The sequence below is a fragment of the Pan paniscus genome, chromosome 11 (genome assembly GCF_029289425.2).
Source record: "Pan paniscus chromosome 11, NHGRI_mPanPan1-v2.0_pri, whole genome shotgun sequence".
Classification (NCBI taxonomy): domain Eukaryota; kingdom Metazoa; phylum Chordata; class Mammalia; order Primates; family Hominidae; genus Pan; species Pan paniscus.
The window spans coordinates 78,660,866-78,949,223 of record NC_073260.2 but is presented as its reverse complement, the minus strand read 5'-3'; the positions used below and the strand labels follow the sequence as shown (position 1 = coordinate 78,949,223).

At 39.6% G+C, this 288,358-nt stretch overlaps 1 protein-coding gene across 15 annotated transcripts; it reads right to left on the bottom strand.

The window, feature by feature from the left end:
* Positions 1-52,637: 52,637 nt before the first annotated feature.
* Positions 52,638-208,278, bottom strand: LOC100995596 (transducin-like enhancer protein 4). 15 transcript variants are annotated; one of them, XM_034967534.3, is made up of 21 exons: positions 205,849-208,278; positions 204,896-204,993; positions 203,750-203,813; positions 202,513-202,557; positions 165,999-166,061; positions 151,661-151,735; positions 126,374-126,575; positions 125,093-125,109; positions 74,416-74,535; positions 73,378-73,431; positions 72,426-72,578; positions 72,107-72,202; positions 71,090-71,222; positions 70,554-70,747; positions 69,641-69,717; positions 60,369-60,618; positions 59,047-59,294; positions 57,463-57,610; positions 56,751-56,901; positions 56,318-56,394; positions 52,638-54,339 (listed from the first exon to the last, which is right to left on the bottom strand). In XM_034967534.3, exons 1-21 carry the CDS (start codon positions 205,891-205,893, stop codon positions 54,232-54,234), a joined length of 2,418 nt encoding a protein of 805 aa, XP_034823425.1. In that variant the 5' UTR covers positions 205,894-208,278; the 3' UTR covers positions 52,638-54,231. The 15 variants fall into 15 exon arrangements, with proteins under 15 accessions (XP_034823425.1, XP_034823411.1, XP_034823412.1 ...); XM_034967520.3 differs by lacking the exon at positions 72,107-72,202 and having other exon boundaries at positions 126,374-126,578; XM_034967521.3 differs by lacking the exon at positions 72,107-72,202.
* Positions 208,279-288,358: the final 80,080 nt, after the last annotated feature.

The following is a 288,358-nucleotide window of genomic DNA, read 5'->3' as shown; positions in this document are numbered from 1 at the left end:
GTAGCATGGGAGCCTTTAGAAATGAAGACCCAGGCTGGGCGCAGTGGCTCACACCTGTAATCCCAGCACTTTGGGAGACCGAGGCGGGTGGATCACCTGAGGTCAGGAGTTTAAGACCAGCCTGGCCAACATGGTGAAACCCTGTCTCTACTAAAAATACAAAAATTAGCCGGGTGTGGTGGTGGGCGCCTGTAATCGCAGCTACTGGAGAGGCTGAGGCAGGAGAATTGCTTGAACCCGGGAGGCGGAGGTTGCAGTGAGCTGAGATTGCTCCAGCGTAGGTGACAGAGTGAGACTTGGTCTCAAAAAAAAAAAAAAAGAAAGAAAGAAATGAAGACCCAAAGATCAAAGGAGGTTGATGGGGGGGCAGGTGGGGTGCAGAATCTATCTGTTTTTAAGCTTAGATTCGAAGACGAATGAACAGCATGTAGAAATGTGATTGAACAGAGGGTATAATCTAATGAAAATAGACTGAGGAAGGAAGTCTGGCCAGGCCTGTCTGTTCAGATTCTTCTTGGCCTCTCTGTGTAGCATTCTTTCCCCTAGGTATGGGCAGGTCCCCTCTGGAATAAGAGTCTTCAAGGGAGAAGAGAGAGAGTGACCTTTCTAGGTTTTATGGCTTGCTTTGTGAGAGAGAGGTTCTATCTTCTGTGACCTCCTTGGGGAAGAGGAATTTTGGTTTCCATGTCTTGTTTTGGGGGAGAAAGACAGCGAAAGACAGGAAAGCAAGAGAAGGTTCAAGAGAACTTTTCTTCTCAGGCTGCTTCTCAGGCCCTCCAATCTGCTTTCAAAGTACTCAGGATGCCAAAGCACCATACTTTGGGGTATTTTTTCCTGAGCCCTAACATTAGTAAACTGGAAACAAGTTAAGCTTTTAGATTTGAATTTGGGATCAAATCCTGGCTCTGCCATTTCATATCTTTGAACTTTAGTTTTCTCATCTGTGAGTTAGGGATAATAATAACGTCTTAGTTTTGTTGTGAGATATAAATGAGAAAAATTAGGAAAATCTTACCAAAGAGACTGTTACATGGTAGGTGTTTGTTTGTTTGTTTGTTTGTTTGTTGAGATAGGGTCTTATTTTGACACACAGGCTAGAGTGCAGTGGTGCGATCACAGCTCACTGCAGCCTCAACCTCCCTGGACTGAGGTGATCCTCCAACCTCAGCCTCCAAAGTAGCTGGGACTACAGGTGCATACCACCATGCCTGGTCAATTTTTGTATTTCTTGTAGAGACAGGGTTTTACCATGTTGCCTAAGCTGGTCTCAAGCTCCCAAGCTCAAGCGATCTACCTGCCTTGGCCTCCCAAAGAGCATGGTAGGTATTTCTGTAAGAGTTTTTTCCTTCTCTCTCTTGCTACTCTGCTATACTCAGAAGTTATTATGCCTCAGAGAAATTTTATAAGTTTGCATATTGCCATCACCCAAAGATGCACTCCACTACATTATTAATTTCTCCTATTTTCTATCCCATTCCTATCACAGATGCATCTGTATTTCTCCTCAGGTTAGCTGGCAACTTCTTGACCAAGGAAAACAAAAGGAAACTCAAAGTAATTGCCCATAACAAAACCCATCACCAGGGTTGGGTCTGATTGAGAAATTTTTCTGTAGGTTTTAATACCAAAGGGCCCTCAAGAGAGTGACACAGTTGAAGACAATTAGTAACGACTGGCATTTGAGAACAGTGCAGAACATGGATGTAAGAAGAGGAGGCTGAGCTTTGCAAAGTTAATGGCTCTTTGTGTGTGCAACAGACCACCAGCTGCTTTCATGGAGGGTAGTTTCAGAACAAGGTCCTTGGGTGTCTTCAATTCAAAAGGAAAAAGAGTCCTAAACAGCATGATAACAAAACATATCAAATATGCAGAAAGTCTAGAAGCAAACAGTCTATGAAAAGATGTTGACTGTTTATTTTGGTTTAGATGGACTTTTCCAAATGGAAAAGTCACATAGTCGAAATAATAAATACATAGCACTGATGGGGTACAGCTTTATGTTGATTTTTCAGTTCTTCAGTGGATTGGAAATAAAAGCTACATAACAATTTAAAATGTGATTTTCTGTATTTTTCCAAGACAAATAATTTTACAAATTACACTAGGGTTAGAATTTGCTGGAGGCCAAGAATGTCCTCGTACATAACCCAAAATAAGGAATAGTATATACTCAATATAAATAACACCAAAGATGTCTGCTTTCAAGTGTACGAATGGCTTCATGGTATTTTTTCTAGTTATTCCTCTCGAAAGTCTCTATCAATATTACCAAACAACTCCAGACCAAGAAAAAAGTCTATCAAAATTAATCTAAAGTCCAGGAGCCTGGCTCACAGTGGTCCGGTTTAACCAGCAATGCAGGTATGACAGCCAAGCAGACCAAACAAAGTAAGGTGATACTTCCTGGTTATTTTCTCTTGGCATCTGCTTCAAGCAGATTTTCTGCCATTAATAGCTGTCATCATAGAGGACTTCCCAATTGCATCCTACTCAGTGCAATATGTGTCAAAAGGGAAAATTATTTTCTCATCAATCATGCTACCTTAATTCCAAGAACAAAGAGCTACTCTCTCCAAGTCAAGAGACGTGGGAAATGTCTGTGGCTCAAGCTGCTAATAGTTACTCATTCTTTCCTAAACACTCATCTTCAGAACACATACTTTATGTTAATATAAATATATACAACGATACTTGAATTTCTCTGGTGATAACTGCCAGTTGAAAATAAATTTCACAAGCATAAAACCACTAAATAATTTAAGCTATAACTGTATCCCTAGCTCTTAGAAGAATGCCTGGCACACAGAAGGCGTTCAATAAAAGTTTGCAGTGTTAATGGATGCTGGCAATAAATAGTAATTAAGCCAAAGGAGGGGATAAGCTCACCCTTGGAGAGTGTAGGGAAAGAGAAAGGAAGGGAAATATGGGAATAAAAAGGAAGACAAAGGAAGGAAAACAGGGCCTTCAAAGTAACCATGGAAACCATCAAAAAGTAAGTTAGAGCAAAAAGAGACTACCAAAAAAAAACTGAGTAAGGGAAGCCTAAGAGATGGAGAAAACCCCCAAAATACAAGACGTTGTGGAAGAGTAACATTAGACTCTTTTAGGGTGGTGTACAATATTTCCTCCCTTTTAACTAGCCTTTTCCTTTCTCTATTGTCTTCTAAATAAACAAATACAACCATTTTCAACTTCAACTTTTATTCTGATCCTTTGTAATAAAAAATTTTACGTATCTATAATTTTACTGACAGTAAAATAAAAAATAGTAAAATAGAATGAATTGTGATAGAAACACTTTTCTCTCACATTGAGAAAGAGAGAGAATAGATAGATGAATATGTAAACCAAATTAAAATTCCAAGACCCCCCCAGCCAACTGAACGGACCTCCCTCTCAGCCAAACGAGATTCTAAAGAAACCTGAAAAACTAGCTCAGGCCATGGCAGGAAGGACGGGTCAGACATGCCTCATTATACCCTCTCCCTTCTGGATTTCAGACACAACCAACCAATATTAACATTAAAATAGAGACTCTAAGACTAACAGAACAGACTCTTTGTAGCAATAAGACCACCAACTCCAACCTGATGCTGGTATAACATCACATGACAGATAATAGGTCCTAAAGGAAATCAAAGTATTTTACCCCTAAAATCTATTTTTTGACATCTTTTGAAACGGCCCTGCAAAGCTATCTCTTGTCAGGGACATCTACATTGTGTAGAGAATTCCCTTCACTTTCCCAGTCTTTTCCTGAGTCAGGAGAGAATTAACTAAGAGTCTGACACCTTTTCAAGTCCAATAAGAGACATTCACCATCTATCTATTCTGTCTGAAGCCTGCTATCTGGAGGCTTTATCTACATGACAAGAACCTTGGTTTCCATAACCAATTCCACCCCTTACCTTAACTCAAGCTGACTTCAACTCTTCAGGCCGGGCTTAACTTTTTCAACCAATTGCCAATTAGGAAATCTTTGAGTCCACTTATGACCTGAAAGTCCCCATTTCAAGATGTCCCACCTTTCTAGGCTTAACCAATGTATACCTTACATGTATTGATGTATGTCTTTGCCTGTAACGTCTGTCTCCCTAAAATGTATAAAATCAAGATGTAACCCAACCACCTTGGGCACATGTTCTCTGGATCTCCTGAGGCTGTGTCACAGGCCATTGTTGTTAACCTTGGCAAAATAAATCTCTAAATTGAGACTTGTCTTGGGTACTTTTTGGTAAATAGATAGGCACATAGATACTAGATAGATTATATAGATAGATGTGATATATAAATGGTTTAGCTCCTCCTTGATGGTACCAGTTTAATTTTCATAGAAAGTACCCTGAATAAAACAAGAGTGTTCTAACAACAATGCAGAAGCTGCCTCACCTTTTATGACCAGCCTTGGAAACCACACAGCATCCCTTCTGCATACTCCATTGGTTAAAGCTGCTACAAGTCCACCCAGATTCAAGAGGAGGAGAATCAGACTCAACCTCTTGATAGGAGAGGAGAAGTTCACATTGCAGAAAAGCATGAGAGACAAAAGAGATTGTAGTAGCTGTCTTTGGAAAATGCCATCTGCCACAATGGCATTCTGAAATTCCAGGTAGGGTCAAAGTTCGGGGTCCATCTTTTACTACAGGACTTAACCCTGCTGCCTTCTCTGGGAATGCCCATTACTCTCAGACTAAGAATTCTTTAATTGCCACAGACTTTCTTGCTCAGCTGGAATTGTATTCAAAACCATCAACTTAATTCCTCAATCACTCAGTCTCCTGACCACAGAAAGAAGAATTACTCTTTTATATGCAGAGCTTGTGAAATATTGCCATGGACCAAAACTCCTTCTCCTAAAGACAACAGCCTGAACTCCCTTCACCCCCATCCTAATAGAAGTAGGCCCTCCTTCCCTTATGCCTCATTCTGTAGCTCTTAAGATTGTTCTTATCAAATTGTATTGCAAAGGTGCTGGCTTTCCTGTCTCCTAGATGAACCCCCAAACAGCCCTTGAAAACAGGGAAGATGTCTCATTTATATTTTATATTGGTATATAATAATTGTACATAATTATGGGGTACATTTGATAAATTTGATACATGCATACAATGTGTAATGATCAAATAAGGATATTTATTAATAGAATATCCATCACCATAACTATTTATCATTTCTTTGTGTTGGGAGCATTTCAAATCTTCTCTTCTAGCTATTTTGAAATATACAACAAATTATTATTAACTATAGCCATTCTACATAGCTATTGGACACTAGAATTTATTATTTATTATTAACCAACCTTGATTTCATGGAGGTAGAGAATAGAATAACATCTCATTTGTCTTTGTATCTCCAGGGCTAGCCCTAACTATTCATTTCTATCTTGAAAATCATAATGCTGTAACACAGAAGTCAGGACTCAGCTAGAGAACATCTGGGTTCCTAAACTAGTTATTCAGTATACCAGCAAGATGATGCTGGAAAATTCACTGAACCTCTCTGAGCCTCAATTTTCTCATTACTAACATGGGGATATAAGAACTTGACCTGCCTGTATCACACAAGGTTATTCTGAGAATCAACTGAGCGTCAATTTTCTCATTACTAACATGGGGATATAAGAACTTGACCTGCCTGTATCACACAAGGTTATTCTGAGAATCAACTGAGATGATAAACTTTGAAATTACAAAGCATTGTTTTCTAACATTAGTTTCTAAATGAATATAGGTCTTTACCCTTTATTGCCAAAGCTTGTAAAATTTCAGTACTTTGCACTACATATTTTCTCTGCCCCATCAACCATACCAGACTTCATACACTGTTGACTTTAAGTGTTTAGGGTCATAAATCTAAGCTGCACAGACTATAACTCTTAAATATGCATTTTAATTAACTAAATAAAGGTTTAAAACAGATACAGAGAGTAATTTATTCGTGGAGTATTTCATTTCAAAGCAGAAAAAAATTCTAAGTATATAAAGAAAGGATTCCTAAGAAGCACAGAGGAAATGGAAGGGGTATAGTACATGGCTAGGAAAGTACTAAAGCAATATGGAGATTGCTCTTCTAGGGATTTTGCTTGGCATTTTGCATTTAGAAATAGTCTTCTTGAAAGTACTTGCCCCAAAAAATACATCATCATCATCCCTCACTCATTGTAAACTATAATTTTTAGAGAAATAAAACAATTCACCTTCAAGTCAATGAATACGTCTTACTTCAAAAGCAATAAAAATTAAGTCATGCTAATAGCTGCCCTCTCTTCTTCCAACTCCCAAACCTTATTTTCATAAAACAAATACTTATAGATCATAAAACTTTTAAGGTTGCTGCATTTAACAAAAGGGGGAACCAAATTCTGAATGTCCATGGTAATAAGGAATTGGCTTGATTTATCTCTGGGGGGATTTGCAACTCAAAAATGTAAGAGAATATATGATGAATCAAATACAATGTTTTTACTCATTTTCTCTAATGTCAAGAAATGTTGATTATAAAATTAAAATGCAATTGAGAAAAACAGAGATTAAATAATATTTATGTGCAATTAGTTCTCACACAGGAAAGTTTTCCAACCAATTTTCAATCTACCAAGGGGAGCTATCCCACTCACACTAACATGTATCTAACCTGTAAGAAACCCAGCTGAGGAACTGGATTGCTGTCTCTATAGCTGATATGAACCAAAAGTTTCCCAATCCTCACCGGGAACTAAGGAACTTACAATGTCACCAGGTGACAATCATACAGCCTTGGAAACCATGGCTTGAGCTACATTCCATTTCCAACCTCCTTCCTGCCATTTCTTCTGTCCATCTTCCCAACTCTCTAACACCCATTTAGCAACCTGCCTTGTTCTTCCAGCTCACCTTGTCACTCTCTCTTTCTCTCATATGTGATTTAGGTACCATAACACGCTGATATTCTCAGAGTTAACATTTACAGTTTTGACTCTTCGGAACCATGGAGTGCCAGCCAAAAGGCAAAGAAATTTGTCATGTTGCCAAAGCAGGAATTTGAATCCTATGTATTGCAAAGCCACTGTGAGGACAGAAGTCAGTTTAACAGGGGACTGTGTTCACTTAGCATCTCTGCATGGCTCTCAACACATCCTGTAGGCAATAACTCTGGTCCTCAAAAAAAAATCCAAAGATTACTGCCAGTAACACAGTGAAAAGAACATGAGGAAGATTCTTATGTATTGTGTAGGTCCTTAGCCAGAAAACAGAAGCTCACCAAACATCCATGTAGTAGATTGGCCACATTACTATGTCTCTAGATCTTCACCCTTTGCCATGTAGCTTTGCATGGCTTCTGATGGTGAACAAGGTGATCTCCCTCAACCCTTCACTCTGAGCTCAGCCATGTGACTTGTTTCAACCAGTAAAATGAAGTGTAGAGTTGCCAGATTTAGCAAATAAAAAATACAGGACATCCAGGTAGAAATGAGGTGTGTGTGTTCCAAGCCTAAACCTCAAGAGTCCTTGCATATTTTATATGAGGTTGGGCACTATGGCTCAAGCCTGTCATCCCAGCACTTTGGGAGGCTGAGGTGGGCGAATCAATTGAGACCGGGAATTCAAAACCAGCCTGGCCAACACAGTGAAACCCCATCTCTACTAAAAACACAAAAATTAACCAGGCATGATGGTGCATGCCCATAATCCCAGCTACTTGGGAGGCTGAGGCAGGAGAATCACTTGAAGCCAGATAGCAAAGGTTTGCAGCAAGCCAAGATGGCACCACTGCACTCCAGCCTGGGCAAGATGGTGAGACTCTGTCTCAAAAAATAATAATAATAATAAATAAACAAATAAAATATATCTATGGAACAGAGCGAAATCTCCACTGTCGCTACAGCTAAGGTCAGCCTCAATCACCTGTCTAATCTTTATTCAAGTGAGTGAGCCCAGCCAGATCAGCAGAACCATCTACTTGACCCCCAATCGACCCCCTGAATCATGAGCAATACATATTGCCTGTTATGTGCCACCAAGCCTGTGGTCATTTGTATTGTAGCATTATTATATTAAAAGATAGCCAAATAGCCCATAAGGGATTTATGTGATAGTGGAACTTGTGAACTTACTGATTAGAGAAGGAATCTAGTGATTTCCCCCTAAATACAATGAATATGCTCGTCTCCCTTCCTACCACACCCCGTACATTGAAACACTAGGGAGAAAACATCCTCAAGTTTTCTGTCTCTCCCCTCACAACAATGAGCTAAAACCCTTCCTAAGCACTTATTACCCTCCCCACCTCTACCTCCAAGATTTGGGTAGAAATGCCAGCATTGCCTCGTGTTTTTTGTTTTTCTTTTTCTTTTTTTTTTTTTTTGAGATGGAGTCTCGCTCTGTCACCTAGGCTGGAGTGCAATGGCACTATCTTGGCTCACTGCAACCTCTGCCTCTCAGGTTCAAGCGATTCTCCTGTCTCAGCCTCCTGAGTAGCTGGGATTACAGGCGCTGTCACTACACCCGGCTAATTTTTTTTGGTATTTTTAGTGGAGATGGGGTTTGGCCAGGCTGGTATCAAACTCCTGACCTCAGGTGATTCACCTGCCTCTGCCTCCCAAAGTGCTGAGATTACAGGCTTGAGCCACCATGCCCAGCCACCTTTTGCTCTTAATAAAAACGACTGGTCACCATAGGTCTATTCTTCTGTGGCTTCTGAAGTTGGCAGACCCAAATGGCTTGCCCAATATTGCTGGGCAAGTCAGAGTTAAAGGCCCATCACTTTCTAGTCAGAGCTACTTTGGGTAACATGTGCAGCCATATGTGAGAACTGAATCCTTCTAGCCTCAGCTTTGACTGGGATAAAACAACAGATATTGCATATCAAAGTGAATAAAACAAGACCTTCACCTCCATATACAAATGGGAAAAGAATATGGCCTCAAAACCTTGTCCCATGAATCTTGAACCTTCTAGCCAGATCAAAATGATAAAAGGACATCAGAGAAGGTACAAGAAGAAAACTGGCAAGGGCTTTTTTGTTTGTTTGCTAGAGGTGTTGCTGTACTGTGAACCCCCATTCTCCCTTTCTTGGGAAATTATGAGGGGAAAAAGGTATAGGATGACAGGCTGGTGAAGGAGATGTCTAAAACCCCACAGTACATTTTGAAATATGTTCTCTGCAGTTGGTAGAGGACCGGTTCCTGACTCATGACTGAGAAAGCCAAAGTGAAGCACTGTCTAAGACCTGCCCTCCAGTGGGGAGCAAGGCACTGTGCTGGGAGCAAGGAACTGTCTCACTCTTTCATGACAAAGCCAGGAGAGTGCTCCACATGGGGTCAGCCTGCACGCCCAGGACTTGTTGGGTAAAAGATCCTGGGGACTGGGGTGAGCCATGCCCCTGGAGAGAGATCAAGCTCATCTTGTCTTGGGTCCTGCCCAAGAGGGTAACACAGAAGGGTGGGAAGACCTCAGCAGGAGTTCAAAGGGTACGGCCGGATCCTACAGGCTGATAGGGAAGTTGCAAGTGGCCACCTGAGAGAGAGAAATCCACACAGGCAAAGGAAGCCACAGGAGAAGGAGCTCAGCAGGGTACATCAAAGAGGCCAAAAAAGCATCCATGGAGAAAGGGTCTGTTTTAATCATCTTCTTATCCACAACCTACCTCAAGACAGCAGCCTTAGGCCCAAAGATAACAGAGCTACCCAGCCTTGTAAAAACCACAATGCGCCCTTATCTCTCCTTCTCCCACTTTTGACCCTGGCAAGGAACCAGAAGGAAGAAAAAATGTATGGGAAGAAGAGGTGAGCAGGGAGAGGCAGTTGAGAAAGAGTCAACCAGAGGATGGAGCCCGATGCAGGTCAGCACTGAAGAAATGGAAATGATTCAATGCTATCACGTTCAAAGTTTTGATGAGCATCTTTACTATGACATTCTAATTACTGAATTGAGAGTGTGTTTGCAACCTACAGTGACCTTGGAGTACCTTCTGTATAAGAATGGAGGCAAAAGCAGTAAGATCCACAGAGCTGACATCCCAAGCCAGGGGAAAATTAATCCCACTTAATTGAGCTTCAAGATATGCTGAATGAAAGACTATAATGCTGTGTTTTGCTTATAACCCAATTGATGCTTGTAAAACCCACTGGTTACATATGCGTGAAGCTGTATTTTCTACTCTTGATTTATGCTTACTGTTTTCTGATGTCTTGCCAGCACTTAGGGACAGGTGAAATTCTTGTGCTTTCAGTTACTGAATGCTGGTTGTGATCAGAAAGAGACTAGAGATGATGAAAATTCTTAAAGACCAAAGACCACTGGGGCCTGAAATATCCAAGATGGATTGGAAGGACTAGGGGACATTTCATGTCTCCTTTATTGCCCCTGTGGCCTGATTGAGATGTGTTGGATCATTCCATTCATCTGCTTCCAAATGCCTCTCTTCTCCTGCGTCTTTCATAGCCCAGACAGCCCAGCTGAGTCACCAGGAGCTGAGGAGAAACTCCTTCCCCAAGCCCTCAGACTTCCCTCTCTCTCTCTCTCTCTCTCTCTCTCTCTGTTTCCCTCTCTCCCTCTCTCCCCCTTCCCCAAATCCAGGCTCGTAGAGATGGGAATTATTGTCAAGAAAGAAATTGTCTAATATTTCAGTTAGGGGGCCACTGCAGATATAGAACATCCCCTGTTTTAAAACAAATGGCCCAAAACAAAATGAAAACATTAGGGTAGGAAGAGAAGAATTTCTGTATCAGCTTTTCATTTGTGAACTGTTGCGCCCAGTCCTTAAGATATACAAAAGCAAGCATAGATTATTATTTTAAACAGCAAAGGCAAGCTTTGCCTTGGGGCTGGTGAGGCTAATCCCCAACCAGCTGGTATGAAAGGAAACTTGTTGCTTACATTGTCTTATCTTCTCCTGGCGCCAAACAAGTCCAAGCCTGGTGGCCAGATGAGATTCTCCCTCACAGGGAAAGGAGGTCAGTGCTGCACTCCAGACTAAGAGAGAGGAGAGGGAGGAGAGCAGCCCTGCAGGAGCCCAGAGAGCCCCTCCCCTCCACTGACAAAAGAAGCTCTGCTATAACCCAAAGAGAATGCCAGAAAAACGAATGCTCTTCAGTTAATCTCTGAAAAAGCAAGAAGAACAAACAGACCATATAGAAGAAAACAATGAAAATGATAGATTGCTTAGGGAGGAAACAGATCTACAGGGGCTTGGTGTAGAAATCAAACTTGCAAATGTGTCTCCTCCCTGGGGCCTCATCTATTTCTGCCTCAATCCACCACCCAAATCTACACATTTTCAAAAATATTTGATGTTTTCACTTCAACCTGGACTATGGCAGATTTTTAATCTGCTTCAATTCAACAAGAAGTCATTGGGCATTCACTTTGTATAAGGCACTATGAAGAGTGATATGGAGGCAGCAATGATGAGGAAAATATGAATCCTACCATCAGGGAGCTTTCAGTCAAGGTAAGATGTGAACACAAATAATGAAGATAAATACAAGATAGTCTTTGGTGTATGCTATAATACAGGAAGCACGAAGGAGAGAAAGACTAAATCCAGCTCCAGAGAGGAGGAAACACTATTGGAGAAGCCTTGTAGACTAGTAGCCTCTGACATGCACCTTGAAGGGTGTAAAGTATTTCAAGAGGTGGGAGAGGGAAAAGGAGGATGGAAGAGGCTGTTTGACTGCCTGAGAATAGGTGAATTCCCAATATTGCCAACCTGCATTGGACTAACCCATGCTAAGGGGCCAAATGGATGGAATTCCTAAAGGTCATGGCATTGGGGGAAAATTGGAAACACACAATGTGTTGTCACTAGACTCATGGGGTAAGAACAGAGCAGAGAATCAGACCCTGCTCCTTTTCCATCCTTAAAAAACACCTGTTGTCACAGATAACTCAGCATTCTTTGGCTCATATGTGAGCAATTCCAGTGCTGTCTAGCCTGGCTCCCAGGTGGCACTTCACCTATGCCAGCTACTATAAAAAACAGCATGGTGACCACACTTGCTTAGGGTTTGAATCACTTGCCTTCATCAATTTTACCTGCCTTGCACATTCTTTCTTACTCACTTTACTCCAATTTTTCAATATTGTCTGCCAGCATCCTGACAAGAATCCCAGTTTACCATTCTACTACAGCAGATCACCTGCTTTGATCATCCCATCTCATTTCAACCAGACCCCAGCTGTAGGCATCCTACCCTGGTCATGTTGTCAATCAAATTTGAATCAGGTTCTTCTGGGTTCAAAGAGCAGGAGTGGAGCCCAAATGCAGTGCACAGGCTGTTACCATGCTGCCCAAATTATTCCTAATTGTCTAAGGAGTAACTGGATGTTTAATTCCACTTTTTAAAATCTTCCTTTATTTTACAGTAATGATGTGTCTTAGTCCATTTGGTGTTACAATAAAAGAATACCTGAGACTGAGTAATTTATAAAGAAAAGATGTTTATTTAGCTCACCGTTCTGTAGGCTGTGAAAGAAGCATGGCTCCTACATCTGCTTGGCTTCTGGTGAGGTCTTCTGTGATAAGTCAAAACATGTCGGAGAAGGTCAAAGGAGAAGCAAGTATGTGCGAAGAAGGGACAAACCTGGGGACACCAAGCCATTCATTAGCGATCCATTCTCATGATCCAAACACACCCCACCAGGCTATATATCTAATATTGCCACACCAGGGATCAAATTTCAGCATAAGATTTGGTGGGGACCAATAAACCATATCCAAACCAAGCACCATTCCAGAAGATGTAATATGCAATTTTGGAATTTGCTTCACAAATGTATTCAAACTGGATAGACTATCAAGAGTGCTTTCAAAATCATTTGAGAAGAAATGCACATTGGTGCCTTTGCTTTGGAAGGAAATGTGAGATGTTTTACAGAACCACAGGCATGAGGTCAGAGACTGAGAAAATATCTTAAAATTACAGGTGTACTCTATAAACACGACCGTCCAGGCCATCTGCTCTATGACATACAGGATCTAGTATCAGCGATGCCTCCCGGTGGTACTCTCCCCTACTGTCCAGATTGTCTGTCATTGTGTGAAACAAACATACTAATTGCTTAGTGAGCAAATGGTGCGGGCTAGATCATTTAGGAAAAATTCATTGGAAACTGAGACCTTCAAGTCAATAGCCGTACAACATAAAGGATCCCTAGCAATAGAAGGGTGTTAAGAAAGCTTTGCCTCTCTCTGCCTCTGTTTCTTCCTTTGTGCATTGGGGATAAAAATGCTGCCCACTTCATGGAGATGCTGTGAGGAATAAATGAGCTAAGACCTGCAGGACACTTGAAAAACAAAATGTGTCACGTAAGTACTCAGTAAACATGCACACAGGGCAAAAGAATAAAAGGCCGGCCATCAATCTTTCCAAGGAAGCCGTACTATCGGAATTAATACCAAAGGCATTAATTTCAATAGTAAGAGTGCCCCATCTGAGTGACATGGGAGTGATGAAAGCTGAACAGAATTTGATTCCCACCTCTTTTCTGCCCCCAAACCACACATGAAGAGAGATGAGAAGCCTTTCTAAAGAAAGAATTCCTCTATGGTAATAGCCTCAGCTCTCCCCTTCACATCCAAACCCACCCCCTGCACTGTGACTGCCTTATCCACAAGTATGGTTTTTTAAATGACCACATACCCCAGGAATCCCTTCCTTGGCTGGTCAGGTACCTCAGGCAAGCTCGGACTCTGCCACCTCCGATCACAATCAATAAGGAGACTGGGAAGTTAGAGAAGCCTCACCTCGAGGCACTTAACAAACCTTCAGCGATCACTCCTGAACAGAATCAGATAAGTGCTATTTAGCTTTACATTCTGCTTTAAGAGAACACACACCAACAAGCTCGCTCTGTAAGAGAAAACCTAACAATACCGAATGTCTTGCAATGAGGATTTAATACTTTTCACCTCCTCTTCCTTGATTTCCTAGGGATTTCTGCCTGGAATCTAGACTGAAAGCATATCCATCAGGTGCTGCAGGGGACTGCTGTAAAGGCAAAGAGTGCTAATCCCGCTGAATCTCCACTATATATCAGACTCTGCTGAGCTTTTTTCTATCAATTAGTAGTCTCTAGATTTCGATATTGGCTTCCATTTGAACTTTCTCAAGTGAGTCTGGCTTTTGGCTATTAAACAGAACACGTGTAGTAAATCCTTAATCATATGGAGATTAAGTCTGAGGGCCTGAGGAAGGGGTTTCTGTTAGCTCCTGCTGACTCAGCAGGGGCTTTCATGTATCCATTTTACTGGTGAAGAAACTGAGTCTCAATTAGGTTAAACAATATCTGAAGGTTACACCAATGCTAAGTTCACAAGCCAGGAGGATCAAAACTGCTGTCTGCCGGCTTCAAGTTCAGCACTGTCTTCCCTCCACTCAGCCGAGCAACTGTGGTTCACACAGGAACAAAACAAAAGGCAGAACAGAAAGTCGCCACCAGAGTTCGTCTGCAGGGGTCTGTCATGGAGAAGAATTCAAGCTGGAAGCACCTGACCTATGGTTAGGTGGAGTTCTGCTGATCATTTTTGATGCAGAGAGAGACTTTTTTTTAAATGTCTCTGGTGTCTGCTTGGTCCAGCATAGAGACAGATGGAGGTAGATGATAGGCCAGCAACAGTGGCAAGAAGACAAAGTGAGTCACTGCTTTAGGAATGAACCCCCGAGGGTTCTCTCTGCTTTCTTTCTCCAAGTGGAGTGACTATAGTTCAACAACCAACGTGGGGAACCTAGAAATAAGAAAAGCAAAACTCCTAATGAGCACGCTCCATTGGAATCTTGGAGACGTACCAGGGGACTCCAGCCAGATCAGAGCTCACTGCCTTGGTCACAGGGGGAACCCCTAGACAAGGCAGGCTTGGATGAGGAGCCCTGGAAAGGGAGCATCCTGCTTTCCACAGGCAGAGAATAAGGATGGACTGTAGAGTGGATATTCTGGGTGGAAGCCAGATGTTTGTACAATAATGACAATCATGTATGGTCTGTATCTGTGCGTGCCTTTCCCTCTGCTAACTGAATTTTGTTCCATAAACTTGTACTTAGAATGCTGGTAAAAGATTTGCCAATCTCTGCCTATCTGGAGCAGGCATTCCCGGGGAATGGAAGAGGAGATAATAAACCTAATCCAGGGCTCTGACGGCGGTTCACAATGGCACACTTGTGGCGGCATAATCCTGTAGAGATGGTACTCAACACTTCCCAAACTTTGGTTTTGTAGCCTGGTGTGTGGACTTGGATGCCTGCCAGCACCTCTCCTCCTCATGAAGTGGCAGTGTGAGCTGCAAATGGAACTGGGGCCGTAGAGCTGATGAGTGATTTAATTGACTGCTCATGAAAAGTGGACTTCTCCATAGATTCATGGGTAAAGAAAGATGTTACATTTAAACCCAGAAAATTTTCTACCTGCTAAGAAAAGCAACAGAATAGATAATCAAAGTAGTCCTTTGTAAGAACTCAGAAGGAAAAGACAGCCCAGATGAAAGGCTGGCTTCTCATCCTAGGCTCTTTTTCTATCCCTCTGTGTTATTAGAGGTTAAAGCTGTTAGGCATGAAGTCTGGCCCACTTCAAAAGCTGGAGGTCTTGCCTTAAGGAGTCATGTTACTTTAGTTCCAACCTTCTGTAGTATCAGCCACGGCTTAAGAAGTGAAAATGCCTAGAGTTGAGGCTTTTTTTTTTAATGACATTAAAAACATACAAGGTATAAAACTGTAAAGTACACAAGGCATGAACTCTAAAATGTGAAAAAAAAGGTGTGTCAGAACTATGATAAAATGTAATGGAGAAGAAACGTAGAAAGCTTGATCTTGTGTGAACACCGGAACACCACTTTACTTTAATTCCCTTACTATTTCTTTAGAATATATTTATTTACTATTCCTTCAGGTTACTCATACTGCCTACTTAATGTCAAAGCAGCAACACTGAAAAAAAAAGTTACATTGATAAAATTCCATCTATTTTATCCAGACCCAGGATGGGTGTTTGAGCTGGTCTATCTTTGTGTAACAGATGCAGTAAGAGAACATTTTAAGTGAGCAAAATTTGGGCACAGTACCGTAAATTTGTAAGGAAATGCTCCTATTTACGTATATTTAGGTCTTTAGCAAACTATTAGGTTTTCAGTAATTATTTTGTAATGGGATCCGTCTTTTTGTAGAGGCATTATCATTCTACATATATAAATTTTCACATGCTGAGAGTTCTTACAGTGAGGTAGGGCTGAGTTTTATCATCTTATTACTTCTGATTGGCTTGATTTTTGTAAGAGTCTTGTACAATTTGTACTGCTAGTATAAAACATAACTATACGGGGCCTGACCCCATAAGTGAGAAGAGAATAAATTGAAGGCCACTGGGGTACAATTCTGTATATTAACTCACCCCTGATTTAAATTCCAGCCTAATGGAATGAAGCCATAGCTGGGTGGAGAGAAGAACGGTTTCCTGCCAGTCCATGGGGCTGCCCAGGCAGGACGAAAAGTGAGAGGACCGGAGCATCCTGGGCAATGGCTGAGGCTGAGCATGCGCGGAAGAGTTAAAGCGCTCCATGCTCACCTAGAGCCACACAGGCGCGCATGTGCACCAGCTGGATTGTAGTGCTTAGCGTAGAAATTTAGCCGTGGGCAACAAAGATCCAAAACGAATCAGAGTTTTCAGAAAGAAATTTATTTCTCACACATAAACGGGCAATTCAAGATTGTCGGGTGGCTCCTCCTTTATCTGGGACTCAGGGTGCTTCTGTCCTTTCTCTCCTCCGTCACTGGGACATGATTACCATCCTCATGGTCCAGGATGTGATACCAGCAATCATTCCACTTTCGAAGCAGTATTACAGAAGAAAGTCTATGGGAGGAACTTTAGACTGTTTTATCTGTTCTCCTTTCCCAAGCTAATGGAAGCTGCGTGGCCACCTGAACTAAAAATCACATTCCCGGTGCTGCAACTAGAACTTCTGGCTAAGGGGACATGAGGGAGTTTCCTGGCTGTTTCATTAAAGGCAGTGTCTGCGGGCAGCTTCTTCCCGCCTTTACTCCATCTTGGACGATGAGGTCAAAGGCCCCTGGGACCTCCACTGGAGCCAGGACACCAGCCCTGCTCTGCCTATAGTAAGGCTTTTGCATGTGCATGAAATGAACTTCTATCTTTTTAGCCACTGTCCTTGAGTCTCTGTTGAATGCTGTGGAATTAAATCTTATCTAATACACCCATCTTAAGGGAAATTTCATGAGAGGAGGAAAATCAGTATTTTAATTTACTAGAGTCCAGTTAGCCCCATAATCTGACCACTGGCCCTTTTCATTTGTGCATTTAATAAACATTTATCTAGTATCTGCAATGTGCCAGGCCCTTAAGGTGATGCAAAATGAGCGTGCCCTGATCCCTTCCCTCAAGGAACTTCATATCAAATGGAAGACAGAAAGAAGGGATTAATGGATTGAATGCTAGTGATATGCCAGGTACTGCTGTCACGGTTTTCACATGGTTGTTTTTGTTGTTGTTGTTGTTGTTGTTGTTGTTGTTTTGCATTTGTATCTCATAAAATGTCTGTGTGATCCTCATCTGATAGGAGTGGACATTAAAGCTCCAAGGGGTTATAGAATGTGCCTAGGGTTACACCTAGAATAAGGTATGGAGTCAAAATTTAAGTTTAGATTTCTGACCCATGAGTCAACGATTGCACCAGCCTGCCTCATGGACATGGACATGAAAAACAAGAATACATGGCTCTATGTGACAAGTGCCCAACCCATCTAATGCCTTAGCTGATGTGTAACTAACTCCTCTGAGAGGCCACTCAGATATTATAGTTTTTCCAATGTCACTATGTATCTTACATCAAACAAGTACAGTCTTATTCCTACCTACTCTGTAGAGAAGAATAAACTCATGTAGGATCACCATGCCTACATCATGGGCACTAAAGTGTCACCTTACAGGTTCCATTACTGTGACTACAATCTGCAATTTTATATATATTTTTAATGTCTGCCAAACAAAATCACTAGAAAACTCCCCTTCTGACCATCATTTTTGCCTGCTCATTCACTTTGGTTTCTAGCCTTTTTCCCTTGGCTCATTTTTCTCCCCACATTCCGCATACATAAAATAGTATTTGTGGCCTGTATTTCCCCTCATCCAGTGGGTTTATTATGTGTAATCTACCCTGAAGCATAAAAAGTAGCCTGTCCAGACTTTTGCAGAATTATTATGCCATCTCCTAAATCATATCACACCTTCTGCTAAAAATACCCAGCAATTATTTTACCATTTGCAAAGGTAAACCCGTGTTCAAAATTCCAGACACCCAAAAAACTCTAAATGGGATCCACTGTTTTAATCAATCAAAGCATTTTTGTTTGCCAAATTATAATACCAATTCTGAATGATCACTCAACACATGGGCAGAGCCTGGCTTGCCTAGCCACTTTAAAGGTAGTGAGAAAAGATGACAAGCCTCTTTTTTATACCAATGAGAAAGATTTGTCCTAGAGCATTATCTGAATTCAACCCAGCACAGTTCCTTGTCAGAAGTATCTTTGAAGAAAGGAACTATGATCTTTTATATTTTTTGATAGTTACTAACACTAGCTCATGAAACTAACAACCTCCAAATCTCACTGACTTCATAAAATAAAGGCTTACGTCTTGCTCACATCATCATCCAATTGGGTTTTCAGTGGCCAGCCTTCAATGTGGTGATTTGGGAACACAGGCTCCTAACATCTGGTGGCTTCTCAGAGTGGTTCCTCTGCATTTGGCTAAAAGAAAGAGACATAAGAAAGTATGAAATATTAGGCTGCTGTTCCATCATCAGGCTTGGACATCACATCCCATGTAACATGTTCCATTATCCAGAACTTAGACCCCGTAGCCCTAACCTAAGTAGCCTTGCAGTGTGCACTGGACAAGGAAATGGGGCTGGAAAGCCAAGAGCCAGTTTCTGCCCCACCTTTGGGGACAACACTGTAGAGGTTGGCTTCACCACCCAGGTCAGATGATTGGCATGTGTTTTCTCACTCCCTCAATTGCCTGGATGCAGGTGTGTCCAACAAAAATGATTGGCCATCATTCTCTGTGAAACACAAAGAGAAGGGGAGGTCCTGGGCATAAATCTGCAACCCCCAGTGGCCATGTTTTCCAGTAAGCTTGGATTTCTGTTGATATCCCTGCCCGCCATCCCCTACCCATCTTAAGTGCCACCCCAACATGACTTTCTACAATTCTGGGAAGTAGAACAGTGAGCCTTTCACCCCTGCAGATAACAGACAAAATCCATGAACTTTTATCCAGATAAGAGGCTTTTACTCCATGAGGATGACTTTTGTTTGGACTAAGAGTATCCTATCTTCAGAAGGAACTCTCTCCTAAGACTATCAAGATCATCAAGAAAGAAACCTTTTTAAGTCAGCACTTTGTATCTTTATTAGAGTTGTAATGGAAAATAAGCACAAATGTGTGTTCTTCTAGAGCTTGGCATAGAAGCAGCAGCAATGAACTCAAAATTTGGCTGTGGTTATACGGTAGTCATTATGGCCTTTAAGTCTGTCCACAAATATTCAGGTTCTCTTTCTACAGACACAGTGAGATTGTACTTTTCTGACATCTTTGAAGTTAGCAGGGCCTTAGGGCTTGACTTGGCCAATGCAATGTGAGTGGAAGTGACATGTCATTTCCAGATAGAAACCTGAAGAGCCAGTGCTTGACTCATCATGTTCCTGTCCTCCTTCCCTGCCCCAACCCTGTCATGATCTGGTGATAACTTTACCCACAGGCAGTAATCACAGAATTTCTTTTCCCTATAAACTCTTGAGTCTGGGTCCCTGAGTTACCACAAAAATCAGAGGCCCCTGATGACTCTCATTGGACATGTAGCATGAAAGAAAAAAAATTTTTACTTCATTAAGTCACTGAGAATTTGGAGAATAAACTAATGAGACATACAGGTCCCATGTGATTTATTTTTAGTCATACTCTTCTTTTCCATGTACTCATATTTTGTTATAAAAATTTCACACTTGCAAATTATATATAACATACCTGCCTAATTTTTAAAATGCACACATGAACCTACCACCCACTTTTAGAAATAGAACATGATCAGTTCCTTCAAGCTCCACTGGTGACTAACCTCCATTGATTGCCCCCTCCCAAAAGATGACCCAACTCACCTCCATTGATTGCTTCCTCCCAAAAGATGACCACTATTTCACTTTGTGTTAATAATTCACTTGCATTTCTTAATCATTTTATCTCACATATAGAATCTTTTTGTTTTATACATTGTTTAACTTTATGCAAATGGAATCTTCCTGTATGTATTCTTCTCAAACTTGCTTTTCAATCTAATATTAAGATTCATCCATGCTGATGCATGTAGCAGAATACTATATTGTATGAGCATAACAAAATGAATTTACTTTTTCTCTTATTAGATGGTCATTTGGATTTACTGTTTGGGATTTTTGCTATTAAAAGCTACACTACTAAGAATATTCTTGCATATATTCTAGTGCATATATGCAATAATCTCCTTAGGGTGTACACCCAGGAGGGGAAATGCTGAATTGTGTAGTATTCAGATGCTCTACTTTATGAGATAAGATAAAATTGTTTTCCAAAGTGGCTGTGCCAATTCACACTTCCACCAGCTTGTATAAGTGTCTTTGCAACACGTCCTCACCAACACTTGGTATTGTTGGCCTTTTTCTCTTTTTGCCTCTGTGGTGGCTGCAAAATGGTATCTCACTGTGGTTTTAGTTTGTATTTTCTTTAAGGCATAATTTCATCATATGTGAATTCAAGAAACCAAAATGAGAAACATTTTGCCACCTGTATCCTTAAAAACCAGAAAAACTTCACAAATTAGGCCCCTTCTTAAAGGAGAGGTTGAATAATTGGAAAAAGCACAATTTTTCATTTTCTGGACATTAGAAAATACCAAAGGGCTTATGCTACTGTTTGTGTTGTAGGTTAAACAGCTGTTTCTTAAATGGCTCCTCCTAGGGGGTATTATCAAAAGCAGTGAGAAAAGCAAATACATTTCAGGGAAATCATAAACATTCCTTTTATCTTACCAGATAAAGAGATTTAGTATAAATCCTAATGCACCCACTTGGCTGTAGACAATTTATAGCAGAGGAAGAGTTTGAAACACTTTCATGTAAACAATCCTAGATTTTTTTTCCCTGAAGGTTGCTAAAAGGCTGTTTGACACTCTTTGTAAGTGCGGAACATCTCAGAGTAAGAACCAGTTCTGGTTAATATCAGAACTCATTTCCCACTAGCAAAGCAGCTCCATTAAGCACTGTTTTCGTCTCTGCAGTCTTTACTTTTATGTAATGTTTACATCATTGACACCTTCTCTTAGTGAATCCCTAATATAAACAAGGGGTATATTTTAACAAGATTTAAATACATTAAGCCCTAATGTATTTTAACAAGATTTAAAAGGATGTGGCCTTGGGATGAGAATAGCCAAATGGAGTACAGACTAAAGCAAAAGTTGTATAATACTTCCATCTCTTATGACAAAGACAGCTCCATAATTTAAGTCTGGGAAAAAAATAGTACCCTGTGTTTATTCGTCAATTATAACTTGATGGCCTCCAAATGTCATCTGACCAGCCAAATTTCGCAACACAACCTTTTAGCAGAAAATTATAAACTCAGCTCTATTTGGAAGAGATACATGAAAATAAATTTGCTTTGCTCCGTAATATCTACATACTCATGGCAACTGTGAGTTTCATGAACCACAGCAGTAATACACGAAGAGCAAATCTTTGTAATTCATCATCCTAATGCAATGAGAGACAAACCATCCACCTGATCTATTTAAGCTGAAAAGGGTCATTTGAAAGTGTGTTTAGTAACTGTCTGACCAATCTAGATAGAAGAAGTGGCTTCTGATTAACTTGCATGTCCATGTCTTTATTCTCTATAAGGCTCGTGGTTTTTCCCTGGCAAAGATCTGTAAGTTCTAGGCAGCAGCAGTGGCTATTCTGGATCTGAAAGGCCAGTGAGCTGGAGAGGTGTGGTCTGGATGAATGCTACTCAAATGTGGTCCATGGACTGGTACCAGCCCAGGGACTCTTGTTACCAGTGTCCAGTAAGAAAGGTACACAAGTTAGAGTAAGTTTTTTTTAAAAAATGTTGTAGCAATTGGACATTCCTTCAGCAGGCCAGTGAGTGATCACTGGATTTGTCTTGCTGAATGAGAAGTTTTCTAAAATAATGGGTCAGTAACAAACTTAAAACAAAAACAAGAAATTTAGCTCCTTCTCCACAGATAGTTTAGAAAGCACTGGTCTGACTCATCTAGGGATCTTGTCAAAATGCAGACTCTTTATTTGACAAATAATAATTGTAGATATTTATGGGGTTTTATGGAGTACAATGTGATGTTTTGATAAATATTTACATTGTGGAATGATTAAATCAAGCTAATTAGCATATCTATCACTACACATACTTATTTTTTGTGATTAGAACTTTTAAAATCTACTCTTCTAGCAATTTTGAAATATGCATTATTATAACTAAAATCATCATGCCGTGATGATTCTGAAATCATGAATCTAAGTTTAGATCTCTAAAACTTACTCCTCCTGTCTAACTGAATCACTTCTTTCCCTCCCTACCACTCCCTCCCTAGCCCACAAGTTCTGCTAACTATCATTCTACTGTCTACTTCTACCAGCTCGACTTTTTTCAGATGCTACATATAAGTAAGATCATGCAGTATTTGTCTGTCTGTGCCAGGCTCATTTCACTTAACGTAATGTCCTCTAGGCTAATCTGTGTTGTTGCAAATGACAAAGAAGAATTTCTTTCTTTTTTAGAGCTTAATAGAATTCCACTGTGTATATAAACCATATACACTTTTCTTTACCCATTTATCTGTGGATGCACACTTAGCTTGATTTTATATCTTGGCTATTGTGAAAAATGCTGCAATGAACATAAGAACTCATATATCTCTTCAAAAAGCAGATTTTTTTTTTCAAATCACCAATCCCAATAATTCTGATTCACTAGATTTGGAGGGAAGCTTGTGAATTTGAATTTCTTTTTTTGTTTGTTTGTTCAAGACACAGTTTCACTCTTGTTTCCAGGCTATAGCGCAATGGCGCAATCTTGGCTCACTGCAACCTCTGCCTCCTGGGTTCAAGCAAGTCTCTTGCCTCAGCCTCCCAAGTAGCTGGGATTACAGGCGTGCGACACCATGCCTGGCTAATTTTGTATTTTTAGTAGAGACGGGGTTTCACCATGTTGGTCAGGCTGGTCTTGAACTCCTGACCTCAGATGATCCACCCGCCTTGGCCTCCCAAAGTGCTGGGATTACAGGCGTGAGCCACTGCACCCGGTTGTGAATTTGCATTTCTAACAGGGTCCCAGGTGATGCTTCTGGTGGGGACCACGCTCTGAGCAGCACTGGTCTAGAGTAAACAAAATGCAAGGTGCTCCACACCATTTGTCACTGATGATTAACAAACCTGGATATTTTAATTTTGTGGTTTCAGAACATAACACCTTTTAGGTATTTATATTTGCCACCTTCTGTGCTTTTAGGAGAATGCAGGAATTAACATTTGTTATCCTCAGAGTGTTCTGCTCTTCAAGATTTTTCCATGTTACCACCTTCTACCCTCAGAGAATTGACGCTATGGTGGCATATTTCCTGAATTTACAAAGCTCCCTGTTTTATTTTTATTATTTGAAAGATTTGCCAATGTGTTAGCAGCATAGAGCATGCTGGGTCTAATGACCATAGCAGGCATTGCCTTCATGCAATAGACATAGATTATAACTGGTGTCAGCACTGACCTGAACTTTTAAGACATACTCATAAAAGAAGGGTAGGGGTTGATCTCTCACACACAGAAAACCAGTCGTGCCTGCCTATCCAAAATGCTCCAGTAACTTAAGACGTCTTCTCTGAGTTTCTTTCCTATGGTTTCTAGAACACTGGCCAATCGAGGTTCCCTTCAAAATGAACAAAGCTTAGCACTTAGAAAATTAACTGCCTCGGCCGGGCGCGGTGACCCACGCCTGTAATCCCAGCACTTCGGGAGACCAAGGTGGGCAAATCATGAGGTCAAGAAATAGAGACCATCCTGGCCAACATGGTGAAACCCTGCCTCTACTAAAAATACAAAAATTAGCTGGGCGTGGTGGCACATCTGTAGTCCCAGCTACTCAGGAGGCTGAGGCAGGAGAATCACTTGAACCCAGGAGGTGGAGGTTGTGGTGAGCCAAGATCACACCACTGGACTCCAGCCTGGCGACAGAGCAAGTCTCCATCTCAAAAAAAAAAAAAAAAAAAATTAAATAAACTCCCTCGGCTGGGCGAGGTGGCTCACGCCTGTAATCCCAGCATTTTGAGAGGTCGAGGTGGGTAGATCACCTGAGGTCGGGAGTTCGAGACCAGCCTGACCAACATGGAGAAACCCTATCTCTACTAAAACTACAAAATTAGCTGGGCATGGTGGTGCATGCCTGTAATCTCAGCTACCCGGGAGGCTGAGTCAGGAGAATCGCTTGAACTTGGCAGGCGGAGGTTGCAGGTGAGTCGAGATCGCACCATTGCACCCCACCCTGGGCAACAAAAGCGAAACTCCATCTCAGAAAAAAAAAAGAAAAGAAAATTAACTGCCTTAGGATGGTCACCTTCTCTCCTATGTGAACAGACATCTAGGAAGTGCAACCCAGCTCTTCCCCAGACTTCAAGTCTTCCATCAGTATCTCTGGCATAGAAAAGCAGGAGCTTTCTTCGAGAGCAATTCCTTTGCTAAGTCAATTACCACAGGGTGTGGCAGGCTTTTAAAAGAGATTAAACTACCCTTTCTACTGAAAGAAAATGGTGAATTCTCAAATGGGACCCCTCTAATAATCCATTTGCTCAGATACAATGTACTCCTCTTGGCCAACTATCTAGTTTCATCTACATTGTTTGAATAAACGCCTTAGAATTCTGGGAAGGGATGTACAATTCAGAAAGCAGCTTGCATACAAAAACGAGGCCAGTGTCCTAAGAGGATGAAAACATTCTCAGAAGTCCAAATAATTGAAACCAAATCTCTAAATCAAAGCCATTTGAAGAAAGTTCTGAAAGACTAAGTTTTAAATTCTGTGTATATCCCAATTGCAGTTGTTCCTTTAATTTGATTTAGCGGCTACTAAATATGTGTACATGCCTCTATGCCTCAGTTCTCTCATCTGTAAAATGCAGATAATTGTATCTACTTTATAGGATTGTGGTAAGGTTAGATAAAATAATAAATGTCAAGTCTTGAAAAACATTCCTGGTACATAATAAGCATGATACAAAATTTCTGAGGCACTAAGTTACGAAGAGTTTTATGACTTAGTGCACCCCGACCTCACCCCATACCCATACCTGGTAATTGGCATGCCTAGCCTGTGTATGAACACAATCCATGCTGAGTACAGTGGAAAGAGTGTAGATCAGCTCTGTCAAATTATAGAAATACAGTGTGAGTCATCGATATGTTTTGGCTCTGTTCCCACCCAAATCTCACCTTGAATTGTAATAATCCCCATGTGTTGAGGGCAGGGGCAGGTGGAGTGGTTTTCCCAATACTGTTCTCATGGTAGTGATTAAGTCTCATGAGATCTGATGGTTTTATAAATGGGAGTTCCCCTGAACACAGTCTCTTGCCTGCTGCCATGTAAGACACAACTTTGCTCCTCATTCACCTTCTGCCATGATTGTGAGGCCTCCCCATCCATGTGGAATTGAGTCAATTAAACATCTTTACTTTATAAATTACCCAATCTCAGGTATGTCTTTATTAGCAATGTTAGAACAGACTAATACAGTAAATTGGTACCAGCAATGGGGTGTTGCTGTAAAGATACCTGAAAATGTGAAAGCAAATTTGGAACCAGGTAACACGCAGAGGTTAGAACAGTTTGGAGGGCTCAGAAGAAGACAGAAAAATGTGAGAAAGTTTGGAACTTCCTAGAGACTTGTTGAAAGGCTTTGACCAAAATGCTAATAGTGATATGGACAATAAGGTCCAGGCTGATGTGGTCTCAGGTAAAGATGAGGAACTTGTTGGAAACTGGAATAAAAGTCACTCTTGCTATACGAAGACACTGGTGCGTTTTTGCTCTGCCCTAGAGATCTGTGGAACTTTGAACTTGAGAGAGATGATTTAGGGTATCTGGCAGAAGAAATTTATTTATTTATTTATTTTGAGACAAAGTTTCTCTCTGTCACCCAGGCTGGAGTGCAGTGCTACAATCTCGGCTCACTGCAACCTCCTCCTCCCTGGCGCAAGTGATTCTCATGCCTCAGCTTCCCCAGTAGCTGGGATTACAAGCACGTACCCCCGTGCCCAGCTAATTTTTGTATTTTTAGTAGAGATGGGGTTTCACTACGTTGGACAGGCTGTTCTTGAACTCCTGACCTCAAGCAATCCTCCCGCCTCAGCCTCCCAAAGTACTGGGATTACAGGTGAGAGCCACCACATGCAGCCTTTTTTTTAAACCAAGACTGAGTCTCACTCTGTTGCCCAGGCTGGAGTGCAGTAACATTATCTCAGCTCATGCAACCTCTGCCTCCCAGGTTCAAACAATTCTCCTGCCTCAGCCTCCTGAGTAGCTGGGACTATAGGCACGTGCCACCATGCCTGGCTAATTTTCGTACCTTTTGGTTGAGGTGGGGTTTTGCCATGTTGGTCAGGCTGGTCTTGAACTCCTGATTTCAAGAGATTGGCAGAAGAAATTTCAAAGTGGCAAAAACCTTCAAGAGGAAGCAGGGCAAAAAAGTTTATAAAATTTGCAGCCTGACAATATGATAGAAAAGAAAAACTCATTTTCTGGGGAGAAATTCAAGCCAGCTGCAGAAATTTGCATAAGTAATGGGGAACCAAATGTTAATCACCAAGACAAGAGCAAATATGTCTCCAGGGCATGACAGAGACCTTTGCAGCAGCCCCTATCATCACAGGCCTGGAGGCCTAGGAGGGAACAATGGTTTCATGGGCCAGGCCCAGGGCCCCCCTGCTCTATACAGCATTGGAACATGGTGCCCTGTGTCCCAGCTGCTTCAGCTGCAGCTGTAGCTAAAAGGGGCCAACATACAGCTCAGGCCATTGCTTCAAAGGGTGCAAGCCCCAAGCCTTGGTGGCTTACATGTAGTGTTGAGCCTATGAGTGCACAGAAGTGAAGAATTGAGGTTTGGGAACTTCTGCCTAGATTTCAGAGGATGTATAAAAATGCCTGGATGTCCAGGCAGAAGTTTGCTTCAGGAGTAGGCCCCTCATGAAGAACTTCTACAAAGGCAGTGTAGAAGGGAAATGTGGGGTTGGCGCCCCCATACAGAGTCTCTACTGAGGTACTGCCTAGTGGAGCTGTGAGAAGAGGGCCACTGTCCTCCAGACCCTAGAATGGTAGATCCACTGACAGTCTGCACCATGCACCTGGAAAAGCTGCAGACACTCAATGCCAGCCCATGAAAGAAGGCAGGAGAAAGCCATAGGGGCAGAGCTGCACAAGGCCATGGGAGCCCACATCTTGCATCAATGCACCCTGGATGTGAGAATGGAGTCAAAAAAGATTATTTTGGAGCTTTAAGGTTTCACGACTGCCCTATTGGATTTCAGACTTGCATGGGGCCTGTAGCCCCTTTGTTTGGGACAATTTCTTCTGTTTGGAGCAGGCATATTTACCCAATTCCTGTACCCCCATTGTATCTGGGAAGTAACTAACTTGAACTTGCTTTTGATTTTACAGGCTCCTAGACAGAAGGGACTTGTCTTATCTCAGACAAGACTTTGGACTGTAGCCTTCTGAATTAATGCTAAAATGAGTTAAGACTTTGGGGGACTGTTGGGAAGGCATGATTGTTTTGAAATGTGAGGACATGAGATTTGGGAGGGGCCAGGAGTGAATGATATGGTTTGGTTCTGTCACCACCCAAATCTCACCTTGAATTGTAATAATCCCCATGTGTCAAGGGTGGGGCCAGGTGGAGATAATTGAATCATGGGGATGGTTTTCCCAATACTGTTCTCATGGTAGCAAATAAGTCTCATGAGATCAGATGGTTTTATAAATGGAAGTTCCCTTGAACACACTCTCTTGCCTGACACCATGTAAGACATGACTTTGCTCCTCATTCACCTTCCACCATGATTGTGAGGCATCCCCAACCATGTGGAACTGTGAATCAATTAAACCTGTTTCCTTTATAAATTACCCAGCCTCGGGTATGTTTTTTATTAGCACTGTGAGAACAGACTAATTCAGTCACATATATAATGTTAATTTTTTTAAAGTAAAAAGAGGTGAAACTAATTTCAATATTTTAAATTTTAACCCAATATATCCAAAATATATCATTTCAACATATCATCAATGTAAACATTATTAGTGATATATTTTACATTCTTTTTTTCACAATAAGTCTCAAAATGTGTTTATTTTACATGTAAGACACATTATGGTTTAGATGCTAAGTTTTCATTAGAAATACTTGATGAGAGGCTGGATGCAGTGGACTCATGCCTGAACTCAGCATTTTGGCCAAGGTAGGAGGATCCCTTGAACTCAGGAATTCAAGACCATCTTGGGCAATGTAGTGAGACCTTGTCTCTATTTTTTAAAAAATTACCTGGGTGTGGTGTCATGTACCTGGAGTCCCAGCTACTTGGGAGGCTGAGGCAGGAGAATTGCTTGAGCCTGGGAGGTCAAGGCTGCAGTGAGCTATGATCACACCTCTGCACTCCAGTTTGTGCAACAAAGTGAGACCCTGTGTCAATATATTTTTTTAAGAAATACTTGATGAGGCTAGGTGCAGTGGTTCACACCTGTAATCCCAGCACTTTGGGAGGCCGAGGATAGAGGATACTTTGAGCCCAGGAGTTTGAGACCAGCCTGGGCAACAAAGTGAGAACTTGTCTTACAAAAAATTTTTTTTAAATTAGCCAGGCTTGGTGGCATACTCCTGTGGTCCCAGCTACACAGAAGGCTGAGGCAGGAGAATTGCTTGAACCCAAGAGGTTGAGGCTACAGTGAGCCAAGATCATGCCATTGCAATCCAGACTGGGCAACAGAGCAAGGCCCTGTATCAAAAAAATATATTTAATGAGTACTTAGGTTTCATAAAATTTACCATTGAAAATGTAGATTCACTTATCCAAGTTGTTGCAAACATACTTGAAATTTTTCAGTAACTAAATTGAGTTTTCCAATAACTGAATTGAACATTGTTTTTCTTATTTAAATTAAATTAAATTATAAATTCAGTTATTCAGTCAAACGAGCCACATTTAAGTGCTCAAAAGCAACATGTGGCTGTGGGTACCATATTAGATAGCACAGATGCAAACTTTGCAAACAGATAGGATTGCCATTGAATCATATGGTCTTAGACATGTTAGTTGAATTGTCTTAGTCCCAATTTGCTAATTTACAATTTACAAATTTACTAATCCACAAAAAATATATATCCGCCATGAATTATTCTCTTCAGTAGGTGAGGTAATGTATCAACCCTGCATAGCACAATAACTAACAAATTTTAGTAAGTCCTCAATAAATAGTGACTACTTTTTACTTAATATTTTAAGAACAAAACTGAAACACCACTAAAGCTAAAGAATTATACAATGAATGCCCATACACTAATTTTCTGGCTTCTATAATTGTTAATGTTTGGTTATATTTGCCTTATTATTTATGTATCTAAATATCCATTCATCAGTTCATCTTTCTTTTTCATGTATTTCAGAGTAAACTGCAGACATCAGTACACTTCACCTCTAAAACTCCAGCATGTATGTCATTAACTAAAGTTTAATATTTGGTTTTGGTTCTTTCTCTTCCCTTCTTCTTTCCTTCCTTCCTTTTGCTTATCCTTTCTTTTCTTTTCTTTTCTTTTCTTTTTTTCTTCCTTGTTTTCTTCTCCCCCTTTGCTTCCTTCCTTCCTTCCCTCCTCCATGTTTTCCTTATTTACTTTTAGATCAAATGTGTGTCTAGTGAAATGCAAATATATTAAATGAACCACTGGCTAAGTACTGCCAATGTGCATATCTGTGTGAGCCAAATCTCTATCAAGGTATAGAACATGCCCATTATCTAGAAAGTTCCCTCACACACCTTCCTTGTTAATTCCAGCCCCACTGCACTGCCCCTCGCCCCCCGGCAATGATTGTCCCAGTTATCCTCCATAGATTAATTAAGCCTAATGTAGAGTTTCAAGTAAATGGAATCATACAATATGTAGCCTTTTGTGTAAGGCATCTTTCACTCAGCATTATGTTTTTGAGACTCATTCATGTTGTATATTTACATCTTTTTACTGCTGAGCAGTAATTGTGTCTATTTTTAATCAAGGGATCTGATGACCTGACCCCCACCGAACAGCTCATTCCATTCTTTCACAACAAAAAAAGTTCTTCATCCAGTCAACCCAACATAGATCTCCCTAAAACTTGCAGGTTTTGATGCTGGCTCAACTCCTTAGTATTAATGAAATAAAAGTACTTTTTTCAGGTGACATCCTCTATAATTTACATAGAGGTAAGAACTTCTTCTGAGCCTTCTATGAAAAAGACAACTATCTTCCTAATTCCTTTAGTTTTTCTGTACACAATTGTGTTTTAGGTTCTTTCAGTTTCCTTATTCTCTCTGTTCGCTCTCTTAGCACAATTTGTAATTTATATTAATTGTTTTCTTGTTTATTGGATATCTTCCCCACTAGACTGTAAGTTCCAAAGGAAAACACTGTGTCTATTTTATGCACCACTGTACACCCAGCACCTAGTACAGTGCTTGGCACTCAACAAATATTTGTTGAATGAATAAGTGAATATATGAAGGAAGGAAGAAACTCACCTGTGAGCATGTTTAATTTTTGTCAATATGTTAAGTGTGTCTGGAGCAGCAAGCAGATCTTCCAGGGGCCAGAGGCTGGAATTTGTAGGAAACACTAATTCCCAAGAGATACACCTTAGGGAATACACCAACCAAATGCACTGACTTCATTCTTGACCAGAAGAAGAACCTTGAGTTGCTATCTCCATTGGTTTTTTACTGAGCTGAATGAATAGCCTGAACCAAAACCTGAAATTTCACTTAAAATCTAAAATCAATCATAATTATCTGGGCCCTTACTTTTATGTTCCAACCCCCTCAGATCTCCAGAATTAAGCAGACACTGTTCAAGTGGGTTTCGCCCACATGCCCAAAGTCCAAATGTATGAGATAATTTTCTAAACCATCGATTTATTTTGCCCTTCTCGTATTTTTCCTTCCCCTCTTCCAAGAACATAGCCAGACCTTTGTGTTCACTTTCTTGTTTGTGATCCATAAAAGCAGAAATTGTGTTTAGATAATTTGACTCTGGCTTGTTTTTCCAGAATGACAGGACTCCTGAAGGAATTATCCTAGGGATGGGGAGGAAGGAGGGATTTCAAGGTAGTAATGGAAGTAGAGATATTGCCCCCAGACTGGGAAGGGGTTGGGGTTGTCAGATTCCTCAAACAGTGTGACCCACACTCACCTCCCCCCTGCACCATAGAGGGTGGCAGGACCTCTGGAGGCTATGGATGTGGGGTCTGGGAGAATCTGGACTCCCACCACCGGGTTCTCAATGACAGACAGAGTCCTAGCTTCACAAAAAAGCTGGAGAACTGCCCACCTTCAGTGAGTTACCTAGCTTGGGACCCAGGATTTCAGTGTTCAGTCTGATGTCCTGAGTGAAAGAGCCTTCTCCTGATTTCAGTGTAAGCTTTCGGATTTCTTATATGGCCCTAGAGAAAGAGAAAGAGGAAGAGAATCCCATTCTTATGCCCTCCTCCATAATGACTGAAATGGGCATATTTTTGCCATTTGAGAGAGATAGAGACTCCGAGATTAATTTAATTTGATTTTTAAAAATAAAAAACTAATTAAGCACTTGAGATTGTGGAGTAAAATTTACAAGGACAAAGAGGAGAGAAGAGATGAATACAAGGGAGAAATAGAGCCACATCTGAGGGAAGAGAAAAGAAAAGAAGGGAAAATGAGGGAAGAAAGATGGTGAAATGTGGCAAGGGTATGAATGGATGCTGCGTACCACAGAGCTAAATAATTAGGAGCTAACAAGCTGCCACATAATGGCTATTCTATCCTTTTCTTGGACAAACACATATTCATAATGATAAAATGAAAAAAAATTTTAAAGCTATGGTTTTTGCATGACTGAAAGTTAACAAACTCTCAAATATGACTGGGTTTAATTACATTGTGTGTCTAGGTGTTTTCTTGATAGTCCAGTAGTGTTTGATAAGTAATAAAATAGGTGTCATTAATTCACAAATACAGTTCACAAAGTTGGTTTTTCTTGCCATTGTTTCAACAGAACACTAATTATGTTGTAATCAACACTTTCACTTATTTTGTATTCTATTGACAGTAATGCCAAAATAGATGCTTTTCTTAAAATTCTATTGTCCTAAGGTAGTTTTTTATTACTAATTTCTATTTGGAGAACATTTACTCTGCTAACACAGGAGCAACTGGAGTTGTCAATAAAATTCCTTTATATATCATGTTCAAACATTGTATTTGGATTGTCCATCATAGATTATTTTTACCACAGACAATATTACCAAATATTTTCATTTTAATATATAGTCATATGACAATTTTCACCATCTCTTAAAGCAACATCTAGAGCCATATACGAAAAATGACTACTTCTCACAAAATGTCTAGATGTGCAGCTATAAAGATGTAGGAGTAATTTGGACGATTTCATTTCAGAATATGCTCCTCAAACTCCATATGCTAGTGTTCTGAATGCTGCTCTAATTTGCAAATACCTGTGGAACCACAAAGAGAAGTAAGAAAGTAGATGCTCAGCACAACTGGGAAATGATACTCAATCACACGAGGCTCTATTGCATTCATGCTATCAGAGAAAAATGATTTGACAAGTTAATTAATTTGTCTTTTCTCTTACCTAAGCGCTTCTGCCACTCAAAATCTTTTCACAGACTCTAAAGTAGTGTTCATCTCTTACGTGAGTAGCAGCAGGACAGCCCATACGTCTTTAAGGCATTTGGATAGAGGACAAGGATAGAGAAGTATTTGCCTAGGGCCTGAATGGTGTTAGTCATGAGGGTGGGTATTTAGAGTCACACTGTTTCAGCACTGAACACTGGATCCCAAGTGACAGAGGTGCCCACATATTCTTTAATTAATCTGTGTCTCTATGTGATGTGTAGGGCTCTCTAAACTATGGGGCAAGGGCTGGGCCACTCTTGCCTGGCCTAGCTGAGTACTCAGAAGGAGAAGTGAGAATGAAAGAGGGAAAGAGGAGAGAGAAAAAAAGGAAAGTGGATGAGAAAGAACCTGAAGTTACCTCCCACACCTCCAAGAAATTAAAACCTCTAACCTTAATGATCTCATTTAAAAAAAAAAAAACCTTCAGCACTGGTGCACCCATGAAAGAGATTCAGCTCACCTGCATTCAAAGAGTGTCTACAAATATACTTAAATATGTAAATATGAAATATATATTTACTGAAATTCTTTAATAAAATATATTGGTTAAATGTATCTATGTCCCCTTCTGTTTTTTCTATGGCAAATTAGATCATTTTCTTCTTTCCAATTCCTTTTGCTTTACTCTTCTTAGACTATCTCCACGGATGAGTTTGGGGGGTGTAGCTGTAGGATGGTAGGGACAATAAACATATTTCACATTACGGGTTGCCACATTTAGAATTTCAGGGAACAGTGGACATTTTTTGATAATCTTGGGTATCCATGTGGAATTGACCATTTGCAGAAGGGAGAAGGTAAAATAGGTCATGGAAAACAAACATCAACCATCTGAAATCTCCATCAATTCTTGAAAAAGACATTTCTAATGCACATACAGACAATCATGAAAATATATACTTAGACTAAAGACTATTTGAATGGGTAGTTTTTTTTAAAGAAAACTTACTTATTACACTTACTATTCATTTCTTTGTCTGTTCATGCATTTGTTGCCACAATCTGTTGAAAGTTTTATGAAAAACATGACCTTGTCTTTGGTTTATCTTTTGGGATCTGGTGCCTAGGTGTGTTCACCCAAGCAGAACCAATGAAGCTCTTACAAGTTCTCCACTGAATGACATGGCAAGAGTTTTGATACTGCAGAACACATTGTGCGTGTGTGTGTCTGTGTGTGTGTGTGGGTGAGCAGTTGGTGAGGACTTTGTTTCCAAAATTGATAGAAGTCTAGCAATGATTGAATATCACTCATTGCATTGACTTTAAAACATCCCTAAGATAGTGGCCCCGCACACATCAAGCCATCAAGATATTTTTTGTTTATTTAGGCATTAAGCATAAGAAAAACAGTAGTATATACCTCTAAATTGAACCAGAGTCTAGAAAAGAAGAGACGGAGAAACATAGACGTCACTGTGAGAAATATGGCCAGATGAATGGCACAAACTCTTGCACTCTAAATGCCCAAATGACAGCTGGATGACAACAATCCTCGGAGGAATGAATAAGGACTTTTTCCTTGCCCGGAAAATTGAAGGGCTTACAGGGCGCTGACAAATGGCTGATAATCCCCGCTGTAAAGCAGGCCTGGTGCTGAACTATCACATGTAGTCTCTCAACAGAACTGCCCGAGAGTGGCTGGCCACTGCTGCTCACTCCCCTCCTCAGTAGAAGTTCAAGGACATAAGTGACACCCAGGCCACAGGACAAGGACTCATTTTTCCTCTTGGATAATCAGGCTTTTGGTGCAATTCACAGGTGGGCTTTTCCTCATAGGAGGAAAAGGTGGAGCGGCTGATGATGGGCGATGAAGGTCCAGTTGAGTAAACTGATCACACCACTTACTAGTTATGAACTCTGGGCCCATCACTTTGCTTCCCGGAGCCTCGATTTCCATGCATTTAAGCAGGGCTAGCACCACCTACATAATTGTGTTACTGTGGGCCTTTGATAAAATGTTGTAAATGCATAACCTACTCAGCAGATAGTTATCACTTTTCTTTCTTTCTTTTCTTAACATTTATTTTTCAAATTGACAAAAATTTTATCATTTATAGTGTACATGTATTGTAGAATGACTAAATTGAGCTCATAATATACATATTGCCTCACACACTTATCTTTTTTTGTGGTGAGAACACTTAAAATCTGTTCTCTTAGCAATTTTCAAGTGTACAATATTGTTATTAACTATAGTCAGAACGTTGCATAATAGATCTCTTGAACTTCTCCTTTCTAATTGAAATTTTGTACCCTTTGGCCAACATCTCTCGATCCCAGTATCACCCCCAGGGCCTGGTAACCATCATTCCACTCTCTGCTTCTATGAGTTCAACTGTTTTATATTCCCTATAAGTGAGATCATGCAGTATTTGCCTTTCTGTGCCTGGATTATTTCATTTAAGCATAATGTCCTCCAAGTTCATCCATGTTGTTGCAAATGACAAGATTTCCTTCTTTTTAGAGCTGAATAATACTTTTTAGAGCTGAATAGCTGAATAGTATTATATAATATATAATAGATAATAGATTATATATATTTAATATATAATCGATTATATATTTAATATATAATCTATTATATATAAAATATATATTATATATTATATATAATATATATTATATATTATATATTATATATAATATATAATATATATTATATATAATATATATATTATATATAATATATATATAATATTTATAATATATAATATATATTATATATAATATATATATTATATATAATATATATATAATATTTATATATAAATATATAAAATATTAATATATATAAAATATATATATTATATATATATAAAATATATATAATAGATTATATATAATATATAAGATATATAATCTATATATATGATATATTATATTATATATAATCTATTTATATATGCCACATTTTCTTTATTCATTCATTATTCATGGGCACATAGATTGGTACCATTTCCTAATGATCGTGAATTACGTTGCAATGAATACAGGAGTGCCAATATGTCTTTGACATACTGATTTCATTTCCTTTGGATATATACCCAGCAGTAGGATTCCTGAATCCTATGGTAGTTCTATTTTTATTTTTTTTAAGGATTTTTTTTTTTTTAGAGACAAGATTTGGCTATGTTGTCCAGGCTGGTCTTGAACTTCCTAGGCTCAAGTGATCCCGCCATCTCAGCCTCCTAAGCAGCTCAGACTAGATGCACACACTACCACGTGTTATTTTAAAAATTTTAAGGAAACTTTATACTGTTTTTCATAGCAGTTGTACTGTTATCTCTTTTCAAATATTATTTTCCTGTCTGAATATGAATATCCCATGAGCCTTTCAAATTTTCCATAGGCCTATCATCTTACAAAATGACTACCGCCATCAAAAAGGGAGGAAGAGGAAGAGAATGCTTGTCACTGGGGAGGATGCATCATCGCGGAATAGCTATGGGCGTTACAGAACTCCCTAGGCCTTCCTGATAGAACCCTGAGCCACTTGCCAGCCCTCAAGTCCTGACCCAGGCATGAGGATTCCTGCTACAGGAACTATCCCAACTCCTCAAGGAGCACATTCAGAGAATGGCTATTTGCTGGGCCCTCTTCTTCTGTCACTACTTGCTGGCTCATGAGAGCTGAGCCGTCCTGTCAAATACACACTAGCTTCCTTCACACACATGCAAAAACTCCAATGGAAGCTTCCCCTCTATGGTATGAACCAGATTCCTTCTATTTATAAGCAGCAGCCCAACAGGCAGGCTTCGTTCTGTAACTTGCAGTTCTCAGCAAGCTGCACCAGAATAGAGATGTGTTCATACTTTCCAGTCACCCAGATTGCCACTTCAAAAAGAGAGTGATAGACAAATACGCTGCAACCCGTTTATAACATTTTCCCATGTTTAACTTCCAAATTGGAGAGTCTTAAGCACAGTTGCCAAAAGCAATTTTTTTTTGAAATGCAATACTCTTTTTTTTTTCTTGGTCTCTTAGTAAATGGTAACTGAATTTTCCCCCCTACTGTTTCTTTTCAGAGGCCAAGAGTTTTTCACTCTCGGTCTGCAATACCCTGCCTGGGCTATCACCCAAATGGCTTTCACACTTAAAGTGAGAAAGAATTAAGTGCTTCTGCAATTGAAAAATGGTTCTGTCTGCCTTGGAGCCACAAAGCTCTCTTTACTGAACTATTGCTTTTAAGATTCCAAAGCTCAGTGTACCAATGAGCCTATGACGGTGCCAAGAAAGAAACTAGAGAATGAAGAAAATCCCATCAGTTCTCTGTCTGGAGCACATCTGGGTATATTCACCTAGTTTTTACTCCCAGATGTTTTGGAGGAGGATATTTCACAGCTGTTCTCTGGTTTTCATACAGTGAGCCTAGTACAACCTCAAAGGTTGTCGTCTTGACATAATTTCCACACAATAACAGTCTAAATTGGTTGCGGACTACATTTTCAAATTCAGTTGGTTAGAAGGAGATTTTTCACCTATGCTTCCAGTACAATACAATATTGAACTTACTCGAATGGCAGGAAAAAGCAAGTAAGCTATCTCCAACGATGATTATCCTCTTCAGAGGACTAAAGAAATCTCTTTACATCTCAAAAGTATATATTATCCTGTAATCTGTATATGTCTTTTACAAAGCAGGCTTGCCAAGGGGAAGACATATTTGAATCAATTTGCTTTAAACACCTTTAAGCATTTCACTAAACATTTACTTATTGTTATGCCCCTAAACAGAATGGCAATCTTCCACCTTCTAGCTAGCATTTAAGGCCAGCCTTAGCTCTGTGAACAGTGGCCTAGCAAATCCTCTGGGAGTTTGCCAGTTTGTAAGAAGCTCTGTATTACAATGCTTATTATCATGTTTTCTTTTCTAAAATGGACTGTAGATGTTCAAGTCATCGTTTCCTTTAAGTGTTTTCTCTTACCGAACTTTGAAGCAAGGCTAACAGTGTTTTTCAAAAGCAATTTAAAAAATTCGACAGGGATCAGCAAGGACACTAAAAACCAATAAAAAGTAGAGAGATCTATATTTGAAAAAGAGAAAGGGACAGCCCTGAAAATCATAGAGCAGTCAGTTTCGTTTTCATACTTGGAAAATACTAGAACAAATCATCAAAAAATCAATTTGCAAACACCCATAAGATCACAGAATACTAGGTAATAATCAACATTGCTTTGTGAAGAACAGTCTTGTCAGAACCATCTAATTTCCTTCTAAAACAGAGTGACAGGCCTAGTAGATCAGAGGGATTAAATAAATGTAACAGAGCTTGAGTTTTACAAAGCTCTTGATTCTCTCTTCCATGATATGCTCATCAACAGATGACTTCAGACCAGAAGAAATTTGCTGTAAAGGTTTACTAAAAAGCAGAGCTCTCAGTGTTTCGGCATTAAATTGGCAGGTGGGGATTTGGACAGGAGGATATTTGGTGTGATACTACTTGGCACAGGAATAAGTGGCTCCTGGACACTTTAACATGCCCATCAGCCCCAAATATAGTCTTAGCACATGCTATGTCCTCAATCAACACTCGTTCAATGAAATAATGATTGATCAGATAGCAGCTCCTTGCTGAACTATCATGACTCTAAAATGAATGGATAGGCCTGGTGCGGTGGCTCACGCCTGTAATCCCACCACTTTGCGAGGCCAAGGCAGGTGGATCATCCAAGATCAGGAGTTTGAGACCACCCTGGCCAGCATAGTGAAACCCTGTCTCTACTAAAAATACAAAAATTAGCCAGGCATGGTGGCAGACGCCTATAATTCCAGCTACTCAGGAGGCTGAGGCAGGAGAATCACTTGAATCTCGGAGGTGGAGGTAGCAATGAGCCAAGATTGCACCACTGCATTCCAGCCTGGGCAACAGAGGGAGGCTCTGTCTCCAAAAAACAAACAAACAAACAAATAAATAAATAAATAAATAAAAATAATAAAATAAAATAAAATGAATGGATAGATCAGCATTTTGTGGAGGAGTATTTGTCTTTCCTCTATGAAGAGCCAGCTCACTACAGGCACTGGAGACTCTATTGAGTAAGGGATTTACATTGTTTGGGATAGGTTTAGTTACAGATTACTTTGACAGGTTTTACAAATATGCAGAAATGATGTGAAGTTCATATTGGAGAAAATCAAACGACATAAACTCAAACTTTATAAAATGCAAAATGAATGGTATATGAAATGCTGGTTAAGTGAAAGGTATGCCATATCTTGAAGACATCTTGGAGTGAAAATTTTGAAAAAGGTCAGGGGATACAAGGAGCCAGCACATCAAACGCAGAATCTCAAAGGCTTGGCCACTTACCAGTTGTGTGACTTTGGAAAAGTTATTTAACTTTTCTCAGGCTTCTGTGTCCTTGTATGTACAATGGGCCTCCAAAGTCTTGTAGACTTGAAGGCAGAAATATATGAAATATATATATTTAGGTAACTAGTTAGATAGGTACCTCCCTCAGAGTCAGACATACCGGAGACATGTAATAAATATCAGATTCTTCACTTCCATTCACACCCACATGTGAATTGGGTGATGATATTTATTACCTGCCTCCAGTATGCCAACTGAATTTAGCTAAATCTTCCTCAAGAAAGTGACCTATCAGTAGATTCACTGACGCAGCTACCAAGTTCCTATCTTCTGCCATCATTCTGAAGTCACGGATGGCTCTCTGCTGTTCACCATGTTTCTCATCCCCCATCCCAGTTTCCATAATTTAAACACCATACCGCATCTAGCGTATGGCTTATCATGTGAAAAAGCAAACTTTTCCTGTGGGTATCTAGGGGGTTGCCTGCCCAACTGGTAGACCCTTCCCCTCCTCCCAGATGCATGGCTATGCATTTTCTGGTATCGTCAACATCTGGGCCACAGTCAAGTCATCTGCAGAGGGCACCTGAGACAATCTAGGCCAATCATCAGCATCACAATTGACTGTTCCATGGGTGGCCATCTGATCCTCCAGACTCGGCCTTCAGAATCTCTTCATAGAATTGTTTTTGAACTAGAACTCAGAGAATTTAAGAGGAGTCAGCCTTTCCTTTGTTGATACAGTCCATTGGACCAATGGTGATGTTTCCTACCATGAGAAAAAGGCAGTCTGTAGTAAATATAAAAGACTGCTCAAAGAGCAGCAGATGACCGTGAAGGGTATGGCCTGGAAGCCTTGGAACCCCAATTCCAATAGTTCCTGAGGCCCAGCTGCATTCCAGCTCTTCTGTAGCTCAGTTCTTCAAACCTTTCAATTCCCCTAGCCAATTAACTCTTTGTTTTTGTTTAAGACTTTTCACGTTGGGTTTCTGTTATTTGTAATTATATTAAAAAAAAAAAGAATTCAATTAAAATCCCTTTTTTAAAAAAAGTCTTTGAACATACCCTGAAATATTTAGAGTAAAATGATAGAAACTGCATTGAGTCAAAGCTTATGTGCATTAAGATGATTGAAACACGTTTCCAAAAAGTCTTTCAGGCCAGGCACAGTGGCTCTTGTCTGTAATCCCAGCACTTTAGGAGGCTGAGGCAGGTGGATCACTTGAGGCTGGGAGTTAGAGACCAGCCTGGCCAACATGGCAAAAGCCCATCTCCACTGGAAAAAAAAAAATACAAAAATTAGTCAGGTGTGGTGGTGCACACCTGCAACCCTAGCTACTGGGGAGGCTCAGGCACACACAAGAATTGCTTGAACCCAGGAGGCAGAGGTTGCAGATCGCACCACTGCACTCCAGCCTGGGCAATAAAGTGTGATTCTGTTTAAAAAAAAAAAGCTTTCAGGATAGTTTTATCAATTTCAACTTTCATTTACAATATATGAGAATTGAGAATGTCTGTTATCCACTCTTTCCTAACACTGGAATAAAAATAATTGTTGTGGCTAGTTTGATAGGTGAAAAATGCTATCTTGAATTTGTACTCATTCAGTTATAAATTCTAATAACATTTTTCATCTTTGTTGAACAGTCCAGTTGTGTCATTTGGTACACTTTACTATTAGTTTGTAAAAGGCACTTACACATAAAAATATTAAAACTTCGCTTGTTATATGTGCTGCAAATATTTCATGCAGTTTTGTTATCTGCATGGTTGCTGTGCTTTTCTACATAACAGTCAGTTGAAGGTCAAATAAAGAACTATAATTCCCATACCTTTTTCCAGAAATATTACTACAGTTGCTTTTTTAGTGAATTCTCCAAACCAATAATACCCACTGATTCTTAAGTATCATTGAATTATTTGAATATAATCAGAACATAATCAACACTTTAAAGTTTTCTTAACTATTCGAAACCTTAGATTTTATTTCATTTTCCACCCTTCCAGGGAAAAATGTTGCAGTTGTCCTTAAAGAGTTGACCATTTTTCAAGGAGGAAAAGCTCAAGTACTATTAGCAGCTCTGCTCAATCTTGACATCTTGACATCTCTCCATCTTGTCAACTTTTGTTCCTTCTTTCTGGCAGGTCAATTTCCCTGGTCCTTTCTTTTCTCCACTATAACTTAAGAAAGTCTTCTTCATATAGTTTACTCCTTAGATGTTAAAAAATCTGGCTGGGCACAGTGGCTCACATCTGTATTCCCAGCACATTGGAAGGCCAAAGCAGGTGGATCAATTGAGCCCAAGAGTTCAAGACCAGTCTGGGGAAAATGGCAAAATCCCGTCTCTACAAAAAATACAAAAATTAGCTGGGTGTAGTGGTGCACACCTGTAGTCCTAACTGCTTGGGAGGCTGAGGTGACAGGCTTGATTGAGCCCAGGAAATCAAGGCTGCAGTGAGCTGAGATTGCACCAGTGCACTCCAACTTTGATGACAGAGCGAGACCCAGTCTCAAAAAACCCAAAAAACAAAAAACGATTTAATCAATCCCAAGAAGTTACAGTTACAAGACTACTAAAGTAACAGAAAAAAAAATCTAAAATTTCTGCATATGGCTAGAAATGATTTTAAGTGACCCTGAAAGTCATTGTCGGTTTAATAAGAACTTGGAGGGAGATCAGAACCAGACATGTGACGAAAAGAGCTCTGGATGATGGATTTCTCTTTCAGTGTTGGGGAAAAAATGTCAACTAGACCTGAATTACGGGTAACCTGTGTATTAGTTATCTATTGCTGTAAAACAAATTACCTCAACACTTAGTGGTTTAAAACAGCAAAAATTATCTCAGAATGTGAGTCAGAAATCCAGGAGCAGTTTAGCCAGGTGGTTGTGTTTCAGGGTTTCCAATGAACGTGCAGTGTGTGAGGTGGGTCTGGAGGCACCACTTCCAAGCTCGCTCACAGGGCAGTTGGCCAAGCCCAAGATCCTCATCACAGGAGACTCTCCTCAGGATGCTCACCACATGGCAGGTGGCTTCCCTAGAGTGAGTGACGGGAGGGGTAAGAGACAGCAAAGCCGAAACTGCAGTCTTTTATAATCTGGTATAACCTAATATACCATCACTTTTGCCACATCCCGCTGGTGACACAATTCAATCCTGGTACAATGGAGGAGGGCTGCACACAGAGGTGAGTCTTTGGCAGCCAAGGCGGGGTCTTTGGCAGCCATCTTCTTTTTTTTTTTTTTTTTTTGAGACTGAGTTTCGCTCTTGTCGCCCAGGCTAGAGTGCAGTAGCCTGATGGCGGCTCACTGCAACCTCCGCCTCCTGGGTTCAAGTGATTCTGCTGCCTCAGCCTCCCAAGTAGCTGGGATTATAGGCGCTCGCCACCACGCCCAGCTAATTTTTGTATTTTTAGTAGAGGTGGGTTTTCGCCATGTTGGCCAGGCTGGCCTCAAACTCCTGCCCTCAGGTGATTCAGCCGCCTCGGCCTCCCAAAAAGTGCTAGGATTACACCGCACCCGGCCTAGCAGCCATCTTATAGGCTGGTGACTACAGCCCGTGGCCCACTTATTTTAGCTCTGTTTTCTCTTCTCTTAGATCTGCCTATCTTAATTCTCGGGATTCTGTCCAAGCCTTTCCTCCCCTCACTACATACTGTGAGGCCATCTCCTTCATCCCCACGGCAGTATTTCTATGGAGATACTGACAACTATCACCTCTGCCTAGACGTTCTTCTCATGGCTCCAGACTTAATTTTCACTTTCCTCCAAGACCTTTCATGTATATGTCTCATGGTAAATGCCATTCCCCACACCTCACTTATCTCAGAGTATGACACTGCCAGCCATTCAGCTGCCCAAGTCAGACACCTGGACCTAATGCTTGACTTTAATACGGGTGGCCGTACACATCTGATGGTTTGTGTATTTACCTAGACATTAAAATATGGTCTTTCTTAGAAAGCATTACAGTAAAACAGAATTTGCCTTTTAAAAAACTTTATCTGCCCCCAATCTGCGTTGTAAAAAGTTGTGCAACTTTTCTAACCAATCTGTTTGATCGTTATCACATTTTATATGACAACTTTTATACATATTAGTCAAGTAATGGTTCCAAGAACAAATATTCACTAAGAATTCAGTCTTAGCTTAAGAGGAATGAATCGAGGGAAGACCTCATGTTTATTACTGCCTCTGTGCCCGCCACTGGCATTGCATGCTATTGTTATGTCCAAAGCAAGGATGGAAGGAGCAAGGGATCAACTTTCCATTCTTACATCAATCATACCTCCCTGGACAGTGGAGGTTTCAGGAAAGATTTCTCAGGAACTACAGATGAATAGGATTATAGTTTTGCAACGTCCCGAAAAGATGATCTCACTTAAAACACTCATAGCTGCCCAATTCTCCTCTAGGGAGCCAATTATGCACTCATCTAAATAGCTATGAATCCTGCAGTGGCTCTGGCAGCCCTTGTTTTTCACAGGAAAGCAATTCAGACAGTAACTTAACTGGTCCAAGTTCTGTGATGAGATCTTAATTAAAACTCTACAGTCATCTCTCTGAATTCCCTAAGTTCTTGGCAATGGGGAGAGAGTCAGCCTTCTTTAATACATGTATGTGACAGTGAGCCCTCAGGCCACATAATCAGACTGCCCTCAGACTTGAGCAACAGATTAAAATGGCTTTGTGCACCCAGAATTGTGGCAATCAAGATTTCAAGCAACCTGTGTCCTTTGCCTTAAAGCCCATCAATCTATCCTGTGAACAGGGCCTCCTGTTATCTTAGTGTAATTTTAACATGACTGTAAACAATTGTTTAACCACCATGGTTGGGCCTTTATGGGGTCACGAATCAAAACACACAAAAGTAATCAAGGAAAAGCTTCCCTTGTGGCCCATCTATCATACAAGAATGTACATGTTACAAAGTACTTGTTTTTAAGAAGAAAAAAAAAAAAGAAAGAAAAGGAAAGGAAAGAAACCAGGCCAGAACAAAAAGTACCATGTTTCTAAAAAAAAAAAAAAAAAAAAAAAAAAAAAAAATTATCACAAAATTGTGTATGTTTTAAAAAGCTAACCACATTTTATTGAGGATTTTCACATCGATGTTCATCAGGGATATTGGCCTCAAATTTTCTTTTTTTTTGTTGTTGTGTCTCTGCCAGGTTTTGGTATCAGGATGATGCTGGCCTCATAAAATGAGTTAGGGAGGAGTCCCTCTTTTTCTATTGTTTGGAATAGTTTCAGAAGGAATAGTACCAGCTCCTCTTTGTATCTCTGGTAGGATTCAGCTGTGAATCCATCTTGTCCTGGCCTCAATTTCAGAACTTGTTATTGGTCTATTCAGGGATTCAACTTCTTCCTGGTTTGTCTTGGGAGGGTGTATGTGTCCAGGAGTTTATCCATTTCTTCTAGATTTTCTAGTTTATTTGCATAGAGGTGTTTATAGTATTCTCTGATGGTAGTTTGTATTTCTGTGGGATCAGTGGTGACATCCCCTTTATCATTTTTTATTGTGTCTATTTGATTCTTCTCTCTTTTCTTCTTTATTAGTCTGGCTAGCGGTCTATCTATTTTGTTGATCTTTTCAAGAAACCAGCTCCTGGATTCATTGCTTTTTTGAAGGGTTTTTTGTGTTTCTATCTCCTTCAGTTCTGCTCTGATCTTAGTTATTTCTTGTCTTCTGCTAGCTTTTGAATTTATTTGCTCTTGCTTCTCTAGTTCTTTTAAGTGTGATGTTACGGTATCGATTTTAGATCTTTGCTGCTTTCTCCTGTGGGCATTTAGTGCTATAAATTTCCCTTCAAACACTGCTTTAGCTGTGTCCCCAAGATTCTGGTATGTTGTCTTTGTTCTCATTGGTTTTGAAGAACTTATTTATTTCTGCCTTAATTTCATTATTTACCCAGTAGTCATTCAGGAGCAGGTTGTTCAGTTTCCATGTAGTTGTGTGCTTTTGAGTGAGTTTCTTAATCCTGAGTTCTAATTTGATTGCACTGTGGTCTGAGAAACTGTTTACGATTTCTGTTCTTTTGCATTTGCCGAGGAGTGTTTTACTTCCAATTATGTGGTCAATTTTAGAATAAGTGTGATGTGGTGCTGAGAAGAACGTATATTCTGTTGATTTGGGGTGGAGAGTTCTGTAGATGTCTATTAGGTCTGCTTGGTCCAGAGCTGAGTTCAAGTCCTAAATATCATTGTTAATTTTCTGTCTCATTGATCTAAGTTTGGAGGAGAAAAAAAATAAAACATGGATTGAGACGTCTCCAATCAGAAAATTTTAAAGATATTTTTGATGCTGCATGTTTTTTGTTGATGTTTTCATTACCATTGAAATATACAGTTGCTGGGTGCAGTGGCTCATGCCTGTAATCCCAGCACTTTGGGAGGCCGAGGCAGGCATATCACCTGAGGTCAGGAGTTCGAGACCAGTCTGGCCAATGTGGCAAAACCTCGTCTCTACTAATAGTACAAAAATTAGCTGGGCGTGGTAGTGCCTGTCTGTAGTCCCAGCTACTTGGGAGGCTGAGGCAGGAGAGTCGGTTGAACCCAAGAGTTGGAGGTTGCAGTGAGCTGAGATGGCACCACTGTACTCCAGCAGGGGCAAGAGAGAGAGACTGCATCTCAAAAAGCAAAAAAAAAAAAAAAAAAAAAAAAAATATATATATATATATATATATATATATATACACACACACACACACACACACACACACACACACACAGCTTTTTTTTTTTTTGAGACAGAGTCTTGCTCTTGTTGCCCAGGCTGGAGTGCAATGGCGCAATCTTGGCTCACTGCAACCTCCATCTCCTGGGTTCAAGTGATTCTCCTGCCTCAGCATCCCAAGTAGCTGGGATTACAGACGCCTGCCACCATGCCTGGCTAATTTTTTGTATTTTTAGTAGAGACTGGGTTTCACCATGTTGGCCAGGCTGGTCTTGAACTCTTGACCTCAGGTGATCCACCCACCTTGGCCTCCCAAAGTGATGGGATTACAGGCGTGAGCCACCGTGCCCAGTCAGCTTTTAACAATGCCTCTCATCTAAAGATTAGATGAGTCACATATAGCATCAAATTAAAAACCAAGTTTCGCAGGGCCAAGGACACACGGTCTGTAACAAAGCCCATGCCTTACTTTTTTTTTTTTTTTTAAAGAAGTATGGATTTTTTATTGGGCATAGTGAAAAAGTAATTTTAAATGACTGATTAGAAAAGATGCAGAGAACATATGGAAGTAGTATGTGGGAGACAATACAAAACAGGGAACCAAAAGAACATTCTAGATAGTGTTGTCATCCCAGTCCCTGAGGATGACAGCACATACTGACAGTGGACAGATGCTGAGACACCAGCTCTGGCATCAGAGCAAGCTTCTGTCATTGTCCCTTGATCAAGTCACTTAACCTCTGTGAATCTGATTCCTCATCTTCAAAATGAGAACAAAAACATAGATCCACAAACTCCTTTTCAATTCCAAAATAAAAAATTCAGAGGAAGCTAGAATTTCTTCATGATGCGTTTGGGGACAAAATCAACCTAAACGGAGTTGTATATGTTTATAGTCATTACCTACTCCACTGAACACGAACATTCAGACGCTTTGCCCCGGAAAGATGAATGTGCTTCATTATGGGGTGCTACTAAATGGGACATAATGTTTGGTGCACACACAATCTGCATTACTTGGCCGGGCGCGGTGGCTCAGGCCTGTAATCCCAGCACTTTGGGAGGCCAAGGTGGGCGGAACAGTTGAGGCCAGGAGTTCAAGACCAGTCTGGCCAACACAGTGAGACCCTGTCTCTACTAAAAATGGAAAAAATTAGCTGGGTGTGGTGGCAGGCGCCTGTAATCTCAGCTATTTGGGATTAAAGGTAGAAGAGAGTTCAATACATATGAACATTTTTCAATCAAAAAGCTTGTTTCAGTTTTTCAAGGAGTAAATATCAGTTTTCTAAAAAGTTAACATGCAATTTTTCACTTCCTGAAAATGTTGGATGACAGAGGTAAATTATGATGTGACAATTGTCACCATGAAAATAAGAAAATTTTTTAACAATTTAAACAGATGAAACTTTGTAAGCTTGGACAACACCACATTGCCTTATCTTATTCTCTCCTGCAGGTCTGAGGTCAGATTATAAATTTAATGAGTTCTAGAAACCTAGTGGTATGAAATATGAAAAAGACACCATAACGCTGTACTCTGTAATTTGTGCATGAGCAAATCTTTGGCAAGAAAAGTGCACACACACACGCACACACACACACACACACACACACTGCAAATGCTGTGTGCTGAAGTTGGAAGAGCTGAGCTGGAAGTCTGGTTGCTAAGTCTCCTGCTCGAAGTCTATGCTGCATACAAAGCAGGATGTCTGCAAAGCACAAGCCAACCACCTCACGCAGAGCCTCTCAAGGTAAATGCAAAGGTGACTCAAAAATGTGTAAGTCTACCCCTCAGGGATTGCAGTTAAATCCTTTCACTTTTTGTCAGCTTGAGTCACCACTAACCTTCTTATTAGGGGCACTTTATGCTTTGTTTTTAAGACCATCACTCAGGAACAAGTGTCTGCAAATCAAGGCCTTTGTTCTCAAAGTAACCTTTACAACCTTCTTGTGCCCAGGAGGCTGTTCTTGCCCATACTAAAACCTGGATTCCTACAGCTGCACAGGTGGTGGTGGGATAACCATCAGCGTGGAAACCATAACTTTGAATTTCCTGACTCAGCCATAAAACCTGAAATCACATTTCATTAACACTGATTGCCTACTCAGAGGAAACATGAAAGGGGCTATGAATCTCTGACGGAGATTTAAGAACAAGGTTTAACAGTTGATTTCTTCAATTACTCCAGAAACAAAGTCTTGTTTTCACGTATCTGGGAAGGACCAGCTGACTTCTGAGAGGGATGCTTTATTCTCGGCAGTAACAGGCTTCTCTGCATTTTGGTACATTATCCAAAGTTGACCCCTAACAGGTGTTTAATAGGTATTTGTTTAAACTCAACTCTTCTAGGGCAAAGAGGCGTCCAACTGAAGTTCTTCAAGAAATGGGAAGTCATCTTAAGGAACAGTGCTTGCAGCACAGTGGTCCTGGAGTCTCACTCCTGCCCTTGTGGTGCATCCTGCTAGTATCTCTCCCAGTCCCTGTGCTGCTGGGACGAGGAGGAAGGACACAAGCTTGGTCTGACAGTCTTCCTTCATGGAGCCCTCATGGTCACAATGCCTGCATTTCACCCTTGACTCAGTTCCCACCACTCATTCATTCTCCTGCAACTTCCCAGCCTCCTGAGAATAAAAAGTTCCCTAGCTCATCTCATACTTTCTGTCACATAAGATACAGCCAGGGTACCAAGTATGGTAGTTCCTCTTGGAAGAGGCAGGGGGGGTGTCTAGTGGAGACTGAGTAATGGCCAACTGCTCCTTAAGTCTAGGGAGAAATGCAGGGCCATCCAGAAACACTAGGGCATGAGTTTCGTTAGATCCTACCTAAACAGGGTCCCAAAATTCTGCTGCCTAAATTTTCAAAAACTTAACTACTTCACAAGTACCTTCGTGTGTGTATTTTGCTAGACCCAAGTCAAATATGACATTTATGTGAGTTTAAATCTTCTTCCAAAATAACCTTCCCAATGTTCTCATCACCCCGCAGGGTGAAGTTAATGGGCTCCCTGCAGCAGATGCCAAGGGTCGCGCATACAGGGGACATCTACTCACACGCGAGTGGGTATATGCATTGTACGTACCACATTCAGTCCACAGTGGGAACACACAGCACAGGAACAAAGAAGACAATTTGTGATTGATTTCAAGAGTTGTCAAAAGGTTCTGTGATGCTGAAACCAGAAGCCAGTTAATTTGTGTGAAACTGAGAGACAAAGAGCAATGAAGTGTCTTGAATCCTTCGTGTTCCAACCTGCCATGCTGGACAGACAGTACAGAATTCTGGACCACAAGTCAGGAGCCTTGAGCTTGAACCCCCGGGAGATAACGGATTTGGGTAAACACCTTTCTCCTCCGATCCTTGGTGCTCTTGTGTGTAAATTCAGGATTCTAGCGTCCACCCTGGCTAGGCCTGCAGTGAGATCAAATGGGACAACTTTCATGAAAACACTTGTGCTCATCATTTTCCTCTGGACTAAAGGCAACCCTGTGGGAACTCTCTGCAAGCCAAATATCTGAAGTCTTAGCTGAGAATTTTCTTTCCCTGAGGACAGGTAAACTAGAGTCTCCTGTGAATTCCTTTCTGGGACCCACAAGATTCTATCACAGGCTGCCAAAAATGCAAACTAAACTGCTTGCAAGGTAAGAGTTCTATCTTGATAGCATTACTCTTAAAATGTTCTAATACATGAGAGGTTTTCTAATATGCTCAGGTCATCAAAAATAAGCCATTTTCATTGTTAGTTCTGAATTTAAATTTCAACCAAAAGGCAGATAAATGCAATTAGCTCAAAAGAACAGGGGTGGTTATGAGCTGCTGCCACAGTGAGAAACTGTTGGGCGCAGGACCTTGGAGCTTGTTGAATGCCTCTTTGCAAGTTGCAGCAGCTGGTGGTTTTGGATATGAGCATCCAAGAATATCAAATAAATAATTTTTTTGGCACTGACATCTTCATAATTTTGTAATTGCTTACTCAACACTGGACACGGAATCTCAGAACAAATTTCCATAAAACTGTCAATAATATCAATCAACAAATACCTTAAGTTGGACACTTTGCTTCTAGGACAGCACAACTGTAAAACTGTCCAGATTGAGGCATGTCTAGAAGTAGATGAGGTGACAGTTGAGGATATTCATAAGGCTAGCAAGCGCACAGCACCTCTATCCAGAATACTACTTCTGGCTGAAGAACATCAATTTCCCCTGCTTTTGGCTGCAGGAACCCAGAATTACATGGCTGTATGTGATGGTTTGAAACCAAGTTTTTGGATATCCCAAGGCTAATTTCCAACGACTTGCAGGTATTCTGAGGCTGCAGCTAAGGTTCCAACATACACTGTTTTAGGACAAGGCTGGATCTCTTGCACCTCAGACTATGAAGCCATATTGCTAAAGAGTGGCCCAAAGCGAGGTGTGTATCCATAAATACTCTAAGGACTTAGGTTCTGTCACTCTCCATTTGACCCGCCAATCTTAGGAAGGTCATGATGCTTTCTTTACTCTGGGTTTCCTTGTAGTGTCCTGAGAGTTCTGCTGTCTTCTCTCATTGAAACTAAGCTTTCCCTGGTTCAGGGAGATTCCCATCTTTGTTCTTCTTCAGACTCTGCAAGACTACATTTGAAGCAAAAACTATGGTAACCTAAAAACCAAGTTTAAGCAATTACTTTTAACATTATAATTACAACATCAAGAACATCAAGACTGTGCACATCAAGCCAGGGCTGAGCTTTATATATAGACCTAAAAATTTAATTTGGTAATACATTAGCAGTGAAAGGAAATAGATGCCCACTTGTCCAAAAAAGTTAAATCTATGCATTCATCTCAGTTTTTTATTCCATTCAACAGCCAATGTTTTGGATTTCTCTAAAGATAACTAAAGGCATCACAGACTTCACCCATCAGATACCCAAAAGGAATTCCAACCCCTTGAGACAGGCACGTTCCACCTTCTAGAGGTGCACTGTGCATGTGTCATACTTTTGTGCCAAAGCTATTTTACTCCAAAGCTCTCTCATCTTTTAAACATTTTTAATAAGGTTACACAAGAATTAATGGAGGAATACTTTAAAAGTGGGAAGAACTTACATTTCTATGCTCACTACCCTCCTAATCTGCCCAATTCAGCAAAGATTACTACTATATATATATGCTACTACTATATATAGCTGGGCACTAGAGGAGAAAGTTCACACAATCCCTGCTGTCGGGAAGGGGATGCAGTGTCTCATGTGGGGAGGGGAATCCAAGCTCTCGGAGGCCAGGTGATGCTGCCGTCCAGACCCTGGGATTGCCACTCTATGAGGGATCACCAGCTTTTCCTCTCCAAAGCCACCCAGAGCTCAGATGTTATTAGGACAATGTGTGGTCCACTGTGTCGGTCCACATGGACAACTCTGCTCTGTGCCTTACCTAGATAATCACCTCCCTCTTACTCCAGACGCCCCCAGTCTTCCAGTGTGTACAGATATACTCGATGCATTAGTACCTTCCTCAGACTTGCTTTTCCCTTAGGGTTTCCAAATCTTTGGACCATATAGGTACACAAGCTGTGAAAAACCTGAGATAATGGGTAGGTGGCTAATATTGTATGTATATATTATATATACATTATACATATATATATAAAATTTGTAATATAAGCCAGTACAGTGCTCTGTACATAGCAGATATTGAAGATTATTCCTTCCCAGTCCAACATAAACTCCATCATCCTGTCTAGGGACACATCTTTGAAGATGATCACTTACCCCCATGTTTTTTATGGTTTTTAATTTTTCAGCCAGCCTTCAATGACTTGTGTGTCATCATTTGATGTAACAACGCACATGGTATCACAATGGAAGTGCGGCTTCCAGTCCAATTGATGAATACTGTACTTAACTCAGCAACCAAAGTATCTCTTATAGATGATCCCTCCAGACTACTGTGGGGCTTCCAATCCTCCTACTTAGTAGAACCTTAAAATGTCGGATTTTTGAGTCCCAGCACTTTAGAATTCTTAATTTAAACTCCTCTTTATACTGAATCTTCATACACCCAACCAGTAGCAGCCCAAGAAGCCTGGTGTAAAGACCTCAGTGTGTTATGCTAGAAATGCTTCCCAAATCCAAATGGCTGGCAATGGTTTACATTGGCTAACTTAAAGCCCGTGTTGATGTGTCTAGTCCAATACGGTAGCCATTAGCCACATGTGGCTACTTGACACTTGAAATGTAGTTTGTGTGACTGGTAAATTAGATTTCTAGTTTTATTTAACTTTAATAAATTTAAAGAGCCACAAATGCCTAGGGTAACCATATTGAACAGCATAGCTCTAAAGCATCAAGGGTTTGAGGGACATGATAACCTTTTGGTAAGCAGTATTTTTATAAATCAAAGAGGTACTCAATAAATATTTAGCACCAACTGGTCACTGTTAACTTCTATCACCTACCTTTTCTAGCTCCTCTCAAGTAAAGACAAAACCAAAACAAAAACAGCAACAGTGAAAAAAACCCACATTACTTTAACAACAAAAAAAACCACTTTACTTTAACAACAATCTCCCTTGAAAAAACTAGGCATTTTTAATATATAGGAGTGGCACAGCCAAAGATAAAAAATAAACTAATGTCATCAAGACAAAGAATTAGAAAAATAAGCATACTAGAAGTTATTTATGTTTAATGCTTAAAAGTCTGAATTCACAAACAATCTACCATTATAGAAGTACTGGTGGTCAATACAATGCATTAGAACTATGTACAACGCACAGTTTAGTATCAAAATCTTTCTACACTGTAGAGTTTTACGAAACTGTTAATGACATCAAACACTAAGCACTTAAGACACCATTTTTTTTTTCTGCTACCACATTAGGAATGTCAATGGACAGTCCATTTCAACTTGCAGCATCCATCCATTTCTAGTATGAAATTAAGTAATTTTCTACTTATACAATAAAGTATATCTACACGGTTCTTTTGATTTTGATCCATAGCAGCAAAGGCACTGTACATCAGCAGATCCACAGACTTAAAAGATTTTTAAAGCATTCAAACAAAAAATAATAAAAAAAGAAGTCACATATTATAGTTTAACAGCAACAACAACAACATAAAAGATAACACAATGTTTCTGGCACAATGGCACAGCCTGTGTCCATTTCAGGGACATCCAACTAAGACATGGAAAGAACCGGAGGTAAAGAAAGCAAGTCCTCATCCCAGGAGAGAGTCCATTCTTTGTGTTTTTCAGAGGGAGGTCTCTGCAAACCCTCCTCTGCTGTCCTTGTTTTGTAAAAGACTTAACTTGCACAGCAGTGGGAGTCCTCCCCATAACTGTGCAGCTCCCAAAGAGCATGCCACAAAATAACCCATAATTTCTCATAACAACAAAACTGACTAAAGATATATATATCTCCTTTTGCAAAGAAATGTGGCAAAAATATCCAGAAGGGAGTAAGTTCTCTCTTTGAGGCCAAATTTAATTTGTTCATCTGCCTATAATACAACAAAAAAAGGGAACTAAAAACATATTACAAAGACACTTGTCAACGAGTCAAAAAAAGAAAAAAAGTCCAATTACTTTTATCGAATATAATCTAAAGCTATAGATATATTGGTTAACGTTGTCTAAATAGATCCAAATGAGTATGAGTTGGCCTGTTGTGTTCTAATTGTTCAGCCAAATTTCCAAAAGTCTTTAAAAGATGTAGAAAACAAAAACAAAAAAACCTAATAACAACACAGCAACATATTGCTTCCATGTGTAATTATACATTTCACATCTCTATACAGTCATCAGTCTACACTTAGTGACATTTTAAATCAATTATTTTAAACCTTCCTTTCCCCTCCTTTGCCAAAAAAAGGGGGGGAGGGGTATCAAATACAACGCACCTTCATTATCAATGCAGGAGCAGACAGCTTTATTTAGTCAGTCATTGTTAGAAAGCCTTCTTTAAACAAAATAAATATATTACAGATATAATACATAATTAAAGATTCTTTTCACTGTTAAGTATGCTTATTCCATGTTCTTCCAAGTAGACAGCTGAAGATTTGGTATCACAGGTTTTTAATGACTATTCACAATTCAATAGCAAGTGGGAAGTGAGGTTAAGAAAGGGGATTAAACTCCACAACTGCAATGAGTATCTGAAATCCTTGGTTTTAGATGCGGGGATGGGGGTGAACAAAAAGGATGACAGAGCAAAGTGCTACCAGGAGGAGAAGTCCAGTCTGCATGAAGATTTGTCTTTAATAAATAACTTCATAAACTGTGGCCTTCTTATCCCCAGAGCCAGTGACAATGTATTTGTCGTCCACGGAGATGTCACAGCTAAGCACCGATGAGGATTCTTTGGACTAGGAAAGAAACATATAACCAAAATGTTAAATACTGAAAGAAAATCCCATGAGTATGGAGGACTTAGAGCAAATGCAAATGTAATGTGCTCCTTGACCAAACAGAAAGCCCAGTCAAGGAAAGGTGAAAGGTGGTCATGGACAGTATTGCTGCTTTTTTTTTTTTTTTTTAATAAGACAGGGTCTCCCTCCGTCACTCAGGCTGCAGTGCAGTGGTGTGACCATGGCTCACTGTAGCCTCGACCTTCTGAGCTCAAGCAATCCTTCCACCTCAGTCTCCTGAGATGCTGGGACTACGACACTGATATGTCCAATCACACCTAATTTTTTAACTTTTTTTGTAGAGAGAGGGTCTCACTAAGTTGCCCAGGCTGGTCTCGAACTCCTGGGCTCAAGAGATCCTCTTGCCTTGGCCTCCCAAATTATGCCTGAGATTACAGGCATGAGCCACCACGTGGCACTTTCTTAAAATGGCAGAGGTGGATCGGATCCACCCTTGGCGACACCTCACCAGGTCAGTCAGGAGGCTTCTGTCCTGGGGACATCAGCTAGGCAGGCAAGCCTATGGCATGAGCACCTCTGCTGGCAAAGCAAGACCTTATTTCAAACCCTATTCTACCATTAAGACGGGGTGTCACTGGTATGAAAAACCCTCAACTTCAAACAGATGGCTTGGAGTCAGGTTGAGCTGTGGAACACGGCACAGGTCACTTAACCTGTCTGCACCTCAGTTTCCTTACAATAGCAAACAGGTAGACATTTTACCTGTCTACCACCTCAGAGGGATGCAGCAGAGTTCAGTGAGATCAGATATGAGAAACGGCACTGAGAATACATTAAAAAAAAAAAAAAGAATGTAAAAATATTCCTAGTAAAAAGCCTAATATTCCCACTGTAAAAATGTAACACAAATTTGCGAGAGGGGAGAGGTTCAACAGTTAAAAACATACCATAGAATTTTGTATACCATATTCAACTGTAGTATGAAGGATTCAATGTTAACTTTTAACTAAACTGTGCTCATTTAAAATGAAAACAACACAGGATTTTAACCAGGACTCTGAATACTTTAAACACTTAAAGACATAGTACTTATGCTTACTATAAAAAATGTACTACTTTTTTTTTAAAGCGCAGTTGGGACTATCTAACAAGTGTTAATCCATGATATGAAAAATGCTCTATTAAATTCTAAGCTTCATGACTGCAACAATTGGCGTTTTTTGTCCTACTGATTATCTTGCATACTATTTTGGATTCGATGGAATTAATCTACTTTATGATAATACCACTTGGTGAAGAAAACTGCAAGTCTATTATATTGCTTGTAAAAAAGAACACTAGGAAATAACATCCTAAATATAGAAGGTTAATAAAGGCAAGTCTTTCACCTTGCCTATGAAATTCTCACATACCAGTAGGAGAGAGGAGGAGAGCGTGTATGTGCAGGCGTGCATATATGTGTACTATGTCTACAATTTGGTCCTTCTACAAATAATTTCACAAGCTATACAAAGTTCCACTGAGTCAATAGGGAAAATAAAAGTTTATAAAACTGATTTTTATCAAACTTTTCCATAACACTTTCTTTGGAAAAAATAAAATAAAAAAACTACTACTACTAACAAGAGTGTATTTAAGCAAAATGCTCAACTTTTAAAATTAAAAAAGACATACATGTATAAAATTCTCAGAAGACATAAAACCTCTACTCCAAAAAGGGATTGATGATGAAGCAACAGTGAGCACTGAATCAGGCACAGCACTGGCTCTGAGCTCAGAACACTGGGGACTATCCCCAGCTCCACGGCTTTGCTGTGACACTTAACCTCCCCTTGGACACAGTTTCCTTCTCTGTACAATGTGCATAATACTAGCTCTGACCTCCCAGGACACTTCTGCACATTATTAATCTGAGAGAATGCACAGAGAGTTTGATTAAACAAACATAAGTGGTAGTTAACAAGTTCCATGTTACCTGGAATATACTGGCCCCATAAGGTGTTCTCCAGGCATTCAGAAGGTTGTCCTTTCCAGTGCTTACAAACCATTTGCCTATAGGTAAAGGGTTTTGAAAAAGGCAATGTTTGTGTTACTCTGTCAGACACCAAGATTTGCTTTATAGAACACCAAACTATTAACAGAAAACTCATCCATTTGTAAAAAATAACTTTCACTTCAAAAATAAAGCCTATCTTTCTGGATTTAATGAGTCACTAATCCTTAAGGTTAAAGTGGATTAATGCCAGAAAATTACATGGTGTTGGGGAAGCAGGCATGTATCAGGAAGTAATAGAATTCTGAAGAGGGGCATGGTAATGAACTCAAGGATTCGACTTGGAAATAAAAACACAGGAAGGGGGAAGGAGCAATTCTGGTTGACAGAAAATGGACAAAAGGTGCTTGCTTACCACAATGGGCAAACTTGAGTGACAGCACACAGCTCTCATGAAGATGTAGTTGGTATTTGTCTGGCTTGGTGACATGCAAAACTTCCACATTGCTGTTCTCCATCCCCACTGCAAGCCACTCTCCAGTTGGGCAGTAGCCCAGAGAAAAGATCTGGAATTAAAACAGGTGATGGTGACAGTGGCCACAGTGGACACGCTTCTTTTATCTGGGAGGTACTATCTCTTCTGTAGATACTACTTAAATTATGAAGAAAATCAAGATAATTTGAATTGTACAGGGGAGAACCAAAGTCAAATGGGCGATTTCAAAGTAATGAGACTTCAAAGTGGTTAATCCAGAGTCAAAAGTGACATCATCACACGGTAAGTGAACTGCCTCTTCTTTCAGTAGGTGATATGTTTCATAAAACCGTATCATTTTTGTTTTTTTTGTTTTTCAGACAGAGTCTTGCTCTGTCGCCAGGCTGCAGTGCAGTGGCAAAATCTCAGCTCAGTGCAACCACTGCCTCCCGCATTCAAGCGCTTCTCCTGCCACAGCCTCCCAAGTAGCTGGGACTACAGGCACACGCCACCATGCCCAGCTAATTTTTGTACTTTTAGTAGAGATGGGGTTTCACCATGTTGGCCAGGATGGTCTCGATTCCCTGACCTGGTGATCCGCCCACCTCAGCCTAAAACCGTATCTTTAAAATGCCTCAGCCACGGATCATACCTGGGAGGTGAAGTCGTGCTGCTGCAGCTGCCGCCCCTCGCGCAGGTCCCAGGACCTGACCGTGTTGTCCAAACCACCTGTCCAGAGCTTGGTGCCATCATTAGAAATGTCAATACAGCTGGCTCCATCTGTGTGGCCCTGGAATTGCCTGAAAATGTCAAAATGGAGGGAAAGCCCTTGAAAAGTTAGCTTTTAGTTAAAATCAATTTAGAATTCTTTGATGATTCAATTTCAATGCAGGCCTTATTTGTAGATTTCATTTTGGTTTATTATGGTTTCTAATTATTCAAAGTAATAACAAAGCATATACAAAGAGATGCCACATGTCCTGTACTTTTTGCTTGGTTTTGAACACTTAGGAATTCTTCAAATTACTTTTTCATGAAAACATGACTGATATTACTAATGGGAAAAAAATCTCTGAAATTAACAAAAGAAAACACGCCTATACATATATGAACTAACTAAAGATATATTCCGAGACCTATTCTATCACTGCGGTATGAGGGAGAGAGAATTTAATTTTCCCTTTGAAGAAGGACTGGGGATGGCACAGGGAGCGACAGGACCAGTCCTGCCAGTGAGCAGCAATGTGTCTGTGGGTGGCTGTGCAAGACGGAAGGCGAGGCTCTCAAGTAAGGCACCGGGAAAGACACTCAGTGTGAACTACTGGCCCAGGAATCACTCATGGCAAAACGTACCAAGGTCACCAGGAGAAAACAGGGTTAGAAGCAGCTTCTCATAAGAGGCTGCCTGATAAGCAATGAAAGTGATGATTTGTTTTGGGATCTATAGGTTTCAGTACTTTGAAATAACAGATAATAAAGCCTTCTTCTTTTACACACCTGACTTGTAGCTACCTCTGGTTATAACCTTTTCATACCTGTAGCTGATCATTCTACTTGCTTGCTAATCTCTTAGGTATTGACACCTAGAAAATCATTTCAGAGCTTTTCCCATCTACCAACACCAATCTTTTATAATCTCATTTGTAAAGTTATATCTATCCAACCTCAAAGGTGGGACAACAGATAATCTAGACCATTTCAGAGTGAGTTGCACCCAATACAGTGCATAGGCCCATGGGAGTTGCTAAATATCTGCTGAAGGAATGAACCTGTTAGATGTGTATGGCACTCAAGACAGTACCATACACTGTGAATCTTCTCAATGAGGCTCTATCAACAATAATCGTTTGTTAGCAAGCACAGATGGCAAATTACAGATGTCCATGGAGCTCATGGGGTCATGGAAACTTTATGTACATTAATTATGTCAAATTGACCTCATTTTATTAAAACAAATTGGTGATGCTTTAGTATAAGTCAAGGAAGGAAAAAAGACCTCATTTTATGAAGTTCAAGTACTACAGAAAACAAGATTTTCACACTGATAATTTATCTTTAACATCTTAAAATGGACCTGTTCTGAACAATTTTTAGTAAGATAATTGTATCTCTTTACACACACACACACACACACACACACACACATACACACCCATACCTATATACACAGCACTTTGGCAAAATATGGTAAAATCGGCTCCTCCTCACAACCTGGTAACAGATCCTGCTAACCTACCTCACCAAGGTCTGGTTGTGCAGATCCCACACAGCGATGTTGCCGTCGCTGCAGCATGAGAAGCAGACCTTGGAATCAGGGCTGATGGCCAGGGCATAGCAGGCGGGGGCCGAGGATGTCAGCTCTGCCTTGATGCGTGGGGTTGGAGCCGCCAGGTCCCAAATGGACAAAGTACTGGCTTCCCCTCCAACAATTAGGGTGCGACCATCAGGGAGCAATCTGCAGGAACGGATGTAGTTATCCCTGTTCTGTAGAGACAAAAACCATCAAGAGATTACTCATGAGGAAAGGAAAACAGCATTAACATGAGAGCAGAAATCCATAAAAGTATTGTGTTCCCTCCTGGTTTAATGAGCCATTTATACTTATGACAACGATAAAGTGGATTAATGCTAGAAAATTACATGAAATTAGGGAAGTACTTAAACTTGATCTACAAAATGTAGTACTGAGATATTTAATCTTAATTAGCATCAAAATGCAAAGCTCTAGACCCACTCCCACCACCACCAAATTAACCAACTGCTTGCATCATTTGCACACACAGATACACACGTACACTAATGCAGGAGCTCTCACAGTCTTGGAGTATCCAAACTTGGAACCTTGGTAGACTCAGGCTCAGTTCTGCTGTTGAAAGGTCCTGCTACTGATGTCAAGAAAATTTCAGGGGGTAGATCCCTGGCAGTCTGTTCCTTTTGCCTGGGCCTGCATTATGTGACTAAAGGGCATCATGCATTTGATGAAAGCTGCACCAGAGGCAAGACTTGATCATGGAGTGTTAAGTTACAGAAAAAAAAAGTTCCTCCTAGCTCATGAGGTTACGGGAATCTTATGTATATTTAATTATGTTCAACTGATGTAGCCTCATGCTATAGCAAAAATTCTACTATACTGACATTTCCTAAGGAACTCAAGGGCAAAGGCCAATGAAGCAGCTGAGGGGCTATCTAGTATTTGCCACATGAGGCAGTAGGTTACTCTTTACATGTGACAGATGATATTTAGGTGCACACTCATAGTCACTGTATGGGCTCTTAGTTTGCTTAACCATCAGAGAGGAAAACAAGCGGTTTGCCTTTTCCCATGGGAGGCAGAGTTAATGAAATCAGTATGGTGCATATGCCACACATGAAGAACTAGATCACTGTGTGTCTAGGAAGCAAAAGACACACCTCCAAGTGAAAGATCGCAGTCCCCTGAAGAGCAACTATCCACCTGGGATCAATACTGTGTGGTGTTGCTCATACATACAGTTCTCTCATCAGCCCCTCCTGTTTTCTGAATGAAAGTCTAAGTCTTGTTCATCCATGTTCACTCACCAGACAGTCGAGCTGGGAGACAGGACTCTTATTGCCTGGGTGGCTGATGTCCCAGACCTTGACGCAGCCCTTCCCACCCGTGTACACGTGTCTCGTGGGGTTGCTGATGGTCACTGCGCACACCACCTCCCCGTGGTTGAGGGTGTTGATCTGGCGAGCATGCCGGGGGATTCCAGGTCCGATGAGGGCATCGGGGGGAAAAGGGACAGGCTGCATCTGACCATCTGCGCTAACATGGAAGGAGTACGCTCTAAGGCAATGGAGAGGAAAAAAGAAAGAGAGGAATGTAAAAAAATGTCACTTAACTGTTCAGTGTAATGAGATGAGAAATAAAACACCTTCAGTGCCACTTGTGATTTACGAACAAATCGAATTTGTCCATACAGTGTAAAGAACATAATTTCCAGAATCATACAGCTAGGCTGCTACAGGGCCAGATCTCAGGCTGACTCTGTACAAGCTGCTGTGGGACATCAGTAGTTACTTAGAATCTCTAAACTAGAACAGCAGTTCTAGTCTCTAAAATGAAGAGAACACTATCTATACCTCACAGAATTAAATGAGATAACCACCGTCAAGTGCAGTAGCCACCTTTCAGGGATGCCCTATAAACCTGCATTGCCTTCTCCTTTGGATGAATCAGAGGCCTGTGATGAGACCTCGCCTATAGATCAATTTATTCCCGGCAAGGGACTTACTAAGGGAGATGAGTAGGCCAAAATCAGGAAGCTTTAAGGAGTTAAGAGCCTCTAGGCTTAGACGTTGAAATGACAGATGTGCCAAAAAAAAAAAAAAAAAAAGATAAAGCCCTATTTTAAAACCTTGATCAGACTTGACAATCACAAATCCTAGTCAATCCAAATGGAATGAGAACCTAAAAAAGCGTCCTGACAGCCCCAAAGGCCCACCTGTGAGTATCTCTTGGCAGTTCCATCTCCAGTTCATTTCCAGGGAAAGCCCTCAGGTGGTAAAAGCATTTGGTCCTAAAATGCAACTTAAGTAAGAGCATCTCCCCCAACAGACTCATTTTTATTTTTAGGGCATTGAAGTCAGGAAGGGACGAGTGAGGCTGTTGTGACGCATGTTAGGTTTCTGGAAGCAGAAGACGCCAGTGGCAGGCAGGAGGCAGCTGGGCCTATCTTGGGGACTATCATAGGCAACAGCCCATTTTGGAAAATATGCTACTCTACTTGGGCACGGAGCTTGGGAATCTGCTCTGCTTATAGAAAATAGTTTACAAAAGACATACCAAGGGAAAGCATTGTGGGTGCGTAAAGGACAGGAAGCTGGACCAAACTGCGGAAGTTGTAGAATTAAATTAAAACAGTTTATCGTTCCTTAATGCAAAAATTTACAGGCTGGCCATGTTCATCAAAATTCAGTCCATTATTGAATGGTCCTCAACTACCTGAATGCTCCCAGAAAAAATGACGCATGCATTGTGGCTGTGGAAGATGAGGGCACTAGACAGTGGCGGGCTTTTACTTCCTCCACAGACTACAGAGCGTTGTAGAAGAACATAGTATGTGAGACTTGCTGGAGGGGAAGGAGGTGGGAAGCTAGGAAGCCAATGGACAGAAGACATTTCTTGCATCAAATCAACAGGACTTGGAGATACACTGGATGTGTGACCTGAGAGAGAGATGCTGAAGAGGACCCTAGGGCTAAGAACCTGGGTGACTAGGTAGACTGCATTACCTAGTAAAGATGACAGGAAAGCATAACTCAAGGGTACACCTATGGGGAGGTGAAGGAATTGGTTTTCTTGAACTTCAGGGCAGAAATCCAAACAGCTGTGATTCAGGAGAGAGGTCAGGTTAGATATCATCCATAAAGAAGTGATGGCTGAAGCTAAGGGGACGGAAAGAAGAATCCCAGAGCAGATTATGCAGTGAAAAGCAGACCAGATACAGAATCCCAAAGAATGTGGACATTTAAGGAATCTCCGGCCAGAGTAGTTATGGAAGTAGATTATTAGCAGAGATAATAAAATAGAAAGGGGGAGAAGATGTTCAATCACATGACAATTTACTAAGATTCATTCACTTAACACATATTTCTTGAGTATGCCAGTGTGCCAAGCATTATGGTAAGAATGGAATAAGAAAGAAATGCACACACCTTGTTCTCCTGAAATTACAGCCTGAGGGGCACATTCATTAGTGAGATATGCACATAAGTAACTATCAAAATGTCAGATGGTCAGTGCGGTGAACAGTGCATGGTAGTCTAGGAATTTAACAGAGTGAAAAGGACAGAGAAAATGGCAATAGGGCTGCAACATAAAGAATGGGTACGAATTGTCTGAAGACAGTATGATGATTAGGAATATGGCAAATTCGAAGGCTAGAGCAAGAAAGCATGCTAATTATTCATTTACTCAGCAAATACTTCCTAAATGCCTCGTATGTTCCAGTTACCATCAGGTGCTGGGGAATCAGGTGAATAATACTGACAAAGTCCCTATCCTTCCACTAGTCTACATCCTAGAGAGGAAAACAGGTAACAGATAAACATAAATAAGTAACCTCAGACAGTGGAAAATACCATTAAATATACACACACATTTTCAGATAAAAGAGAGTAGGGGAGCACACAGTGGCAGTCAGGTGGCCCTCTCTGAAGAGGCAGCATATGCGCGGAGAGCTGAAGGAATGACACAGGCCTTACAAATAAGTAATGGGGAACGTGCCAGGCAGAGGGAACAACAAATGCAAAGGCCTTGACCAGAACGAAGCAAGGAGGCCAGAGTGCATTCGGTGGAGAGCATATAGGATATAAGAGTGAAGGGACAGGCAAGGCCAAACTAAAAAGGGCCATATAGGCTGTGATGAGTACAGATATGATTCTGGAGACTTGTGCAAAAAAAGTGACATGATTCAGTTAACGTCTTCAAATGATCTTCTGATTGCTGGGTGAAGAATGGAGTGTAGGTGGCAAAACGGAAGACAACTAGTCTGGGGACTACACAGTAATCTAGAGGAGAAGCAGTGGCTAGAGCCTGGGAGATAGTGGTAAGTTGGAAATAGAACGTGGAGCACTCTGGCTGACTGGAGCCACAGTAGGTTGTACTGGATGGGACGCTTAGAATCTGGAGGTGACACAGGGGTGATGATAAGCTCTTCTTTGTGAACCTGTAAATACAGGTAACTGAAGGTGAGGAGGGCAGATGTTCACTAGAGATGAGGGGGTCCACGACCATGATGAAGATACTGGGGGGTTGTCTTTGTAGATACCAGAGTCAACCAGGATTATGGCAGCCTCTGGGTAGTGGAAGACTCTCAGCCATGTATCAAGTCTTTAATACACTGGGGAAATACTCCCAACAAGGTGGAAGAGGGGGTAGTCCAATGGCACGAGCCTGAAAGGAGCAAGGTTTTCACCAACAGGTAGAAAAGTTCTGTTCATGGAGAGGCTGGAGAAGGGGTGGCAACCACAGCTGTTATTAACCTCACCGCTGGTGCTGAGGTCAGTGAATGAAATGGAAAGGTCACCCTGTATAGGGCTGCAAGTGAAGGGATGATCTCAGGAGACGGCCAGATTTCAGTTCAGACAAGGAGAAGGTGGCAGTAACGCTTGTGAAAGGCTGAGGTTCTGAGGGATGATGGCCGAGAAAAAGGCTAATTGATTTAGCAATTAGGAGGTCATGAAGACTAAATCTTAAAGGAAGAGAAAGATTATTCCAAGTTTAGATGGTGTTATACATTCTTAATGATAATTTATTAGAAAAGTCATCTCATTCTCTAGTCTAGAATCACTAAATGGTTATTAAAGAGCACTGAGATTTTAAATAGTTAAGAAACCAGGCACACAATTTCCTTCAAGGCCTTCGACAGGACAGCCTTCACCTCAACAACAACCACTCTGTGAGCACCTACTATGTTCCTGGAAAGAGTCCTTTCAAAGAGTCCAAATGAATTCCAAGAGCCTGCTTTCATTAATGACATTAATGTGGCCCTCTGTTTGCTATTAGTATACATAGAAGGCACTCAGAACTGGAAATAATAAAGCTCTAGTACATACTTATTATCAGATTTCGATAAACTCTTTGACTGTAACTAGCAAATACTCCTGGAAGGTATGAGGGAAGTCAACATTGCTAGGAATCAGAGAAACCGAGGCGCAAAGGGCTACTCTGTTTCTAACTAATTTAATCCACAATGTGTTAAGTACCTCCCATCCATATACTCTGACGCAAACGTCATGCTAAGGATACAAAACTAGGTAACGCACCTGGTCTTGCCCACAAGTGACTAACAATCTAGTTAGCATGATGAGAGAAAAGTACAGAAATGACAATATCAGGTCACATTCTAATGGAAAGTATTCTGAAGTGTTTTGAAAAGGAAAGAAAGTTTATGTTGGATGAGAGACAGACATGGTAATAGAGATGGGTTTTTAAAGAATGAAAAGATACCATCGAGTAAAGAGAAAGATGGAAAAAATATTCCAGATAGCAAGAAAAGCAGAGCGCAAAAGTTCCAAAAGGATGAGGTAAAATGAGCTGGGAAATCCTTGAATTGGTTTTAATCCAGGAATTCATTCAATAATAACTACACAGTAGGTGGATGGAGGAACTGGCCAAGCATAGTCTGAAAAAACATACCAGATCTGTATCTCTATATAATTAAATCAATGTAATGCTATAAAAGGGAAGGACCAGAATGCCAGCCTGAGACCTTCCCAGAATTGACTGAAGAGATTTTTGAGGGATAAAGGGAGTGTGCCATTACTGGGCAAAGCTATTCATAAAATAAACTTGGTAGCAAGGAGTAGGATGGACAGGAGGAATTAAAAACAATTATTCCTGTTGGGCGCGGTAGCTCAGGCCTGTAATCCCAGCACTTTGGGAGGCCGAGGGGGATGGATCACTTGAGGTCAGAAGTTCGGAGACCAGTCAGTGAAACCTCATGTCTACTACAAATACATAAAAATTAGCCAGGTGTGGTGGCGCATGTGCCTGTAATCCCAGCTACTTGGGAGGCCGAGGCATGTGAATCATTTGAACCCAGGAGGCAGAGGTTGCAGTGAGCTGAGATTGAGCCACTACACTCCAGCGTGGGTGACAGACCGAGACTCTCTCTCAAACAACAACAACAACAACAACAACAGCAAACAACAACAATTATTCCAACAATTTAAGTAAGAGGTACTGGGAGTCCTGAACCAGGCAAGGGCAAAGATGACAAGTTAGAAGGTACAATGGATATAAAATCCTGTAGGACTAAATTGATGAGATCTGAGGAGGAGCTAGAGTAACTGAGTTTCTGAGCTCAGGAAAAAAGAAACATGGTACTTGTAGTTAACAAAAAAAGGGCAAACTGGGAAGAGGACCTAATTTACAAAAGTACTTTCTGAATATAATGAATCTGTGGTGCAAGTAACATACACTCAAGATCCCTAGCTAAGATGCCCAACAAATAACTAGAAATACAGGGCTGGAGGGAGAGGGTGCAGGGAGTCAGAGAAATAGAGTGACCTGACCTCCTCTCAACACGAACACACACACCACAGGTTAAGCTGCTATGAGCAGAGTGGCTCTCCAACAAACATGGCGATGAGAATAAGAGACAGTTGAAGAAAACGCTAGGCTTGGACTCTCTGACACAACTACACTTTGAACAATCCAGACACATGCAATTTGCTTTTTTAAAAACATGTGCGTCAAACTTGTTATATATGGATTATCATCTTGACAAAGACCCAGCATATTTAAAGAAGGTCACTGGCTTTCCCACCTTCCCCTCATTCTCCTCTCTGAGGCCCAGTTCTGTTATGCTGTGCTCATCTGTCACGCGCACAGTACCTTCTCCACATTTCCAATGTGTCACAAGATGGGCTTCGACCTTGAGGTCACAATGAGAGGTCTGGTTATTGTATTTTACATTGACATACGATAGAAAATTCGGTTCTAAGTAGCATACAGACCAGTGAGTTAGCCAACAAATACTCGTTGAAGGTTTTTACTATGTATCAGGCATTATTCTCATTTGAAAATCTTGCTTTATAAAAATAAATCAATGCAAAAGAGTCAGATTTCTGAATTGTGAGCAGCCTATAATCCACTAACCTGAGATCTTTTATTTTTGCTGTGTTCACATGTCACATCTCATACAATTAGTACCGTGATGTTAATCAAATAGTTATACACTAGCCATAGAAGTCTCATTTGAGTAGCAGGTGAAGGAGAAAGGCCATTTTTGGCTTATGTTGAAATTAAACTATGCTGTTATTCCAACTACATATGAAGTAGAACCTCTGCTAATTCACCTGAATAGACAAGAGGATTCAATGTGAATTATACAATAAACACCATTTTATTAATTTAGAACATGTATTTAATTATAATTTCTGATCATATCTAGCAATTCATTGTGTGAAATAATTAGAACAGAGACACATAACTTTTATAAGTCTTTCTGGAGAAAGGTAGTTACATTGTGGGTATGTATGGTGGAGGAAGAGTTTAGGTGATTTTTTATTTTATTTTCTAGCACACTTAAAAAAGTTTTGTCTTGAAAAATATGCACAAGACAACATTGCACAATTCAGTATCTTATGATCTGGAGAGCCACATAACTGTTATATTCATTTCTGCTGTAAAAATCTATAATAAAAGTATATTATCTCTATATGCATATAAGTGAATGTAACTTTATATGTCTTCATGCTCTGTTACATAAAGACACACCAATGACCCATCTTCTTGGGTCACTTCTGCCCCTAAAACACAATGTACCTCCTACTACATAAGTAGCTGAAAAATGAATAATATGCTGGGACAAAGCTGAAAGGGAAATAATGCTGGGGTTGACTAAACAGCCACCATGTAACAAATGTGGCACTGAATGAACACACAACATATTATCTTACTTCCTATCTTCACATCCTTCTTGTCGAGGAGGGGCCATCCCTGATTCATGAATGAGCTGACTGAAGCTCACAAAGAAATTGTGCATAAAGCCACTCTTCTCAGTGGTTCAACTGGCAGAGTCTAAATTCAAACTTGGATCTGTCACACTCCCAAAACCATACTCTGTTGACTGCACCACATGCTTTTTAGTAGTGTCATTTTCCTGGTAAAGTGTCATTTGCCAACTGCAGTAGATGTGACTCTGTCACTCTCATAAACAAAAATTCTCAACAATCCTCCAATCCATTAACCCACCCTAAAGGATCTTAAACATTTAAACATTTTATAAAATCGAAAGTTAAAACTGATGAAGGGAAGTCAGCCCAAGACTCAGAAGCACCATCTGAGTCAGAGCAGCTGTGATTCCACGGTGGTTTAACTGGTCCAAATCCCCTAGCCAAGGTGTTTCCTTAAAGACACTTACACCCCTTGCCCCTCGAAGCAGCAGCTGAGGCAAGAAGCATCATCTCATTTGCTCTAGTGGTTATGCTGTAGCTCTGGGTACAACTGTTGGTTACCTAAGAAGTAACCATAAAAAAGGGATAGTACTTCTTCCCTAAAGGAACCCTTCCACTTTCCCCACAAGTTCATATGGAACTTGTAGGTATCTGAGTCATTATTTGATTAATTGTATAACCTTGTTATTTAGCATTGCTTGAAATAGACCCAACTTTCACCTTCAAATACATCAGAGTTCTTGGTCAATAAGACTTGTTAGTCAGTCAACAACTATTTGCAAAACACACACAGGTACACAGAATTTTATGGTAATTGATATTTATACCTTCAACTCTTGAGGAACTCTAATTTGTCTTTTCTCCCCTATTAATCAGCCAAATATTTAGCAAGCAACTTGGCTATGGAGCCAGCACTGTGCTTGATACAACAAGGAAGGTTAGGATAGAGTCTGTAGAGAAGTATTAATATGCTACAAAAGGAAGAACTGAGATTTGGATTCCTCAGATGGAAAGTAAAGAAAGGGTCTAGATTAGGCAACACTGAAGGGATGTGGGGAGAAGAGGGCACGCAATTAACACCAGGGTGAAAACTAAGTGCCCGAGTGTGTGGGAGTGAATAAACAAGCAATGGGAGGTCCGAGAAGAAAGAAATCAGCACATATCCATTCCCTGAATAAATCCATACCGTGAGCACCACTATGAACCAGGTACCATTCTAGGCAGTGAGACTGCTTCTATAACTGAATAGCAGAAAGTTCTGTTCTGTTTTCATGGAACTTATAGTCAAGAGGGAGAGGCAGATAATGGCTATAAAAAAGCATTAAAAAGGTAGTAGAACAGGAAAGAATAGGGAGGAAGGGAAAGAGGGATAATAGGGTTGTCAGGGCAGAACGCTCTGACATAATGACATCTTAGATAACTAAATGAGACACTAAGCCACAGAAAGTTTTGCAGGAAGAAGGACAGTAAGGACAAAATACCTCAAGGCAGGCAAGCTACCAGGGAAGCCTCTGGGAGAAGGCGCCTTGAGCTGCTACTGAGGGTCAGGTCTGGATAGCCCTGGAGACTGGGGAGGCAGCACATACACGGCATGTGTAGTGACAGAGGGGATGCCCACAGAAAGAGTGATGAGAAAAATGCACACACACACAGGTGACTAACAAGGCAAGGAGGATCTGCGGGGGAGGCTTCCCAAAGGAGAAGCCAGAGAAAGCAGCCAGCTGGGATTTTAAAGAAACAGCCAGTGCTACTTTATAGTAAAATCTTTGTTTCTGGGAAGATGAAGCCAATTAGCAGAGACAACTGTGATTAGGTAGTAATAAAAAGGTGCATTAGATTAAAATAAAGTATTTGGAATGAGATCCATTCAGAGAAGGCTAGAACAACTGGTGTGTTGTGTTTTGTCTTTCCTAACTCAAGGAATCTGTGAATACAGAGGCTCCAGATGCCCAGAGCATGGTATAAGAAGCCAACTAAGCAAGTCACCTTTTCTGAAAACAGAACTAAGCATAAGAGTGCCCTTATTTCCTTTCAGCCTTTGAGGTTTGGCATGTCTTTTCCCAACATATTCAAATTTTGAACATTCAGGTTTGCACATAATAATCAGACTTTTGGAACAAAGAATTGCCTTGAAATCTGCAACAGATGTAGAGAAGACCTGACTACTGGAGATGTCTCTGCAATTTGCATTTACATATTAAAGCTCAAAATTTTACAATGCAAAACCCCACTTCATTACTTCTCTTCTTGTGCTAAGAGAAAATGAAAAATACCTCGCAAGGTAAAAAAAATACAAGTCATGGGAACTCCCCCAACACTGTCTAGTGGTATTCTAAGTCTACGGGGCCAGCAAGGGACCTGAGTTTGACACACAATGAGTACAGAGGCAAAAAGGTACTCACGGTTTTCCTCCTGGAATGCCTGTCAGGTTTGGAGGTATTGCTGGCACACGCATGTGATGGTGTGGATCAAATCCCACCTAGAATTTTTCCCAAGCAAACAACAAAAATAAGCACAGTTACATTTGACTTGTTTTATCCTTCTCAAAATCTATTCTAAAACCTGGGAGAATAGATCCTTTAAAAATAAGGTTTTAGAGATATATACAGAAGTATTTATTGGTGAAATGATAACCAATGTTTAGGATTTAATGGTAACATACTTGGGGGTGGAACACAGATTAAAAAATTATACTAATGATTACTGAAGCTCATGGTAGAACCAAAGAGTCATTACATTCATTATACTATGTGATCTAATTCTGTAGGTTTGAAATTTCCAAAATTAGTATCATTTTGGAAAATTTAAAATTAGTATTCTTTTAAAAAGACATATAAAATAAAAAAGAAACTTCCTCACCTTACAAAAGAAAATGGATCTCAAGATTATAATCACATGTAGCTTAACTTATAAATACCCACAGATCTCTAAATACCTTAGATGATATAAATTACATTAAAAAATAGATAGGCCAGGCATGGTGACTCATGCTTGTAATCCTAGCAATTTGGGAGGCTGTGGCAGGCAGATCATATGAGGCCAGGAGTTCGAGACCAGACTGGGCAACATGGTGAAACCCTGCCTCTACAGAAAATTTTAAAAATTAGCTGGGCATGGTGGCGCATGCTGTTTTTTCGAGCTACTTGAGAGGCTGAGGTGGGAGGATCGCTTAAGCCCAGGAGGCAGAGGCTGCAGTGAGCCAAGATCATGCCACTGCACTCCAGGCTGGGTGACAGAGCGAGACCCTGTCGCAATCAATCAAGCATGACAATCCTCCGTGTGCTAAAATATTATTTGTGAAGCTCACAAACGCACCACTGGTGATCTCCCATAGGCAGCAGCAGCAGCGGCGGCGGCAGCAGCTGCGCTCATCTGAGGGGAGATGTTGTGGAGCCCAGCGTAGGCCGCTCCGGGGCTGGTCAGCTCTCCGTTCATTCCAGCATGGGGCACAATCCCAAATGGAGTTGGATATGGACAAGGTACTGCCATTGGGGTCCTTAGGCTTGAGGCTGCAAACCAAAATGGATGGAAGAAAAATGAAGAACACAGGAAACAACAGTGAAGACATTTGTAAACATGTCACAAAATAGAATCTATGGTTCAAATGAGCTTACTTTAATATTCTCAAAAGTCATTCAAGCCTTCAGAATTCACTCATTCACTTTGTTCTATTGAACACTTACCATGTGCCAGACAAGGTTGGTCCCAGGTGCTCGGTTCAGGTTAAGTAACTTTGTCTAACAGCCATTCAATGCTGGTCATTAGCACTTTTAATGTACTGTACTCTTTAAATTGCTTTAAATTCTTAAAAACAAGCATAAAAATATAGAAAAAACTTTTTTCTTACTAACCCAAAGGGTCAACTCCTGGTGGTTTTCCAGGTACAGGCCTCAATCCGGGAGTAGAGTTACTGCCTGGGGTGGGCGCATCAGTTCGTGGAGTAGGGGTATTGGACTTTGAAACGGGAGTAGTAGATTTTTCATTCTAACAAGATGAAATGACATATACCAGCAATTAGAACATGGTTTTAACAATGACGTTAAACAGTAAAAAGGTAAAGAAAAGGAAAGGAGGAAAAGAAATGGAAGAGGTTCTTCAGCTTGGGCCTTGATTTTCTTTAATAGAAAAGTTAACAAAGAAACAAGAGTTCCTTGAGACAGCAGACCTAATATTTGGGAAGACATAAACTAAAGCTGAATTTAGAGGAGAGCAGCTCATTTCTAGGAAATTGGTCTGAGTCAGATGAGGCTCACAAACCAGGATGTCCTAACTGTGGCCACTTGCTGGTGACTTTGGTAAAGACTGGGGTAACTGTGGGCTCCTGGCAGATTGTTCATGTCACAAGAGGCTTCCTGGTGAACAGGTCACATTAGAAAACACATCCAAGCTTGAATTGTCATAGAGACTAAGCAGAGAGCAGGTGCCATTAAAAGAGAAAATAAAATTTAAAAAAAAAAAACACCAACAATCTAGCCCCTGTCGCACTTATCCCCCCTAATTTGCAGACCAACTGAGGAATTTCCTTTCCTTTAGCTGTGAATTCCAGAGGTTATTAGAAAACTGAATTTGTCTTTTTATTCTTTTTTAAAATGTTATGTTACAAGGAAATAACTGGTGAGGAAAAAAGACACACCACACAAAGTTGCAATTAACTACACAGCCACAGAAGAATAGGGTGCAGGGAGATTATCCTGATGGGTGAGCAGTTCATTTTTGCATTTGTGATTTGTGATGTGAGTCAAGATAGACTTTTGTAAATGAGAGATTACTTTTTAGATAGGAAGGGAAAATTATTGCAGTCATATGTAGCTTGGTAATTCAAACAAAGCTAGCAACAAAATCACATTCAAGCCCCAAACTAAATTTACCATAAACCACAGGCGACAAAACCATCTCTGTAACCCCAATGTGCATTGTTCATCTTCGCTAAGACGTGTTTCACTCAATTTCCCCATATCCCTCTTCTATCCTTGCAAAAAGAATCATAAAATAAACACTCATCACCAACAAGTTAGTAAACTTATTCTGCTCTACATACTTTTGCCAATTAAACTTAAATACCGAACATATATACATTTGGAAATAAAAGTCCTGTAAAAAATGTGAGAAATATAAAGATAAAAACATCAAATTCAAACATCAAATTGGCAGAGGCCACACTCAGAGAGATGGTAAGGAGCTGCTTACAAGGCTAAGTTCTTTGGATTTGGAGGAGGGAGTACTGCTGGAAGATGCAATAGAGGCTGGACTAATCGGGGCATCTTTCTTGAGCAGGCGTGTCTTGTCTAGGCCATTCTCTCTGGGGGAATGTGCTGGGCTCCCTCGAGGGGAAGATGGATCCTACAAAGGAACATCGTGGATAGTAATGCAAGCACAGCACATTTATAATGCTGGGGTTGTTGGGTGTGGACATTTCTAGCCAAAAGCATTTAATGCATGCTTAGAAGCACAAATGTGCTAGAACAGATAACAATACTCACTGAAACTACTAATGAAAATATTCAGTATTGAGGGCCCCCAAATTATAGTATTTATACTTATTTAAAACCCAAAGAAAAATCAAAACCCCACCCATCTGCAAATTGCACGTCAATGAGACCTGCAGGCTGACCACAGAGATCTCGTGTGCCTTCACTGCAGTACAGAATGACACCTTATTCTTAATAGAATAAGAACGAGAAAAAAAAAAGATCAATAACATATAAAATCAGTAGTATATAATTTTTATGTAAATAAAAAGTGGGTCCCTTTAGAAATCAAGAATATGTTTTGGGTCAGGTGCAGTGGCTCACACCTGTAATCCTAGCCCAGGAGTTTGAGCCCAGCCTAGGTAACATAATGAGACCCCATCTCCACAAAAAATTTAAACATGAGCCAAGCGTGGTGGCACGTGCCTGTAGTTCCAGCTACTCGGGAGGCTGAACAGGGAGAATCACTTTAGCGTAGGAGTTCAAGGCTGCAGTGAACTGTGGTCACAATACTGTACTCTAGCCAGGGCAAGAGAACAAGACCCTGCCTCAAAAAACAACAACAGTAACAAAACGACAAACCTCAAGATATTTTGGATACTAATTGTTTGGGCAACTAGTCTTTGATATGGCTGGGCAAGAGCAAAAAATTAAAGTAGCCACAAACATACCTCATTGGAAACGTCAACCACCAAGTTGTCATCACTTTTCTCACCATCGCTGTCCTGCATTGACAAGTGAGAAGCATTATCTTCTCTCCTCACAAAACATACTACATTTACCCTAAGTAAGTCCAGACTAATTCCTCATATCTTATAAAGATGAGCTGTACCAAACAGTGTTAAATACTTGACAATGTCCTATTTTCTTTAATCCTCATGATGATGCTATGGAGGTGGGTAATATATTTTTCAGATTATGAGACTGATGCACTACCCACTGCACCAAGAGGGTGACCTGATTACATTTTTCATTACAAACTTGAAGCTGATGGTTGGCTTATTACTCCAGAGAGAGGCTGCAAACTGACAGGCCCAGGCTAAATCTGGCCTATAGATAGGTGTGGTCTGGTTTGTTGGTATTTTAAAAAACTGCATATTGGGAGGTAAAAATCCAGATTTCCAGCTTTTCATGAGGCCTGCGGCCCTGTAGGACACCAGCAGGGAAGCAGAGCAGGGGCCGCCTGCCTCCACACTGCTCCATCCAGCTTGCTCCCCCATCTCACTCCTGTGACCTGCCCAGCCACTAAAGGAAAATGAGCTTCATTCCAGGCTAGGGATGATCTTGGATGTCTCTCCATGTTTTATTCCACAACATTTGGTATATCCTTCAGCACATGAATCCATCTAGGCATTTAAACACATTTTTTATGATTTTATATTTTTCTGCTTAACAATTCCAGCTAACCACAGAAAATCCAACCACTCTGAAATGAATGGGGAAGCAAATACACCTATAGAAACAATAATATGGATCATCCAGGTCTTCTGTTAGCTGCCCAATGAAGCATTCTATCCTCACATGCATCTGTACACACACAGGACTTCAGCTAGCCAATGGCTACAGAGCTATAAATACAATAAATGTTTTTTGTCTCCTAAAGGATGTTATCCTGTGTTCCTGTGTTGGCTGGTAATAGTCAAAGGGTAAAATGGCTGCAGATAAAAAGGCAAGCTGGCCTCCCCTAACACGAAGGTGAATGAACTTACATAACGAGCTGCAATTTCCTTCTCTTCAGTTTTCTGCTTTTTGCTCTCTGAAGAGTAGTCTGTGGAGTTTCTGTGCTTCTCAGCACCTCGGAAACTGGCTGATGGGGATACTGAAGAGCTCTGGAATTAGAAGGAGAGGAAGCATGGTTGAGAAATTATCATCTATTTAGCCGAGTGATTTTTAAGTCACTTGAGACTTTCTTTTCTTTTTATTCTTTAGCATATACTTGCAAAGCTGTTAAGAGGAGATAGAAGAGAGCGGAGGAGACGAAAGGAAGAAAACAGGGATATAAAGGGAAAGACAAGTAGCAAAAGACAAGGGGGAAAGATAATGGGAAAGAAAGAAAAAGCGAGAAGAGGCAGAGAGATGGGACAGAGGGAGGAGAGGAAATAAAAAGGGTGGCAGGAATTAGTGTAAACTCAAAACAGAATGGGTTTGGTTTTACGGATATATTGTACTGTTGAAGTGCCTTTAGAAACTTGGGAAAGGGGATGGGCATGGTGATTCACACCTGTAATCCCAGTACTTTGGGAAGCCAAGGCGGGCAGATCACAAGGTCAGGAGGTCGAGACCATCCTGGCCAACATGGTGAAACCCCATCTCCACTAAAAAGACAAAACAAATTAGCTGGGCATGGTGGCGTGCCTGCAGTCCCAGCTACTCAGGAGGCTGAGGCAGGAGAACTGCTTGAACCCGGGAGGCAGATGCTGCAGTGAGCCAAGATGGCGCCACTGCATTCCAGTCTGGGCGACAGAGTGAGACTCTGTCTCAAAAAAAAGAAAGTTGGGAAAGGAAGCATATATGAGAAAAAAGGGAAGGAGAAAAAGCCAGGTTTTTTTGTTTGTTTTGTTTTGTTTTTAAAGTTTGCTGGCTAATGGGAAGCCAGCATTTCAAGCTTCTATAGAAAAACTATAAAGTAGAGCTTTTAAGAGGTAATTAGTAAGTCAATGAAAAAAAAGGGGGAAAAGTAATTTTGGGGGATTTGAGCAACCGAAGATGGCAGTCATGTGACATATAGGTCATATTTATGAAGTTTTGCTCAGTGCCATATATTAGGGCCTGGAAGATACAGAGTGGCAGGAAAAACACCACCTGCAAAAATGCGTATTATTCCTTTCTCACTCCTATAGTTTTCATGAACCCACACCTTTCAATGTCTGGAAACCTAGGAATGCCACTGGGGCCAGGGAATGGAGAAAGATGCTCCATGCCTCTTGGGACCACACTTAGGCTCAGCCTGTATGCTTCACCTCTGCTTTCAAGGAGCTCTCAACTGGAGAAGTCTCCTATACACACAAGAGACGTGGGTGACAAGACCTGAAGCAGAGAATGACTCTATCTGCCATGAAGGTCAGGTGGTTATTGGGCACATTTAGATAATATGAGAGCTTAAAATCATGGATGAAGAAGTGAAAAAAGTGCCAATGAAAACTGGAACACTCTTAACAACTGCCTAGTGACTAAGCTTCAGACAGACCAAAGAAAAGATCTAAATGCAGGTGAGGTGGGAGAGCGGGAGCTGGACTGAAGGCTGCACTATGCTGCTGAGTGGTGAATGGCAAAAACCTGAGTAACACAGTCCCTTGGCAGGGAACCAGGGCAGGGCTCCCAAGTGTGAATGACCCTAACCCAGGGTAAGAAAGGGCTGATCTTGGAGAGTAGTAGAAAGAATATCTGAAAATCTCTATCGAAAAAAAGTTATAGGAAGAACAATCACCACTGGAACGTCTCTGTCTGGCATGCAAATCAATTCAGAAAACTGGTCAGGAAAGCTCTTCCTCATTTATAAATTTATTTCATATAAGACTAACTCTTTGAACGGGGTTTTTTTTTTTTTTTTTTTTTGCTTTATCTTAGTCTGTTGGTAATAACTGATGTTTATAAAAACATACAACATTTACGAGGCCCTTTTAATTAACTATGAGAGAAAGTGTGTTACCCAGAACTTTTGGGTCTATGTTCCATTTTATTTCCACTGAGCCTTAATGTCACAATCTCTTTTGTGGCATTTCTGAACTTTCAAAGCACATTGTTAAGAAGATTGATAGTCTTTCTTCATACCTGTGATGATGGCAACTCTTTATTACAAGCTCCAAAGATGTGCAGGTGGGAGTTTGGTGGGGGAGAGAGATGGGACCAGTGAGTGGGTGCCCACTGGGAGGGGCTGGGGACCTCTAAATCCTTCCCTGCTGTGCCAGCCCCTCTTGAGGTTTTATATGAATACTCTATCCCTATCAAACATTCAGCCTTAAACTTAGTGGCAGAAAAGACTGCAGGCATTATTCAGTAAGGCTGAAGATTGACACAAAACATTACGAGCCAAACGATTTTTTAAAGTGGACTACTTCTTGACTTTTGTGTATCTCTGCTGAGTTCCAAACCTCACTCCCAAGCCATGAGACTTGGGTCAACACTTCTGCTTTGCTTTCACACAACCCAATGCACTCAGTAGGTTTTCATGACCACTGAAACCATGCATGCAATCATCATCTGTGGGTTACTATCTACCATACTTCATGCCTCAATCCCATTTCTAGTTTTCCCCTCTCCAGTCTATCCACCTCACTTCTGGAATTCATACTTCCCAAAGAGAGGTTCAGCCTGTTTTAACTCCTCTTTTAAAACGACAGTTTCCTACTGTTCACAGGGGGGAAAAAATTCCAAATTTCTGAGTATGGCTGTTTTCCAAAGTCCTCACTCCACACCCCAATCCAGAGTCCTGGCCTTGTATCCTACATCAGCACTATAAGCCAGTGTTCCCCTGGGCTCTGTGTATTTTCGTTGCATCTGTAGCCTTTTTTCCTGGCTTATGGCAATGACTATTTTCTCAAGATCTATCTTTTGAAATCCCCCACTATCCTTAAGAATTAGCTCTAATGTCACCTTTCAAAGCTTCCTCAGATGCTGTCAGGCAGAATTAATCATTCATTCCTCTTTGTTCCCTTAACATTTTGTTCCTCCAATGAGTAAAGCACTCACAACAAATTTATTGCTGTGTTTACAAGGCCACTTCCCACTTTAGGCTGTGGGTTCCCTGAGGGTGGGGCACCTAGCATCATGAGCAGAAGGGAACTGCCCAGAAATATTTCTCAACACAAATGGCTGAACATCCCCTCTGCACGCCTCAATCTCACTCCAAATCTCTTATGATACATTCCTTTTCTGAGCATCACTAGGATGAACAATTCCATGGGAGACCATTCACTAGAGTAAGATTTGTGTTGTGGTGCCCTTGGAATCGGTAATATGGCAATTCAGCCCCTTCCTCACCTTTGCTCCTTTACCTACCTTTAGATGCACTAAATCTGGCTAATTTCATATTTTACAAAAAGAAGAAAAATGGAGTATATATATCTTTTATTAACAATTCTCTGATTCTGCTATATTCTATTGAAAGTTATTTCCACATTGTTTAAGAGGAAAAATTTCTAAACAAAACAATTTCTTAAAAATACTAAAAGGTAATGCCTATTTAGATTTAGATTTTATGTTCATTTATTGGCTCATATGTACAACCAAATACTTTATATTTTTCTTAAGCTAGCTGTTTCCGGTTTTGCAGGCAGCGTTGTATTTTTGAATTTGACTGTAGAACAGAGTTACATGTTGGAGTTTCCTGGTAGAATGATAAAGTAGTTAATTATCACTAGCATTTAAAGGTTAAGCTGCACAATGGGCACTGGGGCAATCAGCAATGTTCTAATAACGTAATTACTCTGGAATCAAATTGGACTTGGCACAGACTCTCATCATGAATCTTGTAAGTCCACCATTCTGCCACAGGAATGCCACTTGGATCTTTGCTAGGCATGTGAATAAGAGGAATTAAATAAATACCGATAAAGTCACGCTTTTACTAGAAAAGCTTTTTATTTTATTATTTTTTATTTCTCTATTATTATTTTAAAAGCTCAATTTAGATATTTCTCAAGTTTACTACATAAGAAACTTACTGAAGCTGCATTGTGACCCTATAAATCTACAAATTTAGAAGGATTAAACACAAGTCTTTCTCACTACAGTTTGAGTGTGTGTGTGTGTATGTGTGTGTGTATCTCAGCAAATCTGTTATGATTGGAGAGTCACAGTCACAAGCAATGGTTGATCCAGAGAAAGCAAAATACCCTGAATGTGAATGTTTAGTAAAGCTCTGGATTTTAAAAGTAAACACTTATGCTGGGATATTTAAAAAGAACAGGGTAGATCTGTTTAAGAAAAAGAGCAGGAAAACAAGGAGAAACCAAGAAAAAAATACTAAAGGATTAAAAGACTTATTACATGGAAACCCCAATTGCTTTGGTAGCAAAAGGTAAGCTTTAAAAAGCTACAATCAGGTTCTAATTTCACTATGAGAAGATTCTAGTTCCTAGATTAAAGACCATCCCAGACTTTACTAGGGCTGTTGACCATGTCAGATGGAAAACTGACACCTCCAGCAACTTGAAAGGGAAGGCCCCACCCCTCCACCTTTACTCCTCTGCCACCTCAAGATCAAAGATGACAATGTATGAGAAAGACTTCTATAAAGTAACTTCCCCCTCCAAAAGAAGATGCTGTTGTTATAATTAGCTAATTTTAATAACAGGGAGCACAGATTTTAATAGCAGGCAAGAGCATCTCTCTGGAGTCAGACTGCCTGGTGTGAGTCTAGAGTCTTCACTTAATAGCCGTGTAGCCGTAAGGGATGTTGCTTAGTCTCAGCCTCTCTTTAGTCTGGGGTAACAACACACCATTCTCAGCCCCACGGGCTGCTTTGAGGACCAAGAAAAATAATCCACATAAAGTACAACGCGCAGTCCCAGGCACATAGCCTAGCCCCTCAACAGTGCAACTTAGTCCTATCACTGTATACTGGACTCCAGTTGATTCTACTTACTTTAGAGATTGGGATGGTGACCTAGTGTGGATCTTCTATTTTAAACCTTATGTTAGGTCTTTTCTAGACATTTGTGTAGGACTTCCCCCGGCATAGATATTCTGATGCCCCATAATTATAGGGTTTTAATATGCTACTATTCACCAAAACTTTTCTCCTTTCAACAATCACGATAAGGTTTTGGTTCAATACTGCACAGAGGCAAGACTGCAAATACCATCTCCACAATGGACTTTCTAATTTGATTTCAAATGCACACCATGCCAATTTTGCTTTCCATTCACATAGGTGCAGTGCTTAGACTTCCCTGCCCATAGACGATAACAACCAGAAAGAACATGCTAAAGGTCGCATGGAAACCATGATCAAGCAGCCTAAAACTCATTCGTTATGGCTTGTTTGCTCATCAGCTATGGCCTTCAAAAATCGTATCCACACGGTACAAAAGGGTAAATCAGTTTTCAAACAGATAAATGGGATAATGAGGAGTCAGAAGGCACCATTAAAATATGTCAAGGGTAATTGCAAGTCCTGGTTTGCCCTTTCTACACCTGTTGTCCAGACTTCCCTTCACTCTCAAAAATGGCCAAGTTTAGACGATAAATTATAGTTACTCTTAACTATAGTTCAGTCACTATAGGAATTCTCAAACATTAATCAGAGTCAGGGACGATTCAAGTTGAGTTTGTTTTTGGTGATGGGGACAGGGGTGGAGGCACAGAAGACAGAAAGCTGAAGAAGGCCCCTGTAGATCCTTTACTGATGCCATAACCAAAGTCCTCAATCATATTTTCCTCTGCAACCCCTTAGAAAAGCAAAAGACCCATGTCAAAAATAAAAATGAACACTGGTGACTCTATAGTCATGAATCATCCAAAGAGTTGATCATGTTCACCAGACCACAAAGCACTGTATTTCTGTTTTTTTGGAACTACTTTGAGTAAGTTTGGAAAGTAATATCCTGAATAAACCTACGTACATCAAACTACTGTTGTACCATAACCCAGCTAGTTCTGCTTGGATTTTATTGTACAGAATTACACAAAATGTTTATTTTCCCATTCATTGAGCTCTTTATAACTGATAAAACATTTTAACATATTATTATCTCATTTACAGGGAAACCACCAGGATATATATATATATATATATATATATATATATATATATATATGTATATATATATAAGAAATAATCCTCAATTGGAAAAAAGTAAATATAAAACCTTTAAAATAAAAATTATTTGGTCAAAATGCACAAGTCTCACATACTAACACATAACACATGTAAATTTATGTAAATGAACTTAAAATTTATAGCATGCTGGTGGTAAAAAACTTGAATATAGTAGAGCTCTGACTGAGCCAGTCACTGGTGTCAGTTTACTGCTCATCACAGTAAGAGGTTTTTTTTTTTTTATAACCTGCTTGATTAAGGAAGTCATTAATAGCACAATCTGTATAAAACTCTCACAGAACTTGCTTTTTTCAAATTAACATAAATCAAAACTCACCTTCAAAAATGACTGGGACTTTCTAAAGACCTGCCCTTGTTAAAAGAAGATTTAATATAATCTCCATATAAAGTAATGAATCTATTCTTAACAAATGTTTCACCTTCTGTAACATTTCATGAACAATATATTCTTTAAAATGTTCTATTGTTTTTGTCTCTGCTTCTCTACTGGTAAGAGAAACCTGGATCAAGGTAAATTTCTTTTGCAGGTAATCAAAATATTATCAAACCAGAGGAACCAACAGTCAGAAGAATAACAGAAGAGAGGCAGTGTCTACAATGGTTATGCTATAGGTATAAAAGTCAGACAGCCTTGGGTTCAAGACCAGGCTGTAACACTTGCTATGTGACCTTGGGAAAATTCATGAACCTCTTTAAGCTTCCATTTCTCCAGTAGGTAAGACGAGGGTGTTAGCAGCACTTCCTTGTAAGTTGCCATAAGGATAAAGAAGAATTCAACCTAGCATCTAGTACTAGTAAGCCCCCATAGACAGCTATTCCCTTTTGGCAAATGTGGAAACAACCGCATATTTTTTGTCTGCTTATGGACTCATTCAGCAAGTATTTAACCCACTAAGTACAGAAACACATGAAATGTCTTGAATAAAATATTAATACACACCTTGAAGAATGAAATATACACCTTGTTTTTCAGTAGGGCTCCTTGAGTCAAAATACTTAGGATACAAAAGTATTACATATTTTTTTCTTCATGTGTAGTAGAAAATACAGCACTTCAATATTAATTCATTCATGTTCTGTTTTCATGGCCTCAGCATTATGTATTGCTTGGTCAGTATAAAACGCTCTAATAATTTATAAGATATCAATAAAATTGATTTTAAATTAGAACATTATCTTAATGTCCTCTCGGGGGTTTCTTCACTGTTGCTTCCTCTTCCTGGAATAAAGCTATTGGCTCCACCCCAGAAATTTCATTAAACACAGTTACTTTAGCTGACAAACTGAGCTGCTGGGACATGATGCTTTGATGCCAAAGACACAGGGTTGATTCTTATGTAGGGAGCTTAGTTGCCCTCTCTTGAAAGCTAGTCTGCATGTGGTGCAAGTGTTGGGCCACACAAGGAAGAAAGTAGATGAATGAGTTGGAACAAGTATAACCCCTCACCACTGATGGAGAGAAGAATCCAAAGTACAAGCTGAATTAATCAAGTAATCCCTCTCCTGATCATTAGAGATGGCATGGTATTAACAGTCTAACAGAAATTGTAATAAAAATTGCCAACTGCATACAACTTTGTATTGTGTTCATCGTTTAAACTACCTATCACCCCAAAGTCATTTCGCACTTTTCAATCCAATGGACCTCCTCAAAGTTTGCAAAGTCTAACGTTTCTGTGTCCATTTGTTCTCCACCAAGAATTCTCGCTCTCCTTAATACAAATTCTATAAATCTTGTATGCTAACTCTGTAAATTACAGTTACATGCACTGGCCACTTTCTTCTGGAATTATTTTTTTCAGTATATGACCTGTAAAACATATCATAAACCACTCATTCACCTACTGCTTTATAACCAATGTTACTAAGTCTCACTGGCAAATCTCATGTGGTACATGAGTTTGACTGCCCTAAAAACAAAAGTGGAGAGGGTCGGCAAAAATCTTTCCTGGATGTTCACGGAAGGTGCACTGGCTTTATACCTATTCCTGCACTGTGCTCTGTTTTTGAATGAAAATATCAACACAATCATAACAGCTGCTTTGACAAAGCTGAAGTAGGGTAACAGCTCAGAGAAATAAGTTACTAAGCTTTAGGACTTGGCAAGCTGTATCTTAATGGACCAGAATCTTCATTTTAGTAACTATTAACATTTATTAGAAAAGAAAGTCTTTTCATGTTGCTATTTTTTTCCAGTAAACTGCTTTAATCTATTTGAAAGGATAAACTTTTTTTTCCAAAGAGTTAACTCCACAGATTCTCATATATATTCTTATGTATTCTGTATGCAAATATACTCTATACAATGTCTGAGGGTAATACAACAGGAACAAAGAAAGAAATGACAATATATCAATTTAAAGGAAGGCTGCCTAATAAGTTTTAAGGTCGCTAATCAGGAACTCTGGTCTTCTTCATATCACCACAAAAGGGCTAAACAGTTTTCAATTATCGCTTAACTGATTGGTCTTAAGGGCCTTCATTAAAATATTAAAGTTATTCTTTAGAATGGCGCTGACAGACAGAAATATAACGTGAACCACCTATGTATTTTACACTTTTCGGATAGTCAGATTTTTTTAAATGTATAACAGTAAAATTAACTTTGGTCATCTATTTAATCCAATACTTCAAAAAATACCATGTCAATACACATATTAATATGAAAATTATGTGACATTTTACATTTTTTTAGTACTAACTGTTCAAAATCTGATGTGCATTTTATACTGACAACAGTACACCTCAATTTGGACTGGCCACATTGCTGCTGCTGAAAAGCCACATGTGGCTTGTGGTTACCATGTCAGACAACACAGGTCTAAAAGTTCTCAGAGTCACAACAGAAATCAACACCCATTAAGACAAACATCTCACACTTGATATAAGTAGCAGGTGTCATCTAGCTCCTGCCCACCTTCTCCAATCTGATCTGAAAATTTCCTTCTCAGAGCATCAGACAACCCAAACGTTTTCATCCTTCAGAGCCTCTGTGCAGACTTCTGCCAAGAACTCTCTTTCCCAGCCTGAGTGGCTAGCATCTTTTCATCTTTTATGTTTCAGCTTAAATGTCACATCTTCAGAAAGGTCTTATCTGTAATGCTATCCAAGGAGCTCCCTCCAGCCGATCTCTAACACACTCCCTTGTGTGCTTCCTTCCCAGCACTGTGGCTGTGGCTACTCTTTTGATTATTTATCTCATCTACTTGACTAGAAGCTCCATGAAGGCAAGGACCATGCCCGTTTGGATCACCACGAAAATCCAGTACTTCGGTGTTTTAATTGACAGCTGCTGAACAAATGAATGGGCACAAAACTTGGTTCTGCTCATGTATGCTTCATGTTACCATATTATGTTCATTATATTAAGATAGGAGATTATGCATTCCTAAAGGTCATGCACTATTGTGTCTTATTTCTTTGCATCCTCAGTGCTTAATATAATGCCTGTAATACAAGAACAGTGGTGTGTGTGTGTGTGTGTGTGTGTGTGTGTGTGTGTGTGATATGCATGTGTAGGCACACCAAAGGAGGGAGGCAGCCTTCAAAAATAGTAATTTTGAAAGTAATAGGGTGACAAGATAATTTTCAGAACTATGTTGAAAAGACAGTTAAAGCTGGTGCCTTTTCACTGCTGCTCTCCTCACCAATCAAGGATGCAGGCCCCTCCCCCAAGGTCAGTGCCCAGTCCTGGCCTCTGGGTGGGCATGCAATGAATATTCATTGTTGGATAAATGTATGAAGGCCACCTTTTTAAAAATTGTAATAGAAATTAATCTTTCCTATAAGAGGGAAAGTTTTCAACAGGTTATCCCTTTCCTTGTCTCTCATCACACACTCCTCAGCTGTCTGTGACCACAGGGAAACAAATCTTACTTAAGTCTGGCCATTGAAAAGACAGGATTTAAAGGAATCCTGCCTGACAGACCCAGGGAAGAATGCAGGCATCAGCAGTTTTTCTGTGCTGCTCATTTAGAGAATAGTGACCCTGGGGAGCTCCTTGAAATGTTTATCCCCCAAGGAGGTATGTGGTAAAAGGAAAAACATCCTTAGTCCTCCCCCCTGCTTTTTTTTTTTCTGGTTAGTAAGTCACCACACACAGATGATGAGAGAAAAAGCCAAATATAAGGCAGACAGATATAATACTTGTTTTTTAAGGAAGATGTTTACATTGGTTGATATTTAAGTCATAGATGACTATCTGGTGCTTTATGTAAATTTTTATTATGTAAAGCAACATAAAGCATTATTAGTATCAGTTATGACTGATAGTAACTTCAGTATGCTGAGGAATGAAAACAAATGAGACATAGATACTTAAGAGATACAATTTCAGTTCATTCTACAGAAACGATTTCGAGCTTTCACATGACAACAAGATCTAAGATGCAGGAGACTTTGAGGAAACAAAAAACACTGGAAGAACAGGTTGATTCACCAAGCATGTGCCAAAATTACTCTGGTCTAACCAGACAAGAGCACTCCACTAACCAGTGCTAAAATGTTGAAAGGTAAGTCCAGTTATGATCTAATCTCTCACCCTCCCCCAGCAAAAGATCACAGGTCAGAGAACTAAATTATAAAGGACTGATGAAAAATATCTTAGCCCCATTCTACTTGCCATTTCAGACAACTGTGAGTCCTGGTCTATCGCTCCTGTTTCTCTGACCTTTCCCTCTCCCTCTTTCTCCTTCCATTTGCTTTTCTCTTTTCCGTTCTCCACACTCCCCCCTCCGCCCTTGCCCTGCCAGCAATACCTCTGTCAATACTCTGTCTTGCTGGTGGCACTGTGGGCTAAAGAGGTTGTTGACCCTTATTCTAACATGTCCTTTTAGGTTAATTACTTTTGTATACTTGGTGTACCCAGTGACATTTAATCACTACAGTGCTACTCAGTAAACAGAAATGAATGGAGCCAACTGCAATTTGGCATCAAGCTAAGTGGTGCAGTAATAGCAGCATGCTGAAAATGGACTGCAAGAAAATACTCTCACTCACCACACAGAGAAATGAGGTGAATGCCATTTGATCAATCACTATTTTATTAAAAAGAATGCTAGCTCAGTGATGCGCTTTTGCTATTTAATACTAAATATGGCTCGAAGGATATGATGCACTTTTTAATGCAAGGACAATTCATAAGTGTTTGCTGAACAAATGAAGGAAGATTAAAATAACTCAAAGCAGAGGTACAACTTTTGTGGTTGAGTTTGTCTCTCTCTTTCCATGCATGCACACGTGTGGCATGTGTGCATGCATGTCCCACCGCAGGACAGCTCTCTGCTAACACAGCCAACAGTCTGCTATCTGGTAAGTCTTATGGTTTATAAACTTCCAGGGTATAGTAATTGAAACGCAGAAGATCCCACAACCTAATGTGTACAAGCAAGTATCCAGGAGCATGGGATTAAACAAATGGCATGTCACAGACATTTGAGCCACTGACAACATTTCTAAAACAGATACCCACTGACCTTCCTCCACTGAGAATAGAGAGCAGACTGGAGAGGTTATTAGCAGGCTTGTCAGGGCCAGCTAGACCACAGAGGTTGGGTGGGGGAGATTCTGCCTAAGGGTTTTCAATGCTAGCAGGTAGATGGAAAAATGAGTCTTTATTCCTCTATCTGAAGAATAACAACGACTTCACAAGCAGAGATTCATGTTGTAATACCAGAAGAATCCTGTGACATAAGTTGAATAGCTATTCTGTGTTGGTAATGTTTTAGACATTGGAAACACAACAGTGAAAAAGGCACCAGCTTTATAGCCAGCACTGAGATTAGAGAGTAGAGTCTAAAGGGAAGGGAAGGGAATACACATGCACTCATGAGGTTTCAATCCTCAGCTCCAACATTTATCAACTGTGTGACTCCTAGCAAGTTAACCCCTTGGGGCTTTGTCATACCTGTAAAATGGAGATAAGGATATTTCGCCTACAGGATTGTCACTGCTATAGTCTGAATGTCTGTGTCCCATCAAAAGTCATATGGTGAAACCTAACCCCTGAGGTGATGGTATTTGGAGGCTGTGCCTTTAAGAAGTGATTGGGTCAGGAGGGTAGAGCCTCAGAAATAAGATTAGCACCCTTATAAAATAGGCCTAGAGAAGCTCCTCTGCCCCTTTCACCATGTAAGGACAGCAAGAAGGCATCATCTATGAATCAGGCACTCATCAAGCATCTAATAGAGGCATCTTGTTTTTAGACTTCCCAGCCCCCAGAACTGTGAGACATAAATTTCTATTTAAGCTACCCAGTTTATGGTAGTTTATCATAGCACCCCGAACAAACTAAGATAGTCATGACAATTAAATGAGATAACTACATGAAGTGGAGGCATACCGCCCTTCCTTTCATGTTTGTTTCTGGAATCTGTCCTAAAAGGCAATGGCCAAGTCTCTGCCAGCAAACCAATCTGGGTAGCAGGAGGCCTGGAGAGCTGCTGTGAATGTCTCCTCTAAGCCTTTGAAAGAGGGTAATGGACACTTTTTCAAGCCTCAGGACTCTGGGGAAAAGCCACTCCACTTCTCCACAGTCAAAATTTCAGACAGCACATTCCAAAGTCTGGGTATCTTCCTGCCCTCCTGGATTGGTGTTCTCTTCAGAAGTCGCGCTCTTCCTCCAACTTGCAGAATTCATGTCAAATGTGCCTTCTAGGGCAACCTTGAGTTACAATGCTAAGTGAAGACTAGGTTTGCATCCTTGACTTCACTGGAATTTGACAAATAATTCTAAAGTGCTCTAAAGTGAGTGGGGCCTCAAAACTAACATGTGGGAGGGAGGCATGCAGACACATAATCCCTTATCAATAACAAAGCAGGAGTGTTATTATATTGAGTCCCCACTATTTGCCAGGCATTCTGCTGGGCCCTAAGGCACTAGAAATACAATTAAGAGGGCGAATGGGGACCTTGTTCTCACAGAGCACTGGTTCTAGTTAAGGGACATTAAAAATCAAGTAAAACAAGCTGCTAATAACATTAATAAAAAATAAAATAAATGCGAATGGCAATGTGTTACAAAGAACATAAGATGCTGAGACTGAGAATAACTAGCAGCCAGGTGGTCAGGAAACGCTTCTGCAAAAAGATGACATTCTGGCTGACACCTGAAGCAAAAGCTGGAGCCAACCCTCCTGACAGCCAGAAGACTGTTCTAGAAAGAGGGAATAACACATGCATAGCTCTGAAGAAGCGGAAAGCTGGCAGTGGCACTGGAGCACACAGGAGGACTGGGTGCTGACGTGGAGGGAGCAGGTGGGAGAGCACAGAGGAGTGATGCTGGGAGAAAGGGGGTCCACAGTGTGCAGGCCCAGCACACGGTGAGGTGTGTGTTTTATTCTAAGGGCCACTGAAGGGGACTGTTGAGATGACACACATATCCTAAAAATCATTCAGAGAGGAGGCTCGAATCACAGTAAGAATTTTTAAAGCCCATAAGAACAGAAAAGATTACACTGCCTACCTCCATCCTTTGCAATTAAAAACAACACTAAGTGTACAATATAAACCTTCCGTGTATGCTAACATTAAACAGTAGAATTCTGGTTTCAAAATTCTGAATCAGATCATCAAAGCTGAGTTTTTACCACTTTTGGTGCCCCTACTTTACTCATGCTGTTGGTGTGGGCTAAAGTGGATCTGGCAGGTAACAGAGCCTTGGAGGGGAAATGGGCCAGTAAGGAGCTGTTGCTGTGGTCCAGAGGGAAATGCTGGTGGTTTAGACTGGAGGGCTACTGGGGAAGGGGGAAGAAGATGAATCTGAGACATTAGGATATAAATGAGTGACTCACTTCACACAAATGTGTGTTTCTATGTGAATACAAAATTAGAATGGAATCAAGTTTGTCAATATAATGATGCCATCTTCATGCATTTGCAATAAGATACAGGTTCTTAGTGTAAAAATGGCAGGAATCACCAGGCATGGTGGCTCACGCCTGTAATCTCATTGCTTCGGGAGGCTGAGGCAGGCAGACTGCTTGAGTCCAAGAGTTTGAGACCAGACTGGGCAGCATGGCGAAACCCTGTCTCTACAGAAAATACAAAAAAAAAAAAAAAAAAAAAGCCAGGAGTGGTGGCACATTCCTATAGTCCCAACTACCTTGTGGGAAGGTTAAAGTGGGAAGATCTCGAGCCTGGGAGGCTGCAGTGAGCAGAGATGGTGCCACTGCACTCCAGCCTGAGTGAGAGTGAGATCCTGTCTAAAAATGTGAAAAAAGAAAGAAAAAAAAAGCAGGAGTCTTAGGTATCCTAAAAGAATATTCCTATCCTTAGGGAATCAAGGGACTGCAAGATGCGTGTGAACAGTATCCTATCCTCCAGGTTTATCAAAGAAGGTGAAAAACAACTAGGAACTTCATAACTACTGATCTAATCAACCAGAATTAAATTTCCACAAAGTGGTACCCAGTACTTAAGACAGATGTTAAAGAATAAATTCTGATCCTTACTCAAAAAACTTAGATAAAAGTTAAGCCATATTTATGTGACCAAGAGAAAACTGAATTGTAAGAGCATAATGAGGCATTAGTAAGAAATGACACTTCAGGTTTATGAAGAGGTGAAATTTACCCACTGACACTTCCTATGGGAGGGGTAGACCTGGAACTGCTTGGGAAGAATTAGCATTACTAGGACCTAAATCTGCACTGAGGCTATTTCAAGCATGTGCATGTGAGGTGGCTAGGCTTAGGCTAAGTCTGGAAAGAAAGAGAGGAAGAGTAAGGTATAGAGCAACAAGGACCCCCAAAAGGAGTCTTAAAATCTGGGATGGGGTCATGGTTGGAATGAGACAAATCAGCAAGGAGTAAATAATTCAAAGGACCGGGCAGTGGTTCTAAGGGCTGTCAGGGGATAAGAATCACCTGTGGAGCTTTCAAAAAGCCCCATCTGGAACCCACCCCAGAACAATTAAATCAGACGCTGTCCAGAGAGGGTAGGCTTAAGTAAGTGGCCTGGATACAGGCAATCTTAAAAGCTCCCAGGTGATTCTAAAGTTGACAACCTCTGACCTAAGGCATATTCAGATAATCAACAAGCCACTGTGATTGCTATCAATTACCACTCCTAATCAACTAGACCTGCTTACCTATCAGCACAAGTCACCTTCATCCTTTCTGAGAGCACAATTAGCTCAGCAACAAATCCCAGACTTTCTCTCCCTATAGCCAGTCACGTCAGGATGAACTACATTTCAAAACCACAGTTGGGAGAGAGAAAAAACGCAATCATAACCATGTCATAAGATGAGGCAAGATGCTCTTTACACATTTCTGAATACTGAATGCAGTGCTTCCATGCTTGACTCTACAATGCTGACAAAGTGATGTATTTTGAGTGCCATAATTAAAACAATAATCTCAATAAAGTGGGCATTATGAGATAATTGCCCTCCTCAGGTATTAAGCAAACTGTGGTAAAAGCCAAGGATACTCATCGCCAAGGTCAATTACAATAATTGCTTATTTGAATTACATTATTGCTATTGTAAACCCTGCCTGATTAAGAAAAAAAAAAAAAAACAATAAAAATTGATGTAACACACACCACAGGGAAATTGACCTGAGAAGGAGTTCTTGTTCTACTACTGGTCATTTAAGAATTCTTATCAACTTTGCAAAGCTTCCACTTACATACGCCCTATGCCTTTAAACATACCCGCCCCCCCACACACACATTTCCTTGGTTTTGCAGTCTGAATTCATCAAGGAAATATGCCTATCAGAAACTAGAGAAGTGGCTTATAAGAGCAACATATGGAAACATAGGAAAATGGAGTAGTGGGTCAAGCTAATAATAAAATTAGAGGGTAGAGAAATGCATTACTCTGTGAGTTCATTCATTTTTCATCAACACATTACAGAAGAGGTCATCACTGCCTTTTGCAGAAACTGAGTCTCCAGTTATGCTGGCTTATAGCTTGGGGGAAGATATGTTGTCCTCCACATGCCACTGTCAGCTTGTCTAGATTAACACTCAGGCAGCTCAAGTAACCAATGGTCAACCAGAAAAGCTCTGAAGATGAGATGGAAGAAAACAGAATTTTTGACCTTCCTTCAGCTAATTGGAATGTATTTGGCAATTGAAGAGTATAAAACTTCTTTTTAAGTTGTGATTAAACATCGAGGCTTTGATGTTTTATACGGCATTCTTCCCCACAATTAACTTCATTAGTGCAGTTAATTAGTGGGGAAGAATATCGTATAAACATCAAAGCCTCAGTGTTTAGTGTCACCATCAGTTCAGCTAAACAGTAATAAAGAAATAATTTCTTAAAACACATTTATGCATGCTCAGCACTTCTATTTACAAGCTTAAAGTGTATGATAGGAACATATTAAAAAATATCCAAAGATGCTATCTATACTGCAATCCAACTGCACTGACAGCAACAAGACACCATTTAATGTAGTATAATTAAGTGCCCAAGAACGCCACATAAAGCAAAAGAATTGAGACATTTAATCAGTTATGAGGACTGTTATAAATCTACCATTACTGTGAAATGAAGGAATGGCAGATAACCAAGGGAAACAGTCACAAAAACTATGTAACCTGAAGGCTAATTCTAATTAGGCATTAGATAGTGGGTTTTCAGTCTTTCGGGGGTTGAAGGGGAGAAGGCCAAGCTATAAAATAAGAACTGCAGATGGCAGGTCCTTACAAGCACTATAGGACAGCACGAAGTATACTGTGACCTTTCCTTTGGTAGACAGTGTGCAGAGATGGTGAGACTATTAAAATGTGAAGACCAGCAAGGTGGGCCTTCTCAATGTGGAACAAGGGAAGGAAGTTCTCATCTTTAGGTGGGAGGGACCAGAGAAATCATCTAGCCCCTTGCTACTCAAAAAAGTGTGGTCCACTGTCCAACAGCATCTCCTGAGGGCTTGTTAGAAATGCAGAATCCCAGTCTCACTGCCAGACCTACTGAATCGTGTGCTTTTAACGCTCATTAAAAGTTTGAGAAGCACTTGTCTACCTCAACCTCTTCACTTTGAACAGGAGGAAACTTGAATCCTAGGGGACGAAGTAACTCATGCAAGGTCACAAAGGGCTGATAGTTGAAGACAGGCCTCTGATTTTAAGGACTGCCTCTTATAGGAGGCTCAGCAAATTACACTTGAGTATTGTGAAAAGAAACCAGCCTGTACAAAGAGCAGTAAGGCAACATCAAGAAAAGAGGGCAAGGAAGGGGCCAAGGAATGACAAGGGACTTGCTTCATTAGGGTTGACAATTCTGGATTCAAATATATTTGATGTAGGCTGAGAACTCTATCAAACATGTAAGAAGTAAAAACTACTTAAGTTCTATAAAAATGAAAGACGAGGAAAAAAGAATGTTACAAAATTTTATTTTGTTTTGTTTTCTGAAAAGATTAGAGAAGGAAAAGCTCTGAGGTCTCCACTTGAGAGATATTTTTGAAGGGAGAGACAAGGAAGAAAATTTGGCACCCATGGGGCCACCACATATGACCACACAGGATGTAGATGCTACAACTCCAGGCAACACCAGAACATCGTAGATTCATGTGAATTGCGCTTCTGCATAACTTGTACGTGGCCATGGCAACACTAACCCAAGCCCATGAGCAAGTGAGGAGCATGGTGAGCTCGTTGCATCACCCACGGCTGGATCCAAGGGCAATTACGATTTGGGGGAGAAGAAGAATGTAGGCTACATAAACGCAAACTGAGGCAATACTGTCATTATTGTTAATCTGTAATTACTGTGTGTCTTCCCAGTGAAATGTGAGCTGCATGTGGGCAGAAATTTATTCAGGGTTTTCACCACAGTATCCCCAGAGCCTAAGTGCAGTGTCTGCACCTGACTAGATGATACCAAATGACAAAATTTTAAAAGCTTTTAACATGTACAGTTCTGGGGCTTATTAAACGTAGATGCTCACTGGATTTAGCATCATACAGCAAGTACTTCACTGATGATGAAACACAACTGACAGATAAACTTTGCTCTTGGGAGCCATTATTAGTTTCCTGGGGCTGCCACAACAAACCACCACAAACTAGGTGGCTTAAAGCAACAGACATTTATTTCTTGCGGTTCTGGAGTCTGCAAGTCTGAAATCAAGGCATTGGCAGGACCATGCTCCCTCCAAAGGCTCCAGGGAAGAATGCTTCTTTGCCTCTTCCAGCTTCTGGTGGTTGCTGGCAATCCTTGGCATTCTTCGGTTTGTGGCAGCACAACTCCAGTCTTTCCTCTTTGCTTTCTCATGGCCTTCCTTTCTGTGCCTCCTCTGTATCGTCAAACCTCTCTCTCCTTATAAGGACATGAGTCACTGGATGCAGGGCCAACTTTATTCCCGGATGACCTCATCTTAACTCGATGACATCTGCCAAGACCCTATTTCTAAATAAAGTCACAGTCACAGGTACCGGGGATCAGAATTTTATTACATCTTTTTGAGACACAATTCAACCCGGAAGAGAAACCAACATTACAGATGTTTCGATAATGTTTAGAAACTGGTTGGTTCAAAGCTTTTAAAAAAGTTTTAAAAAGATTAATATGCCTAAATAATATGACTGATATATAAACTTTCTAAATTACAGTCATCCTTAGGTATCCATGGGGTTTGGTTCCAGGACACTCCTCCCTCTCCCCTGCAGATACCAAAATCAGAGGGCACACAAGTCCCTGATATAAAATGATATAGTATCTGCATATAACCTAGACACATCCTCCTGTATATTTTAAATCATCTCTAGTTTATAATGCCTATTTATAGTATTACTTATAATACCTCTTTATAACTAAATCATCTCTATTATTTATAATATAATGTACATGCTGTATTTTTATTTGAATTTTTTATTGTATTTTTTTTCCAAATACTTTCAATCTGTGGTTAGTTGAAGCTGAGGATGTGGAACCCAGGAATATAGAGGGCCATCTGTACTTGGGAGTCAATTTGTGAATCAGTAATGTCTCAATTATGAAGTTACTTCTGACGTGAAAATACCTTTTGGGTAAGTAATAAGCAAACTCAAGACATTTTTAATACAAGACAAAGTAGCTAAAAAACAAAAATCATGCACTCTTACATACTAATATCCCGCCAAGTAGTTAAGTGGGATAAGTGATGTTCAGACATATGACCTTCTGTTCAATCCAAATGAGTTATCTTTAGATATTTTGTGATGACTATCTTGTGATAATAAAATCCATGTTTTGTTTTGCTTTAGGAAAGGCTTGAATAATCCCCCTAGAGTAGTATTCTGGTGAACACTGTTAAATTATATAATTCACCAGGTTCAATTCTGTTACTACAATCACTTTCAAAGAAGATGGTTATAATACATTATCATTACAGCTATACAATCCAAGCTGAATTTTCCTTGGCTGAATTCCTAACATTTTAATGCTGAAATTGATCTGTTTTAAAAACATCATGTGAGGGGTTTTTAAATACCACACATGCCCAAGCTCTTTATTTTAAATGCTTTAGAAATGAGCTTGCATAAACAGAAAAAAAAATCTGTTCTCTAATCTAGCATTAAGCATATTTTAAAGAACAACGGGCATGTTTTCAAACAAACTATTGCAGTATACAAATTACTCAGCAGGAATGAGGATAACAATGCTTCTTATATGGGTTTAGAACCCAGAGAAAGCTGACATTTCATCAAAGTCGTCTTGGAAACAATACTCTTGGTGTTATTTCAAACACAAGAGGTGTGTATTTGGGCGTGGGCTATTTCTCGTGAAGCAGTCAGATGGTAAGGCTGCCAAGGTTCTAGTGCAGCGATGAGAAATGAGCAGGGAAGCACTGAAATTACCAAGCCGTTCGCATGCACACGGGCCCAACCATGACGCATGTGCCAGGCTACAAGCCAGTCACCACTTGGGCAGACTTTCCTTTACCTCTAAAACTACTGTGTTAGACTGACTGCAATATTGGCTGCAATTTTTCACACCTCCCTGTATCCACATTTGGTAGGGCTCTGTCACTGATGCTAGACTCAGCCATATGACTTGCTTTGGCCAATGGCACAGTAGCACACATGATGCAAAGAGAGGCTCTCCTAGACTCTGGACTAGTGCCAAAAGAACAAGCCTTGGCTAGCCTGCTAGAGGGATACCACAGATACATGAGGGAGAGCCAGGTCAGTTGAGCTGAAGACGTTCTAGACCAGCAGTCCCCAATCTTTTTGGCACCAAGGAATGGCTTCATGGAAGACAATTTTTCCATGAACGGAGGTGGGGTGGCGGTAGTGGTTTGGTTTTGGGATGAAACTGTTCCACTTCAGATCATCAGGCAATAGTTAAGATTCTCATAAGAAGTGTACAACCTAGATCCCTGCATTGCACAGTTCACAATAGAGTACGCATGCCTATGAGAATCTAATGCCACTGCTGATGTGACAGGAGGTGGAGCTCAGGTGGTAATGCTCACTCAGCTGCCACTCACCTCCTGCTGTGCAGCCTGGGTTCTAACAGGACACAGGTCAGTACCGGTCTATGGCCTGGGGTTTGGGGATCCCTGTTCTAGACCACCCAGCTGACTGCAGACATATAAGCAAATTCAAGCCCAGCCTAGAGAGAAAAGCTTCCACCGCAGCCAACACAGAGACCAATCAGATGTAGCAAATGCTTTCGATTTCATACCAGTATGGTTTAGAGGAAGTTCTTAGTTAGTAATTGCTAACTAATATAACCATTTAATTGAGGATATGCATTATAGGAATAAATACTCCTCATTTTTAAGACATCCATATTAGAAATAGATGAAAATAATGTAAATTAAAAAGCAACCTCATTTCTTTTGGTTCTCAGGCTTTCTATGGAATTATGGTTTCTGATATCTTAAGAAATGAGTCAGGATATGTATAAATGATAAACTGTCATCATAAGTTCATGACAGCTTCACCAATACCATTTCTGCACGTTTCATCATTGTACATGCCCTCCACAAAACTTTATTTGGATAGTATTATTACTGCCATGTTACTGATGAGCAAACAGAACTCCTGTGAGATTAGGTGACTGCTTAAGGTCACAAAGCTAGAGGAGTCAAGCTAGTATTAGAATGTAATATTTCTGACTCTACGTCTCAACTGATTTTTACTAATCTCCTAATACAAAATACGGAGAATATTTCAAGATCAGTGAGATTACCCACACCTTATCAGTTCATGGATTAAAAGGCAAGATATAAAAAGTTGTATGTTGATGTAACTTACATAATTTAGAAAAAAATAGAATGGCTCACAGTATGATTCCTAAATTATACTGGTATTCCAGAATTACATAATTTAGACATGGATCATTGTTTATTAAGGGACCAGAGTAATGGTGCCTTTGTAAAATTGGCATAGGTACCATGCAAACTCTTTAATTGGTTCTCTCCACATCTGAATATCAAAATAAGTTTCAACTTCATGTTTACGCTCAATTTAATTCTACCTAAGAGTTTCCTCCTGTGTACATTTCAAAAAGGGGACATAAACCATCTTTTAGGGTTCTCATTTCATGCAAAAAAGTAACTATGAGCCCTGAATGACCACAGAGTCAGCCAACTCTTGAAGACAAAGGAGAATAGGAATGGAGAAGGAAAGAATCAATCTTAAAAATAGGAGCAGTAAGGCTGGGAGTTAAACTGATGGTCTACATCAAAGGTCGGCAAATCTTTTTGTGTAAAGTGTTTGACAGCTTGACAACCATCATTTTAGGCTCTGCAACCCACATAAGGTCTTGTACATTTTTTTCTTTGTTTATTTGTTTATGCCCTGTCAAACACGTAAAAACTATTTTTCCCTTACAGGCCACACAAAAACAAACTGGGAAGTAGATTTGGCCTGTGGGCCATAGTTTACTCATCCCTTTGTCTATGTAAGAGCAGGAGAATGTAGTGTATTCCTACATTTTTTTATAACCTGAAGACTGTCACCACAACGATCATAACAAGTTTCTGGCATTCTCTTCTTAGGATGCTCTCAATAGGATCCAGGAGGTGAGATAATGGCTATGGGCATAGTGTGATCTGCAACCCCAACCAAGAGTCATTTTACCACCCTGAGATGCTTGAGCATTTTCATTCTCATGATTTTAAATGCCGGGGAAAGATCCTAAATTGTTACTTGATAACTTCAGTTATCAGGCAACTGAGTTTCATGGCTTAATTGAAGCCTAGGACACTGGACAGGAAATTGCTGGCTGACTGGTTTGGAACACCTGCCTGAACATTCCTCCCTCCCTTCACTGATTTATTCAAGAGTGTGACAAATGACTACTACAACGCAGGCCCCTCACACGAATGCAGGAAGGCTCAAAGCTGAAAAGGACAAGGTTTTTGACCCCTTTGCCTCTTTTCAATGAGAGTTAGAGATAAGGTAAGCACACAAGTTCCAAGGCTGGACTTGGAAAAGGCATGTCAGGAAATCCTTGAGGGCCAGATGTGCTTTAGAATTCAGTATCTGGGGAATTTCCTAAAGGCAATATGATGCATATACTCTAACAGGGGCTGGAATAACAGTCTATAATCAAACATTAATACACTTTTACATCACTTCAGGCGAGGTTCAGTTTTGTTATGAATGAGATGCAAAAAAAACCTTTCAGTTTTCAGAGCTTTCTGGATTTCAGAATAGTGGATAAAAGACTGTGGGCCTGCCTGATCTTAAAAAGAGCCTGTATATTTATTTTCTCTTTTAAAATAAAGTTTTAACTTAAGAAAACCATAAAATAGGATGCTTCCAGATCCAAACTCCAACCAACTGCCAATGTGCTGAATCTGAGTGGCCCTCTTTATGGCACCACATCTTAACAATAACAGGTTACATGAGACACCAGTGAGGTAAGTTCAAACTAATCAAGATTTCACTCTTTTGGTAACATTTTCTTATGCTATCCAAGAGTCATTAAAAAAATATCAAATTATATATAACTATATTATATACCAAATTAGACACACACACACACACACACACGCACACACTCTCTCTCTCTCTCTCTGTCTCCCTCTCTCCCTCTCTTCCTCCCTCCTCCCTCCCTCTCTTTCTCTCCCTCCTTCTCTCCCTGCTTCCAGGAAGTAGTTAAGGAATCCTTGGAAAATATGTAGCATATTTTTCTTAAAAAGTTATCCACAGAATCACTGAACAGATCTGTATCCATGTAGCTAGAAAAGTCAGTGTATCCTTAGAATAAGGACTTAGAATGTCTAGAATGTCCTTAATGTGGACATTCGATCTTCAATTCCTGAGAGAAATGTCCTAACACCCAGTAACATGAAAGCTAGAGATCTTTCAACTTTACCAGGTATGTATGCTGTCACTCTATAAGGAAAGAGCCTATATCCAATGAACCTTCGCTTCTGCTACAACAATGTATGTGAAGAGCTCTTTACCATATGAAGCAAGCTCTTCATCAAAATCTAACAAATATATAACAGCTATTTTTATTTGTACATCTAAACATAAAAAACAAAATAACGTTACTGAGTTGGCTGATAGTGACTTCCTTTAACCACAGCAGATTAAGTATATCCAAGACTCATTCTACTTCATCAGTACATAATTTCCCCCAGAGTGAATCTTAATTTTTGGATGTATTCACAGACTTAGAGAACTCCTAGTCCAAATATTTTGGTGTTAAATACTAAGTATTAATAAAAATACAAGTGAAGGGACTTGTCTGAGGTCCTGCAGCTAGTAAGAGACACAACCGAAACAGAGAAGTTTAGACCAATATCCTTGATGAACATTGATGCAAAAATCCTCAGTAAAATACTGGCACATCGAATCCAGCAGCACATCAAAAAGCTTATCCACCATGATCAAGTGGGCTTCATCCTGGGATGCAAGGCTGGTTCAACATACGCAAATCAATAAATGTAATCCAGCATATAAACAAAACCACAGACAAAAAGCACATGATTATCTCAATAGATGCAGAAAAGGCCTTTGACAAAATTCAACAACCCTTCATGCTAAAAACTCTCAACAAATTAGGTAATGATGGGATGTATCTCAAAATAATAAAAGCTATCTATGACAAACCCACAGCCAATATCATACTGAATGGACAAAAACTGGAAGCATTCCCTTTGAAAACTGGCACAAGACAGGGATGCCCTCTCTCACCACTCCTAGTCAACATAGTGTTGGAAGTTCTGGCCAGGGCAATTAGGCAGGAGAAGGAAATAAAGGGGTTTCAATTAGGAAAAGAGGAAGTCAAATCGTCCCTGTTTACAGATGACATGATTGTATATCTAGAAAACTCCATTGTCTCAGCCCAAAATCTCCTTAAGCTGATAAGCAACTTCAGCAGTCTCAGGATACAAAATCAATGTGCAAAAATCACAAGCATTCTTATAAACCAATAACAGACAGAGAGCCAAATCATGAGTGAACTCCCATTGCTTCAAATTACAATTGCTTCAAAGAGAATAAAATACCTAGGAATCCAACTTACAAGGGATGTGAAGGACCTCTTCAAGGAGAACTACAAACCACTGCTCAAGGAAATAAAAGAGGATACAAACAAATGGAAGAACATTCCATGCTCATGGGTAGGAAGAATCAATATCGTGGAAATGGCCATACTGCCCAAGGTAATTTACAGATTCAATGCCATCCCCATCAAGCTACCAATGCCTTTCTTCAAAGAATTGGAAAAAAACTACTTTAAAGTTCATATGGAACCAAAAAAGAGCCTGCATCACGAAGTCAATCCTAAGCCAAAAGAACAAAGCTGGAGGCATCACGCTACCTGACTTCAAACTATACTACAAGGCTACAGTAACCAAAACAGCATGGTACTGGTACCAAAACAGAGATATAGATCAATGGAACAGAACAGAGCCCTCAGAAATAATGCCGCATATCTACATCTATCTGATCTTTGACAAACCTGACAAAAACAAGCAATGGGGAAAGGATTCCCTATTTAATAAATGGTGCTGGGAAAACTGGCTAGCCATATGTAGAAAGCTGAAACTGGATCCCTTCCTTACACCTTACACAAAAATTAATTCAAGATGGATTAAAGACTTACATGTTAGACCTAAAACCATAAAAACCCTAGAAGAAAACCTAGGCAATACCATTCAGGACATAGGCATGGGCAAGGACTTCATGTCTAAAACACCAAAAGCAATGGCAACAGAAGCCAAAATTGACAAATGGGATCTAATTAAACTAAAGAGCTTCTGCACAGCAAAAGAAACTACCATCAGAGTGAACAGGCAACCTATAAAATGGGAGAAAATTTTCTCAACCTACTCATCTGACAAAGGGCTAATATCCAGAATCTACAATGAACTCAAAACAAATTTACAAGAAAAAAACAACCCCATCAACAAGTGAGCGAAAGATATGAACAGACACTTCTCAAAAGAAGACATTTAGGCAGCCAAAAAACACATGAAAAAATGCTCATCATCACTGGCCATCAGAGAAATGCAAATCAAAACCACAATGAGATACCATCTCACACCAGTTAGAATGGCGATCATTAAAAAGTCAGGAAACAACAGGTGCTGGAGAGGAGGTGGAGAAATAGGAACATTTTACACTGTTGGTGGGACTGTAAACTAGTTCAACCATTGTGGAAGTCAGTGTGGTGATTCCTCAGGGATCTAGAACTAGAAATACCATTTGACCCAGCCATCCCATTACTGGGTATATACCCAAAGGACTATAAATCATGCTGCTATAAAGACACACGCACACGTATGTTTACTGTGGCACTATTCACAATAGCAAAGACTTGGAACCAACCCAAATGTCCAACAATGATAGACTGGATTAAGAAAATGTGGCACATATACACCATGGAATACTATGCAGCCATAAAAAATGATGAGTTCCTGTCCTTTGTAGGGACATGGATGAAACTGGAAATCATCATTCTCAGCAAACTATCACAAGGAGAAAAAACCAAACACCGCATGTTCTCACTCATGGATGGGAATTGAACAACGAGAACACATGGACACAGGAAGGGGAACATCATACTCTGGGGACTGTTGTAGGGTGGGGGCAGGGGGGAGGGATAGCATTAGGACATATACCTAATGATAAATGACGAGTTAATGGATGCAGTACACCAACAGGCACATGTATACATATGTAACAAACCTGCACATTGTGCACATGTACCCTAAAACTTAAAGTATAATAATAAAAAAAAAAATAGAAAAACAATAATAAAGTACTTCCTTAAACTAAAGTGCCATTGAAACCTAAGGCAACGTTCAGGTGATTTTGATGAGAATTACTGACTGTGTATTGTTTTTTCTTAGATACAGTGGTAATCTTTATAAATGATAGTTATTACCAAGCTATTTTAAGAATTATTGATGTAATAAATTCATTATTTTTCTCTGATTTAAAAAAAAAAAAAGAGATGAAGTTAGGATTAGGGAAAGGTCTGTATGTGGTTTCCAATTCAAGCTTGCAATGAAAGTCTGCTGATAAACAAGGACATTTACTCAAATACAATGTACATAGATTAACATCTACAAAGTTTTTTGGCCTTACTGCATTAGGTTCATTATAAAGTCAGGATTATGACAGAAGAATGGTACTAATTATTGAACAGGCAGATTCACCTACATAACTTGATGAAGATCATTATCTGTGGACCTATGCATCTAGATGCTTGATGAGGCTATGCATGATTTTTTTCTGCTTCATTTAATATATTTATAGTTCACATATCTACTAATTTCTTTAACTGAGACAGAGACTGCATACGTATAAAACAGCGTACTGAATTTGTTTAGCAATGACATCACTCACTAGTTGCTTTGTTAACAAGCTACTGAATTTGATATTCATCTTTATACATAAAGAAGCATTCAAAATAGAAGAGAGAAATTACACCAGAAGTACCTGGTAAGGCTAACCTTTCAGTACTCTTCTTTCTAAAGTTCCATAGTTTGATAAATGTGTAGAATCTCTTACACCACCCACTACTGATTCTATAAGTAAAAGAGCATCCACAAATTGACCACATTTTTATAGATGTGAAAACAATGACAAGCCTACAAAATTCACAAACAGGATAGTTGTGAAGATGCCACATCTTAAAACTTCTGGAATAGTATAAGCTCAATTAAGTGTGTTTCCACAAAAGAAAAGAAATTGAATCCATCTCAGATTATACACAATTCAAACGCAGAATTGTTTTACAAAAAAAAAAAATGAAGAAACAACTATAACAAGTTATCAGGACCCATGATTACCAATTCAAAAAAATTAAAAAAGTTTCTACCATGGCATCTTGTCTCTGCTGTTATCATAGTCCAATACTTTCAACTAAGTAGAGTTAACATTTTGAAGAAAAAGAAAAGGAAATCTTAGAATGAGACAACATACATAAGGCACACAGCCCAATGCCTGGCCCATGACACATGCTCAGGATGCTCTAGCAGTCTGGTTATTATTACTTCTGTCATGGATACATCTTCAAAAGGACAGAAAATCATACAGAGGCCACGAACTAAATTAATACTAGGCACTACAACTTTTAGCATGCAAATAGTGTTTTTGAATTAGCCAAAATTACTACTTTGAATACATGATACATTTACTGAGAATTGAGTAAAATGCCAGGCACTCTGCAAATATACACACTGTCTCATTTAATCCTTTAATAACCCAATAAGATAGATATTATTGCTGCTACTGTTACTATTAAAAAGAATCTAGTTGGGGAAAACTGAGTAACTTGCTAAGTCACCTATCTCTAGTCTGTGATCTGAGCCCAGATCTATCCTTCTGGATTTTATACCATTATACCTTCCATAATACTATGTTTTATTCATGGCTAAAACCATGGATGCATGGGAAATGCATCTTCAAACACATGAAAGAAATTAAAATACTGAACACATCTTTGATTTACATGTCTGAGGCAGCTCCAACATTTCACTGAGAATATCTATATAGAATAACATTTAGCTCAAACTAATAATTTGAGGATTTTTAAAAATAATGAAGCTCTGCTATTAAATATCAAGTAAAATAAATCATAGGGTTCATCATACATCAGAAGAACCTAAGTGGTTATGCAGTAGAGGAAACTGAGGCTCAGAGAGAATAGACGTCATAGATAAGGCTAGACGATGGCCACGCCTCCCCTGAATCTAGTCCAGTGCTCTTTCTACCATATTTCTGGTTGGCTTTTCTCTCTTTCCACATATTTTATTTAAAAAACAAAATACAATACCACTTGCATATCCTACTTATCTTTTTTTTCCTTTCCAGTATTCCATTCCCTTTTTCCCTGCCATCTCCTCCTGACCCTCCAGAAAAGGACATCTTAGTACCTTAGCTGGGTGGCAGTCACAGAAGAAAACTTGATTCCAGTGTTATATCAAATTGTTGGGGCAGCCTAAGGAATTAAGTTGAGGGCTGCATATCATAGTGATTTATACTTTAAGAATACCAAATTGGGGCCCATGGCTTCATAAAGGCATTTTCTTATATTAATTTGTGAATCTACATGAAAACAATTAATTTAGAGTATTGAGCCAAAATAGTTTCAGTAGTAACAAAAGCAATAATTTATTTACTCTATTTGTTGTGCCCTTTGCCAGAAAGGCCTTGGGGAGGCACAGTGACTAAACAATATCTAAACAAACATGACTGGCAATTAACAGATCATCAAATATGGCAGTAGTATAAAACGAGTGTAAAGTCATTATCCCTTATTGTCACTCTACCAGGGCAATCTAGCTTCAAGCATCTTGTGTGATGCCTGTTATCTAATCAGTTCAAAGTGGCCAGTACAGGTTGAGCAGCCCACACCTGAAAATCTGAAATCCAAAGTCCAAAACTTTTGGAGCACCAACCTGACGCTCAAGGGAAATGTTCATTGCGCATTTAAAATTTCAGATTTTTTAGATTTTGGATGCTCAACCAGTGAGTATAATGCAAATATTCCCAAATCTGAAAAAAACCAAAATCCAAAACACTTCTCGTCCCAAGCATTTCGGATAAGGGATACTGAACTGGTATAAGATTCTAAGACATTATCTCTCACCTCACTTTAGCTCCCTAATGTAAAGCTGAGGACTGTGTTTAAAAGAGAAGCAAAATGACCAACCACAGTGGCAGTGACAGTGCTTAGTGAATTAAAGAAGAACCTTGAAAATGATTAAGCCACCAGTCACAAATAGTTAATGCCTACACATTCTGGATTTTAAGGATATACTGATTTCAGGATTTTATGTTTGTTTTAAAGTGGTTGGTTAAATGAAGAATAAATGAAATTTAATTTCCATGTCTTAATTGTTTTCATGTAGATTCACAAATTAATATAAGAAAATGCCTTTGTAAAGCCATGGGCCCCAATTTGGTATTCTTAAAGTATAAATCACTATGATATGCAGCCCTCAACTTAATTCCTTAGGCTGCCCCAACAATTTGATATAGCACTGGAATCAAGTTTTCTTCTGTGACTGCCACCCAACTAAGGTACTAAGATGTCCTTTTCTGGAGGGTCAGGAGGAGATGGCAGGGAAAAAGGGAATGGAATACTGGAAAGGAAAACAAAGAAAAGTAGGATAAGCAAGTGGTCCCTACTTAATCCATGCTGTACATCTCCAAAAGTCAGCTGATAGGAAACAAGAGCCAAAACATTGCAAGTGTAAGTGCTTGTTCATCAATTAGGGAAGGGCAGAAAGGACAAAGAGATTTAAAAATTATAGACACTTAAGTTATAAAGTATTATCACTACATCTGGTTAGTGGTTATAAAAAAAACCAACCAAACAAAAACTACCCTTTTTTCTTCATGAAATAAAAATGACATCAAGCTAGAAAATCCAAATTGGGGGATTCTGTTACTGCAAGAATATTCCTATTAACCTCCAGCAAACTGATGAGGCTACAAGTTAAAATCTTTGTCAGATTTTTCATCTGCATACATTTTAATTAATCAGATAGCAGATTCTGAACTGGTAGAAGAGGAGGATACATCTGTTGGATATGAGAAATTTAACACAAAAACACGCACGGGACTGTGTGATGACATTCCAAAATGCTCCAAAGTGAAATGGTCTTGAACCGCCACTTTGAAGGTCCTAAAAATTGTGAAGTATTAAAACATCCCGCCCCATGTGACAAGTTTACACTCTAAGGACATATGACAGACAAGTCACATGAAAAGAACACATCACAACAGCACTATTACAAATACACATATACAAAATCGATACTTTGGATTTTTGCTGATCTGACAGGAAAAGGAGGAAGCTCCTATAATCTTAAGTATTTTCCTACGTGGCAGGCCCCTTGCTGGGGCTCCTCCTATCTCTAATCTTTGCATTTTGCCTACATCAAGTAAGGTACATCCAGATGAGGGTTTAAAACTGACCCTAGAATAGAGATAATGAGCATGGGCTCTGAAGACTAACTGAATCCTAGTCAGCTCATCACTTAGGTTCTGGGTGAACCAGAGGCAACTTACTTAGTCTCACTGTGTCTCACTTTCCTCATCTGCAACATGGAGATAATAGCAAACTCCACCTTAATGGGCTGTTCTGATGACAGCACAGAGTATATGCACCCACAGTGCTAATTATTATTCATGTCCAAGGTCATAAAGCTAGCAGGGGCAGAGCTGTCTCCAGAGCCCATGGCAACGGCTACAAAGCACATGGTTTTCACTCTATACTAAGCAGCCTTCTAGTGGTTTTCCTTAAACATTGAGAAAAGCAATAAGCCACTTCTCAACTCTTTTATCTGGGAAGGGATCCCCACTGGGGAGGGAAGCCTGAAGCCTGGGAGGACTCAAGAGGGCAAGGGTAATTAGGAGGAAGAAGATCCCTGGGTTCTGAACCCAGGGACAGGTTGAGTCAGGAAACATTAAGCAGAACGGCCCTACAAAATCACCCCCCAGGAAGGCATGGAGAGGCGTGACTGGAATCAACTGACCAGGGGTCAGGGCAAAAACTACTCACATGCAGCAATGGCCATCTACTCTATTTTGAGCCTGTGTTTTGTTTCATATTTAGTGTATTTGATCAGGTTGTACCCAGTGGTTTTGGTGGTTGACAAGAAATAACATGTAAATTATGCTACTACTTCAATAGTTTTTAGGGGGAAATTACTCTGTTAAATGCAAGAAAAACTTTTTAGGTATAAAAGTATAAGAAACTAAAATAGGCAAGGAGGAAACCAATCAGAAACCAGAATTTCATTTGGAGTAGTCTCTTCCCACAAAAACAGATACTGTAAAATGGAACTATGCAGAAAATAATTTGAAAGATAAACTACACTTTTAAAATCATATAGTTCCAAAGGTAAATAAACATTTTTGGAATCACTGCCAATTGCCTATATGAATTCCAAAAGGTAAGGAACTCATGAAAGAAAAACTCCAAGACTAACTCACATTATTTTGCCTTAATGGAATTGGGTTACATTCAATATTGTTTTAAATAAGTGGACCACTGGTTGGGGTCTAGAAATTGTTTGGTTAGAGGGATATTTTTGTTATAATATTTGTTATAATCAGATTTGATTTGTACATCTCCCAAAACAAATGTTGTGACACTATAAAAAAATTTCAGGATCTTACGCCAAACACAACTAGCTCTTTAAAAATTTCATTCCTTGCAGAATGAAAAGACTGTACAATTCTCTCTGATATTTATTCTGAATATTTCAGCGATGTATCCTCCACGTTCCTGAAAGCCAAAGGCACATAATTTATAGCAGGGTTTCTAAAACCGTGCCCTTTTCACTGGTTGCTGGCATTTAAAGCATGTTTTCACACATCTTGCAATGTTCTAAGACTATCCACATTGATTGGAATTACATTTTAAAAGCATTTTTAATTGAGTCCCTGTGCTGAGAGTTTTCTATGCTCCACCTGCCCTCTCTTGCACTTGTTTCTTTAACAGAACTCTAATTGTCGCTGTAGAAAGTTTCCACTTTATCTGGTGCTTCCTCTTAGGGTTTTCTGAGCTACAGAAACACATGCTCCTTTCCCTTATCTTTTAAGTAACATACATCTCTACAAAGAAACACAATTGATGCTAAGTTCTGATAACCAGAGAAATGTGAATCCCTCTTAAATCAAATTCCAAACCTGAGCTAAGCAAGCAAAAGTGGCATCTCAGGTAGGTGATAAAGAGTAACAAAGATTCAAGAATTGTCAAGCACAGCTGACCCCACAAAGGCTTCTTGGGCCTTTGGTGAAGATTCCACTTCTCTAAAAACAAAGGTCTGGCGGTTGGTAAGAATGAACTGCCTCAAATATGGCCTCATGTTTCCCAGGTCCTCTGTCTCACAAAAACAGGTCATGCAGGAAGCTGACTCTATACATCCAGAGGTAGAAAACATGTAGAAAAACAGATTCACTTGAAAGACATCTCCTAAACCTTTGCCAGACCCACCCTGGCTCATGTGGGAAGTTGAAATCCTGTCTGCTCAGGGGCCCCTCACTGCCCGCCCACAGTGGGAAACTTGGCCATGTTGGTTGGTTATTCTGGATTCTCCTGTGGGAAAACCACACTCTTCCCATGAGGGCAAACACCATCTTATGCCCAGTGTGTATCTTACTTTCCAGGACTCTGGACCCTTTGTCATTCTTATTAAGAAAATATGAAATCTGCTAGAGCCCTGTTGGTATGACTCTTTGAGCAAGCTGAATTTCCATTCTGCGCACCCTCTCTCCCCAGGACAGGAGGGCTCCTTGACATTGTAGCTCTGGAAGACAACTATGTAGCAGGGCACTAATCACTGAAAGGGCATCCCCCCTCCCCCACCACCACCTCTGCAAAAAAAAAAAAAAAAGTGTTTTGTTTCAATGGCCTAAAAAGCATAGGCCATATAAAATCTTCCAGACTGACTTTTTTTTTTAACGGAGAAACTGAGGCTAATCTTCACTGAAAACAAAGCAACCAGGGATCACACTATGAGAGGCATTCATGTCTTGAATAGGGGTGGGAGTATAGTCCTTAACCTCCCCTTGCTGAACCAGGTCTGCTGTTCCCCAGCACCCTGAATACTGCAATCACTCCCTTCCCTTCAGATATACCTCTGTCAAAGTCCATAGCAAGGCTGACTCACTGCCTTGTGAGACTCCTCAGTTAACTCGGTCTGAAGAAAAGAAGCTGCAAATAAATCAGTATTATAGTGCAGGGATGTGTGTTCTTTCCCCAAACAGCCAACCTTATTGACAGGGATTAGGTGTATGAGTAGCAAAATAATGAAAAGCAGCAAGAGTCTCTCCTGCTCGACAAGCATCTGTTGGGTATACTCCCTCTCCCCACACAATTAGAGGAATGCCAGAATTGTTATGGTTTACAACACTGGAGGGAGAAGTCCATTTTACAGATAATCTGACATGAAAATAAAAGAGGCTCTCTGCAAAAACGGTAAACTGTGAGATCACAGTCCTCGGGCCACTCGTTCAGCTCGTCAGGGTAGTTATTAGCTTTTCCTACCAGTAGAAGCACACAACACTAGCACAGCAGGTGAATGTCTTTTAAAATCAGGATTTAGACTGACAGGAACCCAGAAGGTTCTCCCTCTTTGGTCTCCAATTTCATCCATTATGAGCAGCAAGTAGTTTTGCTGTAAAATACATAAAAGTCACATTCTCAGCCAAGGTTGAACTATCCCTAAACACAAAATCCCCAATGGAATTAAATATGTGCTAGGATCAGCTAAAGTTAATTTTCAACCATCTGCATGTACAAGATCCATTTTGTAGATTTTTTTTTAGGCAAAATTTAATCTCAATAATTTCCCCGTGGCCTGGCACACTTCTAGTTTGCTCCTTTCTGCTGTTAGTTTTGTGTTTGTTTGTGGAATGCAAGTTAATTTAAATATTAACCTTCCAAAGAATAAACAGAACCAGGTCATTTTCAAATTACTCATACTGTACACTAAAAAAACAAACAAACAAAAAAAACCAATAAGGACCTACTATATTGGGCAACTTTACCACTCCCATGTTACACAGATAGAGAAGACTGCCAAAAATCACAAGGATGGTAAATAGCATAAGGCAGGATTTGAACCCAGACCACCTGGTTCCAGAGGATGAGTGTCTAGCTGGTATTGCTACACTGTTTCCTGCCTACTGGCTGTCTAGAGTTCATAGCATGCCACATGCACAGAAGTAGACAGGTCCCAACACACACCAGCTTCCCAACCTTAAGAAATGCAGTTTGAACAGAGCATGTAGAGTCACCTTGAGTCACCGTTAACAAGGGTGATATTTTAGCTTTAAAAGCACAGCAAACATGAATACCTGCTTGAGCAGTGGGAAAGGAGGGGGAGGAAAGACTGAGGCATATCTGTCTGTAAAACAGGTCTTTTACAAAAATATGCTTACCCTTGCATCTCTGGTCACTGCCTGAGGGTGCAGTGTACCAATCTTTTTGACGTGACCTAAGTAAATTTCTCTTGAACTCATTCTTTTCATTTGTGAGCCTTTTGTTGTGCTTTTGCCCAGGGTCTCATAATTTTGGAGTCATGCTGAGTCAAGTTGGTGTAGTCTCTTTCTTTCTTCTGGCTTGTTAATGGTGATAAACTTCTTGCCTTATTGTCTTCTCAAGTTTTTTTTTCTTTCTTTTTTTTTTCTTATTTAACTATTACTCATTTTACTCTTTAGATATCCCCTCTAAGGTGAGTCTTTTCAAGTTTTCTACTTGCACGATTTCCCTACCTCCTCTCTCGAGTAATAAACCCTGAAAGAACTACCAACTACTTAATCACATAGATGCATTTATCCCCATTCAGTGTCTGTCATTTCAGGGGTTTCTTCCTCATGAACTTCAGATCTAGACCTTTACATTTGACCATCTAGTACTGAAACAAGCAAAATATCTTCTGAGAGCTGAAACGTGGGGAGCATTCATGTTAACTTTTTTGAGTGGAGCACAGCCATGTAACGCATGCCCCCATTTCTGAGAAAATCCTGACCTCTTCTCACTGGTCACTGCTCTCTAGGATTAAGATGCTGCAAAGACTAAAACAATTGGCCATTCCCACTTTTAACAAACTCAGTAAATTCCTATTCTTTCCTAGATTTGGTCACATGAAGTACTGGAACAAGCACAATTACACAAAGGTATAATCCATTCTTTTTGTCACCAGTAGCAGAGGGGAATCCAATAAATGAGGTTGGAGAACAGAATGTTGAGAGGAAGCCTTAGCTTCTTCCTTGCTCAGACACTAGGTGAAATAATACCAACAAAACAATGTGAGTGATGGTGCCCAGAGCGCCTCAGACCAAAACTGCAGGCCAAAAAAAAAAAAGACATAGCTTAATTTTCCTGACTATTCAAATATATTTTTAGTAACTCTTCAACTATCACTGAAACGCACTCTTCCAAAAGGCATTTTAATTGCCTAAATACAGTTTCTGCCTATTCTTGCCCATGGTTTTTAAACATTTTTCTGGCCTCACTACTTATTCCAAATCTTCTACTTGTCAGAGAAGGCATATTCTGTGACAATTTCCATCTATCAAACGGTGGTGAGTTTTGCTGGCTTTGAAACAATTGCCATAGACCTATTTAGATAAACTGTTCAGAGGGACCTATCTCTGAAGCCTAACCACCTCCACTGACCATGTGTGCACTGAAAATGAACTCCTCAGCTTTTGAGTCAATACTCAAGGGGAACTTTCATTCGGAGACATTTTAAAGGAAGAAATATGCATACAATCCTAAGCCAGGGAGACTTTATATTTTGGTTTGTGATAGGGAAAATACATGCACAAATGAAGCCTGGGGAAGCCTAAATGCAAAATGAAATAATCGAGCAGAAGGATGGTGGGCTTCTCCGACACTCAATCATTTTCAGTCACACTATGTTGTCCAGTAACCTGCATTGATAATTCCTCATGAATAAAATGCCAGCATTATCATCTGCAGCTACATTGTTGACATGCTTTTGCTATTTCACTAAAAATACCATTAATTTTCTGGCTTCACAACAGCTGAGCTACTCTCCATTTGAATATACAAAAGAGTATTTTGTTTAAAGCAAATTAAAAGCGTTCCAGTAGATGACTTCCATTTTGCTAGCTATACTATTTTAGCATATACTGTTCTTCTTAATCCTCCCCACCTCAACGTCATGCCTGTCACCTCCCCAGTCCAAAATACTTCTATTATTAAAATTTTGTTTTAAGTTGAGGAGGGGGAATCTGGAAACTATTTCTGTTGTAACATTCTTGGCCTGCAAGCCACCTGACTGGCATGGTAAAGAGCATGGCTTTTTGAGGGTTACAAGATACGGTGACCTCCTTGATTCTCTCACCTCTGTGAGCCAAGGTACATAAGCAACAAAATTTTCCAGTTTGGTATCGGAAGGGTAAACTGCTAAACACACACACCGAATACACCTTCCATTTCCCATCTAGATACGTTCCGACATCCTCCACTTAAGTCAGAAAGAAAACCACTACTCCTGCCAAGCCCTCCTGGCATCTCACCACTTTATTTGTTCCCATTTGTATCTAATGCTTTTGTCAACAGTTCAACAAAAGTCAAAGCAAACAACCCACTGCAAACACTGGGGGTAACAGCAACAAGCATGAATCCTTCACAATTATCCAGCCCAGCTGCTCACAGCTCGTCTGGGCTGCTTTCATTAACAACAATGTCAACAAAAGACTGAAACCCACCCAATAACTAGATGGGTCAATACCACCACTGTATACCCTCCGTAGGAGGAAATGCTGTTCTCCTTTGTTGCTTGGGCAAACATGTAGAATAATTCAGTCAGATGGACAAGTGCTTGTCTAATCATTTGTTATGTGAATTATTCAACGACTTTTCACGTAAACTACTAAACAGGGCTCTTCAAATATTTCTGTGGCACTTCCAGCTGTCCAACTGTGGAAGTGCATAAAAGGAACAAAGGCAGATGAAAAGAGAAATCATGACCCGAGTTAGTTCCCAGTGATAATCTTTAGTTTAAGAATCTCGAATCTTCATGACTAATCCTTTTAGGCCTAACCCTTGCCTGGCATTTTCACTAGCGTCCAATCTTTACTATGTGGACCAGATTGAGGGTGGGGTCGTGCAGAAAATCCTGACTTCGAAGCTCCACACTATCTTTACCTTGCTCAGCTTTAAATGGTACCCCCCCTCCCCACCTTCCTTTCACAAGCACTTCCAATAGGCAGGATATGCATTTCGGATTTTTAATGGAGTATTTTAAAAACATAGACATCCGTAAACAGACTATAAAACACAGTGTCAAAGCAGCTGTTCCCAGAGATTATCTTTAATGTTTTATATACATATATATGTGTATATATATGTTATATTTTAGAATTCCCTGGATGAATTTTGATTAAAACTATTGACATTTATTTAACAAAGAATTATTTTAAGATAAAACAGTTCTAAGTTCCCTTTCTTTCCTCTTAAGTGTATAGCTTATGAAATCATGTACAAACCAAGCAGCCTGGCGAGAAGGAGAAGGGCCCCTGACTTGGGCCCTGGCCCTCAGTTGGCTGAGCAACACCCTGTAAGACCAAGGGGGCATGCCCACACACAGCCTTTGTCCGTGGCCTCTACACCATGAGCTGGGTACCCAGGACCCTGAAATTCCCTGCCCTAACACCCCAGGCCCACTTCCAGGGTTTACTCAGTCTCAGTCCTCTTCCTGAAGCCTCCCAGGGTTAGATCAAGCTGCTGGTTTGAGTGTGTCTAGATCTGGGCGCAGCTGTAGGAGTTCGATGAAGCTTTGAAGTAAGAACTAGGGTGTGTACCAGAAAATACATGAGGACCCACGTGGTTAAAGCAATGAACTCCAAAGTGCCTGAGAATTTTAAATTCCAACCTGGTCTTTCAGGTTATCACTAAGGTGTATTTATTTATTGGATTTATAACTTTTAAATACTTCAGTGTATGGTATGAGGGCCTCCATTTGGACTCTTTCACTGTCCCTGGGTAGGCCCAACAGGTAAGTATCGGGTACAGTTTTTGGTAGCCCAGTCTTAAAATGCTGAAGCCACTGCAATCACCAAATGTTTCCATGTAATGTTGTGTGTCTAAGAAAACAAGCAGCATTTTTTTCCCCTAAACATTTTCACTTTTATAGATACACATATCTACAACACTAATTAAAGTGCTGATTTTATTTCTATTACTGCTTTTAAAACACAGTAAGAGTAGAAAAGTTAAAAATAAAATTCAAGAATTATGGCTATTTACCAGCCTAGTACATAGGAACATGACAGAGATTTTAAGAAACTGTTAAAAACAGATGAAGGGGTGGGGCGTGATGGCTCACGCCTGTAATCCCAACACTTTGGGAGGCTGAGGTGGGTGGATCGCCTGAGGTCAGAAGTTCGAAACCAGCCTGGCCAACGTGGTGAAACCACATCTTTACTAAAAAATACCAAAAACAAAAAATTATCCAGGTGTGTGGTGGCACGTGCCTGTAATCCCAGTTACTTGGGAGGCTGAGGCAGGAGAATCGTTTGAACCCAGGAGGCAGAGATTGCAGTGAGCCGAGATCATGCCACTGCACTCCAGCAGCAGCTTGGGTGACAGAGGGAGACTCCTTTCTCAAAACCCCCCCCCCACACACACACACACACAGATGAAGGAAACAGCAGAGATTCATACTCATTCCACCTCATTCCTGCTTCTCACTCTAGCCAGTTTACTCACTGCCACTTGTAATTGTGGAATTTCTACTTTTTACCACCAGTGTCTACAGATTTTTAGTTCTTGGCATAAAAAATTGTGCTTTCAAAAACCAAATAATAGTTCAAGACATAGAAATAAAATTTGAGAATTTTACTTCCTTCTAAAGGTCTCTAATAATCCGTGTTAACTGTTCTACTTCTGAAGCTGGCTTCAAGTAACAACTAGAAAGCTGGCAATTTTTAAAAATACTCTTGAAAGAAGAAAATATCATCAGAGCTAAATGGGAGCAGCAAAAAAACAAATAAAATTATTTACTAATTTTGAAAACAGAGAAACCACCTGAAAAGCAAGTGAGGGTATTCAAATGCCAAAAAATCAGATGATAAATATTTTAGCTCTGTAGTTCAATTGTTTTGCTGATTCCTACAAAACACTTTCTGAATTCCAGTAAAAGGCCCATATCCAGATTGGGAGTCGACAGAATGTTGCCACTGGCATTACTGTCAGTGTTTGCTAAAGGTTCGTGTTTGCATGCATTTGCACATCAGCCCGGGCAGCTTCCTGGGAAGACTGCCTTCAGAGCTAGTCCTCCCATCATCATAAACTGGTTTTATATGCACATTTTAAAGAATTCAGGACTCACCAGAAGCTCTGAGAAATGAAGAGGAACGATCCATTAATATATTTTATTCTACTCAGAAGGCAGCATATCGCAATTCCATATTTTAATAGGAACATGATTTGAAGGAAGGGATTGTATCTAATCTTTACTGTGCACCCCCAATGCACTACAGGCCTGTTTGCCCTCCAGCTGCTGAATCAATACCTACTGATTTAAATATTTTATTTGGACTGCAAGTTCATCTGTCAATACCAACAGGTTTCAAAGTCAGGAACCATTAATATAATTTTTAGTCAGTTGTCTAACAAAAAACAAATCAGAAAAATCTCTCAGCTACATACAGAGGTATAGCTGTGCCTTTTTAATAATCAAAGGAAAACATATACAAGGAGTTCTTCCCACCTAAATACCTTTCAGTACTAATGCAATCGAACAAATCAAATGGACTATTATGTAGCAGAGACTTCTGTTTTAATACATTTGTTATAAAGGAAATTTTCACCCTAACAATTAACCAAGTAGACTGCATCCATCGTGAAACATTTCATATGTAATATTCTTCTTTCATTTCTCCCCAGGAAAGAGGGTTGACCCATAAGGAAGAATGGAGAGAGAAAAAAAAAGGGAGGCACAAAGAGAAAAAAGGAAGAAAAGAGAAGGGAATTGAAAATGACAAGGGTGAGCAAAACAGTTTACAAGTGAACATCTGGTATTGACAGGAGGAACTGAACAAGTCTGTACAGTCATGCTGAAGTCTAGAAGGAGGATGGCAATTTGAAAAGAGGGAGGGAAGAAGTGGCAGCGGGAGGCAGGAGGAGGGAAAGAACAGAAGAGGTCAGGGGTGGGGGACTAACTAACAAAAGTACTGTTTCTGGATGCTTACGTATTTAGTCATTATTTCCTCTATTCTCCCAAAGGCAAAAATGTCACCAGCTTAGTTTAAAATTTCCCTAAATAAGGTCAGACTAGGTTACTACCAGATTTTATCATCAAAACAGATTCCAGCCTACGCATCCAATTCAGGAGTCTCATTCAGAGCAGTGACAGTCCAATATGGTTTGGTTATAATCCCTGAGGCGGGGGCTGGGCCAAGGATGTGGAATAACTCAGCTTTCAAGTCCTGATAACTGTGGTACAAACACAAGTGATTATTTCAATTTTCTCTGCAGATTATTTTTTCAGGGCAACCCAATAAACCCAATAATGCCCAGATTTACTAGAAAAATTTTTATTCATTTCCCCATGCACCAGAAAGTAAGCTAATAACATCCCGCCGAGAGTGCTGTCAGGCTAAATCCCTGCACTGTTGAATGCACTGCCGGGATAAATCTCCCTTCACTTTCCATTCCACTATCCACTTTAGGGCAAGGCCCTGGGGACTGCTCCAGATTACCCCTCTGCACGCAGTGTCACAGGCACAAGCCCGAGTGGTCCAATCAGTGCCAAGAAAAGAACAAACTAAAAAAGATTAATTCACAGATGTTCATGCATTTCACATACACTGTGCCCCATGGCCCGTTGCTAGGGCAACGGGAGACCACCAGTGCGCGCTTTATTGGCTTTATGAAGTGCGTCTCGGGGACTATAGTCCGAGAAACGCTGCATAATAATAGTGTGGCTTTTCTGAAGCCTTGTTTTGTGTTTATCCACATTTAACCTTCTGAGTATTATAAAGAGCACCCTTATGCATAGCTTTCAAGCACTCCTCCCTTCCCCCCAAAACTGCCACAACTTTCTATCTAGAAACATTAAATTGCATCTCTTAGGGGTCCATTTTGGGAAGACCCATGTTTATATTGCTCAACCAGTTCCGTGACCAAAAAAAAAAAATCTACAACCATTTAAAGATCACTACTATATTAGTGCAGCTAACCATATCAACCACCCAAACCCGAATACATACATGCCTTGTTTTCTATGAAACCAGGGGAACCTTGCTTTTGAGTATCAGGAGTCAGTTTTAGCCAGAAGGAATGTCAGAACCAGCAAGCCTCATCAGAGTCTGTCAGAGACGCAGCATCATCCAATAGAACTCTCTGCAGCAGTGGGAAGGTTCTGTATCTCTGCCGTTTTGGCAGTTTCTACAGCCACGTGTGGCTACTAAGGACTCGATATGTGGCTAATATAACTGGGAAAATGGGTTTGAAAATTCTATTTCATTTTAACTTTAAATAGCTTCATGTGACTAGTGGCTACACCATATTGGACAGGGCAGCCTCAGAGGCTTACCAGACAACTATCTATGTTTTTAAAAGTTCCTAAAAAGCTGTCTCTTCAAGCTTTTAGTTTCTGCTTAATTCATAAAAATATAACTTCAAGTAAATGTACACAGAATGGTCTTCATGATTGCCGTTGCCGCTAGCTGTGCGAGTCCCAATCAGCCAGAGTCTTTGTGAAAAAGGCTGAGGGAACAAGGCTAACTTTCCCCTCCTTCTCCACCCCCACCCCCACCCCCACCCAGGTTGGGAGGTTAAAATCACAAATGTCACGACTCTCAGAGCAGTAGCACAGATCAAGTGTTAATCTAAAGGGAAGGGGTGGGTGAGGGGGAGAACACAGGCTTGTGGGGGCGAGGGAGGATCTGGAATGAAGAGGAGAAAAATAAAGCCAGTGAATAGATCAATAGAAGCAACAGCTTACATTCAGATTCACAGGAGAAAGAACACACGGAGACAATCATTTCCTGGGAAAAGCTCAAGCCTAATGAGAATTTACTCTGCTCCTTTATGCGACAACCAGCCCTTTTGTGGCATGGGTTTCCTGACTGACAGGAACCCAGGGCCCCTTAATAGGATTTCCATATTATTTCCAACACCTGCCCAGAAGTTATTTGTTTACATCGAAGGAGGCAAGATTCTCAAATCAGACATCTGCTTCTAGTTCAGGCATATCTTAGGAAACCATCTAGAAAGCAGCTTTGTTACCATGGTGACATTTTTATTTTCCTCCTTTAGTTGGCTCAAAACATTAGCATTTCCAATTTTATTTTGTTGTTCAAAAGGCCAAATGTCGCTCACAAAAACAGAAGTTTAAAAAAAGATAAGTGAATAGAATTCTCAAAATTCTCCAGAATAATTAAAATGACCATAAGGAGCAATAAATAACAAGGAGATCTTATTATATAAGCCTACTGGCTTCTCTCACTGGGTGGCATCACTAACTTATTTACCTCCCCTCTCCCAGCCCTCTTCTCTTCTCAAATTTGAAGTCAGCAACTTGAAAAGTAGCAATTTAAAAAAGAAGATTCAAGAATCCTTCAGGATATGATACAATTAAATAATGAGTCCATTTCCATGAAAAAGAATTCCTCATGCTCACCCTTATCACCATATCTTAGAAAGTTCACTTACAACAAGAATACTTAAGACATTTTAACTTCCACCTCACTGCCTGCATTTCTGTAAAAGGGGAGGGAAAGTGTAAGCTTTTCACGAACATTTAGTGGATGCAGAGGGGATGGAATATTAAACAGTGTGAAGGAAGAAAGGTGGACCGCACGTGAGCGGATTACGTGTATGTGTGTGTTGTTCTCCAGTTTCTAGTGAAGGAAAACTAGAGGCAAAACTGAACCCAGGGGTTGGGAGGAGGAGGGTACTTAACCACCAATTCCAACTATCACAAATGAGCGGGAATTTCTTATGTTACGTTACAATACTAGTACTCTCAGCTTACACTGTTTTTAAGCAGTAAAATTTATTACATACAAAAATAATTGGATTGGTTCTAAATAATGAATAATCTGATAAAGTTAAAGCAATGTGACTTATTTTATTCAATATTTAGATTCAAAGAAAAACAACTAAGTATTCAACGCTAACATTTCAAGTTTTGATTTGCCAAGTCTAAGCAGCATTACTGAGTTTTGAAATAACTGTATTATCTTCATTTAACAGCAACCTTATTTAAAAGCATCAAAAACTCTTTCAGAAAGTACTACTCAGCTCCTCAGCAAACTTCCTTTCTATTACTCTCTCATGAAGCCTGAATTCTCTTCAACCCTTTCACAAGGCAGTTGCCATGGCAGTAATCAGATATGACTCTCTAAGTCCAAAATTACAGCCCTTATTAAAGTGGTGGGTCCTACGTGTAGAAAGTCTTCTAACCCAGAAGATAGCTGAGCTACTTCAAATCACCACAGAACAAAATACATAAGTTGGACAGAGGAAAGTGTTGCAGAAATAATTCAAGAAAGAAGAACAAGAGTATTAAACTACCCCATGAGTGATTTTATAATTTTTCCAGAGTGGGGTTAGTGTTACTGTAAGAATACAAAAAAAAGATGGTGAACGATTCTTTGGAATAATTCCATTGGAAGAATTATCTACATTTTGAGAAACAAATGTTTTTGAAATTCAAGCGTCAACTATTAAAACTTAAATCTTAGGCCCCTCTAAATTTTTAAAAATGTTAACTATAAACATTATAATATTTTTGCAAGAGATGAAATGCATCCTAATTAAGAAAATCAGAAATTAACTAAACATCAGTATGAAAATGTCTAATAACTAAGAGGGATGGTTTATGGAGGGAAAGGAATAAACCATTTTGCCAAATCAGCTGGAGAAAGCCAACCTGCCAACCAGGCCGCCCCTGTTAATTAGTATTTGTTCTGCTTCAGCGATCGGCGGAGGAGGGTGCTGCAAAACAAGCGTGTCTCCCCGAGTCACTCACATCATTAATCCATTTATGCTCACCACCTGAGGACCAGCTATGCCCTAAAGATATTTATTCATCTGTTTGACAAACAAACAATTACCACACATTTTTCTAGAATTAGGACACCTGTTACGTTTCACACAGTTTACATGCCTAGAGGCAGGTATCAATTAATACTGAACAAATTACTGCATCATAGATTCATAGAACAAAACTTCTTAACTGTTCCTTGATAACTGTAAATAGTAAAATACATGGTAGAAATAAATACCTAAAAGTCTTGTAAACAAATAATTAAAAAGCAATAGCAATGCTAAAACACTTAATTTCAAATTACCGTCTTATTTTGTTATTTTGGGAAATTGAAAGAGTTATAACGTTAAATGCTTGAAAGGCATACTTTATCACCCTACCACCGAACCCCTCAAATGATTTCCTCACTTCTAACCACTGTGTTTACTTGGCTAATGGTATGGCCAACTTTATTGCTGAAACATAACCTATGGTATAAGATTTTTATTTCAAAATTTGTTTCTAGGACAGGACTAAATAACACATAAGAAAATAGCTACATTCCAAATACTTGGAAGAATGCCTTGAGTTACAGCCTTGAGATCCATGGAGGTTAAGTGACTTGTCTATTGATATTCAGCTTACCTAGTGATAGAGAGGATTGTTGCAGAACCTGGCATAGCCTTCCTACAGAATGGCTCATATTCTAAATGTTTCAGTGTGCTTCCTTGTGGTGTCAAGAATACTTCATGGTGAATTACACCAGGAAAAGCCTTTTCCTCATGATGGGAGAATGGGACAGAATGAAATCTAGGTTTGTCTGTATACATTGGTGATGAACAATGAAATGGATTTTACCAATAATCAAAGGAGTAAGATATCCAGAAATGTATGCTGACCATAAAAAGGTAGAGTTCTATTTCTATTCTTTAACCTTGAAAAACAGGCTATGATGTATTTGAAATACAAATCCACTGTCCAAATAAGTATTGCTCAAGATAGGCTTTTAAAAACATATTTTAAAATATGATTTAAAAAATATATTAAGTACTTCTATTTCCTTATTAGGTGGTATCCCTGATTCCCCATGCCCTAACTAAGTAAAGTTCTCTTCCCCTAAATTTTTAGCTTCTTGAGGGGAAGAGTCTTAATCTGCTTTGTGGAATTGTATAAGAGGACAAATCGAAGATTAGTTTGAGAAGGAAATTATGAGTTAGGGAGTGGCAAAAAACAAAAATTTTTTTAATAAGAAAGATTTAAAGAGACCTAACAGAGATCACAACAAAATAAAATGAATCCTATTCGAATCTCATTTCAAGTAAACCAATTATTTGAAATAATCAAAGAAGTTTGATTATAAGCTGGGTATTAGAAGATATCAAAGAATTATTTTACTAAGTGATTAAAGGCATTATGGTTATCTAAAAAAAAAAGGGCCCACTATTTAGATAATGTGTTCATTTTGCATATTGAAGTACACAGGAGCAAAATGAGCATACAAATACTTCGGCAAAGAAAAAGTATAGATAGAAATATGGCTACATATTGATAGCTCTTGTACCTAGTTGCTGGGTGTATGAGGGGTTCTTTGTACTTTGTAGTATGTTTCAGATTTTTAATAACTTAGAATGAAACTGGGTTACCCAAAGAGCTTTCTTTTGAGGGCGGCGCTGGCTGTGTGACCTTTGACAGGTCTTCACACTTCTAAACCTTTCCTCATGTATGAAATAAGGGTAAGCATAACACCTACCTTCACCAGCAAAATCTAACCTATGAGCTATACATGCAGTGGGGGCTGCTCAGAGGAGATCAGTAGGACTGAGTGGACACTGTGGACCCACCTTATTTTTCCCTAGGTTACAGTGGATATGCTGAAGTGTTACAGCCCTTAATTAGACAACTTCTCTTCTCAGATTGCTGATTACTGAGGGGAAAATAGAAGATACCAAAAGTCCATGACTGTTTTGTTTGCTTAAACACTCTTTAGTGTTTTGTGGATTTCAATGATTTCCCCTTTTTAATCTACCTTTCTATTATTTTATGCCTTTGCCTTTTTACAATATGTACTTCTGAAGTCTGGAGTAATACAAATTTATCCCAGCAAGTTATCTCCCAAACGGTAAAACTCCTACTTAAAGGGGTGTATGAAGTAATCATTCTGTTAATTCAGACTAAAAACCCACATTCACCGGTTAACACCCAATTAATGAGGCAAAAGTGCTTTCTTGGCCTGAATCATGCCCTTCAATTTGAACATAAAAACAACCTTATTCTAATTTTCCGCTGATAAACCTTTATTGTCAACATAATAAATGGGGGATAGAAAAAAGCAATGTATGATGTTTTAGTCATCTATGTCCCAAAATACAGATGCGGCAGAATAAAAATGCATTGCCTTAAACACAAATAATGAATGAATCATTATAAAAACCTTTAAACAAAATCAAGGAATTTGCACAGGAAAAAAACAGTGTATATACCCAGAGAAAAGCATTTAGCTAAAAAATAATTATATGTAAATTAAAAAAATAAAGTGCGCCATCCATACTCATTATGCCAACAAAAATTACAAAAACTATAAAGTTCCATATTGGCGGATTGTGTGGAAACATATTCAAACACTGCATTTGGCATTTTAAATTAGTACAGGGTTTTAGGAGATCAATTTGGCACTGCACAAGTCACTAAAAATGATCATACTCTTTGATGATGCATCCAGCACTCTGGACTTGAAGACATTCCAATGAAATAACAAAAATAAAAACAACACCACTCAGACGGAAAAAATGTTTGTACTGGGTAAGCATAGGCACAGAGGAGAAAAAGTACTCGTGCTATATTTTACAGATAAAAAAGGCAAATCCCTCATAGATGTGACTTGAGAAGGCTATTGCACTCAGGATAAAACACAGGAGAACCAGGCAGATACATGAAAAGGACTTACAAAGTAATGAAGAATGCACAATAATAGCAACTTGGTTGAGGCCACGGAGCTAATGAGCATTTGGTGATAGTGAATTTTGCTACTTATATTTAAGCTGGTCTTGATTTTGGTGCCTATTTTTTGCTACCTGATATTGGAATTATGCACACATTTGGGACGGAGTGGGAAATAAGACAATTTCTGAACCTCAGATTCTTACCAAGTTTCAGGCAATTTTGGCCTTCACAGCTCTGAATCATTACCCTCATTTCAGTCACTCAGAAAAGAACTGGAGAGTGCTATGAGGAACCTAATGACTCTGGGCAGCTGACTCCTCTTAATGAACTGGAACCTCCATCAAGTGGGAAGCTCCTGGCAGCACATGGGAATGTCCCCTCTGACACCATTTTAGAGCCCATCACTTTTACCCCTCAGCCCTCAATGAGAGGGGGTGGGCAATGGAAGATTCCATCACCTCAGAAAACATTTCCTTAGTGTCACTTACGCCTTTTCTAGGGATGAGAGAAATGGTTCTCGATACTACATAAGATGGTGAGAACACTCCCCCTTAGCCTACGCTGGATTCTTTTTGGAGAGATAAATTTGGGCTTTCTGCCCTACCATTAAGGGTGAGAGTGGATCACAGTCTGTGTTTCTTGTCATTTTCAGGCCTCAAATGTGGGACTTACTGTTGGGCACATGGAGTCACTGGACAGCCAAATGACAAGCAAGGAAGGCTGCAGGTGCCATGGCTCCTGACTTCAACAGCCCTACAACACACACTGGTCTAGTTTCTCATCATCAAGGAAACTGATTCTTGGGCTCCTACAGTGCTTTCTCCGTTAGATCCATATTTACATTCTCCACCTTTGTTGAAAAACTTCAGATACAGGTCTGCAAATAACAGGCTTAGGAATGAACTTGGCTACAGGAGCTATAGAAAAAGAGATCAATAAAGCCAACAGCGTGCGATCTGGTGGCCATAGAACTTCCCAGAAGAGAAAGACAAAGGAAAAAAAAGGCCCAACATGTTAACAAGTGAATTTTACTTGGCATCTAAAGGTAAAGTACCTAAATTACTTAAATCTTTACAGTAAGTTTAAATTTATAGTTTATAAGCTATTCTGAAATCTGCCCTGTTTAACAATCTGTAACGTCAAGAAAACATTTTAAAGTGTCTCTCACAATCAAACCATCTACAACCTTGTATAAATCAAAATTTTGCTACCATATCAAAATGTTCCACTGGGGCTGTGTAAGATTGCCCACATCCTCATTACATGCAACACTAATTACTACCAGCAGATTCAGAATTTTCTGCACATTAGAGGCTTTTAGAGGAGCTATAAAAAATTTCAGGCACCATTAATTTAAATTTGTATTGAAATTTCCTTTTGACAGATGGCCAAAAATTACTTATTATTTAGAGTACCAGAGCTGCCTGTTTGCACATTAGAAGAGGAAAGGGAAAAATTAAAAGCAAGGAGGAAATTTATGTCACGTTCATTACCTGTTAAATGTTAAGGAGCATTATCTTGCATAAATAAATTTTTTCATACAAGCTCGACTCCAGCTGCAGGCAACTGGCACGCTCTGGCTGATAAAAACCATCTAGAGTCACACAGCAGACAATCATAAAAAGCCCCTCTTAACCAGGAACCACTTACGGGAGGACGATCGATGGAACAAGCAACTACAACTGCTTCTCTGAGCACCACAGAACACATTCAGAAAAATAAGCAAACTATCTCACCTTGTAGAACTATAGGACACTCCCAGACCTGACGTAATACAACTTCAAATTTGAGAATGGTACCCAACCAAAACATCTATTTATAGATGTCATCCCATAATAAATCAAGGCAAAATCATCAGCCTTTCTTGTTTTTCCCTGGCTTCTAGCTATACAGATACTCATTTCCATTTCAAAACACACCCTTACTCTTGCATGAGGGAATAAGAAAACATAATTGACACAAAAGTGTACACTGAAGTATAAATATTTTCACAGTCTTCTGGGAGTGGAGGCTTTTGTTTAGTTCACTGGACTGCCTAAAGGTATATATTTATAAGAAGAAGGCAGGGAATGTTTATATTATGACCTCAGAATAACTGGACAGGCTTTCAAAGGCTGGTATCAGTTAATCCTAGTCACTGCATTTACTTACTACTTCCTAAGTACACATGTGTGAAAAACACTTAATATACTTTAAGAATGCTTTTTTAGTCTAAGTACTGATATGCATATGATACAACAAAATACACAACTGCAAATGCATAATTAAATAATTCAATGTGTTCAGTTCTAATTGTAAATGTTGACATTTACATGGGAGTGCAGATGCCCTTTCAAATTACAAAGATTCTTGAAGGGTAAAACAGATAGGCTCAAGTTTTATTTTCCATTACTTAAGGGCTCTGAAAAAAAAATTCCTTTTAATTGTAAAACGACAAGGAGTAAAAAGGCATTCAAAGTGCTAGCACAGTGGTTCTGGGAGAAAATTTTAGCATTCATATGCATAGCTCCATTAAAAACTGCAAGATATAACTACCTATACTCCAAAACATTCAACTGTTGTAAAATATAAAGAAATAGACAGCATTTGTACCTCGGCCAATGGTTGAGAACTGTCCTTTCCTTCTAACCAATAAGTAACACAATGGCATATGTAATACAATTACGCATAATACAATGGTGTACATATGTATGTATGTATGTATTTTTGAGACAGAGTCTCACTCTGTCGCCAGGGTGGAGTGCAGTGGCATGATCTCGGCTCACTGCAACCTCTGCCTCCCAGATTCAAGCGATTCTCCTGCCTCAGACTCCTGAGTAGCTGGGGCTACAGGCGCAAGCCACTATGCCCAGCTAATTTTTGTATTTTTAATAGAGACGGGGTTTCACCATGTTGGCCAGGATGGTCTCGATCTCTTGACCTCACGATCCGCCCACCTCGGCCTCCCAATATGCTGGGATTACAGGCATGAACCACCACGCCTGGCCTACAATGGTGTATTTATATTGTGTCTGGTTCATAAGTGATCACATTAATTTTCATGCCTTACTCATTTCCTGCCATGGCAGCCTATTTTTCTTGTTTGCTTACTAAATAAATTCAGGTATCCTTAGCACATCCCATTCTGGAGGTACAGAAGCATACCCAAATCATTAGACCCTAAATACTTTTCCTCTTTCCCTACAACTTGTCTATAAAGAGATACAAAAGGCAGATAAGACAGATGCAAAACCTAAAGAGAATTAACTTGTTATACCAGATACCAAAATGTTAATTTGAAAGAAAAGTTGGTGAAAAAAATTCACTTAAATTTAAAAGAGAAAATTATTTCTAGTGGTAAAAAAAAAAAAAAAATGCACCATTCACTTAAACAAATATTTTTGTAGGTTGGAGCTGTTTCCTCAAATATGAAACTAATAATGTATTTCCTTACAAACCAATTTATTTAATTCATTTCATTGTTATCTTACAGCCAAAGCCTAAGTGAAGAAAAGCAGTTATTTTTTTTTCACATGGCAAATAATAAAATGAGCAATGCAAGCCAGATCTTGCAATTCAACCTGGGTCAACAAATCTGATTCTGATAGAGAAATGGGACCTTTAAAAAAAAAAAGAAAAATCAACCACACACCTGAAAGTAATTTTAAAAATGCAGTTAACCACTACTAACCAATGAAATCATTCTCTAAATCTCAAAGAATTCTTTACTAGATTCATTCAAATCATTTACAGCCCTTTTAAGCCATTCCTTAGTCTGTAAATTTTGAGTCCTACCTTGATGGAGTCTCTGTCTATATGCGAAACAGCAGCAACACAAGCAGATAAAGTGGTGGGAAGAAGAAAAGAAAAGTACTAGTTAGTTTACATAAAATCATACTGATTTATCAAACTTGATCTCTGCTAAATAATAAATTACACAGATGTCAACTGTGCTGTAAAATTAATTATTAATACTGCACAACCAAATTCATAAAGTACCAATCTACCTTTGACACAATTTCAGAAGAACCAAAGCTGGACATTCTTATTATCTGTGCTCCTTATAGACTTTTTCAAAGTATTTACAATCATGCATCAACTCTGTACCATAGCATTAAGATAACTGGATGACAAATTACAGTGTTTTTAATATCAGAGATGGACATTTATGCATATGTGATAAAAATCACTGACTTAATATTATAATTCATAGTAAGGATGCTGAAACAGGGGTATGAGCTTTTAATTATGAACCACACCCTTCAAGCCAATGAACCACCCTTGTGCTAAGTAAATTCCCAAAAAGGAATGCTGGGAGAGACTTTTTCATCTGCATTTCTGTCATCAACTAATAAAAATTATCAGTAAGCACCAAAGAAAAACAACAGTCACATCAAAATGTTTCTGCACCATCATCTACCTTAGTGGAGGAAGGAAATCAACCTAGAAGGAGCACAACTGGCCTTTAAATCAATTAATTGCATAAACAATTACGTTGGTCTTCTAGTAAGAAATTAGTTAATTTCATGCTTCTAAACAGACTGGGTGAGAGAGACAGTTAAACCAACAGATTTCATTAATTTGGTCTGTACCTTCTTAATTACTAAGACTACTGAAATTGTTTTCTTACCTGTGAGATTTTTACTGCTCTATATAGGCTCATTTGTTTATAAATAATAATTGATTTGGTCAAATATCAAGTGAGCATTTATCAGCAAGACATTCCCCAAAATAAATTCAGTCAAAATTAACTATTAATGCAGCATGCTACTTCAAACAGAGCATCATGGGATTTCATTACTGATTTAGACCTGGGGAACACAGAAGGTAGCAAGAAATCAAAGGCAATAACCAGAAATAGGCCCCTCTGCCTCTAGGGAGTATGTTAGCTCTTGCCAACCACTAGAATATCATTTGGCAATTGACTACTTGCAGTAATTAATTTACCTTCCAGTGGAAATCCTTTGTTTAGTCACTGGTAAAACTAAATTCAGAGAGAATAAACAATAGCATCCAGAACCTACCCTCAGCAGCAAGTAGGTCATCTCAGATTGGCATTCCAAGAGAGTTACTCACCTCTTTGGTGATCATTGTCATGGTGCTTCTTCTCATCTTTAATTGGAAGATGGGACTGACCTCCTAGAGCACTGGAGAGGGCCAGAAGCCCGGCACTGCTACCGATGGGTGGAATGGCAGGGGGCTGGAGCCCTGAAGGGTGTGGAGTCAGAGGTACGGGGAGACCATGTCCATGTGATAAATGCTGGGCCTGGAGTTGTTGCTGCTGTGAAAAATTAAACACAGATATTGAATTTGCCCCCTATATCCAACCCCTGCCCCAAGAGAAACAGAAAGGAGGCATAAATAGGCAGTAAAAAAGCCAACACCGGCTGGGCGCGGTGGCTCACGCCTGTAATCCCAGCACTTTGGGAGGCCGAGGCAGGCGGATCACGAGGTCAGGAGATTGAGACCACCCTGGCTAACGCGGTGAAATCCCGTCTCTACTAAAAATACAAAAACATTAGCCGGGCGTGGTGGCTGGTGCCTGTAGTCCCAGCTACTGGGGAGGCTGAGGCAGGAGAATGGCGTGAACCCGGGAGGCGGAGCTTGCAGTGAGCCGAGTTCGTGCCACTGCACTCCAGCCTGGGCGACAGAGCAAGACTCCATCTCAAAAAAAAAAAAAAAAGAAAAAAGCCAACACCTACGTAAGATTTACTATTAACATATATATTTTTTTAAAAGGGGGAAGGAGCAAATGAGCTGTGTAGTCAATAAATGCTACCTTTCTTATACTTGGAGGTTTTGCACATGCAATATAAATAATTTAATTTTTAAGTGGTGAAATTATATAAGTAACTTTCAATAGTTGATATGCAAACATATTTCTTTAACAAACCTCATAAAAGGCTTTTTTATCTCAAAAAATAAAATAAGGCCTCACTATCATACATTTCTAATCAAAACATATACGTGAGTAACTGTTAAAGCAGTTACGTTGAACAAAAAAAGCTGAAAATTGAGAAAATTAGTGTTAAACAGTTCTCCCAGAACCACTGCACAGCATGCAGGGAGAGTTAATTTGAAAGAGAAAACCTGAATTAACAACCCAGAAAAGGAAACTGGTTGCAGCCACCGTTTTAAGCCCTTTAAGTGTCCTCAGCGGTACTTGAGCAAATTACTAAAGAAAATCTAATGTAGCAAGGCTTGGGTCCTCCTGTAGGCTTGCTCAATAATGCTGAAATAATTGGGCACTCTGTGCACGTTTAGTGATGCTCGAATGAAAAGCTAGAGGCCTGCCCTTGTACTCTTCTCTAGCGGCCGACTCTGTGTTGTGACAGGTTTATTTGAGTGGGACTGTGATGCATGCACCAGTAACTGCGCTGACAAGAGTTTAAAGTCATTTTTACCAGCACACTGGCAACACATAGAGAAAGCCCTCAAGAGGCTGGAATGGGTGTGCTTGACCTCAGCCGAGGCTGCATCAAACTCTGCTACAGGAACCGCGGTGGGCAAGCCTTGCTGCCTCTTCTGAGTGGGAAGTGGGGGAGAGGAGGAGTTGGTGGTGAAGGAAGGACATTAAATGTATTACTCAATAGGAATCCCTTCAACTCAAACCCTGCTTAGCAATATTGTATGACAACAAGTATTGAGTAATTCTCAGGTTAAATTTTGTAGTGACTGAATTTTAGTTTTTGCCTTTAAAGAAATCACATTCCAGGCCTAACCTATGATAGCCAAATAGTCCCTTCTATAATTTTCTTTCCAAGCAAAATTTCACAAAATATCTAGAGATAGGGACAGGGACAGAGAGAGAGAGAGAGAGAAAGAAAGAGAGAGAGAGATCGATCATTCCACCAAGAAAAATCTCAAAATGCTTTTATTAACACCTCAGAGAAAAAAAGTGGACCTTTTTTTCTCCTCTCCAAATTAGGTTTATTTTCTTCCACTCCCACATGTCTTCCTATGTTTGACTACAAAAGTCCAAGTACAGTATTAATTAGTTCTTTTCTCTTACTGACTTGTACCTATGTTCTGGCTACATGCACTTAAAATATAGTCAATAGAATAAAGTATGAACACTTTGAAAAGCAAGTTTACAAGCAGAAAATGGAAAATGGGAGCCACATCCAGATACTCCACCAACCAAGCCCCACCCACGCTCCAAGTCCTGCTGAAGGTTTTCTTAACTGGGTAGTTTTGAGATAAGGTGATTCTCTTCATTTAAGTGGCCAAAATCATGTTCATAATTCTTTACATACTGTTATTCAGTGGGGATCAAAAAGTATGCACACAAAATTATATTTCCTAACAGTGCAGAAAATAACTTCTATGAAGAAAACAAAATAGGGACTTGAAGTAAATACATGGCAAATTCGTTTCAAAAACAGAAATAGCTCCAATTCTTTCTCCTCTAAATTCCCCTAATACTCCATGTGTATGTTTTGGACACACAGCCACTTTCTACCTCAGATCAGAGGTCAATGAGCAGGCATTTATTAAGATCCTGCATGCTCATCTTTCTTACCTCCCTTCTTAGACTCTAAGCTCTATAAGTCTACATCTCACAAATCCTAGCTAACTGCAGACCCTGAAATATTCACACATTATCTTGATAGTTTTAAAAATGTATCTATTACATTAGACCAAAAAAAAAAAAAAAAAAACAAGCCTGGCGCAGTGGCTCACGCCTGTAATCCCAACATTTTGGGAAGCTGAGGCGGGCGGTCAGATCACTTGAGCCCAGGAGTTTGAGACCAGCCTGGGCAACATGGCAAAATCCTGTGTCTACTAAAAACACAAAAATTAGCTAGGCATGGTGGCGCACATCTGTAGTCCCAGCTACTCAGGAAGCTGAGGTGGGAGAATCACCTGAGCCAGGGAGGTCATGGCTGCAGTGAGCCATGATTGTGCTACTGCATCCCAGCCTGTGTGACAGAGTGAAACCCTGTCTCAAAAAAACAAAAAACAAAAAAACAACAACAACAACAACAAAAAGCCCTCAGCCAAAGCCCAATACCTTTAATGATCCAGGTGTGTCACTTTTATTCTTTTTTCTCCTACAGGATAAAAAATAAGCACCGACTCATCGTTCCATTGGACCAGAACTTTTCAAAGGCAGAAATCATAGTTATACATGACATTCACAGTAAGGCTTCCTGAGGTCCTTGTTTGGTTTTATTCTATCTCAGAACAGTTCTAAAATGAGCTTCTTCTCTTCCTCTTGTATGCTAATCTTAGAGAAGGGTCCTTTTCCTTTCAAAGGCCAGCCTCTCCACCTGCACATCATGTTTTCTTCCATTCTTTTTCACTGCTCCTTCAACTCTCCAACTCTCCTTCATCCTCAGTTGTTTCATCACTGATTTTGTCCAACATTTTGTTTAAGATGAACTGCCCATCCAAAGTCAAAAGAACTTGAGGCAGTACTTTTTCAGGGGAACAGAAATCCCACTATATTTTAATCACTTTTTGTGTCCTCCACTGCCCCCTACACAGTGTCTTGCACAAAACTGGCACTTGATGTTTGTTAAATTTAACTACAATACCCTTCTTTTGCCCTCTTCAGCTACTGCCTTGTTGTGTGTGTGTGTGTGTGTGTGTGTGTGTGTGTGTATGTATGTATGTATGTATGTCCGTCCCTGTCTTCGCACATCCAAACTTCTTCAAACACTGAGGTAAATCTGCTGCCTCCACTTCAACAAGCCCCTCCTCTATACACACACACTTACTCCTTAGACCTGATCATCTGGACTGCAGGCCCACCATTCTTATAAAACCGAGGACCACTCACACGTGACTGAGCATTTCTCAGTTTTCTTTTTCTGATGTATCTGCAGTCATAGACAGTATATCCTCCACCTGCTTCAAGAACACTGAAATCATCACGATGGCCAGCCTTTCTTTGGCTCTCTGAATGCAGCAGTTGTATGTCCTTCTTGTTTTTTTCTCCTTTAGCTCCTTTGCTCCTCTCTGGCCTCACCCATCTTTATCCACCTTTGACCCACAATTGTCTTCCAAACTTTGACACCCCCATTCTAACTTTTTGTCAGACAATTGTACTTGGCAGTCCAGCATTACCTGGAAATGAAAATGTGTGACACAAAACCCAACCTCTACTGGCTCAAGTTACTGGTCATCAACAATTTGTTATCCTTCTGTGCTATCCTATATTGATAATTGCCAAATCCTGAAGATTCTCAAATAATCCCTTGTTTCTACTTGTCACGATACTCACCAGACTCATCACCTCACATGCTGATTATTTTAAGTCTCCATCAGCTTATTTTAGTTACAATGAACCCTTACTGCTTTCTCCACCTGTGGTTTTTTTCCCTAAATTCATATCCTTCTGCACCTTTTAGAACAACCTCCACATTACTTATCTAAGTTGTACTCACCTATCTCAGCTCCGCTTATGTTTCACCTGTTCCCTACAGCCTTCTCCAAGCAATCTAAGTGTCCAACATCTTACAGGGCTCCCTGTATTATTCACTGGCATATACTGCCTCATAAAGGCATTGTTATTCATCTTTTTACAGATAAGAAGACCCTGACTTGCCAGAGACTGTGACACTTTGGAGAGAAGAGACCAGTCTCAGGCCTCTTAGTACCCCTGGCACCTAGCTCAGTTCCCTAAACATAGCGAGAACTCAATACAAAACTCTGATACTACTGAAAATAAAATACTCCTTTGATAGTTACTCTCTGGTTCCAAAAGCAACAGATCCCTTTTATTTAAAAACAAAAGTTCCAATTTCTTAGCATTCAAGACTTTCCATAAACTAGCATCAGCCTAACTCCACCCTACTGTGCAACACCATCCAGGGAACTCTCTGCCTGCAACACTAGTCTGTTTAGGGAGACATCTAAACTCCTAGGGCTCAACTTTACTACTAATCAACACACACCCACAGAGTACTCTCTCATCTGTCTCTATATGTATAAATTCTACCCATCCTTCCAAGCTAAACTCCTGCCTACTTTCTCGGTGGAGACATCCCTCATCACCCTGGCTCAAAGTAATCTCCACCACTGTCTCTCAATTCTGACACCACTTAAGCTCAATACCATTATGATACTTAACAATCCAAGACAAAAAAAGACTTTTTAAATACATATATATGTGCTACGTGTGTGTGTGCACAAGTCTGTGTATGCCATACCTCTTAATTAGAGCTATTTAAAAAATATTTCCCATAGTGCCTAGATATTTCTCTTACTTAGTAGGTATGCAAACAGATTACCAACTAATATCAGCATGATTTTATACACTGATGAATTCTGACTCTATTTTCTTCCAGATGTTTCAAGCTTTTGAATTTAAAATTAAACTAGAAGAAATAAAAAAGCTGCTTGTACTATAAGCCTATTCTGGACATCTTAAGCAGCAATAATCTAAAATGAGTAAAACTGATATTTTTAGTGACCGAACATACAGAACTTGGTGCCCTCATATGAAAAGTGCATTTATTTTTATTGTCGGTCTTTTAATTTTTAAATTCCTAATTATGAATTATAAATGGGCTTAAATACAACTACCACTAAACTTTCCCTGAACTAATTAATGAACTCAAACTATGGTCGTATGTCTCTATATATTCAAAGCTTTTAATGAGTTAAGCTTCTACTACATATAGAGTTCCCATATATTCTTTACCTACCTTTCACTAATGTTAACATTTTATATAACCATAAAATTTATCAAAACTAAGAAATTAACATCAGTTCATTGCTATTCACCAAACTAGAGACTTTATGCAGATTTCTGTAGTTGTTCCACTAATGTCATTTTTCTGTCCCAGAATCCAAACCAGCATACAACGTTGCATTTAGAGAGGCTTTTTCATTTGTTATTATACCAAAATTATAAAGTCCTTTCAAAGATTTTTATGAATGGTAACAACCAACCTACAGGCATACTGCTTAATAGTATATGCCTTGATCTTAAAGAAGAATAAATGAGAGGCAGCTACCATAAATTCATGTTTATCAGTCACCGTTTTATAAATATACAAAATATCAAAACAGAAAAATTATACTCAGGCATCCTGTAGAAGGGAGCAATTTTTATCAAGTGTTTTAAAAATATTGAACTATAAGATAAAATGAAATTAAGTCACCAAAAGGCATATGACAGAGATATTAAAATATTACAGTAGGCTTTAAAATGTATACATTAATAAATGAGACCCCTTTCTGTACTTAGTGGTCATTTTTAAGCTTCTTTGCAAATTTTCACCTTAGGAACTAGCCTAGAACTAGAGTAGCAGGTATTTTATAACTGATAAGGGTTAGTCAATAAAACATATTAGAAAACATCTTCTTTAAATAAAAGTAGTAAGTCACCAATGGCTAAGTAGAACTTCACCTTTTTCTCTGCTAAAATAAATGGCCTTAATTTATCAAATGTCAAGAATTCATTAAAAATATATTTCTATTAAGTCATCTTATCAACAGAGGAATTCAGGATTCCCTGGAAAAGGAGTAAGGTTTCTCTGGATATTAGTCAAGTAGCTGAGAGTACCATAATCTAATGGATTGCTCTACAGTAAAGTGAAAGCTTGCTGATGTTTCCCAACAGGGTTAAGTCAAAACTGTCCTCTGCCCTCTGCCCCATCTGGGTTAATTACAGAGCAATTAACCTGCAAAGATATTCTACTTTATCTTATAGTCCCACTAAGAAACATAAAACCCCTTGCTTTTTAAAGACCAAAAGGAAGGGAAATGTACATTAAGAGTACACAGTATAACACAGATTTGTTACTGATGTAATTTAAGATACATTATAAACTAGCAGGTTAAAAAAATATATGTGTATATATATATATATATATATATATATATATATATATATATAGGCTTTAGAAGAAAAACAAAACAAAGATCAAGCCAAAGAATTAAAGAGGGCATAGACTAGAGTATTAAAATAAACGTACATACATAACCACCACTGAGGAAGATCTATTGAGGAAAATATGTATCATGGCAAAATTCTTCTCACTATCCTTCCTAGGCCTTTATTATCTTTGGGTGCCTTACTTAAAATTAATAATAAATAAAAACCTCTCTTATCTCAAACCACAATACAAAATAAACTACTTCTTCCTATTTCCTTGATGGGCCACTCAAGAAAATAAACATTAAAATGGAGTGAACTTTAAACTTAAGCAAGTAAGTACTCCATTAATTAATTTAATTCTGAAAAATAGCAATGATGTCTGAAAATACACAGCCATGAAGTGGCAGACACAGCCTCAATGCTGTTAATAGGTCTTTTCTGGATTCTCTGTAACAAAGATTTCCCTGCACTTTCAAGTTTGGCACAAAGGGCAGAAAAGGACCACTGGAGAATAGAATTCACAAGAAATGTCTTTTGAAATGTTGTCTTTCTGTCAGCAAAAAGAGGAGTGCTTTGTAATCAAAGGTCCCCAACTGCTTGATGACAAGGGACTGACAACTCATTGACCAAGCAGGAGCCAGCAAGGACAGAGCTGCAGTCACTGACATCCCTAGGAATTTTGGGCATTTCCAATTGAAGGCCAGGCAGCAGTTTCCTTGTTCACCCCCACTCCAACTCTACTACACTATCAACAGCAGAATAATTCTCAAAAAACACGCACCTTCCTTAGAAACAACAACATCTCAGTAGCAATGAGCACACTTCGTGCTCATATTTTGGTTTCTAAAAAAAGTGCAAGTGCAAGGTGAACCTGCTATATCTTGTGCCAGAAATCAAGAAAGCTACTAACGGATATTGTGTCAAAAGGACAATGAGCCAAATTGAAGGGATCCCCACTGGCAAAACTTGAGACAATCTCAGCATCATTAAGAATAATGACTTTATAGGTTATAACACATTTTCAAAAAACATTTTCAGGAATGGAGTTTTTGGTACCCCAAGAAAATAGGTGAAGATGTGGGGCACTCTGGGGCCAAGGACTAGAGACAGATAATGACTCTCAGGCCAGTGCCAGCTCCTAAGTTCAAGGCTGGCTGTCTCCCAAGCCCACAACCATACTACTTATCCACCAGGAGCTAGCCAAGCTGTGAGCTGCTCGCTCTGAGCACATGTGCCTCAATCCAACCAGGAGACACTGTTCCATTCTAGGAGAGAAGTAAGGGAAGACTCAGCAGACCTTGAAAGGAGCCAAAAAGGAAGAGGCAACAGACTCTGAAATAGAGCAGCAAGCACAGGGAAGGGCCCAGGACTGGGCTGGTAGCCATACTCCTTGGCTTGTGAAGACACTATTTACTATGGACAGTTGTTCTGCTGGCCTCGCTCCTGTCTGTAAGTCGGGCTAGGTGTGAGAAAGCACAGTCTGGCTGACATTTGGGAAGCATAACAATGAAGTGGCCTCGGAGTCACTGGAATCCTTATTATCTGTTTGAACAAGTCATTTAACATTTCTGATGCTCTGTTTCTTCATGTAAAAAGCGAGAACAGTTAGTTACAAAATCTACCTCCCAAGGTTGCTGGAAGAATTGTATGACATGATACATATAAAACCCTTAGCACAGCGTATTAGTCCGTTCTCATGCTGCTAATATAGACATACCCAAGACTGGGTAATTTATAAAGGAAAGAGATTTGATTGACTCACAGTTAAGCATGGCTGGGGAGGCCTCAGGAAGCTTAAAATCATGGTGGAAGGGGAAGCAAACATGCCCTTCTTCATGTGGCAGCAGGAAGCAGAAGCATGAGAGCCGAGTGAAGGGGGAAGCCCCTCATAAAACCATCAGATCTTGTGAGAACTTACTACCACAAGAATAGCATGGGGAAAATTGCCCCTGATTAAATTACCTCCCACGAGATCCCTCCCACCACATATGGGGATTGTAGGAACTATAATTCAAGATGAGATTTGGGTGGGGACACAGCCAAACCATATCACACAGTGTTTGGCAAATAATAAACACTCAATAAATGGTGACTGCTAGTATTAAGGAAAGGTACCAGAAGCCCACATTTTCATATGCACAGAGAGTGAGGGAGCAAGGAGAGGAGAAAACAGGAAAAGCTCTTCTTTACAGAATATTAATTTGAAAGGAAAGAAATAACTTAAAATTTACTGTTTTACCATGTCAAATGTATTAACTAATGCAGGACAGACTCAACCATCGATATTACAACCTCTGGGTAAAAAGTTGCAGGGAAACAGGTTATTCATAGCGCCCAGGTATCACCCCATGGATCACCTAGCTTCACCAGTAATATGATACAACTGGAAATACACATCACCTAGTTAGTATTCCTACTAAAAACACTTAACCGAAATCTAAACTTGAGAAAACAATCAGAAACAAACAGACAAATGTAGACTGTGGAAGATTCCAAAAAACTGGCCTGGAATCTTCAAAATGCCAATATCTTAAAAAGCAAAATGCTTTCGGACACTGTGATTTAAAGAAGAGTAAAAAGACATGACAGCAAAGACAATTTTTGAATTGAATCCTGGATTGAATAAAAAAGTGCTATTAAGGACATTTTGTGGACAATTGGAGAAATATGATTATGAGCTGTCACACTGGTATAGGAATGTGTTAATGGTATTATGCTTATACAGGAAGATGTCCTTGTTCATAGAAGAAGCACACTGAAATATTAGGGGGTGAAACAGCATGACTGCCTTTTACTTTCAATTAGTTCAGCACATTCCAAAAAGTACACATGTATTTGTATGAGTATATAAACAGAGACAGAAAACAAAAGTGACGATACGTTAACCGGTAAATCTAGGTGACGAGTATACAGTGTTTGCTCTACTATTCATTCAATTTCCCTGTAGTTGCAGAGGCTGGGAAAATAAGATGTGCCCTTCTTACCTTACTTTAACAAATATCTCTAGAAAAAGCTAAAGGTTAAGTGAATATATGGAAAGAAGCAAGAATAAAAAGAACAAAGGAAGAAACTTTTCAAACTAAGCTTATCTGTAACTCATTCCTGATGACTTACAATATGAGATTTACTATAAGGAGAAGACATGCATTTAGAGCAATCCAAGTAAGATTATCACTGAAAGGATAAGCTTCTCAAGCTAAACAAACCACAGATCTCTGTAGTCCTCCAAATCTCTGGACTGGTCTTAAGGGGATGGCAAGTAACAACCAAAGCAAGCAAATCATGAGATCTTTGCCAGCGGCTCCATTGTCCTAACTTGTAGTTTAACTCATGAAGTAATAATGGCAAGAAAAGAAGGAGAAAACTATAAAAACCCTGATTTATTAACTTTCCCATTAGTGATCCCGTTAGCGTATTTTATGAATTGGCCAAAAGTTTATTAGTAATTGTACTTCTAAGCAAATTAATAATGGAAATACAATTTCCCAGAAGCTTGTTTAAGCTACTTAAGAAAAATTTTTAGTCTTTATCATCTTACTGATACCAATGGTTCTATTTTGTAAGTTTCAGTCTTTAAAGTCACCAAGCTAAGGGAATGTACTCAGAAAAGCTTTCTTTAGTTACTTCAGAGTACTTTAAAAAAAAGTAAAGCTGAGCCAAGCACAGTGGCATATATGTGCCTGTAGTCCCAGCTACTCGGGAGGCTGAGGCAGGAGGATCACTTGAGCCCAGGCATTTGAGGCTGTGGTGCACTATGATTATACCTATGAATAGCCACTATATTCCAACCTGGGCAACACAGTCAGACACCATCTCTAATTTCTTCTTCTTTTTTTTCTTTTTTTTTTTAAGTAAAGCAGCATTTAAAAAGCCTATCTGCTTTAGGTTGTTCAGTAATCCTGCATTTGATCTTAGAACGTTAGAGGTGGAATGAACCTCAGATGTCATCCAGGAGACTTGCTTTCCAAAATTTTGACCACAATTTCTGTGTGTCTATGTGCATATGTGTGTGTGTCTACATAGAATATACGTGTAAATTAACAAAGTTTACCAAACACTACTATGTGCAACATACGCTAATATTTTCTATAGTCTTCTATACCCTTTTTTAATTAAAAAAAAAAAAAGTCCACTATGCCCACTAAATAGACTTCACTGTACACTCAGGAGTCTCTTGAGCTGCAATTTGAAGAACGCTAAACCAGGCCAACACTCACATGTGTGATCTCCTAGGTGAGAGAGTCAGTGGAAGATGGTATTAGCATCAAAAAATGGAGCACAAGCCCCTACCATTTAGTCCAGTGATCTACCTGCTGCCCAATTAGGACCCTTTCTCAACTAGGGTGGAACGGGTAAGCAATCATTCATTCATAAAAATAAATGGAGGCAGCTCCTCTGGGGAAATAACCTTTGAACTGAGACCTGCAGGATGCAAATGACAGCACACTGCAGACAGCTGGGAGAATCAGAAGCAAGAGAAAAGCGGTTGAGAGGACCCAGAACAAGAGAGACGCTTGCTGTGACCAGTGAAGTAAAAGGAAGCCTAGTGAGAATCCAGTGAGCAATGAGGAAGTCAGGTAGAATACAAGTATATTCTGGGAATCAGGCTGTGCACACTAAGGGTTTTTGACTTTTATTTAAGAATAATTAGAGCTCTAGGCTACGGTGGGTTTTGGGGTTTGGTTTTGTTTTTTAAGCTGAACTTTTAGTTGCTCTTTAACTGGTATAAATCTGGATCATAATCACTTTTTGGTTACATGTGTTGCAAATAACTTCTCCTGGTTTCTGGCTTGTCTTCTCATTTTCTTTAAAGCATCTTTTGATGAACAGATGTTTTTCATTCCAAGTGAGTATTAAATACTATCAATCTTTTCTCATGGATTGGGCTTTCTGTGACCCTTTTAAGAAATCCTACTCCAAGAAAAAAAAAAGATTCTTCCTGTTTTTTTTTTTAAGTTTTAAAGTTCTTTTTACGATTCTAGGATTGAATTCTGCATATGGTGACATGTATGTATCCAATTCTTTTCCACAATAACCAGGTAGCCCCACAGTAATATTTACTAGCTTCCATCTTTCTCCCCACTGATCTGCTTGTCCATTCTGACATATACAAGTGAATCTATTTCTTAGTATTTTATTCTATTTCACTGGCCTATATAAAGAAGACCAACAAGTATTTTAAGCTTGAGTGTGTAAACCAGCTTAAACTGGCCTTTATAAAGACTAGTAAGTATTTTAAGCTAGAATATTAAAAAATAATAATTTGCTGAATCTGAGAGTGGCAAGAATGAAGGGCAGGAGACCGGCTAGTAGGTAATGCAGGGGGTTCAAACAAGAAAATAATGAATGATAACTTCAGTTAGGGTTGTGGCAGTACAGGTTGCAAAGAACAGAAGGAGTTGAGTGTTACTTTGAAGACAGAACTAGAAAGACCTGGTTATGGAAGACGGCAGAGTGAGACTAAGTGGAAGAATTCAGGACACCCTGGAAATTTGGTAACTAGGTAGATAGTTGTACCATTTACTCAGATGGGGCAGAAGAGAGAAGGAATGGCCATATGAATAGAATTTTGTCTTATAGCTTTTTTCAGATTAGAAACTTATATGTTAAATGAAGATAGGCAGAGTGAAAAAAAAATTAAAAGCCACACATAATCCTACCAGCCAAAGAAAACTAGTAATATCATGGTGGGCCCATCCAGTATTTTTTGAATTCATGTTAGCATTTTTAACAAAAGTAACTCAAACTATCTTGTGGTTTAACCTGTTTCTTCGTTTCCTGTTTACCACGTATTAAGAACATTTTTCCACATCCTTAATACACCTTGACTACATCATTTCTAACAGCTACATGGTATGCCATTGTACAGATACCTGAGTTCACTTAAGTAGTTCCCCAGTGTTGGGTGTTCAGGTTGTTCCCAGTATTTTGATATACATAAGTCATGACATTAACATAGAAATATATATGTATCTATCTATAGTCATACACCACTTAACTATAGGGATATTCTGAGAAATGAGTCTTTAGGCAATTTTATTACTGTGCAATTATAGAGTATATTTATCTAGATGGTATAACCTACTACACACATAAGCTATGCAATATGGCCTATTAATCCTAGGCTACAAACCTGAACAGCATGTTACTGCACTGAATATTGTAGGCAATAGTGTCAAAATGGTATTTGTGTAAATAAACACAGAAGAGGTATAGTAAAAATACAGTATAAAAGATAAAAAATGGTATACCTATATAAAGCACTTATCATAAATGAAACTGGCAAGACTGGAATTTGCTCTGAATGAGTCAGTGGTGAGTAAATGTGAAGGCCTAGGACATTAATGAACACCACTACAGACTTTATAATTACTCTACACTGCTACAAAAAAAATTATTTGAAAAGTAATTTGCTGTGGTGTTATGACAGCTACAATGTCACTAGGCAATAAAATATTTTCAGCTCCATTATAATCTTATGGGACCACTGTCATATATGTGGTCTGTCCTTGACTGAAACATCATTATATGGCATGTAACTATATATTTGAGTTAAGATAGTTCCTCTGCAAGGTATAGAATACCCAAAAATGGCCTGAATTTTTTTTAAAGGAATTTTTATTCTCACACTACAAGTCCAGGGATGGATAGATGACCTAACATTATCAGGGCTCTGGGTCCCTGATTCATGTGGCATCCCTCAAATCCCATCCCCTCCCATCACAAGATGGCTGCCACAGCTCCACACATTACCTCATGCCTTCACATAACCATATTAAAATGCAGAAGGGAGGATAATTCTCTCTCCATGGGTTTCTGTTAAGAAGAAAACCACATCTTTTTATATCTCGCTGACCTGGATAGGGTCACTTGCCCACAGTTCTTCTGTAAGGAAGCCTGGAAAGAGCTCCTGGAATGCTTTAGCCTTGATAGCAGAGGGTAGCCTCCGCCTGCAAGGGAGAACCAACAAACAACAAAGCCTGCCTCGACATCTATCTTTGCTCAGAGGCCATTCTGAAGCTATTAGCTGAAAGAAACCCAAGAACAACCTCTGAGCTTTCAATCCAAGTAGATCTCAACTTAAACTGTCTTTTCCTCTCAACTGTTTCTTCTCCCAGATATTAATTTGTGCAGAGCTGTGTCTACAAATTGCTTTGAGTCAACCCAGAAACACTCTAGGGAAATAAAGAAAAAAAGCAACATTACTGCCACTTTGCTTCGGGACCATAGTGGCACTGCCCTTGATGGTCACAGAAAACAATCTGAGCAAAGATAAACTCTCACCATTTTTATGAATCTACCAAGAAAAAAAAAAAAAGCATGAGAATCACAAGGGTCAGACTAGCTATGGAGCTGCCTTAAAAAGGATTCAAGAATGTACCATTCTGAGTTTTTCTTAAGAGGTTGGGGGTCAAAGGCACAGTTAGCTCTAACTATTTAGTCAAAACCATTTTTTTAAGTTTGCAATATTACTCTATCTCATGAAATAATTGTTATTCACAAGTCAGGCATACAAGGTTTTCTCAAGATAGAGAAATAGAAGCAGAGAAGTATAGAGCTTATCGCAAAGCAATGAAGTAATTTCAAAGATAGAACTCCCCACAACATAATGGCAATCCCTGTAAGTTCTAACTTGTTTATATCTCCTGACTAGCCACTGGCCTGGTGGGGGCCCCTTTGTGGTCTTCACCACCAGTCATGTCCCCTGCCTCACCTACTGCTGCCTGCAACTAGAGTACCAACAATAGTTCTTAATCAAGAAACCCTCCTACAAAAGTAAACTCCTGATTTCCAAGTTTCTGAACAACGATCCTAGAATGTGTCCCCACGCTGCTACGGGCAAATATTTTTTGTCTACATGCACCCCACATGATATTTTGCTATTTCATATCAGGATTTTGCACAATCCTATTCTACTAAGGCATGGATTCAAACTTGTTTGTGTCACAGGACCCTTTGTGAACACTCTTCTCCAAAAACTATACATACTCCTCTCCTACCAACCCCAAACACACACACACACACACACACACACACACACACACACACACATACACAGGCAATTCTGCAAGCAATTCAGGCATTTAATTGGCAGCCCAATGCCCAAGCATGAAATTCCAGAAGATCCAAGGACACTGGGTTAAAACACCTGCCTTAACAGCTGTGTTTATAACAACTTTCAGTTCTTGTTCATAAGAGTAAGATACAACAGACAGGAAGCAACAACGTATGAGTCAAGAGTATCCAACTGATCTGTGGAACTAATATAATTCAGACAATTTAGACTAACCACTTAGTATGTGGACCCAGCATACCCAGTTTCCATTTTCCTTCCAACACTGAGCTCTGGCTGGACAATCCTATCAGTGGATCTCAAGATAAAGAGATTATTGATGACAGTGTGAAAGAAAGAACAGAGTCAAGAGAACAAATAAGAGACAAGTGTAGCATAATGGTTAAATGTGTGAGTTCTGAAGTCAGCTGGAGTTTGGATCCCAGTTCTGCCACTCCTCTTTTGTGTGGCCTTCAGAAAATGACTTACCTCTTCAAAGCCCTTGGTTTCATTATTTGTAAAGCTGGAACAGTATTTCCTTCCACATGAGGTTGATGTGAAGATTAAACAAAGTAATGCATGTAAATACTTAACACAGAGCGAATATTCAATAACGTCTACTATATTTAGTTACCTTTTTCAGGAAAAGAATACAAGCCTAGGGAGGTGATAAACCTAGAAAAATAACTGTGACACAAAAGGACCCCAAGTTTTAAAATAAAAATTCCATTAACGTCAAAATAAATAGGCTTACACAATCATTCAACATTAGACAAGACAGCATTTTAATGGCTATCAGCTCCAGCCTTGCATTCTACAGATGAAAAAACCTAAATGAAATTCCTAATATCATACTATAAGTGAAACCCAGAACTGTATATTTTCTACCAGTCCATGCGCTTCCTTCTCTATCTTGGCTCAAAATTGTAGGGAGAATATCCAAATGAGAAAATATCCCAGAGCATAGTATTTAACAAACATCTATGGAAAATTATTATGAACAAATTACTGCAAATTTATTGAACAAATAGTTACTGAATATTTATCATACAAATACGTATTGAAAATTATGAGATACCTATCGCTCTAGGCTTCATGGCTACAAAAGTGAATGAGATTTCACTAGCTAGTCAAGGGAAAGTGATGCATAACAAATCAATGGTAAGTGCAATGACAACAATAAAACAGGTTAATGGGACAGAGAATGAATTAGAAGCAAAGAGTAAAAAGAGTGCCAGCCAAGAAAGTCCTTCCTCAGGAAATAACATCTGAGCTGACACTCTGAAAAGAGGCATAAGGAAGACCACTCTAGGATCCAGAGGATGGGCTATCCAGAGGACAGAGAAGCTGGTGCACAAACCCTCAGTCAAGAACACACTTGGAGTGACCCAGGGACAGAAGAAAGGGGCCAAAGTGGCTTAAGGACAGCTGAATGAAGAAGATGAGTGGTATGTGACAGCAGAAAGGCCAGTGAAAGAGGGGTCAGCTCATGAAGAATCTTGTAGGCCAAGGTTAGAAATTCAGACTTTTTTCTAAATAAAAGGGGCAGCCATCAGGTTTTCCTGGGTTTTTCATTTGCTTGTTTTTTAAATTTTTTAGAAATGAAATCCTGCTGTTGCCCAGGCTGGTCTTGAACTCTTGCGCTCAAGTGATCCAGTAGCCTCCCGAGTAGCGTCTCAGCTACTATATATAGTCTCATATATACAGACGACACCACCACACTCACTGTGGCTTTAAGCAGAGGACCAGTAGATCCTATTTCTATTTTATAAGAAGGTCACTCTGGCTGCTGTGTGTAGAATGAAAGAAAGACAAACGCAGAAACATGGTAGCCTATCAGGAAGAGGCTGGAAGAGTCTAGCTAAAGGCATTACTTGGACCAGGAGGAGATGGAAAAATGCGCTCAACCTTGACAGAAATGTTAGGAGGTAGAGCAGACACCATTTCTGATGAGAGAAAGTGTTTATACTGAGCTTAGACCCTTTCCCTTCATCCGTCAGTCAGTCTTTAGTATACTGATGATAAAGACCTGAAGTGCTGAGGAGTACTGCAAAGGGCAAGGAAGAACAGGAAGAACAAGTGCAAAACGGAATGGAGAACATCAATAATGAAAGCTATAGTCATCAACACAGTATAGCACTAGCAAAAGAGACGGCAACAGTTGATTGGAGCAGTCAGAAATACACTCATACGTATAAGGTTAATTGATTTTCAACAATGGTGCAAAGACAAATCAATGGAGAAAGGATAGCCTTTTCAACAAATAGTGCTAGAAAAACTGAATCCATGTCCTTCTGGAAAAAAAAAAAAAAAAAAAACCTCAACTTAATGCATATATCTTACCATAAACAAAAATTGAACTGAATCATAGACCTAAATGTAAAACTTCTACAAGAAACCCCAGAATAACATGTTTGTGGTCTTTGGTTAGGCAAAGATTACTTACAGACAACACCAAAAGTCTATAAAGGAAAAAAAAAGCCTAAGTTTAACTTTGACAATGTTAAACTATAGATTGGGAGAATTACAAAATACACAAAAAAATCCAGAAAATTAAAGAACTCTTAAAACTCAATAATAAAATAAAACTGACTGATGAAAAAAAAAGAGGCAAAGATTTGAACAGATATTGTATCAGAAAAGATACAGAGATAGCAAAAAAGATACTTAACATCATTAATTGTTATGAAAATGCATAAAAAACACAGTAAGTACTATTATGCACCTATTAGGATGGCTAAAAGAACCTCCCAAAAACCTGTAATTCCAAGTGCAGACAAAGATATAGAGGAAAGGTTTTCTTACATGTAATATATTAGTGAAACTGCAAAATAGTAGAATCACTCTGAGAAACAGTATGTCAATTACTTGGAAAGTTTAACGTGCATTTACCATGTAACTCAGCAATCCCACTTCTAGGTAATCACCCAAAAGATATAACTTACATTCACTTACTTAAAATATCCAAATAAGAATGTTTCTCGTGGCTTTATTCAACCAACTGTCCTTTAAGGAGTGAACAGATAAACTGGTATATCCATACAATAGAATATCAGTCTGCAATACACAGGCACTAACTACTGATATGAGCAACCACATGGACAAATCACAAATGCCTTATGCTAAGTAAAAGAAGAAACCTCGGAAGGCTACATGATATATAATTTCGTTTACATGACATTGTCAAAAAGGCTCACTTTGGAAGAAGACACGTTTTCAATGGTTGGCGGGGGCTGGGACAGAAAAAAATGACTGACTACAAAGAGTAACAAGGGATTGGGGTGGAGGGAACTATCCTGTATCTTGATTGTGGTGGCAGTTACACAACTGTATTCGGTTGTCAAAACTCAAAGACCTACACACTGGAAAGGGTAAATTTTACTTTTTGCAGATTACGTCTCATTAAATCTGATGTAATAGAGAATATCAATAATGAATTTCTAAATTCCCAATCCAAATATCTGAAAATGTATCTGCAAATATAAAAAAATACAAATCTGTAAATGTATGCAGCTTCATTCTTATGTTTTTTATTAACTATTTCTCTTTACTCTGTTATCCATGGAAACTAGCTTTATTGAAATTAAAATGCGTTAACTAAAAGTTGATTATTTGTAAGTACAATGTAATACCAGCAAGCTGACAGCTACCAAAATTTTAATAGAATGATTTAAATGTAACTTGAGGATCATTTCAGAATATATTTCAGAAGACAATTTAAAATATCACTCAAAATGAAAATAAAATATGCCCCTTTAATAGGATATTGGTGAAAGTACTCAAATATTTACTGAATGAATGAATGGACATAATCATTAAATAACTCTTGCTATTCACTAAAGAGTTCTAACCTTTCCACAAAGGTCTTAAGGACAACACTTAAGACCACACATGCATTTTGGGGTAGAAGGATTTCCAAACTGGTTTCTTAGGGAGCTTTGAGAACAGGCAACAAAAGTCCTTAAAAACCTCACCTAAGTGCTTGACAGTTAACCACTGTCAATAACCCTTTAGTTGCCTGTTTGGTGTGAGACTGCCTCTCATAGCCCATGCTTCTTCCCTCCCTCTCAGCTTCGAGGGGCACAAAGCAGTCTGACACCACAAGGAAAAAGGTCTCTGACTATACGGAAGTTGGTGATGCTGCTTGTGGAAACACTGCTGGCAGGAAATCATCAGAGAATTACAAAAGTGACACAAAACCAAAACAAAACAACCTATAAAATGGGGTAACACTCTGGAACTGCAAGCTTGCAGGCTGCCTTATTCTCTGTTTTAGCCTGTTTTTCTATATAACCATTCCTCAGACCTCTGCATAAGCTCAGCCTGCCGAGCTCTGTGGATCTGGGAGAACTACTTTCTTCTCAGTGGAAGCCAATGCCCATATCCCTTCCTCAGATACATCTACCCAGACACATTCTGCAACTCTTATAACACTTTGAACTCAACTCTACAGCGATGGAAGTGCATTCACTGGGGGAAAGGAAAGGATGGCTCAGCTCCAAACAGAAAGAAAAATTGCAGCATTGCTGGCCAGTCCCAGTTTTGGAGGTGAGAGGATTGATAAGACTGGCTTCTAGAAATTTCTTCCAGAGAAGCTTTGTCATAGAAAATAACAGAGAGCACATCACAAGCACAGATCAGAAATCCTATTCCTTACCTAGTGGTTTTTGGGCGTCTCTGAAGTGCAGGCAGAGTTTTTAAATTACTTAAATATATGAGAGTCTTTGTTATGAGAGAAGGGAAATTACTGCCTCTTAGAGCCTCATCAAACCGTAGCAGAAAGATTAGATTATGAATACATCATTCAATAATGTAGTCCCCTGCTCCATGGCAAATGAACCAGTTCAGAAAAGAAAAAGAGTGAGGGGCAGGCACACCCACAGAAGATAAAGAAGAAAGAATGTGATGTAAAACTGCTTTGGTTTTCCTGCCATGTGTTTGATGAATGCAGGTGAGTAAAGCCCTCCAAGTGAGTGCATCTTCAAGCCAGCCCCTTCCCCCATTGTGCAAGCTGTGTGTGTACACGACACAGACAGTGGCCAGCATGTTTTATAAAGCCTTTAAGCTCCAGGCACACTATTCAGTAAAGACAGTAACAAAGCTGAAATAACAATCTCTGATAAATCTATTTTATAGCTCATTTTTAATTTCATTCTGTATTACATACAGCTAGAAAATACCAATAGTAATCAGCTGCAAGAAGCAGAACAAGATAGAGAAGCTCACCTGTAAGTTTACTGAAAAATATTTATTTAAAAAATAACACAAAAGCTGAGTTGTACAGTTGAGCTGTTAAATATGTTTTACGCACAGAACTCACATCAGAAAACAAGCCCTGACTCTAGTACATGACTAAAATTACCTACCTACACTGTAAAGCCCCCTTAAGTAGCTTGAGGGCTATGAAATCAAATCCTAAGTGTCTGCCGGGAAAGTGGAGGGAGAGGGCTTGGCTGCAGGTAATTTTGAAATGATCACAGAACAGGAGTACGGGCCTATGAATAGTGAACCACGGAAGGGGGAAAACTCAAAATAAACATGTATTATCTAGCCTATCACTACTGTGGGCAACTGAAGCTCCATCCTACTGGAACCTTTTGTGGAGTAGCATAGAAGGCATCTTACAGGTGTCTCCCCCAGAGAATGCGGGGAGCATTCCACTAACTCTGTTTCCCTGTGGGATTCAGGGTTACCCAATGCAGCTGTAATTCCTGCACTTTCCAGGCTGTGCTTGTGTAAGTGAAGGGTGGATTCCCCACAAAGGTTTCCCACAAAGCACTGGGGGAAAGCAAGCACTTCGCGCTATGGCTGACTGGAGGTGCTGTCAGGCTGTGGGACACATGTTGTAGTGGCAAGGGCTAGAGAGAAAGGAACTGAGGGGTACACGGTGGGCCCAGGAAGAATACTTTTGTAAAAAAACGTAAATTTTTAAATTTAATTTCAAGTTGTGTGTTACTGGAGGCCATGTATCCACAGGGGTATATTTCCTACACTTGCAATGTAAGGGAGGGAAACACACACACACACACATTTTTATATATACCCACATATTTATATCTTTCCCTTTCTGCCTAATGGCTAAACTGTTTAAAAAGAATACAAGGAAAATGACCACGGTGGCTCATCCAAATGCCTTTGACAGTTAAAATGGCAGTTTTGAAATCTATAACGGAAAAGAAGAGACATACATTTTTAAACAGTCATACTGCAAGACCCTCTTACCACGTTGTCAATGTAGAAAACACACACACACACACACACACACACACACACACACACACACACACATATACATTTAAGGTTCAATCATATGACAAGGACAAGAAAACAAAATACTAAGGCGGGGACCGCAAAGGTATTGTCTTTCTTTTTTTAAACTAACTCAAACACATAGGATGGTAAAGGCAAAGTCATTTAAATCATTTCCTTAGTAATACAAGTAATATTTAAATAGATTTAATAGTGCTGCTCCAAACCAATGAATTATGGGTTTAAAACCTATTAAAATGTAATGTTTTTTTCCTGAGCTGAGAGGAAAGAGATTTAAATCCACTGAATTTTAATATTTCAGCTTGAGCTGCAGGAGGTAGAGAAAGTCCAAATGAACTATTCCATCAGCACCATTCAAGCATGAACATTTTAATCAGTTTTACTTCCTTGGAGTTCTCTAACACAGTTTACGCTGTCATTCTGAAAGCACTTAACACAGAGAGTGTGAAAAACCACCAAGGCTTGTTATTGCCTTCACAATTGATGGCAAATAATTTTGCAGACTTCCTATCATTAAAATGTCACTGCTAAAAATTGAGGTTCAGCATTTCTTGTGCTAAACTGCAATTCCTACAACACCATGGCATACCTGTTTCCTAAGGGTTTATTGGGGATGGGGGTGTGCTTTTTTCCAAACGCATACATTTCTATCATTTTTTTTTTCCCTCAGAATTAGGTTTAAAAAGTGGGTTAGGGGGTTTCCAAAGGAACCCACATCGTCTATTTTTATAAGCCAAACATTTTCTTTTCCACTATTCACACTGACTAAACTTTTTTTCTTAATGGTAGTTTCTTTGGTGAAATTCTTATGAGGTTCCAAGTCAGCCTCCTTTATTAAGCATAACCACATTCACACAGCATGTACTGATTATATAGTGTAATGGATTTAAAAAGCATTTTAAGATAGTCAGATGACTCAATTTAATAATACAGGAAATGAAAACATCATTTCTAATTAGATCATATTACTGATTTAAAACTACAATTTGTGTGTTGTTCCAACAGTGTGATCTCGCAGAGATTCTAATTTAAAAACACAGTGGCTAGCAGGACACATGACAAAATCAAACTAGATCCATAACGTTCCCCTAGCCCAACTGAGGGAACTTGGGGAAGGCCTGAAGGAAATGTGTAATATCACCAATTCAAAAGAAAACACAAAATATCAACGATGGGAAACCAACACAGGAATTTTCCTGGTTTTCTTCCTTATAAATAAAAGATAAATGATATTTAACTTATTTCAATCTATCAACAGTTTTAAACTGAACATGACCTGTGAAAGAAATCATTATAACTGTGTTTCATTCCATTAAACACAACCAGCTTATTGTCAAGAGAACAGCCGCCTCTCCAGGTTTCGGGATCACTTCAGCATTTTGCATTTAAACTGCATGGATCACTCGTTTGGCTCATTTACCAATGAAGGTAGAATAATATTGCAGAGTTAAAAAGGTGCTTCATCAGATTTCATTAAATCTGGGAACATTTGCTCTTGTCTGGATGGTGTGCATACATATAAAATAGACACATATGTAGTGATAAATAAATGAGGGTCTGCAGGGGCTTAGATGGGTCTTTGCCTCTCAAAGGAAAACTGTCATTCCTTCAGTGCAGAAAATCACTGCTGACTACATTCTAAAAACCAAGTAACAAAAATCTAAAAACTGACCCCTAGTTGTTTTTGGTAGCGTGTCAAAATGCCACCAACTCAGCCAGCCATCTATGCTCAAGGGACAGAGAACAGCAAGTGCCTTTAAAATACTACAATGTTACAACTGCAAAAACTACTGGATGCAAGCACTACCATGGCTAAAAAGACAAAGAGAACCTCAGCAGCAAAAATTTGTCAAGTGAGTTTGTAACTGAGCTCTTTCCTTCTCACTTGGTTTGTGGTTCTCTAAAACTGTTGGGTTTGTTTTCCTATTTCTGCAATCTATTTTCCAGAATAGTCAGATTATGTGATTTCTGACTCCATTTTCTGCTCAGATACCAAGAGTTTGGAAGACTCATCAGATCCAACTATATCCAACTATATCCAAGTATATGCCGCGTTGATAGCACGTAACGCTGCTTTGACAGAATGTACTGCTGAGTTAGTTCTTTAAGTTTTTAGGTCACAAAATTAAGTTAGCTTTATTTTAATAATTAAATACATATAAACACAATATGTCAGTAACTTGGCTGCAGTCTAATAAATCCTCATTTCCCCAAGAAAAGGCAATCGGCCATTCCATTACAAATAAAGTATATAAAAATGAATAAATATAAAACAATATTAAAAATATTCTTGATGTGAAGTGAAGGGAACTTGTTGTGATTTTATATCTTCCCTCATATTAAGCAACAATCAACACATAAACAAAGTGTTTTTTATTTAGCTTAATCTCTCCACTGTACAGTCATTAAAAGACTCAAAAAAAGGAAAAAATAATAATAATAATCCATTCCGTTTTCCTAGAAAAGGCTGCCAATCACACATAAGGCAGGAGGGCTATCTGTATTTCAGCCATTCATACAAACAGTAAACGCTAAGCTAAAAATGACCCAGCAACCTCTCCTATCAGGGATCACTCTGCACATTCTCTCCATGGTAAACAGTAGAGACAGTAGAGAAATGTAGGTTCTATCCCTTCTGACCCCTGGAAGATTTGTTACCAAAAATATCCACAGTGAATACAACACCTGCACTTGTGCACACACGTCAATGGAGCACAGCTGGTTTATACATATCTATCTATCTATCTATACACACACACACACACACACACACACACACACACTTAACTTTAAAATTAAACCATTCTCAACTTTTAAAAATTTAATATACTGCTGTTTCCTGGAGTTTTTGGAAACGAAAACCAATTGCGAAATGTATTCGTCTCTACTATCCGTCCCTTCCCCTGCCCATCACAGAAAATGTATGACAAACATTATTCATGATTCTACATGGCTTCTTCTGATTCAGCCTCTTGTTTCCAAGGGGGCACTCTGGAGGAAATAAAGGTCACTCTTTTCCATTCATTACATCTGCTAATTTCCTACCAGGTTTTTTTTGGTTTTTTGGTTTTTTTTTTGGTCAGAGGGACACAAAATAGAGCTCCAAATAGCCCATTAAAAACAAGCTACAATCAGACTATTGCGCCCTCAACATCAGCAGTGATCCCAGAGTTCTGCTTTCCTTGTTAAAAGACAGAGGAATAATTGAAGCAATATCTTCACTTCAGATTGATTATCAGGCGACCCTTATCCACATCTTCACTCAGCAATTTGAATTTTAATGAAAGTAAACGAAATAATTAGCATTTCAAAGTGTGTTTGATACACTGACAGAAAAAAAAAAGACTTTTGTGTATAATCTATACACAAAAGAAAGTATTTGGGAGGGGACAGAAAGAGGAAAGTACAGTTGTAGTGTCTTCATTAGAATAAACCAAGGAACTGCTTGTACAATCTGCATAAATAGAGAGGTGAATATTATGCTCTTTACAGCTGTGATTTCTTGCCTTTATTATTATTTCTAAGTTTCAGCACATTATTTTATTGCCTGTTACATTAATCTGAGAAAAAAAAAAACATACATATATAAGCAGAGTTGAAGTGACTGCCCAAATCCATGAATTCCAGCACAATTTCTATGCAACATTAATGCCACTATTGCCAGGAAGGATTTTCTAAATGGGCCACTGATTTTTTAAAAAATAAAGTGTAGTTCATCTATTATTTCTATTTCAAATGGACACTAACCCATAAGAGCCACTCATGACAGGGGAAGGAAGAATAAGTAGAATGGGAGATGTGAAAATGTACACCTCATTAAAAATGATAGTAAGATACTCTACATGATTATTCAAGGAAAGAAAAAAGAAACCAGGTCATTTTAATGTCAGGGCAATCTATATCTCTTTTTTTTTGGCCTAGGTTAGCAACACAAGCTGATTGCAAAGAAAAGAAATATGAAAAAGAGCTATCCAGTCTCCTTAGAGGAGAGTTTTCATGAACACATCCACTTAAATTGGTGAGAATGTGATCCAAAGTTTCTGAGGCAGCCATCAAATTTCACAGGAGATTGAAGGCAAAGTGCTTAATTTCATTTTGTAGTCATCTATTGCTTTTTGCCCCTTTGGCGGAACAAAATGTAAAAAGAGAGAGCGAGAGAGCTGATGACAAACACTAAGATCAGAGCTAAAATGGAAAGGCCACGTACCCCAATGATGGCGTTCAGTTCTGCCATGGTCACCTGCTTGGCCCGTTCCACAGCCTGCACCACTTGTTGCTGGTGCTATAAATGAAGATCAGAAACAGAATACAATTATTTGTTTTCTACTCAGTCAAGAACAGCTTTTCCTAACATGTCCTCTAACTTCAGTTACATGCAAAACAGCATTTGGGGGATCTCCAGGTTTCCAATACAAGCCTGAGGTGATGGATGACTAGATGTCTAGGGTACATCTGGGTCCACAAAGTTGAGGAGTCACTGGGCATCCAACTGCAGGTACCATCTCTGTGACCCCATGAAGAATGCTCCTTTACAACAGCTTAAATTTCACTTAAAAGTTATGGCACACTTGGACCACCCATCTGCTATTATACTAACAAACAAAACAGAACCCATCCCACTTGCTTTCTTTGTACTCACTCCCTTTTCTCTTTGCTATCTACATTAAAATTTTTAAAAATTATTTCCTGGAAGTAATTATTTTTAAATTTTCTCCTGATAACGGTTAGCGAAGACACCGGAAGGACATACATAATGCAACATACATATTTCTTCTGGAAATGTGCAAATTGTTGGTGTTTTAACCCCTATCATGAGATAGGGACTAAAAAGAGATCAAAAACATAGAACTCAAGTTTAAGAACTTCAGGTATTTCTTTTAAATCCAACAGAAAAACTAAAGCCCACAAAAGTATACGATAATTTTTTTTCTTAGAAAAACTAGGATGGACAGTACAGGAAAATCCCTCCATCCACAACTCAGTTCCAGTGAGAATAAGTAAGAACTGATGTTAGTAATTTTTGTACAGAAAAAGTAGCACGGAAGTCTCTGTATGGGGGCACTCATATATATCTAGACACAGAAGTGCTTACAAGAATTACCCCCTCCAAATATTATCTAAATATTATTTCCCATTAAAACATTTGACCACTCTAGTATCTACAGTCAATTTTGGTTTAAAATCAGTCTTACTGGGTTTCTTTCAACTTGGTTTAGTGAATGAAGAACCAAAGGAACTGCGCTGTGAAACAAGTACTCCTCTGTACATCTGAAGAGTCTTATTTTGGTTAATCTCAGTTGAGAAATTTAGCTAACTTTCTTCACTTATTTGAGATGAGTATGAAGCTCAACTACCACACTGCTTAATACATACAAAGAGCTATCAGTTCAATGTGGAATTCTCTGTGAACCACCTGGCCCCCATTCCAAAATCCTCAAATATAGTTACTGAGATTAACGAGGGTGACCATTATTTCCACCTCTGAGCTGTGTAAGGGGAGTGGGGAGGCCAGGTGGAAAAGGAAACGACTTTAATTATTTACAATGTGATGTTTTCACTCTTGGTTTCCTAATAGAAATGTGTATTTTGTGTCTATGACTAATGGGAAGAAAAATGTCAAATAATAGACCATTGAATCTTAAGCTTTTAATAGACTCTGATTATTAAACTATATACTTTTTAATGTTTTTAAATTGTATGCATTCCATTTTCAAAGCAGGAGCTTAAGAAGCAATCCCAAAATATATATAAAATATATTTATATATTTTATATAAATATAAAAGTCTATTTATAGATATGTCCATTCCATTCTTTTACTCCTTATAATATTTGCTAACATGGAAGAAAAAAATTTCTTTCTCTGAAGCAAGTAAAAATCTTAAGGGATTTTGAAAATATTAGAAGGAATAGAAGGGCACAGTCAATAAAATGGCCAGCAATTGTCATTTCAGGTTCCCCTGAAGCCAACCTGACCATGTATGTATATTGAGCACTTACTATGTGCCAAACACAGAGCTCATGTTCACATTTAAGACAATTTGATTCTCTAGATGGTGAGAAATGGCAGTACTTGGAAAAAAAAAAAAAAAGTAGGATAGAAATGTTCATGGGATTTTCCACCTTTTACTTTCCTATACTCAACAATGATATTGGTTAGTGTAGACACCGGAAGGACATAAAGAATGCAACAAACATGTTTCTTCTGGAAATGTGCAAATTGTTCGTGTTTTAACTCCTATCATGAAGGGCTGCATATTTAAAAGCGATCAAAAACATAGAACTCAAGTTTAAGAACTTCAGGTATTTCTTTTAAATCTTAAAAGAAATAGATTTAAAAGAAACTTCAAACTTCGGAACTGAAACAAAGGACCACACTTAGTCACATCCAACACAGGTATCATTCATTCTACTCACGCATTCATTCATTCAACAAAAGTTTTAAAGCTCTTACTCTACCAATTCTCCCTATTATTGAAATATTATCTGCAAGTATTCAAAGAATAGTTTCCATGAGACGGAGATATGGAAAATACATCTACTTAGTGCCATTCCAGCATGAAGACTGTTCAACACTTGCTTCATGAACTAGATTCCAATTGCTAAAATGGGCAAAGATGCCTTAGGCAGCAGGGGATATCTTTCCGCACTGGCATTAAAATCAAGTGCATTTTTTTCAGAAAACCGGAAACGCACACCAGTGAGCCATAACTCTGACAGCCTAAAGAAACTCCTGCTATAAAGCTAAAATGACAATGGAAGTCATGATTCAGCTTCTCCTTTTTGATGGCAATGGCTGTGGGCTGATACAGTATCTGAACTTTACCTGCAGTTCAGAATTCTACTTCCCTATTTCTGCTTACAACCCATGAATCATTCACTGTTTAAGGACCTTTTGAATAGAAGCTCCCTAAGGCAAACAATGCCTCCTCCCCTGTGTGCTCTGAAAGCACCAGAAACACCCTAATATATTAGCTCACTCAGCCACACCATGTAACATTACACCACAGCCTGAGGAAGCACCCACCAGGGAAGGTGAGAAAATTAAAACCCAAACAGGAAGAAGGGTCAAAAGATTACACACAAAAGAGAAAAATGAACATGCAAGGAAGCCCAAAGTACTCCCATAAACTGACCCAGGAGGCTTTTTTTTTTTTTTTTTTCCATTTTCGGGTTTTAACAAGTAAGCTCTCACTCAGAAAAAAACAGCAAGTTTTTCACATCTTCTTAGAACTATGAGGGATTTCCCATTATGTCTGCCTCGTCTTCCACTTTCCCTCCCCTCCCCAATCTGTCCTCTCTTCCCACTCCACCCACATCTCATTTCCTCTTCTACTTCCTGCTTGTTCCCTCAGCCACCAAGCCAGCACTAGCACCAGAGTGGTGGGTCCAGCCAATCTGCAGAGAGCAAGTGTTGTCATTCTTACTGCTCCAGCTGCTCACTCAGATACAAGTGTCCTGTTTGAATGCGCCACCAGTACCACCAAATGAAATGCCACTAAGAACATATTAGTAAGCCAAGGGTAAGAGAGGGGACCTCTAACTGGGATTTTGAAGAGACAAAACAAATGCCCAATTATTTATTCTTTAAAATGCTGTACTTTACAATTTTAAAAAAATTCTAAAAAAAAAAAAAACCCCTTAGATTGTGGTGATGGTTATATGACTCTGTAAAGTTACTGAAAAGTATTGAACCATACACTTAAAATTAGGGAATTTTATGGTGTGTAAATTATACCTCAGTAAAAATAATTTTTTTAAAAAAGTGATTTAAGCAATACAAACATGGTTGCAGGGGAAAGGGCCAGTAAAATGAAATTCTGTACATTAAATCACTTGCCTTACTTCCATCATAAGTCCAACAAAGCCTGCTAAAAAGCAGACCTTAACAAACCAGTAATATGTGTATAGTAGGTGTTTAATATATATTTCTCAGAAGGTATTATGATGAGAATACCTGTCATGCCAATGTTTTAGGGCACAGCAACAGATGCAGTACTTCTAATAAAAAACCGTAATAAAAAGCTACAGTACACCTCAGAATTAAAAAAATAAATAAAACAAAAACAAAAGAACTCCCCTAAGGAATAAATGAGACAAAAAGACAAAATGCTGATTACTGCCGATGTTTAGTATGGGTACCTGTAGGTTCAGTATATTCTCTCTACTTTTAAAGTATGCTTCAAAATTTTATAAATTAAAATTTTAAAAAAACATTTAAAAAGTACTCCCCATATTGACTGGGGTAGTAAAAGAGTATAAGGGTAGAGATAGATATAAAATGAAACAAAATAAACTAGGATTCTCATAATGAACAACATTAATTAAAGTCTCCAACATGTGGAGAGGTGAAAGTAAGACCAATGGCCCTGCTTCTCACGTGATGAACTCATACACAGAGCACATCTTAAAGGAATACAGGATATAAAACAGAAAGAAGTTTTAGGAGGAAATGGCCAGCGCACTTCCCGCGGCATCTGGGAAGGCTTTGTTTTTTTCATCCATTCATTCGAATATTTATTAAGCACCTACTATGGCACCAGGCACGGTGGTAGGGAGATACTAAGGTTAGAGTAAGGAACAAGAACCATAGTCTTTGATCTCATAGAATTTAAACTCTATCAAGGAAAACAGTCAGTGAATTAATGCTCAAAAGGCTCTATAATTACAACTGGAGGATAATTTCCATAAGAAAAATTACAGGATGTTACGCAATCATTTATCAGGGAAATATCTTAATCTAATATTGGGGCTAGGGGAAGATTCCCTTAGGAAGCTGACCTGACAACTGAGACCTGAAGGATTTCCAGGAATTCTGTAGATGAAGAATGAGGATAAAAGAATTCCAGGCAAAGGGAAGAGAACTGGGTAGGGGCCTTATAGGAAGAGCAAGAATGTCTGTGTGGCTGGAAGAGGGAGAGCAGGTAGGGGACACAGCTGCAGACAAGCAGAGTAGAATTTCATAGGGCCTTCTTGGATATGATAAGACACATAAGCAAGAACACTTTAAAGTGGAAAGGGTGTGCACACAAAGAAAAATAAAGGAAAATGGATGAAGACATGAGTGTAGCATGGAAATGCTTTAAAGAACCAAGTATTAGTGGGAAATGAATTCTGGCAAGACAGGAGGAGGCCAAACAGCAAAGGGCTTTGCATGACATGCAAAAAAGTTGGACTTTATCCTGGTAGGAAATGAGATGTTATTAAAAAATTTTAAGCAGCTGTGTGCTATCAGTTCTGCATTTGAGTAAGATGGATCTGGGAAAAGTAAAGAAGGTGGATGGCAGAGAGGTAAACCAGATTGAAGGGTAAACAGTTAGAGGGCTGCAATATTCTAGGGTGAAAGATACTTAGGCCCGAACTTGGACCAAATGCCATTTTGGCTAATAGAAGCCATTAGCCACATGTACTTAACAAGCCACTCATAGAAATTCAGAACTGGAAAAGGCCTTTAGAGACCATGAGACCCAGATGCCAGAGTACCCCAGGCACTATTAACAATCAACCAACCAACCAATCAACAAAAGACTCTCCCTATCACCAAAAGCACGCAAATTTCTAAACACTGCCGGGGCTGAGCAGATTGGGATGGCGGAACTACAGTACCAACCACAGCCCAAAGGCCACTACTCTATCCAATGAATCAATCTCCTCTGTCACACCCTAACCAGTCTCTCCTTGATCACCTCCTGTGAAAGGGAATTCACTACCTCACGGACAAGCTTTTTCCATTTTGGGATAATGAGCCCTAATACTAAGTTGAAATCTACCCTGCCATTAATTCTTCCCCACTGGACCCAGTTTTGTCTTTAAATTCTCCTCCATTGACTGACACTCCAAGTATATGAAAATGCATAATGCATGTTCTCAATTTTATCTCTTCTAGGTTAACCATCCTAAGGTCACTCAACAATTTCTCTGTGTCATGGGCTCTAGCCCACTCATCCATCCTTCTGGCTAGTCTCCTTGTAGTGCACAATACTCCAGGTATGGCCAAGCAGATCAAATTCAAGTGAAAGTGTCACTCCATGTCTGCTAAGTCAGGATACAAAATCCCACTAAAAGCCTTTTTCAGCAACTCTATTATAAATTTGCTAGTACAAATCAACTTAAATTTAACCCAATCTCCCCAAATCAGCCTTTCCTATACAGTATTCAAAGAAACATTAATCTGATACAGTTTGCATATTTGTCCCAACTCAAATCTCACATTGAATTGTAATTCCCAATGCTGGAGGTGGGGCCTGGTGGGAGGTGTCTGGGTCATGGGGGTGAATCCTTCATGGCCTGATGTTGTCTTCACAACAGAGAGTGAGTTCTCACAATATCTGGCCCTTAAAAAGTGTATGACACCTCCCCCTCAATCTCTCTCTCCTTTTCTGCTTTCACCACTTCGCCTTCCACCATGAGTAAAAAAAGCTCCCTGAGTCCTCCCCAGAAGCCAAGTAATGTTGGTGCCATGCTTGTGCAGCCTACAGAACCATGAGCCAATAAAGCCTTTTCTTTATAAATTACCCAGTCTCAGGTATTTCTTTATAGCAATGCAAGAACAGCCCAACACAGTCACCCAAGAAATTAGATATTACTTTAGATATTACTTAGACACATACATACACGTACACAAACACAGGTTTAATTTGGCAAATACCCGGTAAACTGCAGGTTATCTCAGCACCACAAAGCTTAGAGAGAGTAAATAAGTATACCTGGCTTCCCAAACAATTTTAGCTGTGGAACATAGGATTAAAGCTCTTAGGAGCACATTACTGACTGCCTACCTGGCCTTGCCTTCTCCACTCTCACTTACATGGGGACAGGGCATTCTTCACGGATAGGTAAGCTCTACAAATTCACTGCTGTCCAACAGAACTTTGGGCAATGTTGGAAATGTTCTGTATCTGTGCTAATAATACGACAGCCACTAGCCACATATGGGTGGATACTGAGCACTTGAAATGTAGCTAGAGTAACTAAGAAACTGAACTTTTAATTTTATTCAACTTTACATAGCTACTACTGTATTGGACAATGCAGCTCTACTCAAGGTACCTTCAAACTTAGCTCCACTAATAATAATCTAATCACTACCTAACTAAAAGTCAAATAAATGAGTCAGTTCTCAAACACTCATTAATTTGTTGAGACATACAGATAAAGGTTGGCATTGCTGCCTTTGGATAGAGACCCACATTTAAACCACAGGAAAAAAGTTCTACCTCCTGAGAATCATCTTTCACTTCTTGAGGTCAAACAGGCCATGATGCCACCAGATGAATCTCACCAAGCAGCCAATTGTCACCAAAATATATGGTCAGGTACAGCAAGCCAATCAGTCAACCACGGAATATGGGACAGAATTACGCTCTCTGATGGCTCATTCAGTATTATGAGAAAATATATTTTTTTTAAATGAAAAGTTACCCATGCCCACAACCTAATGTGAAAATCAGAAAACTGGGCCAAATCCCCAGAAGCCCCAATCCATGTCTATTATTCATTTTAGGACATTCTTCCGATATATGGCACTGTCATAACATATTACCAAGACCGACAAAATGGCTCCAACTGGGAAGCAGACGTGCCCTGTGCAGGCTGCTGGCACTTAACACGAGCACTTTCTGAAGATGGTCTTAGGGATGTCACTGCATGCTTGCCAGGGGATCTCTGCAATTTTAACCATGCTCTCCTATATCAAACCTGTTATCACAAGCCATTGATTCCTCGCAAAGTTAACAAGCAATAAGACAAGTTAACCTGGCACGATTGTAAGGCGATAACACTTCCACCAGTGCATATAACCACTGTATTTTCTTCATTTCCTCCTGAAGGCACAATATGAAAGTGACTGATCACATTTTTCAACTTTCATTTCACAATTATTCTATACATGCAAAATGTGGCTCCAAGTAATTCAGTACCATATTAACCGAGATGCCCAAGTAAACAGCATCTGAGATATACCCATATATCACAATGTAGTAGAAGGGGTTTGTTTTCCATCAAATTACATGGACCAAATTTATGGCATGTCCAAAACAGGAGTTTATGTATCGTTTGATGTGACTAGCTTTTCTAGCCTGTTGGATTTATAATTCAAATAAACTCATATTATCACTATTATGTAATTGACTATTATTTTCTACCAAATAAATGCAATGGAGTGCCCAAACACTACTTGGTACTACGTGTTAGAAAAGCTAACAGGGCAATACAAACCAAGTTTTAAGTTAAAATTAAATTTGCACCAGAAAGCATTCAGGTTGGTATGGAAGTTCCCTTTTCCCCAGGTAAAATAAGTATAAAAATGGAAGGTTTCCATTTTTAGGTCCTAATTTCCCTTTTATATTCTCAATATTCTAATGATCAGAGAACTATTGTTAAATATTGTAAAAAGAATAACGTCTTCTTTATTTCATTTGTTAAACCAATATTTTCTTAAAATAACTGATGCAAGGGAAAAAGAGCTCCGTTCATGTGCAAGTGCAGGCCCCCAGGTGTGCTCCTCATCATTGCTGTGAGGACTAGCCTGCAGGGCTCCTCCATCAGCCTCTGAGCAGCTCAGCTTCTGTTTCGACTCAAAAAACAACCACCACCACCAAAAAAAACAGTCATGGAATTACAGGAGTGGAGAAGGAGGAAAATGTCCATCCTCCTTGGCACCCAGTGACTAGAAACAAGTCTGCTAATAACAAGGTTAAAAATGAATGCCATTTCTCTAAAGGTAACAATGACCATGAGTTGAATAAATGAGAATTAGGAAGCCACTGGTCATAAGAAACACAAATATAGACAGCCCACAGAGGCCATACTGTTCATGTAGGTTCTTTTCCATCCCCTATGAATGTATGAATGATAAATAATACCTGATGGGTGACTCTTCTCCAACATTCGAATGGTAAGGAAGAGACTTCTATAACAAGAACTATGCATTATTTTATATCTTATGTAACTGAAAAACATGAGATGTGCTAATTACATAGTCAAAGCTAGAGTTTGTTATGTAAAGATAAACCATTAGCAGTAACAACAGCCATAATTTTTATTTTGTGCATAGCATTATGTCTGGAAGCAAGTGGCAGTTGTCCCCCAGTATCCCTTCTCTTACACTGGTGTAAGTTTTAGGGGGGCATAATGGTCACTCAGCTAAGACTACATGTCTGTATCTCCCTTACAACTATCTGTGGGCAGGTAACTAAGTGCTGGCCACTGCAAAGAGGGCAACCCATTCCTTTCTCTTTCCTGCCAGCTGACGCTGGGGCAAGACACAATGGTGCTAGGATGATGAACGTCGATATAAAAGGAACCGAATTCACAATATCGTGGAGTCACCAAATTAGCTATAGATGGCTTCGCTGTCAACTGTTACTATTACATGAGAGAGAAACAAGCTTTTTTTTTTTTTTTTCTTGAAAAAACCACTGTTCCTTTGATCTCTGTTAAAGCAGCCAAACATTCAGTGAGGTCCTTTTACACTGTCACGAATCCTCATATAAAAATCCTACAGTACAGGTATCCCATTATACCGATAAGCAAACTGCAGCCCAGAAAAGTTAAGTATTTTGCTCCACATTTTAAAGAAAGCAAGTGGCTGAGCCAAGATTTAGTCCTGGGTCTGGCTGACCTCCAGCTTTTATTACATTGCCTCTTGCCTAACGTGGCTCTTCCAATGAATGTGCTCCTTGTTACTGAAGCGACAAGTTTCTGAAAAATACAACTGTACCCTTGAGAATGATTTTCAACTATAACGTAATAAACTTTTCACCTACTGACCTACTGCTTTTCAAGAGTTTGAGGTTCTCAAAGATCTTAGGAACACCTTGTGGATCACTGTGAAACATACCCTATTTTAAAAGTGATCCTTATAGGGAAACAAGAGTACAAAAAACACAACTATCCTCCAACAGGTCCTCAACTAAGTGCACAATATTTCCTGCTTAATCTAACAGGTTAAGAAAAATATCTACTGGTTTACTTAAAAAAAAAAAATTCCCTTCCTCCTGAAAGATAACCTGTGTGGAGCTAAATGTCCATCGTTGGAAGCAGCTACTGGAGCTGCAAGGCCTAGCTAACTCTGCAGGAAGACTGCCAGCCAGCTCGTTTGAAATATTACCTTGAACTCTTCCCAGTTTTTACTAAGTCATTCCTTTCCAAATGTCTTAGGACCCCAAATAACCTGAAATAGAATCTATTTCCCTGGAAGTAAAATAGGAAAAGAGCAGGTGGGGAAACGGCACTCCCTATGCCAAGTCTGTTACATTTTGATACATATAATACACATTGTAAAGGTGGGCTTACTCTCCTTATTCTACAGGAATACTAAGGCTTAGAGAGATCAACTTTGCAATGCAAAGCTAGTGAAGAGGGAGAGCTAGCCCAATTCTAAATTAGCAGAAATGCTGTCCCTTACTGCCAGGGTGTAACAGTGATGTAGAGTTTTAGGTCCACCTTAGACTCTCTACATAGATATGTTCCTGGAATTGGGGGATGGAGGAGGAGTTGTTACTGGGATACTGGAAGCAATACAATATTTATTGGCAATCCTCAGTTTTACTAAGGACCCACTGAGGTCTAAGGGTCTATAAGCCATATCCCAAAATTGCCAATGGAAACAAAAACATAGATTTTTAGCTAGTTCAAGGCCCTGGGTTCACTTTTAATTTTCATTTTTTCTTCTATAAGGACATTAGAGAGGAAGATAATCAATTCACATTCTTCCCAAATGCAATGATTAGAAAAGGGAGGGAGGGCTGGTTCTAGGTCCTCCCAAGAGGAGACAGAGCTCCACTGCTGCTACTGTAGTTAATCCCACTAGTCAATGGCAGTAGGTGCTTATTGTGTGCTAAGCTACCTGGGTATAATCCCAAGTAATCTTCACAGACATTGGATGTGTTTCACCCTATGATTAACTTCATCATACAGATGAGGAAACTGAGGCTTAGAGAGGCACATCACTTGCTAAAGGTCACCCAGCTTAGCCCGGTTAGAGTAAACCACACGATTTGTAATAGGGAGGCCAGGACCCAGATCCAACTGTCATCATCCTGGCATCTCTTGTTTATGGAACTGCCAACTCAGAGTTGATATTTATAGTTCTTCCCCTGCAAATGAGACCAAAATAGGGAAAGAAAAGAGCTTCCCGTTTACCACCTTGAGATGGCTTTTTGAAGAATAAATTTGAGATGGCTTTTTGAAGAATAAATTTGAGTCTTATCCATTCCTAAAAGCTAAAAAGTGAAGTGAGAGAAAAGAACAGCTTGGGACAGATGAGGGTTCACAAGGTTTTTCTAAATTCTGATATTGAGAATCCTGTGAAATTCTATGAACTCCAAGTGATGAGTACTCACTTTTAATGACAAGAGTTGGCAATATCTTTGTCAAATGCCTGTAACGCTGGAAGCAGTTGTACGTGAGTGCAACAGCACATTATTAAAGTATATATTGGCTTTAATATTTTTAAATGTTTTCGTAAACTCTAATAGGAAAATATTTTCTGTGATTTTTATATACAGACACACTTCAAGTACTTCTGAACACAATTATACAACTCATTTCTAAAAAGAAAAAGTCTTGAAGTTAAAGCTAAATTTAATAGTTATCATTCAGTACTATATAATTTTTTTTAAGTTTAAAAAAATGCGGTAAACCAGACGCAAGCAATATTAAGCAGGTATATTAATCAACACATGGGGGCTAAATTAAAAAGAGACTTCATCTAACAGTATGTAAATATACCCCTTGTTCCTGTCAAACTCCAAAAAGCCTGACTTCAGATGCTCACAATCGCTCCAGCCAATGTTCTGTTAGCTTATGCACTACTCTTCAGGAATTGTTTTGCTTTTTCCTAAATATGATCATTTAATTTTTAAATAAAAACATTTTAAAATAAATTCTAATGCAGCAGCTGCCGTTTTGGTAGCGAGACTGTCACACAGAGAGCCGGTGTTAAAAGATCAGATTAAGAGCCTTCAGTCCTGGCACAGTGATGCTCACAGCCATGCAAGAGTGATTTTCCATGCCTCTGAAGAGACAGGAAACAGAATTCATCTTCCTCTACTAACCTGCTCCTCCCCTCCCTCCAGATTATGGTCCATCTGGCTTCAGGGCAGAAGCAAGGAGTCCAATGCTCACAGAATGCACAGAAGAAGAAACAAGGTGGACGATGTTCAGATAAAAAACATCAGAGATGCCCTGATTTGAAGGAAACAAACATGTTTGTGTCTCACACAATAAAAGATACACACATACCTTAGGAAACTAGAAAAAGATGAGTAAATTAAATCTAAAGTAAGCAAAAGAAAATATATACACAGAACTAGCATTTAGAAAACCATGGCATAGATCACGGGTGTCCAATCTTTTGGCTTCCCTGGGCCACACTGGAAGAAGAAATCACACACACACATCCCATTTTATGTGGGCTACACATAAAATACACTAACGATAACTGATGAGCTTAAAAAAAATTGCAAAGAAAAATCTCATAATGTTTTAAGAAAGTTTAAAATTTGTGTTGGGCCACTTTCAAAGCTATCCTGGGCCACATGTGGCCCACAGGCCCTGGGGTTGCACAAGCTTGGCATAAATCATTATACGTGAGTCAAGGATTTCAACCAAGAAATGTCAAAGTATTTGGGAAATAAATAGTTAAGTGGTATGACAACAGTTAAGTATGACACCTTTCTTCCCAGACTAGAGCAAATGAGTTGTCAGTATGTCCCCATGGCTTTCACCTACAGGTACAACTTCCTTAGACAATTAATTTCAGTCCAGTCTTGCTCAGCACCACTACCATTATACATTCTGTTCCCACTGGGCCTGCTCACACAAACAACATAATTCATGTGGGAAAACAACTCACTGGCAAATCAGCTTCATCAACATCCCCAAGACAACCTTCTACTTCTGAACACAACCCACAGATCCTGCAGAAATGTGATGAGACCAAAGCCATACCAGCGATCATATACAGGGGTCTGTGCCTACAGAGGCCCAAAGTCTAATACCACCCCAGGGATAATTCGAACTTTTCCCTGTCACCTTAGAACATGACACCCCAGCCTGGTTACAGCTCTGTAGGTCACACATTCTTCCCATTCTCCATCTCCGTAAAGCAGAGCTGCTTAAAGTGAAAAATACACACTAGTCTGGATCAGGCAGGGGGCAGTCAGGTTTCCAAAAGAAATGCAGATACACCCCTTGACTCTCATTCACCAAGCCATCTAATCTAGTCATAAGCAAATCCTAAGTAAAAACAGGCAAATGGGGACATGACTGGTGGTAGGTTTTGTGGTCACAGCTAAAGGAGGAGAAAAGACAACATACCCTTTGTTTATCAAGACCCAAAAGAGCATGTGAATTCAGAGTGTCAACAAGATTTGTGAATATGAGTGCCCCCTCCCCAGTATATACCTATGAAGGGTACCCATAGTTACTCAAGTCTAACCCAGTTCAGACCAAAGAAAAAAATCATATATAGCAATCTGCATATCTATAATACACATGCAGGCTCAAATATTGGCCACATAACATCGGCACATGCCCGCTGGCAAGCAGGTGAATGAACCTCTCTCCTGAAAAGCAGTGACACAACACACTTATAGAACAACTGAAAGGGTAGGAAGAAAAGTGCCTCTGTGCCTTCTCAGCCCACAGCACAAAGTATTGCGGCTACAAGACATGCAGATATTTCATTAGCTCCTTCCTTCTTAGAGTGGATCTTACCTGAGCAAATGAAGGCATTCAGTAATCCAGAAGCAAAAAATTATCTTTTTCCAGTATTCTCACTTCAACTTTGTAACTACCAAAAGTAAGCAGGGAGAGAAAAAAAAACCACAAGGAAGCCAACAAGCACTAGAAATGCATCGCTTTATTCCAACCTGTGCCTGTTTGCTGATGGCATGCACTTCCCCTGTAGGTGAGCAAGAGAACTAGTGAGCCGCATGCCAGGCCTTAGCAATGTGCTAAGCCTACCATCACCAAAGCCTAATTTTGAGAAAAGTGGCACTCAGAGAAACGAGTTCAATGAGTTCATCTTGCAGGTCTTTTCCCAAAAGCACAATAATATAAAGACTTAATCAGGAAACAAGAAGTAAATGTTTAAAAGTAGCTAGCCAAAAGCTTCATTAGTTTGTTTACTACAAAAAGTCTTTCCATTTGATATGTCTTCTGCCAATTCTTAATGCCCAATGACAATAGTACAGAGTAAGCTCCTGTTTTCCTGGCAATTTTTCAATCTACCCTATTAGGTACCATTATGACAAACAAGCATAATTCTGAGCAACACTACAAAGATAGCAAAATATTTTAACGACTGAATTTTGCTTAGCCCAACTAGAAAATATTCCATTATGTAAACACATTTAAATTATATCCCACAGAAAGTTACTAAGGTATACAAGTTGGAGTGAGAACACTGTTTCTTAGAAATGAAAATAAAATACAAACACCAAGAGACTGGCAAGGCCAGAGAGTCAGTTCTACAATCCCTTTTCTGCAAAACCACTAAAATGGCAACTTCTAGTCCAGTGCCTAAAATCAACTACCTTACCTCTTGGGACAGGAAAGGAATGACTTGTGCACAGATAGCATTCAGCCTCTTGACAATCTCTGCCTGCAAAAAATAAGGGAAAGGAAAGCAATAAAGAGAACAGTCAGCTGGTTACAGATTCCCCAAATATTAACAGGATGATATTAAAACATACTTTATAATTTGGCTGGCATATTTCCTAAGGAAGAGGAAAACTATCTCATCAGTAAGCCCATTAAAAGGAAGCAGTGACAACAGTGCCACATTAACAGCACAATTTATTAACCAGCATTCATCTTAAAAAGTTAACCTTCAAGCATCAGGGCAATATAAAATGGAATTTAATGTCCATGACTGGAAATCAGTTTTCAACAGCCTTCACCAGGACCCTTGCTCATACTAATGTTTTCCATAAAACCTGCAGTCTTCTAAGTCTTAAGAATTTAGATAAGTAAAGATACATTCTTTCCTACATCTCAACTCCATCAATTAGCAAATCATTGGATTTCTATATTTGTGGCCTTTGCTTTAAAAACATTGGTGCTGTGATTTTAAACTCAAGACCCTAAACTTCAGCAGCACCCAAACAACCCAAAAAAGTTGGCTAATTCAGATTCTTACAAATTCTTGGAGAACAAAATGTTTTCTTCAACCATAAAAATTTCCAAATGTGTCCTACCAAGGTTTTCAGTGCGCAGAGGTTGAGATATGCTAAAATCTTATTACACTTAGCAGAAAGCAATCTGTATGTATCTGGAAACTATCCTTGGGAACTTTTTTTTTTTTTTTTTTACTGTGGATATGCAAAAGTCCCAACAATGTCAAAGAACAGTCTATTCTCTAATAATTTTTATAAGTACAGACATTTTAAACCAATAAGATGCTACAGTAAGTTAAAAGAAAAACCACCACTACATGTTTTCTTTAAAAAGTTACCCACAGTTTTACCAATGTTTATCTTAATTTGTATTTTTCAGATGGTGCCTTGTATATTTTGTGATGTATAAATACACAGTTTTTTTAATACACGTACATACAAAATAGTTTATATTTTAATGATGGAATGGAGGAAAGAGAGCTAAGAAGAATTGAAAGGCAGAAAATGTAAAGCAATTACTATCCCTAAGACATTCTTAAATTCCATCCAGGGTCAGTTCCTCATTTTATGAGAGGCCCAAAATGCCTTTTCTTGCCAAGTCATTACCAGAATGACAGTGACACTCTACTTGTGCAATCTAGGCTTCCTTCTTTCATCAGCAACCCTTCTAACTGTGTAGCTATGCAATCTTTTAAATGCCAGCACCTTAAAAACTTTACCAGCCAAAAGAAAACACAAATTCACCATGAAGTTTCAAACCTAAGCTTTCCATTCCAGCCTGCATTCCTAACAGTATGGACAAAAACCCAGCACCAATAAGCTGCAGTGAATAAGGACCCAACTGTGCTGACCTGATTTAATTTACTGCACTGGCCCCATGGAGCATTTAGCCATCCTTTAAGAATGCTTAAGCCACCATGAAGAGCTGCAATGGGAATCACCAAACCACTCTCCACCTGGACGAACATACCACAGTGGTTATGGGGTGAAATTCCAGGGTGAGCTAAGAAAATAGAGTAGCATTCACCAGGCTGAAAGTACAGCGTCTCAAAGGCATTTGGTTGTTAAGCTTTTTGCAGGGAGAGGTGGAGGGGGAGAGAATAAAAGATAATGAGACACTTTGGGGCAGACCAAACTGATGATTCTAATGCTTAGAACCATCTGCCAAGCATATTTTCCTCATTATGTTGTTTACATAAATAAAATAGTCCCTTGCAAGGAGGGCTGAAAAATGTGTGGGCACATAAGAAAACTGAGTTCTTTAGTTCGCCTACATAATCTAGGCAATAAAAACTACTCTAAGGAAACTTATTCATCTGGTGAAATAAAATTTTGGACCTAGGCTGTATTAAGTCTGAGCAACTATTTTTTTAAAAAATTCTACATTTTCTTAAAAATAAATGTAAAAAGGAGAAGAGCCTTTTTACTCAATCACATAGGTTAACACACACACAACAGAAACGGGAGGGCAGAAACCTTCCAAACTTTCGTTAAAGATCTCCTTTTGTTTAAAAGACTTCTTAATTTCTTTAAGTTGTCATGCCAATGGATTTTCATGGTCAGGCTAATTGGCAGTGGGGGGTGGGGTGTGTGTGTGATTTCATAAAATTGAGCAGGTCATTCTTCACTTTGAAATCTAAAGTTGCCTCGGAAACACTGCTGCTCCCATGGTCATCTAATTTTGCCTCTTTTGTCCCACAGGACCCAGCTTTAGGGAGGCATCATTTATTTACAGGCCTTTCCACTGGGCTTTAGCGATCAGCCAATAACACTGTGGACACACACTTCTAATGGCCTATGTTTTGAAACTGAGTCTAATATAATGGCGTGGGGCCCAAACTCCTTTTCCAGCACAGCCATTAAAGGATGTAGGTTATTGCTGTTGTCACCATTGATATTTGTCATTGTAATGTAATTAGGGCCCTAAAATGATGCATTACAGCCCTTGGCACAGCTTCTATTAAAATCTTTTCTTCTGCTCACTGAACTGCGACCTGCTTTCTGATGAATAACAGACAGACAGCTTTAGGGTAAGGAGCAGATTCATCAAAGAAGTATTTTTCAGCTTTGGGGAAAGAAGGAAAAAAAGGCAACCTAGGAGGAAAAGCAATAGGGGAGGAAAAGCCACAACACACATTTGAATTTCATCTGACCACTTGAAATTCTGATTGCATCTGATGAATCTTGCTTAGACAATATATTCCCAGTCTTTGAATCACATGCTTAATCAGGGCTCTAATCTGCTATCCATCAGGCTACGCCAGTACTGTTAGCTTCCAATCAAATTTATAGGTGATGTAGGTCACGCATCCCTGAGCAAGTACATTCACAGATAGCCCATTTAAACAGGCAGGGATTCTGAAATATTGCTGTTAGGGTTACTAGATATTATAATGGTATTTGATGCTTTATGGACACTGCTAAACTACTGCCTTCAGATGCTCATGATATTCTAAAATAGCATTAACAGCCCCAATAAAAGGACAATTGTTCATGTCAAAATGTAACAAAAAGATCATACTGACAGCCACACTTTGTCAAACACATTAACAATTTTTGACAATTCCATTCTATCTTCCCTATCAAGATGCTCATTTAAAAAACAATAAAAGTTGCAGATGTATTTTCCTACCCTCAACTCACTACCATTCTATTTCCTCTCTCTCAAAATTACCCACCTTTACACCATTCTCCAACAAAAAAATAAATAAAATAAAAATGATCACCATCCCTGCTAAAGAAAACCTTGGTTTGGTTAAAATATCTCAGAAAAACGTAAAGACAAAAAAGGCATTCTACGAAAATCCCTTGGCTACGTACGCACTCAACACATCACATGTGACTGTCAACAGGCTAACTCTACAGTACTGATGGACAGTGGCCTAGGAGCATGACCAGGTAGTAACGAAACAGGAAAACACAGAAAAGAATCTTTTATCCTTTATTTCTTCATACTCCAACACTCAAGAATCATTGGAAAATTTATCATCTATCTTACATCATGGGAAAGTGATGTCATGTGTTGAAAAGAAAGCTGTAACTCAATCACTAGGTTAAAAAGTAACAAATACTAACGCACACAATACCAAATACATATTTCCTTTATCACATAACAAATTTTACTAATCATTTAAAAGACAAAAACTTAGTTAACCCTATACCTGAATTTAACTACATTCCCTGAAATAGACCTGATACAATAAAAATCTGATTTTTATTTAGATCATTTCAGCCTATATGATTTCCTTAAAAAGACACAAATTTTATTTTAAAAACATAATAAACTTGGGTGAAAGTACCAATAGCTTTATTTTAGTAATCAAACGGATATATCAAAAGCAATTGTTGATTTTAAAAACTGTTTGATGGGTTTGTCTCTCATCAAAATAGGAACAACATTACTACATATGTATTGTTGAAATAAAACAGAATAACAAAGCGTTATTAGGAAACCATTTCAGCAGCTAACTTAAAGCAATTACAGTTTTAGGAAACATTCCTGAAGAATAACTTTTTACCATTCGTTTTTTGTACAGCAGTTTCTTGCCAAAATTTTTTTAAAGATGAATCTATTTATTTTATTGAATGTTTATCAAGAACATACATTCATCCACTTTAATATCAACATTTTTTTAAAAGGTGACAAAGAAGTCCTGCTTACCTTGCCTGAAATACTTTTTGGAATAAACACAAATAAATCTTGCAACCTTATCACTTCACTTCACCACTAGAGAACAAAGACTGCAATTCTTTAAAATTTCAATCAGAAAATATCTTGATTTGTTCCAAATTTTCTAAAGAAACTGTACAACTTCTGAAACTGATCTTGCCTGACCCTAGATTAAAAAGTCAGAGGACTAATGAGAAATTCTAACTTAAAATCCAGACTAAATATAAGGAAAAATTTTCAAGTAGTACTATTTCTCTAAACTGACAACTCCATTTTTACCTTATCAAAAATCAATTTTACAAAAGTGTTAATAACATGTAACACATAAAACTAATCTTAGCTATTAACTCCTATTCAACATAGTGTTGGAAGTTCTGGCCAGGGCAAACAGGCAAGAGAAAGAAATAAAGGGTGTTCAATTAGGTAAAGTCAAATTGTCTCTGTTTGCAGATGACATGATTGTATATTTAGAAAACCCCATCGTCTCAGCCCAAAATCTCCATAAGCTGATAAGCAACTTCGGCAAAGTCTCAGAATTGGAAAAAACTACTTTAAAGTTCATATGGAACCCAAAAAAAAGCCCGCATTGCCAAGACAATCCTAAGCAAAAAGAACAAAGCTGGAGGCACCATGCTACCTGATTTCAAACTATACTACAAGGCTACAGTAACCAAAACAGCATGGTACTGGTACCAAAACAGAAATATAGACCAATGGAACAGCACAGAGGCCTCAGAAATAACACCACACACCTATAACCAACCATCTGACCTTTGACAAACCTGACAAAAACAAGCAATGGGGAAAGGATTTCCCATTTAATAAATGGTGCTGGGAAAACTGGCTAGCCATATGTAGAAAGCTGAAACTGGATCCCTTCCTTACACCTTACATAAAAATTAACTCAAGATGGATGAAAGACTTAAGTGGAAGACCTAACACCACAAAAACCTCAGAAGAAAACCTAGGCAATACCATTCAGAACACTGGCATGGGCAAAGACTTCATGTCTAAAACACCAAAAGCAATGGCAACAGAAGCCAAAATTGACAAATGGGATCTAATTAAACTAAAGAGCTTCTACACGGCAAAAGAAACTACCATCAGAGTGAACAGGCAACCTACAGAATGGGAGAAAATTTTTGCAATCTACCCACCTGACAAAAGGCTAATATCCAGAATCTACAAAGAACTTAAACAAATTTACAAGAAAAAAACAAACAACCCCATCAAAAAGTGGGCAAAGGATATGAACAGACACTTCGCAAAAGAAGACATTTATGCAGTCAACAGACATATGAAAAAATGCTCATCACTGGTCATCAGAGAAATGCAAATCAAAACCACAATGAGATACCATCTCACACCAGTTAGAGTGGGGATCATTAAAAAGTCAGGAAACAACAGATGCTGGAGACGATGTGGAGAAATAGGAAGGCTTTTACACTGTGTGGGAGTGTAAATTAGTTCAACCATTGTGGAGGACAGTGTGGCGAGTCCTCAAGGATCTAGAACTAGAAATACCACTTGACCCAGTGATCCCATTACTGGGTATATACCCAAAGGATTATAAATCATGCTACTATAAAGACACATGCACACATATGTTTACTGCAGCACTATTCACAGTAGCAAAGACTTGGGACCAATCCAAATGTCCATCAATGATAGACTGGATTAAGAAAATGTGGTACATATACACCATGGAATACTATGCAGCCATAAAAAAAGACGAGTTCATGTCCTTTGCAGAGACATGGTTGAAGCTGGAAATCATCATTCTAAGCAAACTATCACAAGGACAGAAAACCAGACACCGCATGTTCTCACTCATAGGTGGGAACTGAACAATGAGAACACATGGACACAGGGCAGGGAACATTACACATCAGGGCCTGTTGGGGAATGGGGGGCTGGGGGAGGGATAGCATTAGGAGAAATACCTAACGTAAATGACGAGTTGATGGTTGCAGCAAACCACATGGCACATATATACCTATGTAACAAACCTGCACATTGTGCACATGCACCCTAGAACTTAAAAAGTATTTAAAAAAAAAAAAAAAAACACACACACACACACACACACACACTAATCTTAGGTATTCTTTAAAAAAAAAAAAAAAAAAAAAAGCCTGACTGGAATAAAGCTTAAAGATTTAGACCAAAGGTATTGTCAGTATAGCTAGCAAGTTGGTAAACCACATGCCTAAGCTTTATTTCAGTTCAAGTGCTTGTTTAAAAAAAAAAAAAAAACAACTACTACTGCTTAATAAAGCAATAAAACAAAGTTGATAACATTATAAGAATCGAATTAGTAGGCCATCTATCAGGTTCCTAAAGGACTGATTAAAACTAAGACTTGCTGTTTTTAAAAGCTCTGCCCATCCTACTTACTCCAGTGAGAAAAGGATACTCTCTATAACAGAGTAGTTAATTTGTATCATCTTAAACAATGTGAAAGTGTCAATATTGAATCTCTTTTCACAACCCCCATACTTCCCTTCCACTGCTTCCCCCAGGGAGTTTAACCAAAGCAATGATTCTACTAATGATGATACCACAAGCAATGTCAACTTGGTTTGTGTTTTGAACTCATATTTATGCTATTTTACTGCATGTTAAGTGTGCTTTAAAGTACCCAATGTGCGGCTCAGTTAACTGGATATTCTCAAGCGTCCCATTTATTTGTCCTAACAAGATACATGGGGCTACTGTTTGAGGTGCTCCTGTGGGAATAAGCAGAACAAAGTCCTTCTTGAAGAGAATCACGGTATACCCACATTTCATGGTACTATTCCAATCTATCCCCAGAGCTCAAGCTATATTTTACTGAAGCATTTTTACAATGGTTAAAGAAAAAAAAGAGCACCCTCTTTTTCCTCCTACCATGTGAGCTCTCTAGAGGTATATCTTTAAGAGAAATCCTAGATAGGTGCCTATTCGCCTACATGCATATTCTGGGCTCTAGTTATTGTGTTTAAATACTGCTCCAATGTTAACAGTGATCGAGAGAGATAAATTATCAAGGTTGAGAATGACGATCATTGTGCCAGACATTCAGTTACTTGTACAAGGTCAAATCATTTCAGTTCTCAAGTCTAGAAAACACTGTAACCAATGTTACCACGGTTATACTCAGTTCTACCAGAGGGGAGAGGCAGGGAAAATAGAAAGGAAGGATGGGAGGGAAAAGTGGGATGTCAGAAGGAGCAGAGAAAGAAAATTACTTTCTCTAGAGAGCTTACTTTCAGCCTGCACAGAACAAGGTGGAACCGGTCAGAGAACCTGATTACTCTGATTACTAAGACATCCAAGTTCTACCAATAGCTCTTTCCTCAGCCAGTGTGTCAGAGCAAGCCTTGCCAGCTGCCTGCTTTACATTTTATTTCTCTTCTCTCTCCCTCCCCTCCTCCTTTTCTTCCTCCTCCTCCTTCTCTCTCTCACACACCTTCCTCTTTCCTACTGACATAAATAAATGTATGGTTGTCTTTGAATGCTGATTTACAATTAAGCTTTTCCATACTTAGCCACAGTAGAGGGAAGAAGATACTCCTTGTTCCCAGAGTAAACGGAGATTATTCATCTTGATTTTTCCCAACATATATGTATGATCAAAATGATGTGAGAAATACCTAAAGACAAAGGAATTTTGGATACAGGAATAAAACAAAACAAAACAGACTAATCGTCCTTACTCAGTTCTCATCAAGGATGCCTACCTTCAGGGAAACAAGCCACCTTTTATACAGAGAGCCATGCTCTATTTTTTGGTCTTTCCTCTCAGGCGAGGCTAAAGCTTCCTTGTCTGTTTACTTCTTTTCTCTGTTTTTCAGGAAATCTCCATCTATCCTGCATTGCTCAGTATTTTCTTTCCTCTTCTTCCAATTCCAGCATATGGCCTCTAGTGGTTTCTTCTCCCTCCTCCCAATTATATAAAATTCCAATTCTTTGAAGCTGTCATTACCAAAACATCCTTACAATCCCTTTGACTGTTTTCTCACTATGAGTAGCTGCTCTTATCAAAACCCAAGTTTTGGCCTTTTCCTGTTTACTGAGATACCACTCTGCCATTACACTTCCACCACACTTTCAGGTGCAGGCACAGTCAGCAAGTGAATAAATGGGCCCTGGCCTGGCTAGAGCAGAGGGCATAGCAAGGAACAAGGAGACAGTCCCCTCTTCCTAGCATTTGCACTTGCTGTTCCCTCTACCTGGAACCACCTTCCCCAGATCTTCCCATGGCTCATCTCCACCCATCATTTAAGTCTCAGCCCACAGGACACTCCCTCTGATGCTTTCACTTACCATCCTCAATTACTCGTCCTCCTCCCACTCTCTGGCCATTATAGTTTTGTCTTCTCGTGACAGCATTTGTAATCATCTGAAATTATCTCATATATATTTTTGTTTACATGGACTAGACTAGTGCTTCTCAAACTGTAATGCACATACTAATCACCTGGAAATGTTAAAATCCAAATTGGAAAAGGGCCTCAGAGTCTATACTTCCAACAAATTTTAAGGTGATGCTGAAAATGCCGGTCCACAGACCAGACCCCTAGTAGTAAGGTTCTAGAGAATGTAGGCTCCATGGCAGATAGCTTTGTCTTATAGCCCCAGTGGCTGGTATGTCAAAGACACTCAATACGCTTTTGTTGAATAAATAGAAGAAACTACAGTTTAGGTGGTTAGAATCTCATGAATTCTTTTGCAGGCATGCTACAATTGTTTGGGAATACAGGCATACACAAGAGATACTGTGGGTTCAGTTCCAGACCACAACAATAAAGTGAATGCTACAATAAAGCGAGTCACACAAATTTTTTGGTTTCCCAGTACATGTGTGTACTACAGTATAGTACAAACATAAAAGTTATGTTTGTACTATAGTTTAAGTGTGAAGTAGCATTATGTCTTTAAAAAAAACACATACAATACACCGTAATTTAAAAATACTTTATTGCTAGAAAATGTAAACCATTATCTGAGCTTTCAGTGAGCCATGATCTTTTTGCTGACAGAGGGTTTTGGCTCAATACTGATGGCTAATCAGGGTGGTGGTTGTTAAAAGTTGGAGGGCTATGACATTTTCTCAAAAACAGACAATAATTAAGCTTGTTAGCACTGGGTGTCTTTTCCTTCCCAAAGAACTTCTCTGTAGTATGTGATGCTGTTTGACAGCATTTTACTCACAGAATTTCTTTGAAATTTCAGAGAAGTCAATCCTCTCAAACTCTGCCACTGCTTTATCAACTAAGTTGATGTAATATTCAAATTCTTTGTGGTCATTTCAACAGTGTTCACAGCATCTTCATCAGAAGTATATTCCATCTCAAGAAACTACTTTCTTTGCTCATCCATAAGCAGCAACTCCTCATCCATTCAAGTTTTATCATGAGATTGCAGCAATTCAGTCACATCTTCAAGGTCCACCCCCAAAGAACATCCTCAGGGTCTTGAACCCCTCCCAAAGGCATCCATGAGGGGTGGAATCAACTTCTTCCAAATTCTTATTAATGTTGGTATTTTGACCTCCTCCCATGAACCACAAATGTTCTTAACGGCATCTAGAATGGCTAATCCTTTCCAGAAGGTTTTCAATTTACCTTGCTCAGATTCACCAGAAGAATCATTATCTATGGCAGCTACAGCCTTACAAAATGTATTTCTTAAATAGTAAATCTTAAAAGTTGAAATTACTCCTTGATCCACGGGCTACAGAATTATTAGCAGGCATGAAAACATTATCTCCTTGTACATCTCCATCAGAGCTCTTGGGTGACTCGGTACACCATTAATAGGCAGTAATATTTTGAAAGAAATCTTTTTTTCTGAGCAGTAGGTCTCAACAATGGGATTAAAATATTCAGTAAACCATGCTATAAACAGCTGTGCTGTCACCTAGGCTTTGTAGTTCCATTTATAGAACACAGGCAGGGTAGATTTAGCATAATTCTTAGAGGCGCTAGGATTTTTGGAATGATAAATGAGCATTGGCTTCAAGTTAAAGTCACCAGCTGCATTAGTCACATAACAAGGGAGTCTGTCTGTCCTTTGAAGATTTGAGGCCAGTCACTGACATCTCTTCTCTAGCTATGAAAGTCCTAGATGGCATCTTCTTCCAATAGAAGGCTGTCTTATCCACACTGCAAATCTGTTGTTTGGTGTAGCCACCTTCATCAATGATCTTAGCTAGATCTTCTAGATAACTTGCTGCAGATTCCACATCAGTACTTGCTGCTTCACTTTGTACTTTCACGTTATGGAGATGGTTTCTTTCATTAAACCTAATGAACCAACCTCTGCTAGCTTCAAACCTTTCTTCTGCAGCTTTCTCATCTCTCTCAGCCTTCCTAGAATTGAAGAGAGTGAGGGGTTTTGCTCTGGATTAGGCTTTGGCTTAAGGGAATATTATGGCTGGTTTGAGCTTCTATCCAGACCACTAAAACTATCCCTATGTCAGCAATAAGGCTGTTTCATTTTCTTACCACTGGAGTAGCACTTTTAATTTCCTTTAACTTCTTTTTATTTGCATTTATAACTTGGCTGTTGGGCACAACGCACCTAGCTTTTGGCTCATTGGCTTTCGACATGCCTTCCACTCTAAGGTTAATCATTTCTAGATTTTGATTTAAAGTGAGAGATGTGAGACTCTTCCTCTCATTTGAACACTTAGAGGCCCTCCCGTGTAGGGTTATTAATTGGCCTAATTTCAATACTGTTGTCTCAGAGAATGGGGAAGCCTGAGGAGAGGGAAAGAAGGGGGAATAGCATGAAGCAGTCAGAACACACACATTAATTAAGTTTGCTGTCTGATGGGGGCACAGTTCACGGCACTCTAAAACTATTACAATAGTAACATGAAAGATCACTAACCACAAATCATGTAACAGATAAAGTAATAATGAGAAAGTTTGAAACATTGTGAGAGTTACCAAAATGTGACACAGAGACATGAAGTGAGCACAGGCTATTGGAAGAACGGCTCCATTCAGGGTTGCTACAGCCTTCAATTTGTGAAAAACAGTCTCTGTGAAGCACAATAAAGCAAGACCCAGTAAAACAAGGTATGCCTGTAGCTAAAGCACATTAATATATCAACCATAAAGGAATATCTATCCAGAAAACTTGCTTAAATTCTGATATGGTTTATTTAGCTTCCCATCACACATCTTTTCTGGCATTTAGGATACCATGCTATTCAAAAGAATAATAAATTATCATAGTGTGCAATAAAAGGAAATGCAAATTCATTCTGGACAATTCCTGATGGGTGAATAAATGATTAAAGCTTCCTATCTGAAACCTTGGCAAAATATGTGTTTTAAAGATTATTTTAAAATATAATAAAGGAAATGCAGCTCAACCTCCTTCTTGAGATTATTTATACCAGATTGCTGATCACCTGACCCACTGGACTGATGGATTTGTTAGAAGCACCCTAGGAGAGCACCTTGTATACAGCGTTCATGAGAAATCTCTACAATGTTATCTCGAGTGAACCAACTTGATGATTTTAATAGCCCAAGGAAAGGGCCTACTCATGCGACGGCATCACTAGGTCCACAGGAAGTAAAAGGTCAGTTCCTGATAATTCAAGGTGTGGTGGTGGAGCTCAGGAATTATACACACTACAATGTGTAGACGAGTTCGTACTTATTAACCCTGCTCAAAACAACACAGTTAGAGCCAGGCTTGGGGAGCCATGGGCACAGCTGCAGCATGAGGACCCCTAGAGAGAACAGGCTATTCAAATCCCTTCTGAACAAGGTCCAAGAGTTGCTGCAGCATCACGTGTTGTGCAGCAGGCAACCGAACTTGGGATTCCACATACGGATTCTGATACACAAACTGCCTCCCCACTGTCCCTGACAAACCTGTCTGAATACTCTCACACTGTAGGAGGGTTTTAATTATTAGGAAGTTTTTACTGAAATTAATTCCTTGCCTGTTTTTGTGTGTTTTTGTTGTTGGGGTGGTGTACTGCACACAAAGTCCACTACCATTCACTGATTCCTCACTCAAGTTCCTTCAATGGCTGGGGGAAGCCACCTGAGACAGGCTGAGAAATCAGAAAAAACAAGTCCCCAACCACAGACTGAAAACTCTCTATAATCAGAAAAATAACAGCATTTTCCCTATAATCAGGCTCACATCCACTTTTGTTTGTTTTCTTCTTTTTTAATACTTGACTAGGCAGGTTGAGAAAATTAAAGGTAAAGCAAACTATTGTGTTCCTATATTCCTAGTTACTTTTAAAATGTACTTCAGGTTGCTTTTAAATTAAATTCTGTAGGCAATTTAAAATATTTAAACAAACGCACCTTAGAAAAAGCCTAAACCACGAATGCATTACTGCCCGTGTATTTTTGCCCATTCAACAAATACTTATTAAATATCTACTTACTATTTGTCAGGACTATTGTAGATGCTGAATGAAGACAGAGGGGTGAACAAGACGAGTAAATCCCTGCGGTCATGGAGCTCACATCATAGGTGGAGGGAGACAGAAGCAAACATACAAGTATATAAAGAGGAATTTCAGATACTGAGAAGTGCTATGAAGACAAAATTGGGGGTGTAAGAGAGAGCCCTGGGGCAGGAGGTGGGTCTGATTTGGATGACATGATCAGGGAAGGACAAAAAAAGAAGTGACTCAAAAGTTGAGAAGTGGCTAAAAACATTTTCTATACCACATGTTGCAGATGTTATTAACAAGTATTATATACATAAAAGTGTCCCTTATCAGACGACCTCACACACTATGAAGAAAGTTAAACAGTTTTCTTTACTGTTGGGTATCTTAGAGCCTTTCATTTGATAGTGTTTGTTGTACATCTTTGGAAAGGAGCACATTAAAAGCAATTACTACTCAAGCTTCTTTGACTTTGGGACCCTTTCTCGTCAAAATTCGGAGAGGAGATGATATTCCGTGGGAAACACTGAGCTTGTCAGTAGTTTCTAGCCCTGGCCTTACATCAGCATTACTAGTGGACCTTTCACAAACACCCACACCCAGGCCTCACTCCAGACCAATTAACTCACAATCTCCAAAGACAGGACCCTGGCTTCAGTTTTTAAAGCTCCCCAGGTGGTTCTAATGTGCAGGCAGGATTGAAAACCATTAAGCTAGAGCACAGGATGCATGCAATAAAAAATAGAGTGGAAAATAAGGACAGAAGAGGTTCACTGGGGTCAGACTATGGAAGGTCTTGAATGTCACACTAAGGGGTTTGAACTTTATTTAGAAGGCAGTAAGGGCCCATCAAGGTCAATTCCTAGGAAAGTTATGATAAGTACCAGACAGGTCAAGACACCACAGTGCATTTCTGTCCTCCATCCTCCTCTTGGCACTGATTATATTTAATGTTGTGGACGGAAAGAAGAGATTTATAACCACAACACATACCACAAGAGGAAAGATGGAGGATGAAAGATAATTTCAGAATAGGAACAAAATGAATTTCCAAAGCACCTCAGACTTAGGAAATTCAACAAGATGTTTTCAGTTACTGGCTCCTACTCTAAACTAGAAGCTCTGGTAGAAACAGCAGTTCTGAATGCAGAACTGATCTGAACTCGAGGTGTTTATAATCTGGGGGGGGAAGATCAAATATAAATAAACACAATAACAAACGCCATGTGTTAAGTGCCCTAGCTACTACACAGAGGAGCCCTGGAAATCTAAGAGTGAGGAGGGGAAGAAAACCCTTCTGGCTTTGGGGAGAGAGTAATGTGAGCCATATTAATTTCATAACTTTCGATTATTGTCTGCTACTCTGCCATATACTGCATTATAGTCTGAAAAAAACAGTACAGGAACAAGATAGGACTTACAGAGTCCATAATCTAGCAAATGAGACAGACATTGAAACAAATACAGAATGCAGGGTATTTTTAAATGCTTTTTAGAGGACTATTTCCCTGAGTAACTGAGGGTAAAATGAGTCTGACACACAAAGGAGAAAGGGGCAGAGAAAAGGGTAAGACCATTCCCAGCAAAGCCTGCCATACCAGCATGGGACACTGACGTTCAAATAAAAAAGTGAAAGGGTAGTATCAGCACAAAGTGAAGGTGGAGAAGTAGATCCAAAAGAACCTAGTGGACCAGAATTATCACTATCCAGGACATACCAGTTAGGAGGCTATTGCATTACTCGTAGTGAGTCTTTTTTTTTTTTTCTTTTTTTTTTTTTTGAGACGGAGTCTTGCTCTGTCACCCAGGCTGGAGTGCAGTGGCACGATCTCAGCTCACAGCAACCTCCGCCCCCTGGGTTCAAGCAATTCTCTTGCCTCAGCCTCCCGAGCAGCTGAGATTACAGGCACATGCCACCACGCCTGGGTAAGTTTTTTTTTTTTTTTTTTCTTTTTCAGTAGAGACAGGGTTTCACCGTGTTAGCCAGGATAGTCTCGATCTCCTGACCTCGTGATCCGCCTGCCTCAGCCTCCCAAAATGCTGGGATTACAGGCGTGAGCCACCACGCCAGGCCAGTGAGTCCTTTTAAATATGGTGGCCAAGGGTGTTCACCATCCTAACATTCATGGAACGCTTGCTCTGTGCCAGATATTTCACTTAATGTTCAGAACAATTTTAAGAGGATTACTCTCATCCCCATTTTACAGATACAGCCAAAGAATCATAAAGTGGTTAATTTACCATGATCATATAGCTGGAGAAAAGTAAACAAATGCAAGAGTAACTGGGAGTTGATACCAGAAGACCTCATGTTTGACTGGGTGTGGCTAATGAATAAGAGGGAAGGACAATAATCAGCTGCCTCTATGGGTTTCTGGCTTGAGAAATTGGGTGGATGGTGGTGGCATTTCCTCAGATAGGAATCACTAAGCAGGCTTGTGGGGGGACTATGTCATTTTGGGACCTGTTGAGTTTAAGTATCTATGAGACATTCAAGGCAAATGAGGACATACAATGGTCTCAGAGGAAGGGTCTGGGCTAGTAGAAAAAAAACCCTGAGATTCATCTACTCAGAGTGAATAAAATTACCTAAATAAAAGGGCAAAGTAAGCAGAGAAGAGGACAGAGCCATATTGGAAATACTGGTAGGATTTTCCAAAGTCAGAGAAGGGCCCCTAAAAAATGACCCAACACCAAAAGGTAGATATAGAAGTAGACCAGGAGGTCCAGCAAGCCCAGATAAGAGAACAGAGAAGGCAAAGGCTGCAGACAAAAAGCCTGGAGACCACCATAGCCTCTAGTATGACAACAAGGTCTGATGGTCAGTGATGGTGACCGTGGTGAGAGCAAGGAAAGGAGGCAGGCTGCACATGGAGCACTAGCAGACTATGTGGCTTCACTAGATTAGACAATCAGGGGAGTACGGAATCAATGATTCCAGTGCGTAAAACCTGGATGATATGGTGCTTCCTACCATTCATTAAAATAGGGAAATCACAGGCTTGTGTCAAGATTTGGTTAGGGGACAATTATGGAAAGGCATGGGAAGAATTCAGAATCAAGTGACAAAACATTCTGAAAAGAACACCAAATATTACGAACTATACAGCTGTGCAGTCCCAAATCCTAGTGTGACTCTAATTTCTAGACTAGCTAAACCATGACTTTAATAAGCAAACTCCAAAATGATTCTGGACTCCATTTCTATAATCATGAAATGGGAAGAATGGCTGCCCCATATCTGGCTGACAGAAATATTTATGAGGGTAGGCTTACGAATAAAATCCCTTAAGGTAAGTAGTTCTGTTTTAAGACAGAACTGAGATTAGATAGTGCTACAAATTGAGTGGCTGTATTGTTAGGTATCGATTCAAGCTTAGGGCTCTTTCTGTCTCTCAATTAAGAAAGCATCCCTTACTAATTTATACTACACAGGGGAAGGGCTGCAAGGACCATGAGGTGGCTAGGGAACAGATCTAAAGTGGGATGGGGATGCCAGACTCACTGGTACAGTGGCAGAAGACAAGTGCCTCCTCACTGATTGGAAGGAGTGAGCTCACAGGCCTAGCCCCAGAAAATTTGCTGTTTTTCTACTTTTCTTGCACTTTTACCCAGAAAAGACATTCTCAGTATTTATGTTTTGCTACTGGTGAAGGATCTCCCTTCCTCTTTTCTTGGTGAACAGATACCTGCCCTAGATGCAGTGAATTTTATATATAGTAGTAAAGTATAAAGAATATCATCAGGCAGGAGGAGGGGAGGCAGGCTTAATTTTAAAGCTTCTCAGACAATAACATGGTCCTGAAATTTAAGACTACAGAATAAAAATTCTTTGTGACTTACAGAGGTATGTTCTCTTCGATTAAGTAGATAGTAAAAGGCCGGGCGCGGTTCCTCACGCCTGTAATCCCAGCACTTTGGGAGGCCAAGGCGGGCGGATCACGAGGTCAGGAGATCGAGACCATCCTGGCTAACACGGTGAAACCCTATCTCTACTAAAAATACAAAAAAATAGCATGGCGTGGTGGTGGGCGCCTGTAGTCCCAGCTACTTGGGAGGCTGAAGCAGGAGAATGGTGTGAACCCGGGAGGCAGAGCTTGCAGGGAGCTGAGATCGCGCCACTGCACTCCAGCCTGGGTGACAGCAAGACTCCGTCTCAAAAAAAAAAAAAAAGTAGATGGCAAAAAATGAAAAATAAAAATTCTCTCAGAGAATTTAGAAGCACTCAGAAGAATTTAAACAAGTTTTGCATTAACCAAAGCACAAACTGCAGTGCTTCTTACAGCTTCTGTAAGAAGCTACTACTTGTGAACCTGTGTTAACTGCCTTGGACTTAACTATGCTACAGACGTCCAGACCACCTTGAATTTGATTCTTACCTTTAACCTAACTTGCCTTTAAATTTACTTTTTTATTTTTTAGGCTACATTTTATGAACTTCTACTTCGGTCTATTCTTAAATTATAAAATAACCTGATACAACTTTTGAACGATTAAGTATTCTAAAGCAAAAAGTAGCTAGTTCCCACATTGTTACCGATCAGCAAAAAGATAACGGTTAACTACGTTTAGTTCAATGGAGTTTTTTGTTTTGTTTTTTTAAAAATAAAGACATTCTCTATGAAGAAAACAGTGAGTTAATTTTTGCACAAGTAACAAGTACCTTATCTCATTCACCCATCTTTAAGAAATAGTTCACAGACCTGCACCAGTCCATGGACCACTCTCTGAGTGTCACTGCTCCGAAGCAACATTCCCCAATCGCAAACTATAATTTCTTATTGCCTTAGACTTTAGGTGATAGGTATGTTCCTCCAAGGTAACCAAATTCTCCAACACAGCCCTAAGAAATGGAGCATTCCTTAATCTCTTCCCTGGTTTACTTACAGAACCCAAGTGTCTACAGTTGCAAAAACTACTTAAGGGTGGGTGAAGGCTTAGAATATCAGTTCTCCAGACACTACCATTCAGGGGTCTTTCCACTGGGTCATGATGCCTGCCAATGTGAGATTGAGCTGCAGCGAACAAAAATAAAGAACCACAAACTATAAATAGTATTTTCTTATTTCTAAAAACAATTGCCAAGTGATATGGTTAAAGTACAGAGTTAAAAAATGTTACAGCTTAAGTATGTTTGAGCTTTAAGTTGGAGTTTTGCTCCCTTAAACTTACGCTTAATAAATTTTCTGCAGAGAATGTACATGCATGAGAAAAAAATTAAAACAAAATGCACTTCATGATTCTTTTTGCCCATTTACCCCAAAATACAAGAGGTCAATATGGGGAGGGTACCTGTTGAAGAGAGGAAAGGTGACAATACAAAAGCGTAAGTATCTGTCGGAGTGGAGTGAACGAAGAAGAAAGAAATGAAAACCCTCTTCTCTACAGCAAATATAACAACCCACCAGCCACCAGCTAGAGCTGTCAGGCTGTCTAAAGCAAGGTACTATTAAAATGACTTCAATATGAGGAATTGTTTCAAAGATGCATGAATCTCCCAAAAAAAAAAAATACAAAACAAAAACAAAAATAAAGATGCATGAGTCTGGATGGAGCTTAAGCAAAGAGAGGTTGTGCAGATAATAAGATAATACACTATCAATCTTAACATACTAAATGTGAGATCTCATTCAAGCAGCACACAGACTTCCATGAACTATATAAACTATACCATGGAGATACAATGTAGAAATGGAAGACATTTTGGAGATGTTTTGGCTCCTTGCTACTCAAAATGTGGTCAGTGGACCAGCAGTATCAGTATCACCTGATCTTTTTGTTAGAAATGGAGAGTATCATGCACCAACCCAGACCTACAGAAACAGAATCTGATTTCACTGATTTGTATGCACATTGAATTTTGAGCAGCACTGCTCTAGTTCGCCGGTCCTCAACCTAGCTGTACATCAAAATCACCTCTGTAGCTTTTAGAAAAATACTGATGCCTAAGGCCCAGATCAGGGGCCTGGGAACCAACATGTTATAAAAAGTAAAAATCCAGTCCTAGACCCTTGTTTTATGGATGAGGAACTGAGACTCAGAAAAGTTAAATAATTTACCAATGTCACAGGAAGTTACTGGCTGAATTAGGACTAGATTTTTAAAAATATTTAGGATCGTATTGCCTATAAGGAGTTGAAGAAACTGTAAAGTTACCAATAAGTCAATAATAATTTCAAAGATCTGAGGTTTCATTGTATCATTAATTTTTTGTGGTATGTATTTTATGTATCACCCTTTGAACCTTGACTAGAAAAGTATTTTTTCATGAGGGTGACATGATCTCCATCAGACACAGCATATATGATGGCGACACAGGGATGCCTCTGCCTGGTCAGCAGTTAAGGCACAACTGTAGGAACATGAGTGAGTTTCTTTCGCTTTCTAAAATTCACTGAATATTGTTTAATTTTCTTTAATATTATGTTTTTAGCAAAAATACAAAGCACTTCAAAACCATCTTTTAAAGGCCTCAATCTAACTTAGACTGAAAAGTCCATGAACAAGGACAATCACTGTGTTCTGACTGTTTAGAGTTTCCATGAGTGTAGAACTGATAATTAGCACACCAAGAAAGAAACTTTTGCCACAAGTGCTGACCCTTTTGCTTGCTGATCATTATGTCATTAGATTCAAATTGCCTATAAATTAGTACTAGATACATGGGTGTGTGGTAGGAGGTGTGGGTGGAATGAAGGAAATTAAAAGCTGCGGTCAGACTTGAAAAAAACATCCCATAAAGCAACGTATGTTTCTGACAGTTGAAACAGACTGCATGACAGACAGCAAAACCACATTTCGGTTTTCGTTTTTTTTTGGAATGGATCTGTGGCTTTATGCCACCAAGCAATATTTTGGTTTACCAAAAATGTACTCTATGGCCTTTTTAATTTCATCTTAACTTTCCTTACTATCACTGCTGTTCTCATTCAACCAAGGCAGCTTAAGACAAGTGTCTAAAAGGGGTAAAGGTTGAAAATACAGAATATGCCTCACATTAGGGAGAAAAAAGAAGAAAATTAACCACACACAAATAATTCATATAGACTAAAGCATCTATTGTAATTTCAGTGTTTAGCTCATCAGGCACATAATGAACAATGGGAATAATTATTTCTTTTGAAACACAGTAGTTGCCCAAGACAATTATTGACTCAGCCTTATGTCTACATGAAATTTCTCAACTTAAAAAGGATACACAATCACTGATATCCAGAGTTGTTGGCCAAGTCATACAAGAAATAAAAAATGGAAGAAAAGAATGACTGCAACAAAGAGTTTCAATGATAGACGAATAATTTTGAGTATTCTGTACCTACTTCGAATGTTAAAAATCCTTTACAGATGAAAAAGTTAAAAATCAATTGAATTTACAAATTCCACTATGTCTATATAAAGGTAATGGCAGTAACCGAGCAAAATGACAGAAACTATCTCTGGCTGGGCACAGTGGCTCACCCCTGTGATCCCAGCACTTTGCACTTTGGAAGGATGAGGTGGGCGTGTGGCTTGAGCTCAGAAGTTTGACATTAGCCTGGGCAACAAGGCGAAACACAGTCTGTACCAAAAAATACAAAAATTGCCGGGTGTGGTGATGAGCACCTTTAGTCCCAGCTATTCAGGAGGCTGAGGTGGGAGGATCACTCGAGCCCAGGAGGCTGAGGCTGCAGTGAGCCATGATCACGCCACTGCACTCCAGCCTGGGCATCAGAGTGAGACCCTGCCTCCAAAAAAAAAAAAAAAGAAGAAGAAAGAAGAAAGAAGGAAGAAGGAAGAAGGAAGAAGGAAGAAGAAGAAGAAGAAGAAGAAGAAGAAGAAGAAGAAGAAGAAGAAGAAGAAGGAAAGAAGAAAGAAGAAGAAGAAGGAAGAAGGAAGAAGAAAGAAGAAGAAGAAAGAAGAAAGAAGAAAGAAGAAGAAGAAGAAACTCTCTTCTACACTCCTACAAACGTCAAATAGTTCCTAAAACACATGCCCACAAAAGGCTGCCTGGCAAAGTCCACTGTGGCATACAGAAGATGTGGAAAGAATCCTTGAGGTTCTTGGAAGGATTATAAATTTGGCAGGAGAGATGAAAGTAAGGTGATGAACGAAAGCAAAAGAAGCAACAAACTCATTCATTCCCTCCTCCTCTTCCTTCTTTCACTCCCTCCTTCCTAGGTACCACACCTGGCAGCATTATCAACACCAAGTTCTCCCCTTCTAAAGTATCTTTTTCTATCAATGAACGGTACCATGACTCTGTCCCTCTGCAGACATCAATGTCTTAGGGCCTTTCCTCCTATGCATTTCCATACTCCTCATCCAATGAAATGTCAAGTCATAGGGATTCCTCCTTTCCAGTTCTACTTCCCTAGTTCAGACTTCACCTCCTCCACCCTGTCCCTCTCCAGTCACGCCCCTCTCCACTCAAATCGTTTCAACAACATTCACTGACATTTGTTCTCAGGCCTCATGCTAGCTGCTGAACAAATTAGCAAAACAGATATGGTCCCTTGACCAACTACTGATTAATCTCCCCTTTGCTTTCTTTTTATAGCCCAAGCACTACCACCAGCATTCAAGGCCTTCTATAATGCATCCCAAACCTATCTTCCCAATTATTCTCTCCTCTACCACTCAATAAAGCTGGAAACACTAAACACAGCCTGAATATGCACAGCAGTTTCCAGTCTCTGTGGCTTCCACTTGGAATCCTACCCTTTCCTTTCAACCTGCCTAAGTGCTCCCCATCCTCTGAGGTCTCACTAAACTGTGCCCACCTCCTCTGTAACAGCATCCTTAATCACTCAAGGAGCCAGAAAGACCCCCTTCTCTTCCACCTATGTCACAACTGTGTATCCACTGCACTGCTTTATATTTTTTACAGTGGTCCAAATGAAGTAAAAAGACTAGATTCTCCATGGAGGCAAGCCTCCTACCTTTCCTAACTGCTAGCCCTCAAAGCAACCTGCACATAGTATGAGGTTAATTAACATTAGCTAGATGAAAGAATAAGAGCCTTTGCATTCCCTCTGAGGTGACCAGGACTACTGGCTCTTAACCAAGTAACCCTCCCAATGAAAGAATAAAACAATCTCATGAAGATTAAGTTACTTTTTTCATGTTTAAGTATTTAGGTTATAATCTTCTTAACCTTTATAATAAATCCAGTTTCAGGTATTTCAATTTGAGAAGCTAAATATTTCAGTTTAGAAAGTTAATTTGCACGGTGAGCCTCAAACAGAAAGAAAGTGGCAAAAAAGCATGATTCAAAATGTAAAATCAAGTATCTTAAGAAAGTGGGATTTGTAAATCTAATCTGGGAAGAAGGCATAAATACCACCTCACAAGTGTGCATCCTAAACTGATGCAAAATAACCTAAAAATTATTGCTTAGATTATAAGAAAACCCTCCTATCAGCTCTGCTTACAACTAAAGCAGGTCTTTACTATGAGCCTCCTAGGCTAGCCATATGGAGCCTTTGGAAATGAGCTCCCATATTACAAAAGGAAGGCTTTTGTACATAATGTACTTTGCCTGCCGCAGACTCTCCTAAATCTGACACCTCTGAAATATAAGGAGAAAACTTACAAGCAGCCTCTCCTAAATCTGACACCTCTGAAATGTAAAGAGAAAACTTACAAGCAAGTAGGGGTGCCAAAGTTTACCTCCCCATGCCCAGAACCTAGAGAAGAGTGGAAGCTTAAGAAGCACACATTGGAATTTTGGGGACACAATTTCTTCATTAAGAAGCCCAAACAAGTGTTTTGTCTTCCCCTAGCTCACCCAAAAAATGTTCAAGCAAACAAGCAGCTACAGAACTGCTATTGTTTTTTCACTAGCCACTTTAGGTTGACTATATTTTGGGGGGGTTAACCAAGGTAGACAGAGGTAAAACCACATTTCCAAACAGTTCTCTGTCCCCCGCAAAATCAAAAGCCTTTAAAACAGCCACCCACATTCATAGCGCAGCATAGTGAAATTTGTTGGGGGAAAAGAAGTCCAAGTAAAACAGGTTCACTGATCAGCGCCCACACATTCAAAAATAAAAACGAACCCATATTGTGGACTCAGGTTACTTACAAAACTCAAGGTTCCATTTTGTGTATTACAGTGTGATCAGGACATGACAAAGACAAATATAATGTACTTTGCCCTAAAGAGAAAGAGCAGAAGGGCTACTTTGCAATAAGATCTGCCCTAATGCCTCAGTTGGGTAGAATCAGGCCAGAAACGTCACGTTGAATTCTCAGGCAGCCAGCCCGGTCTATCATATACATCTTGGTACCAACCAGACTGGTGTCTCAGGAGAATGGTTAAAATGACTGAGAATGCCCAGCATGGACAAAGGAAGGCTAATAAAGGGCAACTTTTCTGAAAAACCTAGACAAGGAGTAAGACTAATTCTAGTGACTTCGATGGGGGACAGGACTAATGGGCCTCACATAAAGAAATTTCTGCCAATCCAATACCTCCACTGAAAATGTCTTCTGCCTTGCGCAGTAGTAGCACCACAAAGATCTGGATGTTTTCAGTGGAAATCAAGCTGATTTCCAGTGAGAAGCTGAACTTAAGTGTGAAAAGTCCCTCCCACCGAGAAGGTTTATCACGGTCCCTTCTTTAGGAAAAGGAAGATTACAAAGGATCATGTATATCTCTATTCAGAACTTAACTACCACCAACCCCACTCTGCTTATCATCATGGGAAAGGGAGGAAAAAACCTGAAAAGGTTAAGTACGTTTAAAGGATTCTCTCAAATTGACTTAACTAGAGAAGCCAGACAATGCTCATACTTGGCCTTTCTCTACTCAAAGAGGTCATTATGCCCCAAACCTATAACTCTCCAGGCCATAAAAAGGCAACAGAACTTAATAGTATTTTCTTCTCTCTGGAGCAGAGTTTCTGAGTGTTAGCACTACTGAGATTCTGGGCCAGCTAAGTCTTTGTTGTAGAGGGCTGTCCTGTACATGCAGATGTTCAGCAGCATCCCAGACTCTATCCACTAGATGCCAGTAGCACCTCCAAGTTGTGACAACCCCAAATATCATCACATTGCCAGACATCCTCTGAGGAAAGGAACTGCTCCAGTTTGCAACCACTGCTCTAGCATAGTACCTCCCTAATTCTTTTGTTTGGGTTCCAGTTTCCTCACTGAACCAGTAAGGGCTATGGATTCTGCCCCCACAAAAAAGGTACACAATTATGCATATAAATTCCAGAACTATATAGAACCTTTCAAACCCAGCCAAGAACCTCCATCTCTCCTCCACCCCAGGCAGGCACTCAAAAGTTTATAGTTCCCTGAACATTCCCATGTGACACGTGGTTATAAAAGAAGGTGCCATGCCTGTTTTAGAAATCTCACAGTCAGAGGTACAAAAATATCTAGAGACCTGTGGTTATCCAGCCAGGGACAAACAGTAGAATCTGTGATAAAAGATGAACCAATGAATGAGTCCACTAATCTAGTGTGTTAATTTGCAAAACGAAAATAAAACAAAATACCCAAATGATACCAGCTATTATTTTTAACATTTAAGCTCACTGTGTACAGAACACAGAAGCAAACGATTTGTTTTTTCATTTAGAAAAAAAGGATAGGCCGGGCGCGGTGGCTCACACCTGTAATCCCAGCATTTTGGGAGGCCGAGGTGGGCAGGATCACGAGGCCAAGAGATCAAGCCCATCCTGGCCAACATGGTGAAAACCTGTCTCTACTAAAAATACAAAAAAGTTAGCTGGGAGTGGTGGTGTGGGCCTGTAATCCCAGCTACTCAGGAGGCTCAGGCAGGAGAATCACTTGAACCCAGGAGGCGGAGATCACAATGAGCCGAGATCGCGCCACCGCACTCCAGCCTGGCAACAGGGCGAGACTCTATCTCAAAACACACACACACACACACACGCAAGGATAAACAAACAAAGAAGTTTACCCATAGTCACTTATGAGACATTTATTGCCAGTGGTTCAAAACCAGAATGTAGGTTCTCAAGCCAGAATGCCTGGCCTTGACACCCCTACTCTGTAACCTACCAGCTATATATAACCCTGGGCAAATTTCTCAGCTTCTCTTTACCTTAGTTTCCTCATACACAATAAGGATAATCAGATCCCTTCCTCAAAAGATTACAAATTAAACAAATTAATACATCTGAAGCATTTAGTGCTTTACCTGGTATCCAGTGGGCACTCGATAAATTTTAACTGCTCTTATTATCACTAACACTTGCCCAAGATATACATATGAAAAATCTGTTAACTATATGTACTTACTGATGTGCTCTTAGCCTATAGAAGGACCAGGAAGATGCAGCTACAACTGCAAAAAAAGCAACACAGCAGATGGTTCTAGGTTGTGAAACACTGGCAATATTAGGATTGTTTTAGCTGTCCACACAATAGCCTAACATTGCTCAAAGTGAGATTCTACAAAAATACAAACACAAAAACAAAAAAAAACCTGGCTGTATTTCCTCTTATAAAAATTATCTTAAAACTTAACTTACTAAAATGGCATGCCTATAGTACCAAGCAATGAAAGTAGGGATGAATTTTATTTTTAAGCTGGTCATTTAAACATCATATGATGTTAAGAGTTGAAAGATATCTTAGAAATAAATCATCTGGCAAAGTATGAATCCAATTCTAAATTTTAAAAATGCCAATCAGCAGCTCAAGGACCTGTAGCAGACTGAGATAAGAACTGCCACTCTCTGATTGCCTATCTAGGCCTTTTTTGCTCATCATAAAGCCAGGCCCTCCCTAAGCACTCAGAAACGAAGACAGCTTATATAAAGGTGGCTGATACTCAGAATATGTGATGCTACATGAAATGCAATAAAATGAAAAAATTAAACCACTCCTTTAGCTCTTCAATCATTCATTCATTCATTTCTTCTACTATATTCCAGGCATTGTTTTAGGTGCTAGTGGTACCAGCAGTGAACAAAACATATTCTTCTGTAAACAAAAATATAGTCAGAATGAATAAGGTATAGTGTTTGATAGCATAACAGAGTGACTACAGTCAACAATAATTTATTGTACATTTAAAAGTAACTAAAAGAGTATAACTAGAAAGTTTCTAACCCACACAAAAAAAGGGAAATGCTTGAGTTGATGGGTAGTCCATTTACCCGAATGTGATTATTATATGCTGTATGCCAGTATCAAAATAGTTCATTTACCCCATAAATACATACACCTACTATGTACTCTTAAAAATTAAAAATAAAAAAATTTTTTAAAACCAAAACCACATTCTTCCTTTTTGGGACTACACTTTAATGAAGGAACCTGATCTCTACTGTGTCTTTGATTTATAAACTCCAAAAGGCCAAGATTAAACATTTCTCCCTTCTTCTACTTATGATTAAGTCATTTATTTACAATGAATTTATCTTCCCTAAGGAAAGGATCCCTGATGGGACAAAGCAAGAAAGTCCTGAGGATTTGAGATGTCAAGCTCACTGTAAGCCACAGTTTACAGACACGCTTTACCTCAAGCTAGAGAAATTGACACCTACCTCAGATTCTGGAAGAGTAACCCCCGGAGCTAATTACACAACAGGTAATAAACTGCTACATAGCCCCTTTGCACATCTTTGGAAGAAAATTATTGGATCACTTTATAATTCCTACAATTTCAGAAGTCACACAATTTTCTTTTCTTTTTTTTTTTTTTTTGTGACAGAGTCTTGCTCTGACGTCAGGCTGGAGTGCAGTGGCGCGATCTCGGCTCACCGCAACTTCTGACTCCCTGGTTCAAGTGATTCTCCTGCCTCAGCCCCCCGAGTAGCTGGGATTACAGTCATGCGCCACCATGCCCAGTTAATTTTTAGTAGAGACAGCGTTTCACCATGTTGGCCAGGACAGTCTCGATCTCCTGACCTTATGATCCACCCACCTCAGCCTCCCAAAGTGCTGGGATTACAGGTGTAAGCCACGTGCCCAGCCTAAGTTTTCTAATATATGCCAAAGGAAAAGTACAAAAACTAATCACTTTAAAGACATACTGATATATTTTATGTTATATATACTTTTATATTACATGTTTTATGAAAATTGCTCTACTTCTGTGTCAACATTACTTTAGCCTGAACGCTGGCCATAAGAGAATCAGTGAATTGTAAACCACCTACTAATTAAGTGAAGAACTTTGTCATCTAACATCTGCGTCTCACTGTGTTCATCCACAGGACGGGGGGAATGCTTTATTATTGGGGTTTACATGAAAAAAAGGATGAGAAAGTACCTTATAAAAAATAAAGTATTAATAGTATATAAATATACATTTCTACTCCTAGGCACATTGGGTAACTTTGGATTTTAAAAATTCTGAAAATAAGTGCTAAAAGAGACTTTCTAAGACTGAAAAAAAAAATTCAATTTCTGTTCACTGGGTCACAGCAACAAACCAAACTGAAATGGTCATTTTAACCAAAAGAGCTAAAAGAGATCTGGGCGTTCACTTACACCCTAAGTTAAAGATGAGAAAAGCATGGCCCTTAAAGGTACGGTACTCAGCAATATCACAAAGCTGGTGACTAGCAAGGCCAGAACTAGAATCTGAGGCTCCGGAATCAGTCAAGCATTTGGGGGAAGGTAGTAAGTATGCTGATGGTGGAGTATTCCAAACATATCAACTGGAATAAGGCAGAAATATCTATCATACCAGCGTTCTGACCTTGAGTCAAACCCAAGATCTGTTTTACCGGCTAGCTGATTTCAAGCAAGCTATTTAAGCTCTCTGTGTCTCAGCCCCAACATACGTAAAATGGAAATAATACTACTACTATAATCTCATAAGATTGTTGTAAGAATAAGTGAAATATTATCGACACGATAAGCAATCTAAAATTGCTTACTGTTATGATTACTATTCTTTCAACAACGTTATACTATCTCTACTAATAAAAAAAATTAAGACATTTTCAAAATTCCTTGTCCCTTGAAAAGAACTAAAAGCTTGCATTTTTTACTGATTTGCAGGGAAGTTAGCTAAACACACAATATAGTCAAGATCGATATTGCTCCACATTCATTCAAACCACAGGTACACAGACCTATTAATAGTAAAAGAATTATTCAGATAAACACTGACTAGTGATACAGTGACGTTCAAACTGAATTTTAAATTCTGTTTGGAATGATTCATGTTTTCATCTTTAAAAAGGCAGACTCAACATACTAAAATACATATATTCTACTTTAGCTATACTAACTTGTTCCTCAAAGGCACAGCAAGTTCGGTTGCTTTTGCTTCCTCTTTCCAAGTGTCACTTTTCTACAAACTAGTAGACAACACAGACCTAAGTATGCCTGAGATTCAGTATTTGTTATCTATCTTGCAACCTAATATACCCTTAAAAATATTAAATCACACATATTCTTGGCTAGCTCTAACTGCTATTCTCTCATTCACCAAATATTTTATTGCGCACCAGCATCTACTATGCGATAGGCACAGGGCTCAACACCGGGTACACAGCAGTAAACAATAAAAGCTCCTGTTTTCATGGAGCTTACAATCTAGCATGAGAGAGAGACAGGAAATAAACAGGTAAGTATCTAACACAGTGTGTTTGCATGGTACAGTTCAGGAATGCCAGATAGCCAGTTTTATGAAGCACTTTTCTAAAAGTGGACCTTGGCTTTATATTTCAATATTGCTGATCCTAGACTCCCTTTGGGCAGGGCAGAGGCAATGAGAGGGTAGAGGGGAGGGGAGGGAGGAGCTGTCCTCAAACACAAACACAGATCAGATCTCTCACTAGAGATGACGGTGTAACACTCTCGGACTGCCAGTAGCATCACTATGCTCCTCATGTTGCAGAAAGCCAAACACATCATAGAAACAAGCATGTTATTTGCTGTTTGGAAACAGCATGGTCAGCGAAGGGAGCCCTGGAAGGGAAGTCAAGAAACCTACTATTTCCTCTTCTGCCAGTGACTCTCACTATGCAACCTCAGGCGCATTCGCTGACCTGCGTGAACTCTGGTATCTCCACCCCCGTGCTGATCCTCCCTGACTGTGACACTGGGCTAGTCTCTTAAGCCCTTAAGCCTCAGTGTCATCTATTAAAGGAGGCCAGTAGAATGACACTGCTTGGCAAACTGTTGGGTACTCCACTGACAGAAGCTATTTAAATAAATACATGGATCCAAGCTTGCTACCTGCTTCACAGAACATAAGGAACATTAAAGGGAACATATAAAATGCCTTAAGCTCTCTGTAAAGAAAGGGTGTTACAGAGTACTAGTGCTTATAATTTCTACTATGACTATTCTTTCCAGTTATATTTTCTTGCAGTTTCAAATTCAATAACCAAAATCATCCACAGACCTTCAGAAACAGAATACATAGTTCGAAAATAAGGACAGAACCCGAATTACAATAATAATAATAATGAGTTAAATAAGCCTGCTAAGAAATCAAAAAGCCAATATCCCCCCTCCTCCTTCCCCAACCTCTCACTTTGCCTAGATTGCTGCAAGCAACAGGGCCCTGCAGAGGTCCCAAGCACACCACAGCCAGCCCAGGTTGGGGATAGAGTATTGTCTTGCACCGGGAGAGAAGTTATCCTTTCATTCCATGAAACTCAGAAGCTGCCTCTACCATACAATTCTTGAAATGTGTGTGGGCAAATCCTCAAAAGAGATGACAGTGCGATCCACTCACCAGAGGACAGAGTACCTAAGGGGTATCCCAGAGTATTTCTCTTCTGCTTATTTGATGAACCAGCTAAGAAAATCCACACCCTGCCCATGTGTCACCCCTGGATGGAATAAGGGTTACACGTGCAGCTCTCCAGGGATAAGTTTTGGGTCAATGATATAGAAATAGCAACAGCCTGGCATAAATGCTGGGTAAGTTCCAATGAAAAGAGAGAGGGTATATAGATTTGTGGTGATGAATGCCAGCTAAATCCCTCTCCATAGATAGAAAACAACTACCACTGAGAGCTATTACTAAGGCAAAGACAAAACAGCTCTAACTCTTGCTTCTGACTAAAACTTCTGAGGCCCTTCCTCTTTAGAGTAATAATTTCATAAACTGTTCGCAGTATACTTACTTTGAACAAGTCCTAAGCCTTGCAAACTGCCATTATCAGTGTAAATACTCCATTGCTCATGCGTAAATGTGCTGCCCCCCTGCTTCTCTCCAACAGCCCAGCTTACAAAACTGGTAATAACTTAGCTAGTATAGGACCACTGAATCTACCACCATTGCTGGAACGCTGGAGTCGTTTTAAGAGGGTGTGTAGAGGGATCAAGAAAGTGCCTTCTAGAACTCACATCCCTGTCCCTCTTTTCTCTAGCCACCAAATACATTATTGCTGTCCAGAAGTGGTAAACCAAACCATCGAATCACATCAAAGGCAAAAAAAAAAAAAAAAAGCCACATTAAAAACAAACACAAATAACTTATAAATGCATTTTTTAAACATTTAATTCCCAACTGGTTTCCTCTACCTATCTTATAACACAAGAAAAAAAAGAAGAAATAAAAAAGATGTATTCTAGGAAAGCAAAGATTAAATGAAGAATGTGAAGAACAATGGGCTGGTGCCTGTACTGTCTCCTTCACCAGTGCTGCAACAGCACCTAGAGATGTAGCTCATTAGTCCGGTCCATCATTCCTACACAGCTCAAAGTGATATATACCTAGATACAAAGAACTTTGCCCATCAAAATAATAAATACAAATAAATAATATCCAGCAGGGATTAAGGGGCAGTGAAAAGGAACTATCCTTTTGTTTGAATGCTGCAAAGAAATTATTTTAACAGTAAAAGCAAAACATCTGCCTTCATTTAAAACTGAGTTGTGTGATTTCCTCCATCTACGAACCTCTTTCTAAACTACAAAGAGGCTACAAAACATCACATTTTCCCCTCCCAGCTTCCCCCTTCAAAAGCCCACAAGATGGTGATTAACAAACAGCCCCTTGTCCGTAGGCACTCTCATAAGCCACAGGAAAAGATAAAAGTTAAAGAGAAGAACAAGTTTGTAAACAAATGAGAAATAGGTTGCCTAGGGAGGAAGCAAATTCCATCTTGATAAGCAAGCAGCTTTCCTAGCCCATATGTGGGAGATTCCGAGTGAAAGCAACCTCACCCTCTCACCCACTGAAAGCAGTCTGGAAGCAGAGGGCAGGCTGAGCCATCCATGGACTCTAGGCAGTTGCAGAGAATCCCCCAACTCAAGAGGTTCTGCGTATGAGCCTAAAGTTCAGGGACTCTCTATTTCAGGAATGAACTGGGGCCTGAATCTCTAACCCATAGCAAACCCATCTCCCAGGAGATATCCTCCCACGTAAATTTATTTGAAGTCCTGAATCCACCAAGTATTAGCTGTATCACCTTGTGCAGAGCTGACCCTGTTTAATCAACTTTTGATTGGATATAATCCCTGTCTTAGGATCATTATGAGAACTAACGATAAGAATTTTGGCAGTGTGCCCAGACCAGTGGTAAGCGCAAGCCAGATATATAATAAATGTTTACTTCTATTGAAAGGAAATTCCAATTTCACTCAAGAATCACTGCCTTACGTGAAAAATCCAGATATCCTCCTATGGTATCTCTAGAAAGACAAAAGAATCCATCATGGGAGAAGGAAAAAGGGAACTCCCCACAGTATTCGGAAAACACGCACCCTAAAACATACACACACCATAACAGGTTAAATTTCATCCTCCAGATCTGCTTCCCGTGCAGGTGCTGTAATAAGTAAAAGGACAGGTCACTGGGTCCTGCCCAAGGTGCTTCCACTTACTTATCAACTGCCCTAATACTAGACCTTCTGAAGGGTTTTGGGAAAAAATCTAATTTAAAACCTACACTCATTTAGATTTACTAAACAGGAGTAAATGAAGTTGGCCTCCTATTTTAAAATGCCCAAATGAGAGGTAAAGGGGAAAAAACACCACGAATACCCTTCACTCCGTTAACATTAATTGTGGAATATTATCAGCGTGTAAATAATCTTAAATTAGAAAAGGTGGCTTTAAACCTTAATGAAAACCAAAAACACAAGAACCCTTCCCACCCCCACACACATAGTCTTATAATTGTATCTGAAGTTTATGCAGACATCAAAATTTCACTTGTCATCTTTAAGATTTTATAATCTAGTAGTATCTACCCACTATTCAGGCCCTCTAGATTGTTATTTCCTAATATTTATGAAGCAAGATAAAGTTCTGTCAGCAAAATCTTCATTTATTAGTTACTTTCAGCTAGAACACCCCATCTTCCATGATAGTTCACTCTCATTATTATACAAGAGTTCAATTATACCTATCTCTGAAAAAAAAAAAAAAGGCACTGGGTAAGAATATAACAGACACATTTGTGCCTCCATACTAAAACACCTACTCCTCCATCTACTCTTCTAAATCTAAAAGTACACAATAAGACAGAAGATGTGCAAAAAACTGGCAAGGTTGAAAAAAAAAGTTATCATAAGGGAAATGTGGTCTAAAATGAACTTTCAACAAACTCCATAGCAAGCAGTGTCCCCAAATAAATTTACTGCACCCTAGATTCAAGTACACTCAAGGCTAGAATGTCATGCCAGTCATATATTACTTCAATCTCAATAAATCTCTTCTTACTCTCCAAATCCTAGCTGCTTTCTAAAATAGTTCACTAAAAAACACCAACCTAATTAACAACAGCTTCCTCTGCAACAGTGGCCTTGATTTCACTTATTTACACATTAACTGCATCCTGCTTTTGGCCAATCCAGTCTATTCTCTGTACCATGCCGAGCCTTTTATCTGCCCTGGACAGCATTTTCTCCAGCAGATGAAGTAGATGCCGATTGATTTGCTGTCGAGCATGGTAAATTAATAGCAACAAATTGCTGAGGGCCCGTCTCGCTGCTCCACCATGCTTCGGCAGTTTTGCTTTATTTGCTCCATGATGGGCAGCAGTCGGCCTCTTCAAGTCAATTTCTTCTTAACAACCTGCAATACTTTTCAATGGTGAAAATAGAGCTGTTCCTTGTAAGTCAGAAATCAATATCTTATTGCCCTTAGAAAATGCTAAACAAGCAGTATTGGCAATCCACTTGGTACTAGAGGGTATCAGATATAATGCAAATCCATACTGCTTCCCTCCTTGTAGTTATTACAGTTTGCTAAAAGGTTCCTAATGTCATTTATCATCATTTACCATCGACCAAAGAGGCTATGATTATGATATCCTATCAGTTGGCAAGGCCCTTTCATTTCTATTCAATTAATATTTTAGCAGCACTCAAATGGTTGTGGCCCAAGTCTCGTAATAAAATTTACATGGCTTTAAGTGAAACAGGAGTTTTCTTGCTTTGATTAAATATACATATATATATACACACACACACACACACACAAATACACACACATATAAAAATACACACATAAAACATACATAAATGCCCAGTACTTACTTTCAGATTCTATGTGTTTTAGATTTCTAAAATTTCCTGATGATTACTAAAATTCAAATGAAGAGGCTTTCACATTGTAGAATACTAACTATAAGGAAGTCATAGATGTTCTCATGCTCCCCTTTTCAAAAGATGGTATGTTCATCTCCATTTATAGTTCCTATAGGTTGAATTCACATACCTACTGTTCCTAATCTATATCCAATACTCACTTTTTAGAAGGGTAACCACTGCTGTCAGAGTCCATCAGTGAGGACTTCTTTAATGACAGCATTACAGGTGAAAGATGGGAACAAGCAGCATTTAGTAATGCTATCAACTCCAGGCATCACCCCACTGTGCCATTTAGAAGCCACCAACTCATTTAGAAGCCACACTGTATTTACAAAGAAGAACAATCAGCAAAAAAACTTAACAACTAAACCCTGGGTCAGCTGTCTCATACAAAACAAAAAACAAAAACCATACACTTAGGGAAATCCTTAGGGAATAAGGGCCTATGTTCTTTCATTTTTAAAAATTCCATTTTGAAGACGTCACACGAAAACATGTGCCATTTCTAACCATGTCCTATTTGTCATCTTCACTTTTATGCTAGAACTTGAGACAATGGCACAGCATTAATTCCCATTATAGCCTAGAATACTTCATCCTGTTTTTTTTTTTTGCTTCATCTGCTTAGCTCTATCAATCCTAAAGATTACCAGAAATTTAGATTCATATTTTATGTTCCAATTCCATGTCATGTCACCAAGTTCCCCTTTAAAAAAAAAAAAAAATCCACTAATTCTACCAGACTAATGCTATTTACTCAGTTACCAAAATTTAAATTAATTATGTTCTCAAACATAATTGTTAAAAATTGGCAACATTATGCAGGCTTAATTAAGATTAAATCCAATTTACTAAATGTACTTTAATTGGTACTAATTACATTAGCTTTCATTTCAGAATGACAAATTCCCCATAGGTTTCATTTTATAGTTCTCTATCAGAATCAACACAGGGGGACTGATGATGAGCACCACATAGAAAGGGTAGGAGGGAGAACACCGACCTCCACCCTGTTTGTCTTTGCTTCATACTTTTATCTTTTTATCAGTTTGCTAAGTCACAGAGCCATGACTGCATCACAACCACCATTTTCTGTTCCAATGAAAAATTTCTCTAAAAATAAATATTCTGTGGCTAGCAGCAGCCAAGAAGAACAGGAACGTTAACCAAAAAATACACAAAGGTTTCAAATATCAGGGCCACCAATTACTAGGGTACTTCCAAGGGCTCCCGGGACTCCTACTGTTGAACCCTTCGAGACACAAATCTAATAAGTGAATAAACCTAACCCGATCTTGAGAACTAGGCCCAATTATGCCGCAGGGCAACTTCCCTGCATTATTGCTGCTTTCCATTACAAGAGTATCCAGCGAGTACATCTGGAAGAGAGGCTAAGAGGAACTAAGGCTGCCTGCCTAGGAAAACAAATAAAGACAGATATGCCTCTATGCTTAAGGGGGAGAAAGAAAGAAAATATAATAAGTAGGTGGTTTGCAGGGCTGTCTGTATTTCATAATGTGATAAACTGCCCTCAGGATTCTTGATATGATTGAATTTAAAAGGAAACGAAAAAAAGGGAAAATGTACTGCTCTCAATTTTAAATGGATGGCATTTGAGGCTAGCTGGACAAGAAGATGACAGAATTATAGCAGTATAAAATGTGTAAAATTAAGGGATTTCACATACCCCCTCGAAAAAGAAATACATACAGCCAAATACAAGCTATGTGCCTCTTAGAAATGTAGACGGTACAAGGAGACCTGGAAACTAAGTGGTTAGGGTAAACAAGATACAGAAGGAGAAATAAAGGGACTAAATTAATCATCTGGTCCAATCTTTAAAAAGACACTAATTAATTTTGGGGAGTGGGGTGCAGACAAAAAAAGAGACATACACAAGATCCAGACCTCAAAGGAGATGTAATGGGATAATTAACAAACAATATCTCTCATGTAATTTATTCCTGTAAGGTAGAACTAAGAGAAGTCCATCCACAAGATTGAACAGATTTTGTTTAAGCAGAAGATATTTACGTTACTAATCTAAACAGAAATGACAAAGATGCCAAAATAAGAATTTAATTTCAACAGGCCATTCAAACTATACTATAATGCTAATATTGACATAACCAAATAGCATACAAAGTAAAACAGTATCTGAAATTAAAAGTCCTCAATGTAAGCAACGTCTCATTTTTTTCCAACTTTTTGTTTTCAAATACTATTCATCAGATTGCCTTTATTGTCTAACAGCCATCTTTTAAAGATCTACTATCTGGGATGTTCTGAGCATGTAGAAAATAACTATACCCAAAAAGGAATCCATAAATAGTGAAGGCCTAATAGTATGTGCTCATTTCATATTTTCTCAACTTAGAAAGTAATGACATCCACCTTGACCATAAATAGGAAATGAAAAGCAGTAAGTTTTCCCTTGTCTTTTTCCCAGCAGGCAAACACATACACACCTATTCTGAAATGGCTGATGAGACCTGAAGTGCTTCCACTAGGAGATCACTAAAAATAAATGCTTCCTAGAGGAATTACTATCGCCAAACAATATTTATATATATATATATGTATGTATATATATTTGTGTGTGTATATATATAGATAGATAGATATACCCGCTATTATTCTTCTGTCTAGGAAATTTAAGCCAAACCATTTTATTCAGTCTCCTGCACAAAAAGAAGACTGTTTGAGTCGTATCTCTCAGTGCTTTCTGACTAATCATTTTTTTTTTTGCTACTGAACTAATTGCTAGATTTCAAGACCCAATGTTGAACCTTATCACATCCTCCTATCAGGCTCATTTACTCTGTACAAATTTTGGAAGTAACGGTTATAGTTCTTGGTAAGACCCAACTAAGTAGCCTCAGGGGACCAGTACAAGGATTTTACATCAATCTCTTTTGTAGCTCCACAGATTTCATTTTCATCCTCCCAGCTCACCCTCTATCCATTCTTTCACATCAAGCCAACGAAGGCGCCACACAATTTAATTTTACTGTTTAATATTTTCCAAGAAAAGCTCTTTCACAAGACAAGTTTGCAATGCCCAAAATACATAAAGCAACTCTTTCAGAAGAATAACAAGAGGATTTTAAAATTTAGCATCCTGCTTTTGAAAGTGTACAGAGTTTAATATGTATTCAGACTTTTTAAAATAACATTTTTTAATTATAAAAATTAGGATAATATGAAAGAAAGATGGGGAGCCGCACATGAAAAAACATTTTCTTCACTACCCAGACTTCTAAATACAGGTAGCCACAACGGCTTGCAGAATAAAACTGCAAAACATACAATTTTCTTTTCATAGTGTACCAGTATTACTGTCATTTAAAATGGTTATAAAGAAATAACTTACCTGCTTGTGCATTTCTATATTCAACCCATAGGACATTTCATAATACTGTCAAAGAAGGAAAAGCAATTAAATGCATGACTTTCATCAAACAATCTCCCTAGTTTGTTCAAAATGCCCCAAGTAAATCTGAAACAAACATAAAAGCCTCACCTAAACCAGTATCTTCATATAACCTATGCCAATAAATCAAGAGCCCATCACTATCTTTAACCACCTTAAGACACAAATTCTAAGAGAAAACACACAAAACTAAGAAAAATTAAATTCAAACACAGCATTCTTAACATCTCCAGTTTCTTTATACATCCCAAGCAGATGCATCAAAAAAGTCTGATGAAAATTTGGTATCCTACGGACTCTTAATTCCTAAGCACAGCAGGCAAGTTAACAGCAAAGAATGTCTTATACAAACGCTGATGTTTTGAAAGGAAGGTTGGAAAAGGTGATGCTACTTAGAGTTTGATTTCTGATTTGTTAGTGTACTGCTCATATTCACACATTCAAAGCAAAAAAGCTAGATAGAAAAATAAATGAGTGGGTTATTCTGGAGCTTTCTTGGACAATCAAAAATATGCTTCATAATACTTCTGTAAAAGCAGATCTGGTTTTTGAACGTGTAGTATAACTGGCATAGAAATTCTGGCAGAACACATCAGTTATACAGGAGACTACAACATTCCTCAAACCAATATAACACTACAGAAATTGAAAACATACAAATATTAATGTAATAGTAACATAAAGAGAAAAAAATTTGAAAAATGGTCTGCTGTCTTTCCTTATCCATCACTCCTTTTCAGAGAAATAAAACATTATTTTTTAATAATGTCTTTAATAATAAGACATTTATAATGTTAACAGCATACAGAAAAACTGGCAAAAATTGTTTGGAGCAAGAGCAATAAAACAACAAAGAAAGCCACTAACACAAAAACATTTTTGCTTGTGACAAAACAAACAAGGTTTTGTTTTGTTTTTTTTCGATCTGTAAAAACAAAGCACAGAAAATTATACCCCATGTGGCTGAACTTTCTGAAAATTCCAATCAAAGCCAGCTGTCAAAGGCAAGTTATAACAGCCTAGAATTACAGGTTGCTAATAGACATATTCCCACAACTTCAACTGCACTGGCAGGGTGACTGTGATCTATCTTGCAGCCCCCAGCAATTTAAACATATTCTTGTTTTTGGTATTCCAAACTAATAGGCACTTTGAATCTGTGACATGGTTTTCTTACCATGACATAATGCCGCTGCATCTCTGTCTTCTCACTGGCGAGTTTCTCACATTCCAGCTTCAGACTGTTCAAGACATAAGATACTCTAAGTACAATGATCTTAACTTACATCCTTCAACTCTTAAACGCATATTCTAAATCTCACCTACAAACACCTAAATCAACAATCTTAAATAAATACCCCCATCATTATGGAAAGGGAAGGGGAAAGGGGTGATTGGAACCAGTCTGGACTTGCCCCTTCAATAAGGATCATATATGTGGTTTTTTGTTTTTGGGATTTTTTTTAAATTAAGTTTTAAGGAAACAAATCCTCTAATCAGTTTAATTCAGGAACTTCCTCCAGAATTGAATATTCACTTAATAAAACAAACACGAAAATAAACTTCAATAATGACTGCACATACAAGCACAAATAAGTCCTCCAAAACGTCACAAGGGAATTTCTTTAATGTTCTACAAAGAGATTAATGAAAATATGAATCAAGCATGTCTTATGAATGATATCTTGTTTTTTTCCCTCCAAAACACACAGACAAGTTGAATACCACCACCCAGGGGCAAAGTGTCAATCGGGTTCAGTGGTTTGTTTTGGTTCTTGCATTTATGAAATAAGAATTAGGCATCATTAAAAAGCCAGCTAAAGAAAAATGTCTCAAAGGCACCCTAAGTCTAAAAATCGTCTATAAGATGAAAACAATTTTTTTTTTTAGCATAAAAGTAATGAAATCGCTCACTCCGACTTCCCTGGGCTCTCAGCTCTTCAGTGGAATGGCAGAAAAAAGTGAGAAGGAATCAAGTCCGGAGTAATAAAGAACCAAGGATGTCAAAAGGCCCCAGAATCTTCCCAACCTTTCATTCTCCCGGCCCCAATAAATCAATATGGAAAGTTTGGCCTCAGCGTTTTCCAAGTCTCCCCAGTTTCGATTGTTCTGCCTTCTTTTTATTTACGGTAGAAGAAATGTTTAATTTATTTACACCTGCCTAAGGAAGGAGGCCTTGATTTGCCCTTTCTGCCCACCGAGAAAAAAAAAAATACCTTTGTGACGCCCCCACAAAAAAGGAGGAGGGTAAGTGTTTGTGTGTATTTGTCGGGGAGACAAGAGCTAAGCAAACAGAAGGATCAGCTAAAGTCAATATCGTTACCTGTGGTATTGAGCCTGTAAAAACTGAAACTCTTCCTTAATCCGATCACAGGATTCGGAAATTGTAAATTTAAAGGGTTGAGCAGGCTGATGCGGTGCCTGAAGAACAACAATAAAATATTTAATTAGCCCACATCACAGGCGAAACAGGGAGACGGAGAAAACATACCATGCGGCGTTAGCGGGGGGTGAGGGTCATCGCGCACGCAGGCAAAAAGAGAGATTAAAACTCTCCTCCCGCAACCCTCCTCGCGCCCAACAGCCCAGGCAGAGGCTGGTTTCGAGGTGGTCCTGGGGCCCCGCATACTCCCGCCCGCAGGCCCCCGCGCCCCGGACCCCGAGGGTTCGAGTCCCGTCTCCCCTCCCCGGCCAAAGACAGGCACCCAGGGACCCGCGCGCCGCGCCCACTCCCTCCTCACCCGGAATCGAAACTGGCCCGTCGGGGGGACCCGCGCCATGGCGTCGGGCTGCGGTCAGGCCGGGGGAGGAGGGAGGCGGCCGCCACCCTCTCGGCTCGTTCGTTCGCCCGCTCGCCCCGGGGGCCCGCGGCGCGAGGGGCCGGCGCCCCGCACTTCCAAACCGCAGCCAGCCCAGCAGCGCCGCTGCCGAGGGCGCCCTCCCCGCCCGGGCGCGGAGTCGCGCCTCCTTCATCGCTCGCCACCCCCCCTCGAGGAGTCGCGGCGCGGGGACCGCAAACGGCTCGGCGCGGCTTCCAGGGGCTTCAAAGACAACAATAAGAAAATGGCTACAACTCAATTGCCTCTCCGCACCCCCTCCGAGGGCCACCGCGCCGGGGGGTGGGGGTGATGGCGGGCGGGCTGCTCCCGGCGCGGGGCGCCGATTTCGGGCGGCTCTCCACGCCCCTCCGGCCAAAAGACACAACTCGGTGCGCAGGGGGCGACGCGGGGAATCCCCCAGCACCCGGCGAGCCCGCGCCCCGCCGCCCGCACTCACCGGGTGTCTGGTCTGCGGGTACATCTTGCTCAGGTCGCGAATCATCCAAGCCGATTTAGTTGGCTGCGCTCGGCAGAGGCGCGCGGCTCATTGGCTTTAATGACCCCGAAGAGGAGGCGGCCGCGGCAGCGGAGGCGGCCGGCTCGGTCTGAGGGGCGGCTCGGGCGGTCCCGGCCCCCGCCGGGTCTCGCGTGACACGGGCGGCAGGAACGCGCGGCGGCGGCTGGGTGCCGGCTGCCGGGCCGCTCCGCATTCCCCGCGGGCGTCACTGGCCCGCCGCGGGCATTGTCCGGCGCGCGTCTCCCAAGGCAACGCTCCGACGTTCGCTCCGCCGAGGCGCACCCGCCGAGCCCGGCGCCGCGGCCGCCGCTCACCCGGCCGGGAAAGTGCGGGCTCCGCGCCCCACCGCCCGCCGGCAGCTCCTCTCGCTCGCTCTGCGTCCCACTCCAAACTTTTTTTATTTGTCTTTTAATTGGTTGTTATTCCTCCGAATGAATGATCTTTCTTCTTCCCTAAAAGCAAACACAAACTCCTTTGGTTCGGAAGAGGTCTCGGCGGTGCTTTTTGGTTTCTCTGGAGATTTTTTTCACTTCACAGCAACGATCTTTTAAAAGGCACCTTTTAGCTTCTTTTACCACATCTCATTTCCTTATTTTTCTTCCTTCCTGTTTTCTTGTCTTTTTTTTAACCCCAAATTGAAGGGGATTATAAAAATAAAAGAGTGAAACGCTTGCGGCTTTTTTTTTTAATTCTCTCTCCTTTCAAACTCTGCGAACACCACCTCAAAATAATATACAAGTGTGTGAGAAAGGGGGAAGAAAGCAGCCAACAACCCAAACACCCGCTCAGCACAGCTCTAACAACACGCTCTGTGTAGGTGACTTCTTTGACCAAATTTAGCAGCAGCTAATCATTAACATTCTGATACATATTCACAATCTTCCGCGGGGCGGCCGCGCAGCATCCCGGGAGATGTAGTCCGCTCCGGGCGACCCTGCCTGAGAATACGGCCAGATTGACTACAATCACCGGCCCGCCATGCGAGCGCTCTGGCGAGCTCTCCAAGCGGCCCGCCCACCCCCGTTGCGGTAGGCGTCTCCAGCAACCAATCAGAGGTGGCTGAACATTAATCGCCGTTCTGTGTTAGTGCCCATCATTTCACTGCTGACAAATGGCAAGCCAGCGGGGAGGAGCCAACCCAGCTGAAACCCACGTGGGGGCCGGGCGTCGCCTGTAGCTCCGACCAATTAACGAAGAGGAATGAGGTTGGCGGAGGCGGGGCGGAGATGGCCCGCCCAAGGCGGAGCTTCGCCTTGGCTGACGTTCCTTAGCGCGAGCGTTCGAACCGGGAAAACATTTGTTCAGCTGTCAATCAAAGTAACGTGGGGCTGGGAGAATCGGCGGCTGCTGCTGTTGCTGCTGCCCTGGCTGCATCTTCAGAATTAGGTGTTGGTGGTGGTGGTGGTGGTGGTGGTGGTGGCGGCAAAATAAAGAGGGTGGAGGGAGCGGTGAGCCTGAGGGCTGGTCAAAAGATCTTCTTCCGAGTCTCGTCCTCCCGCCCACCCGTCTCCCAACCCAGACACCTTCGGCCCCTCGCTCCGCAGCCGCGCCAGGAATGCGGACTAATTAGGGTCCAATGTCTCCTTAAAGAGACAAGCTCGGCCTTGTGTGACGCGCCGAAACCCCTGTTGAGACAAGAGGGGGAGGATCACGCTGATCTTACTTCGTTCGGTTCACATCAATTTTACGCGCCGCTGGAGCCGGCATAATTTTCCGTGTGAACGCGGACTCGGTCCCCGTTCTTGTTTAGAGCCAGAAATGGAGTCGCGAGATGCTGGCTGGGGCCGGGGCCGCGGGGTGGGCGTGGAGCTCGTCCCTCCAAGCCCCGCGGGGGCTGTGATTGCCATTTAGTTCCGAAACAGGCCTCCCTCCCTCCACCCCCGGAGGCACTCGGAGAGAAAGCGCATCCCGACGCTCCATCGGGGGTCGCGGGGGGCAGTAACCGTGGGGGCTCCGGGTGGGGCTGAAGATCCGGGAATCAGAGACGCTGGACCTCCAAAGAAACTTTGCCGACTGGGCCACGTGAACCCCGCACACGGTCGGTACTGAACAGAGCAGGCCGACGGGGCACGGGTAGAAAACGCCCCTGCGCGCCCTGGGACGTTCCCTCCCCCAGATCAGTACCAAGACTGCGCCTCTTTTTCCCGCTCTTTGGAGAAGCGAGTCAAGTTTATCCCCGTTAAAAACAGAGCAGGGTGCCACGCGGGCCCGAGAGATGGCGGAAAGGTGGGGGTGGCCCCAGGGGCAGATGCTGGAGGAGGAGAGAAAGGGGCAGCCATGGCTGAGGTGGGGCACCCCTAGGGAGGGGCCTGGGAAATGGGGGCGGCACCCGTCAGTGCGCCTTTCCATCCTTAGTCCGTGTCCAGCTGGAGGCAGCGCCCCAGTTCAAGGGGAGGCTGCTGAGGCTCGCAGTCTTTCCTAGCGAGCGTCTAATCTTGGGGACAGGGAAAAAATTCGGAAAAAGTCGAGAAGAGTGTTGGCTAATGTAACAGGCTGGGTTTTAGACGTTTATTTCTATGCGTGCTTGCCTACTGTAACTTGACCTGTTGGCTGAGATGGTGCCGCCGGTTCGGCGTTAGTGGAAAACTATTCTTCTTAATGATATCCCTTTCCTCAGTGGATGACTCGGTGACTTAATGTCCAACCTAGCACGTTCTGTGAACCTCCTTCCGTTCTGGCCACTGTAGTGAGCTGGTGCAAAGGAAGGCTATGGTGGTCTTCACCTGCCTCTAATTTCATACTAAAAACCCAGAGCCAAAGTTCACAGAATGTTTCAATTCGGCAAATATTTTCGCCTCCATCCCCAAAATAAGAGGACAGAGAACTCCTTTTGACAGTTTTCTGAACCTCTGCTGTTCCATACCTAGCCACACGTGACTGTTAAGCACTTGAAATGTGTCCAATTTAAAATGAGATGTGCTGTAAGTACACATATATGTGGCATTTTGAAAAAATTAATGTGAAAAAACTGCAGCTCAATAATTTATAATTATGTCAAAATTGTGATATTTTGAATAACTCAGTTAAAAATATTAGTAAAATTAATTTTGTCTGTTTCTATTTATTTATTGTATTGATGGGGGTCTTCTTGTGTTGCCTAGGCCGGCCTCAAACTCTGAAGCTCAAGCTATCCTCCTGCCTGAGTCTCCAGTGTTGTTGGGACTGCAGGCATACACTTTTTTTTTTTTTTTTTTTTGAGACAGAGTTTCGCTCTTGTTGCCCAGGCTGGAGTGCAATGGCACGATCTCGGCTCACCGCAACCTCCGCCTCCTGGGTTCAAGTGATTCTCCTGCCTCAGCCTCCCGAGTAGCTAGGATTACAGGCATGCGCCACCACACCCAGCTAATTTTTTGTATTTTTAGTAGAGACGGGGTTTCTCCATGTTGGTCAGGCTGGTCTTGAACTCCTGACCTCAGGTGATCTGTCCGCCTCGGCCTCCCAAAGTGCTTGGATTACAGGCGTGAGCCACCGTGCCCAGCCTCTTTTTACTTTTTTAACTTTGTTCCTAGAAGATTTTAAATTATGAGGCTTACATATTTCCATTAGACAGCCCTGCCCTGAAACCTTCCCAAGAATCAAAAGTGAGAAGACTTTAGTGATACAATTTGCACACGAGGACAGCGAAGTTTCTAAGAACACCAGCAACAACCATGTTTTATTCTAAGGTTGGTTAGTTGCTTGCTCCCACTAGAGCTTTTCAATGGTTTGTGAAATCACCCACAGTGCCTCTGTAGGAAGTTCCATGTTCTCTATTTTAGCCAGAATGTTAGCAAGTTCCATGAGAACAGGGACCTGGTTGTGTTCACAGTTGCACTCCAAACGCCCCAAATTATGTCTGCCATCACTGTCTGGTAGTTGGTGCTCAGTAAATATTTGTTGATGGCATTAATGAATGAATACCTCATTGCATCCTTATAGAAAGTTTCCACATCATTTGGGTCATATTTATTGAAATTCTGTGCAGTTTTCTCTCAGGACAGGAAACGAGAATTCTAAGAATAGAACCCGAAGAACTATTGAAAGGGTCAGTGGACAAAGAGGAAACTTTGCTCTGTTAGGAAATATCAAATCACTTATAGCAAGGATCTTTCCCCTAATCTCTCTCGATGGTTTGTGTCAACAGAAAAGTGGCTAGAGAAATCAAGATGTTTCTTTATTTTTTAAGTTCTGTATTAAAATATAGCCCTTGGATGTGTTTCACATTTTGGCCACGTGGCAGAGCTATGTAACTCACCTCAATGTCTCAGAAAGATGCAAATGCAGCAACTGGCGGCCCAGCCCTAGCCGTAACACAGACTGTAAGTGGGGCTCATGGCCACTTTTTCTCCTTTTCTCTGCTGTGCTTCTCTCATCGCACTTCTCGCTAACAGTTGAGCCAAGCTATGATGTTATCTGGAGGCCTGTCTTATCCCTACCACAGAGTGGGGGGCAGGTGGGGTGTTCCAGAGTTTTCATGTGGGAGGCACTTGGCAGCAACTTTCATGTTAAAAGCTAGGCCTGAAAGCTCCAATCTTGAAGTGACATATGCCAAGCATGCTTTTCACTTCAGTTAGATGTAAATCATTTATTTGTTACTTCACCAAATATTTATTAAACCTACTATGTGCCAGAATATGGGGATTTCACAATAAAAGTGGCTATTATTAATATGTTGCCTCTTAGCTCCAAATTCATCCTCATTGCCTGCCTAGTGAAACTGAATCTGAGCCCTTTAAATATTTTCCAGCTGTTAAAAAAGCTAGGTCAATAGAAGGCGCTGGAGAGACATTGCAGGAGGAAAGGGTTTGGTTTCCTGGTTCCTGGCTCTGGTTGCATACTGGGCAGGTTCCTACAGCACAGGTAGCAAGCAGCAGCACCCAGCAGCCAGCAGCTTCCTCCAGAAGCCCCTTAGGTGGCTTTGGAGCAAGTGCCTTTAATGAGTCACCTCCCTCAGCAGCTTTCCTTGGAACCCCAGAGAATGGATTTCCAACGAGTTCTGGAATGTGGATTTCTAGCAAGTTCCAGAAGGCAGAATTCTAGCAGGGCTCTCCTGCTATTCAGAAAGTTACAACTGTGCCCTCTCCAGCAAAGTCTGGATCTCAGCCAGCCCTAAGAGTGTGTCTGGGTCTTGGAGGAGCTCTTTTTGAGATGCTGTATCTCAGCCCTAGGGTTAGTAAGTAGCTGTTCCTTATATCTCTATTTCTGTATTATTTAGAGCTCTCTTTACCTCTTACCAATCTCCCTTTGATCCAATTCCCTGTTATAGGTAATAATTTTTTATATTGAACTTTCCTTGTTGAAATTACTGTTTTTCTCTCTTGATCGGATCCCGATTGATACAGTAAACAACATAAGCAAAGTGTCTTTCTTGCTGGTGCTTACATTCTGATGGGGGGAGATAGTCAAACAGTTGCATAATATGAAGGAGTGACAGGAGTAGTAGAACTAGTTCAGATGGGAGTTCGTAGAAGCCTTCTTGGAGGAGGTGACATTTAAGCAGAAGCCTGAATGCCTAGAAAGAGTCAGCCAAAGCAAAAATCACTGAGAAGCAAATTTCAGGTGGATTCAAAAGCCTCATTTGAGGAAGTGTTGGTGAATGTGAGCATTTTTTAAAGACTGGTACATGCTAGACACAGAGTAATATAAGATTAGGTCATGGCTACATCACTAGGTTCTGGTCACATTGAACTTCTTATGCCTAATAAAAGCTTTCATTTTCTACTCTGATTATAATAGCCATTGTGGAGGGAGAAAGGCTCGTAAGCAGGGAGTGACAAGATCATTACAAATATCAACTTGGTATAAGGTGCCCACGTTCATACTTGACCTAAGATTAAGAAAGTACCCTTTGCTTTGGGAGGCCGAGGCGGGCGGATCACGAGGTCAGGAGATCGAGACCATCCTGGCTAACACGGTGAAACCCCGTCTCTACTAAAAATACAAAAAATTAGCCGGGCGTGGTAGCGGGCGCCTGTAGTCCCAGCTACTCGGGAGGCTGAGGCAGGAGAATGGCGTGAACCCGGGAGGCGGAGCTTGCAGTGAGCCGAGATCGCGCCACTGCACTCCAGCCTGGGCGACAGAGCGAGACTCCGTCTCAAAAAAAAAAAAAAAAAAAAAAAAAAAAAAAAAAAAAAAAAAGAAAGTACCCTTTGTCATATTAAAGAATTATCAATTGTTTTTAATTGGGGGCAGCTGATAAAGAGTACAGAAGCACATACGCTGCCCTTCCCACACACATCCTTTGGTACTGCCACTACCTCACCCCCACTAATGAGTGATGGGTCCATTTTAATTTGGAAAGAGGATGCCTATGCAAGTTTGAATGTCAAGCTCTGCATTGAATATATAGCTAGAACAGCAATGATCGTAGAGAATCAAGGACATGCACATCCATTTCTAGATCTGCAATTGACTTGCTCAAAAACCATCCTCCCATCTATGTTAAGATAGAGAGAACTGGACAGAAAACTCATTATTGAAAAAGATTCAGGACATCAATGCTAAAGAGAGTGACAAATTTCTTAACTTGTCTGGTTAGGCAGAGGTTTGTTGCCAGCTGCCTCAATGTTTAGTGGTGAAGACTGCCAAGCCATCTTTGTGTTGGGATGTCCCTTCTTATCTTGATGGATAAAAGGAATGTAGGTACCCGTTGCCTTTTTGTGGGGAGGGAACTTGGCTTGGGAGTGCAGTGGACAAATTTGCATAGGTACTAAGGAGGCTTCTGGGACAAAATAACTGTCCTTATTGAAACGCTACATTATTTGAATGCTTTGAGATTATCCCTAATTAAGTCTGCAGGCAAGAAGGAGCACTGAAGCTTTCTCTTCCCTCGCAGAGATTATGGTGCAGACACAGTGGTGTATGTGGGAGGGGCTATCTAGAACTCACCTGAAGTCAACAGGAGAATGGACCAGTGACCCAAATTCACTAGCTGCAATACAGAGGCAGGAAGTATGGCTCTTTCTCATTCGGAAATAACTCTTTATTGAAGATACAAATCTCCTTTTGGATTAGACATCCTGGCATTAATGGGGTGCTTCGGGATAAATAGCTGAGTGTGTGAGGAAGATAAGGCTGCATAGCACTTTTATAGTCACACCTTATGTCAACAATGGAGCTGAGGGAGACCCTGACTTCTTGCTAGTCTGAACAGTTGTCTTGAATAGTTAAAAAGAGCTGTGAACTTATTTATACTCTATAACAGAGATCATATCTAAGAAATACAGTACTAAAAATGACTCCCTTACTTGAGGAACGCTCACATTGTCTTTAATTTTCTAGAATCTAGGAGGGATCTTTAACAGCTGCTTCTGTTTCATTCCCCTGCCTTTAAGCAAACAAGATATTATTATCCCCACTTTAAAGATTAATCAACTGAGGCTCAGAAATAAGTCACTTGCCCAAGGTTGTATGGCTTGTAAGTACTGAAGCAGAGATCAGAACTCTTGTCTCCTACCTCCTGATTTAATACCTTGCATAAACCTGAATTCCACAAATGAGTATTCAATTAAAGTATGTAATTTGAGCACTATCCAACTCACCTGCCTGGTTTACTCCTTTTCAAGCAGATGTTTTATTGCAAAAATGGGGGCAGAAGGTGAATCAGGGAGATGACTGTGTTGCAGCTGCCACTGTGCAAAGGCTGAAACTGAGAATTACCATGGCTGCAGGAAGCATGGCTCACTCCCTTCAGCCTCCGACCTCAGAGTGTCTGAAGGCTCAGTAAGGAAGTTCCAAAGAGATGCACAGTGCTGAAGCCCTAGTCCTTTTACTTTCAACTAACAGCAGGGTTCACACCTATGCAGCTGCTCTTGCCGTGCCTTTCCACAGGCTCCCACTCTGGCTAACTATCACAACAGCCTATAGGGCAGACATTACAGGAGAAAATCTGCGCATTTCCTTTCTGAAATGAGTGGTGCGGGAATGGGGTAGGTGTAGGAAAGTGTAACTAAACATCTTACTGCTTTGTACAAGAAAATAATTCATAAGGGTCTAGTATTATTTTTGTTTATTTATTTTTTGAGATGGGGTCTCACTCTGTTTGCTCAGGCTGGAGTCCAGTGGCGCGATCTCAGCTCACCGCAACCTCCACCTCCCTGGCTCAAGCGATTTTCCCATCTCAGCTTCCCAGATAGCTGGGACTGCAGGTGCAGGCCACCACACCTGGCTAATTTTTTGTATTTTTGGCAGAGATGAGATTTCACCATGTTGCCCATGCTGGTCTCTAACTCCTGAGCTCAAGCCATCTAACCACCTCAGCCTCCCAAAGCTCTGGTATTACAGACATGAGCCACCACGCTTGGCTGGAAAGTCTAGTATTATTTTCATTAGAACTGGGGGTCAATTCACGGTCTACCATGATCTGGCTAACTTTGGGTAACCCCTTTAACCTTTCTGGTCTCATCTATGTTGTGTTTTATCCTTAAGGGAGGTAAGTATGATCTCTAAACCCCTTTCCCCTAAATGCAAACATTTGCTGCTCTAAAAAATGTTGTATTTTATCATCTCAGAGTTGGTCATATGGAATGGATTTTGAATTAGGATCATCTGCTGAGGTTGATTATATTTTCCTTACCCCTTTTTAATACTTCTGAAAAAATTATCTCCTGCAATGAAGATTATTTGGGGGAAAGTGGCTGCAGATGCATTTGTTGAAAATTGATTAGTTGTCTCATAAAATGATCTAAACTGTAAGGAACTATATTCTTAATGCTACTATGTAGGCTCCTACTGCTATAATTCAATTCAGGACTTGTCCTCAATATTATGTAGCCCGGAACAATTCTGGTAAATCACATGACTTCCTTTAATAGCAATCCTTGTAAAATAGTGTGAGTGAGCCATCATTCACAGTGTAATATCTAGTCCAGTGCACTACTACTTTTCAAAAAGACAATGATATTCTGAGAAATTTTCATTCATGGGGACACCCTCTGCTTCTGCTCCTTGCTTTTATATAGAACAAAATTTGAATGCTTTTATTATAGGTTTTTATTAAATATGTCTGCAAGAAAGACCATTTGATACCTTATTTTTGTATGAACCCCGAGTGTTTACATAGTGTTGTTACATATTATTACCTCTGGTACTATGTAAAGGTACCAGCAGAGAAGCAGAATGGGTATTATAATCCCCATTTTACAGATTAGGAAACTAGGTTCACAGAAACCAATGGCCTCTTGAAGATTATACAAGTAGTAAAGCAAACAAGTTGGGAATCAAACTTGACTTTTCAAATTCCACTTTTTTTCTATTCTACTAGAGCTGACTTTTTTTTTTAGACAAAGTCTCCCTTTGTCACCCAGGCTGGCATGCAATGGTGGGATCTCAGCTGCAACCTCTGCCTCCCAGGTTCAAGCAATTTTCGTGTCTCAGCCACCTGAGTAGCTGGGATTACAGGCGTGACCACCAGGCCTGGCTAACTTTTATATCTTTGATAGAGATGGGGTTTTGCTATGTTGACCAGGCTGGTCTAGAACTCCTGACCTCAAGTGATCCACCTGCCTCAGCCTCCCAAAGTGCTGGGATTACAGGTGAGAGCCAGGGCGCCCAGCCTAGAGCTGCCTTTTAATGCCTTACAATGATTATTATGTTTTGTGCTTTACAAAGTGCTTCCACATGCCTTTTCCTTCCTTCCAAAACCTTGTTGGATGGGGAGAGCAGGGGGTGGTGTGACCATCTTAAAAATTTGAAAACTGTAATTCGGAGAAAAGTGACTGGCCTGGCTCAGAGTTGGTGTGTATGTATCAATACAGGTACACACCAACTCTACAATCTAAGTGTGTATGTATAGAAAGGTGTTATCAGTATAACCCATATGTCAGGAAATGGATGCCCTCATCTCCAGCCTCTGCTGGATTCCTTGTTTTTATAGCTTTAGACAAGAATGACTCACCATCAACCCAAGTACAATAAGAAGTTCAACATCCTTCTCAGTAGCTCCAGGGATTGCTGTGGGAGTACCTCTGTTTCTCTGTCATTTCTTGTTTCTGATGAAAGCTTGATCTCCCTTCTATGCCCCCTGCTCATCTGTCCATTTTCCACACCAGACTACCCTTTGGGACATCCTGTACTCTTCTGAAGTACCGTGACCCAAGCCATGTGTGAATGCCTTTACTGAAGTTTTGGGGGATGGAGGGAGTTAATGAGTCAGACGGGCACACACTGAAAGTGGAATATCAACCATCCCCATCCCTTGGTTATATCTGCCCCTTTGAAATGCTCAGTAGCAGAGGCCACTCAGTCACCATTCAGTCTAGCAATTCTCCTTCCCTCATCTACTCTCACCTCATAGAAAATCTATGATTAGCATGATTGGCATACTTTTCCCCAGTACAGCTGCTACTGTGTAGTGTTTTTATAGCTTAGGGTAGATTTCTGAATCTGACTAATTTTTGCAACATCTATATGAAAGAGAGAAATGCAAAAATAACTCTCCATTCCCAATTTGTAATCCAGACTGAGGCACCTTTTATAATTTTTCCAGTGAGAAATTAAAGAGAAATTACAGTTTTTAAAAGGAAAGTCATTCTGAAAATAATCTTATAATCTCCAGGAATGACTTTCATCAAGGACTTAAAAGCAATAAAGAACTTTTTCCTTTATAAGGTTAAGAAATTTGGTCCTTATGCTTTCTTGAAACAGTTTATTTTTAAATCCTTAGAGGAACTTATATTCTTTGAAATTTTTAACGTGATTAATCATTGGGAAAATTATTTATTATGATCGCAATTTTCGTATATAAATATATTTTCATAAGACATTGAAAATGTGAACGAATTGTCAGATATTTATTGCAAATTAAATTTGGAAACATTTTTATAACATTTACATTGCTGGCCAGCAATCCTTCTCTAACAACTTGCTCTGAAAACAGTAAACATGTGAATCATGTTGTAAAAATTAGATTCAGAGATCTCCTCTAACTTATAAAAACTATAATAATGGCCGGGTGCGGTGGCTTACACCTGTAATCCCAGCACTTTGGGAGGCCGAGGCAGGCAGATCATGAGATCAGGAGATGGAGACCATCCTGGCTAACATGGTGAAACCCCATCTTTCCTAAAAATACAAACAATTAGCCGGGCATGCTGGTGGACGCCTGTGGTCCCAGCTACTCGGGAGGCTGAGGTAGGAGAATGGCGTGAACCTGGGAGGCAGAGCTTGCAGTGAGCCGAGATCGCACCACTGCACTCCAGCCTGGGTGACAGAGGGAGACTCTATCTGAAAAAATAAATAAATAAATAAATAAAACTATAATAACAACTGTACTGGGCAAAAAGTATGGTTAACTGTACATTTTCTATCAGTTCTAGAGCAGGATGTTTAAAATACCTGAACACAACCACATTTAACACTTAGCTTTTGAAAATTTGAGAGAACTTTAGATTTTTGATGAATGAGGGATGTTAGTCACATACATTTTTGAATTATTTATGCAGTGCTTAGGAAAATGTATAATCAAAGTTGCATCAAAGTAAGTTTAATTAAATTTTTATTATCTGTAAAGCTACTGCATACACAACTAGAACTTTACTAATTATTAAAACCAAATATACACAAAGTCATAGCTTAGGGAGGAAGAATTGGCAAATAGAGTACTAACTAGTAATTCAACTGAATATTTAAATATATAAAGGGATGTATAATTTTGTTTTTGATATTATAAATATAAAGACTTAGAGTGCTGGAAAGGCTCTAATATGAATCTTGCCTCACTAAGCTCTCTTATATCCTGGAAAGGACTTATATTTATTCCACAGCTAGGTTCCGTAATCAACCCCATTGGTAGCTAACATTTATTGAGTGTGCCACACATCCTAATATAAATGATTGAATACAATCCCATAATCTCCATCTCATCTTCTTTTTAAAGGTGAATCCATGGAGCCTCAGGTTCCCTAACTTGTCTAAGTTCAGCCAACCAGCAAATTCAAACCCAGGACTTTTTTTCCTCTGGAAGGGTTTGTTTTGTTTGCTGTTTTCCAAGCTGCCTTCACATCAGAAAGAAATAAGATATTTAGATACATAATTTTGATATGAAATGTGTTTTGCTTTCTTCATTTTGTTTTCAGGGAATAAGTTGTGGTTAATAATATATTTTATACATCTATGTTGCGAGATCTTTAGAAGAATGTTGATGTGAATTAGTAAGTCAACAAAATGGTTGCTAAATTTATATTTCCTCCATTGAACAAGGTTAAATTCTAATTCATTTGGAATTGTTTTCATGTTCTGATGAATAATCAAATGGCCTATTCTTTAAGACCACCTTTTTACTTTTAATTCTCAGCAGAGAAATAATCATTAAAATTAGTGTTTAAAATATAGAACTAGGAAACATACTTAAATAACTTTCCAAAGCCTATAGTTAACATGATACCCTGGGAACTTAGAAATAGTTTAAGTTTCAGGCATGGTAACACGCAAAAAATATTCAATCATAAAGGAAGTTATCTTGACTAGCAGACACACACACACGCACACACACACACACACACACACACACACACACACAGCCCTGTGTGTCAGCAATTGATTTCGTAGATAATTTCCTGTCCACTGATGACTGCCCCCAAATCTTTCTTTAAGGGCAAGGGAAAACTGAGAGTACTTAATAATATAGCTTAATTAGCTGTATTTCTTATATTTACACTAATAATGTTCTGATATACTTGTTTTGATAAGATTAGAAAACAAGCAAAGCTAGAACAAGGCACTATATTGTTTGAGAAGATCTTTGATACATTTTAGCTTCACTGTTCCATAAAGATTCTTTTTTCTCAGTAGGCTTCACTTGAGATAGTCTAATATAAAAAAGAATATAATATTCATAACTTTTTTTTTGCTAACAAACTTAGATTTATGAGAGACAAACATCAGAGATATCAAAATTTCATGTCAGAGTTGAGAACAGAAATAAGCCGAATTCAACTGTTTGTTTTCTGAAGCCCTGCTGAATACATTGTCTGGATTGTACCACAGAATGCTGAAAGCAAAACACGGGTGGGTCTATCAAACAATCCCTGACTCTGTTTATAACAACTGAAGCTGTGCCTTTCATATCGGAGTCCCATCAGAAAGGGCAGGGGGGAGGAAGAGATAAGCTCATCAGTGAAATAGTATCGTTTAACAACAACCAGTTACTTCCTGCAATCAAAACCATGCTAGCATGTGGCTTGTTCAAATAAAAATTACTGGACTGGAGCCAAACAAGGAAAAAGTAATTGATAATGTGGTTTTTCAGAAACCATCCATCCATCAAATGTGTCAGTCCTTCATAATACTTTATTTCCCTTCTGAACAAAGATCTTTAAAATTCATTGTGTGCACTTAAAAACAAAGTGTCCTTGTGCTGGTTTATAAAGATTCTCTTTTAGTTTGGGTTTGTTTTGTTATTTGATTACATTCCCTCCCATCCTGCATTTTTTTTCTCCCAGATAGTTGCTGGAAATTTCTGCCATTCTTAAACAAAGCATCTTTGTGCTGTATCAGCTTGCATTTTCCTTGGATTGTGTTTGGATGATGCCTTTTCACTGACTTCAGCACTGGAGTATTGTAGCCATAGCCTTAGTAAGTAGAGTGTAACAAACAGATTCACTAGCCCTTTTTGTGTGTTGCATCCTATTAATCGTTGGTGAGAAACACTTCTTGGAGTAAGGCACAGGGCCTATTACAAATAGAAGAAAAAACGGGTGAGGAAATATTGGATCATACTTGCAACTAGAGAAAGCCATTAATAGTCATCATAAAAAGAAATGTCCCCCTTCTAGTAATTCCTCCAATACATACGACAATCTTATAACTAAAACTTTTTATTTATTATAGGATTCTAAAGACCAGTTTGCAAAACTGATAGTACGTTAGCTCACCAGCGGTTTCCAAAAGCAACATCTATAAAGTAAATTTCAGCAACATTCACTCATTTCTCCTCTTTATGACTTCCATATTAAAGCTGGGCTTACTAGAGATTTGATGCTACACACATACACGCACAGACACACACACACACACACACACACACACACACACACACACATTTTGCCCAGATATGAGCAAGATCTTGTCCATATCTTGCCATATCTTGCCCATATCTTGTCCAGATATGGGCAAGATCACACCTCAAAATGCATAAAGAGATATTAGTTTCCCAAAAATTATATTTTAAATTATAGTTCTACGATTAAAACACTGAAAATATGAGAAATAATGAAGCTTTGGTGAAGAATAAATGCCACGTGATTGAGACTTTTTTCACTTCTTTCAGCTACCTCTTTTATAAGTCAACACAATCATATTATGATTTCTTTTGAATACTTCTAGCGCTATCAACTATTGACCTGCCAAATACTTTAGAATTGTAGTTAGATTTCGTCTTCAGTGTCTTAGCACATGCTACCAAGGAGCCAGGCCCTTAGGAGACAGTTATTCCTGGGAGGCAGCTAAATCCTGGCCAGAGAAGCCACTCGTGTTACCTCACCAGGCATCTCAGGAAAGTTTCTTTTTAAAGAATGCCAGGAAGAAAAAGTTTCAGTAGCAGCACAAAACCTCTATATTACAAGTCCTGCTTCTGAAATTTCTCTTTTGGCCTGCCCCAAATTAATACTAAAAAAGTTACATTCATACCAAGATAATAATAACAATTTTTATTTGTACCTTTTTTTGTCTACGAGATGTTACTACTAGAATACCAAAAAGAAACAAATGTTCACTCCTCATCCAAAGATTGCAACACAAAGAAATACAAAGTATATAAGGCTTCAGGGTTATTTTTGGTGGGACAGATTATTCATTTGGAAATAGCAAAGATATCAAGTACTAAGTCATCATTCCTGGTGAGTTCCTTGAAAACAAGACCTAATTTAGCTTTTTTGTGTGTGAGAAATTACAAGAAAGTCAATGATACAAATTATATTTTCAAAGGTACTCACAAAAAAGAACTAGAAAAACAAATATAAATATTTTCATCCTTTGTTTTTCAGCTAGAATTTGCTGTATGTCAAATTTGTCCATTGTTTCACAGTAGGTCTTGTGAGAAGATAAAAATGAAACAGAATAACTTTTTTTTGTAATATTTTAATGTGCTTTGACTTTGTTTTGTATTTTCTTAAACTGAACTTTTCCCTATTCTGCCAGAGACATCTGAAAAACATGCCTCAGAGAATTTTTGGATTGTTATAGATATGGTTCAAAATGAAAAAAGAGCTAATATTCAATTTTTGATATTCAAAAGGGGATTATGTCACAAGTCAACCTAGTCTTGAAAGCCAGGCTTTGTCAAAACAGAAATAACTTTCCAGAATAATCATATTGTGACATCAAGAGCTAGGCATAAGGCTGGGAGTGGTGGCTCATGCCTGTAATCCCAGCACTTTGGGAGGCTGAGGCGGGTGGATCACCTTAGGTCAGGAGTTCGAGACCAGCCTGGCCAACACGTTGAAACCCCGTCTCTACTAAAAATACAAAAAATTAGCCAGGTTTTGGGGTGAGTGCCTGTGATCCCAGCTACTCCGGAGGCTGAGATAGAAGAATTGCTTGAATTCAGGAGGCGGAGGTGACAGTGAGCCCAGGTCGCACCATTGCACTCCAGCCTGGGCAACAAAAGCAAAACTCCATCTCAAAAGAAATAGAGCTAGGCATGGGTGACTAGATAATGATTTCTTCCATGGAGAGGAGAAGCTAGGCAGTGAAGCTTGCTACCCTGGGATAGCAGGAGGATATAATGATAGGAAATGAAAAACCCCAGACTTATTCCTCTTGGTCTGAGGGTTGTGGGAGGAGAGGAAGGATAGTAGTGGTTAGGCTACCACCTTTTCTCTTGGGGCCAGTGTTCCTTGGGTAGACATGTATATCAGACACATAAATCATTTAACTGATTTAATACATATCTTTTCACGCTTTTCCATATCTGAAATCAGGATGCATCAGGATGTGTCACAGCTTTCTGGGCATTATTATTAGGTTATTATTATGTTATATTATTAGTAGTAGGAGTAGTACATAGAACAATGGTACATCTCAACACCAATGGCATCTTAGAGCCAACGAAATGTGTTAGGTTGAGGAGAAAGGGGAAGAGAGTGGCGTCTGTGCTCCTTTCCATCTAGGACTCTGTCCTCACAGACTGCTCTCAGCAACCAGGAAGGCCATATGAAAGTAAACCCACATGTCGCCCAGGGTGAGGTAGAAAGTGGACCTCCTCCACCATTTTCTGCTTCTCCATAGCATGAATGAACTCTAGAATATCCAAGGAGGGTCTGGAAAGCTCAAGGAGAGTTAGGTAAGAACCTTCTAGGAGGAGGGCAGTCACTGTGTTAGGGGCAGCAATTGAGGACTGCCTGGCAGAGTGGCTGGGCCTGGATCTCCTGGGAGTCCTGCACCAGCAAGGGTGAACATGGGACTAAGTCACCAGGGAGGTGACCAGCTCTAGATCAAGCTGAAAAAGAAAACTGGCCATGACCTACACTAGTCCCAGGCTCTAGGACCAGGTCCCAGCAGAACCTTCTGGAAAGAAAGCAACCTTCTGTGGTCATTAGTTTCCCAGCTCATGGGTCTACTGCAGTAGACCTCATGAGAATCCAGGGTGGACTCTGCTGTTCTGAGGACCCTGTCTCCCAACTACTACACAGAGCCACCCAAGCCCCGCCTCTTCAAATGGACACAGGAGATGTCTTGGGGAAGAACATGGAGCAAACTCACAAATCTGAAAGACTGAGCATTTCTTCCAAAATAAGCTGAGTGTTAGGTAGAAAAACTGCTGAAATTAATGAAGAAGATGAAATTTCCTGGGGTGTTAAAATAAGTTTAGCTGTTTCTTTTTTCTTGCTGCCCAGTTAGGTGTTTATCAACTAATAGAAAAATGAAAGAAACTAGTTTCTATCAATATCTGATTAGTAATATAAGTGAATGTGTAATGAAGACACTGCCCTCGAGAAGTCTAGAATCTAAAGTGATAACATGAGAACATACATAAATATAAGTTACCTTTAACAAAAATGTCTATGAGAAATAGACCAACTCTCTATGTCTTTGAGAGATAGACCAATTATGCATAAATAGCAAATTGTGATTCTATGATCTGTATTGTAATAGTAACGGTGTTTTATTGGAACCAAAGGATACTGTCATTATTAGGATGATTATTTGTGTAGTAGGAGTGTGCTAGGTGAACAGGGTAGATGTCACCAAGTGGATGGACCATTGTGTCACAATGACATAAAGCACATTGGAACATCCCTTTTAATTCAAATGAATCCCCTCTTTATAAAGCTGGGCTTATTGACTAAAGACCATTATTATGTAAAGAATGAATGAGAGGAAGCCATAAAACATGCTCTTTCACCCCTTTTGTGTTTATAGCTACCCAGAAATGAACATCAATATTTAACTGTCTGGATTATTTTAGGCTTGTAAAAAACCAATTAGCTATGACTCGGTCCCAGTGTTTGGAGCCTTCGTGGAGCACAGTATGGGAGTGTTTACTTCTTGTGGTCAGAAGCAGAGAGCTTGGAGAAAGGTTAGAGTGGCAAGGGTCATTGCTGGGTTAGTGGGGTCTCGTGGGATGTTGTATCCTGAAGGGGCAGGCCGGGGCCAGGTTAGTATGCAGGAGCCCTTGTAAGGCAGTCAGAGAAGGCTTTGGCTGGATTGTTGGCAGCACACAGAACCCTTGGCCACAAGAGCTGCATCCTTGAAAATACATCACAGACTTGAGCCTTTCATTCCAGGCAGTTTAGGACCACCCCTGCCTTCGGGTAGAAACCTCCAGGCTTATAAGACCTTAGTCAGCTGGAGTAATTCTGATTCCTCTGAATAAATAAGTCCTCCTCTCCAATCAAAGCTTACATGTTTTTGTGTGAAAATAAACCCCCATCCTCAGACTTAATAGGTCTTCTGTAGGGACATCTATGTTTGGCCTGGGGCAGAGATTGGAGTGTGGGGGCCTGGACTTACGCTCATTAGGAAGTTCTCCTGTTTCCTTAGTGGTCCAGAGTCCCATGGTCTCTGTCTTAGTCCATTTTGTGTTGCTATAAAAGAATACCCAAGACAGGGTTCTCTATAAAGAAAAGGAGTTATATCATTCATGGTTTTGCTGGCTGAATAGTTCAAGGGCATGGCCCTGGCTTCTGACAAGGTCTTTCATGCTATGTCACAACATGGCAGAGAAGGTCAAAGGGGAAGTAGACACATGGGAAGAGGGGGATATCTGAGGGGCATCCTGGTTTTACAGCAATCCACTCTCATAAGAACTAATCCAGTCTCCTGAGAGTGAGAACTCACGTACGTGCTACAGCAAGAGTAGCACCAAGCCTGTCATGACGGATCCACCCCAACCCATACACCTCTTAACAGGTGCCACCTCCCAAAACCACTGCTTTGGGGATCAAATTTAAACATGAGTTTTGGTGGAGACAAACCATATCCAAGTCATAGTAGTCTCTGATGCTCAGAGGGCCAGACTTATTGTCTATTTTTTATTAATTCTTTTTTCTCTCAGACATCATTAGTTGTCTACCCAATATCTATTTATCCATATATTCCTTACTTATGGAATCTCATATCTATTTGTGGCAAGAAAGGAACCAGCCCCAGGCAAGATAAGTGATTTCCCAAACTTCACAGGAGCTAGAGGTCATCAAAGAGGAATAAGTGAAAGTTTTCTGGGTGATGGTTTCTGGGAGATAATTTACCTCTCTCATCAGAGGACAGACTTAGCTGGCATGGCCTTACCTACCTTAAATTCAGACACATTGTCTGGACCTGCATTGGGGTCCTCATGTGGCTAATTAGAGCACAGAGACCAGAGGCTAGTTATAGTCCACGCTTGCATTTATTCAGCAATTACTTATTGAGCACCCACTACATTTCAGGCCCAATGTACAAAATACAGACACAGAGTTCATGTTATTACTCATATCTATGATTGCATTCCTGAAGGCTCCTGATTGTAACAGAAATCACTGCTGGTTTAAGCAATAAATACATTAAAATATAAATACAAGAAGGAAGGGGGGGATTCATAGAAGATACTGGATATGAAGAGTTTCACTGTGAGACTGAAAAACGTGATTTGAGAAACAGAGGGAAGACAAGAAAGCCAGGCACCAGGAGGCACAGCATGCTGACTCTCAGGAATGGTCAGGTCAGAATCAGAACACCACCGCCATTGCAGCCTTCAAGCAAGGCTGTGACCACACGTGCTGCTGCCGCTGCTGACTTTTGCCCGTATTCAAGAGCTAGTATCTTTGGAGACAGCATCAAATTCTGCTGAGCTTTCTCACATGTCTAGACACCAGCGATTTCAGAAAATGAGTGGAAGCTTTCCTTTTCAGAAAAGGAAAACGATGCCTCCACTGTTGCCCTATTTTTTTGTGGGTGGGGATGATGAGACCACCATTATGCCAAGGCCACAGTGTTGTGCCAAATGCTTGTAGACTCCAAAGGGATGTTCCCAGGTTCAAGAGGTCAGAGAAGAGACCCAGAGCCAGCAAACAAGACATGGCGGTTTTACTGGGGGCTTACATGCGTGGGAGAGAGTCCAGTGGTGATGGGCTGGACAGGAGAACCACAACCACTTGCAAAAGGTGTGCAGTTCATATAGCATTTTCACTTAACATCCTCTCCTCTAACAACCTCCACTTGGCAACCTTTCTTTAAACTGAAACAAAAGGCCTCAATCCCCTGTATGGCCTGCATTCTATAGGACAGCGCTCAGATGTTCCTCACAGATAAAGAATGGATCTCTAGGTTGACTACTCCCAGATTCCTTAGCTTGGGACTCTGAACATACATTTCAGGTGCTTCTCCCATACAAGGTCCTTCTCAGGGGATGCTCAACTCAAGTTGTCACTGTCAGGTGTGTCTACCACTAGGCACACTCACAGTTGTAGGCAACCCCAAAGGAGATTGGAGCAACCTCAAGGGACATTGAGAGATCATTCCCCTAAAGGAAGAAGGATCAATGATAAGGAGCCAAGTAATTTTTTTAAAAAGTCCATGATGGCAAAAATTATTTACATAGAGTATTAGAGTTTTCAAGGTGGAAAGCAATAAAAATAACTTTTGTACAGTATTTTAACATTTTCAAAGTGCATCTGATCTTCATAGGACTGAGATGCAGGCAAAGCAAGTATTATATCTGAGCCTCAAAAACTCAGAATCATTTTTATAGGATATAAAGTGTTCAGTTATTGTCTGACATTTTATTTAAGAGGAAAAAGATGTGTAACTTCAGTATGCAACAGTTTCAACTGGGGATGCCTTGTAACTTTTGGAGTACAAACAAAATCTTCTGTGGACAATGTTTATATAAACAAGTGAACTAGTCTTCTGAAAAGTGAAGGTATTCTACTGCGAAGTGAAGGTAATTAGTTTTCATATTAGACTCTTCCCAAATTTTATCTCAAATACTTATCAAATTATGAAATTCATATTTTTAAAAGAAAAATCCATGTAACAGGCCTGATCTTAAGCCTAATTGTTATAAAATAACGGTGGAAAACATGACGTATATCTCATTACTCTCCTATCTCTTGACCTTGGCAGACATAACTAATTAATCACTGCATTCTTTCCCACAGAATCCAGACTGCCTCAGAATCCCTCTCAGTACACACTGTACGAAGCCCCTACCAATCAATCAGAGTTGGCAATTCCAGAGCAGTGTTTAATATAAAGTGGTAGTGGTTAAGGATTTGTTTTGTTTGTCCAGAAAGTTGATGTTCTGGGTAGAGCACCCTTCTTCTGGAAACAGTCTACCAAGCTTATGGCTCAAATCCTGGCAGATTTGACACTATTGGTTAAACTGTCGTCTATGGTTTCTTGGAGTTCAAACCACATGTCCATGAAGGCTGAAGTTTTAGAGAATGTGGTAGAAAAAATATCATGATAGTGAAGTGTGGGGACTTCCTCTTAGGGCATTCAGTATGGTGCTGCAAGAGGAAGCCACACTTTGCCCTTGCTGAATGCAGACTGGCAGGGGAGAGAAATAGCTTTGTTAAGCAAATCCATTTCTGTCCTTCAGGAGCAGTATTATATTGCTGAATGTCTGGTATTCATGCACTGGCAAATTGTAAAAGTCCATTTCTCAGCTCAAGCTGAAGTGGAATACTGGGAAAATCCAGACAAATTAGGAAGTCTGATCTCCAAGCCCTCCCAAGCATTATCCTGGAGTTTAAAGAAAGTTCATTTTGCCTTCCCTCTCTATCCATTCTCCCAACCACAAGACAGAGGCAGAGATATGATTCTTTAAACTCCTAAGCAGATACAAGCTAGGAGAAAAAAGTGAGGATGACGTTTAGTTCAAATATCAGGCCGGACCACATTCCTGGTGCTGGTGACTAGGTGGCTGTGATGTTGCAGAAGAAATCCCAAACCTGAATACTGGAGTCAATGATTGCTTAAGCCCCAAGGAAATCCTTAGGCCTCTGGGATTTCCTGCGCCAACTGTAGGTGAACTGGATGGATGAATTTTTCAAACTTTCCAAGGCTCTTTCCCTTCCCTTAGGGTTGTTGCAGAAAAAAATTGAGGAGGAAAATCACCCAGCTGGCAGAACCTGAGCTACCAGCTTGGCCATTTAAAGAGCTCAATATATTGCCAGGGCAACAATTCAACACACAGATGCCAGTGAGACCCACTAAGACTACCATTTATCTTATTATCCCTGTCCAGCAGGATAATTTTTGTGTTTTTTTCTGTGAAGCTGGAATTATCTTCTTACTAAGGCCATGCATGCAGTGCCTAGTGGTGACTCCCAAAAGAAATTGGAGCCCTTGGGGGCAAGGATCAATAGCATGGATCAGTGCCAGGTAGCATTGCCCCCTCATGTAGCTCTTGTTTTCCCCATGTCTAAGTGGGAAGTTTTGATTGGTATTATCCTAATTTTCTGCCATCATTAAGTACTAGTGTCAGAATAGTCACATTTGTACCTAATGGACCGGAAGAGACATAATCCCATGATACTGGACATTAAGCAATTGGCATTTAGGTGGGCTGCTTGTATCTGTGGTTATATGTAGGATTATTGCATTTTGTAAACTGTTAGCTATATTGGTTATCTGTTTCCACAAAAATTCTGCTAACATGCAGCCACAAAATTTCGTAGCCTAAAACAACAACCATTTATTTAGCTCATGAGTTTCTGGCTTGGTTGGGTAGTTCTTCTAGTCTTGGCTAGGCTTGGCTGATCTTGGCTTACTCATACATATGTAACTTAGCTGGTGGTTTGGCTGATGGTTGGCTGGTCTAGAATGGACTCACCTAAAACAATCTGGCTCTGCATACAGGGTCTTCCCTTCATCAGATTAGCCTGGGACTGTTCTAATGTTGGTGGCAGGGTTTTAAAAGAGTAGAAGTACATAGGACCCTTAGAAGTCTAGGCTCAGAACTAGCCCCCTGTCACTTCTGTCACATTTTATTGGCCATAGCAAGTCACAAGGCCAGTGCAGATTCAAGGAAGAGGGTAATAGACTCCACCTCTTAATGGAAGTTGCTGCAATCACCCACAGAGGCATGTGGGAAATTATTTAAATGGTAAGAAGAGAGTACTGAGAGAGCTAGGTGGCCATGAAATGGACAGTGGTGGAGATTTATCTCTAAGATCAGCCCAACACTCTTTTCCAAGCCACACTCACCTTGTCTACTCTAAGAAAGGCTTATTTTAACTACAAGACTTACTTGAATGGAAGCTGACAACTTCCCGTAGACTTTGCTTCCTTGGCCATAGTGATTGCCAGAGATAGGTGCTTGAATCAAACTAGGTTAATCAGAGTACCCCATATCTTGCTTTAATGCTTGGTCTGGGAGTTGACAAGGCCTAATTTAGGCCATTCAAAATGCTTCTATAGGTGGGACAGGTGCGAATATATGAATCCAAGAACTGACATCAGCCACAGAAGCACAAGCAAAACAAGCCTGTGGCAATGAAATTGACATCCAAAGAGATGCAGTCCCTGGACAGGAGGAGAATAGAACCTTGGGGGCATTCTGTTCCTGGTACAGTTATCCCTGAACCCTGTCATACCCATCCTTTCTATGAGCCGGTTTTGGAGGTCAACTTTCTCTCTTAAAAATAACTGAAGCTGGGAGCTCGTTCATTGTAACCAAAGTAGTCTGATAATAGGTATGATTTGGGAAATAGACCTCCTGCTTCAAAACTTCCTCTCAATGTGTTTGCAATTCTCTCTATTAGCAGTTGATCATTTGGGTTAGGAAGGTATATGAATAAAAAGGAGCCACACATTTTGACACCTCTATATATGGTCTGAAAATTCTGATATAGGTGTGATTTGTGAAATAGACCTCCTGCTTCAAAACTTCCTCTCAATGTGTTTGCAATTCTCTCTATTAGCAATTGATCATTTGGGTTAGAAAGGTATATGAATAGGAAGGAGCCACACATTTTTTAAAAATTATTATTATACTTGAAGTTTTAGGGTACATGTGCACGACGTGCAGGTTTGTTACATATGTATACATATGCCATGTTGGTGTGCTGCACCCATTAACTCGTCATTTAGTATTAGGTATATCTCCTAATGCTATCCCTCTCCCCTCCCCCTACCCCACAACAGTCCCCGATGTGTTCTGATGTTCCCCTTCCTGTGTGCATGTGTTCTCATTGTTCAGTTCCCACCTATGAGTGAGAACATGCAGTGTTTGGTTTTTTGTCCTTGTGATAGTTTGCTGAGAATGATGGTTTCCAGCTTCATCCATGTCCCTACAAAGGACATGAACTCATCATTTTTCATGGCTGTATAGTATTCCATGGTGTATATGTGCCACATTTTCTTAATCCAGTCTATCATTGTTGGACATTTGGGTTGGTTCCAAGTCTTTGCTATTGTGAATAGTGCTGCAATAAACATACATTGTGCATGTGTCTTTATAGCAGCATGATTTATAATCCTTTGGGTATATACCCAGTAATGGGATGACTGGGTCAAATGGTATTTCCAGTTCTAGATCCCTGAAGGATTGCCATACTGACTTCCACAATGGTTGAACTAGTTTACAGTCCCACCAACAGTGTAAAAGTGTTCCTATTTCTCCACATCCTCTCCAGCACCTGTTGTTTCCTGACTTTTTAATGATCGCCATTCTAACTGGTGTGAGATGGTATCTCATTGTGGTTTTGATTTACATTTCTCTGATGGCCAGTGATGATGAGCATTTTTTCATGTGTTTTTTGGCTGCATAATTGTCTTCTTTTGAGAAATGTCTGTTCATATCCTTCACCCACTTTTTGATGGGGTTGTTTTTTTTTTTCTTGTAAATTTGTTTGAGTTCGTTGTAGATTCTGGATATTAGCCCTTTGTCAGATAAGTAGGTTGCAAAAATTTTCTCCCATTCTGTAGGTTGCCTGTTCACTCTGATGGTAGTTTCTTTTGCTGTGCAGAAGCTCTTTAGTTTAATTAGATCCCATTTGTCAATTTTGTCTTTTGTTGCCATTGCTTTTGGTGTTTTAGACATGAAGTCCTTGCCCATGCCTGTGTCCTGAATGGTATTGCCTAGGTTTTCTTCTAGGGTTTTTATGGTTTTAGGTCTAACATTTAAGTCTTTAATCCATCTTGAATTAATTTTTGTATAAGGTGTAAGGAAGGTGTCTACTTTCAGCTTTCTACATATGGCTATCCAGTTTTCCCAGCACCATTTATTAAATAGGGAATCTTTCCCCATTGCTTGTTTTTCTCAGGTTTGTCAAAGATCAGATAGTTGTAGATATGTGGCGTTATTTCTCAGGGCTCTGTTCGGTTCCATTGGTCTATATCTCTGTTTTGGTACCAGTACCATGCTGTTTTGGTTACTGTAGCCTTGTAGTATAGTTTGAAGTCAGGTAGCATGATGCCTCCAGCTTTGTTCTTTTGGCTTAGGATTGACTTGGCAATGTGGGCTCTTTTTTGGTTCCACATGAACTTTAAAGTAGTTTTTTCCAATTCTGTGAAGAAAGTCATTGGTAGCTTGATGGGGATGGCATTGAATCTATAAATTACCTTGGGCAGTATGGCCATTTTCATGATATTGATTCTTCCTACCCATGAGCATGGAATGTTCTTCCATTTGTTTGTATCCTCTTTTATTTCCTTGAGCAGTGGTTTGTAGTTCTCCTTGAAGAGGTCCTTCACATCCCTTGTAAGTTGGATTCCTAGGTATTTTATTCTCTTTGAAGCAATTGTGAATGGGAGTTCACTCATGATTTGGCTCTCTGTTTGTCTGTTATTGGTGTATAAGAATGCTTGTGATTTTTGCACATTGATTTTGTATCCTGAGACTTTGCTGAAGTTGCTTATCAGCTTAAGGAGATTTTGGGCTGAGACAATGGGGTTTTCTAGATATACAATCATGTCATCTGCAAACAGGGATAATTTGACTTCCTCTTTTCCTAATTGAATACCCTTTATTTCCTTCTCCTGCCTGATTGCCCTGGCCTGAACTTCCAACACTATGTTGAATAGGAGTGGTGAGAGAGGGCATCCCTGTCTTGTGCCAGCTTTCAAAGGGAATGCTTCCAGTTTTTGCCCATTCAGTATGATATTGGCTGTGGGTTTGTCATAGATAGCTATTATTATTTTGAGATACATCCCATCAATACCTAATTTATTGAGAGTTTTTAGCATGAAGCGTTGTTGAATTTTGTCAAAGGCCTTTTCTGCATCTATTGAGATAATCATGTGGTTTTTGTCTTTGGTTCTGTTTCTATGCTGGATTACGTTTATTGATTTTCGTAGGTTGAACCAGCCTTGCATCCCAGGGATGAAGCCCATTTGATCATGGTGGATAAGCTTTTTGATGTGCTGCTGGATTTGGTTTGCTAGTATTTTATTGAGGATTTTTGCATCAATGTTCATCAAGGATATTGGTCTAAAATTCTCTTTTTTTGTTGTGTCTCTGCCAGGCTTTGGTATCAGGATGATGCTGGCCTCATAAAATGAGTTAGGGAGGATTCCCTCTTTTTCTATTGATTGGAATAGTTTCAGAAGGAATGGTACCAGCTCCTCCTTGTACCTCTGGTAGAATTCGCCTGTGAATCCATCTGGTCCTGGACTTTTTTTGGTTGGTAAGCTATTCATTATTGCCTCAATTTCAGATCCTGTTATTGGTCTATTCAGAGATTCAACTTCTTCCTGGTTTAGTCTTGGGAGAGTGTATGTGTTGAGGAATTTATCCATTTCTTCTAGATTTTCTAGTTTATTTGCGTAGAGGTGTTTATAGTATTCTCTGATGGTACTTTGTATTTCTGTGGGATCGGTGGTGATGTCCCCTTTGTCATTTTTTATTGCATCTATTTGATTCTTCTCTCTTTTCTTCTTTATTAGTCTTGCTAGCGGTCTATCAATTTCGTTGATCTTTTCAAAAAACCAGCTCCTGGATTCATTGATTTTTTGTAGGGTTTTTTGTGTCTCTATTTCCTTCAGTTCTGCTCTGATCTTAGTTATTTCTTGCCTTCTGCTAGCTTTTGAATGTGTTTGCTCTTGCTTCTCTAGTTCTTTTAAGTGTGATGTTAGGGTGTCAATTTTAGATCTTTCCTGCTTTCTCTTGTGGGAATTTAGTGCTATAAATTTCTCTCTACACACTGCTTTGAATGTGTCCCAGAGATTCTAGTATGTTGTGTCTTTTTTCTCGTTGGTTTCAAAGAACATCTTTATTTCTGCCTTCATTTCGTTATGTACCCAGTCGTCATTCAGGAGCAGGTTGTTCAGTTTCCATGTAGTTGAGCAGTTTTGAGTGAGTTTCTTAACCCTGAGTTCTAGTTTGATTGCACTGTGGTCTGAGAGACAGTTTGTTATAATTTCTGTTCTTTTACATTTGCTGAGGAGTGCTTTACTTCCAACTATGTGGTCTATTTTGTAATAGGTGTGGTGTGGTGCTGAAAAGAATGTATATTCTGTTGATTTGTGTTGATTTGGGGTGGAGAGTTCTCTAGATGTCTATTAGGTCTGCTTGGTGCAGAGCTGAGTTCAATTCCTGGATATCCTTGTTAACTTTCTGTCTTGTTGATCTGTCTAATGTTGACAGTGGGGTGTTAAAGCCTCCCATTATTATTGTGTGGGAGTCTAAGTCTCTTTGTAGGTCACTCAGGACTTGCTTTATGAATGTGGGTTCTCCTGTATTGGGTGCATATATATTTAGGATAGTTAGTTCTTCTTGTTGAATTGATTCCTTTACCATTATGTAATGGCCTTCTTTGTCTCTTTTAATCTTTGTTGGTTTAAAGTCTATTTTATCAGAGACTAGGATTGCAACCCCTGCCTTTTTTTGTTTTCCATTTGCTTGGTAGATCTTCCTCCATCCCTTTATTTTGAGCCTATGTGTGTCTCTGCACGTGAGATGGGTTTCCTGAATACAGCACACTGATGGGTCTTGGCTCTTTATCCAATTTGCCAGTCTGTGCCTTTTAATTGGAGCATTTAGCCCATTTACATTTAAGATTAGTATTGTTATGTGTGAATTTGATCCTGTCATTATGATGTTAGCTGGTTATTTTGCTCATTAGTTGATGCAGTTTCTTCCTAGCCTTGATGGTCTTTACAATTTGGCATGTTTTTGCAGTGGCTGGTACTGGTTGTTCCTTTCTATGTTTAGTGCTTCCTTCAGGAGCTCTTTTAGGGCAGGCCTGGTGGTGACAAAATCTCTCAGCATTTGCTTGTCTGTAAAGTATTTTATTTCTCCTTCACTTATGATGCTTAGTTTGGCTGGATATGAAATTCTGGGTTGAAAGTTCTTTTCTTTAAGAATGTTGAATATTGGCCCCCACTCTCTTCTGGCTTGTAGAGTTTCTGCTGAGAGATCAGCTGTTAGTCTGATGGACTTCCCTTTGTGGGTAACCCGACCTTTCTCACTGGCTGCCCTTAACATTTTTTCCTTCATTTCAACTTTGATGAATCTGACAATTATGTGTCTTGGAGTTGCTCTTCTCAAGGAGTATCTTTGTGGCATTCTCTGTATTTCCTGAATTTGAATGTTCGCCTGCCTTGCTAGATTGGGGAAGTTCTCCTGGATAATATCCTGCAGAGTGTTTTCCAACTTGGTTCCATTCTTCCTGTCACTTTCAGGTACACCAATTAGAGATAGATTTGGTCTTTTCACATAGTCCCATATTTCTTGGAGGCTTTGTTCATTTCTTTTTATTCTTTTTTCTCTAAACTTCTCTTCACGCTTCATTTCGTTCATTTCATCTTCCATCGCTGATACCCTTTCTTCCAGTTGATCGCATCGGTTACTGAGGCTCGTGCGTTCATCACGTAGTTCTCGTACCGTGGTTTGCAGCTCCATCAGGTCCTTTAAGGACTTCTCTGCATTGGTTATTCTAGTTATCCATTCATCTAATTTTTTTTTCAAAGTTTTTAACTTCTTTGCCATTGGTTCGAACTTCCTCCTTTAGCTCGGAGTAGTTTGATCTTCTGAAGCCTTCCTCTCTCAACTCGTCAAAGTCATTCTCCGTCCAGCTTTGTTCCGTTGTTTGTGAGGAGCTGCGTTCCTTTGTTGGAGGAGGGGTGCTCTGATTTCTAGAGTTTCTAGTTTTTCTGCTCTGTTTTTTCCCCATCTTTGTGGTTTTATCTACCTTTGGTCTTTGATGATGGTGACGTACAGATGGGTTTTTGGTGAGGAGCCACACATTTTGACACCTGCATATGTGGTCTGAAAAGCCTTCTGACTCAGACCTTACAAACCTGTTGTCACCTTTCAACACTCAGCTCATCCACATTTTGAAGTTTTTTTCTCTTCCTTTTCTGCCACCTCTAAATTAGCAGGCTTTTCCTCTTTGTGCTCCTAAACTATTTTTGACACATTCCTAGGGTTCAACTCATATATCATATTATATGCTCACAGCTCTATTTGCATCTCCCTAGTTAAATTGTGATTCTTTCCTTTGGGCTATACATTAAAAAAATATTGTTTACTTTTGTATTCTTGGAGCATAGTATTGCATGGCTTTTAATAAAAACACAAGTATTCTAAAGGTTAGTCTATTAAAACTTTAAGCCATTAATACCTTAGCTTGAATTCATTGATAAACATTATTTAAGAACATACTTATGCAACCATCAGTAGTTCTAAATCTTGGCTGCACAGTGAAATCACCTGGGGAGCTTTTTAAACAAATTGATGCTGGAGACTCACCCCAGACCAATTAAATCAAAACTTCTGGGATTGGGGCCTAGGCATCAATATTTTTAACAGATTTTCAAATGGTTCAAATATGCAGCCAAGATTAAGAACTACTGCTGTATATGCGGTTTCTGTCCTTTATGAAGAACTACAGCGGAAAAAAGATTCCATCTAGTTGGGAGGAAAGCTTCAGGAAAGTGGTGACTTTTGAATTAAATCTTAATGGGTGGGTAGAATTTCAGTAGGGAAACATAAGGGGAGAAAACAAATGTGTGACCATGGGAGAAGCAGCTATGTATAGAAGATGGGATATTCAGGTAAGCTACAGTGTAGGGGTGTCCTGAGAAATAGCATTTACTGAGTATCTACTCTGTGCTAAGCATTTTACACATATTTCTCAATTAATCATCATCATTACTTTCTGAAAAAAATAACTATTTTGTGGATGAAAACACTGAGGCATAGGTAATTTAAAAACTTGCTTAAGGTTGTATAACTAGCTGGTGGTGGATCTGGGACTTAAGCCCAAGTCTAGGCTGGTCTCCAAACCAATGCATGGAGCTGGAAAGTGGGTTGCACCTGTTGGCAGCTACCTTGGTTTCCTGCCTCTGTATTCTCCATCTGAAGCTATCAAAGGCTCATAGGAGCAGGCTTAGGACCATCTGACTTCTTGAGTAAATATCAACAGGGTTACTGCATTTGGCAGTGGCCTGAATTCCCCCTGCAGGTGGGGCTTTGTATGGGTTGCTCTCCAGAGTGAGCTCTGGTGGCCCAACCACATGGCTGGCTGCCTGCCTGCCTCCACCCAGGTTCAAGCACCAAAGGACCAAGGGAAACTTACCTCTCCCTTAAGCTGCAGAATCCCGACTCCTTTTGATGACCCAGATTTACCAGAATTATGTCTCTGAAATATTTGCTTTATGTCTCCAATCTTCCATATTTATTTCACTCCTGATTTTAGAAATGACCACGGGGCACTATTCCCAGACACCACGAATGCCCTCTTCCAAGGAGGCCACAGCACCCTGACCACTTCCCATCCAAGTCCTATTTTTTCTTCCTTCCAACTGGCCTCATGCTGCTAAGCCACATGCCTGAGTCAGCCAAGTTAAGGGAGAGGCCAGATTGTGCCTGTCAAGCTAAGCACTAAAGATTTATTGCTAAATATTCTTTAACAGGAGAGTGCTAGATCAAAAGGGAGACCAATAGGGAGATTTTTCTAGGAGAATTGGAAAGTGAGACTAACTGTAGTTCAGAAATATATTATTTAGAACTCTCTTACTGCATGTGACAGAAAACGCAATTCAAACTCATCTAAGCAAATGGAAGGAGGAATTGGCTGATATGACTGAAAGTTCAGTACTCATTATCTTCAGGCAAGGTTTGATCCAGGGCCTCAAACAATGTTATCAGGAATCATTCACTTTCTCTGTCTTGCATTCATGGGCTTCATTCTTGACCTCTGTGTGGGTGCTCTAAATCTCTAAGATTATTTCATTGTTAGCACTAGTCATCCCAGCAAAAAAGACAATTTTATTAGCGCGCCTTCCCAGGATTCAGAATTAACTATGTTTGAATTAACTTGGGCTTCTGCCTATTTCTAAACCAATCAGTGTGCCCAAAGAGATGGAATTTTGATGGTAGGGCAGGACTGGCTCATGTGCCCACTCTGAAAAAGCAATATAGCTAAGGAAATTCAGGGCTTAGGTAGCCTAAGCATGGATCACAAGATCCATCTCAAGCCACATGTTCTGAAATTCGCAGTGGGGCTAACTTCCCAAAGCAAATTTGAAGTATTGTACCTGGGAAAGAAGAAAATAAATATCAAAAAGGCAAAAACAACAGATGACCACCACAGAAAGCTATTTTGGAAATCCAGGCCTTGCCCAAATAAAGTCTTTTCTAACATGTGGCAAAGACAAGGAATGTAACAGGGTTGTCTTCATCAGCCTGCAATTCTCACATCTGCACCAGCACAGACTGGTGCATGGCCACCAGACAAATCAGACCAGTGAGGAGCCAGTGAATTCTTTCTCATCTCTTCTGCTAAATATGGGTTAAGCTATGGGGCAGTCCAAGCTTTAGGAAATTTATAGCAACTTCTCAGCATTCATGTTAATAGATATCATGAATAATTGAATCCCACTGGTAAATTCAATATGTCATTTTATATAAACATTTTACTTTTGTCACCAACCTTTTTGTCAAAGCTGTTAACAAGTCACTGAATTAACTTATTGAAGGGTTCCATTTCTACATAGTATGGACTATCATCTGATAAATAGAAAAGCAGGCCCTGCAGTCTAGAGGTGGAGAAGCATCAAGCCTGAGTAATCTACAATTGGCTATTTATCTTTTGATATTCCAAAGTTGAGTAAGAATTATTATTTATTTCTTTATAATTTTTTAATGTTTTAAGCGTTGATGTTAGGTAATATAGATAACCCCCAGGTTTGGTTGATTGTCATGTTTTACGAAAATCAGCTTGACATGTTAGTACAGCAGTTTCACACTGACAGATGCTATGTGGTCAGATGCACAGTTCCATCATATTTCTTAGAATTTCATTGAACAAAACTGACATGGGATAAATGTAAGGCCTCTGGCATACAAAACTATTAGAGCTTCATATGTAGGACTTTAATATAGATTCGACAAAGTGATCCAACTTAGCTCCCAAGTGTTCACGACACTCATTTAAGAAAAGAAAGGAAAGCTGTCAGTTCAGATGGAAAGTCACAGAGAACATTTGTGAAAGGTAGGAGACAACAACTAGACTGAAATCAGCTTAGAACTTTCCAAGTTCTCCATCTCCCCTCAGTTCATGCCCTCTCTGATGTCTTTTCTCTTGTTCTTTCTCCATCTTTGACAGTTTTGTATATCATTTAATTAGCTATTAAGGAAAAGTTTTAAAGATCATCAATCAACTTTCTCAATATTAAAATAAAAGATATACTGTTTTCAGAAAGGCAATGGACTGCTTAAAATTGAGGGCTCTGTAGTCTGACAGCCTCCAAAAGCCCCAGTCATTTCTGGTGATATGATTTGAAGAAGTTAATGGACTTCCTTTAGCCTTAGTTTTTTACCTGTATGTTAAAAGGAAACAATAATATTACCTACTTCCTAGGTACTTTAGCACATATAGTAAGCATTCAATAAGTGATAGCTGTCATCATCATCATCACCAACACTATCATCAACAATTTATACTTCTAGAAAAAAATATCTTTTTTGAGAAATGTAGAAGTCAAGAAAGTCTCCATGAGGGCATAGGATGATTTATTAATTATATATATGATATATAAAATCTGCCACAAAAAGATGTGATCAGCAGAGGTTTTTTTTTAACTTTAAGTAAAATAACTTTACTTAAGTTCTAGGATACATGTGCAGAACATGCAGGTTTGTTACATAGGTATACATGTGCCATGGTGGTTTGCTGCACCTATCAACCTGTCATGCATTAGGTATTTGTCCTAATGCTTTCCCTCCCCTTGCCCCCATCCCCCGACAGGCCCTGGTACATGATGTTCCCCTCTCTGTGTCCATGTGTTCTCATTGTTCAACTCCCACTTATGAGTGAGAACATGCGGTGTTTGGTTTTCTGTTCCTGTGTTAGTTTGCTGAGAATGATGGCTTCCAGCTTCATCCATGTCCTTGCAAAGGACATGAACTCATCTCTTTTTATGGCTGCATAGTATTCCATGGTGTATATGTGCCGTATTTTCTTTATCCAATCTATCATTGGTGGGCATTTGGGTTGGTTTCAAGTCTTTGCTATTGTAAATTATACTGCAGTAAACATACGTGTGCCTGTGTCTTTATAGTAGAATGATTTATAATCTTTTGGGTATATACCCACTAATGGGATCGCTGGGTCAAATGGTATTTCTGGTTCTAGATCTTTGAGGAAGCGCCACACTGTCTTCCACAATGGTTGAGCTAATTTCCACTCCCACCTACAGTGTAAAAGTGCTCCTATTTCTCCACAGCTTTGCCAGCATCTGTTGTATCCTGACTTTTTAATAATCTCCATTCTAACTGGTGTGAGATGGAATTTCATTGTAGTTTCGATTTGCATTTCTCTAATGACCAGTGATGATAAGCGTTTTTCATATGTTTGTAGGCCATATAAATGTCTTCTTTTGAGAAGTATCTGTTCATATCCTGCGCCTGCTTTTTGATGAGATTGTTTGTTTTTTCTTCTAAATTTGTTTAAGCTCCTTGTAGATTCTGGATATTAGATTTTTGTCAGATGGGTAGATTGCAAAAATTTTCTTCCTTTCTGCAGGAGAGGTTTTTAGACACAGGTCTGATAAGATTCTTCTTGTTTTAAGATCCATTAGCTCTTGCTATTAATGCAAAGGAATGTGCAGGATGTCTTGGAACATGTTATTTCAGCCAAGCAAACACAGCATGGGCACTGTTGCACATAAGGAGAAATAAACATGTTTATGCAATGCTCCAGGTTTTCAGAAGTGCCTTTAGTCACATTTTTCTTCATTAGCATTAGCCTGAAGCCCTTAGCATAAGCCCTGTGTGAACCCATGTGTAAATGTACAGATCCCCTTCCTGTACTCCTCTGTAACCCCTTGTTCTGCTTATTGTCCACACATCTCTCCATATCCACATGCCTCTTTTCTCTATCTCTGCCCCTGAAGAGCTGACCTGCACCAACCAGCTACCTTGTTCTTTGGCTTCATTGGGATTTATGATTAGGATGCATCAGTACTGTGAGGTTGGGGTATCTATTCCTTAGGCTCACCCTGTCAGCATGCTGTCCATTAGCTGTTTCCCTCCCTAAGGTAGCCTTTCCATTAAGGAATGCAACCCAGCTTCCATTGACTGCTCCATCCTTTTCCCTTTGGTTCCAAGAGTGATAATAGCTCCCTGCTTGTGAGCCTGGCACTGCCCCCAGCCCCGGCAGTGCAGGGGCTGCCTGATTCCTTGCTGATTTCCCTAAATCCTTGCCCACACATTTGTGAAGAGTCTATTAAACTCCCCTCAGCAGTTTACTTTGAGTGGGCTGTTTTCTGCTGGGATTCTTATCTATTCCCTACGTATAGCTTAGTCTTATACACTACAGACAGAAAATTGACAGAAAATTCTGATAGATAAACATTTCTTCCACTTCAACACATTAAAAAACACCAATGAGACAAAAAAGGTATTTTTTCTAAGTCTTATTGCCATAATTAGTAACTGTTTTTCTACTTATTTTAAATAACATACACCAATAGCAGAAATGCAGTATTAACAGAAATCTATGTGAAAGGGAAATTTACTCATGATTTTATGACCCCACACGCTAAACTTCTTTTATTTTTTTAGGTTGTGTACTTATAGAAAAGATACATTTTCTTTTATTTTTATTTAACATAATGTTATATCATGAATTTTCCCCAGATGCTTATAATTTTAAATGTTTTTTATTATTCCATTGAGAACATACAGTGTACCTTTGACATTTTTCTTCTTGTGTATCATGAAGGTTGCAAATTATTTTTATTTAGGGATTGTTATGAAATTTTATATAGAGCCATATATGTTTCTTTGGAAAGATGTTCAAAGAATTCATTATTGGATTCAGATCTCATAATTGGAAACAAATTCACACATATCATAGTCTTTAATTAGCACATGCCAAACTTTCTCTCTTTTTACTGTTGGAAGTAACTTCGTTGATATTATGTTTTTATGCTCCTGGAAGTGGATCTCCTTATAACCTTTTTACCTGATCTCACACCCCTTTAGATTTTGTTGAAACAATTCTACTACACAATTATAAGTGCAAAGTGGGGAAAAGAATTTCTGAAACATAGGCCAAAAAAGCTCAAATGTGAACTGAGAGAAAACAAAAGAAAAAAAGCATTTTTTGCAGAGAATAAACTTTAGTAACTTTTAGTATAGAGCACTGTATTAGTCTGTTTTCACGCTGCTAATAAATACATACTTGAGCCTGGGTAATTTGTAAAGAAAAAGAGGTTTAACGGACTCACAGTTTCACATGGCTAGGGAGACCTCACAATCATGGCAGAAGGTGAAAGAGCAAAGGCATGTCTTACATGGCAGCAGACAACAGAGTGTATACAGGGGAACTGACCTTTATAAAACCATCAGATCTTGTGAGATTTATTGGCTATCATGAGAACAGCAGTGGGTAAAAACCCACCCCCATGATTCAATTACTTCCCACTGGGTCCTTCCTATGACACGTGGGGATTATGGGAGCTACAGTTCAAGATGAGATTTGGGTGGGGAAACAGCCAAACCATATCAAGCGCATAGGTAAAAATATGGCCAGATTAATTCCCTCTGCTGGGTTGACTCACAAGCTATTTGTGTCTTTGTAGAAGACCTGTCTCTATGCAAACTTCTAAGTTGGGACGAGGCTTCACAATGGTGCAGAATCCCAAACTGATTCTCATACATTTTTCTATAAGTAAATATATTCCTGAATTTATCAGGAATAAACAAATTTTCTACTAAGTAAACATATTCTGAATTTCTGAGAAATTCTGAAATCACCCCCGAGTTGTCTAAAATGAAGCAACAAATTGGGACCATGTTTCTTTAAATATATAATTAAAACTTATTTACAGCTGGGTGTGGTAGCTCATACTTGTAATCTCAGCACTTTGGAAAGCTGAGATGGGAGGATCACTTGTGCTCAGGAGTTCAAGACAAGCTTGGGTAGTGAGACTGCATCTCTACAAACAATTTAAGATATTAGCCAGGAATGGTGGTGTGTGCCTATAGTTTCAGTTACTTGGGAGGCTGAGGTGGAAGATTGTTTGAGCCCAAGAGTTGGAGCCTGAAGTGAGCTATGATTGTTCCACTGCACACCAGCCTGAGCAATAGAGACCCCATTTCTAAAAAAATAAAGCAAAACCAAACTTATTTGTAATAACATATTCTTATTGATTAGTTTGCTACATGTCTTAAAACAATAACCACAAATGTAACTATTATTTTTTAGATTCTATATTGTCTAGAGTATTGCTATTCAAGGAATGGTCTGTAGACCAGCAGCATTGACATCACCTGAGAACTCTATAGAAATGCAGAATATCAGGTCCTACACAGATTTCTAAATCAAAATATGCATTTTAACTAGATTCCCAGGTGATCTGTTTGCACATTAAAATTTAAGAAGCACTGAATGTATTCATATTTATCTAATAAATGTGTTTCCTACTTATTTTCAGACATTTGGATCATAGATGCATAAAGGGATTTTAGAAATGATCTAACCCTGCATTTCTTCCCCCTGTGTATTCCATGGACAATCATTGCATAGAATGTCAGTAGGGGTTATGCTGAAAAAGTGCAGGAAATGCTACTGGTTAAATAATGCAAACAGTTTTCTTATTACTGGTTTCTCAGAATCGTTAATAAGCTAATGTGCATTGTGACTCTCCAGGGAAGGGGGATGAGATATAAAACAGTGAATGTATTGCAAAACATGTAAACATAGGACATTATTTTCACCAGATATCTTACAGGACTAGTGTACCTATCTTAGTCTGTTTGGGCTGCTACAACATAACACCTTAGACTGGGTCACTTATAAGTCATAGAAATTTATTTCTCACAGTTCTGGAGGTTGGAAAGTCCAAGAACAAGGCATCAGCAGATTTGGTGTCTGGTTAGGGACCTCTGCTTCCAAGAGGCAACTTATTGCTGTGTCCTCACATGGCAGAAGGATGGAAGGACAAAAGGGCAAAAAGGATCAAACAGGATCCCTTAAGTTCTTTTATAAGGGCACTAATTTCATTCAAGAGAGTGTAATCCTCATGACTTAATTCCCTTCTAAAGTCCTCACCTTTTAATACTATTGCACTGGGGATTAAGTTTCAATGTATGAGTTTTGAAGGCACACATACATTTTAACCATAGCAGTACCCTTTGATACATTTTGAAAAGTATTCAGTTAATATGAATATCTCATTTAACAGACTCATATTTTTAAATTTCATCTTATTATTTGACAAATATAAGGTAATCTATTCTAACTTCTTGTCGATTTTTAATAGGAATGTGACTGCTGCTGCACTGGTTGTAAAAATAGACCCAAACTGTAATGTGTTATTCATATGAGTCCAGGGGTTTTCTAGGTTGAGATCTTATCCTACTTGCAAGCCTACTACAAGTTAGCCCATAATAGTTTCATGGAAGTTGGCAGAAGACATGAAATTCTTGGGTCAGAGACAAATGACTTTATTACTCCTGCCATAGCAAGCAACATAAGCTTCATGTTTATGTCAGTTCCCCCAAGTCGCCCAAGCCCCACAGGAGCAATATGGATTGTTCCTGGTGAGTGCTGCTCATGGAGAGAGCTTATGCCAAAGCTAAGGATGCTGGAGCTTAGAGAACCCACAACTTTTTTAATTAGCTGGAAGCATAGCTGCCTTTTGCCCCATAGGGAGATATCATCTTTATTATATGGTACAGTAAACAAATCTGTCCTTTGCTTCCAAGGGAGACCCTATCTATCTTTCAAGTTTGTTCACTACACAAACTTTCTTGAAAAGACAGCCCAGAACAAAGGGATTCGATGCCTTTTTTTAATAGCCTTGAGTCAAGAATTGCAGGGATTGAGTGCTTTTGCTCATAGGGTGTGCAAAACAACAGCAACAACAACAACAAAACAAAAAAACCTGAGAGACCCATGGAGAATTGTATCCCAAATTTTCTGGGGGTGAGAAAGGGAGTAGGTGTTCTACTGCATGAAGTTATTCAGTAATTCAGACTGATAGTGAGTCTACCATGTTCAACATGTGGCTTCTAAAGTCACTCTGACTGTGTTGAGGTGGGGGTGGAGTTCATCATTCCTGACTGTTGGAAGGGCAAGAGTTTGGCAGTGCATACATGTGAGGTTTTATGAGCCAGGTTTGGAAGTGGTGCATACCACTTGCTAACACTCTGTTCCCTAGAACGTGGCCACATGGCCACACCTCATTGCACAGGAGAAGGGGAAATGTAGCTTAGCTCTGTGCACAGGAGGAAGGGGAGAACAGGTTTTGAAGGCCACTCTACAGTTTCTACAACATTGCCAATTTTGGGTGACTTAGCTATTAGTTTCTCTGTCTTCATCTCAGGTAAAAAGGTGTAAACGTACACATAAATGCCTTGGGGTGGGGCTTTATATCTCACAGTGTCACAGAATTTGGGGACTAGAAGGGCCCTTAGAATCATTAGTTCCAGCCATCTCCCCCTCCTTTCACCTCCAGTCATTTTAGAGGGCAAGAAGAAACGGAAACTCAGAGAAGTTAAATGGCATAGCTTCATAGCTTACTAAACACAGCTGGTTAGTCAGCTGAGTTGAGATTTTCAGATCTCTGTTCCACTACATTTTGACCTAGATCAAACTTGCAAGCTCACAGGACCATTTTGTATTTTAAATTATCATTCCCCAACTACCTGTTTTTTATTTTGGGATTTTTTTTTTTTTTCGAGATAGGGTCTCGTTTTGTCACCTAGGCTGGAGTGCAGTGGCACAAACACGGTTCACTGCAGTCTTGACCTCCCGGGCTCAAGCGATTCTCTTGCCTCAGCCCCCCAAGTAGCTGGGCCTACAGGCTTGTACCACCATACCCAGCTAACTTTTTTTTTTTTTTTTGTAGAGACAGGGTTTCACCATGTTGCCCAGGTAGTTCAAACTCCTGGGCTCAAGTGATCCATGCATCAGGGCTTCCCACAGTGCTGAGATTACAAGCGTGAGCCACTGCTCTGGGCCTATATTTGAAAGTTTGAGTGTCGAGATTTCTTAAATCTTCAAAAATCTATGTATATTGTTTATTCATTTAGGATTATTGAACCCTATTATGGCAGACACTATTCTAGTTGCTGGGAATACAGCTGTGGATGGGCAAGGCAAGGTCCCTGTTCTTATGGAGCTAGCACTGAGGTGAGATTCCGGAATATTTAGAATATGATTGACTTTTCAACATGAGAGACATAATGGCTAGTTTATGATATAAATGGTTACATATGAATTCCAAAAACTTATACTTATTGTCAGCTTAAGTCAGATAGCATAGACCTTAACAGCTTTTAAGTTTCTTTACAACTGGTTTATAGCAAGATTCCCTTTGTATTTAATATAACTAACCTTTCAAAATAAGCCCTATGCATTACTTCTATAACAAATGAGTTATTACTATTATTTTATTGTTGCCTTTAGGTTAACAGGTTTTATTATGTTAAAGACAGCTTTATTTCAAGTCTCAAAACAGATTGGAACATTTTTAACAGAAATCTCATTCACATGTTTTGATTTATCAAAGCATTTTATGTTTACTTAAAAGAATTCTTTCTGTTCCCTAGAGAAGTCCATAATGTACTCAGTACAAATTGAACATCAGAAATATAATGTAGTCAAATGACAGAATAAAATTCAAGAGAAACTGCTGAAGCTTTGCTCTTTAAAAGAAAAATCTGTATTTCTGTGTTACATTGTGTGTATATATTATGGAAATATCTGAAAGATACACAGCACCCATGCACAAAAATATTGTTTATGAACAAGTATATATAATGCAGTTTATTGAAAAAGTGTTCAATTTAAAGTAATAGTGCATGAAATAAGCATAGTGTGGCATGTTGCAAAGTGGTCTGAATCGCAAGTCTCAAGAATCAGGATCTAATCTTGACGGTGCTTAAAAAATTACACAATATAAATATTTGCATAGCATTTTATGGCATAAAAAGCTTTTTTTTTTTTCATTTAACAATAGCTAGCATTACTGAGCACTTACCATGTACCAGACATGGTGATGTTATTAATTCCTACAACACCTCTATGAGGTAAGTGTCTACTCCCTCTTCAACACTCCACTCCCCAACCCAACCCTCCCTGACCCTCCCGAGGAAATCAGGACTCCCCTCTTCCCAAGCAGTGATACTGAACAGTGCCACTGTCTGCCACCAATACATGGTTCCCTCCTTCCAGGACTCAGTTCCGGTATAGAGTGCTGACTAGTTGGTGGATAGTGAAGGCCAACTAGGTACAGAGCCATATTATTAATTATTATTATTATTATTATTATTTACATTAAAACTTTTTTTTTTTTTTGAGATGGAGTCTCACTCTGTCACCCAGGCTGGAGTGCAGTGGTGCAATCTCGGCTCACTGCAACCTCCACCTCCCAGGTTCAAGCAATTCTCCTGCCTCAGCCTCCCGAGTAGCTATGATTACAGGCGCATGCCACCAAGCCTGGCTAATTTTTTGTATTTTTAGTAGAGATGGGGTTAGCCAGGATGGTCTCAATCTCCTGACCTCATGATCCGCCTGCCTCGGCCTCCCAAAGTGCTGGGATTACAGGTGTGAGCCACCACACCCAGCCTAAAACATTTTTTTAAATGAAGGAGTCTTGCTATGTTGTCCAGTCTGATCTGGAACTCAGGGGCTCAAGCAATCCTCCCACCTCAGCCTCCGCAGGAGCTGGGACTACACAGATGCACCATCATGTCTGGCTCTTTTTGTAAATTTCTGTGTCTCACCAGGGTCAACAGGAGAATTAAGCAGGCCCAGAGTTCCCCCAGAGTTCTCAGGCATTCATCCTTAAGTTACATATTTTACAGACCTCCCCATATCCCCTTTTTATTATCTCTTTTGACTTCACCCAGGTGCAAGCCCAGAGGCAGTCTATACCCCAACTCAACTGGCTGGTCCTCAGTGCTGCCTGCTTCTGTGCCCAACTTAGAACTACACATCTGCTGCCTCTTGGTAACATGTCATAAGGTAGGGAGTGGGTTTCCGTTCTTGGTCACACTATTATTATTATTAGAGACACAGAATCTCACTCTGTTTCCCAGGCTAGAGTGCTTTGGTGAGATCACAGCTCACTGCAGCCTCAACCTCCTGGGCCCAAGTGTTCCTCCTGCCTCAGCCCCCCAAGTAGCTGGGACTACGGGTGCGCCACCACGTCTGGCTAATTTTTTTTTTTTTTTTTTGGTAGAGATGGGCTTTCACTATGTCGCCCAGGCTGGTCTTGAACTCCTGGGCTCAAATGATCCGCCTCAGCCTCCCAAAGTGCTGGGATTTGAGCTATCGCCTTGGTCACATTATTGACAACAGTGCAGCCTTTCCTAGGAGGTAACCCCAATTCTATTTTGTTTATATTTTTTGTTTGTTTACAAGTGCTTGCAAAATGTTTTTATTTTCTTGATCTGAATTGTGCAAAGATTGAAGTATTTACCTCCCATTGTATCTTCACTTTCCTTTTTCTCCCATCTGTAATGTTTACTGGATGCTAGCCTGATATTCTTCACTTCTGTCCACTTACTTCTCAATTACCATTGAACCTCTTTTTCTGTTATTTTTTTGCCTTTGGTAAGTGCGATCATACTACATTGATTCTAAGATGCATGTTTTTCACGTTTTAATGTCTCTGAAATCAGCCTGCATTTCACAGTGGTTGACATCTTACAATAAATTCTAGGACTTAAAAAAGTTGTTAGTAGAACATAAAATAATCGTGCATTTTAAACAGCCCAGGGCTTCTTGGATTTGATGGAATAAAGCTAATGCAATCATAACAAAGTCTGCAGTTTAAAGAGGCCAGTTGACTTGCCCAAGATCATGCAATGGGACAAGGTGAAGCTGAACAGGACTCATCCTCAAGCAGGCTGACTTCAGAGCCCTTGCTTTGTGCTCTGTACTATAGTGGGAGAAAGCGACATTCGGAGAGGCAAGGGCACTGTGCTGCCATGTGACAGCATCAGAATTTGAATCCAGAGCCCTTTCTCACTAGTATATTTGGTTCTGTGACCTCAAGGATACAGGAATTTGGTCTAGAAAATCTCTAAGATTTCTGATTTGAAATAAAGCCAGTTTTATTTTTTAATGCATAAATATTTTACAAATACATTTTCTAGTACAGGTAATGTACACAGCACAATTTAAATTAAAAATTTAAAAATTTAAACTTAAAAAATAAATTAAATGTAAATTAAAAATTTAAAAAGTGGCAAAGGAAAATAAGGAAAAGTAATTTTTCCACCTTGTGCCCCAGCCACCACTCACTCCTACTCCCTAGAGATAAACACTGCTGCAACTCTTTTGTGCACTAGAGGCATTCTATGAATATAAAGCAAATATGTACATATGGCATTTTAAAGTTATCAACCATATGTTCACACTGGTATCTCTAAGCTCAATCAGTCCTATAACATGTCTCATTCTAGTTTTCTCCCACTCCAAATTTGTGACTCCCATCTTCAAAATTTTCCTCAATATATTTTCTTATTTGATCAATTCCCATGTGCATAAACAATCTCTTGGGCCATTGTCCTTCTCTTTTGGGGATGTCCCTGGCATCTTGCTTGGCTCTGGCACCCCATGCTAACCTGCTGCCCCCTCTGCCCCTTCCCCATGTGAATGCCCTTCCCATCCACACTGGGCTCAGACACAGAGTTGGCAGATAAAATTTGGACATCCAATTAAATTTGAATTTCAAATAAACGGTAATTATTTTATATAGGTATGTCTCAAATATTGCATGGGATATACTTGTACTAAAAATTACTCACTGTTTATCTGAAATTCAAATTTAACAGGGCTTCCTGTATTTTTATTTGCTAAATCTGGCAACCTTACATGCTGGGCCACCCATCACCACCATACCTTAGCACAGAACCCTCTTCATCTTACTGGAGTCTTAACGTGTGAAACTGAGCAGCCCTCCTCCCCACTGTGTCTTGCTCGGCCCTGACGAATAGCTTTTGGGCTGAAGTGTTAGGGAAGGGATTGAAAGGACAGGGAAAGGGACAAGGAGAAAGTGGGAAGGGTAAGAAGGAAAGAAGGAAGGAGACAAGAAGAAAAGTGAGAGGAAGAGGAAGAATGCATTACATTTTTAAAATCTAGATTTATGAAAATGCCGTTTTTTAACCTCACCTAAACTGTATACAGTGTAATGGCTTTAAAACTCCACAGAGCCAGGCAGATCGCTAGATATCAGGAGTCTGAGAACAGCCAGGGCAAGACGATGAAACCTCATCTCTACAAAAAATACAAAAATTCACCATGCGTGATGGCTTATGCCTGTAGTCCCAGCTACTTGGGGGACAGAGGCAGGAGGATTGCATGGGTCTGGGAGGTGGAGGCTGCAGTGAACAACGATCTCACCACTGTACTCCAGCCTGGGTGACCCAGTGAGACCCTGTCTAAAAATAAATAATAATAATAAATAAATTAAACCCCACATGGACAAAAATGCCACCTAAAGTCAAGGAATATGAAATTATAACAAGCCTAACTCAGTGAATACTAAGTTACTAAGTCCAGAGAAACTATACTGGTGAGGTAAGTTTGAAAATTTGGGAGGATTATGAAGGTCTGTTTTAGGCAAAATTTTTTATTGATGTTTACTACCTCCTTACTCAGAAAAACAAACAAACAAAAAAACCCTGAAAAACAACAATCTCTTATGTAGAAAAAAAAATCTTGGGAGAACTAGCCTTCTTTTGACGATTGCAATGTGGGAACATACGCAGTATAAATAACATAGAAAGACTTTAAAGTCTCCTCATGCAAACCTTGCCCTCTTTGTAAGTTGAATATTACCTTTCAGAAAGGAGTAAAAATGAAACGTTGGGTTTAAATGATTCCTTTGGTCAAAAGCAGCATCTTGGCTTTTTACATACTTATTACCTATAGATAAAACAATTAATTTCAAAGCACAGGTATATTCAAAGTAAATGCTTTTCCAGGGTGATTTTGTTTTTGTTTTTTAATTTTTTGGTTTTGTTGTTTTCTTTTTGTTCTAGCCCGAAGTGGACAAAAGCAAGTGAAGGCATTCAAACAAATCATTCAAAGTCGGAAACTGGGTTTGATGGGACATCTATAGCATGTAGAAATATTTATGAAAAATGGGGAAAGGCCTGCAGGGAGCACAGTGGGGCGATTCCTTATAAAATCACTTGGAAGTGCTGGGGGTAAGTGATGTAAGCATGAGGGAGGCTGGAACTCGCTTGAAAAGGCATGCAAGGCAAGATGCATGTGGACAGATCACACGCTTCCAGGCATTATCTTGCATGTAGAAAAGTGGGATGCTCATTTTGTGCCTCCCTCAGAGGAGATATTATCTGAGCACATGCAAGTATCTGGATATCACCTTCTGGGCCACAGTGAGGAACTCAAGGAGTTGAAATGGTTTCTGGAGAAAAAGAAATGCTCAGAGGTACAAGATTTTCCTTTAAACTCCACCCTCATATTTCTGTGCTGTGGGTACTTTGGACCCTGATGGAAAGGAAATAGCTGGGAGCTTCCTCTGCCCTGTCCTCTGTCTCAAGACATCTGTGGAGGAAAGAGGAGTGTGAGGTAAAAAAGTGTGGACTTTCAAGCCCAACAGAATCTGACTTCCAAGTTTTGTTTCCTACTTACTAGTTGACCTAGGGCAGAGGGCAGGTTACTTAATTCTCTTTTTTTTTTCTTTTCTTTTTTTGAGATGGAATCTCGCTCTGTCGCCTGGGCTGGAGTGCAGTGGCACGATCTCGGGTCACTGCAAGCTCCGCCTCCTGGGTTCACGCCATTCTCCTGCCTCAGCCTCCCCAGTAGCTGGGACTACAGGCGCCCACAACCACGCCTGGCTAATTTTTTGTATTTTTAGTAGAGACGGGGTTTCACCGTGTTAGCCAGGATGGTCTCGATCTCCTGACCTCGTGATCCATCCACCTCGGCCTCCCAAAGTGCTGGGATTACAGGCGTGAGCCACCGCGCCTGGCCACTTAATTCTTCAATAAGTGTTTCTTCTTCTGTTAATACCACCCTGCTATGTTATTGAGGTGTTCAAGAGAGAAAATAAGACTGTTTCTGAAAGTGTGGTTCCTGGGCCAGCAGCATCAGCCTATCAAGGGACCTTGTTAGAAACGCAAATTATTGGCCCTACTTTAAACCTATAGAATCAGAATCACTGAGTCTATGGTTTAATGAGCCCTCCAGATGATTCCAGTGCATTCTAAAATTTGAGTTGAGGACTACTGTAAAAGGAAAAGCCACTGGCAGAGAGCTGATGAACAAAAATGGTAACTGTCCTTTTTTTTTTTTTCTTTTTTCTTTTTTTTTTGAGACAGAGTTTCACTCTGTTGCCAGGCTGGAGTACAGTGGCACGATCTTGGCTCACTGCAACCTCCACCTCCCAGGTTCAAGAGATACTCCTGCCTCAGCCTCCTGAGTAGCTGGGACTACAGCCACGTGCCACCACACCCATCTAATTTTTGTATTTTTAGTAGAGACTGAGTTTCACCATGTTGGCTAGGCCAGGATGGTCTCTATCTCTTGACCTCATGATCCACCCGCCTTAGCCTCTCAAAGTGCTGGGACTGCAGGTGTGAGCTACAGCGCCCAGCCAGTAACTGCCCTTCTAAGCATGCTCCTTCTTCATTTGCTGTTTTACCCTATTTATATGACTTTCCCTCTATTTTTTATTATTAGAATATATTAATGTTGTCCTCTATCTTCTATTGTAAAGAGAGAGTGGCTGAGAGCAGACCTTGGGGAGAGGCTGGGCTGCCACAATTAGACTCATGCCTCAGGGACCCCAACACTCACTTCATGATGCTTTATAAGTCTCCAGGATTCCCGTGAAATACCACCCTCACTGGACCCATGCACAAACCCACTAACTTCTGGAAACTCCAAAGGAGAGGAGAAGACAATGTATAGTGAAATTTTTCTTTGTCTGGCAAGCCCTATTTGGATTTGTGACATTTTCTTTCTCTCCAGTCAATCCTCCTCACTGCAGTCAGATCATTTCCTAAATAAAAAATATCTGATCCTCTCATTACTAAAATACTCTGTAACCTCCCTAAGATTTTGCCCATAATATTAGGTAAAACTCCTTACCGTAACATGTAAAGCCCTTCTCAATTTGGTCTTGAAAGACCTCTTCAGCCTTGTTTTACTTGTCTCTGTTTACTGCTGCTATAACAGAATACCACAGATTAGGTAATTTATACAAATGAAACTTTATTTGGCTCATGGTACTGGAGGCTGGGAAGTCCAAGAGCATGGTGCTGACTTCTGGTGAGGGCCTTCATGCCACATTATCCCATGGCAGAGAGCAAGCAAGCATGTGGGACAGAAGGAAGTGGGGCCAAACTTACCCTTTTATCAAGAACCCACTCCCTCAATAACTAACCAGCTCCCAAAATAACAGCATTACTCCATTCATGAGGATGTAGCCCTCTTGGCCTAATCACCTCTTAAAGGCTTCACCTCTTAATAGTGTTATAATGGCCACTAAGTCTCTAACACATGAACTTTGTGGGGAACAAACTCAAACCACAACAAGCCTCATTGCCCATTTCCTGCCATCTTTCCTCTTCCCATTCCCAACACACATGTGTACACATGCACATGCATGACTTGTCCCTGTGAGAAAGCAAGTGGTGAGCAAAACACCACTGGTGGATGTTACCCTTGAGCTAGTCATGAGGAAAACAGAGCAAGTATTCCAGGCAAGAGGAACAGAGATGTGAAACAGCATGGGGAACTACGATGTGGCATTATGGGGAGTTTTTTTTTTTTTCCTGAAAGTGAAATTTATGAGGTAAGGTGTAAAGACAGGTGGTGCTGGAAAAGAAGGCTCAGGTCAGGCCCGGGAAAGTCTTTAGTGATATGCTAACCAAGGTGCCCAGCAAAAACCAAACAGCATACTCATATGCAAGTTTCAACACATTGCAGATTGTCTAGTAGTTAAATTAGATTCTTTTTGTTCAGGTCTTGAATAAAAGTAGGCATATTATCTTTGTCAAATAGCTGAAGAAACTGAGACTCAGAAGGTAAATCATTTACTCATGGGATGCTTCCACTATCAAATGCTGAGGATATGATCCACAGCATCCTATCCTCAGCCATCACTATGCTCCCAATCACGACACCGTTCTGAAGCCAGGGCTTTCCCTGGCTCTATAAAAACTAGCAATTCACTTCAAATCTGGACTACAGCTCTAGATCTGACTCAAACCCTCTTCATGGAGGTCCTCAATTTAGATGAATTTCTTTTTTAACCTTAAGATATTTGTTTCCTTATACTTGGTGTCTTAATTGTTTGTTATTATTTATTCCTTAACAACACTGGCTAGGAATATTCTGAGATTTGGGCAATTAGTTTTTCTGTAGACTCCCTTGATAAATTCTTGGTGGAGAGCCTCTTCTGTCTGCATAACTAGTATCAATATCCACAAAGACCCTTTATGCAATTTGTCAGCTCTGTAAGTGTCAATTTCGTAGAATGGGTGTCTTTAGTGTCCTCCACTTAGGTTTGAAAAAATTTTAACGAATGCCTTTACTTCTGAATTCTTTCCTGAAAAATATGTGGCAAAAAAATCTTGAAAATAATATTTTGTTCTTTAAGAGTTGGGCTATTGTTCCCTCTCCTTCAGGAACTGGTTTACAAAACTTATATCCAAGGAAGCACAGTGAAACCTTAAAGTGTAGAAAAAACCCCAGAGGAATCAGTGTGTCAAACTGCAAACTAGACTTATTTGAAGTCACCATAACAATGACAAAATTAATATATTAATAGCAACCCTAAGGCTGATAAGTTATTTTAGTAAAGTGTCTAAAATTTTGAAGGATTGCTTTTCCCTGTTGGAAAAATGATTATATACACCTTAGGGAGAAAAAGGTCGATTAATTGCCTCCATTTGAACATTATCAATAGTAAGACATACATCAAATTAGAAAAAGTTTTAAATTAATTAACTTCAGCCTGCTAAATTCTCAAACTTTTATGTCCTTTGAAAGCAAAGATTATGGTTGTATTCCTTGAAATTATACAGAGCTCTCTCTACAGTAGTGAACCTAAAAATAATTGTTGAATCAATGAATGAAACATTATTAAATCAGATCAATCAACCTAAAAATAATGTTCATAAACATGTCATCATGTTTCATTGTGCACTACGTATTTTGGAACATTGTTTCCATTTAAAATTGGTTAAAATAATTTGTACTTCTAGATTTTTTTTTCAAATAAAGTAGCAATTGTGCAAAATAGCATAATTCCAGAAATAGTCATTGCAGCATAGCTTGCAATAGTGTAAGATTGAAAGCAATCTAAAGTCCATCAATAGAGAACCACTTATTTCTGTACAATGGAATACTATGCAACCATTACAAAAAATTGGCATCCCTATATATCTGATTGGTTTATACGGCTAAGATAATTTTATTCTTCTTGGCCTGTGATTGATCTAAGAGTGGGCATGTGACTCAGCTCTTGCCAGTGAAGTGTAATGGGAGGGCTAGCAGGGAGGGGTTTCTTTCCTGAACAATAATGCAAACTTGATTGAGGAGGGGGCCTCTTCATCACCTCTCTCCATCCATGTAGATAATGCCTAAAGGTACAATAGGCTTTTACAATTGCAAGCAAGAAGATAAAAGCCAACTTTCAAGAATGGTAGGATGAGAAAACAAGATCCAGGTTCCTGATTCATTCCTGAACTGCTGACTCAATGCCAGCAACCACTGACTTCAGGGATTCTGTTCTAAGAGAAGAATAAAATGCCTATTTGTTTGAATCTCTGTAAGTCAGGCTTTCTGTTATCTGCACCTTGATTAAAGAACTCTGTTCCATAGTCTCAATCTCTACTAAGAAAAGATCATTGCTAGTATTATATCCTTCACTGCAAGATAGGAACTGCAGAATTTAAGGAAATAGGTAAGGAATCTCTTTTAAAAGACAAGTAAATGAAAGTATAGAGCAATATCTACATGTTATTTTTGTATTAACAAGTGATTAAATAATATATTCATATTTTCTTGTATCTGCATAAAGAAACACCTTAAAGGACACACACACACACACACACACACACACATACACACAAACTAAATAAGGAGCAGGGCAGGGGGAAACAGGATGAATTGGGAATGAAATTCCCTAATTGTGTGGGAATTAGGAATAAAAGGTAAACAGGAAATAGAGAAGTAAACTCATTACAAAAAAATTGAAATTTGTGCTTACAGAAAATACTTTTTTGATAAAACTACATTTTAGTTCTTTTTATGCTATTTACTGACTCAGTGATTTTGGTCAAATCACCTAAATTCTCAGGGTCTAATTTTCTTACCTATGAGATGAGAAGTCATTAGTTTTCTAATTAGACCTTTTTCATTTCGAAAGCTATACAACTCTATGATGTATCACTCAATTATGTCATCCTATGCAATGTTAAATAGTTACATTTAATAGCCAGAATTATTCAAGTTAAATAATTCCAATTTGAAGTTCTTATCTGGACAACTTTATAATGAGTTGGTGGTGGTGCATTTGGAGACAGCCTGGGAATGGGTCACTTTAAACATTTCTGACTGTTTCCATTACGAAATGTTAAAACTATTCATACCACTTAATACTTCAACCTTGATACTTCAACCCTTGTCTGCCATTTCTGATTTCTTTTACTCTGCTTGACTTTTTCTTTTCTCCATAGCACTTGTGTCTTCTAACATCCCCAATAATTAACCTATTAATTATGCATTATGTAAGTGATCTCTCTCACCACACTACAAACTTCATGAGGGTGGGGAATCTTTGCTTTGTGCATATCAAGTACTTGGCACAGAGTAAGCGCTCAACAAGTATTTGTTGAATGAGTGAATGAATGAAGTCATGGTAGTGCACCAGATCCCTTTGAATGTCTAAACAAGCTTTTACCACCGTGTGGGAAGAGCAGTTTGAAAGATAGCAAATCATCAGTTTTCACATTTGGATGGTTGAATGGTTTGTTAGGAAAATACACAGAATCATAGTTTATGTTTTCCTGGCTCATCTTTTATAACAGAAACTTACAAAGTAAAAGTAGGCATCTTAAGGACTCAATACAAGAAAGCAAATCTAGATATTTATTAAAAATAGAGTAGCCTGTCATTAAATTAGTGTTAATCCAAGCATGCTTGGGTGCCTAGACTGTGTAGACCTGAGAATAGGCCACTTTCAGGCTTTTACTTCTAGGTTTCAGAACTGAAGAGCTCTCACTCTTAAACAGAGAAACTCAGTCCTTCTGTTTTTTTGGGGTCTCAGTTCAGGTTTCTAAGAAAGGTGTCCTAGTTTGAAATGTACACCCCAGCTTTGCTGCTCCCCTGCCTGCCTCGGCTGCAGCTCTTTCTCAGCTTGTCCTTCTTGGTGGCTGAGTGCTGGACTGCTCTCATGCCTGCTGGCTCTTGATGTCCCCTCTGGCTGCCCAGGCAGTTGTGCTGACCTTCTCTACCTTGAATGTGATTGAGGTGACTGCTTTCCCCACTGTGATCTGGGTAGTGCCTTCTCCCTCTTATATCCCCTGTTCAGTGGCAATGGGACAGGGAGAGGGCCACTCAGCAGAGTTGCTGGAATCTTCGGTTGTTTTTCTTTCAGATTTGCAATGTAGTTTTCATCTTCCCAGGGCATAGAAACACTTTCTCTAGGTTAGTGTAGATTCTAGTAATGTCTGCTCTGTATCATGAACCACTGCTCTTGCTCCCTTCAAGCAGTTACTGAGGTTGCCCTCACTTATGAATTTCTCTCTTCTCTAACACACAGGCTTCTTGGTTGCCATCTATAACGTTGCTTCCACAGTCCCCTATATATGATGTCAGGCATACATGTCTGTATATCTGAAGTACAACAGTGGACATGATTAAAATTATTTTCCATCCAACTTCTATGTTCTGTGAAAATTCAGGGCATATAGTTGATGTGTGTTGATAGAGGGGCCAGGAAGGAGGACAACTCCCAATTCAACATGTTACTGTGAGGGAGACATATTGACCTGGGTTTGGAGCTTGGTTCTACCTTTTGTTCATTCTGTGACCTTTGGCAATTTACCTGATCTCTCTGCAACTCATTTTTTTTCACTTCCAAAATGTGCATAATGATAATACTTACCTCGTGGAGTTATTTAATGATTAAGTATGCTAAGGGTATGCAGGGCACTTTAAACAGGACCTAAATAGGCTCTCAAATGTTGGTACATATAATCATTAACATAGTCATTCTAATTCCCTCTTCCTTCTTCTTTATAATCATCCTCACAATCAGCACCATCACTACCACTACTATGGTCATCATCTCATCATTACCATTTTGAATCTAGCTGGGACTTCTGTAACACTTCTGGGATTTCTACCAAAACTCAATTTTTTTCATCATCCCAATGTAGCAAACACAGCATTTAGTTTCTTTTGGGGGAAAAGTTTATAACTTTTGTGATAGTTAATATTAGGTGTCAACTTGACTGGGTTGAGGGGTGCCTAGATGGCTGGTGAAGTATTGTTTCTGGGTGTGTCCGTGAGGGTGTTGCCAGAGGAGACTGACATGGAGTCCGTGGACCGGGAGAGGAAGACCCACCCTAAACGTTGAGTGCACACCATCCAATTGGCTGCCATCGTGGCGCGAACAAAGCAGGCTGAAGAAGGGGATAAGCAGCTTGCTGTGTCTTCTCTGGCTAGCTCTCTCTTCCCATGGCCTGCGGGAGGCTTGCTTCCTCTCTTGCCCTTGGACATCAGACTCCAAGTTTTTCAGCCTTTGGACTCTGGGACTTGGACCAGTGGCCACCTGGGGGCTCTCAGTCCTTCAGCCACAGACTAAGGGCCGCACTGTTGGCTTCCCCGGTTTTGAGGCTTTTGGACTTGGACTGAGCCAGGCTACTAGCTTCTCTGTTTCCCTAGCTTGCAGATGGCCTGTCATGGGACTTCGCCTTATAATAGTTTGAGTCAATTCTCTCTAATAAACTCCCCTTTACATATATCTCCTATTGGTTCTGTCCCTCTGGAGAACCCTGACTAATATACTTCCTAAAACTCAATTGTTAATTGATTTAAAATTTTAAAACTTAAAAGAATGTAATACAGAGAATTGCTTATTATAGCTTATCACTCTAATATTGAGACCAAGATTTTCTTTTCAAAAGATATCCTACCTAGAAGATAGTCTTAAACTTTAATCATGAAAGTCAATATCTAGAATTAAAGAAAATCACACAGAAAACATGAAATTTATTGTATTAAAAACCCCTATCCTGGAAAGAGACACCTCTAATGATACCTGTCTTCCCTGCCTACCATCCAAGCCCCATGCTTTATGTCCAAACACTAGGGGGAGAAAAAGTTAATTTTCAGGCACAATTCCTCAAATTAAAATACTAAGTATTGTCTACGAATTTAAAAAATCTCTCTGTTTTTCTACATGGAAGAGATATGATATGTGGTTATACTGAAAACATTTATAAAACTTTAGACAGAATTATTTGGAAGGTGGTCTCACTGAGAAATATTAGAAAGGGTACAATCTGCCAAAATAATTCTCTGAGAAACTGGAAATCAATAAATTGAAACAGAGAAAAGTGGACATAAATTTGGAACCCAAATTTTGAGATTTATCTTCTAGGAGACAGAACTGGGTGAAATAGACAACCATTTTTCCTTGTTATATTTTCATAGTTTAATATAACCTTGAATTATTTTTTGTAGACTCTGGGTCATTGCTTCTTGTATTTGTGTGTGTATGTGTACACACACATATTTGTCGTTTTAAAAAAGAGGGCTTCCTGCTTTTTATTGAGGGGTACTGAAAATTAAGCTTTTTTCTTTTTTATTTTAAAATGATTTTAAATTTATAGAAAAGATGCAGAAGCAATACAAAGATCTCTCAATCTTGATAGTACTCCTCAATCAAGTTCCCAAATATTCTTTTAGTGCATTTATTTTACCATTCTCTCTGTCTCTCTTTCTCTCTATACACACAAACAACACGCAATATACATAATATGTGCATATTACTATACACTTTTCTGAAGCATTGGAGAGTAAGTTTCAGACATGATATCTTATTACTTTCAATGTGTATTTCCTAAAAACAAGGACACTCTCCTATGTAATCACAATCAAATCTTTAAAATTAGGGAATTTACAATGATAAAATATTGCCATCTAATCCATAGACCCCATTCAAATTTTGCCAATTATAATAACATTGTTTATGAAGTCCAGGAGTTGTTATGTTTCTTCAGTTTTCTTCAATATGGAAAAGATCCTCAGTCTTTTTTGTTTGTTTGTTTGTTTTGAGACGGAGTCTCACTCTGTCGCCCAGGCTGGAGTGCAGTGGCACGATCTCGGCTCACTGCAAGCTCGCCTCCCGGGTTCAGGCCATTTTCCTGCCTCAGCCTCCCAAGTAGCTGGGACTACAGGTGCCCGCCACCATGCCTGGCTAATTTTTTTGTATCTTTAGTAGAGATGGGGTTTCACCATGTTAGCCAGGATAGTCTTGATCTCCTGACCTTGTGATCCACCCACCTTGGCCTCCCAAAGTGCTGGGATTACAGGCATGAGCGACCGCGCCCGGCACCTCAGACTTTCCTTGTCTTTATTATCTTGGTATTCTTACAGAATATAGGTCAATTATTTTGCAGAATGTTCCAGAATTTAGTTTCATCTCATGTTTTCTTGTGATTTATACATTGTATGAGGAAGTACCATGAATAATGTTGTGTTCTTAGTACATCATTTCTGCAGGTATGTAATATCCATTGTCTCATTCTTGGTGCTGTTTAAGTCTTATCACTTTGTTTAGATGGTATTTTCTAGGTTTAGAATATTTAATATATGTTTTGTACATATTAAGTAATAAGTAATTTGTGGGGAATAGTTTGAGACTATAAATATCTTCTTTCTCGAGCTTTCACCCACTAGTTTTACCATCCTTTGATGACTCTTGCCTACATAAATTATTTCTATAATGGGTGGTAAATGGTGATTTTGTATAATCTATCATTCCTTTTACATGTATATCATTCTACTATAAGGTAGAGCTATCTGTCCATCTATCTAACTATCCATCTATTCATCCATTCATCCATCCATATATCATTTATCTTATCTATCTGCCTACCATGTATACCAGTATTGGCTCAGAATCTTCTTTTACTCAATGAGTTACACTCCAATATTGTAATTACAACACTTGATGATCAAGTTGTCCCAGGCTTTGCTAATAAAAGCCCTTTCAAGCTGGCTTTTTTGTCCTTTTGACTTGTCCTCACAATTCTTTGAACGTGCTTTTACTTTCTGGCACAAGATGTTCCAGGCTTATTTTGTTGTTTCCCTGCCCTAGTCCTTGATTCAGTCACTTACCGAGGACCTTTGGTTTTCCCTTAGTAGCGAATGCTACTTTGAAATCAACACCTGAGTACCCTGGATATTTATTTCTATCAGGGTGTCATTGCATCTAGGCCCTTTTTGCAGATAGAGCCAGAAAAGATGTGCATGTATACACACACCCACTCATGCACACCTACAGCTCTATCTATTTCTGTTTATGTATATTTAAAAACCATGATTCTACACTGACACTTCCAATTCCAATTCAGTACTGCAGGTTTAATTGCAGCATTCATCTTTCTATATTTGTAATTTCTTCTCCAAAGGTGAGAAACCTGCTTGCCATTATCATCGATTTATTCATTTATTTGTTCAACACCCCTAAGTAGTCAATATTTTGATTTCACAGGCTTCTTCATCAGCCCTAACCCTGCCAACCACTCCTGCCTCACTGAATGTGCCAACGGATTGCTCAGCTCCAACCAAGGAAAAGAAGAAGGAAGTTGGATACTTTATACCCTCTACATTGTCCATTAGCAACACAACCTAGAGCTAGGATGGAGAAAGAAAATGCCAAAATGCTAATGAAAAATGTTCAGATGTATCACATATTAAGCATACATGATCTCAAATATTTTGCCTGATTTATGCTATGCATGCTATTTTCCATGTTGTGTAGGCTCTGATGCTAGTCTACATTTACAGAAATCTCCATCAGCTGTACAAATGGCAATTTAAATACATTTAACTATGTGCTAATAATCTCATAATACAATTTATCATGTATGATTGGCAGAAGAAATTATTTGGGGCAAAAGCTATGATTGTATTGTTGTAAGTTATTATGAATGCTGGGCAGTGTAGGGCATGGCACTTGCTACCACCTCCCAGAAATGTGTAAGGGCTGTTGAAGGTGCCTTGTTCTTCTTTCTTCTTCAATATAAGCAAAGCTATTTATATCATAAAGCTGAAACTTGAAATTCCACCCTTGCCTATTCTTTTTCCTCAGAAAGATGTCTTTCTTTCTAAGAATATATTGCACTTAAGGATAGGAGGTGTCTCCTTTGGACATCTATGTGCCAAATATGCGTTGTAAATTACTTTTGTTTCTCTTAATAACCAGGGGTGAAGTTCTCAACAGTATTTGCTGAGGATGGTACAAGATTTAAGAAGAAAACATATTTTTACATCTTTCCCTTTGGAGTGCAGTGGTGCTATCTCAATTCACTGCAAGCTCCGCCTCCCGGGTTCACGCCATTCTCCTGCCTCAGCCTCCCAAGTAGCTGGGACTACAGGCGCCCGCCACGACGCCGGCTTATTTTTTTGTATTTTTAGTAGAGACGGGGTTTCGCCGTGTTAGCCAGGATGGTCTCAATCTCCTGACCTCGTGATCCGCCCGCCTCGGCCTCCCAAAGTGCTGGGATTACAGGCTTGAGCCACCGCGCCCAGCCTCCATTTCTTCATTTTAGAATGATACTATCAGGGAAATAAAGATGAAACATAGAAACTTTGGTGAATAATTAAGATCATACACATAAGCATATCCATGAAGTAAAATATTTTCTGCAGACCTCCCCTCACCTTTCCAAATCATAGTCATAAAATACTGAAAATCTTAAGAATGTTAAAATGATATGATGACCAGAGGCCTCGAAGTAAATGGCCACTTTATGGAAGACATTACATAATTCTGTTGACAAAATTCATATTTATATGTTCGTAGTCTTTGATGACTGAATAATTACATTGAAGTAGTTTCATCTTACAGTGTAGTGTTGTCTTTTTAACTATTATTAAGAATCTATTTCAAGGAAATATATGAATGATTCCACATCCTCACATTCATTGAATACTATTTTTCTTTTTGGTAGTTAAATCTTTTCAAACAAACTGAGTCCTCAGAACAGGAATGACAATTATCATGAGTTTGTTATTCTAATGCTTGACTTTTCTTTTCTTTTCTTTTCTTTTTTTGTTGGTTCTGAAAACCCATTGACTTTCTGAATTGAAAAACCTAGCTCCGGAGAATGTATCATTGAACTTAAATAAATTTGTGTAAATAATTATAAACATAATGGTAAATTTTGGCCATTGTCTATTATAATACCTACAAACCATTATTTTTTTGTTCAATACTCGGGCAGGTAGGGGAATGCATATTGTAGAACTTTGTTAATAGAGAATCTTTCTGGAATAGATTGATAAGTATCCGAGAAGCACTTGGACAGCTTTAAACAAAAATGGCTCCAGATTATAGATGGATTACTTGATGGCATCTATACTCCAATGGATCAGTCTAGAAATGTTCCATTAGTCAATTAAAAAGGAGACTTTGGATTCAGTAAGGCATTATTACAGATTGATGGAAGGTGATTAGATAGGAATATCATCAATAGCTTTTACTTTAAAAGATCATATTTTATTTTGCTTTTTTTAAAAAAAAATTAATTTATTTTGAGACCAGGTCTCACTCTGTCACCCAGGCTGCAGTGCACTGGGGTGATCATAGCTCACTGAAGCCTTGGCTTCCCAGGCTAAAGCAATCCTCCTACCTCAGCCTCCAGAGTAGCTGGGACCACAGGCGTGTGCCTTCATGTCCAGCTAATTTTTGTATTTTTGATAGAGACAGGGTTTCACCATGTTGCCCAGGCTGGTCTCAAACTCCTGAGCTCAAGTGATCCACACACCTCTGCCTCCCAAAGTGCTGGGATTAGAAGCATGAGGCACCGTGCCTGGCCTTTATTTTGCTTTCTTTACTTACAACAATAATCCAATATATTAGTGTATATACTATAGTGTACAGCACTTTCATATATATTACTTCATATAAATCTGCATGAGCATATTTACAATGGGAAAAGTAGACTCGAACCTTCAAAAAGTTAAATTCAAATGGAAGGATTCACAAAGTAATATGATAATTTCTGCTTGCAAAATATGGTGGAAAAACTGTTTCTTAGGGTACAGCACATCAAGACTATAAGAATATCCACAATAATTTTCCAATTTAATATATTCTGCTATTTTCAATCTTTTCTTTTTTTAGTGGGCTTTTTTTGTTGTTCTTGACTTATTGGTGGTGTGGGGGGGCACTAGTTTCATTTCAGATAAAATGTAAAATATATATGATTTTATAAGATAAAATGGATAATTTTTCTTTGGAATGACAGAAGAATGAACTTAAGTTTTTAAAAAATAAATGTTGAAGAAACTTTTCCTTCATAATGATCTCTTATCATTGGGAGTCTTATTACTTCTAGTTTTACTGATGATAGTAAAAATTAGGCAAAAATATGACGGAGGTTCTGCACTTACAATGCCCAGAGAGCAGTCCAAGGTATGGAGGGTTGAATATTTTATGGTGTTAGGTTCAGGATTGATCATCTTGGACAGTGGCTGAGCAGTCCTGGTGCAGAATAATTGGGTAGAGAGACCTGCAGGCAACATTTCAAGGAAAAGATTCCAGAACTTTAAATTAAGGAGTTGGTTCTATTTTTATTTCACTTACGAATGCCTGATTTCCTATCCCCTGTGCTATAAACAAGAGGCTGCAAAGTTTTCCAATTAAAATGGAAAACACTCAATCTGGGTCTATGGGGCACCGCATAACTGGACCAGAACTTTCCGCCTCATGGAGCCCTGCCCCTGCTCACTCAAATACTCAGAATGTTTTGTCCATAACCTGCTACACATTGGGATTTTTGGAACATTGGAGATGTTTGACTGAATGTTATAGTTTTCAGACAGATGTTTTCAATTTATGTCCAAAGTTGGAGGGTTAGCAGGGATCATTTTTTGTATATCATCTTAGGTATCTTTCAGTTTGTCTAGTGATAATATTCTTTTTACCTGTTCTTAATTTTACTAGTAAAACCAGTAGTTCCCAGAATTTTAAATCTCAGAAGCCCTTTATATTCCTAAAATCTTTTGAGAATTCAAAAGAACTTTGGTTTATGGGGCTTTATCTATCAGTTTTTACCATATTGAAAATTAAAACTTGGAAATTGTTAAAGTATTTGTTAAATTATTATAAAATAGCAATAATAAACCCATGACATGTTAACATAAATAACCCTTTTTTTTTTTTTTTTTTTTTTTGAGGTGGAGTTTCTCTCTTGTTGCCCAGGCTGGAATGCAATGGTACAATTTCGGCTCACTGCAACCTCCGCCTCCAGGATTCAAGGGATTCTCTGGCCTCAGCCTCCCGAGTAGCTGGGATTATAGGCACACGCCACCACACCTGGCTAATTTAGTATTTTTAGTAAAGACGGGGTTTCTCCATGTTGGTCAGGCTGGTCTCGAATTCCTGACCTCAGGTGATCCGCCTGCCTCGGCCTCCCAAAATGCTGGGATTACAGGCATGAGCCACCATGCCAGGCCAAATAACACATTTTTATCAACACAGCTATATTGTCTAAAACAAAAATATTGAGTGAGAAAATGGCACTGTTAAACATATTTTTGCAAATCTCATTAACGTTTGGTTTAATAAAGGACAGCTTATTCATTCAATCTAATGTGACATCACATGTCATGTAACTTCTGGAAATCACCATACCTTTATAAGGTAATGAGAGTAAATGAGGCAAGATAATATTATGATCTTAGTGTTAGAGTTTTGACCTCACAGCTCCTCTGAAAGAGTTTTGGAACCCCTACTGGTCTCTGGACAATGCTTGGAGAACTGCTGAGATAAACCAACCTGAGAAAAATTATGATCTGTTTAAGTACCCTGGTTCAGAATGTATAAAGGTAAGAGTTTTGACTGGCTCCTTAATAGTAACCACCTAATATGGTTTTGATCTGTGCCCCATCAAATCTCATGGTGATTTGTACTTCCATTGATGGAGGTGGGGCCTGGTGGAGGGTGATTGGATCATGGGGGTGGATTTCTCATCAATGGTTTAGCACCATCCCCCTTAGTGCTGTGGTCACAATAGTGAGTGAGTTCCCATGAGATCTGGTCCCTTAAACACGCGTGGCGCCTCCCTTGCCCCTCTCTTGCTTCTGGCTTCTGCTGTGTAAGATGACTCCTCCCTTTTTGCCTTCTGCCATGATTGGAAGCTTCCTGGCCCCCCACCCCGCCAAAAGCAGAAGCTGCTATGCTTCCTGTATAACCTGAAGAACGTGAGCCAATTAAACCTCGTTTCTTTATAAATTACACAGTCTCAGGTACTTCTTTACAGCAATGAGAGAATGGCCTAATACACCACCTCAGAGAGGCTACCTTGAAAGTTCTCTCTGTAATAAGCGTTCCCCATTCTCTATGTTCTGAAGTTTAATGCTGTGTTTTTTCCCTTTGTGGAACTTATTTCAAGTTATAATTTTAAAATTCACACCTTTTTTTCTTATTATGTTAACTTGATTCTCTCCCTCCCCAGATAGACTATAAACTTGAGTGTTTCTGCCTCATCCATTGACTATATGTAGCATTGTGCCTAGCAAAAACTACACGCAATATCAAAAACATACAAAAAATAATCAACTTACAGTTGAATTACTGAACATTTTAACCCTGAATTCGGAAAGCATAAAGATGTCAGTTATCTATATTCAGTAGTTATTTGCTGACTTAATTAGTGAATAAGTTAGTTATATTATTGCTTTTCTCACTTATCTTTTGGTTCTTTTTTTTTTTTTTTTTTTGAGAATCTTACTCTGTCACCCAGGCTGGAGTGCAGTGGTGCAATCTCAGCTCACTGCAACCTCTGCCTCCCAGGTTGAAGCAATTCTCCTGCCTCAGCCTCCTGAGTAGCTGGGATTACAGGTGCCCACCAACATGCCTGGCTAATTTTTGTATTTTTAGTAGAGACAGGGTTTCACCACGTTGGCCAGGCTGGTCTCGAACTCCTGACCTCAGGTGATCTGCCTGCCTTGGCCTCCCAAAGTGCTGGGATCACAGGCATGAGCCACTGCCCCCGGCCTGGTCCTTAGTTCTTACACTGAGATGACAATGAACATAGGAGACTTGTAGTAAATACATTTTCATAAATTCATTCATTTCAAACAAACATTGTTTTAGAGTGCCTCTTATATACTGGTCAAGTCTGTAGGATAAAAAGATGAGTAAGACACAGTAGCCATCCTCTGTGATATCTCTGTATAATAAGGCACACTAAAAAAAGACAATACCTAAATAGAAAAAGTAGGTCCTGGCAGGAGAAAAGCAGGTCCTGTCTCTAAAATGAGTGAAAGCTTGATATATTCAAGGAACTATAAGTAAGTCAGTACATATGAACCCTATAGATTGCAAGAGGACCTGGCTCTGTAGTGCAATGGATAGTGCATTGGACTTCTAGATTGCAAGAGGGAGCTAGGAAGCAGAGTAAGGTATGAGACTTGAGAGATCTATAGATCCCAGGACCTGCAGGTCTTGGGTTCTGTATTAAAGAGTTTGGAATTTACCCTGAAGGTAAATCATTACGTGGATTCATCATACCTATCTACAACAGAAAGCTGTGGGCTCAGAGACATGTCCACAAAGCTCTGAGCCACTGCCTCCATTCTACCACTTGCTGTGAAGATCCAGGACCCAGGACAACTCATAAAACTCAAAACTCTTAGCTAAATTTTGCTCATGGATGTCAAAGCCTTATTATCGTATAAGAGACACAGCACTGAATATCAATATCCTGGTGGAAAGAGGTTATTGGCCCCTTTACAAAACATCTGCAGAAAGCCACATGATGCCACTAATTGAGAAGCAGGTACCAATTATTTTGCCAACATATATTTCTTAGTAACATGGAGGCAAAATGTCCAAACAGAATCTTTGCAAGTTAAACCCAGCAGAATGTATAAAGAATAATGGAAAGCAAGTTAGCATTGTCCAGGAATGCAAGATTGGTTTAACATTCGAAAAGTCAATGAATGTAATTCATTTCATTTATAGAATAAAGAAGAAAATGCATGATTATATCAATAGGTGTACTAACAATATTTTATAAAAGATAACACTTATTCATAACACAATTGTTAGTATATCTAATAATGGATATCTTCAAAAATATACAAAAAATCCTTAAGGTTGAATTGTTGAAAGTTTTTATCCTGAATTTGGAAAGGCATAATGATATCAGTTATCACTTTTACTCGACATTTTACTGGAGGTCCTAGTCAGCAAGAAAAATAAAGGGTATAAATATTGAAAAGAGAGGGGAAAAACCATATTATTTACAGACGATGAGATTGTGTACATTGAAAACCTGGAAACTCTATGTATAAACACAGAGCAATATTAAAGAAATTATTATGCTTTTATATATTAGCAACAAATTATCATGTACAAAAACTGAAAAATACACAGGTATAATAGTATGAAAAATAGGCAGGTTTAATAGTATAAAAAAATAAAATACACAGGGATAAATTTAACAAAGTATGTGTAAAATTTCTGCACGGAAAACTAAAAAAAGATTAATGAGATAAAATACCTAAATAAATGAAGACTCATACTATTTTTAAGAATTAGGAGACTAATTATTGTTTAAGATGCCACTTCTTTCTAAATTTATCTACAGGTTCAATAAAATGACAATAAAAATTTCAGATTTGCCAATAGCAAAGATAATCTTGACGAAGAGAAAGAATGTTGGAGATTTTATGTAAGCATTTATTGAGACTATATTAATTAAAATAGTATTGATGCCAAGATGGACAAATAGATGAAGAGAAAAAAGAGCCCAGTGACAGATTCACATAAATAACTATTTACAAAAAATGTGCCACAGTAGTCCAATGTAAAATGAGGTGCGTTTTAGAAATAGTGCTAGATTAATTTTATATCCCAACTTAAAAAATCTTGGCCCCTAATTTGTGCCATACAAAAAAATCAATTCCAGAAACATCTTAGAACTAAATGAGAAAATTAAAACCATACAGCTTCTTAGAAGAGTTTTTTTAACCTTCAGTTAGGCAGTTTTTTTTTTCTTTTTTCTTTTTCAAGTCTAGGAGTGCTGCTAATAGCCATAAAAGGAAAGATTGATAAATTGGAATGAATTAAAATTCAGAACTTTATTTTATTAGATGACACCATTCAATAACAAAAAGACTAGTGAGATAATGGAAGAAATTTGCCATATATCTCCAACAAAGAATTCCTATGATTTTGTGTATCTATACATGTATCTTATCTGTTAATTTATGTCTTCTGTATATCAATAAGAAATAAATAGCCAACAAGAAAATGGCCAATAATTTTAACAACCATTTTATGAAAAAGAATATTCAAGTGACCAATAAGCATATGAAAAGGTGTTCAACAGCATTAGGTATCTGGGAAATGCAAATAGAATCACATAGAGTTACTACTATACATCCACAAGAATGATTAAAACAAACTCAAACCCCAGGTCCCCAGAATATAGCAAGTGCTTGATGGTCGTAGAGTAACTGGGAATTCTCATCCACTTTGGGAAACGGTTTGGCAATACCTTCTAAAAACTAACAATATACTTATCCTGTAATACAATAATTTCCCTTCTAGATATACAGTCATGCATCACTTAACAATGGGGAAATGTTCTAAGAAATGCATTGTTAGGCAATTTCATCACTGGTACAGCCTACTACAAACCTAGGCTACATGGTCTACCCTATTGCTCTTGAGCTACAAACCTGAATAGCATGTTACTGTACTGAATACTGCAGGCAGTTGTAATACAAAGGTAAGTATTTGTATATCTAAACATAGAAAAGCTATAGTAAAAATACTGTATTATAATCTTTTTTTTTTTTTGAGACGGAGTCTCGCTGTCACCCAGGCTAGAGTGCAGTGGCGTGATCTCAGCTCACTGCAACCTCCACCTCCTGGGTTCATGCCATTCTCCTGCCTCAGCCTCCCGAGTAGCTGGGATTACAGGTGCCCGCCACCACGCCCGGCTAATTTTTTCCTATTTTTAGTAGAGACAGGGTTTCACTGTGTTAAGCAGGATGGTCTCGATCTCCTGACCTCGTGATCTGCCCGTCTCGGCCTCCCAAAGTGCTAGGATTACAGGCGTGAGCCACCGCGCCCAGCCAAAATACTGTATTATAATCTTATGGGACCACTGTCACATATGTAGTCTGTCACAGACTGAAATGTCATTATGTGGAGCATGATTGTATATCCAACAGAAATGTTAAGTATGTGCACTGAAATGTGTACAAGAATGTTTATAACACCATTATTCACCTTAGTCTCAGACTGATGAAAATCCAAAAGTCCATTACGAAGTGAATGGATTAATTCTGAAATTATAATACAGTGGAATAATACTACATAACAATGAGAATAATAACAACAACATGGACAAATCTTACAGGTAAAAGATTGAGTGAAGAAGACACAGATGAGTCTACAGTATATGAAATCTACATGATGTAATACATTTATAATAAGTAAAAAGACAGGTAAACTGATCTTTGATAATCAATTTGAGAGCTCCTTTGATGTGGGGTGGGGATAGGGTAAGTAATGATTAGAAGTGGGTATGAGAGAGGCCTCTGGTTGGCTGGTAATTATTTATATCTGGGCTGTGTGGTGGTTGTGTTTCTTTTGTAAAATTCATGAAAACAGATATTTTAAATTTGTACACTTTATGGTATGCATAATAAAATAAATTTAAAAATAGAAGAGTAAAACAATAAAAACCTTCTGTTTTATACCTAGAATACAGGCACATATTTAAGACTTCCTCCTATACTACCGATTTGTTATATTACTCTGTCTCAGAAATACTTTTATTAAAGATCTATGTTTAATGTAATGGATTCTTGATTCTCTTATGACAGGGCAGCCAGTATAGAAGAAGAGTACATTGCAGTGCTTGGCTGTGTCTGTGAATGGGAACAGACCACTTTCCTCAATTCGAAAGCTTTATCAATGAGTTTGTTGACTCTCTTGAGTCTCTAATTCTGCTGTTGCTTTGTGTTCAGCTGAACAATTCTTTCACATAATAGCTGATAAAAAGTGTGATAGTAAACATGGCAGAAGTGGGGCAAGTAAGACTAGGAAGTGTGATTTTAAAATTCAAGGGTGATGGTGGCTTGAGGTGCTCTCAAGGGAAAAGCTTGCAGGAGGGGAAGCAGAGGCTAAAGATCAGGTCACAACTGGGATATGCAGAAGACAGGCAGACATCCCTGCAGACAGGGAGAAGGACTACAGTGGGGTGGCTGATATCCAGGAGAAATAATGTCCCATGACTTGTGATGATTTCAAGGGAGTTCAAGTGAATGGAGAATCCATTCAAATATTTATTGAGTGTCTGCTCTCGAACAGAGACTATTTCAGGCACTGTAAATGATTGAACATATGCCATATATTCAATACATAGGAACCACACCTTCACACCCTATGGTACTGATTCATTTATCATTCCCATTTCCAACAATGCATCTCCTGTGCTAATGGGAGTATGATTATATCTTTAAAAAACCATACTTTTTATTTTGAACATAATCTATTACTGACTTGTACAGAAGGTCTGGTGAGGGAACAAGGGAATCTTGATTTGTCCACATTCATATCCAGTTCCTCTACCAGGAACGGTCTGCATTTGTAAGAAATTTAGATGATTAATAGTGACCATGAGTTATAGTAAAATGCACCAGCTTATATGTGACTTGTACCAATGTCAATTAAATGTAAGATGTGCCTGTATAGCATAGCATGAGTTAATCAATAATTCTGTGTTAAATGGCCAGCTTTAGAATCTAGTCTACTTGAGGTTTTTGCACTTTAAGTGGTAGATTTAATTTGTACATATCCTGAAATTATAAGTGTCATTCTGACATGATGCATTTAGCAAAGTATGTATTCTAATGCATGGAAAGTACATTTTAGAATGATGGAATGACTCCTTCAAGCACATACATGCACACACAACACTGACTGATACCATAATTATATTGTGGCAATCCCGTGCACATTGCATACTGTGAAATAGTTTCATTATGCCTGAAGATCCAAAGATTTTACAAGTAAAATATAGGCTACGGTTGGTTTCTTTTTCATTACAATATAAAATAAGTGTGTGTGCAAGCAATGTGTAGAAGTGACTCCCAACGAAGAGTCAGAAGCTAGCAATATAAAGCAGTGACCATAGGCTGGACTTGTAGTCAGAGCTGAATATGGAGCTGGATTCGGTTATTTATTAGCTGTATGGTCTTGGCAATTTACCTAACCTTACTCAGTTAAGCTCAGAAAGAAGCCTCAGTTTCCTTCGATGTAAGATGAGGAATACAATAGTACTCATCTCTTAGGGTTATCGTGAAACTTACATGAGATGAAGTATACAAAATTCCAGCCTCACCCTAAGCATTAAAAAAAAGGACTATTGATTTTGAGGAGAAGCTTCTATACCAACCAGATTAATTCTAATACTCTCTGCTGATTATAAGCGTCTCTCGTTATTCAAGGTCCAGTTATGATGAAATCCTTCTGAAAAACTGCAGGACATTTTTACATTTCCTAGAGAGGTTGGAAGCTCCTGCTACAACATCCCCACTCCTAGACTGTATTACCTTGGGTGTCTCTGTGAGGTTTAAATGAAAAGATGACATTTTGTGCCATGATACAATTTAATCACAAAGCAAACTGATAAAATAGATTCAAGGGGACAGAGTCATTAAGAATGAATGACTGGGCTGGGTGCGGTGGCTCATGCCTGTAATCCCAGCACTTTGGGAGGCCGAGGCAGGCGGATCACCTGAGGTCAGGAGTTCGAGAACAGCCTGGCCAACATGGCAAAACCCTGTCTCTACTAAAAATACAAAAGTTAGCCGGGTGTGGTGGCACGTGCCTATAATCCCAGCTTCTGAGCAGGCTGAGGCAGAAGAATTGCTTGAACCTGGTTGGTGGAGGTTGCATTGAGCCGAGATCGCGCCATTGCACTCCAGCCTGGGCAATGGAGTGAGACACTGTCTCAAATAAATAAATAAATAAAAGAATGAATGATTGTTAGCCAAAATCCATTTCCCATCTATGTCTTTGGTAGCCAAGCCTTGAACTTCTCAGGAGCCAGTTTCACGTATGCTTTAAAATTTAACAATCTATTTCTGATTCAGGGTCCACAGTTGAGCATATGCACTAAATTTAGTTAATTTTTTTTCTAGGGCCTAATTGTATACTCCTGAGACTCCACCCCATCCTATGCTCTTTCATTAATTTTGCATGTCTCATTTGAATTATTGTATCAAAGATAGAATATTCCAATCCTAAGTGAAAGGGGGAGTAGAATTCTGTCTCCTACTAAGAGCGAAGAGAAGTCACAACTGGAGAAAGCAAGCGGAGACACAAAGAAGTAAAATGAATTTCCCTAAATTTATGTAAATACTTGTTTCTATATACTGTCTTTTCAATCTTTGCAGCCTAATTCCTCCTCTTTCTACTATAGGAATTCAGACAAGGCTTTCTCTTCAAAGGTGAAGATTACTCTTCATTAAAGAGTCCTTAGAGCTTCTTGGTAGTTGGTTAAAATCCAGAAGCATTACAGCAATCTCTCATCCAATCAAGAAAGGGAGGGAGCAATTCAATCACTCATTTCTGGCTTCTCTGAGAGTATCTCTGTGCCAGCAAAAGTACCATTGCTAGGAACATCGTTACTCTGCTTTCCTTTCCTCAAGTTTCCACTTCCTTCTGGTGAAATAACCAATATATTAAGCCACTCCATCACTAATACCACTGGTACCATGGGAAAAAATGATACGGTTATTGGCAACACTTGTTTGCTCACTACTGTTTAGCTGGTTAGAAAGTGGAGAAAACAAGAGGAGACAAGCAAATTATGTTCGAAATAAAACTGACTTTTATCAAGCCAAGGTTTGTCAAGTTTGGTATATTCTTTCTTTTGCTCTTACTCACCCCAAGTTTTCTTTGCAGTCTGAAGATTGCCATTTGAAATGCTCTTTGAGGGACGTGAAGTCAACCCTGGATCCAAAGTAGCTTTGATGTTTGTCAGGAAAATGCTGGAGTTCTATACACTACAGTTTCTACAGAGCATGAAGAACTCCAACTTCAGACAACCTGCAAAAAAAGTCAGAGAGCAATTAAATATAAAAATAAATTCCTTTGATAAAGCAAAAAGAATTAGTGTCTTTCTCTCGGGCTCGTCTAGAAGATTTTCCAACCTTTCTTCCATAAGGAATATGTAGGCATTAAATTTACTTATTATTTCAAACAGAACATTTATATGTCAATTGAAAGAAATATGTATAGGGTGAACTTGACTTTAATATCTTATTGAGCAATGTAACAAGAATTTGAAAATGTATAAACTAACCATGGGATGACCTTTCAAAACTGAAATGCATAGGTGTAGATGACATTTTCTCATTCAATTACTGATTTTGAAATCTAAATTAAAGCACACACAACACCAAATTAAATATCTCCTCCCTAGAGTGAATATCTCAATCATTTACAACTAAGCAACTTAAACATCCAGTAATCAACAAACATTAATATGTAAATACTTTGTTTTAATAAGCCATAAACATTAATAAGCAAATGGCTGAAATTACTCCTGCTGAAATGATTCATCTGCAACCCAAAATATCGAATAAGGGCTGCAGAGAAATAAAACTGTTAAATTTGATTCTGAAAACATTCATGTGAGTTTGCATAAATCCTCTTTATTTTCTAGTGGATTTTTTTTCAAGATTCTTTTTTCTTCCCCCTGCTAGGAGCCTTATGAAACTGAAATGTCAAGTGAGGGTTGCTTTATATCATGTTCTGTCAATCAAAGGAAGGGAGGCTTTATGCATCTGTTGCTAGTATATTGGCACTTTTTGAAGAGTGTTTCGGTGGGAGCGAGAATAAATAAAGATCCTTCAGGCACTTTCTCATTTATGGATGAGGAATCAAAGCCGTCTGAAACTTCATTTTCAGCCTGATACCCTGAAGATTGTTGGCTGATAATTCTGGATGGAACAGCTTATCTTGGAGGATTAGGGAGAACATGGCCTTCCTATTACTTCTGGCTTCGGCCTATTCAGCTGGGTAGACTTTGTCACACAGTATCTGGGCCTTTACATATGTCACTAATCTTACCTATATCTTTTCAGCTCCTTCTGTTGGAGCTGTGGTTTCCCGTGCCTAACCCTCCCATTTCTTCATTACACCAGATGTATAGGCATTAGCCTTTCCTAACAGCCTTTCTGCACCATGTCATTCGGTAATGGCGAGTTTTGCAGACGTGCAGCTTTCATGAGCAGGTTGGGGTAGGATTTTATCCCAAATCTTGAGACTCTTACATCAGTTACATTGAAAAGCTCTCTGTAGTCTTGAAACAAACTCATTTTTCATTTTTACAAAATCTGCTTAACAAAATGAAATAATCTCCACAGCACATTATCTTGGCAACCACTAAAGATAACGTGGACATCTCCCTTGCATGCCTATGGGCACATGCCAGGTTGTCACTTCTCTCCCTCAGGTACGAGACAGTTGTTCACCTATGGAACAAATATTAAACCCCTAGTGTATGTAAGACACACTAGAGAGGGAAGAGACCAGAGACATGATTTTAAAACTGACTCTGTCCTCAAGATGTCTACAATCTAGTGGGGGAAATGTGAACTCACACAAAAAACTATGATGTGAGGTAAAAAAAAAAAAATGGTGCACACCCAGGAGAGGCACATTGAGTGCTTGGATAGTTCATAAGGGGCACATAAGAAATAGGAAGAATCTGAGAATGCTGGGTGAAGGAGGTGGCATTTGAAAACCACAAAGCTTTGAATACCTGTGATGGGGATTGGGAATCTTCTACTTTCTGTTTCCCAGTTATTTTCAGAATAAAGGATATACTTTTAAAAGTGGTAAGAGAGTTAGCAACTGAAGCCAGAAGAGATCTGTATAGTCTGTACCTTTCCCCCATCAAATATCCATTTTCCACTTTACTCTCATATTAACCTCACATTTAGCTGAGCACTCTTCTCCCCTGAAATAAAGACCACATTTGTCAGCCGCCCTTGCAGCTGTGTGCGACCATATATCTGTGTTCTGGTCAGTGAGACACAAGTAGAGGAAATCATTTTTAACGTGAGGGATGATCTTTTCTTCTTCTCTTCTACCCTTTTGGTTTATGGAATATAGATATGAGGGCTGGATCTCCAGCAGCCATTTGGAGTGTGAAGGCCACACCCTAGGAATGGTAGAGTGAGAAGCTGGAAAAAGCCTGGGTCTCTGGCTATGGAGAGTCCACACCAGTTTTTCCCAGTTGATCTCCAGCCTGCTTTTATACAAGAGAGAGACAAACTTCTGTCTTGTTTTAGAAATGATTTTTTTTTTTTTTTGGTCTCTGGTACTCATAGCCAAGCTGCCCTAATCAATACTCACTACTAAAATCCTAGTTTTTTGATCACCTATTATACAATGATACCTAATAAAGTTTCTAGTTTCCCCTTGTAGCATTACAATGACATGATGCATCATCCACAAAATATATTTTGAGTTCCTGCAATGTTCAGGGCATTTTTCCAGGCAAAAAGAACAAAAACTATGAAACGTAGATTTTACTCAGAGGGTTAAAACATGCTTGCAAATAGGTCTATATGTAGTCACTGAGAGTATAGAGGGAGGAATAGTCCTCATAATATCATAGATATTGAGAGGAGACAGCAGGCACAACTGCAGTGGGATTGCCAGATAAAACATAGGATACCCAGTTAAAGTCAAATTTCAGAATTAAAAAGTAAATACTTTTTTGTATCACTAGATCCCAAATGTTTCATGGGACACATATGTATTTCAAAAATTATTTGCTGTTTATCTGAAATTCAAATCCCAAGTTCAAATTCCAAATTTTAATTATCCTAAAGTTTGCATGGGATATACTTATGCTAAAAAATTATTTATCAATTTTCTGAAATTCAGATTTAATCAGGAAACAGTATTTTTATTTGCTAAATCAGACAATCATCAACTGTGAGACTCTGGGATGTCTTCCAGAGAAGGTCAGAACTAAGCTGTAAAATGAGGGAATCAATTGAAAGACAGGGATAGGGCCATCTTTTGCAAAGCATGGTTCATGGCCATGTACCAGACCTCAGGCTAGGGCACCAGATAAACATGACCCATTTTCTTGCAGTGTCAATTTTACTCAAAGAAAAAAATGTGTAAATAATATTATACTGAACATTGAGTGGAATACAAAATGTGCATGTATTTTAATATAAAGCAGGGTTTCTCAATTTCAGCACTTGACATTTTGGGCTGGGTAATTCTTTGCTGCGGGGAAGTGTCCTGTGCATTGCCCAATGTTTAGCAGCAACACTGGCCTCAACCCCCAGATGCGCAATTCCAGTTGTAACAACCAAAAATATCTCCAGACACTGCCAAATGTCCCCTGTAGTTGGGTGGAAAAGTCATGGTTGGTTGAAAACTACAAATATAAGGCAAGATACTTCTAAAAATATTTTGTGATTGTGATGAACCATTTTGGGCTTTGTCCCTAGAGTGTCAACCATATGTGTTTATTCTCCTCATCACTGAGGTCCTTTTGTGGACAACTGTGAGATATAACCAAAGAAATAAACACCTCAGTGCCAATTTAAGCAAGGATGTTACTTTTTTCTTTCTGATTTATTAGTTTCTTTTTCTCTAACTTTCCAGATTGTAAACTTAAGGCAAGCCCAATTCATCTACCAAAACCCCTAGACCTAGCACATGACAGGCAGTACATCCATGTGAACTGAATTGGGGAATAAAATTTTCAGTTTGTTTAGAGAATCCCAGGGATGGGTGAACAAGGTGGGGAGTAGGGTTTAGGGGGAGTGGGAGGGGAGCAGCAGTAGTGAGGATGGCCTTTAAAATGACCTCAGGTCAATTTCTAGGTGAGGGCAACACAATCAATATTAGCAATGTGTAGGATTGATTTCAAGAGCAGAAGTTTAACTTGAATGCAATCTTGCAGATAGTTTTCCCCAGATGCTTTAACATTTGTTGTTTGGAGTTATTGACCATTGTCTGCACTTCCTATTTTCACTTGAAAATTTCTAGTCTCTCCCCACTTAGAAGCAATATTTCCTCTAAACTGTGTGGTTTTACCAGTCTTCAATTACCACCGCCTAAGGCCTCTATTTGTAATCAGCCACCCACTCTGCTTTTCTGGCAAGAAAAGCACACCTGAAATGAAAATAAGCCTCTAGGCAAGTACAGCATACTGATAAGAAAACAGCCAAAGCTTTTGACTCTGGGGCTGCACAACCAATTTCTCCATGGTGACAGAAGAATCCAAGAGAAGGGTGACACTTCTAAGAAGCATGAAGATCCAAGCGGAAGCAACTTGAATGGTATAAAAAGATAAGACTGTGTGTGTCTGTGTGCATCTTTTGGTGAGTGTGTGTGTACACCTGTGCGTGTTTGTGTGTGTGTGTGCATGCATGTGTGTGTGTAGGCCTGTTCTCATTCACATTAAAAAGAACAATGCAGTAACTAGACTTTTTTTTCTTAGACCTAGTTTGTTTAACAGCTGTTCCCATAAAGATCATGAACATAGAGAATGGATTTTGCAGGCATAAGACGTTATGCCTGAAAACAGTTCTTCCTGCTTAAATGGTTCTCACTCTTAACTTTTATCTGCTTCTTTCTTTCTCAAGTTCATTCTTTTGGTGTGTATTCTTTCTGTCCATGCTTGCTTTCAGTCCATTCTTTGGCCATCTTCTCTCTCTTTCTCTACCCACCCTCCCCCTTTTCTCTCTGAAAGGATGTTCCTGTGGCCCAGGCCACTGTGGTATCATGACCCTTACTTCTTCCAGTCTTAAGTTCTTCAGTGGCTATGATATTGAGGGCTGGTTCTCCTCAAGTATAGGTAGGATCAAACAATAACTTCTAAGAACCACTAAAATGAGGAAAGACAGATACCCAGCTCTCTTTACATCCCAGGCCCATAGTAACATTCTCACAATTTTTCTAAATACAGCTCCCCAAGCAACCAGTACAATTCACCTGGAGTTGGCATTCTAGATGAAACTCCTTTGTCATCCCTGTCTAGAGTAATGGGAGATGGTAGGAGCGGGAAGAGTAGAAGAAGTAATCAGGAATGTGAGGGGTTACTGAAACAGGGGCATTAGACCTGAGGCTAAGAGGGTAAAGTGCTTAGGAAACTCTGGCTATGAAGGAAGCAGACCTCAGAAATATGTCTGTAAAGGAGCATGTGACTCTTGGTATGAATTGCACTGTGAATGTACATTGTCTTTATATGTGACGGAGAAAAGCTATAAAAAATGTTAGGGGAGGTAATATACATTGACATGGTTACAGATAATGGTAAACTCATAAAGAAAAGTACACATTAGGAGGAGCCAAGATGGCCGAATAGGAACAGCTCCGGTCTACAGCTACCAGCGTGAGCGATGCAGAAGACGGGTGATTTCTGCATTTCCATCTGAGGTACCAGGTTCATCTCACTAGGGAGTGCCAGACAGTGGCCGCAGGTCAGTGGGTGCGCGCACCGTGCGCGAGCCGAAGCAGGGCGAGGCATTGCCTCACTTGGGAAGCGCAAGGGGTCAGGGAGTTCCCTTTCCGAGTCAAAGAAAGGGGTGACAGACAGCACCTGGAAAATCTGGTCACTCCCACCCGAATACTGCGCTTTTCCGACGGGCTTAAAAAACGGCGCACCACTAGGTTGTATCCCGCACCTGGCTCGGAGGGTCCTACGCCCACGGAGTCCCGCTGATTGCTAGCACAGCAGTCTGAGATCAAACTGCGAGGCGGCAGCAAGGCTGGGGGAGGGGCGCCCGCCATTGCCCAGGCTTGATTAGGTAAACAAAGCAGCTGGGAAGCTCGAACTGGGTGGAGCCCACCACAGCTCAAGGAGGCCTGCCTGCCTCTGTAGGCTCCACCTCTGGGGGCAGGGCACAGACAAACAAAAAGACAGCAGTAACCTCTGCAGACTTAAATGTCCCTGTCTGACAGCTTTGAAGAGAGCAGTGGTTCTCCTGGTACGCAGCGGGAGATCTGAGAACGGGCAGACTGCCTCCTCAAGTGGGTCCCTGACCGCTGACCCCCGAGCAGCCTAACTGGGAGGCACCCCCCAGCAGGGGCACACTGACACCTCACACGGCAGGGTACTCCCACAGACCTGCAGCTGAGGGTCCTGTCTGTTAGAAGGAAAACTAACAAACAGAAAGGACATCCACACCAAAAACCCATCTGTACATCACCATCATCAAAGACCAAAAGTAGATAAAACCACAAAGATGGGGAAAAAACAGAACAGAAAAACTGGAAACTCTAAAAAGCAGAGCGCCTCTCCTCCTCCAAAGGAACGCAGTTCCTCACCAGCAATGGAACAAAGCTGGACGGAGAACGACTTTGATGAGCTGAGAGAAGAAGGCATCAGACGATCAAATTACTCTGAGCTACGGGAGGACATTCAAACCAAAGGCAAAGAAGTTGAAAACTTTGAAAAAAATTTAGAAGAATGTATAACTAGAATAATCAATATAGAGAAGTGCTTAAAGAAGCTGATGGAGCTGAAAACCAAGGCTCGAGAACTACGTGAAGAATGCAGAAGCCTCAGGAGCTGATGCTATCAGCTGGAAGAAAGGGTATCAGCAATGGAAGATGAAATGAATGAAATGAAGCGAGAAGGGAAGTTTAGAGAAAAAAGAATATAAAGAAATGAGCAAAGCCTCCAAGAAATATGGGACTATGTGAAAAGACCAAATCTAGGTTTGATTGGTGTACCTGAAAGTGATGGGGAGAATGGAATCAAGTTGGAAAACACTCTGCAGGATATTATCCAGGAGAACTTCCCCAATCTAGCAAGGCAGGCCAACATTCAGATTCAGGAAATACAGAGAATGCCACAAAGATACTCCTCGAGAAGAGCAACTCCAAGACACATAATTGTCAGATTCACCAAAGTTGAAATGAAGGAAAAAATGTTAAGGGCAGCCAGAGAGAAAGGTCGGGTTACCCTCAAAGGGAAGCCCATCAGACTAACAGAGGATCTCTCGGCAGAAACCCTACAAGCCAGAAGAGAGTGGGGGCCAATATTCAACATTCTTAAAGAAAAGAATTTTCAACCCAGAATTTCATATCCAGCCAAAATAAGCTTCATAAGTGAAAGAGAAATAAAATACTTTACAGACAAACAAATGCTGAGAGATTTTGTCACCACCAGGCCTGCCTTAAAAGAGCTCCTGAAGGAAGCGCTAAACATGGAAAGGAAAAACCAGTACCAGCTGCTGCAAAATCATGCCAAAATGTAAAGACCATCAAGACTAGGAAGAAACTGCATCAACTAACGAGCAAAATCACCAGCTAACATCATAATGACAGGATCAAATTCACACATACCAATATTAACTTTAAATGTAAATGGACTAAATGCTCCAATTAAAAGACACAGACTGGCAAATTGCATAAAGAGTCAAGACCCATCAGTGTGCTGTATTCAGGAAACCCATCTCACGTGCAGAGACACACATAGGCTCAAAATAAAAGGATGGAGGAAGATCTACCAAGGAAATGGAAAACAAAAAAAGGCAGGGGTTGCACTCCTAGTCTCTGATAAAACAGACTTTAAACCAACAAAGATCAAAAGAGACAAAGAAGGCCATTACATAATGGTAAAGGGATCAATTCAACAAGAAGAGCTAACTATCCTAAATATATATGCACCCAACACAGGAGCACCCAGATTCATAAAGCAAGTCCTGAGTGACCTACAAAGAGACTTAGACTCCCACACATTAATAATGGGAGACTTTAACACCCCACTGTCAACATTAGACAGATCAACGAGACAGAAAGTCAACAAGGATACCCAGGAAGTGAACTCAGCTCTGCACCAAGCGGACCTAATAGACATCTACAGAACTCTCCACCCCAAATCAACAGAATATACATTTTCTTCAGCACCACACCACACCTATTCCAAAATTGACCACATACTTGGAAGTAAAGCTCTCCTCAGCAAATGTAAAAGAACAGAAATTATAACAAACTATCTCTCAGACCACAGTGCAATCAAACTAGAACTCAGGATTAAGAATCTCACTCAAAACCGCTCAACTACATGGAAACTGAACAACCTGCTCCTGAATGACTACTGGGTACATAACAAAATGAAGGCAGAAATAAAGATGTTCTTTGAAACCAACGAGAACAAAGACACAACATACCAGAATCTCTGTGACGCATTCAAAGCAGTGTGTAGAGGGAAATTTATAGCACTACATGCCCACAAGAGAAAGCAGGAAAGATCCAAAATTGACACCTTAACATCACAATTACAAGAACTAGAAAAGCAAGAGCAAACACATTCAAAAGCTAGCAGAAGGCAAGAAATAACTAAAATCAGAGCAGAACTGAAGGAAATAGAGACACAAAAAACACTTCAAAAAATTAATGAATCCAGGAGCTGGTTTTTTGAAAGGATCAACAAAATAGATAGACCGCTAGCAAGACTAATAAAGAAAAAAAGAGAGAAGAATCAAATAGATGCAATAAAAAATGATAAAGGGGATATCACCACCGATCCCACAGAAATACAAAGTACCATCAGAGAATACTACAAACACCTCTATGCAAATAAACTAGAAAATCTAGAAGAAATGGATAAATTCCTCGACACATACACTCTCCCAAGACTAAACCAGGAAGAAGTTGAATCTCTGAATAGACCAATAACAGGATCTGATATTGTGGCAATAATCAATAGCTTACCAACCAAAAAGAGTCCAGGACCAGATGGATTCACAGTCAAATTCTACCAGAGGTACAAGGAGGAACTGGTACCATTCCTTCTGAAACTATTCCAATCAATAGAAAAAGAGGGAATCCTCCCTAACTCATTTTATGAGGCCAGCATCATTCTGATACCAAAGCCTGGCAGAGACACAACCAAAAAAGAGAATTTTAGACCAATATCCTTGATGAATATTGATGCAAAAATCCTCAATAAAATACTGGCAAAACGAATCCAGCAGCACATCAAAAAGCTTATCCACCATGATCAAGTGGGCTTCATCCCTGGGATGCAAGGCTGGTTCAATATACGCAAATCAATAAATGTAATCCAGCATATAAACAGAGCCAAAGACAAAAACCACATGATTATCTCAATAGATGCAGAAAAGGCCTTTGACAAAATTCAAGAACCTTCATGCTAAAAACTCTCAATAAATTAGGTATTGATGGGATGTATTTCAAAATAATAAGAGCTATCTATGTCATACTCACAGCCAATATAATATTGAATGGGCAAAAACTGGAAGCATTCCCTTTGAAAACTGGCAGAAGACAGGGATGCCCTCTCTCACCACTCCTATTCAACATAGTGTTGGAAGTTCTGGCCAGGGCAATTAGGCAGGAGAGGAAACGAAGGGTATTCAATTAGGAAAAGAGGAAGTCAAATTGTCCCTGTTTGCAGACGACATGATTGTATATCTAGAAAACCCCATTGTCTCAGCCCAAAATCTCCTTAAGCTGATAAGCAACTTCAGCAAAGTCTCAGGATACAAAATCAATGTGCAAAAATCACAAGCATTCTTATACACCAACAGCAGACAAACAGAGAGCCAAATCATGAGTGAACTCCCATTCACAATTGCTTCGAAGAGAATAAAATACCTAGGAATCCAACTTACAAGGGATGTGAAGGACCTCTTCAAGGAGAACTACAAACCACTGCTCAAGGAAATAAAAGAGGATACAAACAAATGGAAGAACATTCCATGCTCATGGGTAGGAAGAATCAATATCGTGAAAATGGCCATACTGCCCAAGGTAATTTACAGATTCAATGCCATCCCCATCAAGCTACCAATGCCTTTCTTCACAGAATTGGAAAAAACTACTTTAAAGTTCATATGGAACCAAAAAAGAGCCCGCATCGCCAAGTCAATCCTAAGCCAAAGGAACAAAGCTGGAGGCATCACACTACCTGACTTCAAACTATACTACAAGGCTACAGTAACCAAAACAGCATGGTACTGGTACCAAAACAGAGATATAGATCAATGGAACAGAACAGAACAGAGCCCTCAGAAATAACGCCACATATCTACAACTATCTGATCTTTGACAAACCTGAGAAAAACAAGCAATGGGGAAAGGATTCCCTATTTAATAAATGGTGCTGGGAAAACTGGCTAGCCATATGTAGAAAGCTGAAACTGGATCCCTTCCTTACACCTTATACAAAAATCAATTCAAGGTGGATTAAAGACTTAAACATTAGACCTAAAACCATAAAAACCCTAGAAGAAAACCTAGGCATTACCATTCAGGACATAGGCATGGGCAAGGACTTCGTGTCTAAAACACCAAAAGCAATGGCAACAAAAGCCAAAATTGACAAAAGGGATCTAATTAAACTAAAGAGCTTCTGTACAGCAAAAGAAACTACCATCAGAGTGAACAGGCAACCTACAAAATGGGAGAAAATTTTCGCAACCTACTCATCTGACAAAGGGCTAATATCCAGAATCTACAATGAACTCAAACAAATTTACAAGAAAAAAACAAACATCCCCATCAAAAAGTGGGCAAAGGACATGAACAGACACTTCTCAAAAGAAGACATTTATGCAGCCAAAAAACACATGAAAAAATGCTCATCATCACTGGCCATCAGAGAAATGCAAATCAAAACCACAATGAGATACCATCTCACACCAGTTAGAATGGCAGTCATTAAAAAGTCAGGAAACAACAGGTGCTGGAGAGGATGTGGAGAAATAGGAACACTTTTACACTGTTGGTGGGACTGTAAACTAGTTCAACCATTGTGGAAGACAGTGTGGCGATTCCTCAGGGATCTAGAACTAGAAATACCATTTGACCCAGTCATCCCATTACTGGGTATATACCCAAAGGACTATAAATCATGCTGCTATAAAGACACATGCACATGTATGTTTATTGCAGCATTATTCACAATAGCAAAGACTTGGAACCAACCCAAATGTCCAACAATGATAGACTGGATTAAGAAAATGTGGCACATATACACCATGGAATACTATGCAGTCATAAAAAATGATGAGTTCATGTCCTTTGTAGGGACATGGATGAAATTGGAAATCATCATTCTCAGTAAACTATCACAAGAACAAAAAACCAAACACCACATATTCTCACTCATATGTGGGAATTGAACAATGAGATCACATGGACACAGGAAAGGAAACATCACACTCTGGGGACTGTTGTGGGGTTGGGGGAGGGGGGAGGGATGGCATTGGGAGATATACCTAATGCTAGATGACGAGTTAGTGGGTGCAGCGCACCAGCATGGCACATTTATACATATGTAACTAACCTGCACAATGTGCACATGTACCCTGAAACTTAAAGTATAATAATAAAAGAAAAAAAAAAACAAAAAAGAAAAACAAAAAAGCAAACAAACAAAAAAAGAAAAATACACATTATAAAATCTCGGCTTTTCTACATAAAATGAATAATAATTATATCCATGTAAATAAACTATTTACTGTCTTTGTCTTTTTACCATGCAATGTAACAAATCATAAGCATATTACTAATGATGTAACAGATTGACTTTTGCTGTACATTTTATTTCATGACAACATCGAACTCACAATATATTATCTCAAAAATTAGACACAAATGCATTCATATTTCTCTTGATTTTTCTAGTAACAAAGGTTTGCTTACCTTAATCACTAGGGTGTTGCCATCTGCTCAGAGTGCCTGGCTACCAGTTTACAAGTTAGAAGAGACTATAACACATTCTTACATTTTTCTCCTAAAACAAAAGAACAGAAGATGAAACATCTAATTTTATGTAGTTGACAATCTAGCTCCCAATTGTTACTGATGAAATACCCATGCTATGAGTCTGTCTTTTCATTTTTAGTGAAATTTTTTTGAATACATTCAGATTTTTTTTTCTTAGCCATTTTGTAGTGGAATACTGATAACTTTTCTTCTTCTTTTTTTGGCTGATTCACTGTGACGCAGAAAGACTGAATCCAGTCTTTTCCATTCCACCGAGAATATAACAATAGTAGGAGGCATGAGCAAGGATCAGGCATTGCTCCCAGGAAGACTGCAGTTTTTCCCACAGGGAAAATAAAGTCACACATGCTTCAATTCATGAACATTCATCTTTCTTATTCCATTTCTTCTTCTTTCTCTCTAATTCAGACACTCTTTTTTTTTTTTCTGGAAGATTTATTTATTTAGCTCTGCCTCCAAGCCTTAACATTTCAATTTGTCAAGTATTCTCAATGCCAAAAGAATTGCAAACATATGCCTGATAGAGAGCACCCTAATAAATAAGATATAGGCCTGGCCATCAGCAATTTTTTTGTCCATTTATAAGAAAGAAGCATTAATTAATAATTCCATATTACATGGTAAGATAGATCTTGTGGGAATCCAAAAATTTCATCCTACCTCAGCTTGATTTCTAGCTCAATTTCCCATAAAAATTTCTTCTTCCATTGAAGCAGGTCCTGTCAGGGGCCTACCCAACAGCCATTGCTTGACTTCTTCCTTGCTAATGGAATCCTAATTTTGTTTGGCCCAATGTGATAAATGATGATTGGCATAAGCCAACCATGAGAAATTTATTTTCCTTTGCAATGCAAAGATATGGTCACCTGGCCCAACTTTAGCAAAGGAGTAGTCTGTGGTGGGGCTTCTGGGAAAGCATTTGCTTCCTGAAAAAAAAGACTGATATAGGGGGAGAGCTTGTGGGTGAACAATCTTACCCTTCTTTTATGCTGGGGATGCTATTGTGAGGACATTGTGCTTGAAGCTGTGGCAGCAATCATTGGACAGTGCAGCATTAAGCATAAATATGGAAAGCCAAATGCTGAGAATGGAGGCACAAAAGGATGAAAAGAGTCTGGATCACTGAGGACATTGTTAAACTTCTGAATGGACTGTCAAATTTCTACATTCAGATTTCTTGTTAACCATAATATACATCCTCTTATCATCATAGCTGATGTTAATCAGCTTTCTTGGTTCCTTGCAGCCCTAAGCACTCCAAACTTATAATCTTCTTGCTAATGAACTTTAGTGACATTGTATTGCCTATCAAATGTTACCCAAATGAGTCAACAATGTATCATTTTTCATTGCCCTATAGCAGGAATCTTGAACTATGTCCATGTGGGCCCAATCTGACTCACTGCCTGTTTATGGAGGCCCTGTGAGTTAAAGATAGTTTTTACATTTTTAAATGAAATAAAAATCAAAAGAAGTATAATGTTTTATGATACATGAAAAAAGATATGAAATCTAAATGTCAGTGTCCATAAATAAATTTTATTGGCATCTAGCCTTGCTCATTTATTTACATACTGTCTATGGCTGCTTTCATGCAGAGTTGAGTGTTTGAGACAGAACATATGGGCTGTAAAGCCTGAAATATTTACCCTCTGGCCCTTTACAGAAAAAGTTTACCAACCCCAGCTCTACCACATGAATTCCCATTCAAGTCGGTATAATGTCAACTGTATTTTAGGTATGACATTCTGTCTTAGTTTTGTGTTGCTAAAACAGAATACATGAGACTAGGTAACGTATAAGAAAAAGAGGTTTATTTAGCTCACAGTTCTGCAGACTGGGAAGATCAAAGGGCATGGCAATAGCATCTGCTTACCTTCTGGTGAAGACCTCATGCTGCTTCCACTCATGGCAGAAAGCCAAGGGGGAGTAGACAAGTGCAAAGAGATCATATGGTGAGGGAGGAAGCAAGAGAGAGAAACTGAGGAAGCCAGATTCTTTTTAACAACCAATCCATTCCAGTGAGAACAAGAATTCATTCACCCCAGTGGAGGGCATTAGTCAATTCATTAGGGATCTACCTCCTGGCTCAAACACTTCCCACTAGGCCCCATCCCCGAATGCTGCCACCTTAAAGATCAAATTTCAGTATGAGTTTTGGCAGGGTCAAACTACATCCAAACTATAACACAATCTCTCTTTCCTGGATGCTCTTGACCCTGTGGCTTCCTTCACTCTAATTATCCTTTCTGTATTCTCCCTGAAACATCCATACTTGTTCCTTTCTAAATTGGGTGTATAAAACATTTTCACAAATACTAGTTTATTTGATTCTTACAAAAAATTCTGTGAGAAAGAAGAGCAGAGATGATTATTATCATTTTTTTACAGGGAGGAAATGAATGGTAGGATGCAGCCCAAGGACTTGGGATCTATTATAGCTTGATCTCAGTCAAATGTTCTAAACTCTACCAGTAGCTATGTGACTTTGGATAAGTCACTTAGTTTTTCTTAGCCTTAGGCATTGTTCTGTCAAATGTGGATATAATACTCAACACATCCTGCCTTAAACCATAATATGGCTGGCACAAGTTTTCAGAAGTAGAAAGAGCTAAGGTTAGAGTTGAAATCTAGTTGATAATCTCAATCTATGTGCAAATTTACAGTTGGGTCTGAGAAACATAGCATTAGGAAGATAAACACTTGTTCAAAGATAAATAGGAAAATATCTTGGAATCTCCGTTTCTTACACTGGAACGGATAAAGCAGTTAGGAAGCTTCTTATTTGCTTGGGAAAAAAGTGTCTTAAGAAAACAAGAGCAAGAGAGAGAAGAGAGAATACAGTGTTGGCTTTTAATAAACATATATATGCCTCAGATAAATCAATCAGTGGTCTTTCATTAGCGGGTTTCAAAATGGAATGCATGCAAGACCCTGCAAAGCTCTCAACATTCCTTCTTATGGGTTATTTTCGTTCAAATATAGCAAAATAAAAGAGCTGACTTTCTCACTGAACTCCTTGGTCCCGAAGCCTCCTTTTTTCTTGCCCAAACTACTTCTCTGTCAGCTGCTGGCTCTCTTCTAACTCCCACAGCATATTTTGAAATTGCATATTTCAATCACCTATATGTGCTAACTGAAGCTGAGTAATGACTGTCTGGAAGGTTTGCACAAGGTTATTAAAAGTTTCTTAATCTGCCACCAACTTCTTTTTTAATATTGTTTGTAGATTTCCTAAAGCACAGGAATAAATTCCCTTGACCCTCTTACTCATTAACTTGGTGAGTATGGCAGAAAATCAAAGGTACAAGCCTGTTAGGGTGTTTGTTCCCTTTTAATAACCTGAGGACTGCAGCCCTGAGAAGATAAGGATATCACTGCTGTTGATCAAAAGACAAGAAAAGGCAACTACAGGAACAGATACATCATTATGCTACTAGTAGTTTTAAAACTATTGCCTCTCAATTCATTTTAAAAATAGTATATTTTAATTAGGGAACATTTTAATAAAAATAATATAGAGAAAATGGCAGTTTTCAAATGTCTTAATACAATGGACTTTGTGTTGACTATCTAATGGGGG

Bases quoted from the DNA above. Each gene is read 5' to 3' on its own strand.
- LOC100995596 (XM_034967534.3), bottom strand. From the start codon at position 205,893: ATGATTCGCGACCTGAGCAAGATGTACCCGCAGACCAGACACCCG. The intron at 72,203-72,425 runs GTAAGCAGCTCC...TTGCAAGGATAG, and splicing joins AATCCAAAGAACTTAGCCTT to AAGAGGGATATGGGGAAATT. The intron at 54,340-56,317 runs GTAACATGGAAC...TTTCTTTCCTAG, and splicing joins ATGGGGCCAGTATATTCCAG to TCCAAAGAATCCTCATCGGT.